Here is a 288,358-nt window from a genome sequence, read left to right as displayed (position 1 = left end):
ATATTTTCAAGCATAGTGGTGGCTGCATCATGTTATGGGTATGCTTGTAATCGTTAAGGACTGGGGAGTTTTTCAGGATAAAAAAGAAACAGAATGGAACTAAGCACAGGCAAAATCCTAGAGGAATACCTGGTTCAGTCTGCATTCAACGAGACACTTGGAGATTAATTCACCTATCAGCAGGACAATAACCTAAAACTCTCCAGCAGGACAATAACCTAATACTCTCCATATTTTCAAGCATAGTGGTGGCTGCATCATGTTATGGGTATGCTTGTAATTGTTAAGGACTGGGGAGTTTTTCAGGATAAAAAAGAAATGCAATGGAACTAAGCACTGGCAAAATCCTAGAGGAATACATGGTTCAGTCTGCTTTCCACCAGACACTTGGAGATTAATTCACCTTTCAGCAGGACAATAACCTAAAACACAAGGCCAAATCTACACTGGAGACCGTGAATGTTCCTGAGTGGCAGAGTTACAGTTTTGACTTAAATCTACATGAAAATCTATGGCAAGAACTGAAAATTGTTGTCTAGCAATGATCAACAACTAATTTGACAGAGCTTGAAGAATTTTGAAATATTGCACAATCAAGGTGTGGAAAACTCTTAGAGACTTACCCAGAAAGACTCACAGCTGTAATCGCTGCCAAAGTTTATTCTACAAAGTATTGACTCAGGGGTGTGAATACTTATTTAAATTACTGTATTTCATTTACAATACATTTGCAAACATTTCTAAAAACATGTTTTTTCTTTGTCATTATGGGGTATTGTGTGTAGATGGGTGAGATAAAAAAAAAATATATATATACATTTTGAATTCAGGCTGTAACACATCAAAATGTGGAATAAGTCAAGGGGTATGAATACTTTCTGAAGGCACTGTAATTGTATGTGTGGGGTACAGAGATGAGGTAGTAATTCAGAAAAAGTCAAGGTGTATGAATAATTTCTGAAGGCACTGTATCTGTAAGGTCCCTCAATGGTGTGGCTGTAGAACATTTTGAGGATTTGAGGGCCCACGTCAAACCTTTTCGACCTCCTGGGGGGGAAGAGGTGCTGTCGCACCTTCTTTACGACTGTGTGCGTGTGAGTGGACCATTTTAAGTCCTTAGTGATTTGGACACCGAAGACCTTGAAGCTCTTGACCCGCTCCACTGCAGCCCCGTCGACGTGGATGCTTGCCCTCCTGTTTCTTATAGTCCACGATCAGCTTACTGGTCTTACTGACGTTGAGGGAGAGATTGTTGTCATGGCACCACACTGCCAGGTCACTGACCTCCTCCCTGTAGGCTGTCTCATCGTCACCGGTGATCAGGCCTACCACTGTCGTGTCGTCAGCAAACTTGATGATGGTGTTGGAGTCATGCATGTCCACGCAGTCGTGGGTGAACAGGGAGTACAGGAGGGGACTAAGCACGCACCCCTGTGGGGCTCCCGTGTTGAGAGTCAGCGTGGCGGAGGTGATGTTGCCTACCCTCACCACCTGGTGTCGGCCCGTCAGGAAGTCCAGGATCCAGTTGCAGTGGGAAGTGTTCAGTCCCAGGGTCCTAAACTTGGTGACGAGTTTGGAGGGGACAATGAACAGTAGGTATTCCTCTTATCTAGGTGGGTGAGGGCAGTGTGGAGTGCAAATTAGATTTCATAATCTATGGATAATAATATAATAATAATAATAATATGCTATTTAGCAGACACTTTTATCCAAAGCGACTTACAGTCACACGTGCATACATTTTCGTGTATGAGTGGTCCCGGGGATCGAACCCACTACCTTGGCGTTACAAGCGCCGTGCTCTACCAGCTGAGCTACAGAGGACCACGTTGGGGATCTGTTGGGGCGGTATGCAAATTAGAGTGGGTCTAGGGTGTCTGGGATAATGGCGTTGAAATGTGCCACAGACATCCTTTCAAAGCACTTCATGATTACAGATGTGAGTGCTACAGGGCGGTATTTATTGTGGAATGAAACCTAAGAGTTCTTGGGAACAGGAATGATGGTAGTCATCTTAAGACATGTGGGGATTACAGACAGGGACAAGGAGAGGTTGAAGATTCCTGTGAATATGCCTGCCAGCTGATGCTCTGAGAAACCACCCTGGAATACCGTCCGGCCCTGTGGCCTTGCGAGTGTTGACCTGATAAAAGGCCTTACTCACGTCGGCCTCGGAGAGCGAGATCACACTTGGAGTACACAGTGAGAGTGTACATAATTTACAATGGCAACAAGACCAAGACGAATGGATGCACATGCTCCATTAACATTGCTTCAAAATCTGAATGAAAACGACTCAGATGGTGGGGAAGAAATGACATCTTTGATGATTATTCTTCTGATTCTGAGCCTCAGCCTGAACCTACACCACTGAGGCCTAACCGCAAGACAGCCAGAACGGTGCACACTGAGCAGGTGCCCGCGCCACCACCAAATGAAACGGTGAAACAGGAGAGAAGAAGTGACGGCACCGTTTGGATAGAACAAGCCAGTGACAATGCTACGGGATGATTATCAGCACAAAATGTCATCACTGAGAGAGCAGACCCTACATCTCAAGCAAAAAACAACATCAGCAACGCACTCACCAGCTTTCGTTGTTTATGTGACATGGACATGGTTCAACTGATGCCATTGCGTGAAGACCACACCATGTAAGCACGAGTTGACAATAATTTACTATTTAATAATTTAAAAAATTTCATATTGACACTTATATTCACTATAATGCCATTATTTTGTGCTGATTTTCACTATTTATTGAGCACACTTGCCACTTATAATGGTGTTTAGGCTGCTGATGTTTTCATAATTAAACCGCGTGTCTTGCTGATGGTGCGTCTTGGTGGTTGGGGTATTTTTGCATTTTGTCGTAATAAAAAAAAGCTGTTACCATGTTCCAACACATATACTTTCTGTTTCATAGTTGTAACAAAGCCACTCCACAAATAAAATTGATTAAACACTTGAATTCTTGTGTTTTTTGTGTTTTTACATGTACTGTAGCCTACAATAACATACACTGAGTGTACAAAACATTAAGAACACCTTCCTAATATTATTTTGGCGATAGCATATATGAAATGAATTACACTCAGAATGACTGCTCATGACTTCGTAGAGGGGTCCCTTGAGGCCCAGCATTTCTAGTGTTAAGATATTTCATGTTGGTGTTTCCTTTATCTTGGCAGTTACCTGTACATTATTCACCAACACAACAGTGAGCTTGGCCACCATTAAATACCCCACAGTGGCAACACTCTTGGATGAACTGAGTATGAGCCAGGATAATAAGGCCTAAGCCACACCTTGCCCGAGGTGTCAAAGTACAACTGTACTAAGATTTCCTGTATGGTATTGGAAAATGGCTGGCATGCTGAAGAGAAGATTTTATATACTATTGTACTGTACTTGTGCAAAGCTACTTTGAGGATTACTGTTTTCTTAGAATACACCTTCTGCCTCACTAACCTTAAATAGACTTTAATAATATTGTTACAGTATTTGAATTATTACAGGAACCAGTACTGGTCCTGGTCCAGGTCATTCAGTTCAGGTCATTTTCGGGTAAATCACTGCAGATCTTAGAACGTTCCTAAAAGCCCAAAACTGAGGTAATCTTTCATACTTTATAAAAGAGCATTCATACTTCATAAATGATTGTTCATATCAGTTCAGGGGATTGATATCATTTGATATGATTTTAGTCCTGGAATTTCCCTGGCAAGAAGGGTTGCTAACTGGCTATAGGAATGGCTATTTAACATGGTGGGAAGACTGTGGGTACTACTCCTACCCATGCACCACCAGACTACAACTGGACACAGCGGTCTCTTCTTTTAAACTACACTACACATGAGCGCTAATGAACCCAGTAACTGCCCATGCTAGAGGGATGCTGTGGTAGTCTACAATCAGTTAGAACCAGGCGGCGGGGTTAAACTAATATGTAGACACATAAATCAGATTATTGTCTTATTCCATATTTGGTGATGGGACATAATCCCACGGCTGGTTCCTCATACACCTATGTCCCAATTATTTATCCTTACTCCAAAAGTGTGCACTTGTTCACTTCCCTTTACTGACTTGAAAGGAAATGACTGGTATAATAAATATGGTGGAAACTCCAACTACACCATGTCTCCACCAAACCAATGGTTTTAGATTTGTGGGAAGTAGTGATAAGTGCACACTTTAGGAAAAAGGAGATATTATTGGGACACACCCAGTATGTGTGTCCCACATACTGGGTTTACGAAGCATCTGACGAATTACATTTTATTTGATAGAGACTATAGGCATCAGTTCCCTTCTTGACATGTGACACAGAGGATGTGTGAGCATTAGGCTTGGGCGGTATCCAGATTTTCATATCGTCATACCGTCCTTCTCTCATCCCGGGATCTACGGTATTACCGGTATAGCACACAAGGGGGCGCTAAAACGCAATGAAAGCCAATTGGGCCTCTAGTACCAGAATGCTAACAACATTAGCACAAACTAATAGCGAAATCACATAGACGCTGTTAGCTAAATGCTAACGTACGAAAACGAACATAAACTAATTGCAAAGATAGGCAAATACAGCTCATAAAGTTATACAAGCATAGCTAGTAGCTACCGAATGTCATTTTCGGTGAGTGTGGACATTTACAAGCGAAAGTGAACGAGATAAATTGTGCAACTGTTCAAAGTTGTGATGCATGCTTTCTGAAGGAAGAGCAGCATGTGTACAAGGAGCAGATGGGAGAAGAATGAAGGAGAAAAAAAACACTAGTAGGAAGCACAGGGAAAAAATGGCAGCTGTACAGATAACTCATCCAGAGCTCTTTGACTTCTGGCAGGAAGCCATTATAAGATATCTGATGGGAAACATTTAGTAGTGAATTGCATACAAGTGTAACTTCATCACCTCATGTGCGCCGCACAACAGAGACTCGTCTATAGATATAGAACGCTATGGCCTCACCAGCTCATTTTCTCCCGTTGTGCTATCTACAAACAAACACGTGACTGGATCAACTGTTCTGGGGAACTACGGTAAGCTTCTTAATATAAAATTATGTGACAGATGAAAGAACGCAATCTGCTTATCTCCAAACGTATTGCAGTCAGCAGGTATTAACTTAAAAAGTACCTACAAATATACAAATGTATTGAAAAACTTCAAATAAATAGTTTTGATGGTATTTACGGTATTGAAAAACCATCCTGTGTCTTTTTCCAAATACCCCGGTATACGGTATATACGGTATAACGCCCAAGCCTAGTGTGCATCCTGCATGCTGATGAATTGTTTTGTATTATCATGTGTTATTAATCAGGTAGTTAAGTCTCTGACTGCTTTGGTTACAAAAACTGTTACAGTTATTACAGTGTAGTAACTACATATAAAGGCCACTATATAAGGCTGTTACCATAGGTTACAATGGTGTAACAATCAGAAACAATATAGTGTAATAGTAACATTAAAAACATTAAAAAGGAAGGGCAAAAAAATTGAAGAAAATACAGTTTCCACATAGTTGCCCAACTTTCTGCTCAGATACACACCTCACATTTCACCAATAAGCTTACATATCAGCATCCCCTTACACTGAGTTAAGGTTGCCCATTCGAGCGCCAAGCTACATCATCTCTGCCCCTCTCTAACAGGTCAACTAAATCTCTATCATCAGCTGCCACACTTTAGTATAAATGTTTTAATTTCCTTTCATCCTACTGCTACCTAACGGTGTTCCGTACACATTTTGAGTAATAGAGGCATTCAAACGAGGCTGTAATGAAAACTAAGGGGACTGTAGCGACTGTGTTGGCATCAAAATCCGGGATGTAAACTACGTTTCTATTCAAGCGTTGATTGACATGGTAATGAACCAATAGTATTCGAGTAAAGATGAAAAATCGGACCCCTCTGGTGCTGTACGTTACATCGTGACGTGTCACGACGTAACGTACGGCACGCATTATGCAACTCATTGTGTGCCGTACAGCGTCTTTCCACCAGGGGTAGCGCTTCTCTCGCTGATTAAAAACATGCTTAACCATATACAGTGAGGGAAAAAAGTATTTGATCCCCTGCTGATTTTGTACGTTTGCCCACTGACAAAGAAATGATCAGTCTATAATTTTAATGGTAGGTTTATTTGAACAGTGAGATACAGAATAACAACAAAAAAATCCTGAAAAACACATGTCAAAAATGTTATAAATTGATTTTCATTTTAATGAGGGAAATAAGTATTTGACCCCTCTGCAAAACATGACTTAGTACGTGGTGGCAAAACCCTTGTTGGCAATCACAGAGGTCAGACCTTTCTTGTAGTTGGCCACCAGGTTTGCTCACATCTCAGGAGGGATTTTGCCCCACTCCTCTTTGCAGATCTTCTCCAAGTCATTAAGGTTTCGAGGCTGACGTTTGGCAACTCGAACCTTCAGCTCCCTCCACAGATTTTCTATGCGATTAAGGTCTGGAGACTGGCTAGGCCACTCCAGGACCTTAATATGCTTCTTCTTGAGCCACTCCTTTGTTGCCTTGGCCGTGTGTTTTAGGTCATTGTCATGCTGGAATACCCATCCACGACCCATTTTCAATGCCCTGGCTGAGGGAAGGAGGTTCTCACCCAAGATTTGACGGTACATGGCCCCGTCCATCGTCCCTTTGATGCGGTGAAGTTGTCCTGTCCCCTTAGCAGAAAAACACCCCCAAAGCATAATGTTTCCACCTCCATGTTTGACGGTGGGGAAGGTGTTCTTGGGGTCATAGGCAGCATTCCTCCTCCTCCAAACACGGCGAGTTGAGTTGATGCCAAAGAGCTCGATTCCTGCATGCCACTCTTTCTGCTCTCGATACTGAAGGTGAAGAAAATGAACAGGACTCCCTAAAAGACAGCATGTTACCAAACTGCAATAGTTATGAACTATGTGGAATGTTTTTGGACCATTGGCTTCCCTGTAAACAGGTACTGACAGGAGGCATAAGCCACCTCCCTCAGGATCCTCCCTGCCTTCACCTCCTCGTTAGCAGCCTGTAGCTGTTCGGAGGTGTAGCGGTGCCGTCAGTGGCGGCTCCTGAAAAAATTCTCAGGGGGGGCAATTTTTCTGATGATTTAGGTGACCTACACACATTTTAAAAAAGATATGTCCAGCAACAACATGAAGACAGGGGCAGCATATAAGTCAATACTGATATACACATTACTTGCTTCAAAAAGGCCTCATGGTTGAATTGGAAATATGTGCACCTGAGCATAATTCACAACAAGCAAGCAGGAGCTTTTGATAGAGGCTACTGAAAACATTGGTAATAAGAAATTTTTATAGACTTCCATATTCTGCCCTCTTGTATAGATTTGTGAAAATGAACAGTGATAGACATTTTGCCTGAAAACAGAATTTGAAAATAATTTCTAGAAAAGGTAAACACAGCTATCTGTATGGCTTTGTAAAAATGAACAACGATATTCTGGCCAATTGTATAGATTTGTAAAAATGAACATGAACAGAATTTATTTATTTTTTTACTTTTTTTAAAATGAAAAATAACTATTTTAAACAACATCAACTGTGAACTGATTTGGGCGTGTGTGTGTTAAAGAGACAGACAGGGAGGGACAAAGAGAGAGAGAGGCTACATTACTTGTACTGAAACTGTTCTCTTCTCTCTTTCAATGCAGCAAAGTGGTCAATGACTTTCTCATTGAAATCAGGCATGCTGAGGACTAGTTCCCTCTCCATGGAAAGCATGGCCAGTGAATTCAGACGTTCCTGGCCCATTGAATTTCGTAGGAATGTCTTAACTCAAAGTTGAGAAACATCTCTCAGCTTCAGCTGTTGTCATGGGAGTAGTTATGAGGATGTTCAACAGAGTCACAGTCTCAGAGAACGTCTCCTGGAGGTTGTAGCTCATGAGAACCTGGTACAGTGCCAGTGCACCACAGCAGCCCTTGAATTCAGGATTCTCAGGATAGAGATAGTTCTGTCTTGAGCTTTGCCTTGCTCAGCATGGGGTATGCATTCACAGTGGCATTCAGAGCCTCATCAGGAAATGAATGGCAGTACCTTTCAAACATGTCTGCTTGCAGTAAGGTAGCACTCACAAGGTGGCCAGAGAAAGAGAACCTTTCTTTGGTGTGATCCAGGATGGTGTTGCAGACCTCTTCAGACAGCCTCTGCTTCTCCTCTTCTCTCAAAGCTGTTCTGGGTCTTTTGGCTCCTGTTGCTTCTTGCAGCTGCTGTTGAGAGGAGTCCCTGAAGGCAAACAGACCAATGTGTTTGTTGGCTTTGTACAGTATTGTTGTCTATGTGATGCACAGGTATATGCAATGTATCCATGTATAGTACAAATACTTCAGTTCCACTTAAAATGGGCAGGGATGCATAAAGTCTTTAGTGTTTAAGTTAGCCTTTGTGTCTCACATAGCCTGGATGTTCAGCACAGTATACAGTGGTGCTCATAAGCTTATGAGCCCATGCTAAAGTTGACTAAAAAGAGGAATAAAAAATAAAATAAAATTGGTGTCCTTAAAGGTTGGATTTTCCAACTTTTTTAATTAAGTCATTAAGATCAATTTCCAAAAGATGATTTTTTAATTTTTTTATTCCTCTTTTTAGTCAACTTTAGAATGTGTTCATACACTTATGAGCACCACAGTACACATAGTATATAAAATAAGCTAGATTACACCACTGGCCATATATAATGAGAATAATGTAATTTCAAACACAAATGCAGTCTCCTTTCATGCATACATTTTCAAATAAAGCTCTGCTTTGAGAAAGATCGAATGATATTGTTTAATCTTACCTTATGGCCTGCACACTGCTTGTGAAGCTGTCGAGGGCACGTTTGATGAAGACAGCATCGATGTCCTTCTTCTGTAGCTTCTGGTACAGAATGTCGACGTGGGGCATGATTTTGTGAAAAAGCCCCAGGAAAAAAATAAAATCTTCATCATGTAGCATCCTCACGTAGCCAGATGCCTCTCTCACGGTGGGCTGGTCAAATGAACCCAATGAACCCGTCCGGATGGCTTCAAAACATTCTATGAGGTCGTCTCGATTCTCGTAGACAGTGTTCACGACTCTGCTGTTGAAGTTCCACCGTGTGGATGAAGGTCTGGGCAGTCTTCGTGCAACAGTCTGGTCAAGAATGCTGGTGCGTTTGGGTGACCGGGAAAAAAAAGTTGCAATCCCGCTCAGATCGGAAAAGAAAATGTTCACTTTTTTGATGCGAGAAGTAGCTTGCTGCATGATCAAATTCAGCTGATGCGCATAGCAATGCACGTAATGGGCATTCTTGAAATGCTCACGCACCTTTTGCTGCACACCAGCCTTCTCTCCCCTCATCACACTGGCTCCATCGTAAGCTTGCGCAATGAGTTTGACTTTCTCGTCGTCGGCAAAAAGACCGTTCAGTCTCTCCAAAAGCACACTGGCGATTGAGACTGAGGTTGATTCCGAGATGGGAAGGAACTCAAAAAAGCGCTCCTGCACTTTGTGGTTGCTATCTATGTACCTCAGCACAAGCACCAGCTGTGTCTGTGTAGAAACGTCCGTGGTCTCGTCAGCTTGGATAGCTACAAAGTTCGCCGACTTCACCTCCTCCACAATATGTTCCCTCATGACCGCTAGCATACACTCCAGTAGCTCGTTTTGAATGGTCTTTGATGTGCCCTTGAAAACTTTAGCATTTTTAAGATGGTCATCAAACACCTCATCTAATTGTGCCACAAAGTTGACAAGTCCAAAAAAAATACCAGGGTTGGTGGAGCCCTCAGTTTCATCTTTGCCTCGCAAAGCTAACTCAAACACTCCGCAAAACTTCACACACTGGATTAGCCGGCTGAGGATGTGGCGGTTCTTGCTAACCTCATCGTTGTGGCGGCGGACAGCTAGCCTGTATCCCTCATCCAGTTGAGTGGCAATGTTCACTCTCCCCAAAGCAGACAATCTCAAACAGCTATCCATGTGGGTCTTTGACAGCTCATGTTTCTTAATCTTTTCTGAAAGATGGTGCATGTCCGTTACACCAGTCGCTGTCCAAGCGGTGCTGTCTGCCGTGCCGCCTTCAGGGTGAAAGAGTAAGCAGGGGTAGCAGAAGACTGCATTAGCTACATCGCAGCCTGCTAGCCAGGTTTTTCGTTCGTACCAATTTTTGGAAAATCCTCGGGTGTAGGACTTTCCCCCTTTAGTAGAAACCTGTTGAATTATTAAATTTGGTCTGGGAGGTCCTAATTGTTTCGTTGCCAATTTATCTTGATTTGTTCGCCGACAAAAAGGAACTTCTTTCAAAGAGACAATCGAGTTGCACTGAACGCTAGCCATCTTGACAGTAGTACGTGAATTGATTGACGCTGCTACCCGCTCTTTTCTTAGTTATGTTCATGGTTATGTTACGTATGACGAAAGCGCGTAAGTGCAAGCCCTCCCGGAACCCATAGAGATTGTATTGAAAGCTCTGATATTTGAAAAAATATATATTTTACATGAGAGTCTATGAGAGACTTCTGGGGCGATTTTCAACCTGACTGAAATCGCCCCAAACGGGCGGGGCCATTTGAAGCACGACTTTAGCCTGATTGGACATTTAGTGGCAGATCAGACGTCTAGATTAGAACACTGATAACTACTGTTGCCGTGATATAATTGATTAGGAAAAAAATCCCTTCCTTTTCCCGTTTGGCAGTGCGTCGCCCATGTCGCCCTAATGAACACACCGCCCCTGGGTGCCGTTTCTGGGGCTCTTGTTGGGCCTTTCCATTTCCAGACATTTCCTGTCATAATACAATTAAATGAGGTTTTTTTTGTGTTCATGCAACATCATTTATAAAAATAGCGCCAAGGAAATGGACTCACAAATGTGGATATCAGTTCCATGTAATCCAACATAAGGTTATTGCATATTTCATGGAAAGAGCAGGTGTTCATGTACACTCAGTGTATATGATGGAGTGAGAGGACAGAGCTGAGTTAGTGTTACAACTGTAGTTATATTTCTTTTTTATATTAATATTGTTGATTTATACAGTAATCTACTAACGTTAAGTAGTTTATAAAAGTATTTATCTCGTGCTATTGGAAGTTATAATATTAACCCTAATCATTTTCATGCTTTGTTCATTAACATTATATAAAGTAACATTATATTCCTTCATCTCTCTCTTTGAACAGAATCACATCCAGTAGTGCTAAATCTTTCCATACGCAAAACCTTACCAATCTCCCGATACCACTGTGTAATCGTTGGTGGCTTGTCCTTAATCCAATTAAATAGGATGCATTTTCTTGCTAATAAAAGTAGCTTTTCTAAAATAAGCAGTCTAGAAGGGTTCAAAACATTGTTTCTCTCTGGTAAGCTCAATAGAAACAGCCTTGGATCCACTTTTATCTCACAATGAAATAACTTTTTTATTTAGAGATCAGTGACCATAATACAGCAATAGAGGGGCAACCCCAAAAACAGTGTATGTATGTGCCAATTCCCGTTGTGGATTTTTAAACACATTGGGGATGTTGCCTGTGTAGGATTTTGTACTGGACTTCTCTGAGCCTGTAACAAGAGAATGTGATGTTGGATGAGGAGATACATGCTGCCCATTCCTCCTTGTCGTACTCCATCTCAAAGTCCCTTAATACATGATCTTTATTGTATTTATCCCAAGTATGAATTGACTCATAAAAGTAAGAGATAAAACCCTTTGACTCTGTGAATTGGAGGAAGCATTTGTCAACTGGACCCGTCAACGACTCATCTAGAGGTAATGTAATGTCCCTCCGAATAAAATGTAGAACTTGCAAGAAACCACAAAAGTGCTTTTGCGGGATACCAAACTTAGCTTGGATTTGTGTAAAAGACATAAGAACATTGTTTGAGTATAGGTCCGCAGTAACTCTGATCCCTCTGCTGAGCCATGAGTCGAATATGCTGTTGTTAAAGCCTGGAGGGAATGCTCTATTGCTTGTCAATGATGTCAATGATGAGGATATACCTTTCCTACATGCAAGGTTCATCACCTCCTGCCATATTTGGACTGTACAGTAGATCACAGGGTTATTAAAAATGTTGGATGGTATTTGTTTACTATTTCTAGTAAGTACACTTAACAAAGCCATAGGTGCACAGCCCCATGCTTCTGGAGACTCTGTCCCACCCCTGAGATAGCCTTGCATCCATTCAGAAATGATGCGGGTATGGCATGCCAAATTGTAGTTCAGCATATTGGGCAGAGCTAACCCACCTGTGTCTTTGGGTAGTTGTAGAGTCCTCATTTTAAGTATAGCTTGTTTACCATGCCAAATTAATTTAGAGAGGTCCTTCTCTACACTCTTCACCATTTTTCTAGTGAAATGGTCTCTTATTTCATGAATCAAATCTCATGGCCAGTAGTTAGGCTAAAACAAGCAGTAAAAGAGTAAGTCTATCTCCTTGTAACACACTCTGGCATTTGTAAATCTTCCCCCTGGATTTAAGTCTGAAGCAGAACTCCAAGACACAAGGCAAGTAAGGCTTACAGACAATGAGAAAGGGGAGAAGGCAGTGAGGTTCCCGCGGCAGGAATGGCCCGTTTCCCAGCGCTGGTGCATGGTGAGGGTTGAACACTACATCATTAAGCACACTGGCATCCTGACCCACTTAACTCTCCACTGAGACATCAAGTCTGTGTTGCTACCGGATTCTGCAGATGCTGCTTAGTAGCCGCTCGCCACAGTCATGAATAAAGATTTCCGGTGTTCGAATACCATTTTACCAATTTCCGCTTTTGGTAGAAACTGTAGGCCATGTATAACGTTGTGTTTAAGTACTCATGTCATGTTTGTATGGTAGATTCCTAAACACCACTGCTGTTTGATACCACTTCATTTGTGATAATAATTCATAAATGAAGAGTTTCATTCCAAAACGATATATATACATTTTCAGAAATGTTAGTAAATTAGCTTTTTTTTTACTGAACTTATGAAAGAGATTGGTGTGTTTTTTTCCACATCTAATCATGGCATTGGGATATTAAATCACAGACATTGTTTAAAATCAATCACTTGATGATTTCATTTCAGAGACAAATAATCATGTTTTTTCCTAAACGAGATATATCGCCTCACTCTCAGAGAAAAAAGTAGCACTGCAAAGTTTTACACAGTCAAATGTGACAAATAATTACATTTGTATTAAAGAACAGAAAACATTTATACATTTGTGACATTGATATATACACTACCAGTCAAAAGTTTGGACACACCTACTCATTCAAGGGTTTTTCTTTATTTTTACTATTTTTTACATTGTAGAATAATAGTGAAGACATCAAAACTATGAAATAACACATATGGAATCATGTAGTAACCAAAAAATTGTTAAACACATCAAAATATATTTTATAGTTGAAATTCTTCAAATAGCCACCCTTTGCCTTGATGACAGCTTTGCACACTCTTGCCATTCTCTCAACCAGCTTCATGAGGTAGTCACCTGGAATGCATTTAAATTAACAGGTGTGCCTTCTTAAAAGTTAATTTGTGGAATTTCTTTCCTTCTTAATGCGTTTGAGCCAATCAGTTATGTTGTGACAAGGTAGTATTGTAAAATAGATTGCAAAGTGGGAACCATAGAATTAGAATGATTAGAATTACAACCATTCTAGTGCTATGGTGGGAGTTGCTTTCAAATAGTGAATGGCTCACAGTGTATAATAGCTAGTATGAGAATATAGTATACAGAAGATAGCCCTATTTTTAGACATTTTTGCACATTTATTAAAAATGTAAAACAGAAATACCTGATTTACATAAGTATTCAGACCCTTTGCTATGAGACTCGAAATTGAGCTCAGATGCATCCTGTTTCCATTGATCATCCTTGCGATGTTTCTAGAACTTGATTGGAGTCCACCTGTGGTAAATGCAATTGATTGGGAATGAGTTGGAAAGGCACACACCTGTCTATATAAGGTCCCACAGTTGACAGTGCATGTCAGAGCAAAAACCAAGCCATGAGGTCGAAGGAATTGTCCGTAGAGCTCCGAGACAGGATTGTGTCGAGGTACAGATCTGGGGAAGGGTACCAAAACATTTCTGCAGCATCACAGGTCCCCAAGAACACAGTGGCCTCCATCATTCTTAAATGGAAGAAGTTTGGAAGCACCAAGACTCTTCTTAGAGCTGTCCGCCCGGCCAAACTGAGCAATCCAGGGAGAAGGGACTTGGTCAGGGAGGTGACCAAGAACCTGATGGTCACTCTGACAGAGCTCCAGAGTTCCTCTGTGGAGATGGGAGAACCTTCTAGAAGGACAACCATCACTGCAGCACTCCACCAATCAGGCCTTTATGGTAGAGTGGCCAGACGGAAGCCACTCCTCAGTAAAAAGCACATGACAGCCTGCTTGGAGTTTGCCAAAAGGCACCTAAAGGACTCTCAGACCATGAGAAACAAGATGCTCTGGTCTGATGAAACCAAGATTTAACTCTTTGGCCTGAATGCCAAGAGTCACGTCTGGAGGAAACCTGGCACCATCCCTACGGTGAAGCATGGTGGTGGCAGCATCATGCTGTGGGGATGTTTTTCGGCAGCAGGGACTGGGTGACAAGTCAGGATCGAGGGAAAGATGAATGGAGCAAAATACAGAGAGATCCTTGATGAAAACCTGCTCCAGAGCGCTCAGGACCTCAGACTGCGGCGAAGGTTCACCTTCCAACAGGACCACGACCCTAAGCACACAGCCAAGACAACACAGGACTGGCTTCAGGACAAGTCTCTGAATGTCCTTGAGTGGCCCAGCCAGAGCCCGGACTTGAACCTGGTTGAACATCTCTGGAGAGACCTGAAAATAGCTGTGCAGCGACGCTCCCCTTCCAACCTGACAGAGCTTGAGAGGATCTGCAGAGAAGAATGGGAGAAACTCCCCAAATACAGGTGTACTTACCAAAGTCATACCAAATAAGACTCAAGGCTGTAATCGCTGCCAAAGGTACTGAGTAAAGGGTCTGAATACTTATGTAAATGTGATATTTCTGTTTTTTATATTTAATAAATATGCAAAAAAATCTATAAACCTGTTTTTGCTTTGTCATTATGGGGTATTGTACGTAGATAGGGGAAAAAACGATTGAATCAATTTTAGAATAAGGCTGTAACGTAACAAAAAGTGGAAAATGTGAAGTGGTCTGAATACTTTCAGAATGGACTGTATATCAATATTTTTATATATAACTCTTCAAATACTACTCTTATACCTAAGACAACCCTTTAGCTAAGAGCTGCAAATGTATTTCCGTATGTTCGCAAGGCATTGGCACATGTCCAATTTCATCTTCTGCTCTCAACAACTCAAACTACTTTATTTCCATTCTGACATAAACAATGACAAGTAATAAAAAATATACATTCTACATAGTATAGTATACATCATATTGATATAACCATCCTATTCACATACAGTACAATTAATTGCATACAACATATAAAATGAGATCTTGTGTTGCAAGGCTCACTGCATTTGCCAATGCATATATTTTTCAGATTGCATGCTGCTGGAATATAATGCATTCCTAATGCCAGGCCTAGACAGGTCGGATTTCAGTTCACTCCAAATTGCCCGTCATGTTATGCCCATGTCATTTCCAGACAAATATGACATTTTGGGACACATTTCTAAAGAGAATCCAGGTTATGCTATCTTTGCAGATGGTGCAGTTGGGCCACTCTTTGTGCGCTCTGCACGGCAGTGAACGTTATCCTTCCTGTCTGATTATTTGGGCTAGACAGCACTTGCCATTTCACTTGCCCCCCCCCACACACACACACACACACACACACACACACACACACAAAAGCTCTAATAGTACATCATATGCAATGTGTGATATCTGTTTTTAGATGCATTTAGGCTGAAAATTCTGCCATTTTTATGCCAACGTAAAATGGTGGTCACTGGAGAGGCTGTGCAGGCTAACTAACAAAATCAACTATTGTTTTATCACCAAGACCTGAGTGGCCTTCATAGTCTCTCAAAGGCAGACACCATGTTTTTGTGTCTACATGTAACAGCTATGACAAAAGTACAGTAGGCCTACACACGTAGGCTATAGACTACTATCAAAGGAGTCTCCTTTGACATTACTATTGTTATAGTACTCACTGTACTGAATGTACTATTTCCATATTAACTATTAGGTCCATATTAACTATTAAATCCTCTCTCTGACCAGGATTGATGAGAAAGCAGACCTTTGCTCTGAGGGTCGGTCAGTCTAGACTGGGCCTGTATTAACATCTAATCCCTAAACTATCAGCCAGCCACACCAATGAACACAACATCCCAATGGTTGTGATCCCAAAACCAACTGCTCTCCAGATAATCAGTCCTTAGGCCTATTACAAAATGCTTTGAAAAGGGATGCTGTGCCCAGTATTGGATAACCCAGCGGATGGTTTGTGATATACAGTATTTAGGCCTCCGTGCATACATACAAACACTCTAGTAGGCCTAACTTGTCTTATTGTTGTGTTGTGTGTAAATAGTTGACACACTTATTACAAATGTCTTCAATCAGATTAGAGAAATAAGAAAGGGACATTTGGTTTGATTTTTGAGAACACAATTCTGTTAGATGGTGTTTTTATGGTAATATTGTTCTTATGGCTATGCATATAATGGGCCTTGCCCTATGTGTTGTATTAATAAATATCACACACTACAATAAGCATACCAGATTGGACAGGTAGCCTAAATGATGGAGACAACAGCACTATAGCACTAGTGAAAAAGAGCAATGCACAGCTGGTTTACCCACGGCACTTCAACAACTGATGATGATTTATCCAATGTGTCCATTAGCAGATATCAGTTACAGTAACTAACAGAAAGACAGGTGTTGCCAATTCATCGTGTAAATTCATAGTTTAAAATGGCCCTGGCCATAATATGCCTAAGTACCCACCAGCGATTTCCTCTCCATCTTTGAAAGGCTGCATGCTTTCTAATGCGCAGGCCAAGACTGTTACTTCCGACAGTTAGCTACAGCTACACGCTCATTTAAATAGGCCTACACAACAACTATCCTACACATTAATTATGAAAAGCATAAGATGACATATAAGCTCAATAATTTATAGATGCAATGCAATGTCCTGACATAAACTTGATAATAACGACAGTAATAACACACATATGACGTTTGCTCTTCATGAGAATTCCTATCAACCTGCTGCAAAAGCACCTATCGCTCTCCTATATCTCTATTATGTATACCTTGTCCAACATTTTAAATAACATAACAAATCAATAGAAACAAAGCAGTCTTACCGTGTAATTAACCTCCACAATGTATTAAGGCCTAAGGTTTTTAAAACCGTATCCATGGCCCTGGGCTTTTTCTCCGCTACTGCTCAGCATCAGCAGCCGACGTACAATGAGTGCGATGATGCTACGAGACCCCGCCCTCCTTCTCTTGCAGCGAAAATGAGCTCTCGTCACCGTCTTTAGTACCAGGAACTGCAGTCTCTGCGCCGCCATCCTGTGGGCTGCGGCTATACCCGAAGAGAAGGCAATTACTCTCTATTTCTTTCTTCTTTTCAGCTCTCTATCCCCCGTTCACGGAAACGGTGTCAACCGCTCACAGACAAAGGAATGATAAGCAGCTAGAGTCTCGTTCGTTGCAGTGGAGGCAGCCATCACAGTCGTGGCAAATACACAATATAAATGTCTAGGCTAGGGTAGGCCTTAGATGGGGAGATTCCCTAAAAATACGCTACTTCGATACAGCTACGACTTTTTCGTAGCAGTTTAGGAGAATTTACGCAGCAGGTCAGAATAATTAGGTTAAGGTTAGGAAACGGGTTAGGGTTAGCGAAAATGCTCTCCTAACCTAACCTGTTACAAATAGTCACTTTGAAGTGGCGTGTTTTTAAGGAGTACCTTAGCTGGGTTTCTCCACTACACCATATGTACATCTCGGTGGCGGAGTGTACCTCTGGCACATAGCTTAAGAGGACAAACATACAGTGCATTCGGGAGACCCCTTGACCTTTTCTACATTTTGTTATGTTACAGCCTTATTCTAAAATGGATTAAATAGTCCCCCCCCGATCAATCTACACACAATACCCCATAATGACAAAGCAAAAACAGGTTTTTAGAAATGTTTGCAAATGTATTAAAAATAAAAAACGGAAATATATTACATTTACATAAGTATTCAGATCCTTTACTCAGTACTTTGTTGAAGCACCTTTGGCAGCGATTACAGTCTTGAGTCTTCTTGGGTATGACGCTACAAACTTGGCACACCTGTATTTGGGGAGTTTCTCCCATTCTTCTCTGCAGATCCTCTCAAGCTCTGTCAGGTTGGATGGGGAGCGTTGCTGCACAGCTATTTTCAGGTCTCTCCAGCGATGTTCGATCAGGTTTAAGTCCGGGCTCTGGCTGGGCCACTTAAGGACATTCAGAGACTTCATTCTGCCACCACCATGCTTCACCGTAGGGATTGTGCCAGGTTTCCTCCAGACGTGACGCTTGGCATTTAGGCCAAAGAGTTCAATCTTGGTTTCATCAGACCAGAGAATCTTGTTTCTCATGGTCTGAGAGTCTTTAGGTGCCTTTTGGCAAACTCCAAGCAGGCTGCCATCTGCCTTTTACTGAGGAGTGGCTTCCGTCTAGCCACCCTACCATAAAGGCCTGATTGGTGGAGTGCTGCAGTGATGGTTGTCCTTCTGGAAGGTTCTCCATCTCCACAGAGGAACTCTAGAGCTCTATCAGAGTGACCATCGGGTTCTTGGTCACCACCCTAACCAAGGCCCTTCTCCCCCGATTGCTCAGTTTGGCCAGGCGGCCAGCTCTAGAAAGAGTCTTGGTGATTCCACATTTCTTCCATTTAAGAATGATGGAGGCCGCTGTGTTCTTGGCGACCTTCAATGCTGCAGAAATGTTTTGGTAATCTTCCCCAGATCTGTGCCTCGACACAATCCTGTCTCAGAGCTCTACGGACAATTCCTTCGACCTCATGGCTTGGTTTTTGCTCTGACATGCAATGCCAACTGTGGCTTTGACTGCCTTCTTCCGGACGTCGGACGTGTTTTTCTCTGGCTGGAGGTAAGTAGGTAAGTAGGGGTAAGCTACATGTAGTGTTGAGTAAAGCTTAACCATGTATTAGATCGTAGGTAGGTAGTTAGCTGTAGTTAGGTATTGTATTTATTGTAGGTTAGTATTGTTGTTATTGTAGCTTTCCGTGGGTAATTTGTGGGTTAGTTTCGAGGCATGAGGCTAGCTAGCTAGCGGGTAGCTATTGGTAACGATTAGCAACGCTGGAGAGCTGGTTCCAACGGTAATGTACTCCTACCCAACGTTTAACTTTTGCTTAACCATGTATTAGATCGTAGGTAGGTAGCTAGCTGTAGTTAGGTATTGAATTTATTGTAGGTTAGTATTGTGGTTGTAGTAGCTTTCCATAGGTAATTGTGGACTAGTATCGAGGCACGAGGCTAGCTAGCTAGCGGGTAGCTATTGGTAACGATTAGCAACGCTGGAGAGCTGGTTCCAACGTTTAATTATTATTATTATTATTTTTTTTTTTTTTTTTTTTTGCTGCGTTGTGAAGGGAACTCGACACGGACTTGAATTGTCTGTTTGGTGTGCTGACACACTCTTGGCAGTTTGTTGTGGCCAGGTGTTGATGCTAAGTTGTGTGTTAATGGATGCTAGCTTGCAGGTTGGCTACGGCGTCATAGCTAGGCTTCGTGGGTTGTTGTGGGTAGTTACTGTGTCTTGGCAGTGTCCTCGGCCGTGCCAGCTGTAGCACGAAGCTAGCTAGCTAGCCGTTCTTCAAACAGAGTCGACACAGTGGCCATTGCTAGCTACCCAACATGACCATTTGGCTGTACTGTAGTAGCTAACCACAATTTACTTGTCCTAGCTAGCCAACGTCTAATCATTGCTGCGTCATATAAGGAACTTGACACAGACACGAATGATCTGTTTAGTGTGATATCACAATATTGGTGGTTTGTTGTGACCAAGTGTTGGCGCTAAACGGTGTGTTATTGTTATTGGATGCTAGTCTGCTAGTTGGCTATGGAGTCATAGTAGGCTAGCTGAACAAAGTGGGTTGAGTCTACTCCTTTAAACATTGAACCGCTGTGGTTCACAACAATTCTGATTTCCAAAGGCGGAAGTTGGGAGAGTTTTTGTTCGGGTGGTTCAGTGAAACAATTTTAGTTTCCGAGCTAGAAGATTTGGTGAGGGAGGCCCTGCTCTCTCCACTCCCAGATGCTTAGCCCATTTCATTCCGATCTCCTCTGCATTTTTGTAGCCATTTGCTACAGCCTGTCAACTATGCCTCTGCCTATCCCTGTTCTCTCCTCTCTGCACAGGCTACACAAACGCACCACACCGCGTGGCTGCTGCCTCTCCAATTTGGTGGTCCCTGCACGCACCACCCACGTGGAGTTCCAGGTCGCAGGCAGCCTCTGGAACTGCCGTTCTGCTGCCAACAAAGCTGACTTCATCCCAGCCTATGCCAACCTCCAGTCCCTCGACTTCCTGGCGCTGACGGAAACATGGATCACCACTGAAAACACCGCTACTCCTACTGCTCTCTCCTCGTCTGACCATGTGTTCTCGCATACCCCGAGAGCATCTGGTCAGAGGGGTGGTGGTACAGGAATCCTCATCTCTCCCAAGTGGACATTCTCAATTTTTCCCCTAACCCATCTGTCTATCTCCTCATTTGAATTCCATGCTGTCACAGTCACTAGCCCATTTAAGCTTAATATCCTTGTCATCTATCGCCCTCCAGGTTCCCTTGGAGAGTTCATCAATGAGCTTGACGCCTTGATAAGTTCCTTCCCTGAGGATGGCTCACCCCTCACAGTTTTGGGGGATTTCAACCTCCCTATGTCCACATTTGACTCATTTCTCTCTGCCTCCTTCTTTCCACTCCTCTCCTCTTTTGACCTCACCCTCTCACCGTCCCCCCCTACTCACAAGGCAGGCAATACGCTTGACCTCATCTTCACTAGATGCTGCTCCTCTACTAATCTCACTGCAACTCCCCTCCAAGTCTCCGACCACTACTTTGTTTCCTTTTCTCTCTCACTCTCCTCCCACACTACTCACTCTGCCCCTACACAGATGGTAATGCGCCGCCGCAACCTTCGCTCTCTCTCTCCCACTACTCTCTCCTCTTCCATCCTATCATCTCTTCCCTCTGCTCAATCCTTCTCCCTCCAATCTCCTGATTCTGCCTCCTCAACCCTCCTCTCCTCCCTTTCTGCATCCTTTGACTCTCTGTGTCCCCTATCCTCACGGCCGGCTCGGTCCTCCCCTCCAGCTCCGTGGCTTGATGACTCATTGCGAGCTCACAGAACAGAGCTCCGGGCAGCGGAGCGGAAATGGAAGAAAACTAAATTCCCTGCCGACCTGGCATCTTTTCACTCCCTCCTCTCTACATTTTCTTCATCTGTTTCTGCTGCTAAGGCCACCTTCTACCACTCTAAATTCCAAGCATCTGCCTCTAACCCTAGGAAGCTCTTTGCCACATTTTCCTCCCTCCTGAATCCTCCCCCCCCCCTCCCCCCCTCCTCTCTCTCTGTGGATGACTTCGTCAACCACTTTGAAAAGAAGGTTGACGACATCCGATCCTTGTTTGTTAAGCCTAATGACACTGCTGGTCCTGCTCACACTGCCCTACCCTATGCTTTGACTTCTTTCTCCCCTCTCTCTCCAGATAAGATCCTGCGACTTGTGACTGCAGGCCGCCCAACAACCTGCCCGCTTGACCCCATCCCCTCCTCCCTTCTCCAGACCATCTCCGGTGACCTTCTCCCCTACCTCACCTCGCTGATCAACTCATCCTTGACCGCTGGCCATGTCCCTTCCGTCTTCAAGAGAGCGAGAGTTACTCCCCTTCTCAAAAAACCAACACTCGACCCCACTGATGTCAACAACTACAGACCAGTATCCCTTCTTTCTTTTCTTTCCAAAACTATTGAGCGTGCCGTCTTTAGCCAACTCTCTTGCTATCTCTCTCAGAATGACCTTCTTGATCCAAACCAATCAGGTTTCAGGACTGGTCATTCAACTGAGACTGCTCTTCTCTGTGTCACAGAGACTCTCCGCACTGCTAAAGCTAACTCTCTCTCCTCTGCTCTTGTCCTTCTAGATCTGTCTGCTGCCTTTGATACTGTGAACCATCAGATCCTCCTCTCCACCCTCTCCGAAATGGGCATCTCCGGCGCGGCTCACTCCTGGATTGCGTCCTACCTGACCGGTCGCTCCTACCAAGTGGCGTGGCGGGAAGCTGTCTCCGCACCACGTGCTCTCACCACTGGTGTCCCCCAGGGATCGGTTTTGGGCCCTCTCCTTTTCTCCCTATACACCAAGTCACTTGGCTCTGTCATATCCTCACATGGCCTTTCCTATCATTGCTACGCTGACGATACACAACTAATCTTCTCCTTTCCCCCTTCTGATCACCAGGTGGCGAATCGCATCTCTGCATGTCTGGCAGACATATCAGTATGGATGACGGATCACCACCTCAAGCTGAACCCTGGCAAGACGGAGCTGCTCTTCCTCCCCGGGAAGGACTGCCCGTTCCATGATCTCGCCATCACGGTAGACAACTCCGCTGTGTCCTCCTCCCAGAGTGCGAAGAGCCTAGGCGTGACCCTGGACAACACCCTGTCGTTCTCCGCCAACATCAAGGCGGTGACCCGCTCCTGCAGGTTCATGCTCTACAACATTCGGAGAGTGCGACCCTGCCTTACACAGGAAGCGGCGCAGGTCCTGGTCCAGGCACTTGTCATCTCCCGTCTGGACTACTGCAACTCGCTGTTGGCTGGGCTCCCTGCCTGTGCCATTAAACCCCTACAACTCATCCAGAATGCCGCAGCCCGTCTGGTGTTCAACCTTCCCAAGTTCTCTCACGTCACCCCCCTCCTCCGCACACTCCACTGGCTTCCAATTGAAGCTCGCATCCGCTACAAGACCATGGTGCTTGCCTTTGGAGCAGTGAGGGGAACGGCACCCCTGTACCTTCAGGCTCTGATCAGTCCCTACACCCAAACGAGGACATTGCGTTCATCCACCTCTGGCCTGCTGGCTCCCCTTCCTCTGCGGAAGCACAGCTCCCCCTCAGCCCAGTCAAAACTGTTCGCTGCTCTGGCACCCCAATGGTGGAACAAGCTCCCTCACGACGCCAGGACAGCGGAGTCACTCACCACCTTCCGGAGACATTTGAAACCCCACCTCTTTAAGGAATACCTGGGATAGGCTAAAGTATTCCTTCTAACCCCCCCCCCCCCCCCCCAAATTGTAAAGTGGTTATCCCACTGGCTATAGGGTGAACGCACCAATTTGTGAGTCGCTCTGGCTAAGAGCGTCTGCTAAATGACGTTAATGTGCCCTTGAGCAAGGCACTTAACCCTAATTGCTCCTGTAAGTCGCTCTGGTTAAGAGCGTCTGCTAAATGACTAAAATGTAAATGTAAATGTAATCTTATATAGACAGGTGTGTGCCTTTCCAAATCATGTCCAATCAATTGAATTTACCACAGGTGGACTCCAATCAAGTTTTAGAAACATCTCAAGGATGATCAATGGAAACAGGATGCACCTGAGCTCAATTTCGAGTCTCATAGCAAAGGGTCTGAATACTTATGTAAATAAGGTATTTATGTTTTAAAATAATAATAAATATGCACAAAAAAAATACTGTTTTCACATTGTCATTATGGGGTATTATGTGTAGATTGCTGTGGATAAAAATATATATTTTTTTTAGAATAAGGCTGTAACATAACAAAATGTGGAAAAAGTCAAAGGGTCTGAATACTTTCCAAAGGCACTGTATGGTAAAGCCTCAACCCTTGGCTACCTCTTCCAATTCAAATGAGCTAGAAAAAAGTGAATAATGACAACATTTGTATTGTTTTGTGTGACTACAGTGCCACCGATAAAATACAAAAATAGAGACATGTTCTAATTGAGCGAGGCGTCAAAGAGGACAACCTGCCCGCCCGGCTTCGGTTGGGTCATTATAATTAAAAACAATGCATTCTTAAATAAATCACAAACACGTTAAAACCTTGGTAGGAGCATTGTTAAATCTCCGAGCTGTATCCCAAAACCATCGTTATTAATGTTGCACTTGAAAATGCTCCCGCATCACTTTATACAAAGAAGATCTCCGCTAAACATAGAATCACATGGTTTATCCCCCTCTCTGTGATGCAGATAACATCAGAACAAAGTTGACTACAATTATGAAGTTGCCAATGTCTTTGCAATTTATACAAACCAGTGACATATAACAAATGCTTCAAATTAAAACCGAGATGACTGCATAAAAATATAAATAGAGTAGGCTATAGGCCTATTTCAATCATATTGAAATACATTTTCATATTCTATTTTGCTACTTGTTGGCTACTGTCTGTAGGCTAATTTGTCTCAATATAAACTACATGGGCATTAATATGGAGTTGGTCCCCCCTTTGCTGCTATAACAGCCTCCACTCTTCTAGGAAGGCTTTCCACTAGATGTTGAAACATTGCTGCGGAGACTTGCTTCCATTCACCCACAAGAGCATTAGTGAGGTCGGGCACTGATGTTAGGCGATTAGGCCTGGCACGCAGTCGGCGTTTCAATTCATCCCATAGGTGTTCGATGGGGTTGAGGTCAGGGCTCTGTGCAGGCCAGACAAGTTCTTAGTCTCTCCTTCACAGCGGGGGGCGAGAATGCGCCGTGAAGTCTCAGAGAAAGATGTACATCTCTGGTGCGTCAAAAGCACATGCAAAAAATATGTTTGTTTGTGCTTAGTCTTTACTTCGGCAGTGGCGCCATCCAGAAACAGCCACCCTCTTCACCCACACACACGTTGTCTGATTTTAGTTTGACGTTTGTCTATACAGAGTGATGTGGAGAACACATAGACTCAGAGTCATGTATAGCATCTCTGAATGCAGCCTTTACCTGCACTGCAATGCATCACTGGGACATTGTGCCCATTTTGTAACCTGGTCCCAAATCTGTTAGTGCTCTTGTTAACTCCATTGCTGTCATTGTCATGCCAAAAATTCCATTAGGCAAGAGAGCAGAAACAGACTGGCACCCAGGCAACCCATTTTGTCGAACAAATTAAGGCAACAATAGATATGTGTGGGAATTTATGTATTGTAAAACAGAAAATCAGAATTGACCTCATATATATCTCAGTGGATTATATTATATGACAAACTAATATCTGGGTTTACACAGCACATATGAGATCAGAAAATTGAACTTTTCAGACTTTTTTTATAGTAGCACCTCCTCTACATTAGTTTTTACCTCTTCTATTCTCCCTTTGTTTATTTGTGTGCACACGTGTGTGTGTGTGTGTGTGTGTGTGTGTGTGTGTGTGTGTGTGTGTGTGTGTGTGTGTGTGTGTGTGTGTGTGTGTGTGTGTGTGTGTATGTGCTGCAGATTAAATGGATGCTAAAATCAAAACAGCAAGCAAAATATATTCTGTAGTATGATTCTTGGTCCAAATATTTTATTACTCTGTCTTCTACAATGTATTTGTATTTTAAATTGAGAATGCAGATCTTGCAGAGATGTTGAGACACATTTCAATGTTTATCAAATCAATCACGTAAACTACTCTATGGACTACCTGCAAACCATATAATCCTTGACAATTAATGTCAAAAATAACTAAGTGGCACAAGGTTAAAATGTCAGCTTGGTATTGTTGACATCTTGTCCTGCTTCACTGCACAAACACTTGAAAGGTGCTTTTTGTGGGATTCACTGGGTCCCTCCCCCAGGTGGCCAGCTGAGGCCAAGGAGAGTAACAATGATAAAATGTGCAGGAATGTGTAGGTAAGCTGTGGGGAGAATCCATCCTGCCTCCAGTCTCAGTCCATCTGGGACAAAGAGCATCTTCTCCTAAACTCCTGTCCATGGGCCCGTACCCATTTATTGGCAACTAAAACCAGGGAAGAAATAAGAGTCAAGTTCTGTGCATTTCGTTTTTGTGTATCTCTAATTCACTATTTATATTATTTAATTATCTTATCACTTTATACCATTTTCACTTTATTATGTACTGATCAGCTGATAGGCTATGTTGTTTTCCCGTCTGACTGTAATGCTGATGTTATGGCTCAAGTCTTCCGGTACCCTACCGCTTTAAAGTCCCATCAATGCACTCCACTTACTAAACCCTTGTCTTACATTATAAAAAATACATTGAACCTTAATTCAGCAAATGTTTATTTTATTTGAATACTTTTATTTTGATTATTACATCTCAATATGCTTTTTAATGATTCTGTTGATATTATATGGATTATTATGTCTTAATTTAAATAAAATTGCTATAATATGTGATGAGATTTTGTCTTTTGTCATTACAAAAAAACGTTTTTCTATGTAATTGTCCATACTATGAAGCATAGGTGTTGATGGGAACTTACCCCATTTATTGCCCACAAACACAGGGCATGCAGCATGTAGGGTCCTAGCATCCTCCTCTCCATTCTGCAAAAGGTTGTACCACAGCACCGCTGAACCCTATAGCAGATGACACAGGTAACAATGAGTTCACGCATATACCTCAATCCAGATCTACAAGCACTACTCATGTTTTACTGGCTTAGGGCAAGGATGCACAGCTCCAGTGCTCATTAAGGACCACCTATAGTGTATGAGACTGATTTTTACCTGAGAAACCAGGTATGTGCAACCAGTTAAGTGCCAGGGAAAACCATAAAGCAGCAGAACTGCGGGCCTGAGTTGTGCATCGCTGGCGTTTGGACAACGCACACGGACACCTATAGTGTTTAACGTTGCTGTCACTACCCATATAACCATGAATAATGATAATGATGAATCAACTTTGACTGTACCTTGTGTGGTCGTAGAACAGCGCCTATATCAGGGAACACAGTCGATCCACCCACTTCCACATCACTCATCTGGCATAGATCAGAGGAGGGAGACATTATGTACAACACAGTCACGTTTCATTACTGTGTTACATTTTAACCAGAGATATCGATATACAGCAGTCTTACATAGATTAAGATGGTTGCGATCCTGCCACCCCTCGTCATGTAGTCTGTGTCATTGGTCAGCTGTGGAGCATAAGAATATTACTTAATATGCTTGTTGAACAAATAACACATACCATTGTCAAATTATGTTAATGTTTACCTTGTAGTCGAAGTGTGGTTCATATTGGCCCCCAATCCCATAATTTGCAACCTGGAAAAACTGGCATTTGAGACATTCAAAAAATTCAACACCCTAATCCCTTAACCCTAACCTTATCCTCCAGCCAACACCCAGGCTTAACCCTGAGCTCTGCCTCTAGCTGTCGCCTACCTGGAGCATCTCTGCTGCCTTCATGTCCAGCCCAGTCAGGTCAGCCATTCTCTGGGTAACACGGGAAATGACAGGGTTGTCCTCATCAGCCAGCCAAGCACTGGCCACACAACACAAAGGGTTTAGACAAAGTCATAGGGTCACATATCGTCAGAGGGTATCACGGAATCTTTGGTCTATGATTGATCCTGATTGTCAAGCTTTGCAAGTGGAATTTGCAAAAATAGAGGATGTATAGAAAACAAACAGAGAAAGGCTTTATGGTGTATAAGTAGCTATTCAAATAGAAGTTCCGCATTACCACATCCTGTCTGCTTAATGAATAATGTGTTTCAATACGCTAATAAAAATGCAAAATTTTATAACAACATAAAAATAACCTACCTTTTAGCCACACGGGTTTCAGTTGAAAATCTTTCCCCTGTGACATGGTCTGACACCTTTGCTCTGTCAAGCTTGGTCACAATGCACAACACAAAATTGAGTCCAAAATATAAACACACTTGTGAATATATTCTTAGTAGGTTAAAATCAAGCTACAGTACCTTTGATCTGGATAGGTTTTTTATGGTCTCAATCTCCCTTTCAGATACAAGGTCATGATATCGTATTATTAGTGGATGGTCCCATTCCTGCTCCTCTTTTATAGGGGCATAGATGAGCCGAGGATTGCCTCTACCAGTGCTGTACCTGCACCGCAATGTCTTCTGTCTCCTTTGGGTCTGATAAGCACAGACACAACATATTTTATTTATACACTCACAAGTACAGAATTCATGGAAAAGTTAATGTTGGCAGCTCAGAACCAAACATTGTGTGAGCGCTGACCTATGGCCAGCTTTGTTACGGATGTTAAGGAGAGACTATTCATTTCAATTCATAGTACGTTGCTATTTGTTATTGATTACGAGGGACTTGCCATTTTGATGCCCTCCCCTCTGCAAAGAGATTCGTATGAGGTTTCGCTTGCTTGTTTGATTAGTGTTAAGATGTCCACGGGTGCATCTGAGGGCAATGAGGGTGTTTGTGTCTGGCTCCCACACTGGATGCTCTCTCTCAGGGTTCTGTAGTAGGCCAGGTGCACCATGGTCTGCATGCTACTGGGGTCTAAGGGGAGGAAGTGTTTTGACAGACACACACTGTTATGTAGCACATCTTCGCTAACTCTCAAACTTGAGTCCAGATATCAAATTAACATGGTCAAATACTTCACAGGAAAAGAGGGCTCACTCTCTAGAGATGAATGATCAATGTGTTGTTTTTGAAACCATTGCATAAGAGAAACAACTGCTCCTTTATGTAACATAGGCCACATACCCAGCTCCTGCAACTGTTGCATTAGCTCCAATGCTAGAGGCAGATTGCCCATCTGAAAGGCTAGGGGACCCAGGTAGGTCAGAACCTCTCTCCTGGTCACCAGGGCTGGGATGCCCTCCTCCAGCTGCCTGAAGGTCTCCTGGAGCCAGAGCAGGGCATACTGGGACTTGTGGTTCTGCAGGGCCACCATGGCAATGTGGAAGGACTCATCTGGATCCAAGAGCGGCACATTTACCTGGCCTGTGAAGCAAAGCAAATAATGCTACATTTTATTTGTACATTTCATTTGTAGAGACAGAAATCACAAAGCTCTGAACACAGCAACAACCTTAAAAAATGTATGAAAAATTATATGTATTTTATTTGAAAGGATAGAGGAGAGATACTGAACAAGAAACATAGACTATTGGAGGCAACAAAAGACTAAATGGTAGAACTTTTAAAACGTAACCCCTGTAGGTCTAAGCCCTTAAATCGCAATATCTACTAAGCTAACGTGTGGAATTGTTTTAAGATGGTCATAAAATGTATCATTTAGCCATTTGATTTGGAATTTTAGGACCCCTATAAGGTTTTTTTGTTGCGACATTGCTTTTGTCGAATAAACCTGGGTCAATGGAAACCTGCCTACTGTCTTGAGAGTGAGAGTCTCCCCTTTCCATATTGGTTACATAATCATTTGTAGCTCACATGGTTCGGATTTTACAGATTATTTGGTGAGGAGTTTCTTGACCGAATTCTCTCATGTGTAGAAAAAGGCCGCTTTCACAAGCCCCATGTTATGGAATAGGAGCAAACGTTATTTGAAAGAAGGGATTGAGCTGCAGCCACTAGAAGAAACTGCAAATATCTAGCATAAACACACGGGTGCGTCAATCGACTCTAGGGGGGTTTAACATTGGACCACAAGGACATTTAGACGAAGGCCAGTAGGTAAAAATGAGTCTTTAGCCCAGACTGAAGGTTGTGATGGTCTGGACCGTGTGGAGGTTGAAGTGGGGGTGGAGGGGAAGCTCATTCCACAGCTGGGGGGCAGAAAGGGCAGAACGCTAGGTAACCCATCATTTTTAGGCGGGTTTTAGGGACAGACAGTCTTTGATCTATGAACCGGAGTAATATTTGGGGATGAGGGCAGTGTTGCCATGTTCGTAATTTTCCTGAAATTGGGCTACTTTGAAAACGATTTTGCGGGTGAAAATGGATTTGTCGCGGGTTGCGGGTTTTTGGCCTATTTCGAAGTTGCACCGCGGCCGCCATGACATTTCTCTTAGATATACATATATATCACTGTGACCTGCTGCTGCTGACTGTCAGGCAGGGAGGCAGGCTGGTGCTGAGTGAGTGAGTGTTGGAGAGGGCCGTAGGGGTGTGTGTGTGTGTGTGTGCGCCCGCGCGCGTGTGTGTGTGTGTGCGCGCATTACATAAATTCCAAGGTGGTTTAAACTGCATTCCAATGTTGACTGCTTAAAGAAAACGGTATCAAGCGAAGTGTTTTATGCATGCTCAGTTCTTGGGTCTCGGAGGCTGCCGGAGTGGAAATTTGAAATGGAATTTATGGAACTCCCTCGCGTGGTTCTTTTTGATACAATAGATATGTTGAAATGAAATGATATCACTGGAGTCATTGCAAATTCATTTGTGCCACTTGTGTAACCTACCTGGAGCTGGCGGCAAACCAGTTTAATAAATAGCCTATAACTTCAGTTTATTGTTGTTGTAGCCTTGTGTTAATATGCAATTATTAATGGTCATGTTTAGTTAATTCAATTGGAAATTATCAAAGCTCTTTCGCAATTGCCGATCAGTTGTTAGAACGCGTTAGATTGACAGTAACAGTAGTCAGATTAGGCTACAGGTAAAACAAATTCTAAAAAATAAACACTGGCTGTTGTTGACAAGCATATTCAGTTCATATACATATTATTAATATTTAATTCAGTGATTGAAATTATGACCCCATCCTCAGTAGCCTATTCCAGCAGGCTATTGGGAAACACAAGCACCTCTTAATCGCCTCGCTATTCATGTTGAATAAATTAGTGTGTTAATTTGAACTAAGCAAGCTGCTAAATCGTTCAGTTTACATATTGCCTACATCTTGTCTAGGCTACTGTAGACTATCTGAAATGAGATGTAGGCCTATCAGGGGCTATATGCTTCCTGACTTTATCCAAGCAAACCATGGCAACATTGAATTACAATCATAATCCCAGATTTTAGTCTGTAGCCTATGCCTATTGAAATGACAAGTAAATCTCGCAAATGGGCCATTTGTAGTCTTAACATTTGGCACATAATAACAGCACAATTGGCAGAAAATAGCCTAACATTTGTTTTTTATGTTCATCCAAGTTTTCGAGATCCTCTGTCCAATTTTCAGCACTCACCTATCGGATATATCTATAGTTATGCACATGCGCAAAGAGGGTTTATTTACAATTAGAAACCTGGTTCAAGCCCTGAATGCTGATTGGCTGAAAGCCGTGGTATATCAGGCCATATACCACGGATATGAAAAACATTACCTTTTACTGTTGTAATTATGTTGGTAAACAGTTTATAATCGCAATAAAGCACCCCCAGGGTCTGCGGTATATGGCCCATTTTGGGCTCCCGAGTGGCGCAGCGGTCTAAGGCACTGCATCTCAGTGCTTGAGGCGTCACTACAGACCCCCTGGTTCGATTCCAGGCTGTATCACAACTGGCCGTGATTGGGAGTCCCATAGAGCGGCGCACAATTGGCCCAGCGTCGTCCGGGTTTGGCCGGTGTAGGCCGTCATTGTAAATAATAATTTGTTCTTAACTGACTTGCCTAGTTAAATAAAAGTTAATTTAAAAAATATATATATATACCACAGCTAACGGCTGTATCCAGGCACTCTGCATTGCGTAATGCTTAAGAACAGCCCAGAGCCGTGGTATTTTGGCCATATACCATACCTCCTGATCTGGCGAGTTTAATGAATGCGAATTATCTTTTCTCTTGCCACATATTCAAATTCCTTTATTACGTCATGTCATAGCTTGCAATAATTATTATTTTGAGGAAACCTGAATTTTGCTTCTAACATCATTACAAGTTACTATGATATTCCTTCTTAATTGGCTCGATAACATTATGGAAAAAAAAAAATATTGTATAAATATGGCAACTCCTCTCTTGCTGTGAAAAAAAACGGCTAGTTTTCAAGCCTTTTGGACAGGTTTTTAGCCTTCATTGGGCTAGGAATTTTAGCTTGACCTGGTAACCCTGGATGAGTGGCTTGCTGAGTTATTGTGGTCCAGAGCCATTGAGGGCAAAGAGGACTGTTGATTATTGTTTGTGATGTGTTTAGTCCAATGTTAGTTTAAAGGAAAGATATTACTCAAGTACTAAATATAGTTTTTTTTGCCCAATAAAGCACAAAAATGATTAATCTTACAGAAATCATCAAGCAATTGTGATCATTGAATGGTCAATTTAGGTATGTTGCTATTAAGAGAAAATGACTAGGAAAATGACTATTCTTAGGAGGCTTAAACTGCAATGGTGTGATTTACCAGAATGATTACACACTAAATGTTCGTAGATGTACAGTTCCCAGGTTAGTCTCACCTGACACATCTACTATAATGATTTGCATTTGCTGTTGTCTGTATATGTCCTGTAGACGCACGAGACCCAGTGCAACCCCATCCATGTCCTTCTCACTGGGGAGCCGCTGGGAGACCAGTGATACATTAGCCAGGAAATCTAGATGTATGGGAAAGGTTTAAACACGGCAGGGAGAAATGGAACAAGAATTAATGGACACTGGGTCTAGTCACTTTTAACACATTCATTTCCAAACATACGTAACTGGTTTAGTAATGGAGTTGTGTAAGGTTGAGTAAGGCTGCGTTCAAAATGCCACACTATTATTCCCTAGTGCACTACTTTTGACCAGAGCCCTAAAGTAGTGCACTATATTAGGAAGATGGTGCCATTTGGGACACACCTTGGGTCTTGTGGTCACACTTAATATTTTATGTCCAAGCATAACTGGTTTAGTAATGGTCTTGTGTAACCTTGAGTAAGTTTGATTACGGTTATTTAAGACACACTTATACAACCAATAGTTGTAATAAGGTGAACATAGATTAGATTACAAGCCTTGTAGATAATATCTGTGATTTAAAAAAATATAACTTTGTGGAGGACGCCCTATGTGAGGGGGATCCCTATACAATGGGATACATAAAGACTAACGAGGGGTATTAAAAGTTCCATAGAGGAGGCCTGTGGGATCTCCAGTGTAAAGTACAGTACAGTGTCAGGTCTCAGGCAGTGTGGGAGAGGTGCCATTCATCTTTTTTGGGAACAAGGATCCATACTGTGGGTCAGAATCAGCCACATTCACCCCTCTCTGTCTGTCTGAACAAAAGGTCAGAAGCACATGCTCAAACTGCATGCAGACCAAGTCAATAAGTCATGCCAGCACTCTTACATACAGTATATGTTCTTTATGTCCAAAGGGGAGGGGAGACCGCGAAAGGTTAATCTGCATCATCGATCCATAAAAACATGATGTTGTATTAACACGTACACGCACACACAAACTGAAAACAAAGATCATCCCCCCTAAATTCAAGGCTTAAATCAACAGTGGAAGTGTGTATATCTTGCAGATAGATACTATGTGGATACTGTATACATCTAATGATGTTAATTCAAATTCAAGATATTAGATCACTACCTTCAATATATGAAGAACATGTCTTGGCAACTTGCTCCACCATGTTCCACTCCTGCCTCAGTCTTCGCACCAGCTTGTATGCAGTGAAAGGGTTGCTGATGTGTTTTTCCAGGTCCTCTGGGAAGTCTCCAGAGGCATTTTCACAGGCTTCAAGAACACTGTGTTGGATTATTAGAAAATATGATTATCTGAGACCAGCAGAAGAGTATGTAGGAGCTGTGGCACCAGAAGCCACAAAAAAAATAAAAACTCCTAGATTACGGTTGGAAAATGATCATTTTCTTTCAACAGCCACATATTGTATCTACATGTCCACCTACCCTGGTGAAGACCAGAATGGGCCGAAACACACAGGCAACATTTTTTATTTTTTTTCAATCTAGGAGTATTCGTTATTTTTTTCTTTATTGCCAATAAGATCAATAAAACAATAAGAACTAATTGCAACTCTCTTTTTAGAGGACTTAGACTTAATTATTGTGCCAAAAGATATATCACTTTTAAGTGGAATCACAAGGACCCAGTTTCCCGCAATGGATAAATGAGGTTAATTGCTGAATATTATGTGACAGTGGAAGTGGAAATTTCACATAAACCCACTACCCTCTGCACTGTCACCTGTTGAATCGGTCTATGCATTGTTTCTGTGCTGTGATGTAATCTCTGAGGCTCTGGATTAGGCTCCGCTCAATGACAACCAGCTCCATCATGTGATCTGTCAGGAAGGGGAAAATGCCATTCCCCATGAATACCATCTGACGCTCATAGACACAGAGGTGCACATACACTAATAGTGAATCCTCTTTAATCACAAATCTGTGAATGACCTCAATCCTGACTATAAAGTATTGATTCAGTGAATGTGCATCTAAAAATTAATATGATAACTTTACCTGTAGAGGAGTAGAACTCAGTCTCTTCAGCACAGAAAGTCCAGCCTATCAGCAATAATAAAACCACACGTCGAAGACAATTTGCTTCCATTTCTTGGCTAGTCGCACAGCTCTAACCCTATTTCAGTAAAACTCCACATATACCCAATGTTGATGTAGAACCAGCAAATAAAATCTTATTCTTCTCAGATTCCAAGATGAGAGTCCAAAGCAGAAATCCTGTGGTAAGATACAACTACTATGTTCTGAAAGACACACTATTCCAAAGGCAGTCTAGAAGCCAAACATGTCCACGTCAATGAGTATGGTCAAACCCTTACATCTTGAGTGACTTGCGCCTACAGTTTTCATAAAGCACAGTCATGGCAATTAGAGCATCTTTTCATTCGCACTACTCTCAATTGAGTAACCTACTGTAACAGTTTAAGGCCACAGAATATGGTACAAGTAAGAGCGTGCTAGCCACATTGTCTTACAAATGCTGTAAACAAGAGATAGACAGAGGGATCAAAATGGCAGGAAGTTGTGCAAAACCATGTAGGCGCTAAACCCCTACTACTGTACCTCCCTGTTGGCGTATGTGTCATAACGCCTAAGTAGAAATGCATTTAGTTTAACTGAGTATTTAGCATTGAACTGAACCAGGTTTATGGAGATACCACCATGGACTACTGTTAATCCTTGTAATGACAGGTTGTGTACATGGCTTCATTTATGGTGAAACACCAGAAGACATAAAGCCATGCTTATGAATCATAGGCTGAGTCCCAAATGGCACCCTATTCCCTATATAGTGCACTACTTTTGGCCAGGGCCAGGTAGTGCAGAGATGTGGATGACCAACGTTGTGTAATACATGGGGAAAAACAACATCTGTAGCAACTCCCCCTATTTCGTAACTCTTACATGGAACTCTCTTACCCAACACGTGTATTCTGTTAGGGTGTCATCTGTTTGTCTCAAATGAACCACAAAGTGCACCCTCATCAACATACAAACCTGTCATGAGAGGATATCTAGGGAATGTTGACAGCAATTTGACATAATATCCAAACAAGGCTAAGGGAGTCTGCGCGTAGAGAGAAAAGTCTTTAAGAAAAGTATTTATGGGTGTGGACAGATAGTAAATTAGACTTGTGCGGTAACATTAACATTTCTTTCCTGTGTTCAGTCAATACTTAAATAGAAGCACATGGTAAGATGTCCCACAGTCATAGTAGGGTAAGTGCTAATTAGACGGTTATGGAACAAGGCAGTTTGGAGATATCATGGCAGAGAGGTGGGAATGAGACCTTTACGTGTAGGCCCACAGCTGATCTCATCTACAGTACATGGGTTCCCATATACAGTGGGGAAAAAAAGTATTTAGTCAGCCACCAATTGTGCAAGTTCTCCCACTTAAAAAGATGAGAGAGGCCTGTAATTTTCATCATAGGTACACGTCAACTATGACAGACAAATTGAGAAAAAAAATTCCAGAACATCACATTGTAGGATTTTTAATGAATTTATTTGCAAATTATGGTGGAAAATAAGTATTTGTTCACCTACAAACAAGCAAGATTTCTGGCTCTCACAGACCTGTAACTTCTTCTTTAAGAGGCTCCTCTGTCCTCCACTCGTTACCTGTATTAATGGCACCTGTTTGAACTTGTTATCAGTATGAAAGACACCTGTCCACAACCTCAAACAGTCACACTCCAAACTCCATTATGGCCAAGACCAAAGAGCTGTCAAAGGACACCAGAAACAAAATTGTAGACCTGCACCAGGCTGGGAAGACTGAATCTGCAATAGGTAAGCAGCTTGGTTTGAAGAAATCAACTGTGGGAGCAATTATTAGGAAATGGAAGACATACAAGACCACTGATAATCTCCCTCGATCTGGGGCTCCACGCAAGATCTCACCCCATGGGGTCAAAATGATCACAAGAACGGTGAGCAAAAATCCCAGAACCACACGGGGGACCTAGTGAATGACCTGCAGAGAGCTGGGACCAAAGTAACAAAGCCTACCATCAGTAACACACTACGCCGCCAGGGACTCAAATCCTGCAGTGCCAGACGTGTCCCCCTGCTTAAGCCAGTACATGTCCAGGTCCGTCTGAAGTTTGCTAGAGTGCATTTGGATGATCCAGAAGAGGATTGGGAGAATGTCATATGGTCAGATGAAACCAAAATAGAACTGTTTGGTAAAAACTCAACTCGTCGTGTTTGGAGGACAAAGAATGCTGAGTTGCATCCAAAGAACACCATACCTACTGTGAAGCATCGGGGTGGAAACATCATGCTTTGGGGCTGTTTTTCTGCAAAGGGACCAGGACGACTGATCCGTGTAAAGGAAAGAATGAATGGGGCCATGTATCGTGAGATTTTGAGTGAAAACCTCCTTCCATCAGCAAGGGCATTGAAGATGAAACGTGGCTGGGTCTTTCAGCATGACAATGATCCCAAACACACCGCCCGGGCAACGAAGGAGTGGCTTCGTAAGAAAACCTTGTGTGTGAAAACCTTGTGAGGACTTACAGAAAACGTTTGACCTGTGTCATTGCCAACAAAGGGTATATAACAAAGTATTGAGAAACTTTTGTTATTGACCAAATACTTATTTTCCACCATAATTTGCAAATAAATTCATAAAAAATCCTACAATGTGATTTTCTGGATTTTTATTTCTCAGTTTGTCTGTCATAGTTGACGTGTACCTATGATGAAAATTACCGGCCTCTCTCATCTTTTTAAGTGGGAGAACTTGCACAATTGGTGGCTGACTAAATACTTTTTTCCCCCACTGTACACTGAGTGTACCAAACATTAGGAACACCTGCTCTTTCCATGACATAGATTGACCAGGTGAATCCAGGTGAAAGCTATGATCCCTTATTGATGTCACTTGTTAAATCAAATAAAATCAGTGTAGATGAAGGGGAGGAGACAGGTTAAAGAAGGATTTTTAAGACTTGAGACAATTGAGACATGGATTGTGTATGTGTGCCAATGGGCAAGACAAAATATTTAAGTGGCTTTGAACGGGGTATGGCAGTAGTTGCCAGGCGCACCGGTTTGAGTGTGTCAAGAACTGCAACACTTCCAGGTTTTTTACGCTCAAAAGTTTCCCGGGTGTATTAAGAATGGTCTACCACCCAAAGGACATCGAGCCAACTTGACACAACTGTGGGAAGCATTGGAGTCAACATGGGCCAGCATACCTGTTGAAGGCTTTCGCCACCTTCGTCCATGCCCTGACGAATTGAGGCTGTTCTGAGGGCAAAAGCGGGTGCAACTCAAAATTAGGAAGGTGATCCTAATGTTTTGTACACTCAGTGTAGATCAAATGTTCAGACAAAACGAACCAAGATTCCAGGAAATATGAACATCAAATATTAAGGTACTGTGTCTCACAGGCAATATCAAAGTATATCAACACTGCTACTCACAGACACCAAAAACAGCACACATTGGCCCATAGGTGGTGCTGTAATATGCATTCAAAGTCTAAGGCTCAGCCCTGCCGCTCCGCTTGACATAAAATCACGAAACTTGGTATTTAAGTGTTTCTCATTATAAGGACGAAATTTGCCTCAAGGACCCATACGGTCCACCATATTGGATTTTTTTTCATCAAATCTTTTTCTCGTAAACCGAACATTCGATTGACTTGAAACTTAGAATGTATGTTAAAAAAGCTAAGCGATATCTCAAAAGATGAAAGAGAAAAAGGCAACTAGGTGGTTTTCTTGAATACTGGAACAATAACTTACTCAAAGTCAGGGAAAATGTTGACAACAACATTACTGTAATGAGTTACAGGGTAAAGGCTGAGATGTTACCAAATCGCAGTCTGCTCGGAAATGAGTCCCTGTCCATGAGTCCTTGTTCGAGAGCATCAAAACCGTGATGTAGCATGGGTCAATTGTGACTGACTGATCTACAAATAATATTGAGTAGTTATTTTGTAGGTGATTTGACTAGTCAGTCTTGACTCACCTTTAAAGTCGACTACAATGTTGAAAGCGCCCATAGCGTTTGGTCACGTTACCCTGCTCAGACATTGGATGCATCCACCAATGGTTGCGTACCAGGTCATCAACTGTGCTGTCGGACACCAGATTGCTATAACATATGGTACTTAAAATACCTATCCAGGCGTTGTAAAATCTGGCATGCATCATCAACGCCTGGGCAGAGGAACAAGCCCCATGTTTGTAGGAGAAATGGCGCACTCATCACCGCTTTGCTACAATTCTCTGTCGGGAACAGTTGGGATGTGTTAATCTGGAAAACATGTCATCCTTACTAGGTGGTGATGATGGCATTGCTTAACATACATGAATAGCATTTCTCAAATGGTGGTGATGACATTATGAAACAGTAACGTTACACAACTTTGTTCACAAGGTTACCATATAGGCCTCCCCATCTAGCCTGGTCTCATATCTGTATGACAATGACTGACAAGGAGTTGGCATGATAGCACAAACAGACTGACCCTCAGGCAGCTTCCCATCAGCTAGTGGCTAACTCCTGAAGTTGTTCATATCTGATGTTGACTAGTCCTTTTTTCTTGCATTTAGATCATGCAGGCAGCGTTGATGGGATTTATCAGGCTGTCAGATATAAATCATGAGCCTTAGCCCATTTTAGGCTAATTGAAAAAACCGAAATCATAAAATAGGTTAGGACTAGGCAAAACCTCATAACAACTTAATTTGACAGAGCCGGCAGAGAGATCAGCCATCACAATAATGAATGTAGACCTACTGCACTTCTAATAAAAGACAGTGTTTATTCTATAAAAAATGTCACAATCATACAGTGTAATAATTTAAGCAGTCTATAAATACAAACGAAATGGACAGGAACAGATGAAGCAGTAAGTTCTGATAGGGTTGTGCAGTCAGTATGTGGTTATTCATAAGTCATTTTTGTATAAAACATCTGAATGCTAAACAAATAACATGTAAACAAAACAAGAAATCAGAGACTTTAATCTGCATTCACAAATCCATTTCTCTTTATCTGCATAGTTACTGCAGAGTCCCAAGCTTCAGATCATTGTTAAAAGCCATAATGGATACCACAGTAGGTGTGTTTGTGTGTGTGTTTGTGTGTGTGTGTGTGTGTGTGATCAATCAAAAGTTCAGGCACTGCAGGTGGAGTGTACTCCTCCAGCCAGGGGTTAGGGGTGAGAGGTCAAGTTCAGTCCACTTCTGTCATGCCACATGGCCTCCTGAACTCCTGACCTCGCTCGTGGATCCATTTGTTGGACACTGGCAACAGATAAAAATAAATGTATGTCAGTCTCAATTCAGTGTCAGTCTCAATTATCTCCAATGTGTGACACTAGGGCTCTGTTAAAACCTACAACTACCAGGAAGACTCCACTCACAGGTAGATGCTTCCTATTCTCAAAGTGCGGTGCCTTCAGAAAGTATTCATACCACTTGACTTATTCCACATTTTCTTGTGTTACAGCCTAAAATCCAAATGGAAAAAAAAATAAAACTCACCCATCTACACACAATACCCCATAATGACAACGTGAAAACATGTTTTTAGGAATTATGGCAAATTTATTGAAAATGAAATACAGAAATATCTTATTTACATAAGGATTCACACCCCTGAGTCAATATTTTGTAGAAGCACATTTGGCAGCAATTACAGCTGTGAGTCTTTCTAGGTAAGTCTCTAAGAGCTTTCCACACCTGGATTGTGCAACATTTGCCCATTATTATTTTCAAAATCTTCAAGTTCTGTCAAATTGGTTGTTGATCATTGCTAGACAATAATTTTCAGGTCTTGCCATAGATTTTCAAGTATACTGAACAAAAATATAAATGCAACATGCAACAATTTCAAAGGTTTTACTGAGTTACAGTTGATATAAGGAAATCAGTCAATTTAAATAAATTCATTAGGCCCAGATCTAAGGATTTCACATGACTGGGAATACAGACATGCATCTGATGGTCACAGATTCCTTAAAAAAAGGTAGGGATCAGAAAACCAGTCAGTGTCTGGCGTGACCACCATTTGCCTCATGCAGCGCGACACATCTCCATCTCAGAGTTGATCATGACTTTCTGAATGCACTGTATACACACACACACACACATATATATAAATATGTGTATGCAACAAATAACATTTAATTTGATGTATTGTCCGGCTGAAAGGTGAATTCATCTCCCAGTGTCTCATGGAAAGCAGACTGAACCAGGTTTCCTCTAGGATTTTGCCTGTGCTTAGCTCCATTCCGTTTCTTTTTTATCCTGAAAAACTCCCCATTCCTTAACGATTACAAGCATACCCATAACATGATGCAGCCATCACTATGCTTAAAAGGTTAATTGCTTTGCCACATTTATTTTGCAGTATTACTTTAGTGCCTTGTTGCAAACAGGATGCATGTTTCAGAATATTTTTATTCTATACAGGTTTCCTTCTTTTCACTTTGTCAATAAGGTTAGTATTGTGGAGTAACTTCAATGTTGTTGATCCATCCTCAGTTTTCTCCTATCACAGCCATTAAAAACTCTGTAACTGTTTTAAAGTCACCATTGGCCTCATGGTGAAATCCCTGAGTGGTTTCCCTCTTCTCTGGCAACTGAGTTAGGAAGGATGCCTGTATCTTTGTAATGACAGGGTGTAATGACCATCCTAAAGTGTAATTCATAACTTCACCATGCTCAAAGGGATATTCAATGTCTGCTTTTTTTATTTTAACCCATCAACCAATACATGCCCTTCTTTGCGAGGCACTGGAAAACCTCCCTGGTCTTTTTGGCTGAATCTTTGTTCACTGAAATTCACTGCTCGACTGAGGGACCTTACAGATAATTGTATGTGTGGGGTACAGAGATGAGGTAGTCATTCAACACTATTATTGCACACAGAGTGAGTCCATGCAACTTATTATGTCACTTGTTAAGCAAATGTATTTAGGCTTGCCATAACAAAGGAGTCGAATACTTATTGACTCAAGACATTTCAGCTTTTAAGTTTAATTACCTTGTAAAAATTTAGAAAAAATAATATCACTTTGACATTATGGGGCATTGTGTGTAGGCCAGTGACAAAACATCCCAATTTAATCAATTTTAAATTCAGGCTGTAACACAAAAAAGTAAAGGGTTGTGAATACTTTCTGATGGTACTGTAAGTGTATGTGCAGGCAGACTTTCTATGTCATTTGCTCAAGCCATGACACCCACCATCTCAGATTGTTAGAAACAGATAAGATAAGCATTCCTTCAACATTATTTTGTTGAAATATAATTTCATCGTTGAGAAATTAATCTAATTGATTGCACCCAAATTGGCCATTTTATTTGATAGGATTCATATAATATTCAATAAATATAGTACCCAACCTCCGATTTGGACCAAACTTCTTCTTACCAATGAGTAAGACATGAGGAATCCAAAAATGGTTGCTAAGAGAAGGCCAACAACATTTATTTCATGGAGAACTGGCTTGACTTGTATGACCACATAATTTACAGTATTTTCATCATGAGCAATTTGGGTGCAATCAATTATCTTCATTTCTCAAAGATCAAATTATATTTTGACAAAATAATGTTTCAGGAATGAAAATCTTATCTGTTTCGAACTACAGAAACGATTTCAGAACAATCTGAGATGGTAGGTGTCAAAATCCTCTTTCTTGTGCTTTTTGATATGGAACGACCCTGCAGTAACATTGCTATGAAGGTTTGATTGCAGCCTACGTGAGAGATACAATAGAGATACATACAAGGAACACTGACTAGGAAGTAGTCAAAGAAACACATCAAATGACTGACACCAATGAATTTATTGATATTGAGATTAGAGGCTGCTTGTGTGTTTGGATTAAACTCTCCATCCAACTCACCCCATTTACTTCCTACTAACACAGGACAGGCAGCGTGTCTGGTCCTGTAGTCTCCCGCTCCGCTCCTAAAGAGGTTGTACCAGAAGACTGCAGTTCCCTGTGGACACACATAGAGGAGACATACCCTGTTCAGCACATGTAAGTCACCACTGCATTGACATGATGGACCACTATAAGATATTGTGTGCCCTCTCAACCCAGGGTTACATATATTTGATGAATAGGGCCAGGAGTTTTCCCTGACCATGTGACCCGACCAGGAAAATCTAGAGCCAAGAGTTTTTCCTGACCAGGTCACATGGTCAGGAAAAGCTCCTGGCCCTATAGTGATGAGGGCTGTACTTGTGTAAGAGTAGGTAAATGGTTTGTCTCTCACCTTTTTGGGATAGATAGCTGCTCCAAAGTCTGGGAACACAGTTGCTCCTCCCGCTTCAACATCACTCATCTGTCAGGGAAAACAAAACCCTGTCAGCTGGCTTTACTGATATACAGTAACTGCACTTATGAATTTACTATACTGTAAGAAATGTGTACTGACTTTACAAGGATACACTGTTATAACAGGTGTGTAATGATACAAGTTACAGGTAGCCTATCAGTTAGAGAGGGGACTCAGCAACCGGAATGTTGCCAGTTATAATCCCAGGTCTGACGGTATCAAATCCTACATGACATTGCTTGTTGTTGTGCCCTTGAGCAAGGCACTTAACCACCCATAACAACTGTTCCATGGGCGCCCAGTGTGGCAGCCCCCTGCTCCAACCTGTATATGTATACATGTGTCTTTCAGAGGGGTTGGGATAAAGCAAAGTTACATTTCTATTGGACCATGTGTACAATTGACGAATAAAGTGATCTTAATTGAAAAATAATAATAATAGCAATGTAAAGACTACTGAAGATCTAAATAAGTGTCTTGAAAGTCTTGAAACTATGACAAATTGTTTAATGACACTAAACATAATATGTTTATCATATACCATTATACTATTATACACCAACACCAAGTCCATAAGAGCCAGCCATTCAACTAGACAGAAGTGCAGTAGAAAAATGAATCATCCAAAAGCGCTGTAGTTCTGCAAAGCATGGCATTCTTCTCTATTTACACACTCACATCATGCATTATATTGTATTAGCATGGACCAAGAAACGAGATAGCATGTTATGGGGTAGGGGGTACAACACACCGCAATATGCACTGAAATTGACAGACAGAGACTCCAACGGTAAATGTCCAGTATTTTATCACGTTTCTTCCGACAACCATCTACTAGGTTAGTGATGGTATGAGTATGCGGTAACACTGATTGTCAGATGTTTGACAAACATGGAAATGTCAATCAATTGAAGTCCAATATTCAAATAGAGGTCATGGATCTGCCAAAAACAAACATTATACAAAATGGAGACCCAAAAAGAAGAGTCCAAATCTATATCAGTAACTGCTACTGTAAATTGCTACTATAAATTGACAGCAGCAACTGGTTACGCATACTTACGTAATTTAAAAAAGTAGCCACACGATTTCCAGTGCCTAATGTTTTGAAAGCATCAGGTTCATCTTTCTATGAAGATAAAATTTGAGAGTAAAACACAAGTTGAACACACACAGAGACATGTACTTACGTAGTTCAGGAAGGTAGCAAGTCTATTTCCATCGACCATGATGTCCTGAGGACGCTGCAACAAATGTTTATACCTTTTAACCCAGACTGAAATGAATAACTCTAGGATCCCGCCACTAGGGCCCTATAACTAAATTGATTATTAACATCTGTTTGACTTAACATAGTTACTGAAAATCAGTGAGGCCTAACCAATTTCACAAAATATGAGCAACTATTGAATATTTAGTATATCGAAAATAATATAATATTGAATAATTAGATGATTAGATTATATGGATATCTTTTCATGAAGTCAATTGATGCTTTGTGCAGCTCCCATGAGCAACACTGGGAATCAGTAGAGCTACTGTCTACAAGTGGGTGGTGACCCCGGGCATCTTGAGTGCACAGTCTGAAACCTTCCAGACAGAAGAAATATACACACAGTACTCACTATAAAAACTTCAACTGTGCCCGAGGTTAAAAATGCAATCTTCATCCTGCTGTGATCTTTTTGACAAAATCGTAAAATAAAACAACTTCTGAACGTGTATTGAATGTGTTTTTAAAGAATTCCATAACTCAATCACCACATATCAAAGGCAGCATGCATGGAAAAACGTGATTATGTGTGAAAATGTGATGATTTATATTATTACTAGAAAAAGTATTCTCCTTCTAGGAATATGCATCCCTAGATGCGTCCCAGAGCCCTGGTCAAAAGTAGTGCACTATATAGGGAATATGGTGCCATTTGAGATAATACCTAGGTCTCGTTTGGCAATCTGCCATATAGGAATTCAGGGCCTCTCTTAAGATTACATACTATTCTAGCAGTGGATGATCAATGATATGGAGAACCCCCTGCCAAAACTTTATAGGTCCACATTTGTCTTAGACAATGTCTTGCATGTTGACAGCTAACACTGTCAACAGCGCAGCGGTAAATGTGTGTGCTACGGAAGTAATTTTTTATCACAAGTCAACATACACGGGAAAACATACTTCTCCATAGAACCCAGCAGGATAAACCATTGCATGCCTGTTGCATCCCTTTTCAGATGCAACAGAGAGCAATTTTAGTCTGTCTAGAGGTTACCCTTACCCTGGAGAAATCAAAATGTGGCTCATATTGTCCTCCGACCCCGTAGTTAGCAATCTGTTCAGTGAAAAGAGAAGAAGCTGAATTATTTGACAACATCTGAAGCTTAAGACTAGTCACACAAAACCAGGTGTCTGTTAAAAATGTCATTACAGTTTCACAAATAGTGAACAGGGGTATTCTAGCAGTGAGCCACCAGAAAATGGTATCCAGTGTTAGGTAATATGCGTGTCTAACAGGTAGAACGCATGTACGGTCCTATATAGTATGTGGTGTGTACCTGGAGTAACTCGGCAGTCTGCGTTGTCAGACCTGTGATGTCCTCTATCCTCTGGTTGACACGCTCAATAATAGGGTCCTCCTCCCCCTCCAGCCAGGCACTGAAGGACAACACATCCACTGACTAGACATAACAACAACACTCATTCACCCAGAGATTAAGCATAGCTAAACATGATCCACAGAGGGCGCCAAAACCCTGCTTACCCATAATAACTCACCTTTTTGATACCCTGTAGTTTGCTGTGGTCAGAACGCCTGTTTTTGGGTCTCGAACAGTAGCTCTTGCAAGCTATACAAAGATATACAGACAAGTATAAATAAATATTGACATACAGTATTTGTAACATTTCATTTTCCTTGGACATTCACCACCTTATGATTATGATTATGTTTCAATACTACCACTGAGACATACAGTATAGTATTATATCTAAAAATAGAGATAATCTGCGAGGTTATAGTGGCCCTGCTGGTACTGTTTACTGCTCCTCTGCTCCTCTGCTCCTCTTACCCTGGGCTTGGCCAGCTCCTTAATCTTCTCAATTTCTGAGTCTGACAGGGCGTTGAGGTAGCGGACGATATGTGGGCTGTCCCACTCGTCCTCCTCCTTCATGGGCTGGAGCAGCAGGCGAGGGTTCCTGTTTCCGTCATGGTAGCGGCAGTACAGCCGGCTGCGCCTCTCAATGGTCTGGATGGGGTGGGATGGGTTGAGGGTGTGGGAGTTAGACAGGAATTCACATCTCCTCTCCCAAACCCTGTTAAGTTACCTCACATCACCTCTCTAAAAGTTCCCTCACATTACCACTCAACATACGGAATAAATAACAGTGTCTCTTTTAGACATCCCCCTTCTGACACCATATCATGTAAATCCCGGTCTGCTAATGCTCTCTTGTCAACTCCATATCACTCCTTGTCATGCCATGACAACGAGTGACAAGGAGTTGACATGATAGCACATACTGGGACCAGGCTACATCTCATGCTCCTTACTTATAAAACCCTATCTGTGTGTTATACGATTCAGTCAGTCTCACCATTTTGACTCCCTCTCCCCTGCACAGGCCCTCATAGATCTCCCTCTCAGGCAGGGAGTCCTTGGGTCTCTTGTAGGTCCCCAGCTGGATGGGCTCCTCTGTGGCTGGCTCCTGGACCTCCTGGTTCAGCTCCTTCAGCTGCTTGGACAGCAGCTTCTCAAAGTAACGCAGGTTGCCTCCTGCCCTCTGGTGGCTAGAGTCTGTAAGGACACCATGGGTGTTGCAGTTCGGCAGATTAAGAGGACATGGGGAATATGAGGGAATTGTGTGATGGCATGACACAATTCAACAACGTTTAACTCTCATCAATGGTTTGAGTGAAAATAAACTGTCTCTCTGTGTGATGCTACTATAACCAAACAAAATACATCAGTTTTGAGTACCAAGGGAAATAGGCCTAAACACTTACATTGAATGTCTGAAATAAGATGCCCACTTGTGGTCTTTGGAGCCAGTTATTTCAAAATTGCTATTACATGTAATGGGATGAGAGGCATGATAAAGGATTTAATGCAGTATAGCAAAAAGGCATTCATTTATTTTAGTTAGGTCCAGTTGTCTTTTCAGTTGGAATTACAGGAACCGCTACAACAAACATTTTATACCAACTCCCTAGTACGGCATTTCCCTTTGTCTACTTCAAAGGCTTTGAAGAGTTAAAAGTAGCACGTTTCCTGCCACAATCACACTGGGAATTGGGGTCACAGACAGCTGTAAAAAAGATACCAAAACTAGAGACAACTACCCAACAATATGTTACTCTAGCTAACTACAGTAGCTAATGTTATTATTTTAAATCTGATTCTTTACTTGGTAAATATGACAGTGCTGGTAGATCTTCCTAGTTGTTGACCTTGGGCTCGGTCCATTTAACTTCACATTCAAACAAAGTAACCAGAACTCCATAATTGCAGCCTTTAACAGACAACAACATCCCTGATGCAGTTCAAAATAGTAAACCATGACCACTCTTTGGGTTACACCCTGGAACTCTGGACGTATACGAGAGGTTTTGAGAGGGTGATTATGTGAGAATGTGCGAGAATATGAGAGTATTTGAGGAAGTGTGAGTGTGTTAATGAGAGTGAGAATGTGTGAGGGAAAGTCAGAGTAGAAGACATTGAGAAAGTGAGAATGTGTGAGAGAGGGTATGAGAGAGTGCGAGAGAAAGACATCTCTCCTGTTGTCAAACACCCCTAATAATCAGCTCCTGGATATAAAACAGCAGTATGTCATGTGTGTGTCCTACCGATGGCCACTAGGCGGCGTGTCAGCTCGATGGCACGGGGCAGGTCTCCCATCTGGTAGACGGAGTAGCTGAGATAGTCCAGGACATCGGCCTTGGACACCACGTGCTCCTCCCCTGCATCAATCTGCTTGAGGGCCTGCTGCATCCACAGCACCGCGTGGTAGTAGTCTGCCTCATTGTACGCCGTCTTCCCCATGTCGTAACAGTCATCCACTGTCAGGATGGCGTTGTGGTGCATCCCTGCAGGTATAGTATAGTATAGTGTACCATTTTGTCAATACAGCACCATTCTGCTCTGTTTGAGGTTTCCCGGTAATAACTGTTTATGATTTGTTTATCAACTGTTCATGAGGTTACTCCATGAGAGTGCTCCATAAATCCATAATGGTGTTATGATACTGTAGTGTATGTTGCTATAGCAGCAGTAAGAGGGTCATATCAAAACACTCTGCTTTTGCAACCTTTTTCTGACAGAGTTCCCAGACTTGGTGGGGTGTGCAATACTAGGATAGGATGTACGTTTGTCATAAAAGATAGTGAATGTGTGGCCACAGCATTTGCTGTTGGTATCAAGACTGTTCTGTTTGAGCTTGCATTTCTGGAGAGGGTAGACATCTGGCTGGAAGAAATAGAAACCGATCTCTGCAGTAGCACTTAGCGGTCTGATAGTGCTGGGAGGGCAGGCTGAGAAATGCTCAGCTCACACACTGTCTATATCCCAAATGGCACCCTATTCCCTATATGGTGCACCACTTCTGACCTGGGCCCATAGCGCTCTGATCAAAAGTAGTGCACTATGTAGGGAATAGGGTGCCATTTGGGATGCAGCCACTGTGATAACACATCTGGAGCCTTCTGGAATCTTCCTTGGCAGGGTTTGAGTGACTGTTCACACACAAAGAGTAGGGATGAGTCAAGGAGAGGATAGAGCCTCACCTGGCAGTTTGCCGTTGGAGAAGCTCTCTGAGTCCAGTTTGTACGTGTCCTGGAGACGCATCAGAGCCTTGGCAGCACCTTTCTCATCCTCCTCGTCAGGGAAGAACTGCCTGTGTACTGTCATGTTGGAGATGAACACTGAGGAGGGAACACAGTGATAGAGACACAGAGTGAAGCAGTGAAAAAATGATTCAAATCTTGTGAATCAAATGCAGCGTCCCAAATACTACCCTATTCACTACTTTTAACCAGGGATTTGATAGGGACTTTGTTCAAACGTAGTGTACTATATAGGGAATAGGGTACCATGTGTCAAAGGCATCAAGGCATCAAGCACAGAACATCTGCAGTGGAGTTGCCTGGTGTGGACTGCTATGATGTGTGATAATGTAATGTGTGAGGTTAAGATAACTAGAGAATGTAAACTGTGATGCTAGCCATGCATAGGCTAAGAGCTCTCCAGGGACACACAAGGGAGACTAGCTGATATAATTAAGCAATAAGGCACGGGGGAGGGGGGTGGTATATGGCCAATATACCACGGCTAATGGCTGTTCTTATGCACGATGCAACGTGGAGTGCCTGGATACAGCCCTTAGCCGTGGTATATTAGTCATATACCACAACCCTCGAGGTGCCTTATTGCTATTATAAACTGGTTACCAACTTAAATAGAACAGTAAAAATAAAATGTTTTGTCATACTCGTGGTATGTGGTCTCATATACCACAGCGTTCAGCCAATCAGTATTCAGGGCTCAAATCATCCAGTTTATAATGATAATTACTCCAGGTATTCCATTTAGCCAATGTTGGTAGGTCCACACATACACACAGCTGCATGGCTGTGCATACTGCATACAAAGATAAAACATACACACAGACACATACACACACACTGTAGATGTGGCCAATGTAAACAGAGGAAAGATGCAGCTGCACATGAAAGATGACAGCCTGTGTTCTCTCTCAGCTCCACTCTACTCTGCAGATGTGGGGGTGGAGCATGATGGATCAGAATTGGCCTCACACCCTCTTTTCCACAAGCCTCTTCAAACCCACACACAGAGGAGCTATATAGAAGCTGTAACCTCTCCCTCCCTCCGACCCTATCGTACCGTCTGAGGGGTCCTGCAGCACCAGGCTCTCCAGCTCGGACCACTCCGTGTTGAGTCTCTTCATCAGCTTGTAGGCGTTGACGGGGTGGGCCAGGTAGCCCTCTGGGTCTGAAGTGGAGGCACGAGTCAGCACGTCCAGCTTGTTAGCCCAGCTACAACACAGCACAGCACAGGGAAGGAAACAGTCAGGTTCAGTATAGTAGAGAATGATCTCCAATCGTGCTACAATCTGATTTTAGATCATTTCTCAAATGGGCCTATTCTGTCTAGTCTTATTTTGGCAAATGAACATAATTGAAAACAAGGCTATCAAAGTCGTATGGTTACAGAGTGTAATGTTCACCTTTTCACAGCAGCAAGTTTGGACTCCTCTGCTTGAATATATTCTTTCAGGGACTGAACCAACTCCTTCTCTGTGTATATCAGGTCTGTCATTTGACCTAATGGAAAGTTGAAAGAAAAAGGGCCATGTTGAATATGAAACTGGAAATGACTCATTAAATGTGTTATAGACTACTGCACACCTTTGTAATAAATGTGTTAGGCAACCAGGTCAAGTATTTTCCTAAGGGAAAGTGGTGGACGTAGAATATGCTTTGGTTTAATTGTCTGTAAAATAAAGTTACCTCACACAGACTTTAGTAAGTAAAAAGTCTCCACCTGTAGCATTCTCTGCTGTGATTGTATAGAATTACCGGTATGTGTCCAACCACACAGCATTCTAAATACCCATGGTTCTTGGGGTAAGGGGGCGGGAATGCTGCTGTGTGCAGAAAACAATTCCATAGCAACGCTAGACAGTTAAGAGTGAACTCAATGCGGTTGCCAGAAGGAATAGCAAAACAGCTTCAAGCAAGATTTATATCTTAGGGTAATGGCAGCCAAAGTAAGTATATAAGATACTTGCCTAGTTACTGATATGTGTTGTATCAAAACAATGCTTAATGAGGCTGCTTAAACTATGTGAAATCCATGGAGTATGCTGTAAACTATCCGAAGCCTAAGTCTGTAGCAGGTGTTTCCTTCATTTGATAGCTATGCTGGACAGATGTGAGGAGAGTTCAGAGACTTAGCTAATTGTTTTCCAGATCACTTTTAGAAGCCTGATGAACACTCTGGAGGTTTTGGCGAAAGAAAGAATGTCAGTCAACTCTAAGACAAAGAGGCCCAGGAGGCCGGGGGTGTAAAGCTCTCTCTTCTCAATAGCATACTGTCCACAGCAAATACAGCGGAATCAACATGCTTGGAAAGGCAGGAATCCTGAATTCAATATCCTATAGACTTAAGAATTCTAAATGAGATGATTTATGACAGGAATTAGGGCATGCAAGAACTAAGGATGACTGGTGTCATGTCAGACATACAAGGGTAAGGGTATTGGCCTACTTATAGAGTTGTAATGGTAAAGGGTGCCTACAGAGGCTTAATCATATAGCCATATAGTACATGGGTATAGGTTTACCTATAGAGGTGTAGACTTCAGCCTGAACGCTCCAGAAGCAGCAGCAAACCAGAGCCAGGGCTAGGAGAGACAGGTGTTTCCTCATTGTACTGGTAGATAAGACCTGCAATGACATCACACAATCACATCAATTGGTCATTCAATTCAATACAATACAACTATATGTATCCCCTCAGGGGCAATTAAGACAGGCAAGTCAGTCATATCCTTTTTAATGATCCACACAACAAATTACATTAGGCTACTGTACTATCAGAGATGTGATACTGAAACAATTTTTAAACAGGCAATGTCTTCATTATGAAAAAGCATGCGGTGCTGTGTGTTCATAGTTTCCAACAGGCTTTTTCCTATTCTGTTAGCCATTACCCACCAGCTGGGAGGCCCTGTGCGGTCTGGTGGTTTGTCATCTGAGTCTAAAAATGGCTGCAAAAGCAAAACCGAGGGCCTCCATTGGGGCTGGCCCGCCACGTGACTAATGAGAAATGATGACTCATAGGGTTAATCTATATTTTTGTTGATCATAGGATCTTAATTTGATCACCCTGTTGCAGGATAACTTTCCTGCAACGCAGGACATTTTTTACTTGTAGTGTATTTGAGGTTTTAAAAGACTTCTGATGTTTGAAATGTCCACTTTGAAATTTCAGACTTGATTTTCCCCTTACAAAAAATTGGTCAACCCATAGAAAAATGTCCATTCATTATAATCCACATAATAATTCACATTTCCTGTTGCTGCAGGATGATTTTCCTGCTGTAGCAAACAGACTCAAATTAAGATCTTACATCTGTAGCAGAGCATTGGAGGAGAAGACTCATAAATTCCCTGCTAAAAGGGGACAGGTAGCCTAGCGGTTAAGAGTGTTGGGCCGGTAACCGAAAGGTCACTGGTTCAAACCCCGAGCTGACTAGGTGAAAAATCTGTCAATGTGCCCTTGAGCAAGGCACTTAACCCTAATTGCTCCTGTATGTCGCTCTGGATAAGAGTGTCTGCTAAATGACTTAAATGTAAAATGTCTGGTTACCAACTACAGTATGTCTGGGTCATGGGTTAGGGGACAGGGGACAGGGCAGAGTGTATTAGAAAGCTGCCACATCTGCTTCCTTAATGGTTAAGAAGTCTGTAAACTTGTCTGGTTCACACATACAGAGGAATTACAGTACTTGGTCGATAGAAGTAGTGTTTCGACAAAACAACATTTTCCACTTTTTCTTTCCTGTATAAAATCCCAAATACTGTTGACATAGACACACATGACATACTTCAGAGAGAGAGTTTACAGTGAGGTTATACAGGGTGTGAAGCAGCATTGTACAGAGCGTCTGTTTCTAAACTCTCCCTAGCTGCTTCACCACATCATTCCTCAGTGATGACTGTTTACTGCAGGTCTGTCTAATTAAGCACAGCTCACTTCACACTACGTCTGAACCACTATACCCCTTGCTTCTCCTTAATCCAGCTCTAATTTTGGATTATCACCAATGACCTGCTGAAACACAGTGTGATACCTAACTGTCAAACAGACCTCATTTGAAGCATACTAAGCATCTGGAGAAGAATACGACTAGCCTAATTTATAAGTGATTGTGTCAGATTGTGATTGAAATGTGCAAGTTTTGACAATAGATAAAAATGTTCTTAAATATTTGTCACTAGTCTTACATTATGCTTCAAATTGTTTATTACTATGCTATACCTTTGAAAGTGAAACACTGATAGAGGAGGGCAGAATGTATGGATAGATTTGTGCAGAATATGCCATGTTTTTGCAAATCGTCGTTTTTATCTAAATAAAACCAATCCCTTGAGCCTTTCCAGATGATGAGTCAACAACATTTTTGTGAGGAATGGAGAAAAACAGTCACTTCCCAGAAGAAGAGATCCACCAGGGACAATGACAGATGCTAGGAGAAAAGAGAGAGGAGGAGGAGCTGACTTCGAGCTAAAGCACTACCTATGTAGCTGACGGTGACAGTCTTTTTCAAATATCACTTTTTTTTTAATGCAAAAAGGTAAAGAAATTGTGGAATTTGATACATTCATGATAAATGCAGATATTTGGTTAGAGAGCAGCATACCATTGCTAAATGGTATTTACCAACAAATGCCTGAACTAGTGGGTAGATGTGGAATTGCTGAGTAAGTGAATACTGTGCACTGTGAATTCGGCGCCATCCTCCCACGCATCTCCCTGCCTCTAGTTCTTCTGACCTCCCACTCCCAGTTTTGCCAGTCATGGGTTAGTCCTGCAGTTCTGACCATTGGCAGGGTTTCCCCTATATTCATTTAGCAGCGGCTGCTAAATTGTTGCCACCGCTACAAAAAAAGATGATGTAAGTGTTGCCACCGCTACCCTTGCCAACACTGGTATTGAAAGGACAGAGAACAAAGTGTGCAGTAGGAGCTTACTTTGAAGAGCATAGTAAAGGTTTCTGACTGAGAAAACAGGAAATGTTTACTCAGCAGATGCCTCCATCTGGGGAAGGGTCTACTGCTGTTGGAGCTCAGCTGAAAGAAGTTCCATGGAAGAGCATCTGGCTTGTACAAGTTATGGTTGTCTAGGGCCAGTCAGATTCCAAAAGGGGAAATCTCAATTTCACAAGTCCAATAAGAGAGTAAATCATACACTACCTTACTCTTTGTGTACTGATAAAAGTGAAAATACTACAGTACATTTTGCATTAATACTAACAGGTTTATACTGTATCATATTTCTTTCAACTTAACATTGGCCTCTGGCTGGGATGAACTCACAGTGAAACTGTTGTTGTGTAGAAATCTCAAGTTAATCAGTGAAGCTGGATAAAGGACCTGATCATGCACAAACACCCTCCCCAGGCTGAGAACATGCCGAGACAACCCACCCAAGCCTCAGACTTCACCTTTCCAGATTTCTGTCATATCCTAATGTTAACTCATTCCTCACAACACACTGCTAGAACATACAGTTGAAGTCGGAAGTTTACATACACCTTACCAAATACATTTAAACTCAGTTTTTCACAATTCCTGACATTTAATCCTAGTAAAAATTCCCTGTCTTAAGTCAGTTAGGATCACCACTTTATTTTAAGAATGTGAAATGGCAGAATAATAGTAGAGAGAATGATTTATTTCAGCTTATATTTATTTCATCACATTCCCAGTGGGTCAGAAGTTTACATACACTCAATTAGTATTTGGTAGCATTGCCTTTAAATTGTTTAACTTGGGTCAAACGTTTCGGGTAGCCTTCCACAAGCTTCCCACAATAAGTTGGGTGAATTTTGGTACATTCCTCCTGACAGAGCTGGTGTAACTGAGTCAGGTTTGTAGGCCTCCTTGCTCGCACACGCTTTTTCAGTTCTGCCCACACATTTTCTATAGGATTGAGGTCAGGGCTTTGTGATGGCCACTCCAAAACCTTGACTTTGTTGTCCTTAAGCCATTTTGCCACAACTTTGGAAGTATGCTTGGGGTCATTGTCCATTTGGAAGACCCATTTGCGACCAAGCTTTAACTTCATGACTGATGTCTTGAGATGTTGCTTCAATATATCCACATAATTTTCCTTCCTCATGATGCCATCTATTTTGTGAAGTGCACCAGTCCCTCCTACAGGAAAGCACCCCCACAGCATGATGCTGCTACCCCCATGCTTCACGGTTGGGATGGTGTTCTTCGGCTTGCAAGTGCCCCCTTTTTCCTCCAAACATAACAATGGTCATTATGGCCAAACAGTTCTATTTTTGTTTCATCAGACCAGAGGACATTTCTCCAAAAAGGTACAAGCTTTGTCCCCATGTGCAGTTGCAAACCGTAGTCTGGCTTTTTTATGGCGGTTTTGGAGCAGTGGCTTCTTCCTTGCTGAGCGGCCTTTCAGGTTATGTCGATATAGGACTCGTTTTACTGTGGATATAGATAATTTTGTACCTGTTTCCTCCAGCATCTTCACAAGGTCCTTTGCTGTTGTTTTGGGATTGATTTGCACTTTTCGCACCAAAGTATGTTAATCTCTAGGCGACAGAACACGTCTCCTTCCTGAGCGGTATGATGGCTGCATGGTCCAATGGTGTTTATACTTACGTACTATTGTTTGTACAGATGAACGTGGTACCTTCAGGTGTTTGGAAATTGCTCCCAAGGATGAACCAGACCTGTGGAGGTCTACAATTATTTTTCTGAGGTCTTGGCTGATTTCTTCTGATTTTCCCATGATGTCAAACAAAGAGGCACTGAGTTTGAAGGTAGGCCTTGAAATACATCCATAGGTACACCTCCAGTTGACTCAAATGATGTCAATTAGCCTATCAGAAGCTTCTAAAGCCATGACATCATTTTCTGGAATTTTCCAAGCTGTTTAAAGGCACAGTCAACTTAGTGTATGTAAACTTTTGACCCACTGGAATTGTGATACAGTGAATTATAAGTGAAATAATCTGTCTGTAAACAATTGTTGGAAAAATTACTTGTGTCACGCACAAAGTAGATGTCCTAACCGACTTGCCAAAACTATAGTTTGTTAACAAGACATTTGTGGAGTGGTTGAAAAACAAGTTTTAATGACTCCAACCTAAGTGTATGTAAACTTCCGACTTCAACTGTACATATTTAAAAAATTATCTAAAATGTGACCAAAGGACAATATTCAGAGAGTATTTCAAAACCCACACAAAGCAGGCTATTTGATTGTCAATGATTCTTACTTATGTAACAATGTAAAAATGCACAAAAAAACTATTTAGAAACTATTTCAAAATGTAGGTATCCTCTCTCAATAAGATTTAGTAAAGACTAGGCCTGACACAAAATGTTTTAATAGTAGCCTACTTTGACAAAAATTCAGTGAATACAATGAGTACTAGACAGAGACAGATAAGAGAAGATACAAAACACAATAACAGGTCAGCGACAATAAAAGATTTGTAGGACAAATTCATATTTCACACTGTCACTTTATTGTTTGCATTTAGCCTACAACATGTCATGGAACTTCTGGAAGCACGGCCCCATCCCGCAAAGTGGCACAGAACACGTAGAGCACCCAAAGGAGGTTTCTACACATCTCCCACTCTTTGCCCTGCGTCCACTCCGGATGCACAACACACACTTCTCTTGTGCCCTTTAAACTTCACCTGCTTTCAAATGAGTTCCAACTCGGTCCACACGCCCTTGTGCCACACTCTTGGCTCCCCTCTGTCTGCCACTGTAGCCATGTCACAGAGTGAATGCACAAGCTGCATTTTTATGCCTTCAGGGACCAGCGCCTGTGGTTTCTGGGAAGGGGCCTTTGCCGGGTCCCCCACACAATGTACGCATTAATGATGGCAATATTGAGCATCCCCCAAAACACATACTTCCACCATTTTCTGCCTGTACATCCTTGCAAATAGCTCCTCAGTTGGTCAACCCTGCCCATTTTCTTGTTGTAATCCATTACAAGCTCTGGAACAGATATAAATTACTACCACATCTAAAAACAACTCCAAAACCGCTACCACTGTCACTTTAGGCCCAGGCTGTGTGGTCCAGAATGAACTAAATAACATCCTGAACTAAATAACATCCTGAACGTGCCTCCAATCAAAACAGGAGACCATTCTGCCTTCCAAGAGTTCTCCCTTGCTGTCCAATCCTTGACCTCAATACTCCAATCTGTTGAAGGAGAAGACAGGAACGAGCTGAAATGTGGCTCCCACGTGGACAGACTCCTTGGCAAGCTTCCAGCCTACCTCAGAGACAGTTTCATCGAACATTGTTTGAAGAAAGGCATCCTGAAAGAGGGCTCGAAATGCACCTATGCCCTCAAAGAGCTGGCAGCATGGTTGCAGGTGAAGGCGAGGGTAAAGAGCATCACTCACCAGGCCTCAATCTCAGCCGCTGCCTCTGGGGTAAGGAAGGAGTTTGAACGGCCAAATCCCACTACCATGTACTTAAGTAGGGAAGCCGGGAAGGAACCCGGAAGGGAGGAACCCAGGAAGGAGGAACCCGGGAAGAAGGCCTTTCTCAAGAGCAAGGACATCAAATTCCAGCCCTACTGCCCCTATTGCAATAGTAAGGGGTACTTCCTGGGTTTATTCCCCAAGGTACAAAAGCTCACTCGACCCCAATTGAAGGCCTGGATAACTTCAGGTGAGCGACGCTACAAGTGTGCCCGTAGCCATAAAGCGGAGACCTGAACATTGAGGAAACCCTGAAACAGCTGTAAGGAAATCCATCTCACAGTGTTGCATGATGTAATCCCCAAGCACCGAAGGAGCAGTGTATGCTCAGGGTAGGAGCCGCAAAGGAGCTCTACTCGACCAGCCTAACTGGTCTCCAAGGGTCATGTTGAAGGTGGTAAAGGACACCCTGCAAAGCGAAGGGAGGAGCATGGATACATTTGCCGTTCTAGATGATGGGCAGCTTAACCTAAAGGGGACCCCCAAGACGCTTAACCTCAGAACGGTGCGACATGATGTTATCCAAGTGAAGGGCTCTGCCGTGACTTTCTGCATTTCACCTTCAGGACAGAGGGACGTGGCCTACAACATCACAATGCCTTCACGACAGATGGCCTGTATCTCGCACAGCTCTCCTGCCCGGTGAGTGTTCTACAAGAGCAATATCCTCATCTCAGAGGACTGCCTCATCCCAACATGGCCAGGGCTGCGCCACTCATCCTGATTGGGTCAGACTACCCACACCACGTCACTCCAACCGAGCCTATACGAGCTGGACCAGAAGGAGGGCCTGTCGCTGTCCATACATCCTTGGGTTGGGCTGTGCAGGGTCCAGCCCATCTACTTCTCTCCACCCAAGCTGTACAGTCACATCAAGTCCTCTTCACCAGAAGCAGTCCAGCTCCATCTCCCTGTCCGGCCACTGAGCTCCTTCGGAATGTGGAGATGCTCTGGAAGATGGACACCTTCCCCAACCGGAAGCTAAAGGAGGTTACCCGCTCAAAACATGACTCCTATGCATTAGAAGTCCTGGAGAAGCACACCACCACCACTGAAATGGATGGAGTTCAGAGGTATGCAACCCCACTACTACGGGTGCCCAACCATCCTCCTCTGTCAACCACAACATGGGCTGTACTCCCCCTACTCCGTGGGAAGGAGTGAAGGACCCTGAGCTTTCTGAAGTTCATAACTGGGAGATTCATAACCTTGTGAAGGCAGGATGTCACCAAAGTGACAGCTCATGAAGAGGGGAACCCACTCAGCGAATCCTGGTATCTCCCTCACCATGTTATAAAGCAACACAGTGGGAAGTACCGACTTGTCTTCAACTGTTCATTCGAGGCTCCTCGTCAAAGCCTGAATGACTGTCTGCTCCCTGGGCAAACCTAAGGTCCTTCCTTGCTCGGTGTCCTTCTCCGGTTCCGGCAGCATTCCACAGCTATCAGTTTAGACATCAAAGCCATGTTTCATCTGATTCATCTGCTGCCTTCTGCCACCGCACTGCTCCGGTTCATATGGCAAGATATGGAACGAGATGCAGAGCCCACAATCTATGAATGGCAAGTACTCCCATTTGGCACCACATGCAGTCCTTGATGTGCCATATACCCTCTGCAGAGAAACGCCCGGGAGTACCCAGACAGTGACCCAGAAGACTGGGATTCAGTGGAGAATGCCTACTATGTAGATTACTGCTTACAGAGCCTCTCATCTACTGCTGAAGCGGAATCACTCCTTGACAAAGTCCGGAATCTCCTGTCCAAAAGGGGATTTGAGGTCCGACAGAGGGCCAGCAACACAACAGAGGTTATTCAGCACCTCCCGCCACAAGCCAGGACAAGTAGATTTGAACTATGGCTGTCGCAGTCTGGCATCAACCCACAAGAGCCCACTCTAGGACTGAGATGGAGCTGCATACCGGATACAATGGGGTACAAGCACCGCTCAGCCCTGTGCACTGAAATCCCCTCGGGTATATCCTGCCTTGCACAACCCGGGCCAAAGTCTTAGTCCAGGACCTGTGGCAGACCAAGAGGGACTGGGATGAACCAATCCACCCAGCTAACCTAGTGGAAAGATGGATCTGTTGGGAAACAGAGTTGTCGGAGCTCTCCAAATCCAAAGTCCAGATGCCAAGATGTTATGTGCCACCCTTTGCTGACCAACTAGGATCAAGCCGGGAACTTCATGTGTTATGTGACACTTCAGAGCGGGCTTATGGCTTATGGAGTGGTTTCCTATCTCTGAGTGGAGGATGATGTAGGCCAGACCCATGTCTCCTTTGTCATGGCCAGGTCCAGGGTCATACCCAAGAAGCAGTTGTCAATGCCTAGGCTGGAACTCAACGTTACCCTTTCTGGAGCCCAGTTGGCCTCCACCTTGCAAGCCGAGGTCACCTTGCCAATCCAAAGGGTCATCTACTGGGGTGATTCTACCACGGTACTGACCTAGCTCAAGTCGGAGTCCTGCAGGTATAAGGTGGTTGTCGGAACTCGCATTGCAGAAATTCAAGACCTAACGGAAGTCAATGACTGGAGGTATGCTGACAGCGCAAACAATCCTACTGATGACATTACTCGTGGTAAAACTCTCCAGGAACTGGCACAATCCCAAACACTGCAGGATCTGATCGCAGCCACCAACCAGACCTCAGATGGGGTGGCTTCCATACCCACCTCCCTCACTGCAGAGACACTCCTCCTGCATCATGCTCAAGCAGTCAGCTTCTCTGAGGAGCTAAAAGCTCAGAAAGCCGGTAAGGAAGTGGCTAAGGATGGCCGTCTTCTCTCTCTTAACCCAGAGTACAACCAAATACTCTGAATGATCAGAGTGGAGGGAGGCTGCGCCAAGCAGAAGTCTTGGATCCCGATGCTATCCATCCAATTATCCCCGACTCCAGACACCCTCTCACCAGCCTCCTCATTAAGAGTTATGATGAGAAGCTTCTCCACCCAGGGCCAGAGAGAGTCTATGGGGAGATGAGGCGGAAGTACTGGATACTTGGAGGACGAGGAGCCATTCACAAGCACCAATACGCCTGCATTGAGGGACAGAGACGGCGGGCCAGAGCAACTTTGTCCAAAATGGTGGATTTTCCCCTTGCTTGCTTGCACCTCCTCAAACCCCCCCTTTACGATCAAGCTAGGTTGTCCAGTGGAGAAGCGCTGGGGCATTCTGTTCAGTGCTTGACAACTAGATGGGTCCACCTGGACCTACTGGAGAGTTTGGAAACTTCAAGGCAGGAGAAGCCAAGTTGGAGGAAGCCTTCCAAGCAATGGAACCAACCCTCCAGGATCAACTGATGGACCAACAAATCTCCATCAAATTCAACCCTCCAGGAGCTCCTCATTTTGGAGGACCATGGGAGCGAGAGGTCAAATCGGTGAAGACAGCCCTACGAGTCGTTCTGGGTGACCAAACTGTCACTGAAACCATCTTGCGGACCGTGCTGATAGAGGTGGCAGGGATACTGAACTCCAAACCCTTGGGATATCTCTCTGCAGACATCGCTGACCCAGATCAGGTCACACCGAATCTGCTCTTGATGGGGCGCAGAGACGCCTCATTTCCTCAAGCCATGTATGCTGATACAAACCTCATCGGCAGACGCCGGTGGCGGCACAGCCAGATCAGATTCATTCGGGATTACCTACTAAGCCTACAGCACAGAGTGAAATGGCGGAGACAAACGGCCAGCCTGGACACTGGCCAAGTAGTAATGATAGTGGACCCTCAACTGCCTCTGCCTCCTGGCCGGTGGGCCATATCACCAAGACCATTCCTGGGACCGACAGTAGTGTTAGATCAGTGGAGATCCAGGTAAAGAACCGGACATACACTACCAGTCAAAAGTTTGGACACACCTACTCATTCACGGGTTTTTCTTTATTTTTACATAGCAAAATAATAGTGAAGACATCAAAACTATGAAATAATACATATGGAATCATGTAGTAACCAAAAAAAGTGTTAAATAAATCAAAATATATTTTATATTTGAGATTCTTCAAATAGCCACCCTTTGTCTTGATAACAGCCTTGCACACTCATGGCATTCTCTCAACCAGCTTCATGAGGTAGTCACCTGGAATGCATTTCAATTAACAGGTGTGCTTTTTCTTAAAAGTTAAGTTGTGGAATTTATTTCCTTCTTAATGCATTTGAGCCAATCAGTTGTGTTGTGACAAGGTAGTGGGGGGGTATACAAAAAGATAGCCCTATTTGGTAAAAGACCAAGTCCATATTATGTCAAGAACAGCTCAAATAAGCAAAGAGAAACGACAGTCCATCATTACTTTAATTGGCAAGGTGCCCATGATTTTGGAATGAGATGTTCGACAAGCAGTGTATATGATTTTGGGATTAGTCCGAATATCACACATGGCAATTTCCTATGGCTGGATATGGACTCATTCGATATCCAGAGCTATGTGACATCCTATTTTCACTCTTCATGTTGACAATACGTACGATTTCTGATGCATTTCTGAGTTTTCAGCACATGCTCAATAATTTCACAAATATGAAATCCATATGAACATATCATTTTTGAATTCCCTCTGGATATCATTCATGGTATGGCCGGATATGGACTCATTAGATATCCTGAGATAGGCCTTTGTGGACATATTTTTTCTCAATATGTTGTCAAGTACTAACAGTAGGCCTACATAGCATATTTTCTCAGGATTTTTTTATGGATTTTGATATGCTAAATAAGGACCATTTCTGATGCTTATTTGAGTTCTGAGGTCATGCTCAATAAATTGACAAATATTAAATCCATATAAATCTTTCAGACACTATAATTTTGTATTCCCTCTGGATAAAAGTGTTCACTAGTTACCACAGTCACAAAATCATAAACCCCGCCTATTTCTACAATTTATCTTCTTAAAATCTGATTTTAAACCTACCCCACCCCTAACCTTAACCACACTGTTAACCTTATGTCTAACCTTAAATTAAGACCAAAAATCTTATTTTTGTCATGACTTTTTACTATATAGTCACTTTGTGGCTGTGGTAACTAGCAGGGGTTGGTACCGGTTCAGGGAACAGAACCAAAAACCTGAAAATAATTACATTTTTCAAGGAACAGAAACTGAACCTGGAACGAAGGTGATCCATACTGTAACGGAACATAAACATTATTTTAAAAGCATGGGAACCGGTTAATGTTCTTTTACATTCCAGGCACTTTTTTCTAGTGTTGGGATTGGAACTCTGGATTTGCTATGCTGCATTTATTTAAACAGAAAAAGCAGATATGCTTTGGAAATAGCAACTTGGATTAAATATGTTTGCCTTTCCGTGCCTTGTATAGCCTACTACTGAATATGGTGCAAATGTATGCTCAGATATGTCACCTTCATGTGAAGAAGTGCTATGATTTCAGCGCCTGAACAGGAAAAATTATTTGGGTGCTGGACATTTCATAACTCGGATTTTGCCCATTTTCGATCAGACATAAAATGATTAAACATTAAAATATCCATGATTCACATATCATGTAAGGATATCTATTGAAATAAATCAGGTCAGGTAATGACTACAGATATGATACATTTATGAAAATATGTGTATTTGTTCATGCCTATGTATGAAGGCTTAGATATGTCAGCATGTTGACACATACCCTTTCCGGAGTTAGAATATTCTACCAATATGCATCAGGAGCGTGTCTTGAACGTACCTCACCCCAAATATCTCCCTGGATTCATACTGTAGCAGGGAGATTTCAGAGGTCCGGATTGGATGCATGTAGAAACTATCCCATTACAGAGAATATCATAGCTCTGTATACGAAATTAAGGACATGCTTATCTGGAGCATGTCTACTCCTTATGTCTAATTAAATGTCCGAAATATATTGATAAAGATATCCCCTGATATTGACCCTTTTCGCTCAGTCTTCCCACTGGGCAAAAACGGGTTGAATCAACGTTGTTTCCACGTCTTTCAACCAATAAATCTATGTGATGACATTGACATTGAATCAACGTGGAAAACTGATTGGATTTGCAAAAAGTAATTAATGTAAGGGGTGGGGAATTTCACATTGAATTCACGTAAGCTGACAACTCAACCAAATGTAAATAAAAACAAGAAATTGAACTGACGTCTGTGCCCATGGGTTCTTGCTACAGTCATTCACTCCGTTACAATGCCAGTGGTCAGCCAAGACAGCGACGTTTCTAGAAATCCCCGTTTGAACACATCAGGGTATTGTGAAAAAGTTGTTTTGAAAAATCATAAAAACAGTTCAGAGAAAGGTGACTGCCAATGTTATGTTTTAAATACATATTGCCTACCTAGCCCTCAAAATCCTGAAGTTATAATGGCATTCTGCAATGTTGACTAAAACTGACAAAACTTTCTGTCAGCCGTGATACGTTGTTGTTGCAGCTACAGTTGCCAACAAGGCAGGTAAAGCAAGCGTATGCGCAAAAACGAGCATGCCAGCATAAGGCCTACCCAATTCACGATTTAATTCAATTATTTGGCAGAAATCTCTGGTTTAGTATCAATAATGTCCCAAAAGGGGGCAGTTGTTATTGACTACAATAGGCCTACACATCATGTTACAGAAATTACATGCTGCGCTCCTCTGTGCAGCACACATATATCATGACAGTATGCATCTGGAACATTAAAATGTATATGTAAACTTACCTTTTCGTTCCCTTGTGATTGTAAAATAATCCTACACCTTTAACAGCATGAGAAAATATATTGAAGACGCCCGAGGTTAGTGATCTGCAGAGATTTTTTTCGCTGCCACGTACAGACCCTGGTAAAAAAAAACTTCTACAAAATGCGCACGACATTCTGGGACCCCTCAGCTACAACGGTGGTCTTCGCATTACAACAGTAGGCTAAATCAGAACCATATAACTTGGCTTCTGATGGCAACCATAAAATAATGGCTATCATGTTGCACCTGGTAGGCAGGTCCTTATTACCAAAGGTATGCATTATAAAACAGTAGGCCTACCTAGTGCATACAATTATATTTTGACATCATATGTGGAATGGTCAAAATTCCTTTTTGAACTTGTCTGTACTTGACATGTCTCTGAAGTCAGTTAAACTGGAATATTATGTACAGAATGAGTTCGACATGTCTTGGAGGAAGAAAGACATTTGGGTATATTATGTTACATGATGCAACCTACCAAATTCATACTGCTCTCTGCACCGAACGTAATTACGGTAATATAATACGTGCCCTTCTGCAAATGTACAATATTTTTTTATTTTTTTATTTTTATTCTACATCATTCTGTAATCTCGAACAATTCACCTGAACTCCTGTTTCACCCTGACTAGTTTCCATTGTAGCATTGGTTGGTGTAAAGTACTTAGGTAAACATACTTTAAAGTACTACTTAAGTCGTTTTTTTGAGTATCTGTACTTTACTTTGCTATTTATATTTTTGACAACTTTCACTTTTACTCCACTACATTCCTAAAGAAAATAATGTACTTTTTACTCCCTTCATTTTCCTTGTCACCCAAAAGTACTTGTTACATTTCGAATGCTTAGCAGGACAGTAAAATGGTCCTATTCACACACTTATTTACATTTTAGCAGACGCACTTATCCAGAGCAATTTACAGTAGTGAGTGCATACATTTTCATAGTGGTCCCTCTTGGGACTTTAACCCACAACCCTGGCGTTGCAAGAGCAATGCTCTACCAACTGAGCCACACAGGACTTATCAAGAGAACATCCCTAGTCATCCCTACTGTATCTGATATGGCGAACTCAATAAACACAAATGCTTTGTTTATAAATGATGTCTGAGTGTTGGAGTGTGCCCCTGGCTATCCATAAATTAAAATAACAACGTGCCATCTGGTTTGCTTAATATAAGGAATGTGAAACGATTTATACTTTTACTTTTGATACTTAAGTCTATTTTAGCAATTACGTTTACTTTTGATACTTAAGTATATTTAAAACCAAATACTTTTAGACTTTTACTCAACTAGTATTTTACTGTGTGACTTACACTTTTACTTGAGTCATTTTCTATTAAGGTATCTTTTTTGAAGTATGACAATTGGGTACTTTTTCCACCACTGCATTGTAGGCCTATAAAGTGCCAATCTCATAAGTAATTTGGTTAATGGTGATTAATTGCTGACCACTAGTAAACTAGTAAACTGTTTGCAAACTCATCATATTGACAATGACAAAAGGCCTTATACATCAGTAAATAGTGCATGTTTATTACAAGAACCTGTAATAATCTACTGATCAGAAGCAATATGTATATATTTACTTAATTAATAATTCAATGAACTAAATTATAATGTTTATAAACAGCTTATTTGAAAGGAGACTTTCAAATGAAGTGTTACTAAGTTTAGGATTCTTGTGCAGTTTAGGTTATTTCCTTATAAACCTTTACATGGGATGTATATATAATTTTAATCTGAATTTAAAGATATGTTGTCTCCCCTGAATTTCATATAACCCTTTAAAAAGGGTTGTTGTCAAATTCTATCCTTATCTATTGATATGTCAAACTGATATATTCACTATTGTTTACTTAATTCCTCTCTTCAATATTTCACCATTGACTTAAGGGGTCATGCTCCATTTTTGAGAGAAAGACATTATCTCTGCACTGTTCTGTGTCCAGTAGATGTCCCTTTAGTTCCTCTGAATCCATCCTCCTCAGCTGTAACCTAATGTAGTAGGCGTAAAAAGACAGCAGTGTTGTACTCCAGCAGAGGGCATATGTTCTCAGCACTAGCTCAACAGGACGATATCAGACAGTAGATGTTTTAAAACTATGCCTTTCCTTAGTGTTTCCAGAATTTGCTAGATGTAATTTAGTGTTTACCCCAGATTATTTTCCAGGCAGTGCAAAGATCCCCAAAGCAACACCCAGAACCGCTTGCACCAAAACTGTCAATTGAAACCAGTTGACCACAGTGGATGCTCTACTAGATAGTACTGTAATATTTACCTTAACTTTCATCAAAGTTAATCAAAGTACCACAATCTCTGCCTGTCCAACAGTAATAACTGAGGTGCAGAATAAAGTACAGCTGTATAGCAGTCTCTCCCCACACAGAATCAGGACACGTCAATGATATTGACTGCATTATTCATTTATGTCCATTGGGTGTCAGCAATGTTATTTGTATGAGAGAAGACTTCCGTCTGAAATGGTCAGTTATCTCTCAAATAAAGGACCATGTTCTTTCCCAACTGTACCTGGAGTAAAGCTTCCCATCATGGTATTGGTTTATTACTTTTAGTAGTTTTTTATGTTTGACGTAGGCTATATAGTATGAATTGTAATCTGTGTCAGTCTGATTGTATTGAGCTGTGAACAAGTAACATATTTTGCAATCATTTATTTACATAAGGCCTCACCTTTCTGGCTTTCTCATTGTGCCGATGTACCACGAATCACATCTTGTTGAAGCAGTTGTCTAATTTATTCTTAGCTAAACACAAAGCTGTTCAGTCACCTCAGTTGGATTTAAACATTACATTTACATTTACGTCATTTAGCAGACGCTCTTATCCAGAGCGACTTACAAATTGGTGCATTCAACTTATGATAGCCAGTGGGACAACCACTTTTTTTGTTGTTTATGGGGGGGTGGAGGGGGGGTGGGGTATAAGGATTACTTTTATACTATTCCAGGTATACATGCCATTGGGCATTTATTTTTACACCTGAGCAGAGGCTCTGAAAGCTCTGAGACGTGGTGAATGCATGGTATGAGGTGGATGAAGATGTGGTGAATGCATGGTATGAGGTGGATGAAGATGTGGTGAATGCATGGTATGCGGTGGATGAAGATGTGGTGAATGCATGGTATGTCACACATAGTGACATACAGATATCAATTACCATAGGGATGTGAATGTAGAGAATAGAGATTGTGGAATGTGTCAAAGCTGATTGATATAGTATGTTCCATCTTCTGATGATGATGCACAAAATATGTTGGTGCCTTTTGTCTACTCTGGCATCAGGTAGCAGAATTTGCTCGAAAAGTGGCATCCCTTCCACCCATTCATTTATACTTGAGATAAGTTTTTCCAGATGTGCAAATGGTTCCAGATGCTGGTTTTAGTTTGTCTTGGGTTTGCCTGGTTAGTCATGCACAAGCAAGGCCAAAAGGTCAAAGATGCACTCTGCTACAGAGCCAGGAAGCATGATTGAGGGGGGACACACAGCCAGCATCAGGTTTCAGCCACTCTAATCAACTTTCATCAGTTGAACTGAAGGTACTTGAAGGTATGTATACCTCTACAGCTCCAGCTGATTGTTCTGCCTGGCCTCCAGAACACGGAACAAAACAGAGAAACAAAAGGCAGGGAGCAGGGAGATTTAGGCTGGGGAATTAGTGTGTCCAGCCGCCCAGCCAAGGAATGACTCAAGGGCGATCCCACAACGAGGAGGATCGGGTTACAAGCTGCGTCAGTCATCCCAGCCAAAATGAGCACCCTGGGGAAAGAAGTGACAGTGGTGTTCACACACTCTCTCCAGCAATAGGGCTAATAGTTTTGTTGTTGACGTTGAGCTGGTAGATTCCTTCAATCAATTGGTGAAATCACTCATTGGCAGATAAATAAAGTAAGATTTCTGTGAATGTGTTCATATGGTGAGCAGACTTTTCTGGTCCTGATGCTAGTACTTAAATCTGGAGTACTTATATATGGAGTGTGTGTCTGTGTATGTGTATGTATGTGTGTGTGTGTGTGTGTCACTTGAGTAACGGCCCTGTCACACAAGCATCCTTTACTGTTCAACATATCACTGAGTTACGGCATCACTAATATTGACTCAGTTCTTTCCTGAAAGGACAAGTAGTTAAACCAGATGTACAAGCAGGTTGCCACCCATTATAGTGTTGAAATATGGGTGAAAACAAGGGGAGAGGCTTGTCCTTACACCAAAATAACCACTGTGCACTGACCCAGGTCAGAGAGGGAGCACTCAGTAGGGAGTAGCTCTCAGAACCAAGCCTCTAATTCAAAAGCCTCTAATGAAAATGTTCTGTAGGTCCTAAGTGGTTTATAGTGGTAAGAACACCTAAGGCAGAGGACCTAAGAATAAGAAGAACATGCGCTTGAAATATAACTTCACCTAAAGAGACTCCAACTCTGGAGGGCCATTCAAGTCGAGCCGGGCTGTGTGCACTATACGCTAGTACCACACAAGGACTGGAAACCACCCTTCTGGCATCCCCAGAAGTCCCCACAGCAATATAAACAATGAATGAGAAAGACAGATTGACAGGCACTGCTGAACAATTGCTTCCCTTTCTGGCTAGCGTATTGATAATGAAAAAACTCTTGACCTTAGGTTTGGGGCATCTACGGTATATGGCTATTCTCTTTTGGAAAGAGTCCTTGACTAGCAACACTCAGGGAGTAATACAAAAATATACTTCCTGAGACATGTGCTGAAGTAATCAGCAGCCAAGAGGAGGCATGGGCAGCCTTTCAAAGAGGAGCTTAGAGGGTGAATCCAGACCCCCAGGTCTTCTGTGCATTTCACTCTAAATCGTATTTGACCACTTAAGGCCAGAAACCATGTGTAACCACAGACTGATATATGATGCCAATGTAGTTCCTTCCTGATTGAACGATTCTACCACTCGGCACAAAACCCTTGAGACCTGCCACTCAAAACAAATATGCAATTGTAATAAGTTAAATGACAAGCCAATTCTACGATACCCAAGCCTGCACACCGCAAATTGAAGGAAAATAAACATTTCAGAGATATTGTTTTGGACTTTTGTTTCATTGGCTATCTAATATGAAACATACCAAGACATGTTATGTCATACCTACATTAATAAAATATGTAAAGTACTGTATCTGAGAGAATAAGCAGAATGTAATGGCAAACATTTGTGCACCTATAATTACATTTCCTTTGTATGGCAGTAGCGGAGATTAGATTTCTACAGATATTGAATATAGCATTTCACCAAAGGGTTAGACGAGGACGGTACAGTGGACTGATTGTTGAAGCTCATCTGTTTGAATCTCTGAAGTAGCCATAAAAGGTTGTTGAGGACGTCTCTCACTAAAGATCAACTCACTGATGTTTCTTGACAGAGGAATGCAGCTTAACGAGAAGGAAACAGCCGACAGTCTGGAAGTAATTATGCAAAGAAGGTAAAGGCATTCTCCTGCAAACTTCTCCTAAAGCAACAAAAGTCATTCCATTCCTGGAGCCTGAGGCCACAAATAAGGTACACAGCTACATGCCCTTCCATCAGTCAAATATATCTTTAGTCTGTGTCCTAAATGGCACCCTGTTCCCTATAAATAGTGCAATATTGTTGTGCAGAGCTCTACTTTTGTACTGCACAACATAGGGAATCGGATGCCATTTGGGGTGCAGCCTTTGAGTAGTTCTACCACCCATACCCAAACACATGGCAGAAGGAACCAACAAACTGGAGACAAGCTGAGCACCAGCAAACAAACAAACCCATTGAGTCTGGAGAGCATCAGTGAAAGGCTGGCGGCTCACAATGGACAACGTGTGGGGGAAAGATGTCTCAATGAGGAAACCACATTAAACATCAATCAGTGTATCCTTTCTTTCTCTCTATTTAGAAATGCACGTTATTGTGGTAGCCTACAGAACACAATTAGGCCACTAGCTACAGTGAGGGAAAAAAGTATTTGATCCCCTGCTGATTTTGTACATTTGCCCACTGACAAAGAAATTATGTCTATAATTTTAATGGTAGGTTTATTTGAACAGTGAGAGACAGAATAACAACAACAAAAATCCAGAAAAACACATGTCAAAAATGTTATAAATTGATTTGCATTTTAATGAGGGAAATAAGTATTTGACCCCCTCTCAATCAGAAAGATATCTGGCTCCCAGGTGTCTTTTATACAGCTAAGGAGCTGAGATTAGGAGCACACTCTTAAAGGAAGTGCTCCTAGTCTCAGCTTGTTACCTGTATAAAAGACACCTGTCCACAGAAGCAATCAATCAATCAGACTCCAAACTCTCCACCATGGCCAAGACCAAAGAGCTCTACAAGGATGTCAGGGACACGATTGTAGACCTACACAAGGCTGGAATGGGCTACAAGACCATCGCCAAGCAGCTTGGTGAGAAGGTGACAACAGTTGGTGCGATTATTCGCAAATGGAAGAAGCACAAAAGAACTGTCAATCTCCCTCGGCCTGGGGCTCCATGCAAGATCTCACCTCGTGGAGTTGCAATGATCATGAGAACGGTGAGGAATCAGCCCAGAACTACGCGGGAGGATCTTGTCAATGATCTCAAGGCAGCTGGGACCATAGTCACCAAGAAAACAATTGGTAACACACTACGCCGTGAAGGACTGAAATCCTGCAGCGCCCGCAAGGTCCCCCTGCCGAAGAAAGCACATATACAGGACGTCTGAAGTTTGCCAATGAACATCTGAATGATTCCGAGGAGAACTGGGTGAAAGTGTTGTGGTCAGATGAGACCAAAATCGAGCTCTTTGGCATCAACTCAACTCGCTGTGTTTGGAGGAGGAGGAATGCTGCCTATGACCCCAAGAACACCATCCCCACCGTCAAACATGGAGGTGGAAACATTATGCTTTGGGGGTGTTTTTCTGCTAAGGGGACAGGACAACTTCACCGCATCAAAGGGACGATGGACGGGGCCATGTACCGTCAAATCTTGGGTGAGAACCTCCTTCCCTCAGCCAGGGCATTGAAAATGGGTCGTGGATGGGTATTCCAGCATGACAATGACCCAAAACACACGGCCAAGGCAACAAAGGAGTGGCTCAAGAATAAGCACATTAAGGTCCTGGAATGGCCTAGCCAGTCTCCAGACCTTAATCCCATAGAAAATATGTGGAGGGAGCTGAAGGTTCGAGTTGCCAAACGTCAGGCTCGAAACCTTAATGACTTGGAGAAGATCTGCAAAGAGGAGTGGGACAAAATCCCTCCTGAGATGTGTGCAAACCTGGTGGCCAACTACAAGAAAGGTCTGACCTCTGTGATTGCCAACAAGGGTTTTGCCACCACGTACTAAGTCATGTTTTGCAGAGGGGTCAAATACTTATTTCCCTCATTAAAATGCAAATCAATTTATAACATTTTTGACATGCATTTTTCTGTTAATTTTTGTTGTTATTCTGTCTCTCACTGTTCAAATAAACCTACCATTAAAATTATAGACTGATCATGTCTTTGTCAGTGGGCAAACATACAAAATCAGCAGGGGATCAAATACTTTTTTCCCTCACTGTAGGTACAGTTAATTCCTCTGAAGCACAGTTGGTCAGTGTAATCTGGACTCAGGGGTACTCGTAACATAGTAAATGTAAATCCGGGACATTCCAATTAGTATCATATGTTACATTTCGTAAGTGTCACGACTTCCTCCGAAGCTGCCTCCTCTCCTTGTTCAGGCAGGCTTCGGCATTCGTCGTCACAGGCCTTCTAGCCACTGCCGCATCATATCTCATCATTCCATTTGTTTTGTCTTGTCTATTACACACACCTGGTTCATATCCCCTTATTAGTATGTGTATAAGCGCTCCCTCTGCCTCTTTGTCCTTGTGGGTGATTGTTTAATGTGAGGAGAGAGTAGCTCGGCTGAGCTACATGTATTTTGTATTGCCGGGGTATATTTTCCCCGTTTGCCTGTTTTATTCCATTGCACCTGTTTTGCGCACTGGACTGTTTGACGCTCTCCTGTGTAACTCTGTATTCCGGAATAAACTCTGTATTCTGTGATTTACCCTCCTGCGCCTGACTCCTTCAAATAACCCATCACAGTATGGTTTGTATTCATTTGTGGATGTCCATCATCCATTTTGTATGATATGTTACAAATTACAATTCGTATGATATGTTACGAATTGCAATTCGTACAATATGTTACAAATTGCAATTCGTACAATATATTGCACATTTTCTAAAACGTATGATATGTTACAAATTCCAATTTGTTGTGGCTAACGTTAGCTAGGTGGCCAGTTGGCTAATGCTAATGTTAGTTAGGGTTAGAAGTTAGGTTAAAGGGTTAAGGTTAGGGTTAGGGGAAGGGGTAGCTAACATGCTAAGTAGTTGAATATACTGTTTCCATAAAATGTATATAGTATGTATATGCCGGAAGTAGAAGACTAAGTGTTGTTGTCCATTAGTGTACTCTAATTAGGGGAGAAATTATTTGGTTGTGCAAACCCACAGTTTCATCAGCTGTCCGGGTGGCTGGGCTCCGACGATCCCGCAGGGGAAGAAGCCGGATGTGGAGGTCCTGGGCCAGCTTGGTTACATGTGGTCTGTGGTTGTGAGGCTGGTTGGACATACTGCCAAATTCTCTAAAACGACATTGGTATAGAAATGAACATTCAATTTTCTGGCAACAGCTCTGGTGGACATTCCTGCAGTCAGCATGCCAATTGCACGCTCCCTCAAAACTTGAGACATCTGTGGCATTGTGTTGTGTGACAAAACTGCACAGTGGCCTTTATTGTCCCCAGCACAAGGTGCATCTTTGTAATGATCATGCTGTTTAATCAGCTTATTGATATGCCACACCTGTCAGGTGGATGGATTATCTTGGCAAAGGTGAAATGCTCGCTGACAGGGATGTAAACAAATTTGTGCACAAAATTAGAGAGAAAAAAAGCTTTTTGTGAGTATGGAAAAAATTCTGGCATCTTATATTTCAGCTCATAAAACATGGGACCAACACTTTACATGTTGCGTTTATATTTTTGTTCAGTATATATTTAAAATAATATATATATACAGTACCAGTCAAAAGTTTGGACACCCTACTCATTCCAGGGTGTGAAGTGTGATGGTGTAGGGGGTGCTTTGCTGGTGACACTGTCCGTGATTTATTTAGAATTCAAGGCACACTTAACCAGCATGGCTACCACAGCATTCTGCAGCGATACACCATCCCATCTGGTTTGCGCTTAGTGGGACTATCATTTGATTTTCAACAGGACAATGTCCCAACACACCTCCAGGCTGTGTAAGGGCTATTTGACCAAGAAGGAGAGTGATGGAGTGCTGCATCAGATGACCTGGCCTCCACAATCACCCGACCTCAACCCAGTTGAGATGGTTTGGAATCAGTTGGACCGCAGAGTGTGGGAACTCCTTCAAGACTGTTGGAAAAGCATTCCAGGTGAAGCTGGTTGAGAGAATGCCAAGCGTGTGGAAAGCTGTCATCAAGGCAAAGGGTGGCTACTTTGATGAATCTCAAATATAAAATATATTTTGATTTGTTTAACACTTTTTTGGTTACTACATGATTCCATATGTGTTATTTCATAGTTGTGATGTCTTCACTATTGTTCTACAATGTAAAAATAGTAAAGAAAAACCCTCAAAGGAGTCGGTGATTCCAAACTTTTGACTACTACTGTATATATATATATTTTTTTTTTTTTACAAAAAACATGTATAGGGGATTGGAAATGATGCAGACAATTACATTGATAGAAGTCACAATCTATCTGCAATATTAAAGCTGATCTACCCCCTAAATATTTGTTTAAAAAATAAAAACATGCTAAGGAGTTGCAAAGTAGCAAGTAGTTGCAGAAGGTATCTGTGATGAGATTTGAACACACAACCTTTGGGTTGCTAGACATTCGCATTATATGCCTACCCATACACCTCAACCAACCACCCTACTTTTATTTTTGCCTTAAAAATAACCTTCTGTCTTATGTAACCATATCAAGCGTAAAATATCATACTAATTTGAGTGTCCCAGATTTACATTTACCATGTTACGTCTAGTTTATGAGACCAGGCTCATCGGTGAGGCAGGTACGGCCTCCCAAAAAATGGATTGGGGAAATAAAAACCAGACACCAGTCATTTCCTGTAGGTGTGTGCCTGTTGGCAGATCCTTTGTTCCTTTCTCACAAGTGCTATTTGGCATTTCTGAGGAAGGCTAGACCAAAGGCTTGGGCATGGGGAGGAGGAATGTCTCCTCCTGGGGATGGCTAGTGTTGACCGTGGCTCCCTGGCTGGAGCCTGTCCTCTGTTATCGGAGGATAGAGAGGGACACAAGGGTAAACAGACAGACGGCTCTTTTTTCAGCCTCACAGTTGATGGTTTTTTTCATCTTCTTTCCAAACCCTCGCAATTGCTTTGTGTTTGAAAGTAGGCTGGTGATTTCACAGATGGTTTTTAAAATATATCTGGGAGAACACCAACCTCCTTGTCTAAACAGGGACCCCTTGCTGGTTTAACTAGTCCTTTCCCTGTTGTTCTGTTCTCTCTCCTTCATCTGCTCTTTTAAAAGTTGCGGCTTTTGAAGTCCGGCAGTATTTCATCCAGTGGTGTAGACCTGGCTTCTGCTGACTGCCCCTCAGAGGTATGCTCTCACACTATGGACCATACAGCCATATGTACACACATGCCTCCAGTGGGAAAGACATGACCTGAGGGGAAGTCACTACTAGCTAACTACCTCTGTTATGGCTGGGCCTTGGAGGTAACATGACTCCTGTGTGTGGACATTGTCTTGCTCTCCTCGCATAGGTGAAGGGCTCTCACTCTGAATGAAAGACCGTGATCCTGCCTGGCCTTCCTGTTAAGTCTACCGTGTAATTGCCTATCTCAAATCCAGGACCAGACTTGTCTCAAACACCCTGCTGTCCTGTCCTGTGTGGGTGGGTGGGCACTTCACTTTAGACTGGTTAAGATGTAGTGTGAGTCTGGCTGACTATACTATGACAACTGTTATCCCACTTCCTCCCTGACTCTGGTTTGTCAGTTGCCATTGTGTGGATTGGAGTGACTTAAAGGGGAGTGGACTAATGATGCGTGGGTTGACTCAAGAGAATAAAGAGTTGAATAAAGAGAAAACAATGCATAAAAAATCCATAAATGTACAATCTTATGCAATTCATATCTATAGGCTACATTGAGGTTTTTATTTCATAATTTGTACAGTATCTGCCGTTAAGCTTTCGGGCAGGGTTAGCCAACTGGCGGCATATTTTAATTGGCCCCCCAAGTTTCCTGAGCAAAAATAATAATAATACTAATAATAATACTAATAATAATAATAATAATAATAATAATAATTATTATTATTATTATGTTTTAGTCAAATATTATATCTATATTATATAACTATAATATATATATTTGGGCTTCTTGTGGTCAATTTGCAGTCTACAAACTATTTGTAATTATGTTCCGGCCCCTGACCATCCACTCAATAAATAATCGTCCCGCGGCTGAATCTAGTTGATGATCCCTGCTTTAGGGTCTAATTGTGGCACGACAAATACACGCCAATTGCCAAATGCTTTTGTGAACTCGGGCAGAAAAAGTTAAAGTTGATCCACTGAGGCAAAAAGGACAATGTCGGAGTTTAATTCAATATGGAGAGTTGAAAAGAAATAGAAGGAAGGCCAGTACAGTAGTGTAATGTTTGTGCTTTTCTTTTTACCTTTTCTTTTTGTAAAACTCAGGTTATCTGTAGTCATTCCATTCGCCCTGCTGTACCTGGCGCCGACGAAGATGACGGCCTCGCGACTAGCTCTTAGGAAACTTTGCAGTATTTTGTTTTTTTTATGTAATATTTTTTTACATTATTAGCTCAGAAAGTTTTTTGCATCATTACATACAGCCGGGAAAAACTATTGGATATCAGAGCGGCGGTAACTCACCAGCATTACGACCAGGAATACAACTTTCCCGAAGCAGATCCTTTGTTTGCTCTCCCCAGGGCAACTGAACTGATTCCAGCGGCTGACCCAAAACATTGCAGGACAGCGATTGCTCACCTCGTATTGGACGAATATATTTTCTTCGAGTCAGACGTGAAGGATATTCTACAGATACCCGACAAGGCCCAAATCCCTGTCATTCGCATGAGAAAGAGATGGAGATATCGTGGACGTAGGTCGGGGTGCCTTGTAAGGATCCGACGGCGAGCGAGTAATCTGCCTCTTCCATCAGTCCTATTAGCCAACGTACAATCATTGGAAAACAAAATAGATGACCTAAGATCAAGGATATCCTACCAACGGGACATTAAAAACTGTAATATCTTATGTTTCACCGAGTCGTAGATGCACTAAAGTAGATACATTTTCATCCTTGAAACTGCAGTAAACAGCAAATATGTCTTAAAGTTCGTTTTTTTTCAACCAAATCTCTATTTTTGATGTATTCGAGAAACTTACCCCAGCCAGCGAATCACTCTCTCATCCTCATTGTGCAGTACAAGTGCTCTGAAAAAACATGAACAAAGGCTCCAAAAACACCCAACTACGTCCTTTTAGAAACTGAAAAGCTCTCAATATAGTGATGCAGGTCTTTAGATGTTGTACAGATGAAATGTGCCATTCCGAACTTTATATTCCATTTTGTGCGACTCAAGCCGTTTCCCCTATGCAGCTGTTCTATTCTCTGTGCAGCCTGCTGCTAGAATGGATGACGAGGTATCGCTCGAGTCGCAATAAAATGGAATATAATGTTGCGGATAAAGTTCGTAATAACACAATTTCATGTGTACAACATCTAAAGACCTGCATCACTATATTGAGAGCTTTTCCATTTCTAAAAGGACGTAGTTGGGTGTTTTTGGAGCCTTTGTTCATGTTTTCTCTGAGCCCTCATACTGCACAACAAGGATGAGGAAGTGAATAGCTGGTTGGGGTAAGTTTGTGAAAAACAAGTGAAATTGCAAAAAAAGAGTCTGGACCCTTCTGAAACATGTAATTTACATCCAAAATAACCATTGGAGACTTTTGTCAATTTCGCAGGTCCAATATTGATATCGTGGAGAATTCCTGATGCATGTTAATCCATTTTGTGCCATATAAATGAATCATTGTGTGATATGTGCACAAAGGGTCACACTTTATTTGGATAGTCGCATATCCAAATACCTGGCACCGACGAAGATGGCAGCCTCGCGACTAGCTCTTAGGAAACTTTGCAGTATTTTGATTTGTTTATGTATTATTTTTTATATTATTAGCTCAGAAAGTGTTTTGCATCATTACATACAGCCGGGAAAAACTATTGGATATCAGAGCGGCGGTAACTCATCAGCATTACGACCAGGAATACGACTTTCCCGAAGCAGATCCTTTGTTTGCTCTCCCCAGGGTAACTGAACTGATTCCAGCGGCTGACCCAAAACATTGCCGGCGGTGGAGAGGCACTCGGAGCGGCCTGCTAGTCCGACTTAGGAGGCGCGCGCACCACCCACCGCTTCCAAGTATTCTACTCGCTAATGTTCAATCTTTAGTTAACAAAGTCGACGAACTACGGCCAAGGATTTCTTTCCAGAGAGACATCAAGGCCTGTAACATACTCTGTTTCACGGAAACATGGCTCTCTTGGGATATTCTGTCGGAATCGATCCAGCCAGATGGGTTCTCAGTTCATCACGCAGACAGGAATAAATATCTCTCCGGGAAGCAGAAGGGCTGAGGTGTGTGTTTCATGATTAACGACTTGTGGTGTAATTGTAGTAAGATAGAGGAACTCGAGTCCTTCTGTTCACCCAACCTAGAATATCTCACAATCAGATTATCTCCCAAGATAATTTTGTTCTGTTATAGCCACGGCCGTGTATATCCCCCCTCAAGCCGATACCACGACGGCACTCAGTGAACATCACTGGACCTTATGCAAACTGGAAACCACATATCCTGAGGCTGCAAAAGTAGTAGCCGGGGATTTTAGTAGCCAGGGATTTTAACAAAGCAAATTTGAGGACTAGGCTGCCAAAGTTCTATCAACATATCGACTGTTGTACTCGCGCTGCTAAAATCCTCGACCATTGCTATTCAAACTTCCGGGATGGTTATAAGGCCCTCCCCAGCCCTCCTTTCGGCAATTCTGAACACGACTCCATTTTGCTTCTCCCTTCCTATAGGCAGAAACTCAAAAAGGAATTACCCGTGCTAAGGACTATTCAACGCTGGTCTGACCAATCAGAATCCACGCTTCAAGATTGTTTTGATCAAGCGGACTGGGATATGTTCCGGGTAGCTTCTGAAAATAATGTAGACATATACACTGAAACAGTGACTGAGTTTATCAGGAAGTGTATAGGTGATGGTGTGCCCACTGTGACTATTAAAACCTACCCTAACCAGAAACCGGGGATAGACGGCAGCATTCGCGCAAATCTGAAAACGCGAACCACCGCATTCAACCATGGCAAGGTGACTGGGAATATGGCAGAATACAAATAGTGTAGCTACTCACTCCGCAAGGCAATTAAACTGGCAAAACATCAGTATAGAGACAAAGTGGAGTCGCAATTCAACGGCTCAGACACGAGACGTATGTGGCAAGGTCTACAGACAATCACGGACTACAAAAAGAAAACCAGCCACGTTGCCGACACCGACATCTCGCTTCCAGACAAGCTAAACATCTTCTTAGCCCGCTTTGAGGATAACATAGTGCCACTGACGAGGCCCACTACCAAGGACTGTGGTCTCTCCTTCTCCATGGCCAACATGATTAAGACATTTAAGCATGTTAACCCCCGCAAGGCTGCCGGCCCAGAGGGCATCCCTAGCCGCGTCCTCAGAGCATGTGCAGACCAGCTGGCTGGTGTGTTCATGGACATATTTTTATTTATTTATTTATTTTATTTAACCTTTATTTAACCAGGTAAGCCAGTTGAGAACAGGTTCTCATTTACAACTGCGACCTGGCCAAGATAAAGCAAAGCAGTGCAATAAAAACAACACAGAGTTACATATGGGGTAAAAAACATAAAGTCAAAAATACAACAGAAAATATATATACAGTGTGTGCAAATGTAGCAAGTTATGGAGGTAAGGCAATAAATAGGCTATAGTGCAAAATAATTACAATAGTATTAACACTGGAATGCTAGATGTGCAAGAGATTATGTGCAAATAGAGATACTGGGGTGCAAAAAGAGCAAAATAAATAACAATATAGGGATGAGGTAGTTGGGTGGGCTAATTTCAGATGGGCTGTGTACAGGTGCAGTGATCGGTAAGGTGCTCTGACAACTGATGCTTAAAGTTATTGAGGGAGATAAGAGTCTCCAGCTTCAGAGATTTTTGCAATTCGTTCCAGTCATTGGCAGCAGAGAACTGGAAGGAATGGCGGCCAAAGGAGGTGTTGGCTTTGGGAATGACCAGTGAGATATACCTGCTGGAGCGCAGACTACGGGTGGGTGCTGCTATGGTGACCAATGAGCTAAGATAAGGCGGGGATTTGCCTAGCAGTGATTTATAGATGGCCTGGAGCCAGTGGGTTTGATGACGAACATGTAGTGAGGACCAGCCAACAAGAGCGTACAGGTCACAGTGGTGGGTAGCGTATGGGGCTTTGGAGACAAAACGGATGGCACTGTGATAGACTACATCCAATTTGCTGAGTAGAGTGTTGGAGGCTATTTTGTAAATGACATCGCCGAAGTCAAGGATCGGTAGGATAGTCAGTTTTACGAGGGCATGTTTGGCAGCATGAGTGAAGGAGGCTTTGTTGCGAAATAGGAAGCCGATTCTAGATTTAACTTTGGATTGGAGATTCTTTATGTGAGTCTGGAAGTTGAGTTTACAGTCTAACCAGACACCTAGGTATTTGTAGTTGTCCACATACTCTAGGTCAGACCCGTCGAGAGTGGTGATTCTAGTCGGGTGGGCGGGTGCCAGCAGCGTTCGATTGAAAAGCATGCATTTAGTTTTACTAGTGTTTAAGAGCAGTTGGAGGCTACTGAAGGAGTGTTGTATGGCATTGAAGCTCGTTTGGAGGTTTGTTAACACAGTGTTCAATCTCTCCCTTTCCCAGTCTGCTGTTCCCATATGCTTCAAGAGGTTCACCTTTGTTCCTGTACCAGAAGAAAGCAAAGGTAACTGAACTAAATGACTATTGCCCTGTAGCACTCACCTCTGTCATCATGAAGTGCTTTGAGAGTAGTCAAGGATCATATCACCTCTACCTTACCTGTCACCCTAGACCCACTTCATTTTGCTTACCGACCCAATAGATCCACAGACGATGCAATTGCCATCACACTGCACACTGCCCTATCCCATCTGGACAAGAGGAATACCTATGTAAGAATGCTGTTCATTGACTATAGCTCAGCATTCAACACCATAGTACCCTCCAAGCTCATCATTAAGCTCGAGGCCCTGGGTCTGAACCCCGCCCCTGTGCAACTGGGTCCTGGACTTCCTGACGGGCCACCCCCAGGTGGTGAAGGTAGAAAACAACATCTCCACTTCGCTGATCCTCAACACTGGGGCCCCACAAGGGTGCATGCTCAGCCCCCTCCTGTACTCCCTGTTCACCCATGACTGCGTGGCCAGGCACGCCTCCAACACAATCATCAAGTTTGCAGACAACACAACAGTAGTAGGCTTGATTACCAACAATGACGAGACCGCCTACAGGGAGGAGGTGAGGGCTCTTGGAGTGTGGTGCCAGGAAAATAACCTCTCACTCAACATCAACAAAACAAAGGAGATGATCGTGGACTTCAGGAAACAGCAGAGGGTGCACCCCCCTATCCACATCGACGGGACCGCAGTGGAGAAGGTGGAAAGCTTCAAGTTCCTTGCCGTACACATCACTGACAAACTGAAATGGTCCACCCATGCAGATAGTGTGGTGAAGAAGGTGCAACAGAGCCTCTTCAACCTCAGGAGGCTGACGAAATTTGGCTTATCACCTAAAACCCATTTTTTTTACATACATTAAGTTGACTGTGCCTTTAAACAGTTAGGAAAATTGCAGAAAATGATGTCATGGCTTTAGAAGCTTCTGATAGGCTAATTGACATAATTTCAGTCAATTGGAGGTGTACCTATGGATGTATTTCAAGGCCTACCTTCAAACTCAGTGCCTCTTTGCTGACATCATGGGAAAATCAGAAGAAATCAGCCAAGACCTCAGAAAAATAATTGTAGACCTCCACAGGTCTGGTTCATCCTTGGGAGCAATTTCCAAACGTCTGAAGGTACCACGTTCATCTGTAAAAACAATAGTACGCAAGTATAAACACCATTGGACCACGCAGCCATCATACCGCTCAGGAAGGAGACAGGTTCTGTCTCCTAGAGATGAACGTACTTTGGTGCAAAAAGTGCAAATCAATCCCAGAACAACAGCAAATGACCTTGTGAAGATGCTGGAGGAAACAGGTACAAAAGTATCTATATCCACAGTAAAACGAGTCCTATATCGACATAACCTGAAAGGCCGCTCAGCAAGGAAGAAGCCACTGCTCCAAAACCGCCATAAAAAAGCCAGACTATGGTTTGCAACTGCACATGGGGACAAAGATCGTACTTTTTGGAGAAATGACCTCTGGTCTGATGAAACAAAAATAGAACTGTTTGGCCATAATGACCATCGTTATACAGTGGGGAAAAAAGTATTTAGTCAGCCACCAATTGTGCAAGTTCTTCCACTTAAAAAGATGAGAGAGGCCTGTAATTTTCTTCATAGGTACACATCAACTATGACAGACAAATTGAGAAAAAAAAATCCAGAAAATCACATTGTAGGATTTTTAATGAATTTATTTGCAAATTATGGTGGAAAATAAGTATTTGGTCACCTACAAACAAGCAAGATTTCTGGCTCTCACAGACCTGTAACTTCTTCTTTAAGAGGCTCCTTTGTCCTCCACTCGTTACCTGTATTAATGGCACCTGTTTGAACTTGTTATCAATATAAAAGACACCTGTCCACAACCTCAAACAGTCACACTCCAAACTGCACTATGGCCAAGACCAAAGAGCTGTCAAAGGACACCAGAAACAAAATTGTAGACCTGCACCAGGCTGGGAAGACTGAATCTGCAATAGGTAAGCAGCTTGGTTTGAAGAAATCAACTGTGGGAGCAATTATTAGGAAATGGAAGACATACAAGACCACTGATAATCTCCCTCGATCTGGGGCTCCACACAAGATCTCACCCCGTGGGGTCAAAATGATCACAAGAACGGTGAGCAAAAATCCCAGAACCACACGGGGGGACCTAGTGAATGACCTGCAGAGAGCTGGGACCAAAGTAACAAAGCCTACCATCAGTAACACACTACGCCACCAGGGACTCAAATCCTGCAGCGCCAGACGTGTCCCCCTGCTTAAGCCAGTACATGTCCAGGCCCGTCTGAAGTTTGCTAGAGTGCATTTGGATGATCCAGAAGAGGATTGGGAGAATGTCATATGGTCAGATGTAACCAAAATAGAACTTTTTGGTAAAAACTCAACTCGTCGTGTTTGGAGGACAAAGAATGCTGAGTTGCATCCAAAGAACACCATACCTACTGTGAAACATGGGCGTGGAAACATCATGCTTTGGGGGTGTTTTTCTGCAAAGGGACCAGGACGACTTATCCGTGTAAAGGAAAGAATGAATGGGGCCATGTATCGTGAGATTTTGAGTGAAAACCTCCTTCCATCAGCAAGGGCATTGAAGATTAAATGTGGCTGGGTCTTTCAGCATGACAATGATCCCAAACACACCGCCCGAGCAACGAAGGAGTGGCTTCGTAAGAAGCATTTCAAGGTCCTGGAGTGTCCTAGCCAGTCTCCAGATCTCAACCCATAGAAAATCTTTGGAGGGAGTTGAAAGTCCGTGTTGCCCAGCGACAGCCCCAAAACATCATTGCTCTAGAGGAGATCTGCATGGAGGAATGGGCCAAATACCAGCAACAGTGTGTGAAAACCTTGTGAAGACTTACAGAAAATGTTTGACCTGTGTCATTGCCAACAAAGGGTATATAACAAAGTATTGAGAAAGTTTTGTTATTGACCAAATACTTATTTTCCACCATAATTTGCAAATAAATTCATTAAAAATCCTACAATGTGATTTTCTGGATTTTTTTTCCTCATTTTGTCTGTCATAGTTGACATGTACCTATGATGAAAATTACAGGCCTCTCTCATCTTTTTAAGTGGGAGAACTTGCACAATTGGTGGCTGACTAAATACTTTTTTTCCCCACTGTATGTACCAACTATATGTATATTTTCTTAAATCCCATTCCTTACTTTTTTGTGTGTATTGGCTATATGTTGTGAAACTGTTAGATATTACTGCACTGTCGGAGCTAGAAGCACAAGCATTTCGCTACACCCGCTATAACATCTGCTAAACACGTGTATGTGACAAATAAAATTTGATTTAATTTGGTTTGAAACATACCCCAAAACGGGGGCATTTTGGGTACACAAGCATTTGGGAGCAGACACACCTTGCAGTTATGAAACCCAACAAGACTGTGGGACAGAAACCAGCAAGGGACCCTGAAAGGTATAACATCAAGAACACAACAGTAATGACACAACCACCTCATTCTTCTCTATGCAGATTCTCAGAACACAATACAAAGTCTACAAAATTCCCCTGCAAAGGGCTGCTATTGACAAGAATAATCTGTCAAAGTCAATGGGCTGGGGGAGGTTTACAGACAGTACTTTGAGATGAGGAAGGGGCGTTTTGGTTGTGCAGGGTTGTGCTTAGACAGTAAATGTATTGTTTTGTACGAGAGTGATTGAGGTGCCATTTCTCCTCAATCTCCCATACACATAAATTCATATTGTGTAACAACTGCCTTCCTAAGACTTTTCACACCTTCTTTAGTCCCCAGTCCATTCACTTTGTTGACTGATCTTTCCCCTCAAAGGCAGCTCCCAATGTGCCCTCATCATCCCTAAACAATACGGTTGATACAGTGGCCTGCGAAAGTATTCACCCCCCCTTGGCATTTTTCCTATTTTGTTGCCTTACAACCTGGAATTAAAATTGATTTTTAGGGGGTTTGTATCATTTGATTTATACAACATGCCTACCACTTTGAAGATGCAAAATATCTTTTTTTGTGAAACAAACAAGAAATAAGACAAAAAAACAGAAAACTTGAGCGTGCATAACTATTCACCCCCCCAAAGTCAATACTTTGTAGAGGTACCTTTTGCAGCAATTACAGCTGCAAGTCTCTTGGGGTATGTCTCTATAAGCTTGGCACATCTAGCCACTGGGATTTTTGCCCATTCTCCAAAGTAAAACTTCTCCAGGTCCTTCAAGTTGGATGGTTTCTGCTGGTGTACAGCAATCTTAAGTCATACCACAGATTCTCAATTGGATTGAGGTCTGGGCTTTGACTAGGCCATTCCAAGACATGTAATTGTTTCCCCTTAAACCACTTGAGTGTTGCTTTATCAGTATGCGTAGGGTCATTGTCCTGCTGGAAGGTCAACCTCCGTCCCAGTCTCAAATCTCTGGAAGACTGAAACAGGTTTCCCTCAAGAATTTCCCTGTATTTAGCACCATCCCCCATTCCTTCAATTCTGACCAGTTTCCCAGTCCCTGCCGATGAAAAACATCCCCACAGCATGATGCTGCCACCACCATGTTTCACTGTTGGGATGGTGTTCTCGGGGTGATGAGAGGTGTTGGGTTTGCGCCAGACATAGCGTTTTCCTTGATGGCCAAAAAGCTCAATTTTAGTCTTACCTGACCAGAGTACCTTCTTCCATATGTTTGGGGAGTCTCCCACATGCCTTTTGGCGAACACCAAACATGTTTGTTTATTTATTTCTTTAAGAAATTGCTTTTTTCTGGCCAGTCTTCCGTAAAGCCCAGCTCTGTGGAGTGTACGGCTTAAAGTGGTCCTATGGACAGATACTCCAATCTCCACTGTGGAGCTTTGCAGCTCCTTCAGGGTTATCATTGGTCTCTTTGTTGCCTCTCTGATTAATGGCCTTGCCTGGTCCGTGAGTTTTGGTGGGCGGCCTTCTCTTGGCAGGATTGTTGTGGTGCCATATTCTTTCAATTTTTTTATAATGGATTTAATGGTGCTTCGTGGGATGTTCAAAGTTTCTGATATTTTTTTATAACCCAACCCTGATCTGTACTTCTCCAAAACTTTGTCCCTGACCTGTTTGGAGAGCTCCTTGGTCTTCATGGTGTCGCTTGCTTGGTGGTGCGCCTTGCTTAGTGGTGTTGCATACTCTGGGGCCTTTCAGAACAGGTGTATATATACTGAGATCATGTGACAGAACATGTGACATTTAGATTGCACATAGGTGGACTTTATTTAACTAATTTATGTGACTTCTGAAGGTAATTGGTTGCACCAGATCTTATTTAGGGGCTTCATAGCAAAGGGGGTGAATACATATGCACGCACCACTTTTCCATTATTTATTTTTTAGAATTTTAATTATCCAATTTGGACAATTTTGTGTATGTCCATTACATGAAATCCAAATAAAAATCTGTTTAAATTACAGGTTGTATTGCAACAAAATAGGAAAAACGCCAAGGGGGATTAATACTTTTCCAAGGCACTGTACCTTTACCAAAGGTGTGTTGCCCTACGTCCCTTCCACAAAAAGTATACAATTCTAACACCACAACCATGTCTTTCCAGGAGATGTGCAGTACCAGCAAATCTTCTGCAAGAGGACCAAACAGTTGGTGTTTAAGAAACCCTACACCACTTTCTGCAGAGTCTTATCCAGCTGACCATTCACCGCAGAGAGGACAAGCCTGTCGCCATGAGCACAAAGTCTCAGCTTCTCCAGCCCACCATGCCAAACCCCATTGCCAGTGTACCAAAGCCGGATAAAGGACTATGGCTGCTTTTACACAGGCAGCTCAATTCGGATCTTTTAGTAGAAAATAAATCAGAATTAGGCTACCTGTGTAAACGCAGCCAGTGTGGCTCAGAATAAGACCATGTAGAACAGGGCTCTCCAACCCTGTCCCTGGAGAGCTGCCCTCCTGTAGGTTTTCGCTCCAACCCCAGTTGTAACTAACCTGGTTCAGCTTATCAACCAGATAATTATCAGGTGTGCTAGATTAGGGTTGGAGTGAAAACCTACAGGATGGTAGCTCTCCAGGAATAGGGTTGGAGAGCCCTGATGTAGAACCACCATAAAATAAATATGGATATTTTCTATCAATCTCCTAAATTTGTCTGCCCTTATGGATTCACAGTAGATATTTCTATAAACTGTACAGGGCTCTGTAGCATCAAACAGATACTAGACATTCAGATATCCAAAGATTGTTTGTTTATTTGTCAAAATCTAAAATACAGGGGAGTGTACACTATTTAATGCTAACTCAAGAGAACTGGGTATTCAACAAGAATGTTATATGGTAAAAGTAACATACAAAATGTTTTGATGAACAGTGCAGTACAGTTCAGTGTGTCTGAGTGTGTCTCAGGTGTAGAGACACACAAGTGCAGAGAACTGTAGCTACAGATTGTTACACCAGATAATGTGATTTACCCAAAGTCTTCTCTCATTGATTGAGACAGGTGGGTGTCCACCCCAAAGTGCTGCATGTCATGATGACAGAGACATGTCTCAATCAATGAGCCAGAACACTTGAAATAGACACGATTGTGGCGCATATATTGTTGGATTACTTTGTGGAGCAAAAAAATATTTATTTTATTAACAGAGCATTTTCAAAAATCTAATTGACCCCCTGCAACTGGACACTTTTCACCGCGACAAGCTCACGATTCCTCTCCGTGGTGTTAAGGCGCAGGGATGTAACTTGAGGTCCAGGGCCAAACGCTGGTTCAGGACCGCCCCCACTCCGACATCCAAAGCATCGGCCTTCCCCACGAACTGGCGGGACGGGTCAAGATGAACCAAGATGGGAGCAGTGGTGAAACGGTGTTTGAGGTCCCAGAACGCCCGATCAGCAGCTGGGGACCATGTGAACGGAACCTTGGGAGAGGTGAGTGTAGACAGGGGGGAAGCCAGGGTGCTGTAACCCTGGATAAAGCGGCGATAAAAGTTGGTGAATCCCAGGAAACATTGCAGCTGCACTCTGGACGTAGGCTGGGACCAATCCACCACTGCTTTCACCTTCCCGGGATCCATCTGTACACTCCCTGCTGCGATGATGTAGCCCGGGAAGGGGATGGTGGAGCAATGGAATTTGCATTTCTCCACTTTCACAAAAAGCTGGTTCTCCAGGAGGCGTTGGAGGACCTGTCGGACGTGGAGGATGTGTTCTTGGGCGGAGCGGGAGAAAACGAGGATCTCGTCGAGGTAGACGAAGACAAACCGGTTCAACATGTCGTGGAGAACATCATTAACCAGGGCCTGGAACACAGCTGGAGCATTGGTATGGCCAAATGGCATGACCAGATACTCATAGTGACAGCTGGCCATGTTGAAGGCAGTCTTCCACTCGTCCCCCTCCCGTATCCGCACCAGGTGGTAGGCATTCCATAGATCCAGCTTGGAGAACACATTGGCACCCTGGAGCAGCTCGAAGGCCGAGGAGATAAGTGGTAGCGGGTAGAGGTTCTTCACTGTGATGTCGTTTAGGCCCCAGAAGTCGATGCATGGGCGCAGGGTTTTGTCCTTCTTCTCCACAAAGAAGAACCCTTTGCCGGCGGGAGAGGCAGAAGGACAGATGAACCCGACAGCTAGGGAGTCCTCAATGTAGGTCTCCATAGCCTTGGTCTCCGGACCCGACAGCGAGTACAGTTGTCCCTGGGGCAGAGTGGTGCCTGGGAGAAGGTTGATTCCGCAGTCGGTGCGGCGGAAGTGAAGTGGCCCGGGCCTTACTGAACACCTCCCAGAGGTCCTGGTACTCCGTGGGAATGGCGGAGAGGTCTGAGGCAAATTCCGAGCCCCCAGGAAGACGTCCCGGGGCAGGATGCGCTGACTTCAGGCAATGTGCGTGGCAGAACGGGCTCCAGCCCATAATGGCACCAGTAGACCAGTCAATAAAAGGGTTGTTTCGCTGGAGCCAAGAGAAACCCAATTCCACGTGAACCTGAGGAGACTTAATTAGCAGGAATTGGATCGTCTCGCTGTGGTTCCCTGATACTCGTAGGTTGATGAGGGTGGTATTGTGGGTGACCCGGCCTATAGAGTGCCCGTCCAGCACTCTAACGTCCATGAGAATGGAGAGGGGCTGAGCCAGCTCGGGCACCAGGGTAGCGTCCATAAAGCTCTCATTGGCCCCAGAGTCGATGAGTACCCGGAGAGATTTCGACTGGTTCCCCCACAGCAAGATGGCATGAAAGGGGGTGCGAGGAAGGGGAGAGGAAAAGTTATCCATATGGCCCACCAGAGTACTCGCTCCCACCGGTGAGCCTGGTCTTTTAGTAGACAGGTGGACACAAAATGACCAGTAGTCCCGCAATACAGGCAACTCTTCGTGTGAAGCCTGTATTACCGTTCGGCTGGAGACAGCCTAGCTCTGCCTAGTTGCATTGGCTCAGGAAGAGGTGAATCGGCAGACTTCGGAGACTCTCGGGGGAACTCGGGTAGCCTAGGGTTCTCTCGGCAACGGAGCCGTTGGGGACTTCCGGGATTCCTCGGAGGCGAGGTGGAATCCTTGGGCGGGCGAGTGGAATCGGACTTCTGCTCCTTCCTTCGTTCACGTAGTCACCCATCGATCCGAATGGTCAAGGCGATGAGCGAGTCAATATCCGTCGGTAGTTCCCAGGCTGCATGCTCGTTCTTTACTTCCTCTGATACTCCGTGCAGGAACGTGTCGAACAGTGCTTCCGGGTTCCAGGCACACTCAGCTGCCAACATCCAGAAATCCAATGCATAGTCTGCCACACTGCGGGATTCTTGACGAAGCTGGAGTAACTTCCGGGCAGCGTCTTTCCCGGACAATGGAGCATCGAAAACCTTCTTTACCTCCTGCATGAACTCCTCCAGACTGAAGCATTTGGCCGACTGTTGTTCCCACATTACCGTAGCCCAGGCGAGAGCCCTCCCGGACATCAGCGTGATGAGGTACGCTATCTTAAAGTGGTCGGAGGGGAAGGAGGAGGGCTGCAGGTGGATGATGAGCGAACACTGAGCGAGAAATGCCCGACAGGTTCCCGACTCTCCAGTGAAGCGTTCCTGGGGAGGTAAGCGGAGTTCTCTGGAAACCGAGGGGGCCGGGGAGGCCGCGTTGCTAACAGCCAGGTTACTGAGGGCTGCCTAACAGACAACCTGCAGAATTGATCCAGCAATGAGTTAAATGCTCGGTCATGGCATTCGGCCAAGGTCTGGAACTCTTCCATGAGACCACAAAGCAACTCCTCGTGTCTTCCAATGGTGGCTCCTTGGGAGAAGATGGCATTGCGGAGCTGGTCCGAGTCTGCTGGGTCAGTCATGGCCAGTAAGTACTATCACTTTCAGGAGAAGACCCAGATGCAGACAGTGTCGAGGTAACAAAGGTTTATTACAAAAACAGGGGCAGGTAAACGAGAGGTCAAGGGCAGACAGAGGTCAGTAATCCAGATCAGAGTCCAAAAGGTACAGAACGGCAGGCGGTCTCAGGGTCAGGGCAGGCAGATGTAAATAATCCAGGGTGGTTTCACAAGGCACAGAACGGCAGGCAGGCTCAGGGTCAGGGCAGGCAGAATGGTCAAAACCGGGAAAACTAGAAAACAGGAAATTGAGAAAGACAGGAGCAAGAGGAAAAACGTGGAGACAATCACAAAGACAGGTGAAACAGATCAGGGTTTGACACACTGGCATTTTACGAGACTCCTGTTTCCCTAAATCGAGGACGAAGACGGCATCGCTAAGGTTGGTCAAAAATTCTCTGTGCTACACCAAACAGTACCTATCCTGTAACTCCCAGTAATGGATACCAAAAATCTTTGGTTAACTCATATTATCTGGTGTGACAATCTGTAGCTAAGAGAACTGGTGATCAGCAGATGATGGGAGAGGTGGTCATGATTAAATTGCCATTCCAAAGAAACATACAGTAAGTTTAGGGAATACTTCAGCTCCTCATGAGTCATCTGCTTGATATCCAACATAATGTCTAATCCCTCGAGATGGATACAGTTCACGGGGTACAGTTCTGCTACAATGACACATGCAGGCAAAGGAATTTTGTTTCTGTATCTAGAATCCACTCCAAGAAGAAGCCCAGGCACCACACGATACAGTTTGAACAACAGTTGAACCATGCCAGTATAACATCAACATTAGGGTAGACTAGTTGAACATGCATACATGTGCACAGGCACAGAGATTACATTTACAACAACATCATATTTTTTGTCACAGATATGGCTACCGGTAGTTGATTAGATAGCTAACTTAGTTAGCTACCTAGCTAGCTACCTAGCTTAGTTAGCAAACAGAAAAATAATTAGATTTTCCCCAACTGTAACACAGTAGCATGTTAGCCAGCAATACACAATATGGGTTTCACTAGATAAACTAAAGTTAGCTAGCTAGCTGGGTGGTTTGCAGGAAAAATAACTTACTTAGCTAGGCACCATATTTGTCATCTGCCCTTTTGGTGCTGGCATCGACTGTAGCTGCGCTTCTAACGTTAGCTAAATCCGACTCTTTGTTTAGAATCCTCATTGCTATATTCCAGTTGAAACATGTATGGTTGAATGTGTCCATGTAGCTAATAGATGCTCCATCGTTGAATTCGTGGTGATGAGAGGAATCACTTGAAGCCATTGCGTTTGGTCAGTTCTTTCAGTTTTGCCCAAAGGATTGTTGTTATTGTCCACCTCCTTTTCAAAAAAGCCCGCCTTGGGGGAGGGGTGGGGGCCAGAGCATGAAACACTGCACAAAACAAGTTGTAGTCTTTCAGAGACTGGAAAAAATGTCTGCTTGTATATTTAGCAATGAATCCGCTGATAGGAACATCGCTGAAAGACGTCCAATGGCTCTATCGAACAGGGACAACAATATCCAAACCCACAAAAATGTATAGTGCGATCAGTATAACATAGAGCCTTCGCGAAATGCCACAAAGCAGGACTACATTTCTTTTTTTATTTGAAAACAAGCCCAGATTTGCCCAGGGTGAAATGTCCCTTTAATGCCTAAACATAACCCTAACCTTAAACATTTTGAGTTAATGCCTAAACTTAACCTTACACACTTTGAAATTTGACATTTGCAACAACTTCGAAATGTAATGTTTGAGAAACTTGCATCAACGTCTAATTCTGACGTGAGACTGTGAGAGCTAATTGGAACAAACAAACAGCTGTCCTGCACATGACTGGAGTACTGAAGAGCCACAGATGTCATCCACTTCTACACTGCTCATGGCTATCTCCTTAGTCATAACTCTGTGTAACCATAGGGCTTACAATCTCACCTTTAACTTTAGCACTACATTTTCCTGAAATAAGTTGCTTTCATTAAATGTATCAGAGAAAAACCTCTGTAATACTTTTTTTTTTGGGGGGGGGTCATTTAGCAGACGCTCTTATCCAGAGCGACTTACAGGAGCAATTAGGGTTAAGTGCCGTGCTCAAGGGCACATCGACAGATTTTTCACCTAGTCGGCTCAGGGATTAGAACCAGCGACCTTTCGGTTACTGGCACAACGCTCTTAACCACTAAGCTACCAGCCGCCCCAACCATGAGTTCCCTGTAAAACTCAAATGCAGATGGTATCGGACACATTCACATCAAGCGCTTCCTATTGGTTTATAGCCTGTGTAATGTATAATCTGTAGTGCTCCTGAACACCTGTTTTTGTACTGCGGCTTGTCAAAGATAATGCTGTTTGGTCTTTAGGAGTCAATTTTGTGTCTGGAGGTTTGAACGGACTTGTTCGAGATGAATTGTCTGGTTACTGTCGTTCCTTTAGAGCTTTCAGATGATTCATATCCCCTGCACTGTCACAGTGGACAGTACAAAAACACAAATCCAAACTAAAATATTTATGCAATTTGTTTGCTGCTTTACATACAGTGCTTGAGAAAAGGTCACACCAGATTTTAAAGGCCCAGTGCAGTCAAAAACATGATTGTCCTGTGTTTTATACACACTCAGTGGCCAGTTTATTAGGTACACCCAACTAGTACTGGGTCGGACTCCCCTTTGCCTCAAGAACAGCCTGAATTCTTCAGGGCATGGAAACGTTGCTCAATTGGTATCAAGGGACATAACGTGTGCCAGGAAAACATTCCCCACACCATTACACCACGGCCACTAGCCTGTACCGTTGACACCAGGCAGGATGGGGCCATGGACCCATGCTGCTTATGCCAAATCCTGACTCTGCCATCAGCATAACGCAACAGGAACCGACATTCATCGGACCAGGCAATGTTTTTCCACTCCTCAATTGTCCAGTGTTGGTGATCACGTGCCCTCTGGAGCTGCTTCTTCTTCTTTTTAGCTGATAGGAGTGGAACCCAGTATGGTTGTCTACTGCAATAGCCCACCTGTGACAAGGACCAACGAGTTGTGCATTCCGAGATGCCATTCTGCACACCGCTGTTGTACCGTTATTTGCCTGTTAGCTTGCACGATTCTTGCCATTCTCCTTTGACCTCTCATCAACGAGCTGGTTTTGCCCACAGGACTGCCGCTGACTGGATGTTTTTAGTTTGTCGCACCATTCTCGGTAAACCCTAGACACTGTTGTGTGTGAAAAGCCCAGGAAACCGTCCGTTTCTGAGATACTGGAACCGGCGCGCCTGGCACCGATGATCATACCACATTCAAAGTCGCTTAGGTCACTCGTTTTGCCCATTCTAACGTCCAATCGAACAGTAACTGAATGCCTCGATGCCTGTCTGCCTACTTTATATAGCAAGCGATGGCCACTGTGACTAACTGTCTGTAGGAGCGAACCATTTTCGTGAACGGGGTGGTGCACCTAATAAATGGTGTATTTCCACACTATGAAGTAGGAATAATACTGTAAAAATTGTGAAAATTATGATAATGCCCTTTTAGTATACAAGCTGCTTGAATAGACTGCCTGAAATGTCAGCCTTTTTGGTGGGATGGAGTTTTAGCCTGCCTGGTGACATCACCATGCGGTAAATTAGTTAATAGACCAATAAGAAAGAGAGTTCCAAACCTCTCTGCAAAGAACAGCAAATTTTCTGTTTTCCCCTCCCCACTTAGACCACTCCCAGACAGTCATAGCAAAGTTCTTGCTTGAGAAATTGCTCTTTGCTAAGAAGTTATTTTTGTTCATTTTAATTGAAAACAATCACAGTAAGGTACTTAATTGTTACCCAGAAATTGTTTGATATTGAGATAAAAACAGCTGCATTGGGGCTTTAAGCTACGCCTTATTCATTTTTAACCACAGATTGTTAATGCTTCTTATGAGATTTAGAAAGCTTACAGTACTTAATCCCACTGTCTGCTAATTGGAGTAATTGCAAAAGGCTTTGTTGGTTTACAGTAATGTTACTTAGGCCTACTCCTCATTTTCAATTTGGTTCAGTGTATCATGTATTTGATGTTTCTGTAATGTCAAGTTCACTGGATTGAACAAGCCTTATCTAACAAGCTTTGTGTACACGTAATGGAAGCTAAATCAGCATATATACTGTATCTGTTTGCTTAGCTCTTTGTCCACCAGCTGCTACGCAATCTGTTTGGACCACTTATCCAAGATGGCCACCGTTGACGAGCGAGGGAGAGAGCTGGCATCAGTGGCACTCAGCTGTATGGTTTTGAGGGAAGAACAAAGCAGCGAGAATCCAGCACAGGGGTGGTGTGCATATGTGTGTGCTTGTGTGTGTGTTAGCCAGAACCTATATCATAGCCAAGTCTAGTCTAGTCTATATGGTCCTCCCTCCATCACTAACAGGGGTTTAGGTCATGGTTTATTGGAAGCATCCACAAGCATTTTGGCGCTCAGTGGGAGGTAATGAGAGGGCTTGGTGTCATTAAAAGTATATATGTGTGACACGGGGAGAGATGCAGCTGAAGCCAAGATAGAGCTTATAAGAGCACAGGGTTCAAATGAACTCTTTAGTAGGCTATTAAAGTAGCCTATCTGCCTATGCATGTATAACTAGTTTGTGTATAACTAGTGTGTGCGTGTGTGTGTGTGTGTGTGTGTGTGTGTGTGTGTGTGTGTGTGTGTGTGTGTGTGTGTGTGTGTGTGTGTGTGTGTGTGTGTGTGTGTGTGTGTGTGTGTGTGTGTGTGTGTGTGTGTGTGTGTGTGTGTTGTGCCTGTGTAGTGTTTACAGTGATGTCTGATCCTCGGGTTAAAACAAACACATTGACGCATGACCTTGCTCTTACTTTCATTTGATTAAATAAAATATTAATGTGCCGTGCTCAGAGATCAATTCACACCTGTTTATTGTTCCGGCAACCTTAACTAAGCACTACGTTAAACATTCAACTGGAACACCTGGTGTGTGTCCGGATGACTGAAAAACAGAACTGTTTGATTACATATGAAGAGTTTATTTCCAAAATGCTATATCCATAATGTTTCACATTTGTGTTTTTTCCTCAAAAATGATTGCTTATGGGTACCTTCATGTGTGTGTGTAAAATATTACTGTTCTCAGATCTTTAATTCATAGATTTTAGATGTGTATGATTATTTTAATTTTTTTACAAAACGCTATAGATCCATTCTTTAGCTGGAATGGAATGTTCGTATCCTGTATATTTGACAGTGATATATGGTTGTCTCACCTAGCTATCTTAAGATGAATGCACTTACCGTAAGTCACTCTGGATAAGAGCATCTGCTAAATGACTAAAATGTCAAATGTAAATGTTTTACATACAGATTTCATATCATTGTAAAATATATATAGATAATATTGATGTCCTAAATCATTTGTACATTTCGTTATAATCCCCCGCCAAAAAGTGTTACATTTGACTGTGTAAAACCTAGCAGTACTACTTACTTATCTGAGAATGAGGCAGATATATATCATTTTGAAAAAATACATGATTATTTGTCTCTCTGAAATGAAACAATCAACCCACTGGGCACAGAGGTCAATTGAACGTCTATTCCACATTGGTTCAACATAATTTCAAACAACGTTTATTTAACCAATGTGTGCCCAGTGGAAGTGATAGATTTTAAGCAAATACATGTCTGTCATTGATCAACCCCATGCCATGATTAGATTGTGAAAAAACACACTAATCTTTCATAATTTCTTTAAACAATAAAAGCTAATTTACCAACATTTCAGAAAATTGATATATAGCATTTTGGAATGAAACTCTTCAAATACAGTGATGGATAGCAAAGGAAATTGACCCTCAACAAGCAGGGAAGAGCTGCAAATAGTTCCTTTTCATCGTGACCATCATCACATTCCTATTCATTGTCACTATCACCATAACTCACTCTCCTGATGAGTAGTGGCTGATGGGCACATTGTCTAGGCCTACTATATAAACTGAGGTTAACTAGAGATACTTTGGCCCTGTGGTTGTCTAACGATTACATCTGCTTCTAATGTTCCACTCAGCATTTTTCTAACCACATGAATTAAACTGCATCATTTCCATAAATGTTTTAATTTCCCTCTGGGACCTTTAGACAGTGAAGTTGCAATGCCACTATTGTTTCCACTGTGTGTAATACTGTCTCACACTGTACCACGAAGCATCCGCAACGCTGGCGACATAAATCTCTCAAACAAGCTGTGAACCACAAAGACAAACCTTAGATTTTTTACTTTACCGAAAGTTTTACCAATTGTACATATGTAGGCTAGACACAAGGCCTTACACTGGTGGTGTTGATCAGAGGAAGAATGGGCATCATTTACATATATTGTTTACAAACAGAAGGGTTCATGATCAACAGTTTGTGCAACACTTGCATTGACACAGATGAAGTCATTCTCCAGACACTGGCATTGCGACACAGCTGAACAGCTCCTGGTTGCAACACGAATGACTCATCTCAGTGTCTCCTATAGGTGTACTATGGCTCCTCAGTATGTGGGACACTTAGAATATCACTGGTTTGATAGGCTCTCGTTGACAATCACATGACTTTTAATCAGTATGTATACCTTTGAAACCCCTTGAATCATATTTGATTGAGAAAAGAGACAGAACAGCAAAATGCTGCCAATGATTGTGATCATAGACAAACTAACGCACACAAGCATGCACGCACGTACGTACGCACGCACGCAGGCACACACACACTGTTCAATACCATTCGATATGTTATCAGTAGACATCAGTTACATCAGTCAGGCTACTCTGAGACAGGTATAGGTAGGTTTCCCTCTGACTCACTCTGGCTCAATAGTGTTCACCAGTATACACTCAGACACATCTTCACTTCCCATGTCTGTTTTGTTCGGAGACAGGGCTAGCCTAGCCATGCTGGAATGTCTATGAGGTCATAGACTCACACACAGAAATCATACTCAGTGAGTCACTGTATAATTGCCTGGGGAAATGAGGGAAGAGACCCATAATAAATTGACATGGCGTGTTTTTGAATGCATCCACATTGTAATTTTTATCAATCAATCTCAGCTGCTGACATGATAATTTTTCAGTTCTATCTATTGTTCAGTTACTTTATCTGGGTAGGTTATAGTCCACAATGGATTTGCTCTCCATAGTCTGAGTAATGGTGATGGTGGTGTTTTGAACAAATAATGCTGTCCTAAGTTATAATCACCGCTCACTTCTCTCCAACACACATACAAGACACACACACACACACACACACACACACACACACACACACACACACACACACACACACACACACACACACACACACACACACACACACACACACACACACACACACACACACACACACACACACACACACACACACACACACACACACACACACACACACACACACACACACACACACACACACACACACACACACACACACACACACACACACACACACACACACACACACACACACACACACACACACACACACACACACACACACACACACACACACACACACACACACACACACACACACACACACACCCCTAGCAGGGATGTAGCCCAGTTGGTAGAGCATGGCATTTGCAACGCCAGGGTTGTGGGTTCGATTCCAGTATGAAAAAAAAAAAAAATGCACTCACTAACTGTAAATCGCTCTGGATAAGAGCGTCTGCTAAATGACGTAAATGTAACTGGACCCTGGGTTCAATGTCTTATAGTAGCTATCCCAATCCTGTACTTTTATTTTCTTTACCTACTACAGTAGGTACTTCTAGACTGTCTGTAACCATAAACCCATAAAGAGTGGACTTGTTTCCATAGAGCCGCGTTTCGTTTGTCTGGCCACACATTCACTTCGCTCCGGCCAACTGGACGTTTCTCTGTAACGATCGATAGAGCAGCTGAATTAAATTCAGGGTGAGTCGTCAGGCAAGCGTTTCGTTGCACTCTCGTCCCTCCCATTCAGTCAACTCTGTACGAGGCGGGCAGTCAAGCGTCTTCCATATCGCAAATCCAATCACACGTCAGAGGCGGCATCATTATTTAAGGTTGAATCAAGTTGGGAAGAAAGTTTTGCGACAGACGGTGTTGCCAAGCAGCTCCTAGGCAGTATACCTAGTTATTTCGCACAGTTTATCACCCAGTTCTTACGGATATTATTTTTCTAGATCAGCTATGCCCCACACCGTGACATTGAATGGACCCTCACCTTGGGGTTTTCGACTGGTCGGTGGAAGGGACTTTAGTACACCGTTAACTATTTCGAGGGTATGTAAATGTATTCCTATGTATTTATTCTCATGTCAAAATACTATTGCTGTAGCCTGATAATGCGTTTTGTCTAATGTCTTTCATCTAGCGTAATTTGTATCCACCGCTTAATTGTGAATATTTTATTTTATTTCGCTATGGAATAATACCTACATGTATACAGATGGGGGTCCGTGTAATGCTTACGGGTCTAATGATCTAAAATACTCCTTCAAATTGAATAATATAATATTACTTTACATTTCTCAAGTTGTCAATTTTCTGATCCACTTGTTTTAAATTGAATAATGGAAAACTGTTTTAAAAAATTCAATTTCTCATTTTTCTACACTGTAAAATTGAGATGTTATAGTTTTTCCCATTTTCGAATTTATCTTGATTCGTTTGTAAAATGAAAATTTGAATATTGGTGTGGATGGGGAAACGGGGTGCTTTCTAAGTATGTGCTTCGTTTGGATGCTACCACTTCAGTTTGGGGGGAGATTAGCCTTGCCTACACTATACAATAAAGTGGTAAATTAATGTGGTCCTTGGAGGAGAAGTTACACACACACACCAGATCTCCCCAAAGCAATGCTATACCATTCTAACGGCCATGGTGCGTTGTCAGGCCACCAAATGGAGTTTACTCTCTTATTACTGTCACTGACTGGGAAGACATGGAGTTGCGTGCTTCAGTCCCTGCAGGCTGCGCTTCGGAATTCGCTACAATGTTATCTTTGATCCCCTGTGCCTATGCCAACACCTTGCATAGAGAGTCTAACAGCTAGGCCTAGCCTATTATGTTGAAACGGAAGGTTAATAATGCCATGGTGTTTTATGTACACTTCCAATGAAGTAGCATCATAGCCCTAGGTTTATTATCTTGTGAATGTGGCCTAATGCACGGATTGCATCGAGAATAATTGACGGGCTGCCCCCAGACCCTCACGGGCTGCCCCCGGACCCTTGTGATGGAAGACACCTTGCAGCTTGCAAAGCCACGTCTGAGACAGCAATTCTACGGTCCATTATGATAACCTATTATAGGTCTAGAGTAGACACTAGCCTCTATACGATGATCAAGTAGCCTACATTAGCGGTATAGCTGAGGCAAATGCCAGCCTATAACGGAGATTATGCCACTGTTTTGAGATAACCTATGCATCCTTCATTCCTCCCATCCTTGAAGACATCACCCGATAGATTTGTGAAAGGAGATTTTACTCTAGGCTACCAACCAAGGCATGTCAGATCAGTGATTATTTCTATAGTGTCACGATCGTCTGAAGGATTGGACCAATGCGCAGCGTTGCGAGTGAACATGATGACTTTATTATAAAGCAACCACGAAAAACAACAAAAGACGATACGTGAAGTTCTATACTGAAACAAGACTAACAGCAACAACGAAACAATAACCCACAACACAAAGGAGAAAACACACAGAATATATATGGCTCCCAATCAGAGATAACGAGCCGACAGCTGACACTCGTTACCTCTGATTGGGAGTCATCGACCAATCACCACATGACACAAACAAAATGAAACTCACCCATCCCCAACACCACCAAATGAAATACACCCAAACACAAGAAAATGAACAACCCTGGCTCAATATAACCGTCCATAGAGCCAGAGTGTTACATATAGACTATGATAATTGATCATCATTGATCTAATATATACTGTATATTTAGATCAATGATTATTTCAAGAACGGGAGAATCCAACTATCAATATATTTAAACAGCGCCTATATGCTGCTTTGTAGGAGTGATCCTTGACTTGCCTCTCCTCCCACAGACACTTAAAATCCCTGCGTCACTCCTCTTGCGGCTGTTGGATAGGCCTATAGGCCTATAATGCCGATATGCTATAGTCTAATTTACTTTCACTTGCCCACTGTAACCTACTGTTAGCCTACAGGTTATGGGTACTCAATCTAGTGGACAGCTGTAGGTTTAGTCTTGGTTTATAATGGACTGCACAATAGCGGTGTGGTAGCAAATGTGGGCAGCTCGACATCGGTCATATACACACTCATAGCTCCTGGTCTATAGGATCACAAGATAATTGACCTACAGTCGTTAGAAGGATAGTTGCCATAGTGGGGGAATACTGTTAGTAAAGCACCATGGATAAGGTCCTTAGTTTCCATTACACACAGATGTTTTGTTCCCCCCTATTCTGAACGTCCCTCTCATCATATAGACCTAGCTGTTAGACTTTTCTAAGCTGCTGTAGGCTATGCAAGGTGTTTGCCTTGGCTATGCAACATAACTTTGCAACGAATTCGGAGGGCAGACTGACAGGGACTCAGTCCCATGTCTCTTTACAGTCAGTGACAGTGCCAAGATAGTTTCTTCATTTTGTTGTGCTCATAATGTATCATGCCTGTTTTAATAGAGTGTACGCCTTTAGTCTGAATTTACCAGGCAGAATATTGGTGTGTGTACTATGGCTCCTCAGTGACACCTGTTGTTGCAACACAATCTCACACTAAATTCTTGCAAATATGTATAAAAAAAAGTATTTCAGCAGATTTTGTGCATTTTGTGCGTTTTGTGTGGCTTAATTCGTGTGAAAATGCACACATTTTTGTGTGACTTAATTCGTAGGAAAAGACACACATTTAATTCATAGGGGAAAAAAATAGGGGGTGGGGGGTGGTCAAACCTTGGAACAATCTTTTGAAAGTTATTGGAGGAATACTGGTTCTACACTGCCTTTTTTGTGTCCCACATTTATTGATATATATATATATATATATATATATATGTTAACAACCCAATACTGTTAATCAACCAGGTTGTCACCGAAATACATGTCATATAATAGTAGCCATTCAGTTTTTTTATTTTTATTATTATTAATGCCAATGCTGTTTCCTATGCTTGTTTTTGCTTAATACTTTGGGATACTGGTGCTATGTCGGATTTTATGAGGGTTGCCAGATTGGATTAAAAAGCTTTATTTTTTAAATTGAATTTTTGGTATCGATGAAGGTATTTCATTGGGGAATGGGGATACCTTTTCATGATGGGAAATTAATTCATTAATAAATGTGGGGAAACAGAAGACCTGCAAAACAAATCTGTATGGTTTCAATTCCCCTGGTGTAACTGCATGGTATTTGCAACTATAACGAGTCTGGACTATGATCAATTAAGCCGTATCAAATCAAATATTATTTGTCACATGCGCCGAATACAACAGGTCTACACCTTACAGTGAAATGCTTACTTACAAGCTTTAAGCCTTTTGGACCTAGACATGGCCCTCCGGTACTGCTTGCCGTGCGGTAGCAGAGAGAACAGTCTATGACTAGGGGGCTGGAGTCTTTGGCAATTTTTAGGGCCTTCCTCTGACACCGCCTGGTATAGAGGTCCTGGATGGCAGGAAGCTTGGCCCCAGTGATGTACTGGGCCGTACGCACTACCCTCTGTAGTGCCTTGCGGTCGGAGGCCGAGCAGTTGCCATACCATATACACTACCACACTTTTTTGGTTATTACATGATTCCATATGTGTTATTTCATAGTTTTTATGTCTTCACTATTATTCGACAATGTAAAAAAATAGTACAAATAAAGACAAACCCTTGAATGAGTAGGTGTGTCCAAACCTTTGACTGGTACTGTGTATATATATATATATGTATATATATATACAGTGGGGGGAAAAAGTATTTAGTCAGCCACCAATTGTGCAAGTTCTCCCACTTAAAAAGATGAGAGAGGCCTGTAATTTTCATCATAGGTACAGAATGTCATATGGTCAGATGAAACCAAAATACAACTTTTTGGTAAAAACTCAACTCGTCGTGTTTGGAGGACAAAGAATGCTGAGTTGCATCCAAAGAACACCATACCTACTGTGAAGCATGGGGGTGGAAACATCATGCTTTGGGGCTGTTTTTCTGCAAAGGGACCAGGACGACTGATCCGTGTAAAGGAAAGAATGAATGGGGCCATGTATCGTGAGATTTTGAGTGAAAACCTCCTTCCATCAGCAAGGGCATTGAAGATGAAACGTGGCTGGGTCTTTCAGCATGACAATAATCCCAAACACACCGCCCGGGCAACGAAGGAGTGGCTTCGTAAGAAGCATTTCAAGGCCCTGGAATGGCCTAGCCAGTCTCCAGATCTCAACCCCATAGAAAATCTTTGGAGGGAGTTGAAAGTCTGTGTTGCCCAGCGACACCCCCAAAACATCACTGCTCTAGAGGAGATCTGCATGGAGGAATGGGCCAAAATACCAGCAACAGTGTGTGAAAACCTTGTGAAGACTTACAGAAAACGTTTGACCTGTGTCATTGCCAACAAAGGGTATATAACAAAGTATTGAGAAACTTTTGTTATTGACCAAATACTTATTTTCCACCATAATTTGCAAATAAATTCATAAAAAATCCTACAATGTGATTTTCTGGATTTTTTTTCCTCATTTTGTCTGTCATAGTTGACGTGTACCTATGATGAAAATTACAGGCCTCTCTCATCTTTTTAAGTGGGAGAACTTGCACAATTGGTGGCTGACTAAATACTTTTTTCCCCCACTGTATATATGTATATATATATATGTATATATGTATATATATATGTATATATATATATGTATATATATATATATATGTATATGTATTTGTGTGTATATATATATATATATACATATATATATATATATATATATATATATATATGTGTGTATGTGTGTGTGTATACACTACCGTTCAAAAGTTTGGGCTCACTTAGAAATGTCTTTATTTTCCTTGAAAACATTCATGAAATGAGTTTGAATAGGAAATATAGCAAAATGAATAGGAAATGTAGTCATTGACAAGGTTAGAAATAATGATGTTTAATATAAATAATAGTGTTCTTCAAACTTTGCTTTCGTCAAAGAATCATCCATTTACAGCAATTACAGCCTTGTAGACTTTAGGCATTCTAGTTGTCAATTTGTTGAGGTAATCTGATGAGATTTCACCCCATGCTTCCTGAAGCACCTCCCACAAGTTGGATTGGCTCGATGGGCACTTCTTACGTACCATACGGTCAAGCTGCTCCCACAACAGCTCAATAGGGTTGAGATCTGGTGACTGTGCTGGCCACTCCATTATAGACAGAATACCAGCTGACTGCTTTTTCTCTAAATAGTTATTGCATAGTTTGGATCTGTGCTTTGTCCTGTTGTAGGAGGAAATTGGCTCCAATCAAGCACCGTCCACAGGGTAAGGCATGGGGGTGAAAAATAGAGTGATATCCTTCCTTCTTCAAGATCCCTTTTACCTTGTACAAATCTCCCACTTTACCACCACCAAAGCACCACCAGACCATCAAAAGGCCTCCAGCATTTGGTCTGCGTCTCACAAATGTTCTGCTTTGTAATCCGAACACCTCAAACTTTGATTCGTCTGTCCATAACACTTTTTTCCAATCTTCCTCTGTCCAGTGTCTGTGTTCTTTTGCCCATCTTAATCTTTTATTTTTATTGGCCAGTCTGAGATATGGCTTTTTCTTCGCAACTCTGCCTAGAAGGTCAGCATCCCGGAGTCGCCTCTTCACTGTTGACGTTGAGACTGGTGTTTTGCGGGTACTATTTCATGAAGCTGCCAGTTGAGGACTTGTGAGGTGTCTGTTTCTCAAACTAGACACTCTAATGTATTTGTCCTCTTGCTCAGTTGTGCACTGGGGCCTCCCACTCCTCTTTCTATTCTGGTTAGAGCCAGTTTGCGCTGTTCTGTGAAGGGTAGTACACAGCATTGTACGAGATCTTCAGTTTCTTGGCAATTTCTCGCATGGAATAGCCTTCATTTCTCAGAACATGACTGACGAGTTTCAGAAGAAAGTTCTTTGTTTCTGGCCATTTTGAGCCTGTAATCGAACCCACAATTGCTGATGCTCCAGATACTCAACTCGTCTCAAGAAGGCCAGTTTTATTGCTCCTTTAATCAGCACAACAGTTTTCAGCTGTGCTAACATAATTGCAAAAGGCTTTTCTAATGATCAATTAGCCTTTTAAAATGATAAACTTGGATTAGCAAACACAACGTGCCATTGGAACACGGGACTGATGGTTGCTGATAATGGGCCTCTGTACGCCTATGTAGATATTCCATTAAAAATCAGCCATTTACAACTACAATAGCCATTTACAACATTAACAATGTCTACACTGTTTTTCTGATCAATTTGATGTTATTTTAATGGACAAAAAATTGCTTTTCTTTAGAAAACTTTTCTAAGTGACCCCAAACTTTTGAACGGTACTGTATATCTGTATTTTTTTCTCCAATCTGGCAACCCTCATAAAATTTGACATAGCCTTGTATAAAATGCATTATGAAAGAAATGGTGTAATGTACACAAAAAAAGTGGAGCCTTGTATTAAATGCATTATGAAGAAAATGTTGTAATGTAGGCTCCACGAAAAATGAAATGCGTTATGAAGAAAATTGTGTAGGCCTACTGTTGCCTACACAAAATAAGGGCCTTTCTGACTACAAGTGCACCAGTATCCCAAAGTATAAAGTGAAAACAAGCATAGAAAACAGTATTGGCATTCATAGAAAAAAAACGTTAGGCTACTATTATACTATAATTATTTAGGTGACAACCTGGTTGATTAACAATATTGGGTTGTTAACAAGTTTCTTTTAATATATAAATAAATGTGGGAGACAAAAAAAAGGCAGTGTAGAACACCATTCCACATCATGCTTTCGAAAGATTGTTCAGAAGTTTGCCACCCCAAATTTTTTTTTTCCTGTGACTGAAGTCGCACAAAAATGTGTGTATTGTCCTACAAGTTAAGTCTCACAAAAATGTGTGTAATTTCACATGAATTAAGCCACACAAAAATGCACTAAATCTGCCGAAATACTTTTTGTACATATTTGCACAAATTGAATGTGAGATTGTGTTGCAACTATCCACCAGCTCATGCTTCAAAGCTTATTGAAGTGTGACTCACCACTTTGTGCCGTTAGGGCTGCTGTTTCTTTGCCCAAACACCCACAAAGTCTGTATCTATTAGGTGTTGTGTTCACTTTCCATGTATTATACAATTTGAAGTGGTGAGATCCTCTCGCATGGGAAAGTAGCCTAGTGTTGAATGAATGAAGCGTAGCGTGCTGCCATACTTTCATTGTGAAATGCGACCGCTACCGCATAATTCTGCTCTGTCAAGAAACCCCAAACAAACTTGCTACAATTTTGCTACATGACGCAGGACAGACTCTCTATATTGGCATATCTGTTGTACTTTTTGCAACAACAACACCCACATTATAATGAGGCTACTAACAAGACAGTAGCTTACTGTCAATATAATAGGCTATAATCATGTATAATATAAACTTATAATATAAATATAATAATTTATAATAGAATAAATAATATATATATACATTTTCAAAACTGACTAAAAGCTCATCAACAACCTTACCTCAAAATATGTGTAAAGGGTCGATTTCTAAGGTTCTGAAAGAGTCAGGGGGCCAGCAGGGGACTTGGCAGTAGCCAATAGTTAATCTCAGTCAGGGTAAACAGTGGTGGCGTCCTGGAGTGGGCCGGGCGTTGACATTTGTTTTTCATCAGAGATTGTGGTGCCACTGAGGGATTCCAGGTGTTGTCTCAGCTGTAAGCCTCCACTCTTTAACTACCACTGCAACCAGGGGTGTAATTTTTAGATTCACAAGGGGAGACTGACTCAAGGTCACCTGAAGTAGCCTCTTTCATGTTCCAGGCCACTGACATCCTTGCTTGGCTTACTTTATGCCAAGGGTTTACAGTACCATGACTTTGTGCAGTGCAAGTACTGCTCATATGATATCATGCTTGTGGTTTTATTGTACCAAGACATTATTAGACAAGGCTTTCTCAGAAATCATTCTTAGGCCCATACCCAAACTGCATCGCTGGCACTATAAAAAGACATAACTCAATAATGGCAGATGCAGATGTCACTGGTTGCGTCCCAAATGACACCCTATTCCCTATGTGGTGCACTACTTTTGATCAGGGCCCATAGGGATCTGGTCAAAATTAGTGCACTATGGGAACAGGGTGCGATTTGGGACATACCCACTGACATTCACAGGGTGGCAGGTAGCCTAGCGATTAGGAGCGTTGGGCCTGTAACCGAAAGGTTTGCTGGTTAAAATCCCCTAGGTGAAAAATCTGTCGACGTGCCCTTGAGTAAGGCACTTAACCCTAATTGCTCCAGGGTCGTCATCAATTATGGCTGATCTCTGACCCCTCTCTCTATTCCATTGTTTGTGCAACCTCACCCTAACAAGCAAAGTTTGAAATGTGTTCTATCCTCTTGTGACTGAGTCTCTAGTGACTCTTGTCAAGGAGCGAAATTTAAAGAGTAGGATATGCAAAAAACACATTTCCAATTCGCACTTGTACATGTGTGAAATATGACAAATGTAAACACCTAATTGTCTTATCTACAGTGCTTAAAAGAACATCAGATCCACTCCATAACACAAAATGAAAGTGTCTTATGTAGTCAACTCCAATTTAAAAAACAACCCATGATAGTGGGTAAGGAATCCAGCTTGGATCACCCATGGGGCTAGTTATATACCACAGTAGTTACAGAGGGTCAAAGATCGTACCCCCCCAAGACCTGCTAACCTCTCAGCATTACAATAACAGGAGAGGTTAGCAGGTCTTGGGGGTATGATCTTTGACCGTCTGTAACTTTCTCACTCATCATTATTCACGATTTATTCTTGATTGTCCATAATCATGGTAGCATCCACATTAATGTAGAAGTGTTTGGAAACATATTCTATTCTTATTTACAATAAGTGTCTCCAAAATGACACAATACATTATTTACCATTCATTTCTATTGGGCACAAAATAATCTGAAACACAACCAAAACTAACTAGAAATGCACCCAACAAGTTCGTAGAGTCACAAGTCACAAGCTTGATGTAGTCATTGCGTGCTAGGAATATGGGACCAAATACTAAACTTGTGACTACTTTATTTATTAGAATCTTTAGGGGTTTCAATAATTTTGACCCCTACCTTTTTTGATTAAAAAAGTGTTACTTAATATTTTTCTCTGAGCAACTGTATTAGTATAAAATAATATATTTACATTTTTGGGGGCATATAGCTCAGTATTTGAATAATTTATTTTATACAGTGATTATTGCTCATCTTTATTAAGGGTGTAAATAATTTCGGACCCCACTGTATCTAACCGGTGAGACACTTTAGCGTTTTTCAATCCAGGTCCTCAGCGATGCTCTATTTTACACAGAGGGCAGATTCCCCTGCGCATATCTCTGAGTTAATTATCTAGAACACCTGCACTACTGAACAGTGAAAGTTCTGGGTCCCAGTACACCATCCTGATAGCAACAACTGGTTTGTAGCTAAGGTGCTAATTAGGCTTGAGTTGATGAATGAGAAGTCCGTAGGACTCTTGCATCTAAATTGCCAGCCAAGGGAGCCAGCCAGGTCACTGATGTAATTGCCAAAGCATTTTGAAGGGATGTGCAGAAAATAGCAGTTAGGGGATAAAACCTTGTTAAATCAATGTCAATTCAACTCTCATGCAAGAGATGACACAAGTGACCAGCTAATGGTACCAATTCATAAACAGAATTCCTCTTGGACAGTAGTTCACAGCCCCATGTCATGTAAATAAATACTAAAATGTGTTTGTTGTTAAGGACTATTCACAAGTTTCCTTTGAATGCTCCAGTCCAAACTGTATGTCCTGTTGTGTGGTCCTGAAAATGGATGATTTCCACATAACGTTCCCGTAACGTTCCCTAAAGGTTCTCCTTTGGACATTTGACAAATAACTTTCCCACAATGTTCCGGGAACCAACATTAGCTAGGAAGGCTATACAGTAGTAGGTCTATACACTTATGCCAAGGTCAGATCCTGTGCATAAGGTTTATCAAACCTTTGACATATATTTGACATTTCAATCAATTTTCTTATGTATTTTCTCTGAATGAGGTCACTGATGTTTACTTTATCAGAGAGAAATGATCTGAGCAGTTACGGTTGGAGTCTTCCGTATTTGACTCCCAATGTCTGAGTTTCCTACTTTCAAATGCAAGCAGAGATTTACTTCACCGACATTTCGAATCTGTTATATTTTCCTTTCTTCTGAAGTTATCTTTTATCAGAGATAGGAATGTATCTGGGTCATTCCATGAAATGAGTGCCTTTTGGTAGAAGTTGTGCACAAATATGTTATATTAAATCAGGGATGGGCAGCTCCAGTCCTCGGGCCTGATTGGTGTCACACTTGCCCCATCCCCAGCTAACACACCTGACTCCAATAATCAACTTATCATCTTCAGTTTAGAATGTAATTAGTTTAATTAGCTGTGTTTTGCTAGGGATGGGAAAAAGTGTGACACCACTCCGGCCCTGAGGACTGGAGTTGCCCATCCCTGTATTAAATGAATTGCCCTTTAAAATAGACCACATGGGAAATTCTATAAATCCGTGAAAAAATATATATAAATAAAGACTTGCTAAAGTGCCAAAATTCTGCCTTTTGACATGTCCCTCTAAGCATCCTCAGGCGACATCTAGGAAGATTTTAACCCACTTAACCCCAACATTTCTCCAAGTTCTCACCATCATTGTATATCCCTAGTTATTTTGTTGTGTTGACAAAGTAATTTCTGAAGATTATTTTCATGTGATTAGTGATTAATTTTAAGGTTTAAAAAATCCTGTCTCTCATTTTAAGGTCAACCCTTTTATGTGAAATGTACTCACAGGTTGGTTGTTTAGCAACAAAACCGACGTGGGCGCAACTATGAGGCAAAACAGACTTGACAACATGTAAACTATATTTAGTCTCCAAATGTTTATTGAAAACATAAATACATTTGCACAATGAGCACTTGTCTCTCAGATACATAGTTACAGTTGTTGGTTAGCTAGCTAGCTAATTTGAGGCATATTAGCATAGACATGACATCAGTCAAAACACCTCAAAACAAGACATGGTACTTGTGTGCATGGCCAAAGAGCTCTATTTTCATGTCGTCCAACAAATGTAAATGCCTGGTATTTGCTAAATGGCATTGGCACTTGGATTGGAACTGGTGCTTCAGTCATATGACATGACAATCTAGCTCTTTGACCACGCACGCACACCAGTTGTGAGTTTGGCATCGAAATGAGAACGCATGAGCAGAAAATAACCCCATAACTACTGTAAAATATGGTGGTGGATATTTTATGTTATAGGGCTATTTTGCTACCACTGGTCCTGGGGCCCTTGTTAATGTCAATGGCATAATTAACTTTACCCAGTACCAGGACATTTTAGCCAAAAACCTGGTTACCTCTGCCAGGAGGCTGAAACTTGGATCTTCCAGCAAAACAATAACCCCAATCACACGTCAAAATCCACAAAGAAATGGTTAATTGGCCACAAAACATTTTGCAATGGCCATCTCAATCTCCCCATTGAAAACCTGTGGTTTGAATTGAAGAGGGCAGTCCATAAGTGCAGACGAAGGATATGAAGGATCTGGCTGGATTCTGTATGGAGGAATGGTCTAAGATCCCTCCCAATGTGTTGTGTTCTCCAAATCATTAAACATTTTAGAAAAAGGCTCAGTGCCGTTATCCTCGCAAATTAGGTATTTAAAGGTATTGAAAACAGGGGTGTCAATAATTTTGACCCGTACTGTTTTGAGAATGTTCTTTATTACTTGTTAAACAAAATCTAGAGAAAAAAATCTTTCTCTGAGCAATTTTCCCATTATTTGAACATACAATATATACTGAACAAAAATATAAACGCAACATGCAACAATTTCTTAGTTACAGTCCATATAAGGAAATCAGTCAATTGAAATAAATTCATTAGGCCCTAATCTATGGATTTCACATGACTGGGCAGGGGCACAGCCATGGGTGGGCCTGGGAGGGCATAGGCCCACCCACTGGGGAGCCAGACTGAGACAATCAGAATGAGTTTTTCTACACAAAATTAGACAGAACTACTCCTCAGTTTAATCAGCTGTCCGGGTGGCTGGTCTCAGATGATCCCGCAGGTGAAGAAGCCGGATGCGGAGATCCTGGGCTGACATGATTACGCGTGGTCTGTGGTTGTGAGGCCGGTTGGACGTACGGCCAAATTCTCTAAAACGACATTGGAGGCGGCTTATGGTATATGAATATTCAATTCTCTGGCAACAGCTCTGGTGCCAATTGCATGCTCCCTTAAAACTTGAGACATCTGTAGCATTGTGTTGTGTCCCCAGCACAAGTTGCACCTGTGTAATGATCATGCTGTTTAATCAGCTTCTTGATATGCCACACCTGTCAGGTGGATGGATTATCTTGGCAAAGGAGAAATGCTCACTAACAGGGATGTAAACAAATTTGTGCACATAATTTGAAAGAAATACGCTTTTTGTGTGTATGGAAAATGTATGGGATCTTTTATTTCAGCTCATGAAACATGGGACCAACACTTTACATGTTGCGTTTATATTTTTGTTCAGTAGTTCAGTATTTGAATTATATATTTTATACAGTCATTTTTGCTCATCTTTATCAAGGGTGTCAATAATTCCGGACCTCACTGTACAGTAGATTCCTCCTTTCTCCTCCTAGTTCCTCCTAAGTTTGATTTACAGGCCTTTCTCGTTCCCTTGCTGTTTTATGATCTGTGTTTCCCTAATACCATAGTGCTGAACACATTGTCCCTGTGCCCCAAAGCTTTCTGTCTGTCACTGTGCCACATACATAAGAAGAGCCATGTGACTTACAGCCAAATTAGATTTACTTACATATTGTTGGCCAAGACTTTCCCTCCACCATTTCCTCCAGGTTTGAAAGACGTGACATGAGCACCTCTAGAACTAGTCACAAATAGCTGCCACTTCTATCAGCACTTAATGCATTCAAAATGGTTTCAATTACCTTCATACAAATGACAAGTTAATGTATACAATTCAGGCACATACTACAGTACTACTCAGTGAAGCGTCACAAATAAAGGAGATGGATATTGGTCAATGGACTGCAAATGAGTGGACTTTCACTTGCAAAGGAAGGAACAGACATTCAGCTACACAAATTAGATTCAGAACATTACACTCAATGACTAACGCCATGGTCATACAAACAGCATAATGGATGACGGCACTACTCCTCGGCTGTATTGAAGTTCAAGCAGGCTCTCCCTGGCCTTGCCTTCTCATTAAAGAAAGAGCCAATGTATTTACTCAACAGCTGCTCCATTGTTTATGGCACTGGCACATTTCAACTCCTTTGTTAGAGTGCAATAATCAAACGGCATTGGGAATTTTGTAACCTAACAAGTAATGATTTTCTCCAAGTGTCCTCAAGGCCAAGGCAATAACCTTAGTTTCCATCATCCAACAAGCAAGCAAACATAAGTGGTTGTTTGTCTGGTTGGCAGCATTATTCCTCTATTGCACCATGTGAGCTTGTATTCAGCAAAGTATGTAACCTTGCCTAGCGGTCAATCGAGACCACAGAGTTAACTGTTCAGATGAATTTTGGCTGTACTGTGGCACACAATGATGATGACATGACACAATACTATGACCCTGCCCCCTTTCACACCCCACCAAAACTGTTGATCCTGCAGTATCCTAGAAAAAGCATACTGTATGTTGGGGGAGGAGCTCAGTCTTTGGCAGGCCCCATGGCTTCTCTGTGTGACATTATAATGTCATATGCTAACCACCGACAGAATGTGTTACTGATTAACTGTGTCACTGTGTAAAGGGACCACCTCATAGAGTGACTCAGATTGTTTAGATTGCTCCAGCAGCGCACTGGATCATCATGCAATCAAAGTCACTTAAATATGCCTAAGAAGGGGTCTGGACTTTTCTATTCAACAGGGACTGCATGTTCTACTAATAGTTTCAGTCCATAGTGTATGTGGCAGTGTTAGGAGTATCCGTGTTTGTGCGCGTGTGTGTTGGGGATAATTAAAGGCCTGTTGTTGAGATTTGGTGAGGGAGCGTGAGTGAGTCACGTCTGGATGGCCATTCATGGCCTGACCCTGAGGTGGTCTTTGTCTCTCTCTGCAATAACAACACAACCTCCTACACTGTGACACAGCAGCAGAGCCACATCATCCACAATATACCTTTGTTTACTCAGACCTAGTCAGTTCCCACGGCAGTGACCCCTCAGTTTACCGGATCTGGGACTGCCTGTGACCGAGAGGGGAGTCAAAGACTGTAAATTCGGCATTCCACACTGAAACACGTCTCAGCTATTAGTTTTCATGGACCATGAATTTATGTGCTTTTCTTCAAGCAAAGCACTGCTCAGTGTGCCAGCCTGTTGCGGAAGCACTTTTTCTCTGTAGATAATGTGAAGTGATGTAGATAATCTTCAGATCATTGATCGAATGCAATTTAATTTGCATAATGTGAGACATTAACATTATTTTCACAGTTCATGTTCTCAAATCATGAAACAGTTGGCTGCCATTTATTTATTTAGTCAAAATGTTATTTTAACACAAAGTTGTGTTTCAACCATTGGTTCCAATGATAATACATCCAAATGTAACTTGCAGACAGCATTCAGGGTAATAGGTCATATTTGTTATGAGATCACATTGTGATTGCTCTTCCATAAAGATGAATGGCTGTGAAAGCACAACAGTTGAAGACATTAATTACAGAATAGTGCGTCTGACATTTAACAAACTGGAGCTCCATTAGTTGTACGACCGGTTATTAAACATCTTCCTTCTGCCTGATGTATAGATTGGTTAGGGTTCGGTCCAACATAAAGTTTACATGTCGCAGGGGAGGTAAAAGATTCCATTTATATGTGCAGGTCATAGAGTAAGTCTGGCCTGGCTGTATGAGGGGACGGAACATTGTGATGCTTGGTGGTTTCGTTTAACCGCCAAATCCAGATGTCCGGTGATGCAGGCACGGAAAGAGATGGGGGGCCGGGGGGATGGAGGGAGGGGGATAATTATGGAAAATTGCAGTCATGTGTAAACATTTGTTTCTGTGAAGGTAAAACGTGCCTAGAGGAGGAGAAACCCCTCTCTCTCTCTCTGTCTCTCGCTCTCTCTCCTCCTCTGGGGCCCAGAAAGACTTTATATATCTGGAGTGAGAGATGATGGAAAGGAACCTGCAATGTATCTCCTAGTATTAGTCAGGGGCCATGTGTGTGTTCTGATGGACAGCACTCCTCATCATGGGCTTAGTGCGTCTCAAATGACACTCTATTTTCTATATAATGCACTACTTTTGACCAGAGCCCTATGGGTCAGTAGTAGTACCCTATACAGGAAATAGGGTGCCATTTGGAAAAACAGACATGGACTTCTGTTGACATCCTCCTGTAGATTAGGGTGGTATGATTTCACACACAAAATTGTATTTTATGTAACTCATGAAAGTAGTGAGGCGCGTTTTGTGTTTCATCTTCCACTGTTGAATTTAATTGTCATAAAATCATATAGGTCTATCACTGCGTTGACACTCAATTTAATGTTGTCAAACTTGTGATTCCAAACAGTTCAAACTGCCAGGCCTTACCAATAACACTTTAAGTGTCTGCTTTCTAATTTTGCTGTGTCACTCACTGCAACTGGCATTAGAAAATGTAAACCTATAGTTCTGGGGTGGGTAGCATTACAGCCTGAATAGACTGGCTGTATTATTGTATTTTGGCTGGGCGTGGCACTTCCACCCTAATATTTTCTCTTTGTGTGTCATTTGTTTGGTGGTAAGGTAACACCGGGCAGTAAGGCAGCACAGGGGGACCTTTGTCCTGGAGACACCATCCTGGCCATCAATGGAGACAGCACAGAGACCATGACACACATGGAGGCCCAGAACAGGATCAAGGCCTGCATGGGGGAGCTCACACTGGCCATCAGCAGGTACGTCTACATAGGACTGTGACTGTGGGCTCTATTTTAACAAACCTAACGCAATGGTAAATCTAAGCGCACGCGGGAGCACTATAGGATCAGGGGTGTGTCCGAAATATTTTTGCTATTTTCACCATCACAATAATCAGTGCACTTGCTGGCGTTGGCACGAAAGGGCTGGGTTTTGATGAATAAACAAGTTGTGGGTGTGTCGAGGCTTGGCCCCTCACTGGCCAATCAGAACGTGCTCCATGGCGAAATGTGTGGTTGCTTCAGGTTGTGTATTTACGGTCTTTTATGTGTTGCCTTGGAAACAACTCCAATTCCAATGTTAGTCCGTTATAGTTTGTTAAATGGCTTACAGAAATGAAATAACAAAATGTACACCTATCCCATCTTTGCTAAATAGGTTAAATTGAACCAATTTGCAGTCCACATTGTTCTAAGTAATTGCATGGTTTCAATAGCATTCACACTGATATAGAGGCTAGGCCCACTGTAAATTGCATTATGGCTGAGCATGGACATGCCAGACATTGTCAATAAGCAAAGTTAAATTAATTATTAATAAGGCCTAAAAATATAATTCTAATCAAATTCTAAACAAAACTAAATAATAACTTGTTTTAAATAGGCTATGTCACACTTACAGGCATCATAATTTCTCCCCATGGAGAAATGCATAGATAAAAAAGGAATGTCAGCTCACTGTTTTACTCCTCTCAAACTTGATATCTTAATAAAGCTTTGGTGATTAAGATTGATTTCCAAGCGGTCTCAGGAGCCAAACCCCTTATCGACAGTCTTGACAACTTCACGATTGCATTGGGCAAACAAAAAAAAGCTTTCATTGAGAGCCTTCATTTTAATCAAATACAACGAAATGGGAGAAAACCATTAGTTTTTTATGTTTCTAAATACGAAGTATATAGGCACCAAAAGCACATTAGGCTACTCCATGCGCATATGGGCAGTGTGCGTCACGGCTGGATAGGCTGCGTTTCCGCTGTCAAAATTCATGCCATAACCAACTGCGTTACTGCTAAAACCATCCTTTGGTTGGTCTTAAATATCCCTATCAGCGCTGCCTGAAATTAGCACTTTGGATCATGTTTTTAAGGACACACCTCAAATACTTCCACAGCTTCCAGTCTGTTATTCTAACTCAATCTGCATGACAGAGTGATCTCCAGCCCTGTCCTCGTCAACACTCTCACCTGTGTTAACGAGAGAATCACTGACATGATGGCAGCTGGTCCTTTTGTGGTAGGGCTGAAATGCAGTGGAAATGTTTTTTTGGGATTAAGTTCATTTTCATGGCAAAGAGGGACTTTGCAATTAATTGCAATTCATCTGATCACTCTTCATGACATTCTGGAGTATATGGAAATTGCCATCATCAAAACTGAGGCAGCAGACTTTGTGAAAATTAGTATTTGTGTCATTCTTGACCACGACTGTAGTAAACAAAATTAGTGTTAAACAAATCAAAATATATTTCATATTTGAGATTCTTCAAATAGCCACCCTTTGCCTTGATGACAGCTTTGCACACTCTTTGGCATTCTCTCAACCAGCTTCACCAGGAATGCTTTTCCAACAGTCTTGAAGGCGTTCCCACATATGCTGAGCACCTGTTGCCTGCTTTTCCTTCACTCTGCGGTCCGACTCATCCCAAACCATCTCAATTTGGTGGAGGTCGGGGGATTGTGGAGGCCAGGTCATCTGATGCAGCACTCCATCACTCTCCTTCTTGGTCAAATAGCCCTTACACAGCCTGGAGGTGTGTTGGGTCATTGTCCTGTTGAAAAACAAATGATAGTCCCACTAAGCCCAAACCAGATGGGATGGCATATCGCTGTAGAATACTATGGTAACCATGCTGGTTAGGTGTGTCTTGAATTCTAAATAGATCACAGACAGTGTCACCAGCAAAGCACCCCCACACCATAACACCTCCTCCTCCATGCTTTAAAGTGGAAAATACACATGCAGAGATCATCCGTTCACCCACACTGCGTCTCACAAAGACACGGCGGTTGGAATAAAAAATCTAAAATTTGGACTGCGTGCTTTTCATCCTAAGCAGGGTCTTGACCTGACTGCAGTTTGGCATTGTAACCGACTTCAGTGGGTAAATGCTCAGCTTGAATGGCCACTGGTGCACTGGAGAATTGTGCTCTTCATGGATGAATCCTGGTTTCAACTGTACCGGGCAGAGTCATGTGGGCAAGTGGTTTGCTGATGTCAACATTGTGAACAGAGTGCCCCATGGTGGCGGTGGGGTTATGGTATGGGCAGGCATAAGCTATGGACAACGAACACAGTTACATTTTATCGATGGCAATTTGAATGCACAGAGATACCGTGACAAGATCCTGAGGCCCATTGTCATGCCATTCATCCGCCACCATCACCTCACATTTCAGCATGATAATGCACAGCCCCATATCACAAGGATCTGTACAAAATTCCTGGAAGCTGAAAATGTCCCAGTTCTTCCACGGCCTGCATACTCACCAGACATGTCACCCATTGAGCATGTTTGGGATGCGTCACGATGCATGAGGAAAGTGGTGGTCACACCAGATACTGACTGGTTTTCTGATCCACGCCCCAACCTTTTTTTTTAAAGGTATCTGTGACCAACAGATGCATATCTGTATTCCCAGTCATGTGAAATCCATAGATTAGGGCCTAATGAATTTATTTCAATTTACTCATTTCCTTATATGAACTGTAACTCAGTAAAATCTTTGAAATTGTTGCATGTTGTGTTAATATACACTACATGACCAAAAGTATGTGGACACCTGCTCGTCGAACATCTCATTCCAAAATCATGGGCATTAATATGGAGTTGGTCTCCCCTTTGCTGCTATAACAGCCTCCACTCTTCTGGAAGGCTTTTCACTAGATGTTGGAACATTGCTGCGGGGACTTGCTTCCATTCAGCCACAAGAGCATTAGTGAGTTCGGGCACTGATATTGGGCGATTAGGCCTGGCTCGCAGTCTGCGTTCCAATTCATCCCAAAGGTGTTCGATGGGGTTGAGGTCAGGGCTCTGTGCAGGCCAGTCAAGTTCTTTCACATCGATCTCAACAAGCCATTTCGGTATGGACCTCTCTTTGTGCATGCTGAAACAGGAAAGGGCCTTCCCCAAACTTTTGCCACAAAGTTGGAAGCACCGAATCCACTAATTTGAAGGGGTGTCCACATACTTTTGTGTAGATGGTGTATATTGCTATTTTCAGTCACACATGGAAGCCAGTCAAAGTGATCAATTCTCTACCCCCACAGAGCACTCTTGCATCACATTCAGTGAGGCGTACACATTGTGGCACAGCATGGCCTCCTAAATGAACCGTTAGATTGATATTGTATATTCAGCAGCTCATGATGGGTGAAACAGCTTTTTCCACTGCTTACAACAATGCGTCATTCTTAGTTCAGGAACATTGGGATGAGTCTTTGGTATTGGGGACGACAGGGGCATCGTGATGTAATTCAACACAGCAAATTCTCAAATTCAAAGGAAATCATCAGTCTAAACAGCCAGTTGCCATTTAGAAGGGAGAACTCAGAAATGGGGATGAAGCAGAGTGGAAGATTATTCTTTTTCCCAGCTTTCCAATAGACGGTTTGAAATTCCCAGATGAGAACAGTAGCCTACTGTGGTTTGGGATAGGTTTGGAATGACAACAGATCCAGGATGAAAATGTCCTCTTTCCTTCTAGGGTAGTGAAGTGAACAGTAGACCAAGAATGGTACTAATCGTCAGCCTGGAGCAGACATTGCACATGGAGTGGAAAGGAGAATCAGCATAAATTCCACATCCATGGGTAACCTGATCCATCAGATGAGCAGGAGTCATGGAGTTGTTTGAGCTCAGCGTTTTATCCTGTCAGAAGAAACGTTTAGTTTCTGTATAGAATCTAGAATGTGCTTTCCCCGAAACGCTCCGGCCTCTCTGAGAAGAATGAGCATTAAGTGGTACAGTATATCCACATAGGAGTAGTACATTTATTTAAGGATACACGAGGTTGAGTTTAGTGCAATCTCCAGTGGGAACCGGAAGGCCCACTGCTATAGAAAGCCACAACACAAGGTAAGCTATGTCGAGTTTACATAAATGTACTTTCATGCTTTTAAACGGATCTTGACTGATGTTTTAACCATAAAATGTATAGTTATTTTTTTAGCCTCTACCTCCATGAAATTCATGCACTTTTCAATCAGTCATGAACATGAGCAAATGATTAGGGAAACCATAACTGGAGGTTAGAGATGAAATGCCAACCAACCACTCCTGCAGGAGCAAAAAAGTTAATGCTGTTTCATATTCATTAATCTTCTCTATTCTCCACGGCTTAGTGAGAACATTTGAAATTCAGGTTACATGATGGTGAACACAGCAGCAGCCCCAGTATCTACTGGTATGTGACCTTCTTAATACACCATTGGGTAATTGCTGTTGGGATGGGCTGCTGAATCCAGGGAGGGTGTGTTGCACAGATTAGTATGTACCCTTTGCTCCAACCCCAGCTGAAATGAGCTGCTAGCATACATGTGCAATTCGTTTCAGTGAGAGGTATGAGGGAGGGAAGGAGGGAGCAAGGGAGCGAGGGAGCGAGGGAGCAAGGGAGCAAGGGAGCGAGGGAGCGAGGGAGTGAGAGCAAGATAATCCACATGGGCATAAGAATGTTATTTTACGGCCCAGATTTTTGCTGTGTGTGTATGGCTGGAAATTCAATTACATAGATTGCATGCATCATGTAGCTTAGCAATGGATTTCTTTCCTAGACCCAGAGGATATAGGGCACTTCAAGTCCTTCACTTTATGTCATGTTTTTTTAACATGTTTTAACTGCATGGAACCTCAGTCATTTGGAAGACGGAAGGGAAATTCCATTCACACTTACAGTAAGCACAAGGGAGGGGAGATTTCACGTGTCTCAATATGGATAAAGCTGACTTGATTGATTTCTTGACAACAGGAATGTTGTGCTGTATGTAAAATGACTTGGGTAATGTTTACTGGAGAGTCAGTGAAGTATTGAACTAGTGCAACCAAAATAAAGTTTTATTTTTGTTTGGAATGACCAGAAGAGGCGGGGGCCAAGTTGACTTACCCAGAAAATAATATTTTTGAGAACAACAGACCAAGCCATTAAAAGACTCAGCTATAAAGGACTCAAACTGTCAGGCTGGAGAGGCCTGTAATTTTCTGGTGCTGCCATTGGATAAATACTGTATGTAAGCCTACACGTCTGCTTTTGAACCAAAATTACATTGGTTGCCGCGGAGCTTGAGGCACTTATGTACATTTTGCCTCTGAATTCATTACTTTCATGACCTTATTTTTTATACTTTCTTCATAACCTGTTTTTAAAGAGCCTATGAGCCCATGGTAGCTGACCAGAGAGCCTCATGAAAGCAAGAGTCAAATAAATATATGGAGTTCATAAAACCTGGGCTTGTAGAAGCATCTGTTTTTGGAAATAACACTGCCTCTGAATCAAGAAATAGTGTTATTAATGCATTTGTCACACAGCAGTTGGAAGGAAGGAGAGAGAAGGAGGAAGAGAGCAACAGGCCAGCTTTAGTAGAGCTTGACACTGAGTCACCACTTCAACCCATCCAACCTCGCTGCTCCATTTCCAGCCCCTGATAGGTTCCCTCGGGACTGTGCTGTGAGGTAAAATGGCTCTGCTAGTTCGCCATTTCTGGCAGCCTGATCAAAAGGTGCGTCTCGCAGGGACACTGGCCGTTACTAAACAGGCCCTGCTCCAAGTTCACTGTGGTGTCAGTGCCGGGCGGTCAGAAACCCGGCAGGCCAGGGTCTTATTGAAACATGTCATGTTTCCCTTAGCTGGCCTGTATATCTTCAGCCTATTGAGTCTTCATGAAGACATGGACCAGCTGTGGCGAATCTCACCTCCCAACCCCTGAGTATTCCCCCCTCACGCCCACACTCCTCCCCTCCCCCTCTTCCTCTCTGCTCTCTCCTCTTTCCCTTGAAGAAAGCAGTGGTGGATACAAAGAGCCGCGAGACAGACAATGGTTATTTGTTTCCACCAGTGGTCAGAGCCTATGGAAAGAACCCTGCTGGGCTGGCAGGTTCAACATAGAAAAGTAATGAGACCTGAGGAGGGAGAGAGACAGGGGAGGGGGTGAGGGAGAGCGGGAGACCGAGAGACCGAGGGAGAGAGAAACAAAGAGAGCGACTGAGACAGAGAGCGAAACAAAGAAAGAGAAAGAAAGAGCCTGGTGGAGGAGGTTGTACCTCTGTTGTCCTGGTCTGACTGCCTGGACAGTGAGTCAGAGCTGAGGAATTATGAATGGGACAGGGATTGTAAGTGCAGTACTCCTGCTAGGAAAGAGAAAAAAACTGCCAAATATAGGGAAAATCCCTCCTCTGTCCTCCCAGGGCACTTCTGTTGTGGTCGTAAACGGCACATGAAGGGATCCGGTGGAGTCGGGAAGGGAGACTACAGCTCTGCTGCAGTCATTGATCTTGTCATCTCCCAGACCAATAATCTACTAAGTGACTCCCAGGTCTGGTGAGAAGACGCCATACGTGTGGTTTTAAAAACCACTTTGTCTCCAAGATCAGAGACTACATTTGATCTCGTCTCATATTACACCAATAACGAAGTAGCAGCTTGATGATTTTGATTTCTAACAGTGTATTATTAAAAGACTGGTTTCAGTTAGTGATCAAGAGGAGTTGGGATGCATTTGATAACAACAGGAAGGCCTCAATCTGAATTTGAAAAGGCAGGAGGTAATGCTGTTGGTCAGTATCTTGTTCCGGGTAGTTTCTCCTCTTTAGTCAATGCAGCATGAAATCCCTGCACAGCCCAAATAAACCATCTACATCCACCGCCTCAAAACCAAATCAGGAAATTAAAAACCAGCAGAGAGTCAGACAGCGGAAAATCTGACCGAAGGGAAGGTTTGTCGAAACGCATAATGATAACCTGACACTGAGCCATTTCATTTGAGAGACTTATATCGTCTTTATTCGACAGTGATATACACACACGCACTCTCATTTATGAGCAAGGGGAGTAGGAGAAGGATATTCAATTTGACGTGAAATAAAAGCGCGCTCATTGAATAGTCTCTTGGCACTCGAGGCCAGTGAGGAGAGAGTAAAAGGCCGTTGGTCTGCACAGCTCTGATCACTCGCAGACCGTCTCCACTAATCCCTCACACACTGACTCAATATTGGAGGACACGCTAAACTGGATCACGAAAAACGATATGCTCCATTGTGCCTGTCCTATTGGTGCGTATAACAATGTCTGCTGCCTACTCCATCAGCCTCTCTGCCTCTCACAGTTTCCATTCATTCATACATCTACACTACATGACCAAAAGTACTGTATGTGGACACCTAATCGTCATTCATCACTCCAGAGAACGTGTTTCCACTGCTCCAGAGTCCAATGGTGGGGAGCTTTACACCACTCTAGCATACTCTTGGAATTGTGCATGGTGATCTTAGGCTTGTGTGCGGCTGCTCAGCCATGGAAACCCATTTCATGAAGCTCCCGACAAACAGTTATTGTGCTGACATTGCTTCCAGAGGTAGTTTGGAACTCTGTACTGATTTTTACGCGCTACGCGCTTCAGCACTCGGCGGTCCCGTTCTGTGAGCTTGTGTGGCCTACCACTTCGCGGCTGAGCCGTTGTTGCTCCTAAACATTTCCACTTCACAATAACAGCACTTACAGTTGACCGGGGCAGCTCTAGCAGGGCAGAAATTTGATGAACTGATTTGTTGGAAAGGTGGCATGCTATGATGGTGCCACGTTGAAAGTCACTGAGCTCTTCAGTAAGGTCATTCTACTGCCAATGTTTGTCTATGGAGATTGCATGGCTGTGTGCTCGATTTTATACACCTGTCAGCAACGGGTGTGGCTGAAATAGCCAAGTCCACTTATTTGAAGGGGTGTCCACATACTTTTGTATATATAGTGTATGTCCTCCTCGTCACTTTTTGACATGTTCTATGGTTCCTTGTATTAAAGCAAATGTAATTTGCCACCAATTGACTTGCTCAATAGAGCATTCATATGTATCCAAGGAACCAAACATCCTGGGATATAAAGTGTTGTATCCTTGGAAGAGAGGGAGGGTTCGATGGATGTCCTAGGCATAGATCGTCCCACGCTGTCTGCAGCTCATCCATCAAACACAGCAGCCATAAAGCAGCCTTGATACGAACACCTCTGTGTTAATTTCTGAGGCATTGCCTCACCCGCCACAGCCATGCCAGCTGAATCTAGAGTGACCTCATCCTTCACTTGTGAAGTTTCCACTAGTGGAGAACTCAGAGGCCTCATTGTTGCCTCCTGCTCCAGAGGCCTGCCTGCGTTCACATATGTAGGTGAGACTACTGACTGACTGACCGACTGTCCAGCTGAAGAATGAGTGGAGGGAAACAAGTCTTTGTTCCTCTACACACACACTGCACTCTGCTGCCTCGCTGGGGCCGGTGTGATGTCATGGCATGCCCTTTTGGAAGCTGGGCGGTTGCCCATAAACTGTAACAGCAAATGGTCTAGCAACGGGACCCCCGACACGATTCAGTGATTCCAAACAGCATTACTCACTCCTCCCTCAGAAGTCGTTTTTTCTATGTGGAGGCGATAGTCATTTATTTCCCCCTTCCCAACAGTGTGCCATTATACAAGCTATATAATGCCATTTCAATTGTATTGCACGTTTTTGTTACCCTATGTTTTTATGGGAAGTTCTAAATCTTGCTGAAGCAATTTTCTCTCCATGTCTGAGATGTGTAGCGCAGGGCATAAATTAAGACTACCCTATTGTATTAACACAGGACAAAAGTACAATACACTATAAGAACAGCAATATATTATGTATTTACAGTAGATGGATGGGCCCAGCCATGGTAGGCAAAATACTTTGCGATAAATGAAAGACAATGGGGTTTATTGTACAAAGTCACCTGACATAGAGCAGAAAATACTGTTTTGACCCTTGCCATCCTATTGTTTCTGTTCACTCGGATGGCTGTCTCAGCATGGTGAACTAATCTAATAACAAGAAATACTGGGGGATTACGCTACAAATATCTGTGCCTCTATTCGTCTTAGACACAGTACAGGAGGTTGGGACTATAAGGTTCTATCTGCATCTTTGTCAAAATGGAGTTATTGTCATAGCCTTGTTCTGTTCAATGTTATCTACCTTCAGTGCCTTCAGAAAGTATTCACACACCTTGCCTTATTCCACATTTTGTTGTGTTACATCTTGAATTTAAAATTGATTAAATTGCGATTTTTTTTGTCACTGGCTTACACACAACACCCCATAAGGTCAAAGTGGAAATGTGTTTTAGAGATGTTCAACAATTTATTAAAAATGAAAAGCTGAAATGTCTTGAGTCAATAAGTATTCAACCCCTTTGTTATGGCAAGCCTAAATAAGTTCAGGAGTAAAAATGTGTGTTTAACATGATTTTTGAATGACTACCTGATCTCTGTACCCCATTCATACAATTATCTGTAAGGTCCCTCAGTTGAGAAGTGAATTTCAAGCACAGAATCAACCACAAAGACCAGGGAGGTTTTCCAATGCCTCGCAAAGAAGGGCACCTATTAGTAAAAATAAAAAGCAGACATTGAATATCCCTTTGAGCATGGTGAAGTTATTAATTACACTTTGGATGGTGTATCAATACACCCAGTCAGTACAAAGATACAGGCGTCCTTCCTAACTCAGTTGCCGGAGAGGAAGGAAACCACTCAGGGATTTCACCATGAGGTTAAAACAGTTACAGAGTTTAAGGGCTGTGATAGGTTAAAATTGAGGATAGTTCAACAACATTGCAGTCACTCCACAATACTAGCCTAAATGACAGAGTGAAAAGAAGGAAGCCTGTACAGAAAGAAATATTCCAAAACATGCATCCTGTTTGCAATAAGGCACTAAAGTAAAACTGCAAAATAATGTGGCAAAGAAATTCACTTCATGTCCTGAGCGTTATGTTTGGGTCAAATCCAATACAACACATTACTGAGTACCACTCTCCATTATTATTATTTATTTTAAAGGACAGTGGTGGCTGCATCATGTTATGGGTATACTTGTAATCATTAAGGATTGGGGAGTTTGTCAGGAAAAAAAAGAAATGGAATTGAGCTAAGCACAGGCAAAATCCTAGAGGAAAATCTGGTTCAGTCTGCTTTCCAACAGACACTGGGATACAAATTCACCTTTCAGCAGGACAATAACCTAAAACACAAGGCCAAATATACAATGGAGTTGCTTACCAAGACAACATTAAATGTTCCTGAGTGGCCGATTTACAGTTTTGACTTACACTACCGGTCAAAAGTTTTAGAACACCTACTCATTCAAGGGTTTTTCTTTATTTCTACTATTTTCGACATTGTAGAATAATAGTGAAGACATCAAAACTATTAAATAACACATATGGAATCATTTAGTAACCAAAAAAGTGTTAAACAAATCAAAATATATTTTATATTTGAGATTCATCAAATAGCTACCCCTTGCCTTGATGACAGCTTTGCACACTCTTAGCATTCTCTCAACCAGCTTCACCTGGAATGCTTTTCCAACAGTCTTGAAGGAGTTCCCACATACGCGGAGCACTTGTTGGCTGCTTTTCCTTCACTATGCGGTCCGACTCATCCCAAAACATCTCAATTTGGTGGAGGTCGGGGGATTGTGGAGGCCAGGTCATCTGATGCAGCACTCCATCACTCTCCTTCTTGGTAAAATAGTCCTTACACAGCCTGTAGGTGTGTTGGGTCATTGCTCCTGAGTGGCGCAGTGGTCTAAGGCACTGCATCGCAGTGCTAACTGTTCCACTAGAGATCCTGGTTCGAATCCAGGCTCTGTCGCAGCCGGCCGCGACCGGGAGACTCATGGGCGGCGCACAATTGGCCCAGCGTCGTCCAGGGTAGGGGAGGGAATGGCCGGCAGGGATGTAGCTCAGTTGATAGAGCATGGCGTTTGCAACGCCAGGGTTGTGGGTTTGATTCCCACGGGGGGCCAGTATAAAAAAAATTAAAATAAAATATGTATTCACTAACTGTAAGTCGCTCTGGATAAGAGCGTCTGCTAAATGACTAAAATGTAAATGTAAATGTAAATGTCCTGTTGAAAAACAAATGATAGTCCCACTAAGCCCAAACCAGATGGGATGGCGTATATACTACAGAATGCTGTGGTAGCCATGCTGGTTAGGTGTGTCACCAGCAAAGCACCCCCACACCATAACACCTCCTCCTCCATGCTTTACGGTGGGAAATACACATGCAGAGATCATCCGTTCACCCACACCGCGTCCAACATAGACACAGCGGTTGGAACCAAAAATCTCAAATTTGGACTCCAGACCAAAGGACACATTTCTACCGGTCTAATGTACATTGCTCGTGTTTCTTGGCCCAAGCAAGTCTCTTCTTCTTATTGGTGTCCTTTTTGTAGTGGTTTATTTGCAGCAATTCGACCATAAAGGCCTGATTCACACAGTCTCCTCTGAACAGTTGATGTTGAGATGTGTCTGTTACTCTGTGAAGCATTTATTTGGGCTGCAATTTCTGAGGCTGGTAACTCTAATGAACTTATCCTCTGCAGCAGAGGTAACTCTGGGTCTTCCATTCCTGCGGCGGTCCTTGTGAGAGCCAGTTTCATCATAGCGCTTGATGGTTTTTGTGACTGCACTTGAAGAAACGTTCAAAGTTCTTGAAATGTTCCGTATTGACTGACCATGTCTTATTAAAGTAATGATGGACTGTCATTTCTCTTTGCTTATTTGAGCTGTTCTTAACATAATATGGACTTGGTCTTTTACCAAATAGGGCTATCTTCTGTATACCCCCCCCCCCCCCCCCCCCACACAAATTAACTTTTAAGAAGGCACACCTGTTAATTGAAATGCATTCCAGGTGACTACCTCATGAAGCTGGTTGAGAGAATGCCATGAGTGTGCAAAACTTTCATCAAGGCAAGGGTGGCTATTTGAAGAATCTCAAATAGAAAATATATTTTGATTTGTTTAACACTTTTTTGGTTACTACATGATTCCATGTGTTATTTCATAGTTTTGATGTCTTCACTATTATTCTACAATGTAGAAAATAGTAAAAATAAAGAAAAACCCTTGAAGTGTTCTAAAACGTTTGACCGGTAGTGTAAATCAGCTTGAGAATCTATGGCAAGACTTGAAAATGGCTGTTTATCTATGATCAACAACCAATTTGACAGAGCTAGAAGACTTTTAAAAAATATATACATATTGCAAATATTGGAAAATCCAGGTTTGGAAAGCTCTTAGAGACTTAACCAGAAACACTCACTACTGTAATCGCTGCCAAAGATGACTCAGGGGTGTGAATACTTATGTAAATGAGATATTTATGTACTTGATTTTCAATAAATTTGCAAAACATTTCAAAAACATTTTTTACTTTGTCATTATGGGGTATTGTGTGTAGATGGGTGAGATAATTATTTTTAAATCCATTTTGAATTCAGGCTGTAACACAACAAAATGTGTAATAAGTCAAGGGGTATGAATACTTTGTACATTTACATTTGAGTCATTTAGCAGACGCTCTTATCCAGAGCGACTTACAGTTAAAAAGAATACAAGATAAAAATAGCTGACACCATTCAAACCAATGAGGGTTTTGGAACTTTAATGCCAATTATCTCATCTTAGAGTCATCGTTTTGCAGATATAACCTTATAGTCCCAAGCTCTCAAGTATCTATAGTCAAGTTTCATGCTTGACCAAAGACCGACATACAGCCATCACTGTCTATGAATGCAAGGCAAAGATTGGTGTGCACAGATCATATTTTTGATGGTCTTGGCCTGGTTGTCCTACAGTATGTAATCACAGACTGTTATATTGAGTGGTACTGAAGTGAATAAAAAAGGAATCATGAGAAATTTTTGCCAAGGGTTGTGAGTTCATGCCATTGTTTTCCTGTTGATGTGCAGTGGAGATGACTTTATCACTAAAGTGTATTGGTATGTGGTCATATTCAGCTGCCAGTGTTACGCCTGCCAAAGAAAAACACATGCTGAGAAGAAACCTGATGCTTGATACTGTGTAAAATGAAGAAATCAAGCTTATTTTGGACCACAGTGAAATATTTTGACCCCGGAGCATACACCGGTAATATTTAGCAGTGGTTAGTGATATTTAATACGAAAGTTCAAGTCAGAATCTTTTTTTGCTTACTTAACTGTATTATGGTGTATGTGTCTTGAGTTTAGTCCCTTTTCATTCCACTCTAACATAATCATATCCAGTAATAACATAATTTAATAGCATATTGTTAGTGACTGCTGTGAACAAATAACCTGTGAACACAAATTGATAGAAGCAGATATGACAGCTTTAAAAGCCCCTGAGCATTTTATAGATACAGAGTCCTTGTTTATCTAACCTTATCCTCTCTTTCCTGGGTATTGTCTTTCAGGTCAGGAGACAAAGTCTGGTCTCCAACTGTTATTGAAGATGGCAAGACAAGTCCATACATGGCCACGTTGGAGTCTGAGTCACCACAGGTATGAGCTGCACTTGTATGAGCCATAGATACGATTATATACACTGAGCATAAATATAACTATTGTGTCCTCAGCTTTGGTTGTGTCCTCACCCATTATCTCAAAACTTTTCACTTTCAATTGCTACCATGGTTATGCATATGCTTTTCATATTTCTTCTGTAAGAAACATTTCAATTTAGCCCTATCCATATAGGCCAATTCTCACGAGTGCAAAGGGTTCTCACGAGTGCAATGGGCAGTTTTGGGAAATTACAAATATAAACGCAACATGCAACAATTTAAAAGATTTTACTGAGTTACAGTTCATATAAGGAAATCACTCAATTGAAATGAATTCATTAGGCCCTAATCTATGGATTTCACATCACTGGGAATACAGATATTAATCTGTTGGTCACAGATACCTTATAAAAAAGGTAGGGACAATTGCATACTCCCTCAAAACTTGAGACATCTGTGGCAATGTGTTGTGTGACAAAACTGCACATTTTAGAGTGGCCTTTTATTGTCCCCAGCACAAGGTGCACCTGTGTAATGATCATGCTGTTTAATCAGCTTCTTGATATGCCACACCTATCAGGTGGATGGATTATCATGGCAAAGGAAAAATGCTCACTAACAGGGATGTAAACAGTTTTGAGAAATAAGCTTTTTGTGCATATGGAACATTTCTGGGATCTTTTATACACTTTACATGTTGCGTTTTTATATTTTAGTTCAGTGTAGATTATCTTCTGATATACTGCTGCCTCAATGGTTCCCGAAACAAATTATCCAGATCCGTATTCATGCAAGCCGAGGCCTTGCCGTTGAACTTTGCAGAGTTTTCCGATACTGAACAGAGGGTGAGGCAAAGTGTAACCAAAACAAGCAGACAAAAAGCGTATTGTGGCTGGGACATCTGAGAAGTCACCATTCATCTTTTATTGTGGCCGTTGGTTGTCATGTTGGGGCGCTTTCCCATGTCCCAGTCCCTTCAGTGGAGCGATCCCTGTAAACTGGGCTGAATGGCAACACAAAGGCCTGAAATGAAATGTATCAGTCATTTCATAAATTGTAGGTTGAGACTATACACAGCAGACAGATGTATTGAGTTTCACTTCAGTAGGCAGGCTGGTGGACATTTGAATGAAAGAGCTATATACGAATGGAAGGTTCAATACAGAACAAGTGAATTCTATCCCTGAGGTGAATGGGGAAGGGATGTTTTTTCCATGTAGCTGAGCCTGAGTTTACATAGTCTTTTTTTGTCTTCAGAAAGCCACATTTTATTAATTTAACATGTGTGACATCCATTAAGTCAAAGCCACTGATCCTTACTCTAAATATTCCTAATGGTCTTGGGGTACATGGTTGATATACTGCTCTTGTAAGCATGGAAGTCATAACATATACATCTTCCTGGTGATAAAGGAGGTGAAAGACCACCTCATTCCAGCCTTCAGGCAATCCAAGGAGCCAGGCAGATTCCCTGAGAGTGGTCCTGGGGATTGGGAACGTTGTATTTCACAATCTCGACACGAGCTGAAGTCTGAGCGAAGGGGAACAATCAACTCAAACTCTGTATATAAATGGAGGCACGCATGCTAGCAGTACCTCTGTGTGTGTATAATCGGAGAATGCTGCTCACTCTATCTCCTGAATAAGTTACAGAGGGAGGTTTGGAAACCTTGTATCCACTCTCTACTGAAAGACTCTCACTCCTTTAATAGAGTTAAAGTTGAGAGCTAGAAACGGCAAAGTGAGTACCATTTAGCTGCATTTGCTTCAGGTGGAGGCTTGTTAATAGTTAGTTGGTTGGTCCCTTGAATTAGGCCAAATGAGGACCTGAAATGGTCTCACCACACCAAGACTGTGGTGAAGAAGGCACAACAGTGCCTCTACAACCTCAGGCGGCTGAAGAAATTCATCATGACCCCTAAAGAGCCTTACAAACTTCTACAGATGCACCATTGAGAGCATTCTGTTGGGCTGCATCACCACCTGGTATGGCAACTGCACCACCCTCAACCGCATGGCTCTCCAGAGAATGGTGCGGTCAGCCCAACGCAGCACCAGGGGCACGCTGCCTGCCCTCCAGCAATTGTGTCAAAGGAAGGGCAAGAAGATCATTAAGGACCTCAGTCACCCTAGCCACGGACTGTTCACTCGACTACCTTCTGGCCGACGGAGACAGTACAGGTGCATCAGAGCTAAGACAGAGAGTCTGAAAAACAGCTTCTATATCCAGGCCATCAGACTGTTGAACAGCCATCACTAGCCATCTACCAGTGATGCACTCTCATTCACACAAAACACACACACAAGCTAGCACACACACACCTCATACTCACAAACACACGCAGAAAACACACACACACACACACACACAGCCAACGCTGCTGTCCCGTGTTGTAGAGACATTAAACCACTGGACACTTCCCGTTTCACACTGTGTATTTATATACTGTATTCTCGACATGGCTCACTCTAATATACAGTTGAAGTTGGAAGTTTACATACACTTAGGTTGGAGTCATTAAAACTCGTTTTTCAACCACTCCACAAATATGTTAACAAACTATAGTTTTGGCAAGTCGGTTAGGACATCTACTTTGTGCATGACACAAGTAATTTTTCCAACAATTGTTTACAGACAGATTATTTCACTTATAATTCACTATCACAATTCCAGTGGGTCAGAAGTTTACATACACTAAGTTGACTGTGCCTTTAAACAGCTTGGAAAATTCCAGAAATTTGGAAGCTTTAGAAGCTTCTGATAGGCTAATTGACATCATTTGAGTCAATTGGAGGTGTACCTATGGATGTATTTCAAGGCCTACCTTCAAACTCAGTGCCTCTTTGCTTGACATCATGGGAAAATCAAAAGAAATCAGCCAAGACCTCAGAAAAAATATTGTAGACCTCCACAAGTCTGGTTCATCCTTGGGAGCAATTTCCAAACGCCTGAAGGTACCACGTTCATCTGTACAAACAATAGTACACAAGTATAAACACCATGGGACCACGCAGCCGTCATACCGCTCAGGAAGGAGACGCGTTCTGTGTCCTGCTGGAGGAAACAGGTACAAACGTATCTATATCCACAGTAAAACGAGTCCTATATCGACATAACCTGAAAGGCCGCTCAGCAAGGAAGAAGCCACTGCTCCAAAACCGCTATAAAAAAGCCAGACTACGGTTTGCAACTGCACATGGGGACAAAGATCGTACTTAATGTCCTCTGGTCTGATGAAACAAAAATAGAACTGTTTGGCCATAATGACCATTGTTATGTTTGGAGGAAAAAGGGGGTCGCTTGCAAGCCGAAGAACACCATCCCAACCGTGAAGCACGGGGGTAGCAGCATCATGCTGTGGGGGTGCTTTGCTGCAGGAGGGCCTGGTGCACTTCACAAAATAGATGGCATCATGAGGAAGGAAAATTATGTGGATATATTGAAGCAACATCTCAAGACATCAGTCAGGAAGTTAAAGCTTGGTCGCAAATGTGGCTTCCAAATGGACAATGACCCCAAGCATACTTCCAAAGTTGTGGCAAAATGGCTTAAGGACAACAAAGTCAAGTTATTGGAGTGGCCATCACAATGCCCTGACCTCAATCCTATAGAAAATGTGTGGGCAGGACTGAAAAAGCGTGTGCGACCAAGGAGGCCTACAAACTTGACTCAGTTACACCAGCTCTGTCAGGAGGAATGGGCCAAAATTCACCCAAGTTTTTATTGTGGGAAGCTTGTGGAAGGCTACCCAAAACGTTTGACCCAAGTTAAACAATTTAAAGGCAATGCTACCAAATAATAATTGAGTGTATTTAAACTTCTGACCCACTGGGAATGTGATGAAAGAAACAAAAGCTGAAATAATTCATTCTCTCTACTATTATTCTGACATTTCACATTCTTAAAATAAATTGGTGATCCTAACTGACCTAAGACAGGGAATTTTTACTAGGATTAAATGTCAGAAATTGTGAAAAACAGAAATTGTGAAAAATTGATTTGATTTTGAAATAAATGACCATGGTTGTTTCCTGCTCCAGGCTAGTATAATGTAATATACCTTGAAAGAGATTACCGGCATCTAACAATGCTGATGGTTCTCCAGACACATTAGACACCACATGTGAACTCCCTACCAGCATTTGGGAGTTATAGATAGCAGGAAGTGACACATGGAAGTGGTGAGGTGTTTCCTTGAACAAGGGGAACATGGGAGATTCTCATATAGTTGAATAATTAATGACGGCATTTTGGGATCTAAACCTGAACAGTTACATTTACATTTTAGTCAATTAGCAGACGCTCTTATCCAGAGCGACTTACAGTTAGTGAGTGCATACTTTCTTTTTTTTCAATACCCCTCCGCCACTCTAAATACACAGACTATTATATCATATTATTCACTTAGCCTCCACCATTACCTAGCATCAGCCATGTTACGAAACTAAAGCTATTTGTGGCATCCTCGTACTGGAAAGAGGAAGTAATTGAATGTTTCCAGGAACTTATCTTACTCATAAACAGACAAGAATATTGTAAGATTACCAGAGAGGTTAATGACTCATTTTGACATTATTATTAGAACAAACAAGGGAAAACAGGCCTGTGGTCTACAGTATGTTGAAGTAGGTCTACATGTGGCCACAGCTAGCCACTGTATGCTATTCTGTATATTTCCTTCAGGCTAAATAAAAATCACCATTGTGGCTTTAGCAGTGGCCTTGGAAAGTATGACCCTTTAGAATGCGGAAACGCTGGAAATCACGTCACTAAGGTTCCATTCTCAAGCCGCACTGCCAAGCTGGCAAGAGAGAGAGAATTCTCCTTGCTGGAATTTATGAGAGCTGACAGCGAGGGTCCATGCATGACTTAAGACTGTAATTTTTTCATTGCTTGGAATTAGTTTCACTTCATAGAATCCGTATGATACAGAATCTATTTTATGAATGGAACAAGTCCTCTGGTCTTCCAGTGTACCTGTCAGATAAGATCGTCTGTCTTTTAAATAAAATTACAGAACCCTGACAATAGAGTCTAATTGTGATGTGCTTATAGGTTATTTTCTATAGTGATTTTATGTGCTGTTCCATACAGTACATACTCTACCTCTGTCAAATATGTTTAGTGGTTCAATTAAAACCTTGTTCTCTGTCAAAATATCCAATCAACACAGTACCATTGAGAGTTCACATACACTGCACCACATTCATCCAGGACTTCAGATCATAAACTTGTGACCTGACATATTTTGTTGTTTGTTTCCAGTCCTGGATGAAGTAGTACTAATCAGACGGTAATCCCCAGAAATGTAAATCTGTATTTGGGTTGGCCCAGAGAGGTCTCTCTCTCCCTCTCCCCCCTGTCAGCGCGCTGTGGAGTAGTTAGGGCCATGGAGAGTAGAGAGCAGAGAGCTAGCTAGCCCCCTGTCTGTCTGTCTGCCTGCCTGCCTCCAGCCAGTCCTGGAACCACCATCCTCGGGCTTCTCTTAGCCCGGCAACCTGGGATAGGAACAGGGACAATAACGAGCTGGTTTGTTTGGTTAGTGGTGCAGAGCACCCACCATGTGAACAGTTTAATTGCCCAGGTCTGGGGATTACCGTGAGAGGGGGAGGGGGAGTTGAATCGGAGAGCGAGAGGGGAGCTGAGGGCCCAGTCAGAAGCAAGCATATGGTTTCAATTAGGCTCGTCCTCCTCCTCCTTCTCCTGCTCTTCCTCCTCCTCCTCCTGCTCTCCTCCACCTCTCCCCCCCTCCTCCTCCTCCTCCTGCTCTCCTCCACCTCCCCCCCCCCCCTCCTTCTCCTCTTCCTGCTCTCCTCCACCTCTCCCCCTACTCCTTCTCCTCCTCCTGCTCTCCTCTAACTCTCCCTGACCAGATTTTGCAGTGTGTCGACTGAGGTAGCAGCAGTAAATCTCCTTCCCCCTCCCCCTCCTTTCTCAGCGCATATTAATACGTGTAGCTTTAAGTCAGGCTGATTTCCCCAGGAGTCCTGTGGTTCTGTCTAAATGGGCCCCAGTCTAAAGGCATAACTCCAACACAGCTCCTCCCCCCCGGCTAGGCACACAGGCTCAGCAGCCAGTCACCCAGAACCAAGGGCCATGCTTGGCCACCATTGTAAAACAGGTCAGTGAAATCTAATGACGGTCTAAATTTACGAGCAGACAGAACTGCTTCTCATAAATACTGCTTTCTCCAAGTCTTTATTTTTTAGTCGTTGTCAAGGCTCAAAGAATGTGAGAGTATTTCATAGATTATCTTCTGCCAATTGTTTTTTTTCTTCAGCAGTCTTTCCCATTTTGGAACTGTATGTGAGAGACTGAATGTGTGCCTGGTCATAATGTAGCAACATTCGGTTTGAATGTGTTGGTTTGAATAACAAGATAAAGTTACTAAGTGATTTATCTGGTGATTAGATATGATTTAACAAAGCACACACTATATGTGGAAGGAGTGTCACCAGTCGCCACAGTCTCCATTAAATATATTTTATGTGTGCTGTTTTAAAATCACCACTTCAGACCGACATAGGTACGATAAATCAATTTAATGTGACAGTCTGCTTACTGTGATTTATTTAATGAAAATAATGGTAGCCTCCATACATACCTAAGAGCAACTTGAAAGCACTTACAGGTCCTGAATGTTACCAAACTGGCACTTTTAAAAGCTATTCACCAGATGTGCTGCCTTATAAATCTGCCATCCACTCAAAAATAGTATGGCATGTCGTACTCTTTTTAGCCAGACAGCATCAGATACATGGGCTACATATAGTATAGTAAAACAGAGGGGCGAAGCGGGAGGGCTCACTCTCACCAACATCTATCCAGAATAAGCCCAATGCGTTTCTATGGGCTTTATCTGCAGAGCCTTCCCGCCTTTGGGACAACGACCCCCATTGTTAGGGTGGAGACATGAGCAATTCGTCATTATATATAGATCTCTGGTTTCAGGCAGCCACTTGCGAATTGGAAAGGAGAGTTGGCATGTGCACAGTACACTGTTCAGATGCTGGCTTCCCCTAAAGTAAGTTGATGGTTTGCCAAAATTATATAATTACTCCTGTCTAAATAAAATAATTCAAAATACTTGGCCAGAGAGCTTGACTTAGCCACAGAGAATCATTAGCTTCTTCAAAAAAAATAGCTGTGGATAGTTTCACAAGCGTGTAGACCTATGCCTAGTTGGGAAGCCCACGTGGCAATAGGCCTAGCTGATTATTGAGTGGTGGCTGTCAGTGAAAAGCATCTAAAATGTGTGTGAAAATAATGTATAATTTAAAATGTTGAGACAAGAAGGGGAGGGGTGTGTGACGAAGATAAGGCGCATCGCTCTCCAGAATACATGCACTCAGCTCTCCAGAATGCACTCAGCTGTCTCCTCCAAATTCTTGCGCATTCATTGTTTCATTGTGTGAATTGCTTGCCCTTTGATTGTTTATTTTGGTCAATTCCACATTACATATGTCACCAGTAGGCCTATGAAATGTACCGTTATTCCCCGGCATTTTGTTACATACATTTCTGTTAATTAGGCTACAGTCATTTACCTTTCTACACTTGTGAGAAACAAGTTTTGGTTTATTTCATAACCACAATTTTTTCATTGTCTTTTGTTTGGAGTGCTCCATGTGAGCAATGAGCATGTGTCTGGTTTCTCTGTCCTGATAATGTTGAGGGAGCTCTCGCCTGAGCATGCATAGAAGTAGCCTACCTGCCCTGCTGCGCACAAATGAAGGAATGTGCCCATTTGGGGATGTCTGAGTTCTGATTGTCTAAACCCTCGAGTCTAAGCCCTGTCTAAGCCAGGGGAGGGGGGGTTCTAAGCTAACATATGGAATTGTTTTAAGATGGCCATACCAAGGATCATTTAGCTATTTGATTTGGAATTTTAAGACCCCTAAAAGTATAAAAATAAAATAAAGAAAATATTGGATGAAACATTGAATTTGGCATTACTGCTATTAGCCAATATAATTTGTATTTATTTATTATGGATCCCCAGCAGCTACTCTTCCTGGGGTCCAGCAAAATTAAGGCAGTTATAAAATGTTTTAAACATTACAATACATTCACAACAGATTTTACAACATATTAAGTGTGTGCCCTCAGGCCCCTACTCTACTCTACTACCACATATCCACAATACAAAATCCATTTGTACGTGTGTCTATAGTGTGTATGTTATTGTGTGTTTGTATGCATGTGTCTGTGCCTATGTTTGTGTTGCTTCACAGTCCCCGCTGTTCCATAATGTGTATTTGTATCTATTTTTTTAAATCTAATTTTACTGCTTGCATGAGTTATTTGATGTGGAATAGTTCCATGTAGTCTTGGCTCTATGTAGTACTGTGCGCCTCCCATAGTCTGTTCTGGACTTGGGGACTGTGAAGAGACCTCTGGTGGCATGTCTTGTGGGGTATGCATGGGTGTCCGAGCTGTGTGTCAGTAGTTCAAACAGACAGCTCGGTGCATTCAACATGTCAATACCTCTCACAAATACAAGCAGTGATGAAGTCAATATCTCCTCCACTTTGAGCCAGGGAAAGATTGACATGCATATTATTAATGTTAGCTCACTGTGTACATCTGAGGGCCAGCCGTGCTGCCATGTTCTGAACCAATTGCAATTTTCTTAAGTCCCTCTTTGTGGCACCTGACCCACGACTGAACAGTAGTCCATGCAGAGCAACGCTTTATTATGGACCCATCCTAGCTACTGTTGTATCAATATATGTTTTGACCATGACAGTTTACAATCCAGGGTTACTCCAAGCAGTTTAGTCCCCTGAACTTGTTCAATTACCACATTATTCATTACAAGATTTAGTTGAGGTTTAGGGTTTAGTGAATGATTTGTCCCAAATACAATGCTTTTAGTTTTTGAAATATTTAGGACTAACTTATTCCTTGCCACCCATTCTGAAACTAACTGCAGCTCTTTGTTAAGTGTTGCAGTCATTTCAGTCGCTGTGGTAGCTGACGTGTATAGTGTTGTGTCAACCGCATACATAGACACCCTGGCTTTACTCAAAGCCAGTGGCATGTCGTTAGTAAAGATTGAAAACAGTAAGGGGCCTAGACAGCTGTCCTGGGAAATTCCTGATTCTACCTGGATTTTTGGGGAGATGCTTCCATTAAAGAACACCCTCTGTGTTCTGTTAGAACACTTTATCCACAATATAGCAGGGGGTGTAAAGCCATAACACATACGTTTTTCCAGCAACAGACTATGATCGATAATGTCGAAAGCCGCACTGAAGTCTAACAAAACAGCCCCCACAATCTTTTTATCATCAAATTCTCTCAGCCAATCATCAGTCATTTGTATAAGTGCTGTGCTTGTTGAATGTCCTTCCCTATAAGCGTGCTGAAAGTCTATTGTCAATTTGTTTACTGTGAAATAGCATTGTATCTGGTCAAACACCATTTTTTCAAAAAGTTTACAAAGGGTTGGTAACAGGCTGATTGGTCGGCTATTTGAGCCAGTAAAGGGGGCTTTACTATTCTTAGGTAGCGGAATAACTTTTGCTTCCCTCCAGGCCTGAGAGAACACACTTTCTAGTAGGCTTAAATTGAAGATATGGCAAATAGGAGTGGCAATATCGTCCGCTATTATCCTCAGTAATTTTCCATCCAAGTTGTCAAGTGGCTTGTCATTGTTGATAGACGACAACAAAAAATTCACCTCTTCCAAACTTACTTTATGGAATTCGAAATTACAATGCTTGTCTTTCATAATTTGGTCAGATATATTTGGATGTGTAATGTCAGCGTTTGTTGCTGGCATGTCATGCCTAAGTATGCTAATCTTGCCAATGAAAAAATCTAGTAGTTGGCAGTATCAGTGTGTTTTGTGATGAATGAGCCATCTGATCAATGAATGATGGAGCGGAGTTTGCCTTTTTGCCCAAAATTTCATTTAAGGTGCTCCAAAGCTTTTTACTATAATTCTTTGTCCTTTATCTTTGTTTCATAGTGTAGTTTCTTCTTCTTTTTATTCAGTTTAGTCACATGATATCTCAATTTGCAGTACGTTTGCCAATCGGTTGTACAGCCATACCTATTTGGCATTTATTTTGCCTCATCCCTCTCAACCAAACAGTTTTCCAATTCCTCATCAATCCACTGGGATTTAACAGTTTTTTGATTGTTTTTCTTGCTTTACTGGGAAGCTTAGCAGAGGTAGACATGCTCAAGTTATTTATGTTAGTGCAGCATGAGCTGCACACAGTGGACTTCCTGCTAGGGCATGCCACCTCAGTGCTAACACTATAACTCTGGTTCATAGGCATATGATTACTGCATGTAATAGCTGTAGGATCAGCAGAGGCATTCAGGGCAGTAAGAGGGACATAAATTAGGATACTTACATTGTGTCTTCCAACGCCCCTGGGATAATGTACATTTGCTGAAGCATTATGTGTCAGGTGGTCAGTGTGATGCGGTAGGACAAAGTCGGGTGCAGGACACAGAACTAATCGAAAAGGTACTTTACTCATAGGTAACGTAAATAACATAACCTCCACGCAGGGAGGAACAAACCCGCTCACCAGACGACAACCAAACATGAACAAACACGCACAAAACACAGTGGGAGCCAGAGGGTTAAATAGGGAAGAAATCAATACATAATGGAAACCAGGTGTGAACAATAAAGACAAAACAAGTAGAACACAGAAACATAGATCGGTAGCAGCTAGTACTCCGGCGACGACGAACGCCGAAGCCTGCCTAAGCAAGGAGGAGGAGCAGCCTCGGCTGAATCCGTGACAGTACCACCCCCCTTGACGCGCGGTACCAGCCGTGCGCCGACACCGGCTTCGGGACGGCCAGGAGGACGCGGTGCAGGGCGAGTCGGATGACGACAGTGGAAATCCCTCAACATGGAAGGATCGAGGATGTCCCTCCTAGGGACCCAGCGCCATTCCTCCGGACCGTACCCCTCCCACTCCACGAGATACTGCAGGCCCTCCACCCAACGCCTCGAATCCAGGATGGAACGGACCGAGTACACCGGCCCCCCCTCGGAACCTCCCGTACCTCAGACTCCTGGAGTGGACCAGCTACCACCGGCCTGAGGAGAGACACATGGAACGAGGGGTTAATACGATACTCAGGAGGAAGCTGTAACCTATAACAAACCTTGTTCAATCTCCTCAGGACTTCCGCAGGGCAGCTTCCGGCAGGGCAGGCGAAAGGGCAGGTTTCGGGTTGAGAGGCAGACCCGGTCCCCCGGTGCATACACCGGAGCCTTACTGCGGTGGCGGTCGGTGCTCGCCTTCTGTCGCCTGATGGCCCGTGGCAGGCGTACATGGGCAGCATTCCAGGTCTCTTCCGAGCGCCAAAACCACTCCTCCACCGCAGGTGCCTCGATCTGGCTGTGATGCCAAGGTGCCAGGACCAGCTGATAACCTAACACACACTGAAATGGAGAAAGGTTAGTGGAGGAGTGGCGGAGGGAGTTTTGGGCCATCTCTGCCCAGGGGATAAAACCCGACCACTCCCCCGGCCGGTCCTGGCAATAGGACCGCAGAAACCTACCCACATCCTGGTTCACTCTCTCCACCTGCCCATTACTCTCGGGGTGAAAACCTGAGGTCAGGCTGACTGAGATCCCCAGACGTTCCATGAACGCCCTCCAGACCCTTGAGGTGAACTGGGGACCCCGATCAGATACAATATCCTCAGGCACCCCATAGTGCCAGAAGACGTGTGTAAATAGGGCCTCCACAGTCTGTAGGGCCGTAGGGAGACCAGGCATATGAATGAGACGGCAGGACATAGAAAACCAATCCACAGCGACCAGGATCGTGGTGTTCCCTTGTGACGGGGGAAGGTCCGTAACAAAATCCACCGATAGGTGGGACCACGGCCATTGTGGAACGGGTAGGGGTTGTAATTTCCCTCTGGGCAGGTGTCTAGGTGCCTTACACTGAGCGCACACCGAGCAGGAGGAAACATAAACCCTCACGTCCTTGGCTAAAGTGGGCCACCAGTATTTCACACTGTCCGACCGATGCCAGGATGACCAGAGGAGGGTGACGTGTGAGCCCAATAGATCAATCGATCGCGGACCTCTAACGGCACGTACATACGACCCTCTGGACACTGGGGGGAGTGGGCTCTGTACGTAACGCCCGCTCGATGTCCGCGTCAACCTCCCACACCACCGGTGCCACCAGACACGACGCCGGAAGCATGGGAGTGGGCTCAATGGACCTCTCCTCTGTGTCATACATTCGGGACAGGGCGTCTGCCTTAACGTTCTGGGAACCTGGTCTGTAAGAAAGGGTGAACACAAAACGAGTGAAAAACATGGCCCACCTTGCCTGGCGAGGGTTCAATCTCCTCGCCGCCCGGATGTACTCCAGATTGCGGTGGTCATCAAAATTAGAAAAGGGTGTTTAGCCCCTTTTACATTATGACAACTCAGCGACACAATGGTAGAGATTAAATGAGCTGGGCTTGGGTCATTGATAAGTAATTGTCTCAACGCAGCCTTATAATGCTGTGAAAGCATCCAGGAACCCAAATGATTTGGGTGGATCCAATCCTCCTTATAATACGAGCTTTGTTTCCAGAAGGTATCAACATTGTCAATAAATGTTACATCCACAGAGCTGCAATAGTCTCGTAGCCAGTTATGGAAGGCTAAAAGTCTGCTGAACCGTTCAATGCCACAATTTAGGGAGGGCAGAGGGCCAGATATTATGGGGCGTTTGTTGGTGTCAAGTAGTGACCCAATCAGTTCTTTAAAATTCATCTTCAGCTGTTCTGAACTGCCCTTCATAATGTCATTCAACTCTACATGACCCATGACAGTATCAGCCCCCATGACTGACACACAGCCTCGGGAAGCAACCTGGTGATATCCTGAACTTTTGCCCCAGGAACAGTTATATGCCTCACCACGAACTCCCTATCACAATAGCCGGAATGATCAGGCCTCTGCTGTGTCTCAAAGCTGATTGTGAGGCCAGAGCCACAGAACTCACCTGAGAAGAGGGCTGCTGAGACACCGTCTGCGTGCAGGCCACAACATCCAAAGGGACAGAGCTCTGATCCAGAGAGCACGGCCCATTAGAGGGGGGCCATGGTGGTCCAGGCTGTGCCCTGGCTGTTGATTGACTAGGACAGTGAGAGGTAGCCTGAGGGACATCCACAGCCATGGAGGGAACACCCAAGTCCCCGGCAGAAGACACCTGGTACAGGGGCTCAAAGCTATTTGAAAGTCTTAAGTCCGGACGCGGGGGAAGAAGGCAGGCTCGCCGAGAATGATCCATTTACGCTCAGCTGGAGTCGAACAATGAGCAGCCATTTTCTGGTTCAAGCTAGTAGAGAGGTGCAGTGGCGGAAATTGATCATAGTCCAGGAAGGTCCCATTATGATCCTCTTGGATGTTTTGATAGGAAGCATTTAAAGATGCCAATAGTCTCATGGAATCCTTATTCAGTTCAAGGCTCTTGGTGAAATATTTTATTTCTTCATGAAGAGTAATAATCCTTTCTTTAGCTGCATCAAGTTCAATTCATTTTTCACAAATGATGGTATCCATCGGACCTTTCCCCGTGACAACTACGAACATATTGCAGATTATACACTTAATAGCACCCGAGTCCCCAGCAGATTCAAACGCTGACAGTCCAAGGGAACAAACATTTCCCGATGTCGCAGGGACTTAGATGCTCCGTCCATTGCCGCGGACGCCCCCACCAGCACCTTGCACAACTGTGTTGTTGTCTGTCTCTTGTTGAATGTGAAGAGCGAGAGAGAAGCGGAGGGAGGTGCTTTTTGGACAGATAGTCCAAAAAATAAATCTAAAGGAAGTTTGTTCTGAAGTGTCTGTCCTATATCTGAGAGATATAAGTAACTACAGGAAACTATTTTTGATTTATTTGACGAATCTTATGAGGCTTGTTGGCGTCCTAGAGCAAAACAGAGAACGCCATCATGTTTATGAGAGTCTGATCTTTCAATAGAATGGTCATAATACTTTGTAGCCCAAACCATTTGGACGCTACAAACAGAAGTTAGCAGAAGAGGCTGTACTGACTTTAGACAAGTCTTGTGAGACTTTTGGGCATCCTAGAGCAAAACGGAGAACGCCATTGTGTTCATGAGAGTCTCATATTTCAATACTTTGTAGACTGTTCGGACGCTACAGACGTTTCTGTGAGAAGACCGATTTTCGGGATGTCTCATGGTCTGACAAACACTACTCTAGCTCTGCCACCTTTCACCGCAGACGCGGAAGGGCGATATCTCTACCTTAAACAGACGGATTTCGATGGGATTTAAAAAATTTATATTAACTAGATTTCCGCGTGTGCACGGAAATTGTAAGGTAAGGGTTAACTCACCACGCCTACTGCTGCATTGGCCTTTAGGCTATCACTGAGTTCCATTTGCTCATTTCTTTAGCCGCCAATGGATCACGGTTTATAAATGTGTTCATATGGCAGAGGCTGGTGCTCTCACATTAGTTTAATTTTTACTTTTAGATTTTGTATCATTTTAATTAAGATGTATGCGATTAACCATATGACAATGATTTAGAAAAAAAAATAAGGTTTTATTGAAATTCAACTATTCCACGAAAATGCACATATGAACTGGCACGCAGATCGGTAGAAATTGTATGATAAATTGTAAGCTTTCTCAAACTTAAAACTTTGCCTATGGTATTTAGAAAATGTGTGCACAAGCAAGCGCATGCACACAATGGAAGTCCAGTGAAAAAAATGATGTTCTGGCGCCAGCCCTCGTGCCAAAGATTTGAAGCAGGCTTTACTCTCTACCTCTCCCTAGCTCCATCTGTTTATGTGAAAATGACCACCCTAAATAGGCAACATCGAAACTTGTTTGTGTTCATTTGCCGTGCAGTAAATCATCACTGATGTTATCTGCACTCACTCTCATTAGGGTTTGGTATAGCCAAAGTGTTTGCCAAGCCTTTCAGCAGCTCTGTCACTCTTCCTCTTGGTGAGCTCAGGACTCTGTGGCTTCTATTGTACAGTGCCTTGCAAAAGTATTCATCCCCCTTGGCGTTTTTCTAATTTTGTTGCATTACAACTGTAAGGTTCTGTATTTATTTTCTTATTTCACCTTTTGTTCTTGTACATAGCCCTGTGTCTTTGTGTTCTTGAACGTAGCCCTGTCTTTCATTTTTGTTCATTGATTTCACCTGTGTTAGTTACTCACCTGGTCTCATCAGCTCCTTATTTAGTTAAGTTCTTTCTGTTTGTGCCTTGTGAGGTATTGTTTGTTTTGACTCTACTAAGCTTTTTTATAGCTCTTTTGTGAGAACCAGTTATAGCCTTCAGTCCTAGTTTTTGATTATCCTGCCTGTTTGCCTACCTGTGTATGACCATTGCCTGCCTGTGACCACGATTCCTGTCTTTTGCGAAGGCGAAATAAACACCTGCCGCGCACTGCGCGTGAATCTACACCTTTTTCTCCCTGAGTATTCATTACAGAATACCTCACCAAAAAACGGAATGGATTCAGCGGAGCTACAGTGGCGCCTAACCCGGCAAGAGGAACGTATGGAGGTAATCGGCCATCTTCTCCGGCAGCCTATCGCTACTCCTCCGATGCCAGGTATTGTAACCCGTAGCCTTCCTTCATTCATATCCATGCCTGGAAAATATGACGGTTCACCTGGGAAATGTCAGGGATTGCTGATGCAATGCAGCAAATACATTGAGCACAACCCCACTAACTTCGCCACCGACAAGAGCAGGGTGGATTTTGTTGTGTCTCTACTCACAGGCAAAGCCCTGGATTGGGCCACCGCCATATGGACTGCCAACAGCACAGAACTCTGATCCGAGACCCATTTCCACACCCTCTTCAAAGAGGTATTCGATCACTCTCCTTCCGGTCGTCCTATAGGGGACCTCCTCATAGACCTTCAACAAGGACGCCATTCAGTGAGGCTGCTATACTTACCGTCTACCGAAGAGGGCTCAACAGGGAACTACAGGCAGAGCTGGCCTGTAGAGGTGACCTTCAGGATTTAAATCAATACATTTGAATGTCCATCTCCATCGACCACCTCATCGCCGACCGCCGAAGAACTCTGCCACCCAGGAACCCGACAACTTCTCTTTCCGTCATTCCGTCCGAGTCTTCCAGAGCCCATGCAGTTGGGTCATGCTCCTCTCCCATGTATCGAACGTCAAAGGCGGATCCAAAAAGGGCTCTGCCTATACTGTGGAGGGAAAGAACTTCTACTCAGCCATTGCTCTGTTCGCCCCCCACGGAGAGATGAGAAGGGTCCCTCCTCTGCCATGCATGTAGGCATGTCTGTATTTCTAAATATCTCCCAGAAGCAATTCTCCATCCCAGTATTGATAAACTTGAAGGGGGTTACGAAGTACATAGAGGGCTTGATAGATTCGGGAGCAGCAGGTAGTTGTATCGATCACCAGCTAGTACAAGAGCTTGACATTGATCTTACACCTGTCACCCCTCCCTTAAGGATTAACACCCTGGACGGGCAGCCATTGGGCACATGCTTAATTACGCACCTGACACAGAGCGTTACCCTCCAGATTGGAGTCTTCCACACCGAAACCATTAAACTCATGGAATTCTCATCCCCAAAACAGCCACTCATCCTCGGACACCCCTGGCTTTGTCGTCACGACCCTGCCATCTCATGGCGACAAGGTGAACTACTGTCCTGGTCTTCTACCTGCTTCACCAGTTGTCTCAGCCTACCCTCCATAGCCACCACCATTGAGGACTCTGCCCCTGCAGTGCCACCCACCATACCATCTGAATACGCCCAGTACAGCAATGTCTTCAGCTAATTCAAGGCCTCCACTCTGCCACCACATCGCCCAGGGGACTGTGCTATTGACTTACTCCCTGGAGTGTCCCCACTGAAGGGCCGTGTTTACCCCCTATCAATCCCAGAAAATGAGGCAATTGAGAACTACATTGATGAAGCACTCAAACGGTTTCATTTGTCCTTCTTCTTCCCCGGCTGCATCCAGCTTCTTCTTTGTTGGAAAAAAGGATGGTGGTCTTCGTCCATGTATTGATTACTGTTCCCTGAATGACGTTACGGTCAAGAACCGTTTCCCTCTGATCCCAGCGACCCTTAAACAAGTGGACCACGCCAACATCTATACAAAACTCGACCTGCGGAGTGCTCTTAACCTTGTCCGTATACGTGAAGGCGAGGAATGGAAGATGGCCTTTATCAATGCACGAGGGCACTATGAATACCTGGTCATGCCCTACGCCCTTACTAACGCCCCCGCCGTCTTCCAATCCTTTATGAACGAGGTTTCCCAGGATATGATCAACCGCTTTCTCATCGTCTACATTGATAACATCCTGATTTACTCCCACTCCCTGAAGGAACACATACAGCATGTACAAAGGGTTCTACAATGGCTCCTTGACCATAACCTTTATGTGAAGACTGAAAAGAGCACCTTCCATGTAACCTCAGTAAACTTCCTCGGTTTCGTACTGACACCTGGAGGGGTCAGCATGGGTGAGAACAAAGTAATCGCCATCAGTAACTGGCCCAAACCCACCACCGTTAAGGAACTCCAACGTTTCATTGGGTTCTCCAACTTCTATCGCCAGTTCATTCAGAACTTCAGTTCTACCGCCACTGCCCTTACCAGCCAAAAGACCCGGACCTTTTAATGGACTGATACCACACTGACTGCTTTCAACACCTTGAAATGCCTCTTCACCTCAGCTCCTGTCCTTCGCAAACCTGATCCGACCCTTCCTTTCACCCTGGAGGTAGATGCCTCCGAAATAGGAGTAGGAGCCATACTCTCTCAGCGGGTGGGAACACCTCCAAAATCACATCCTTGTGCCTTCTTCTCCAGTAAACTATCCCCCGCAGAGAGGAATTACGATGTGGGGAACAGAACTCGCCATCAAGCTGGCCCTCAAGGAGTGGCGCCACTGGTTGGAGGGCGCACAACATCCCTTTCTCGACCTAACAGATCATCGTAATCTGGAATATATCAGAGGAGCCAAGAGGTTAAGCTCCAGACAAGGCTCTCTTCTTCACACGCTTCCATTTTCATGTTACTTACATCCCTGGAAAGAAAAACGTAAAAGCTGATGCTCTCTCCCGCCAGTTTGCCCTTCTGACCAGTAACTCAGACCCTACACCCATTCTTCCTTCCTCTTGCATAATGGGACCTGTACAGTGGGAGGTTCACTCTGCCATACAGGAAGCCCTAACCTCAGACCCGGCTCCTCCTGAAACACCAGCTGGGAAGCGTTACGTACCAGCAGCTGTTAGACCCCAACTGATGCAATGATGTCACACGTCCTTGGGGTCAGGACTACCGGGCATTACACAAACCACCGAACTTCTAGCCCGTAAGTTCTGGTGGTACTCACTGGCATCCGACATCAGGGATTACGTACTCCACTGTCCAGTCTGCGCCAAACCAAAAGCCCTCGTCATCTCCCTTCCGGTAAGCTTCAACCTTTGTCAATCCCTCACAGACCCTGGTCCCACATAGCTGTTGACTTCATCACAGACTTTCCTGAATCCTCTGGTAACACCACCATCCTTGTCATAGTAGACCGTTTTTCAAAAATGTGTCGTCTGGTTCCTCTTCTTCATTTACCTAACGCCATGGAATTGGCTGAGTGTATGTTCCAACAGTTGTTCCATTTGTATGGGATTCCGGAGGACATCGTCTCTGACTGCGGGCCCCAATTTGTCTCCAGGGTGTGGTGAGCCTTCTGTGACTGACTCGGGGTCGCCCTCAGCCTCTCCTCCGGGTACCATCCCCAGACCAACAGGCAGACGAAGCACATTAACCAAGAAATAGGGAAGTACATCCGCCAACAATGTTCTCCCTCTCCACACGACTGGAATCGGTATATGGCCTGGGCCGAATACGCTCAGAATTCGGCCCGCCTCCGCCTCCCAGGGAAACATGCATTCATTCCTCTGCCTTACTCCATTTCAGTGTGTCCTTGGTTACCAACCCCCCATGTTTCCCTGGGAGGCGGAGCCTGCTACTGTCCCAGCTGTAGACAACTGGTTTCAGCATAGTGAGCGGGTATGGGAGACCGCTCACCAGCATCTGCAGGAAGCGTCTAATACCCAAAAATGCCTGAAGACCGGTCCTGGTCCCTGACCAGGACATCCTCGACCCTCAGATGATTCAGGCATTCCACCATAACCATCCGGATCGTCCTGCTCCCCGACCTCAGGGTCGACCCCCGAACAGACCCACTGGACATCAGTCTCGACGCAGAACGTCGGGTCAGTCCACGACCGTGCCAAACCAGCCTGCCGGACCTCGCCCCCGAGGTAGGGGGCCGCCTCTGCTCCCCCGCCCGCCCACTCCACCCTCCGGTGCCGTTGGGTCATCAGGAGCCTCCCTTGGGGTGGGGGGTTACTGTAAGGTTCTGTATTTGTTTACTTAGTTCACCTTTTTGTTCTTGTACGGAGCCCTGTCTTTTGTTTCTGTTCATTGATTTCACCTGTGTTAGTTACTCACCTGGTCTCATCAGCTCCTTATTTAGTTCAGTTCTTTCTGTTTGTGCCTTGTGAGGTATTGTTTGTTTTGACTGTACTAAGCCTTCTTATAGCTCGTTTATGAGAACCAGTTATAGCCTTCAGTCCTAGTTTTTGATTCTCCTGCCTGTTTGCCTACCTGTGTATGACCATTGCCTGCCTGTGAAGCGCTCTGCGCATGAAACTACACATTTTTCTCCATGAGTATTCCTTACAACAACCTGTAATTTAAATTTATTTTTATTTGGATTTCATGCTATGGACAAAATAGTCCAAAATGGTGAAGTGAAATGAAAAAAATTAATAAAGTCCACCTGTGTGCAATCTAAGTGTCACATGATCTCAGTATATATACACACCTGTTCTGAAAGGCCCCAGAGTCTGCAACACCACTAAGCAAGGGGCACCACCAAGCAAGCGGCACCATGAAGACCAAGGAGCTCTCCAAACAGGTCATGGACAAAGTTGTGGAGAAGTACAGATCATGGTTGGGTTCTAAAAATATATCCGAAACTTTGAACATTCCACTGAGCACCATTTTTAAATCTATTATTAAAAAATTGAAAGAATATGGCACCACAACAAACGTGACAAGAGAGGGCCGCCCTCCAAAACTCACGGACCAGGCAAGGGGGGCATTAATCAGAGGCAACAACGTGACCAACGATAACCCTGAAGGAGCTGCAAAGCTCCACAGCGGAGATTGGAGTATCTGTCCATAGGACCACTTTAAGCCGTACACTCCACGGAACTGGGCTTTATGGAAGAGTGGCCAGAAAAAAAGCCATTGCTTAAAGAAAAAAATAAAGAAACATGTTTGGTTTTCGCCAAAATGCATGTGGGAGACTCCCCAAACATATGGAAGAAGGTACTCTGGTCAGATTAGACTAAAATTGAGCTTTTTGAAGGAATTGAAGGAATGATGGATGGCGCTAAATACATGGAAATTCTTGAGGGAAACCTGTTTCAGTCTTCCAGAGATTTGAGACTAGGACGGAGGTTCACCTTCCAGCAGGACAATGACCCTAAGCATACTGCTTAAGCAACACTCAAGTGGTTTAAGGGGAAGCATTTAAATGTCTTGGAATGGCCTAGTCAAAGCCCAGACCTCAATCCAATTGAGAATCTGTGGCATGACTTAAAGATTGCTGTACACCAGCGGAACCCATCCAACTTGAAGGAGCTGGAACAGTTTTGCCTTGAAGAATGGGCAAAAATCCCAGTGGCTAGATGTGCCGAACTTATAGAGACATACCCCAAGAGACTTGTAGCTGTAATTGCTGCAAAAGGTGGCTCTACAAAGTATTGACGTTTTTCTGTCTTATTTCTTGTTTGTTTCACAAAAAAAAGTATTTTGCATCTTCAAAGTGGTAGGCATGTTGTGTAAATGAAATGATACAAACCCCCCCAAAATCAATTTTAATTCCATGTTGTAAGGCAACAAAATAGGAAAAATGCCAAGAGGGGTGAATACTTTCACAAGCCACTGTAACTGTCTGAAGGAGGCGCTGGAATCCATCCACACGTCATAAAAAGCCCAAGTTTACTGTCACTGCAGGAACACATGGTAATACAATACACTCAAATGTTTTCTCTGCCTCTCTTTTACTATTGTTGTCGAGACCTGAAAAATGAAAGGCTTTCTGGTACAAAAACTGATGATTATCGGGGGGCGAGACCGCTAGCTCAGCTAGTCTCCCTCTGCTCTGGCAGTCCTTTCCTTGTCACACCCTGTAGAGCTGCTTGTCTGGGCTGGACGGGAAGAAGGGAGAGGGCTTAGAGGTTGGCGACGTAGCTTGGGGTAGGGATGTGTGGTTTGGGGTCCAGGGCTCAGCAGAGTGGTGATTAGAGATGGCCCAGGCATGGGTGGTCCGGGCTAGGGAACAAGGACCAGGCCTCATCTGCTGCCTCCCTGCAGAGTCTGTGAACCTACGCTTCCTGGGGCCAACCACTCAAACTAACCCACCACTCAATGTGCACACACAGGTTAATCAACAGCCTGGCTAGCTGTGAGGGATGACAACTTTGTCTGAAGTACTCTCATTGCACAACCATTAAACAAGTCACTCCAGTTTTGATTACATATTTACAGAGGATATATGATTGTGTGCAGCCCACAACAGCCTTTAAGTTACTATCTTTTGTTTGACAGTCATACCCCTAAAACCAGCCTTTAGAAAAGTGATGACATAAACAAAATATTGCAACCCATCCTTATCTGTAGCTTGGCTGGAGAGATGAACACGCTTGTCACACGCAATATATTTTCAGTGTAGTTCATGGAAGTCTGTATCTGCAGTTAATATTTGGTTAGGTCATTGTATAGTTGATTGCAGGTCCATGAATAGACCATGACAAAGACATAGAAGTGCATTGGGAACAACCATACTTTTCTAAATGACTCCTCTGCTCTTTCCTTCTCCAGAATTTCCGACCCATTAGCACTGGACCAATCACCAGTGGTTGCAGCAGCAGCTACAGCAGGGGGAACAACAGCAGCGGTTACAGCCGAAAACCCTCCTACACTCCCGAGCTGCCGCACCTCAACAACGGTACCTCCAAGCAGTCCAACAATGTGCAGTACAACAACCCAGCCGGCCTGTATGCACATAACAACGGCAGCAACGGAGACAGAGACAGGGTCTTGCCAAACCAAATGGCCGGCCTGAGCCTGAGTTCCCCTCACAGGTAAGGCATGTGGAGTGGAAAAGCCATTTGTTATCGCGTGGCCTCTCGGATGTGTGATAAATATGCGTGTTCTCCCAGGCTATAACCTGCAGTGCCCAGAGATCTCCTCTGGGCCCTGCTGTTTGTGCTGGCTGAGTCCACATGCACACGTGTCCCCCTCCCAAGGCCTCCCAGGGCCTCACAGTGAAATGTACCTTGTAGGGTCCCTCCGGAGTGGAGGAAGACCAAGTGCACTGTATCTTGACAGGATCAGAAAATATAGATCAGCCGTGCTGATCTTCACAGAGCAGTGCTAAATGTTAGGCACTATTGACAGAATGGAGCTTGAGGATTCTCTCTGGTGGGTTTTGTGGGCAGACTGTGAACAGCAAATGGTGTCTATCTCCTGTTTGGACTAGGAATACCAAGCTGGAATGGATGAACCAGCAGCATAGTTTACTTCAATCGAAAAAAATACCTTAGGCATAGAGTAGTTTCAAGATATTCTGGTATATTCACCTTGTCAGTGTGAATATGTCAATGTTAGGAGCACATTGGAAATAAGTGTTGTATAATGCTTTCATGTGTTGTACTCTAGATTTCAGTTGAATGCATTCAGTTGTACAACTGACTAACCCCTTTACCTTCCCTTTCTTTAAACTGCATTTCTTTTACCCCCAAAATAAATCAAGTCACAGCATTCACAAATTAAATCAATAAACAGTGCAACAGTTAGTGGAGACATTTCAGTCACAGAAGCTGTTGGTCACACTGAATTCAAACTAAAAACAACTTTATTTGTTTGTCTTCGTCTCTTTCAGCCCTGAGCCTCCGATACATTCTCCTGTGGGCCGTAATGGAAACGGTCATAGTTTTGAAGTCACCACCGAGTCAGACGTGTACAAGATGCTGCAAGACACGGAGGAGCCAGTGTCCGCACCCAAACAGTCCGGCTCCTTCAAATACCTACAGGGCATATTGGAGGCAGAGGATGGAGGTACCCTTATTTGTTGCTCTACATGAGTTTCCATTTATTTAGCTGTTTGTATATGCCATTCACCCTACAGTTTACATATACAACATGCTTGTTTATGTATGTTAGATATATGTTTGTATATTTGAGCTAAATTGTTTTCTTCAGCAAGTGGAGCGTGTGATGTTTTCCAGCCACATGACTGTATGTGCACTGTAGCACGCGTTGTCACTGAGAGTTGAGAGGAGAGAGAGCGTTGGCATAGTTTTCCTTTTATAGGCAGAGAGAGCTGAAAGTCAAATGATAAAGGGGGGGAAGCTTTCGTAAGCAAGTTTACTGCAACACAACCTTATGAAAGACAATAAACAGAGAAATATTACTTCCTGGTTTTTCTTTCAAACTGTTTTCCTTAGGAGTCGTGTGTTGTGTTTTCGTCAGTGTCATGGCCAGATCTCAGCTCCTCAAGGAGAACCCAAACAGACAGGCTAATCCACAGGAACAAGTCATGCTGTCTGTTGGAGCTCCTTGAAATGGTTTTGTATCAACACCAGTCCACGTTATTCTTTGAATTTGGCGCTAATCGCTTGCAGGTGTCAAAAGGGATTAAGGAAGAGAGAAAAGTCAATAATGGTTTAAACAGAATTAGATTAAACGGCACCGATTCGCCTCCTGCACAGTTGTTATTTTTTTTACGGCCGCAAAAGGCGTCATGGACACTGGGTTTAAGCTTCTGGTGTAATGCTTACACACCTTGGGGCTTATAAAAGACTCACCCTAAAGATCTGTCTGTTTGTGTTTGATGCTCTCCATATGTGGGAATGCTTGCTTTATCTTCTGCTGAAGGAGTTTTTTCTCTTTCTCAGCTCAGCTTTGACCTTTAGATGGAGATGAGCATTTGACTGCATGTGATATTGTCTTCCTCATCCTTTAAAAGGAATATGTTTTTGTTTTGAAAATGTCGGCATCCCCGGGATTTCAAGGGAGCGCAAACATGAATGGCTGTTATGCTATAGCGCCATAGGCTCTGATCTGACCGTCTGTGGTGTCAGACAGTATGGAGGGTGAAAACAAGAGGAGAGGAGACGTTTACATGACGAGAATCTCAGTTTATTATTACACTGAACTCCCCAGCTATACAAATCACTGAAGAATCCACCACTTATAGTGGTCAAAGATACTATATACATATAATGGTCGAAGACAGACATAGGAGGGAAGCAATCATGTATTTACAATGTACTTTACTTTTGAGGATGAGCAGATGTGACGCGCACATTGTACTGCCTGTAGTTGAACCCCCTGTGTAGGAGTGTAACCTTTGAGGTTGTTAAAAAAATAAGAAATATAGACAAGGGTACAAAATGTTTATTTTGTTTGTCTGTTTATCCAGAAATGTGAACCCCATTTGCCACTGCGGGTTGCTATCCGGTTTATAAAAAGCTGCTCTAATAAATGGGTGGAAACTCCCTTTTTCAGACAAAGAGCGCTGGATCCACAGCTTAGGGGGAACACAGGCTATGAACTTTATTCATAAAGACACGTCAGTAGTCTTTATGAATAAAGCTAGCTTAGCCTACTCAAACACCCGGCTCAAAAAGAGAGGGATGCTATGTTTAGCTAGCTGGCTATGGCTATCCAACATTGGAACTCTTCCAAGCCAAGGTAAGATTTTGGTTTGATTAATGTATTGCCACCGGGGCCCGCCAGTGAAACTGCTAAACTGCTTGCTGCTGACTGTACACTGTACAGCATGATTGTAGTGTGTTTACTAATGCATTAGTTCTAGTAGCTATGTTGACTATGACGTTAATATAGTGACAACGATGTAGGCTGTGTGTAGGGGTTTAGCGATTATGATTTGGTTTGGAAATGTTTTTTGATGTGCACTGAAGTCCACAAGTGAAGGGAAAAGGTGAGAGGAGGTGAGTGCATAAATGTGAGAAGGAATTACAGTATACAACGGTCAAAGGGATCATGCTGTTTGTATGTGGCTGCTATGAAAGTGAACTGTGTTCGCGTGTGATCAGGGGTGTATTCATTCCGCTGATTCTGTCGGAAAAACCTTTTCTTAAATGGAAGCAAACTGAACAAAACGGGGAAAACATAACTGAATTTGTCCAATAGAAACTCTTGTTTGCAACTGTTGAACTAATGATTACACACTAGATCAGCTAGATGCAGGCAAGAGTGTGCAAGGTGGTATTAAATGTGTCAATGTTTCAAATGATATCAAATCAAATGTTATTTGTCACGTGAAGATATTTAGTAAATAAACTAAAGTAAAAAAAAAGTTACACAATAAAAATAACAATAACAAGGCTATATACCGGGGGTACCGGTACCGAGTCAATGTGCGGGGGTACAGGTTAATCGAGGTAATTTAGGTAATATCTACAGGTAGGTAGAGGTAAACTGACTACGCATAGATAATAAACATTGAGTAGCAGCAGTGTCAATGCAAATATTCCAGTTATCCATTTGATTAATTGCGCAGCAGTCTTATGGCTTGGGGGTAGAAGCCGTTAAGGAGCCTTTTGGACCTAGACTTGACGCTCCGGTACTGCTTGCCGTGTGGTAGCAGAGAGAACAGTCTATGACTTGGGTGGCTGGAGTCTTTGACAATTTGTTGGGCCTTCCTCTGACACCATTTAGTATAGAGGTCCTGGATGGCAGGAAGCTTGGTCCCAGTGATGTGCTGGGCCGGACGCACTACCCTCTGTAGCGCCTTATGGTCTGATGCCGAGCAGTTGCCATACCAGGCGGTGATGCAACCGGTCAGGATGCTCTTGATGGTGCAGCTGTATAACTTTATGAGGATCTGGGGACCCATGGCAAAAAAATCTGTCTCCTGAGGGGGAATAAGCGTTGTCGTGCCCTCTTCATGACTGTTTTGGTGTGTTTGGACCATGACAGTTTGTTGGTGATGTGGACACCATGGAACTTGAGGCTCTCAACCCGCTCCACTACAGCCCTGTCGATGTGAATGGGGGCGTGTTTGGCCATCCTTTTCCTGTAGTCCATGAAAGGCTCCTTTGTCTTACTCACATTGAGGGAGAGGTTGTTGTCCTGGCACCACACTGTGACCTCCTCCCTATAGGCTGTCTCATCGTTGTCAGTGTTCAGGCCTACCACCGTTGTGTCGTCAGCAAACATAATGATGGTGTTGGAGTCGTGCTTGGCCACGCAGTCATGGGTGAACAGGGAGTACAGGAGGGGACTAAGCACACACCCCTGAGAGGCCCCCGTGTTGAGGATCAGCGTAGCGGATGTATTGTTGCCTACCCTCACCACTTGGGTGTAGCCCATCAGGAAATCCAGGATCCAGTTGCAGAGGGAGGTGTTTAGTCCCAGGGTCCTTAGCTTAGTGATGAGATTTGTGGGCACTATGGTGTTGACTACAGCTCAGCGTTCAATCAACAGCATTCTCACATAGGTGTTCCTTTTGTCCAGTTGGGAAAGGGCAGTGTGGAGTGCAATTGAGATTGCATCATCTGTGGATCTGTTGGCACAGTATGCGAATTGGAGTGGGTCTAGGGTTTCCAGGATGATGGTGTTGATGTGAGCCATGACCAGCCTTTCAAAGCACTTCATGGCTACCGATGTGAGTACTATGGGGTGGTAGTCATTTAGGCAGGTTACCTTGGCGTTCTTGGGCACAGGCACTATGGTCAGGGAGGGGTTGAAAATGTCAGTGAAGACACTTGCCTGTTGGTCCACGCATGCTCTGAGTATGTGTCCTGGTAATCTGTCTGGCCCCGCAGCCTTGTGAATGTTGACCTGTTTAAAGGACTTACTCACATCGGCTACGGAGAGCGTGATCACACAGTCGTCCGGAACAGCTGGTGCTCTCAAACATGCTTCAGTGTTGCTTGCCTCAAAGCGAGCATGAAAAGCATTTAACCCGTCTGGTAGGCTCGCGTCACTGGGCAGCTCGCAGCTGGGTTTCCCTTTTGTAGTCCATAGTAGTTTGCAAGCCCTGCCACATCCACCCGACGAGCGTCAGAGCCGGTGTAGTAGGATTCAATCTTAGTCCTGTATTGATGCTTTGTCTGTTTGATGGTTCGTCTGAGGGCATAGAGGGATTTCGTATAAGGGCCCGGATTAGTGTCCCGCTCCTTCAAAGTGGCAGCTCTAGCCTTTAGCTCGGCGTGGATGATGCTTGTAATCCATGGCTTCTGGTTGGGAAATGTACGTACAGTCACTGTGGGGATGACTTCATCAATGCACTTATTGATGAAGCCGGTGACTGAGGTGGTATACTCTTCAATGCCATCGGATGAATCCCAGAACATATTCCAGTCTATGCTAGCAAAACAGTGCTGTAGCTTAGCATCTGCGTCATCTGACCACCTCCGTATTGAGCGAGTCACTGGTACTTGCTGCTTTAGTTTTTGCTTGTAAGCAGGAATCCGGAGGATAGAATTATGGTCGGATTTGCCAAATGGAAGGTGAGGGAGAGCTTTCTACGCGTCTCTGTGTGTGGAGTAAAGGTGGTCTAGAGTTTTTTTTCCTCTGGTTGCATATGTGACATGCTGGTAGATATTAGGTAAAACTGATTTAAGTTTGCTTGCATTATAGTCCCCGGCCACTAGGAGCGCCGCTTCTGGATGAGCATTTTCCTGTTTGCTTATGGCCTTATACAGCTTGTTGAGTGCAGTCTTAGGGCCAGCATCAGTTTGTGGTGGTAAATAGACAGCTACGAAAAATATAGATGAAAACTCTCTTGGTAGATAGTGTGGTCTACAGCTTGAAGTACTCTACCTCAGGTGAGGAAAACCTTGAGACTTCCTTAATATTAGAGATCGCACACCAGCTGTTATTGACAAATAGACCACCACCCCTTATCTTACCGGAGGTACTGTAGCTTTTCTGTCTTGCCGATGCACGGAAAACCCAGCCAACTGTATATTATCCATGTCGTCGTTCCGCCACGACTCATGAAACATAAGACATTGCCGTTTTGAATGTCCAGTTGGTAGGATAGTCTTGAACAGTGCTCATCCAGTTTATTCTCCAGTGATTGCACGTTGGCCAATAGGACGGATGGTAGATTCTCACAAGGCACCCGGACCTGCGGCCCCTGTATCTCTGTCTCCTATTCATGCGAATTACGTGGATTTGGGCCTGGTCCGGGAGTAGCAGTATATCCTTTACGTCAGACTCATTAAAGAAAAAACCTTTGTCCAGTTCGAGGTGAGTAATGACTGTTCTGATATCCAGAAGCTCTTTTCGGTCATAAAATACTGTAGCAGAAACATTATGTGCAAAATAAGTTACAAACAATGTGAAAAACACACAAAATAGCACAATTGGTTAGGAGCCCGTAAAGCGGCAGCCATCCACTCCGGCACCATTCAGGATTTCTCAAATTTCTCTTGACCTGTGCACCTACGTTGTAAACTTTCATTCATAGGCTAGATTGTGGCAACCTCATGATGGGTATAGGGAAAATTAGAGTATCATGTGCTAGCCTAAACCTATCGATGTTACATTGATTTGGCTGAATGGAATATGAATAACAGTCATCCAATATGCTTTAATAGAAATAAGGCGATGCTCATTAAAAATAAATCTTCCTCCCTCTTGTTAAATGGCACCGACCGCCACTGGTATATACTGTACAAGTCCTATGACTAAACCTCCCTCGTACAGTATTTGTGAGAATCCCATGAGAACTCCTGACTAGAACTTAGAAGAGATGGCAATGATGACTAGATACTTATGTAATACAGCAACCTGGACTCCAACTGAACATAGTAAATGTAAATCCGGGACACTCCAATGAATATGATATGTTAAGTTTCATATGGTATATATTAATTTGTGGCTGTCCATCATCCATTACGTATGATATGTTACGAATTGCATTTATTACAATATTTTAGGAATTGCAATTCGTACAATATGTTACGAATTTGTACAATATGTTAATGAATTTGCAAAAAGTATGATATGTTATGAATTCCAATTTGTTGTCACTAATGTTAACTAGGTGGCTAACGTTAGCTAAGCTAGGTGTTAGGGTTAGGGGTTAGGGTTACATTTAGGGTTAGGAGTTAGGTTTATGGGTTAAGGTTAGGGTTAGGGGAAGGGTTAGCTAACATGCTACATAGTTGCAAAGTAGCTAAAAAGTAGTAAGTAGTTGCAAAGTTGCTAATGCTAAAGTTGTCCATGATGAGATTCGAACACGCAACCTTTGGGTTGCTAGACATTCACGTCTACCCATCCTCCCCGACCAACCACCCTACTTTCATTTTAGCCTTAAGTAAGCTTCTGTCTTATGTAACCATACCAAACGTAACATATCATACTAATTTGAGTGTCTCTTTATTTACATTTACTATGCTACGTCTAGTCTATGAGACCAGGCTGAATACAGCAATTATTACTGTAAAAATAGACCCTGTTATTACTCCAACCTCTTAAACGGTCACGGCATTAGTGTTTAAGTGTTGGAGTGATGTAAACTTCTTTGTGCCAGGTAGTTCACCAGTGTGGTGAGTAGGCCATGCCAGAGCCAGGGGCAGTGGCGTGCTGAGTTAATGGGGCCTGCTGGCACCTCATCACTCCGTGGTTCAGGGAGAGTGTGATTGTAGCACTCTGGTGTGATGATGGTCTAGGCCTTAATGTGAAATATTTGCTCTGCCAGGCAGCTGCCTCTCTCTCCTTTCCTAATTGATGTGTTCCTGCTGTGTGCCAGGATCTCGCATCAGCCCTGGCATCCCTGACATGTGAACAGAGGGAGAGAGTTAGGGAGTGAGAGGTAGAGAGGCAGAGAGAGGTAGAGATAGGGAAAGGTACATAGAGGTGTGGAGGTAGAAAGAGAGAGGGAGCGATACTGTAGGTAATACAGCACAGAGAGTGTGTGGGGGGGGGGGGGGGGGGGTTGTATGGTATGGTAGAGTGAGAGAATGGGGTAGAGAGGCTGGCAATGTGTGAGCACCACCCTGGCCCTCTGCCTGTACCCATGCCATGCCCTCCGAGGTTAACACACACCAGTGAAGGGAGTGCTTACTGAGGAGTCATGTCTCTGTTGTGGACAGTAGCTGACCTTGGTGCCTCCCTGAGTCAAGTGTGAACACCATTCATTCTTCCATCTCCATGCTTTCACCCATGGCTGACCGCTGCCTTTCTAGCTCTCAGATACTGGTGTAGGGTGAAGTTGCCCCTAAATGCTGATCTTGGGTCAGTTTAGCATTTTATCCAACTGATATCTAAGGTTAGGATTGGGGGAGAGGAAGCTGATCCTAGATCTGTACCTAGACGAAACATCACCCCGGAGCACTAAGTTGATTTACAGTACTTGGAAATAAACTTGTCTTAACTGCGCTAAATAAGTTGAATAAATTATTCTTATTCTTATTCTTTTAATTAATTTTTTAACTGAGTTGTTATGTTATTTTGTGTGTCTGTGTCCACAGGTGTGTCCCCCACTGACATGTCTGGAGTGAGAGGCCTGAGAACCCCGGACCGATCCCCAGTCCCTAAACTGGGCAGCCCCATCCCCGGCCTACAGAAACTCCCCCAGTGCACGCGCTGTGGCAACGGCATAGTGTAAGTCAAAAAAACTGAGATGACGCTTTACACTAGGAGTGTGTCACAAATAGCACCCTAGTCCCTATATAGTGCACTACTTTTGACCAGAGACTACATAGGCCAGGGGATAGGGTGCCATTTGGGACATAGTCTAGTCCTGCTCCAACAGGCCCAAGCTAATAGCAGAGAGGGAAAATGATCTCCATATATCACTTTGAATGATTAAACCTCTGTGCCACGCCCTCCTCCTCAGGAACCCAGAGATGCCAGTAATCCCCACACTGTTAAAGCACCATGGGTAAACAGTGATGTCATTTGAACAAGAGACTGTTGTGGAGGCTTAGTACCATGGATCTGTTATATAGAGTGTTTACGCAGGGTTTTTTAGGCAGGGCACTAATGCATTTACCTACTGTAATAGGCAGTAGCGGTTAGGATAAAGGCCCGGATACAGGGGATATTCAAATTCAACCAATGAGTTCTGGCTGTTGTGAAGCTATATAACCCTTATTGGCAATGCAAATACCCACATCCATGAATAGCATACTGGTCACTTGAATACACAGTGACATAGTTAAATAAGCAAATGCTAATCAAATAGCTCTTTATTTATATAACCTTGAGAATCAATTATCTTTGACATTGGGCACTTTGTGACAACTGCTGATGTAAAAAGGGCTTTATGAAATACATTTGATTGACTGGGAACCACTTATCTTTGACATGACACTACCAACCTGGTTATGTTCTGTCCATATAGGGGCACCATCGTGAAGGCCAGGGACAAGCTGTACCACACAGAGTGCTTCATGTGTGACGACTGCGGCATGAACCTCAAGCAGAGGGGCTACTTCTTCATCGAGGAGAACCTGTACTGTGAGACCCACGCCATGGCCCGCGTACAGCCTCCTGAGGGATATGACGTGGTCGCCGTCTACCCCAACTCCAAGGTTGAACTGGTCTGAACTGGTCTGACTCTCAACACAACCCCCCTCAGACATGTGCCTGCAGTCTTATCCACAGCTCCCAGTGTACATTTTTTCCATTTCCAATGCACTACATGTCCAAGCTGTTGTCGGAAAATATCAGTTTTGAGTGGGATACTGAAGAGTGGGAAAATGGAGTGTGCAAAGGTTTTAATCTCTCTTTAACTCTTTCACACTAACAGCATACTATTCCTATTTCGGACGGATTAACATTTTTACACTTGCTGAGTTAAAAAAAATAATGTTTTATTCAACTTATTTTACTAAAATGGGGGGCTTTTCTTTGTGTCAATAGCACTTTTAGATCATGTTGAAACAAGCAATATTCAACCGAATGACATCTCACATCTTGGGATGGTTTTCTATTTTTAACTCTGCTGACTATAATACAGATAGTGGAATGGAATTAGGGTCAAGCACCTGACTGAGAATGGAATCCACTGCTTCTCACACTGTTACTGCTACAATTACAGAACCCCAGCTTTATTACATCTGTTGAAGTGCAATCCAGTGCCACACGAGAAATCCTTTTGTCTCTCTACTGTAGCAGCTTTTAAAAAGCTGTGTGGAGCAAAGACACAGGACAAGGCCATGGAAAACATTGAAATCCAGCCCGTGAATCTAGAAACATATGGGAATAATATACATTTGTTGAGTGTTTTTTAGGCACATTTTGTTGAAACAGACAGTGCTTGTTGGCTAAGGGACAGTATTTGAAAGAGTTTATCGTTTTTTTCTTGTTTGATTTTAACACATCTAGTCACAGCCAGGTTCACTGAATAAATCAGACTTCTACATTTCCAAGGAGTGAGGGAAGAAAGGCATTTATGTGCTTTTGGAAGTGACAAAAATATTTGTGTTGGGAGCAAAAAGTCTGTGTTGGATGAATTATGATCACTTACATTTGTGGCCATGTACATAATCATGCAGCCTGAGGGACAGCAAACAGTGGACTGAAACAGTTGGATGAAAAGCACTATTTTAATTTGAATGAAAAACTCAATCTCAAAGTGCTTGTTATTCGATATCCACCGTGACCCTAATGTTTAGCTACTGCAATGCCAACTAGGACGGTAGTTCTTTGTAAATTATGTGAAATCATGATGTTGGTGTTTTAGTTCTAATTGTACATATTTGTTTCGTCATGGCTGTTTAATAAACATAACTTGTCACTCTGCCTTCACATCTGTTTCATTTAAGTGCTTACCATGTTTAGTCACAGAATCCTGTCATTTTTAACTTATTGTTTTGTTGACACATTTTGTTCTGGTTTCTTCTATTTGTTTTTTAAGATATAATAAAGTGAAAAAAGTTTTTAAATCATACCCATGATTGAGACATTTCTTTACAGGCATGCTGTATTTATTGTGGAATGTTTTGAGAGTAGTAGTTTAGCTTGCCTGTGGACACACAACATAGATATAGCAAGGGGTTCAATTTTGTGGATTTGTATATCCTGGCTATGACAAGGCACTCTACCCAAAGCAGGTATTCAGACCTACAGCTCGGAGTGAAGGCTTGTGTTCCAAATGGCACACTATTTCCTACATAGTGCACTGCTTTCCCGCTGGGTACAGATGTCAATTAAACTTCTATTCCACGTTGGTGCAACGTCATTTCATTGACATGACGTGGAAACAACGTTGATTCAACCAGTTAGTGCCGGGTGGGTTGGTGCCATTTAGGATGCACACAAATTGACTGATCCAAACCCAGAGACATCCACTTCCTAGAGACCTTATACTGTATTTCACTGTGTGAAATTCTGGTGCCACAAAACCAGTTTCATGTTTTCATAGCATTGTCTCTTACAATATGTTTAGGGCCTGTGAGAACAAGTACTCCATGTTTCAATTTGTCACAAGCAGACTTTGAACACACAACTGCCTTTTTTGATTATGTTCAAAGTGTGGCATCCAAAACCTACACATAATGATTTCCCTCACATTTTACCCCCACAAAATGTTTGTTGAGAAAATTGTGGGGCACTTGATGTAACATGAGAAGCTTGTGGTTTGCTTAAGATCGAATGTCAAGTTTACCATACAGTTATGATGTATGGCTGAGATTCAATGGTTTACTATAATCAGAAACAGAAGGCAGGGGAGCTCTTCATACCCCATTAAATATGGCTTAACGCCTTGTTAACAACCACAATAGCTGCAGAGAGAGAGAGCGAGAGCGGAAGGTAGGGAGAGCAAAGGGGGAGAGAAGGAGAGAGCGAAAAAGAGGGGAAGAGAGATATAGGGGGAGGGAGAGAGAGAAAGGAAGACAGAAATTGGTCTGTTTTGGAGTCCCAGTTATTAATTTAAATGATTCAGTGAATATAAGAGTGATGTGGTTTAGCAACGTGGCCAACAGTTAGTGACAAATACAAGGCTTTGAACACTCATCTTAATAGGCATAGGGTAACGTTTTCCACATTGGTGACACATATTTTATGCTGCTGGTCACAAGTCAATCCCCAAACAGCAGCAGCAAGGAACATTGCGTTTAAGAAGTCATCTCATACTTTAATCATGCATGGAGAACATGATAAAGACTTCTGACTTTGTCTAAAAGAAAGCTTTCACCGAAGCTTCAAATATTTCACCATTAGGGTTAGAATGCATTACTCTTTTCATCCATATATTTGCTGCACAGTAGCATGTTCATTTAAATGGAATCTAGTTTAATAATAGAGATACCAGAGGCACATAAACACTATGTATGTAGTAATGAAGTGACTTAATGTGACAGAGAGAGGGAGAGATACACAGAGTGAGAGACCTTAACTCCATGGAAAGAATTCTGAGCTCCAGTGTTTCAACTCATCTCAGTTCTACTCTAAACACTGAGCCCGAGCTGAAGATAAACACTTAATGTCTCTCAGTAACTGTCTGTGTTGTGTATTGTGGCCAATGTCACTTCTTCAGCATCAGCTAGCTAACTGTCCATCAGAAAACGTAAGTTGATGTGAGGAGTTTGTTGGGAGAGCTTCAAACCTAGCGACGAAACCCCCAAAACCATGACCTGCTTCTGTGATGCATATACAAAATCTAAGCGAATTATCTTTCATTGAATCAAGTCTAACACCTAAACAAATAAATATTTTCTTCCAAGGCTCAGAGGGAGATAAAAGTGCTGTATCTGTCCTCTCCCTCCACATTCCCTTGGTGTAATTCATTTTCTTGTTTTATTTTATTTAACCTTTATTTAACTAGGCAAGTCAGTTAAGAACAAATTCTTATTTAAAATGACGGCCTGCGGGGACGGGGCCTGGGATTAGAAGGCACTCTACCCACAGCATGTATTCAGACCTACAGCTCAGAGTCAAGGTTTGCGTTCCAAATGGCACACTATTTCTTACATATTGCACTGCTTTCCCACTGGGCACAGACGTCAATTAAACTTATATTCCACGTTGGTGCAACGTCATTTCAATGACATTACGTGGAAACAATGTTGATTCAACCAGTGTGTGCTCAGTGGGTTGGTGTCATTTGGGATGCACACAAATTGACTGATCCAAACCCAGAGACATCCACTTCCTAGAGACCTGAAATTCATGAACAGGATCAAATAGGAATGCAGCTCATTCACTTGATGTACAGGATTCCTGTCAGTCCATTGTGCTTATGTAGCCCACTGTCATTTGGGCTTGGTTCTATTTAGTGTCTGAAACCAGGCCTCAATCATTCATCCAGTCACTCCATCTCTCTTTTTCTTCAGTACATTCCTCTCCTCCCCTTCCATATGGTACAACTTGTTTTTTCTAACAGCTATGATTTGTAGTGGCTTATTAGATGAGAGCCTGGCCTCAGAGCCATACGAAACATACTTTACATATTTCTGAGCACCTCCAAGACATATGATACCCACTAACGGTGTAGTTACTTGAGACAGAAACAAAAGTAGGGAGGTTGGTCTAAGAGGATGGGTGGGCGTAATCAGTGACAGTCTAGCAATCCAAAGGTTGCATGTTCGAGTTGCGACTGGCACAACTGCAGCATTTTAGCTAACCCTTCCCCTAACCCTTATTATAAATGTAACCCAATTCAACTAACCAATTGCATAAATTCACCTAACTTTTGTTTTTTTAGTTCTCCTAACCTGTGTCGTTACATGTCTATGTGTCTATAAGCACATAACATAATTCTCCTTTGTTGCTACAGCGCAACAAGCAACCTGGTCTCAGATAAAGATGTGCAATACTATACATCCCCCAAGAGGTATGATAAAGTACTTCATCCAATTTGTATGATATTGTACGACCGGGTCAGACGTGTCACACTATACGTCCCCTAATTTGTATGATATTGTACGACCGCTATTCCATTCACAAGGTAACCTAATGTAAAATATTATACTGAATGGATTGTCACAGATTTACATACAGAATAGTACAAATTACCCTGAGATCCCATTGCTGTGAAACCTGGGGTTAAGCACTCTATGTTATGGCTATGGTACAACCCAACACTCAGAGAAACCAACACGACAAAGGGAGTGGAAGAAACAAAAATATTTTAATAAAAGTTCAAATTGTCTTGGTCCAAAAACAACTGAAGTAAAGGAACAGAGTGGGCTAGTCGGCTCCGGAGGAAGGAGAGGCTGAGGCAGGCAGGCAGGCAGGCAGGCAGACCGACAGGCAGGAAGGCAGGCAGGTTGGGAGGTATGTTGAACTGAAGACAAAACAAACGACGGGTTAAGGAGAGTGGAGAGCCAGGCAAAAGACAAAGACAAAATAACTTTACTGGTGAGCCAAGTTACCGCTCTGGTAAGAACAACGATCTGGCGCCGGTGGAGAGCCATGCCCAGGAATAAGTAGTGCAGGTTGATGAGAGAATAGGATGCAGCTGCGTAGGCAGGAATCACTGGAAACAACCCGCAGCTGCACAGGAGAGGCAGATCCTGAGCACGCCCCCTGCTCCACTCCAGACACACCCACATAAAGGGGACAAACACACATACAACAGAAAAAGAGGGGACAAAACAAGGAGGAAGGGAAACAGAAAAGGGAGAGACAAGCTGCCCACATAACAGTACCCCCCCCTCAATGGTCGCCACCTGGCGACCCACCAGGCCTGTCAGGGTTGTCGTGATGGAAGTCCGTGATCAGCTGAGGATCCAACACAAAACGCTTAGGGACCCAAGACCTCTCCTCTGGTCCATAACCTTCCCAATCGACTAGGTATTGGAGACCCCTACCCCGCCTCCGAGAGTCCAGGAGCCTACTGACGGTGTAGGCCGGATGGTCGTCAATGAGGCGAACAGGTGGAGGTGGATCAGCCGGCGGACACAAAAGGCTGGAGGACACAGGTTTCAGTTGGGAGACGTGGAAGGTAGGGTGTATCTTCATGGCTGAAGGCAACTTCAAACGAACCGCAGCGGGGTTAATAATGGACTCCACCACAAACGGACCCAGGTACCGAGGAGACAGCTTGCGTGATTTGGTACGAAGAGGTACGTTCTTAGATGACAGCCAAACCTCTTGACCAGGATGAAACACAGGTGCGGGAGTCCTGCTCCTATCCGCTGTTGTCTTGTTCCTGTCGGTGGTCCGAAGCAATGCTTCCCGAGCGTCGCTCCACACTCTCTGGCAGCGGCGGAGGTTCTCCTGAACCGAAGGAACAGCCAATTCCTTCTCCTGAGCAGGAAACAGAGGGGGTTGATAACCCATGGTAACCTCGAAGGGTGAAAGACCGGTGGCAGAGGCGGTGAGGGAGTTGTGGGCGTACTCTATCCAGGGCAGATGTTTAGCCCAGGATGATGGATGTTGAGCAGCCACACACCGAAGGGTTGCTTCGAGGTTCTGATTGGCTCTTTCTGTTTGACCGTTGGTCTGGGGATGAAACCCTGAGGACAGACTAACGGAAGCACCCAAAGCAGAGCAGAAACCCTTCCAAACACGGGAAGTAAACTGTGGGCCTCTATCAGATACGATGTCCACAGGTATTCCATGGGGACGGAATACATGTTGGACTAGGAGGTCCGCTGTCTCACTGGCAGACGGTAATTTTGGTAATGCTATATAGTGGACAGATTTAGAGAATCTGTCCACAATGGTAAGTATAGTATCATTACCTTCAGACTTGGGTAGGTCGGTGACAAAATCCATGGCAATGTGGGACCAGGGACGGCTGGGAACTGGGAGGGGTAGCAGCAGCCCCGAAGGGGACTGATGGGAGGCTTTGCCCCGAGCACAGGTTGAACAGGCTGCCACAAAAGCCCGAACGTCAGTTTCCATTGAAGGCCACCAAAAATGTCTCCTAAGCAGCGTCAACGTGCGTCTCATCCCAGGGTGACCAGCAAAACGGGAGGTGTGAATCCACTGCAACACCTGAGACCGGACCGTCTCGGGAACAAAGAGTAGGTTGGGAGGTCCATCACCCGGTCCCGGGTCCGTGGCAAGTGCAGTCTTCACAAGAGACTCGATCTCCCACTGAACAGCCGCCACGACGCATGAGGAAGGCAGGACTGCCTCAGGCTTGCTGGTCTCCGAAGGGTCAGCAAACTGGCGGGACAAAGCATCTGGTTTAACATTTCTTGACCCCGGTCTGTATGTAAGAATAAAGTTAAACCTACTAAAAAACAGGGCCCATCTGGCTTGGCGTGAGTTGAGTCTCTTAGTGGCTTGGATGTAAGCCAAGTTTTTGTGGTCAGTCCAGACCACAAACGGCAATTCAGCTCCATCCAGCCAGTGCCGCCATTCTTCCAGTGCAAGCTTGACCGCCAGCAGTTCCCGGTTTCCAACGTCGTAATTCCGTTCTGTGGGTGACAATTTCTTGGAGAAGAAAGCACAGGGGTGAAGCCTTTGGTCAGTGGGGGAGCGCTGGGAGAGGACTGCTCCCACACCTGAGTCCGACGCGTCCACCTCCACAACAAACTGCAGAGAGGTATTGGGGTGTATCAACACGGGGGAGGTGGAAAACAGTTCCTTCAAAACCCCTACCGCCTGCTCCGCCTCAGGGGACCACCGAAAAGGGACTTTAGGAGATGTGAGTCTTGTAAGGGGTGCCACCACTCTACTAAAACCCTTAATGAATCTACGGTAGAAGTTAGCAAAGCCCAAAAATCGTTGAAGTTGCTTACGGGTGGTGGGTGTGGGCCATTCCGTCACTGCCCGGATCTTCTCGGGGTCCGCCTTCACCTGCCCGCTCTCAATTATGAATCCAAGGAACGATGTAGACTGTTTGTGGAACTCACACTTCTCTGCTTTGACGTACAGCTTGTTCTCCAAGAGCCGTTGAAGGACTTGACGGACGTGTGACTCATGCTCCTCGGGTGACTTGGAAAAAACAAGAATATCATCCAGGTATACAAAGACAAAACGGTTCAAAAAATCCCTAAGAACATCGTTCACCATGGCTTGGAAAACCGCAGGGGCATTTGAAAGCCCAAAGGGCATGACCAAATACTCAAAATGTCCCAGTGGAGTGTTGAAAGCGGTTTTCCACTCATCTCCCTTACGGATTCGGACAAGGTGATAAGCATTCCTGAGGTTGAGCTTGGAAAACACTGTGGCGCCATGCAGAGGTTCAAAAGCTGAGTTGATGAGTGGAAGGGGATACTTGTTTTTAACCGTTATGTTGTTTAAACCCCTGAAATCGATACAGGGGCGTAACGACTTGTCCTTCTTCTCCACGAAAAAGAAACCTGCACCCAAAGGAGACGACGAGGGACGGATTATGCCCGAGACCAGAGAATCACCAATGTACTGCTCCATTGCCTCTCTTTCCGGTCGGGACAGATTGTATAACCGACTAGAGGGCAAGGGAGCACCAGGAAGCAGTTCAATAGGGCAATCATAAGGCCTATGTGGTGGTAGAGACAGAGCCTTGTCCTTACTGAAAACCTCCGCTAAGTCATGGTATTCTTTGGGGACAGATGACAGATCAAGAGGAGCTGAGGGAGGAGTTGGGTTACACTTAGTGGGGGGAACCGCTGACCTCAGGCACTCGGAATGGCAGTTAGTGCTCCAACTGAAAATGGTGTGACGTGTCCAATCAATTTGTGGGTTGTGAAGAGCCAACCAGGGGAAGCCAAGGATTAGGGAGGTAGCTGAGCCAGACATAACTCTTAGCTGAATGCTTTCACAATGATTGCCAGAAATCACTAGGGAAACGGGGGTGGTTTGATGAGTTATCTCCGCGAGGAGGCGCCCATCAAGGGCTGTGACCCGGATGGGGGTAGGTAGTGGCTCCATGGGGATACGAGCTTGTGTAACGAACTGGTGGCTAATAAAGTTATCTTCTGCACCTGAGTCTATGAGAGCTGAGAGTGGCAGGGAATGACTCTGGAAACGTAAGGTTACAGGTACTTGTAATCGGGGAATGATGGGTTCAGGATCTAACTCTGGGCTCGCAAGTAGACCCACCGTTACGAGCGAGCCTTGTCTTTTGGCCGCTTAGGGCATGTAGCCAGAATGTGTGTGGCGTCTCCACAGTACAGGCACTCACCCGCCTGGAGGCGCCGTTGCCGCTCAGCTGGAGGTAGTCGAGCTCGACCCACTTGCATAGGTTCCTCCTCTGTGCTCGGGATGGAATCAGGAACAAGAAGCTGCCGACTCCGGAGAGGCGAGACTCGAGTGGTTGGAGGCTGGGGAACTCGTCCTCCTAGATGTGGCCCATCGCCTCTCTCCCGACGCCTCTCCCGCAACCGATTGTCTAGCTTGATGGACAGGGAAACGAGAGAATGTAAATCATGTGGCTCATCACGAGCAGCCAGTTCATCCTTAATGGCTTCATTCAAACCGTTTAGAAATGCTCCTTGAAGTGCCACATTGTTCCACTTGGAGTCCGCTGCCAACGTCCAGAACTCAATAGAGTACTCTGCCACACTGTTAGAACCCTGCCTCAAATTAAAAAGTATCTTGGAGGAATTACCCACATGGTCAGGATGGTCAAAAACAGTCTTCAATTTAGCAGAGAAATCAGCAAAAGTCAATCCAGTCAAAGTTTGATCTGAACACACAGCCTCAGCCCAAACCAGAGCTTTCCCTCTTAACAGCCCCAGAACATAATGTACCTTAGATGAATCAGTAGAAAATGACAGTGGTCTCTGCCCAAAAAATCAAGTCACACTGAAGCAAAAATCCGCGGCACTTGTCCAATTCTCCATTGAACGGTTCAGGCGACGTGACAGGGGGTTCCCGACGGAACGAAGCCTGCCTAGTGTCCGAGGAAACAACTTGGGGTGCATCAAACTGGGGGTCAGAGAGAGATGGAGAACTGATAACAGACAATTTAGAGACGTGTGTAGTTAACTGAGTCACCTGGTTCAGCAGTTGATGATTATCTTCCACAAGAGTCCGAATCAACTGGTCATGCTGTCCTAGCAACGTTCCTTGAGCCTGGATAGCTTGTTGGAAGCTGTCTTGGTTTGCCCCGTGCTGTTTCTCTGTTGGGTCCATGGCCAGATCGTTCTGTTATGGCTATGGTACAACCCAACACTCAGAGAAACCAACACGACAAAGGGAGTGGAAGAAACAAAAATATTTTAATAAAAGTTCAAATTGTCTTGGTCCAAAAACAACTGAAGTAAAGGAACAGAGTGGGCTAGTCGGCTCCGGAGGAAGGAGAGGCTGAGGCAGGCAGGCAGGCAGGCAGGCAGACCGACAGGCAGGAAGGCAGGCAGGTTGGGAGGTATGTTGAACTGAAGACAAAACAAACGACGGGTTAAGGAGAGTGGAGAGCCAGGCAAAAGACAAAGACAAAATAACTTTACTGGTGAGCCAAGTTACCGCTCTGGTAAGAACAACGATCTGGCGCCGGTGGAGAGCCATGCCCAGGAATAAGTAGTGCAGGTTGATGAGAGAATAGGATGCAGCTGCGTAGGCAGGAATCACTGGAAACAACCCGCAGCTGCACAGGAGAGGCAGATCCTGAGCACGCCCCCTGCTCCACTCCAGACACACCCACATAAAGGGGACAAACACACATACAACAGAAAAAGAGGGGACAAAACAAGGAGGAAGGGAAACAGAAAAGGGAGAGACAAGCTGCCCACATAACAGTACCCCCCCCTCAATGGTCGCCACCTGGCGACCCACCAGGCCTGTCAGGGTTGTCGTGATGGAAGTCCGTGATCAGCTGAGGATCCAACACAAAACGCTTAGGGACCCAAGACCTCTCCTCTGGTCCATAACCTTCCCAATCGACTAGGTATTGGAGACCCCTACCCCGCCTCCGAGAGTCCAGGAGCCTACTGACGGTGTAGGCCGGATGGTCGTCAATGAGGCGAACAGGTGGAGGTGGATCAGCCGGCGGACACAAAAGGCTGGAGGACACAGGTTTCAGTTGGGAGACGTGGAAGGTAGGGTGTATCTTCATGGCTGAAGGCAACTTCAAACGAACCGCAGCGGGGTTAATAATGGACTCCACCACAAACGGACCCAGGTACCGAGGAGACAGCTTGCGTGATTTGGTACGAAGAGGTACGTTCTTAGATGACAGCCAAACCTCTTGACCAGGATGAAACACAGGTGCGGGAGTCCTGCTCCTATCCGCTGTTGTCTTGTTCCTGTCGGTGGTCCGAAGCAATGCTTCCCGAGCGTCGCTCCACACTCTCTGGCAGCGGCGGAGGTTCTCCTGAACCGAAGGAACAGCCAATTCCTTCTCCTGAGCAGGAAACAGAGGGGGTTGATAACCCATGGTAACCTCGAAGGGTGAAAGACCGGTGGCAGAGGCGGTGAGGGAGTTGTGGGCGTACTCTATCCAGGGCAGATGTTTAGCCCAGGATGATGGATGTTGAGCAGCCACACACCGAAGGGTTGCTTCGAGGTTCTGATTGGCTCTTTCTGTTTGACCGTTGGTCTGGGGATGAAACCCTGAGGACAGACTAACGGAAGCACCCAAAGCAGAGCAGAAACCCTTCCAAACACGGGAAGTAAACTGTGGGCCTCTATCAGATACGATGTCCACAGGTATTCCATGGGGACGGAATACATGTTGGACTAGGAGGTCCGCTGTCTCACTGGCAGACGGTAATTTTGGTAATGCTATATAGTGGACAGATTTAGAGAATCTGTCCACAATGGTAAGTATAGTATCATTACCTTCAGACTTGGGTAGGTCGGTGACAAAATCCATGGCAATGTGGGACCAGGGACGGCTGGGAACTGGGAGGGGTAGCAGCAGCCCCGAAGGGGACTGATGGGAGGCTTTGCCCCGAGCACAGGTTGAACAGGCTGCCACAAAAGCCCGAACGTCAGTTTCCATTGAAGGCCACCAAAAATGTCTCCTAAGCAGCGTCAACGTGCGTCTCATCCCAGGGTGACCAGCAAAACGGGAGGTGTGAATCCACTGCAACACCTGAGACCGGACCGTCTCGGGAACAAAGAGTAGGTTGGGAGGTCCATCACCCGGTCCCGGGTCCGTGGCAAGTGCAGTCTTCACAAGAGACTCGATCTCCCACTGAACAGCCGCCACGACGCATGAGGAAGGCAGGACTGCCTCAGGCTTGCTGGTCTCCGAAGGGTCAGCAAACTGGCGGGACAAAGCATCTGGTTTAACATTTCTTGACCCCGGTCTGTATGTAAGAATAAAGTTAAACCTACTAAAAAACAGGGCCCATCTGGCTTGGCGTGAGTTGAGTCTCTTAGTGGCTTGGATGTAAGCCAAGTTTTTGTGGTCAGTCCAGACCACAAACGGCAATTCAGCTCCATCCAGCCAGTGCCGCCATTCTTCCAGTGCAAGCTTGACCGCCAGCAGTTCCCGGTTTCCAACGTCGTAATTCCGTTCTGTGGGTGACAATTTCTTGGAGAAGAAAGCACAGGGGTGAAGCCTTTGGTCAGTGGGGGAGCGCTGGGAGAGGACTGCTCCCACACCTGAGTCCGACGCGTCCACCTCCACAACAAACTGCAGAGAGGTATTGGGGTGTATCAACACGGGGGAGGTGGAAAACAGTTCCTTCAAAACCCCTACCGCCTGCTCCGCCTCAGGGGACCACCGAAAAGGGACTTTAGGAGATGTGAGTCTTGTAAGGGGTGCCACCACTCTACTAAAACCCTTAATGAATCTACGGTAGAAGTTAGCAAAGCCCAAAAATCGTTGAAGTTGCTTACGGGTGGTGGGTGTGGGCCATTCCGTCACTGCCCGGATCTTCTCGGGGTCCGCCTTCACCTGCCCGCTCTCAATTATGAATCCAAGGAACGATGTAGACTGTTTGTGGAACTCACACTTCTCTGCTTTGACGTACAGCTTGTTCTCCAAGAGCCGTTGAAGGACTTGACGGACGTGTGACTCATGCTCCTCGGGTGACTTGGAAAAAACAAGAATATCATCCAGGTATACAAAGACAAAACGGTTCAAAAAATCCCTAAGAACATCGTTCACCATGGCTTGGAAAACCGCAGGGGCATTTGAAAGCCCAAAGGGCATGACCAAATACTCAAAATGTCCCAGTGGAGTGTTGAAAGCGGTTTTCCACTCATCTCCCTTACGGATTCGGACAAGGTGATAAGCATTCCTGAGGTTGAGCTTGGAAAACACTGTGGCGCCATGCAGAGGTTCAAAAGCTGAGTTGATGAGTGGAAGGGGATACTTGTTTTTAACCGTTATGTTGTTTAAACCCCTGAAATCGATACAGGGGCGTAACGACTTGTCCTTCTTCTCCACGAAAAAGAAACCTGCACCCAAAGGAGACGACGAGGGACGGATTATGCCCGAGACCAGAGAATCACCAATGTACTGCTCCATTGCCTCTCTTTCCGGTCGGGACAGATTGTATAACCGACTAGAGGGCAAGGGAGCACCAGGAAGCAGTTCAATAGGGCAATCATAAGGCCTATGTGGTGGTAGAGACAGAGCCTTGTCCTTACTGAAAACCTCCGCTAAGTCATGGTATTCTTTGGGGACAGATGACAGATCAAGAGGAGCTGAGGGAGGAGTTGGGTTACACTTAGTGGGGGGAACCGCTGACCTCAGGCACTCGGAATGGCAGTTAGTGCTCCAACTGAAAATGGTGTGACGTGTCCAATCAATTTGTGGGTTGTGAAGAGCCAACCAGGGGAAGCCAAGGATTAGGGAGGTAGCTGAGCCAGACATAACTCTTAGCTGAATGCTTTCACAATGATTGCCAGAAATCACTAGGGAAACGGGGGTGGTTTGATGAGTTATCTCCGCGAGGAGGCGCCCATCAAGGGCTGTGACCCGGATGGGGGTAGGTAGTGGCTCCATGGGGATACGAGCTTGTGTAACGAACTGGTGGCTAATAAAGTTATCTTCTGCACCTGAGTCTATGAGAGCTGAGAGTGGCAGGGAATGACTCTGGAAACGTAAGGTTACAGGTACTTGTAATCGGGGAATGATGGGTTCAGGATCTAACTCTGGGCTCGCAAGTAGACCCACCGTTACGAGCGAGCCTTGTCTTTTGGCCGCTTAGGGCATGTAGCCAGAATGTGTGTGGCGTCTCCACAGTACAGGCACTCACCCGCCTGGAGGCGCCGTTGCCGCTCAGCTGGAGGTAGTCGAGCTCGACCCACTTGCATAGGTTCCTCCTCTGTGCTCGGGATGGAATCAGGAACAAGAAGCTGCCGACTCCGGAGAGGCGAGACTCGAGTGGTTGGAGGCTGGGGAACTCGTCCTCCTAGATGTGGCCCATCGCCTCTCTCCCGACGCCTCTCCCGCAACCGATTGTCTAGCTTGATGGACAGGGAAACGAGAGAATGTAAATCATGTGGCTCATCACGAGCAGCCAGTTCATCCTTAATGGCTTCATTCAAACCGTTTAGAAATGCTCCTTGAAGTGCCACATTGTTCCACTTGGAGTCCGCTGCCAACGTCCAGAACTCAATAGAGTACTCTGCCACACTGTTAGAACCCTGCCTCAAATTAAAAAGTATCTTGGAGGAATTACCCACATGGTCAGGATGGTCAAAAACAGTCTTCAATTTAGCAGAGAAATCAGCAAAAGTCAATCCAGTCAAAGTTTGATCTGAACACACAGCCTCAGCCCAAACCAGAGCTTTCCCTCTTAACAGCCCCAGAACATAATGTACCTTAGATGAATCAGTAGAAAATGACAGTGGTCTCTGCCCAAAAAATCAAGTCACACTGAAGCAAAAATCCGCGGCACTTGTCCAATTCTCCATTGAACGGTTCAGGCGACGTGACAGGGGGTTCCCGACGGAACGAAGCCTGCCTAGTGTCCGAGGAAACAACTTGGGGTGCATCAAACTGGGGGTCAGAGAGAGATGGAGAACTGATAACAGACAATTTAGAGACGTGTGTAGTTAACTGAGTCACCTGGTTCAGCAGTTGATGATTATCTTCCACAAGAGTCCGAATCAACTGGTCATGCTGTCCTAGCAACGTTCCTTGAGCCTGGATAGCTTGTTGGAAGCTGTCTTGGTTTGCCCCGTGCTGTTTCTCTGTTGGGTCCATGGCCAGATCGTTCTGTTATGGCTATGGTACAACCCAACACTCAGAGAAACCAACACGACAAAGGGAGTGGAAGAAACAAAAATATTTTAATAAAAGTTCAAATTGTCTTGGTCCAAAAACAACTGAAGTAAAGGAACAGAGTGGGCTAGTCGGCTCCGGAGGAAGGAGAGGCTGAGGCAGGCAGGCAGGCAGGCAGGCAGACCGACAGGCAGGAAGGCAGGCAGGTTGGGAGGTATGTTGAACTGAAGACAAAACAAACGACGGGTTAAGGAGAGTGGAGAGCCAGGCAAAAGACAAAGACAAAATAACTTTACTGGTGAGCCAAGTTACCGCTCTGGTAAGAACAACGATCTGGCGCCGGTGGAGAGCCATGCCCAGGAATAAGTAGTGCAGGTTGATGAGAGAATAGGATGCAGCTGCGTAGGCAGGAATCACTGGAAACAACCCGCAGCTGCACAGGAGAGGCAGATCCTGAGCACGCCCCCTGCTCCACTCCAGACACACCCACATAAAGGGGACAAACACACATACAACAGAAAAAGAGGGGACAAAACAAGGAGGAAGGGAAACAGAAAAGGGAGAGACAAGCTGCCCACATAACAGTACCCCCCCCTCAATGGTCGCCACCTGGCGACCCACCAGGCCTGTCAGGGTTGTCGTGATGGAAGTCCGTGATCAGCTGAGGATCCAACACAAAACGCTTAGGGACCCAAGACCTCTCCTCTGGTCCATAACCTTCCCAATCGACTAGGTATTGGAGACCCCTACCCCGCCTCCGAGAGTCCAGGAGCCTACTGACGGTGTAGGCCGGATGGTCGTCAATGAGGCGAACAGGTGGAGGTGGATCAGCCGGCGGACACAAAAGGCTGGAGGACACAGGTTTCAGTTGGGAGACGTGGAAGGTAGGGTGTATCTTCATGGCTGAAGGCAACTTCAAACGAACCGCAGCGGGGTTAATAATGGACTCCACCACAAACGGACCCAGGTACCGAGGAGACAGCTTGCGTGATTTGGTACGAAGAGGTACGTTCTTAGATGACAGCCAAACCTCTTGACCAGGATGAAACACAGGTGCGGGAGTCCTGCTCCTATCCGCTGTTGTCTTGTTCCTGTCGGTGGTCCGAAGCAATGCTTCCCGAGCGTCGCTCCACACTCTCTGGCAGCGGCGGAGGTTCTCCTGAACCGAAGGAACAGCCAATTCCTTCTCCTGAGCAGGAAACAGAGGGGGTTGATAACCCATGGTAACCTCGAAGGGTGAAAGACCGGTGGCAGAGGCGGTGAGGGAGTTGTGGGCGTACTCTATCCAGGGCAGATGTTTAGCCCAGGATGATGGATGTTGAGCAGCCACACACCGAAGGGTTGCTTCGAGGTTCTGATTGGCTCTTTCTGTTTGACCGTTGGTCTGGGGATGAAACCCTGAGGACAGACTAACGGAAGCACCCAAAGCAGAGCAGAAACCCTTCCAAACACGGGAAGTAAACTGTGGGCCTCTATCAGATACGATGTCCACAGGTATTCCATGGGGACGGAATACATGTTGGACTAGGAGGTCCGCTGTCTCACTGGCAGACGGTAATTTTGGTAATGCTATATAGTGGACAGATTTAGAGAATCTGTCCACAATGGTAAGTATAGTATCATTACCTTCAGACTTGGGTAGGTCGGTGACAAAATCCATGGCAATGTGGGACCAGGGACGGCTGGGAACTGGGAGGGGTAGCAGCAGCCCCGAAGGGGACTGATGGGAGGCTTTGCCCCGAGCACAGGTTGAACAGGCTGCCACAAAAGCCCGAACGTCAGTTTCCATTGAAGGCCACCAAAAATGTCTCCTAAGCAGCGTCAACGTGCGTCTCATCCCAGGGTGACCAGCAAAACGGGAGGTGTGAATCCACTGCAACACCTGAGACCGGACCGTCTCGGGAACAAAGAGTAGGTTGGGAGGTCCATCACCCGGTCCCGGGTCCGTGGCAAGTGCAGTCTTCACAAGAGACTCGATCTCCCACTGAACAGCCGCCACGACGCATGAGGAAGGCAGGACTGCCTCAGGCTTGCTGGTCTCCGAAGGGTCAGCAAACTGGCGGGACAAAGCATCTGGTTTAACATTTCTTGACCCCGGTCTGTATGTAAGAATAAAGTTAAACCTACTAAAAAACAGGGCCCATCTGGCTTGGCGTGAGTTGAGTCTCTTAGTGGCTTGGATGTAAGCCAAGTTTTTGTGGTCAGTCCAGACCACAAACGGCAATTCAGCTCCATCCAGCCAGTGCCGCCATTCTTCCAGTGCAAGCTTGACCGCCAGCAGTTCCCGGTTTCCAACGTCGTAATTCCGTTCTGTGGGTGACAATTTCTTGGAGAAGAAAGCACAGGGGTGAAGCCTTTGGTCAGTGGGGGAGCGCTGGGAGAGGACTGCTCCCACACCTGAGTCCGACGCGTCCACCTCCACAACAAACTGCAGAGAGGTATTGGGGTGTATCAACACGGGGGAGGTGGAAAACAGTTCCTTCAAAACCCCTACCGCCTGCTCCGCCTCAGGGGACCACCGAAAAGGGACTTTAGGAGATGTGAGTCTTGTAAGGGGTGCCACCACTCTACTAAAACCCTTAATGAATCTACGGTAGAAGTTAGCAAAGCCCAAAAATCGTTGAAGTTGCTTACGGGTGGTGGGTGTGGGCCATTCCGTCACTGCCCGGATCTTCTCGGGGTCCGCCTTCACCTGCCCGCTCTCAATTATGAATCCAAGGAACGATGTAGACTGTTTGTGGAACTCACACTTCTCTGCTTTGACGTACAGCTTGTTCTCCAAGAGCCGTTGAAGGACTTGACGGACGTGTGACTCATGCTCCTCGGGTGACTTGGAAAAAACAAGAATATCATCCAGGTATACAAAGACAAAACGGTTCAAAAAATCCCTAAGAACATCGTTCACCATGGCTTGGAAAACCGCAGGGGCATTTGAAAGCCCAAAGGGCATGACCAAATACTCAAAATGTCCCAGTGGAGTGTTGAAAGCGGTTTTCCACTCATCTCCCTTACGGATTCGGACAAGGTGATAAGCATTCCTGAGGTCGAGCTTGGAAAACACTGTGGCGCCATGCAGAGGTTCAAAAGCTGAGTTGATGAGTGGAAGGGGATACTTGTTTTTAACCGTTATGTTGTTTAAACCCCTGAAATCGATACAGGGGCGTAACGACTTGTCCTTCTTCTCCACGAAAAAGAAACCTGCACCCAAAGGAGACGACGAGGGACGGATTATGCCCGAGACCAGAGAATCACCAATGTACTGCTCCATTGCCTCTCTTTCCGGTCGGGACAGATTGTATAACCGACTAGAGGGCAAGGGAGCACCAGGAAGCAGTTCAATAGGGCAATCATAAGGCCTATGTGGTGGTAGAGACAGAGCCTTGTCCTTACTGAAAACCTCCGCTAAGTCATGGTATTCTTTGGGGACAGATGACAGATCAAGAGGAGCTGAGGGAGGAGTTGGGTTACACTTAGTGGGGGGAACCGCTGACCTCAGGCACTCGGAATGGCAGTTAGTGCTCCAACTGAAAATGGTGTGACGTGTCCAATCAATTTGTGGGTTGTGAAGAGCCAACCAGGGGAAGCCAAGGATTAGGGAGGTAGCTGAGCCAGACATAACTCTTAGCTGAATGCTTTCACAATGATTGCCAGAAATCACTAGGGAAACGGGGGTGGTTTGATGAGTTATCTCCGCGAGGAGGCGCCCATCAAGGGCTGTGACCCGGATGGGGGTAGGTAGTGGCTCCATGGGGATACGAGCTTGTGTAACGAACTGGTGGCTAATAAAGTTATCTTCTGCACCTGAGTCTATGAGAGCTGAGAGTGGCAGGGAATGACTCTGGAAACGTAAGGTTACAGGTACTTGTAATCGGGGAATGATGGGTTCAGGATCTAACTCTGGGCTCGCAAGTAGACCCACCGTTACGAGCGAGCCTTGTCTTTTGGCCGCTTAGGGCATGTAGCCAGAATGTGTGTGGCGTCTCCACAGTACAGGCACTCACCCGCCTGGAGGCGCCGTTGCCGCTCAGCTGGAGGTAGTCGAGCTCGACCCACTTGCATAGGTTCCTCCTCTGTGCTCGGGATGGAATCAGGAACAAGAAGCTGCCGACTCCGGAGAGGCGAGACTCGAGTGGTTGGAGGCTGGGGAACTCGTCCTCCTAGATGTGGCCCATCGCCTCTCTCCCGACGCCTCTCCCGCAACCGATTGTCTAGCTTGATGGACAGGGAAACGAGAGAATGTAAATCATGTGGCTCATCACGAGCAGCCAGTTCATCCTTAATGGCTTCATTCAAACCGTTTAGAAATGCTCCTTGAAGTGCCACATTGTTCCACTTGGAGTCCGCTGCCAACGTCCAGAACTCAATAGAGTACTCTGCCACACTGTTAGAACCCTGCCTCAAATTAAAAAGTATCTTGGAGGAATTACCCACATGGTCAGGATGGTCAAAAACAGTCTTCAATTTAGCAGAGAAATCAGCAAAAGTCAATCCAGTCAAAGTTTGATCTGAACACACAGCCTCAGCCCAAACCAGAGCTTTCCCTCTTAACAGCCCCAGAACATAATGTACCTTAGATGAATCAGTAGAAAATGACAGTGGTCTCTGCCCAAAAAATCAAGTCACACTGAAGCAAAAATCCGCGGCACTTGTCCAATTCTCCATTGAACGGTTCAGGCGACGTGACAGGGGGTTCCCGACGGAACGAAGCCTGCCTAGTGTCCGAGGAAACAACTTGGGGTGCATCAAACTGGGGGTCAGAGAGAGATGGAGAACTGATAACAGACAATTTAGAGACGTGTGTAGTTAACTGAGTCACCTGGTTCAGCAGTTGATGATTATCTTCCACAAGAGTCCGAATCAACTGGTCATGCTGTCCTAGCAACGTTCCTTGAGCCTGGATAGCTTGTTGGAAGCTGTCTTGGTTTGCCCCGTGCTGTTTCTCTGTTGGGTCCATGGCCAGATCGTTCTGTTATGGCTATGGTACAACCCAACACTCAGAGAAACCAACACGACAAAGGGAGTGGAAGAAACAAAAATATTTTAATAAAAGTTCAAATTGTCTTGGTCCAAAAACAACTGAAGTAAAGGAACAGAGTGGGCTAGTCGGCTCCGGAGGAAGGAGAGGCTGAGGCAGGCAGGCAGGCAGGCAGGCAGACCGACAGGCAGGAAGGCAGGCAGGTTGGGAGGTATGTTGAACTGAAGACAAAACAAACGACGGGTTAAGGAGAGTGGAGAGCCAGGCAAAAGACAAAGACAAAATAACTTTACTGGTGAGCCAAGTTACCGCTCTGGTAAGAACAACGATCTGGCGCCGGTGGAGAGCCATGCCCAGGAATAAGTAGTGCAGGTTGATGAGAGAATAGGATGCAGCTGCGTAGGCAGGAATCACTGGAAACAACCCGCAGCTGCACAGGAGAGGCAGATCCTGAGCACGCCCCCTGCTCCACTCCAGACACACCCACATAAAGGGGACAAACACACATACAACAGAAAAAGAGGGGACAAAACAAGGAGGAAGGGAAACAGAAAAGGGAGAGACAAGCTGCCCACATAACACTCTACATACTAGGGTATTAAAGAGTGGCATGTCAGCTATTCCCAATACACCATCAGAACAATGCAGCTTGAAAGATGCAGCTGAACTTGAATGCAGCTGAATGCAGCGGAATTAAAGAGTTTATAATGAGTTGGAATTATCTTCCTATATGATCATTCTTTGAAAAAGTTCCATTTCCAAAATGTTCGAAGTGAATACATATAGTAATGTCATGGTGTGTAAACATAGTTTGGATGATGGAGAGGTTATAGATAGAAACTATTTATCTCTCTCTCTCTCTCTCTCTCTCTCTTCAGTATCAGAGGATGCAACTTCTGAGATGCAACCAAATTCCATTCCAATACTCCTGTCACACAATATAAGAGAACACTTGAGAAGATGCTTATTTGATACTTACACGCTTTGCAAATAACACTTACGTTTAGATTGCAATATTATGCAATACGAGAACGCAATAATAACAAGGCTAGAGGAGCATCATGCCCCATCTTGTGCGTTTGCTTTTTTTTGTAACCATGTTTATACCACCCACTGTATTACAGAGATTTGTGTCCTGACAGTTGGAGGCAGTTTTATTTGTGAGGCTTTATGAGGATTTATACAGGACCCCTTGAACCTCCAAATGTTTGGCTAGTTCTTATTGGGGGGAGCTGTGCTCTTAGACTCTGTGGCGTGATGTTGGACCCAGGAGCAGAGAAGAGACCAGACAAGGAATCAGTGGTTTAGGAAAAACGTAAATACCTTTCTGAGAATTCGTAACAGAAGTATCACAGTAATACTGGAAAAACAACAAACACTAGGGCTAGAAAACTCACTCATGAGACAAACGCACAAAGCAAATGAATCAAGCTTCTGCAAAGGGAAACAGAAAACACCTCTCTTAAAAGGGAAATCATAATTAGTGATAGAACACACCTGAGTGCCATTATAGTCTCTAGGACGGTCTCTGCTGCCCTCTGGTGACAGGTGGAACCAAGACAGTACACCCACCCCCCCTCCCCACCCCTTCTAGAAGCGGATCCAGACGCAGAGCCAGGGCGACCACCACATGGTTGGTTGAAGTCCCGAACAAGTTCCGAATCCAGGATGTCCCAGGCAGGCACCCACACCCGCTCCTCCGGACCATAGCCCTCCCAGTCCACCAGGTACTGCAGCGTACCTCGGACCCGACGAGCGTCCAACAGACGCTGGACAGTGTAGGCCGGGCGGCCATCAACAAGTCAAGGGGGCGGAGAGGCAGGTGTGGGGGAAAAGAAGGGACTGGTCCTTACCAGTTTGAGACGGGAGACATGGAAGGAGTCGATAGGTGACCGAGTTGATGCGACACAGCATCTTGAATGGTCCTACGTAGCGTGGAGCGAGCTTCCGCGAGTCCACCTTTAAGGGAAGATCATGTGTAGACATCCACACCCATTGACCCGGTCGGAGGAGCCGAAGAGGCCTTCGGTGTCGGTTTGCCTGGTGTTGGTGTCGGACAGAGGAGCGGAGCAAGGAGCATCGTGCTCTGATCCAGTTGCGGCGACATCGTCGAATGAACGCCTCGGCTGATGGCACCCCCGCTTCGGCCTCTTGTTCAGGAAACAGGGGGGGGCGGTGACAGTCCAGTGGACGAGTTCGTCAGTGTGTTGTGAGCATATTCCGCCCCGACGAGGAACTTGCTCCAGTTGATGGCCTGAGTGGAGACAAAACAGAGGAGGAGCTTCTCCAGCTCCTGGTTGACCCGCTCAGTCTACCCATTAGACTGTGCGTGGAACCCCGAGGAGAGACTCACCGACACCCTCAACAGGGAGCAGGCTTTCCAATACCGCAGAACAAAATGTGGCCCACGATCTGAGACAATGTCCTGGTTGAAGTCTGTGGGGTCAAAGGACATGGGTAATCATTAGATTTGCAGTCTCCCTCGCTGAGGGCAACATGGGTATGGCGATGAAATGGGTTGCCTTGGAGAACTGATCGACGACCACCAGGATAGCGGTAAGCCCTTGGGATGGAGGTAACCCTGTCAGACAGGTGGGACCAGGGCTGGCTGGGGATGGGCAGAGGTTGGAGCAACCCAGCCTGTCACTGTCGTGAGGACTTGCTTTGGGCACAGGTGGAGCAGGCCATCATGAAGGATCTCACATCCTCAGTCATGTTGGGCCACCAGAATCTCCACCTCAGTAACTCCAGTGTCCGATTAACCCCTGGATGCTCAGTTAATTTAGAGTAGTGTCCCCATTGTAGTACCTGGGAACGGGCTGATCGAGTAACATAAAGTATGTTAGTGGGACCCCACCGGGGTCAGGTTCCCGGGTCTGGGCTTGTCGTACCGTGGTCTCAATACTCCATATCATGGGGGCCACAATGCGGGAGCTGGGGATGATGGGCTCGGAGTCCTTCTTCTCGTTAGAAACATTGTGTTGGCGGGACAGGGCGTCTGCTTTCCGATTCTTGGATCCCGGGCGATAGGCTAGTGTGAAGTTGAACCTGTTAAAAAACAGAGCCCACCTAGCCTGGCAAACGTTCAACATCTTGGCTTCTTGAATGGAGACCAAGTTCTTATGGTCCGTCCAGATCACGAAAGGATGAGGTGCCCCCTCCAACCAGAGTCTCCACCCCTCAAGGGGCCACTTCACTGCCAAGAGCTCCCGGGTTCCTACATTGTAGTTGCGTTCCACTGGCGAGAACCGCTTGGAGTGAAAGGTGCATGGGTGCAGTTTCTTGTCCTCCTCGTTCCGCTTTGAAAGGACCGCCCCTGCTCTGGTGTCCAAGGCGTCCACCTCTACCATGAAGGGACGAGTAGGATCAGGATGAGCGAGGATGGGTCCGGAGGTGAAACGTCCCTTGAGCTACACGATGCCCTGTCAGCCTCTGGGGTCCAGCAAAAACGGGTCTGGGACTTGTGGGTTCGGACTGTGAGAGGCGCTGCCACCGCATCAAAGTTGCGTGTGAAACACCTGTAAAAATTGGCAAACCCGAGGAACCGCTGGACTTGTTTGAGTTAGGCGGGACGGAGCCAGTCGGTGACCACCTTAACCTTTATGGGGTCCATTTGGATGCCGGCGGTAGAGATAATGTGACCCAGGAAAGAAACTTGGGATACGTGGAACTCACATTTCTCTATCTTGACATATAGTTGACTCTGCAGGAGGCGTCTCAGGACTTGCCGGACGTGGGTCTTGGAGAAGATCAGGATGTCGTCGAGGTTAACAAAGACGAACCGATTCAACATATCCCTAAGAGTGTCATTGACCAATGCTTGGAAGACTGCCGGTGAGTTCGATAATCCGAAGGGCATGACTAAATACTCATAGTGGCCACTAGGGGTGTTAAAGGAGTTTTCCATTAATCTCCCTCCCTGATTCTCACCAGATTGTAAGTGTTGCGGAGGTTCAGTTTGGTGAAGAATTGCTTGCAGTAGAATGGGCTTTGTCTGATACTCCACCTGGCCGGAGCCGATGGGGTGTCCATCAAGAGCTTGAATCTGCATAGGGATGGGACATTTCACACAGGGGATTTGTAATTCTCTGGCAAAGTCTTCGTCCATTAAATCATATATGGACCCGGAGTCCACGAAGGCTTGACTGTGGTGCTGACGATTGTCCCAGTGGAGGGTTGCGGGTAGTGACAGACGGTGACTGGGTAGCTGGGGTGTAACTGCCCAGCTCGTCAGGGTGTCCCCTTGTCCTGGCGAGCCCCGGCGTTTGCCATCAGCTCTAGGCATGTAGAACAGAGATGGCCGAGACCTCTGCAGTAGAGGCAGCAGCCTTCACACATGCGCCTGTCACGTTCCTGTGGGCTCAGACTTGTTCGTCCCAGCTGCATTGGCTCCTCAATGCTGGGCTCGGGGGGCTTGGGGTGCTCAGGAAACTGGGATACTGGGGTGGTGTCAAAAAGGCGCTGTCTCACACGTTCTTGGATTCACTTGTCAAGCCTGATTCCAGCATTATCAGGGAATCGAGGTCCTCTCATAGTTCCCGAGCGGCCAGTTCATCCTTGATGGAGTTAGACAGACCCTGGTCGAAAGCAGTAACCAGTGCCTCAGTATTCCACCCGCTCAAGACGGCGAGGGTGCGGAACTCAATGGTGAAGTCAGCAACTAGTATGGCCCCTTGGTGGAGTCTGAACAGTCGGCTTGCCTCTTCTCCTCCGCCGACTGGGTGGTAGAAGACTCATCACAACTTGGCAGTGAAGGCTAATATGGAGCTGCAGGATGGTGGCTGCTGCTCCCACACCGCCATAGCCCATGCCAGGGCCTTGCCCAAGAGTAGAGAGATGATGTAGGCGATCATGGCCCGATCGGTGTGGAATGAGGAGGACTGTAGCTCGAACACCAGAGAGCACTGAGTGAGGAACCCCTTGCATCCTCCCGGGTGGCCGTCATACTACTCGGGGGCTGGGATCTTGGGTCCCTGGAGCAGGTTCCCTGGAGGAACTACGATGACGCCTGTAGCACTGGGCGATGAGACTTGGGCATTGGCTCCTCCTGGGTTGGGCCGTGGTTGGAGGGAATCAGTAAGTGCTTGGAGGGACTCTGAATCAGTGATTTAGGATCAACGTAAATACTTTTCAGAGAATTGGTAACAGAAGGATCACAGTAATACTGGGAAGACAACAAACACTAGGGCTAGAAAACTCACTCAGGAGACAAACGCACAAGGCAAACTAATCAAGCTTCTGCAAAGCGAAACAGAAAACACCTCTCTTAAAAGGGAAATCATAATTAGTGATAGAACACACACCTGAGTGCATTTATAGTCTCTAGTACGGTCTCTGCTGCCCTCTGGTGACAGGTGGAACCACGACAGACTCATCAAAATGGGATTGAGAATAAAGAGTGTCCTGGGATTGAAAACATTCACAGGCCGGGGGATCTTGACCTCCCCCAATGCTTGGGAAAGGAAACTACGTTATCAGAGAAGAAGAATATAAAGGAATGCTGTCCATCAGTGGAATAAGCATGAATGCTTATGGTATTTTGGCATTGTTAAGGACACATTGATCATCCATAGCCCTGTGGTTAATATGACACAGAGGGAATCTATCCTTGGGAGTTTGTGTAAATCCAGCGCAAGCAGCCAAGGTCTGAGAGTGGCTGAGATCCATCTTTGAGAGGAGCCATGTGTTTATTGACAGATGCAATACAGTAAATATCTACCTTCTTATGGTTATGTACATAAACCTGGTTATAAAAACTAAACAGATGGCGTTAGGTTTGAGAAACATGTCAGCTCCACCAAACTTGGCTAAAATACGAGGAAATTAGTCAAATGGGATAACACCGAACACAACCTCTCCTGTGGAGCACCTTTCACCAAAAAATCCCATTCTCATAGATCATCCCACTTGTTGTTTCTCCTAATCTATGATAACACTGCTTAGAGTAAACAATCAAACAAGTACAATGTATCCCAAATATTCACATTTATATTCACTGTAAATAGAGAGTAATGCAATATTTTGATTTCAAAGTTGTACATTTATCAGTGACAATGTGCAGCCTGATTCCTGGTCGAACATACACATTACAGAGCATATATACTTTCATAAACATTTGAAAATCAAAAACAGCTACCAGGGCAGACTTTCCTTCTGTCTTTTTTGGTCATTAGTGTTATAGTATGAGTCAGTATTTTCCTCAAATTCCTGCAGATTGTCTGAGGGGGTGGCCAGTCAGAGATGGACTGATGGAGACAGGAAACAGGAAAGACCAGCTCAGCTGTCCCAAACATTAGGCCAGACAAGACTCTCTCTCTCTCTCTCTCTCTCTCTCTCTCTCTCTCTCTCTCTCTCTCTCTCTCTACTCCCTGTTTCTTTCACACTCATACACTCTGCCTCTACCCCTCATCTCTTTCCTCCTCTCCCTTTCTCTCTCAGAGCAGCGGGTGAAGTGTTTTAGTGGTGTCCATAGCAACTGCATGAAAAGTGCCACACCAGCGGGCACTGAGATAAACTGGCCAACCATGGGTCTGCCACCTTGGCCTCTCTGCCACTGTGAGAAAAGAGACAAGGCTTCCCTTTCCTCAACAACTTGGCCTCAACTTCATAAAAGAAGATAGCCGTGATACAATTGCCTGAGTGGTCATGTCTGGACTAAATACAGCAGGGAGTGTCTTCGATCTTAAAGACAGAGGAAAGAGAAAGAAGGATATGCCTGCCTTTGTCATTTAGTCCCTGTTGACGCCGTTCCTCCCAGCATCGCACAATTGGACAAATTCCAACTTGGCGTACTTGAATAGTAAGGGCTAGATTCAGTCAGTAGCGCAAATAAAATGTAAAGGTAATTTCTGATTGAGCCGACATATACAGCGTTTACCATGAATGCAGTCTCCGCGAACGCGGAAACATTGTCTTTACATTTCAATCTTGCTATACCGTGGATCTTCAGCGCTACGGATTGAATCTAGGCCTTAGTCTAATTTAGCCTGCTAAAAATGTCTTTTTTACTTCATGAGATTTCCAAGCTGCACACTACTGTTAAGAATGAGCATAGTCTTTTTATGTGGAATGTATGCAGCTTCCATAAGATTTTCCATACATCATTATTCGTTCTTGTATAACTTGCGTTTTTCTCTCTCTTCCTGCTTTTGCAGCAACTTAAACACTGACCACAATATGAAATTCATGAAAAGCAAACAACCTCCTGGACATACATCCAGAACACCGAAAAACCCTGATATGTCTCATCCAGAGTGCTACTCTCCGAAATGACATGAGTGGTGTAATTATAGTTAATATGACATAATGGCCAAGCCCTCCACAGATGTGCTGGGGTTTCCTAAAGACAGCCTGAGTAAAACCAAGTCAGTGTATTATGTCATTAGAAAGCATGAAGTCATTACCAGCCAATGGCAACATGAGAATCGCAGCCCTGGGAGGCTGAAAGTTTGAACATTGAGCAAGAGGGAGGGGGAGAGTGGGCTGAAACAATGAGCTGTTATTGTGAGGATGCACAAATCATGGCACGCCAGTGGGGAGGATGCTACAATACCCTGCAGGGTAATTATGAGGTGGCTGGATTAATAGAACCAGAACCACAGCATGGAGGCAGGGATCCAGACATGCTGCTGGGACCCAGACACAGAAGAGCTCTGCTGATTGATGTCCTTGAGGTGCTTTCTCTTACCGCTCCAAACTCCTGGCATGGGACCCAGTACGGAGCCCTGAGGAGCACCCAGCCAGGCTCCACCTGTTGCTGCAGGTGTTCCACACACTGGCGCATGGTTCAAATACTTCTTTAATATGTCGACAGATCCTGGTGCCATGTGTTCATATCTGCTACGAATCAACATCCTGCCCAGGAAGGGCATCGCTGAGAAACATGATGACACGTCATTTATACCATCACCCCCTCCAACCCCATCTCCCTCCAGTGCTGCTTGTGTAGCCTTGCTGCTTCCAATGGTAAAGACATTCCACTATGCTTTTATTTAAAGAGCCAAATGAAGACTTGGGCCATGGCTTTCTTTCCCAGAAGGGGACAGAATGTATTTTTGTGTTTGGCTGACATTTTCTTACCAATTAACTTATTCACCAAAAAATTAATAGAAAATACAGGGCCGGTCTATTTTTTGTATTCTGATATTTATATGGTCAAGCATTGTGTTAGCTAGTCTTTACCAGATGGGAGTATATCAAATAAGCTAGTAGACTAGTGCTGTCTGCACTACTAATAGCTGATACTAAGCTCTATACACAAGTATTTAGATGAATTCATCTGAATTCAGAATACATTTATCTTCTCTTTCCTGGACCACATTATGAAACGCCCCCACTTCCACTGTGCTGAGTCAGGCATCTCTGGCAGCAGAGATCACAGGATACAACTGTTTGGGAATTTTGGAGCGAGAGAGTGGGAGTGAGAGTGAGAGAGTGACAGCAAGAGAGAGGGAGCACGAGAGAGAGACAGAGACAGAGACAGAGACAGAGACACAGAGACAGAGACAGAGACAGAGAGAGAGAGAGAGAGAGAGAGAGAGAGAGAGAGAGAGATGTTTGGTTTAGATTAAGGACAGTTCTGAAAGAAAAGCAAAATAGAGAATCCTTTTCTTTGGGTCTTGATGTGGGGGAACGTCTAAAAATAAATTGTTTGTGTGTTGTGTATAAAAAAGCCAGGTGAAGCTCTCTCTCCCATCAATCTATCCACAGTAGACCCACAACCATGAAGGATGATCATGGATCACATCAACACCATCATCCTAGACACCCTGGACCCACTCCAATTCACATACTGACCCAACAGATCCACAGATGATGTAATCTCTATTGCTCTCCACACTTCCCTCTCCTACCTGGACGAGGAGGAACACCTATGTGAGGATGCTGTTCATAGACTACAGCTCAGCGTTTAACACCATAGTGCCCTCCAAGCTCATCACTAAGCTAACAAACCTGGGACTGAACACCTCTCTCTGCAACTGGATCCTGGACTTCCTGATGGGCCGCCCCCAGGTGGTGAGGGTAGGCAACAACACATCCGCCACACTAGTCCTCAACACAGGGGCCCCTCAGGGGTGCGTGCTTAGTCCCCTCTTGTACTCCCTGTTCATCCACGACTACGTGGCCGCACACGACTGCAACACCATCATTAAGTTTGCTGTGGACACAATGGTGGTAGGCCTGATCACCAACGATGATGAGACAGCCTATAGGGAGGAGGTCAGAGACGTGGCACTGTGGTGCCAGGACAACAAACTCTCCCTTAACATCAGCAAGACAAAGGAGCTGATCGTGGACTACAGGAAATGGAGGGCCGAGCACGTCCCCATTCACATTGACTGGGCTGTAGTGGAACGGGTTGAAGGATTCAAGTTCCTCTGTGTCCACATCACTAAGGATCTATCATGGTCCACACACACCAACACAGTCATGATGTGTGTGTGTGTGTGTTTGGTTTTACTATCCTTGTGGAGACCAGAAGTCCTCACAAGGATAGTAAAACAAGGAAAATTCGGACAAGTGGGGACATTTCGCCAGTCCCCACAAGGAAAAAGGCTATTTTAGGCTTAGGGGTTCGGTTTTGGTTTAGAATTAGGGTTACGGGATAGGTTTAGTGTTAGGATTAGGATAGGGTTAGGTTTTGGGGTTAAGGGTAGGGTTAGGGTTAGGGTTAAGGTTAGGGTTAGGTGAAGGGTTAGGGGAAATAGGATTTTGAATGGGAATCAATTGTATGGTCCCAACAAGGATAGTAAAACAAACGTGTGTGTGTGGAAACTGTGTGTGCGTGCACGTGTGTGTGCATGTTTCTTGTAAAGCATGTGTGTATAACCAACATCCACCCCCTATCTACCCCCCTTCCATGCCCACTTCAACCAAAGGTCCCTGACTCAACATAACCATCCGTGGTCCAAAAAGGAGTCCATCAATGTCTAATGCCTGAATGGTCATCTGAACGTTGTGCTCTAATGAACGGTTTAAAGTTACTGTGGTGTTTTCATCATGAACACTGACACAGCCGCAGACCTTTGAGGCTGATGTCGGAGAAGAAGCCTTCCAATGTGGGCACTACATGCTTTACAGTCAGCTCCATGGTTTCAGAGGAGAGAGGCATCTCCCGTTGCTCCTGCTCTTTGCCAACTGGCTATTGCCCTGTATCCATGGTGACACAAGACCAATTTGTAAGTCCCTCTGGATAAGAGCGTCTGCTAAATAACTTCAATGTAAATGTAATTTGAACGTTGATTCAGTCGGAGGCCTTTCCTACAAGGTCTTAGGCTGTGTCCCAAATGAAACCCTATTCCTACATAATCCCAGCAAACTATTCTAGGGAGAGATAACGTTTTTGTAATGTTACCAGTAATGTTCCCCAGATGTTTGAGTGTCCAGTTTTCCGTTAGTTGCGGGAACATTCTATGTATGTTAGCAAAAATCTCCAGATAACTTATTTAGCATGTTTTGGCGTTTAGGAGAACATTCCCTTAACGTCAAACGGAACATACCCAGAATGTGGTTACCATGTTCTCAGAATATACAATATTAATGTTCTAGACACTTTTCATGGGACGTTGCAAGAACATTTATTTGTCCAGCTTTCTGAAGGTTAGGAAAATATTCCATCAACTTCGCACCAAACATACACAATACATGATTGCCATGTTCTCAGAATATAAGATGTTATTGTTCTAGACATGTTTCATGAGACATTGCAAGAACATACTGTATGTGTCCAGTTTACTGAGGGTTAAGAGAATATTCCATCAACGTCACATCAAATATACACAGAACATGGTTGCCATGTTCTCAGAATATAAGACATTAATGTTCTACACACATGGGAACGTTGCAACGTCACACCAAATATATTTTAAAATAAAGTTGCAAGTTGGAACCAAACAAGGTTCTTGAGAACGATGCCATAGGGCAGGGGTGTCAAACTCATTCCATTGAGGGCCTAGTGTCTACAGGTTTTTGTTTTTTCCTTTCAATTAAGCCCTTGACAACCAAGTGTGGGGAGTTCCTACCTAATTAGTGACCTTAATTCATCAATCAAGTACAAGGGAGGAGCAAAAATCTGCAGACACTCAGCCCTCCGCGGAATTAGTTTGACACCAGTGCCATATGGGAACCATTTTAGGGCCCCTGAAGAACCATAAATGAAATAAATAACACTTGTAAAGAACAGGAAGGCCAGCACACTGTTTATGCTCCCAATTCACTGCTTTATTTGTAAGGTCAAACAGACTCAGTGCTCACATCCCAAAATATAAACATTTCTGGATTTGGCGGATGCCAGGAGAACGCTACCTGCCCGAATGCATAGTGCCAACTGTAAAGTTTGGTGGAGGAGGAATAATAGCCTGGGGCTGTTTTTCATGGTTCGGGATGGGCCCCTTAGTTCCAGTGACGGGAAATCTTAACGCTACAGCATACAATTACATTCTAGATGACTCTGTGCTTCCAACATTGTTGCAACCGTTTGGGGAAGGCCCTTTCCTGTTTCAGCACGACAATGCCCCCGTGCACAAAGCGAGGTCCATACAGAAATGGTTTGTCGAGATCGGTGTGGAAGTTGGGGATGAATTGGAATGCCGATTTGAGCCAGGCCTAATCGCCCAACATCAGTGCACGACCTTACTAATGCTCTTGTGGCTGAATGGAAGCAAGTCCCCACAGCAATGTTCCAACATCTAGTGGAAAGCCTTCCCAGAACAGTGGAGGCTGTTATAGCAGAAAAGGGGGGACCAAATCCATATTAATTCCCGTGATTTTGGAATGAGATGTTCGACGAGCAGTCATGTAGTGTACATACAAATTGGTACAAGTTAAAGCCTAGGCAACAGTAAAAAATATATATATAGCGTTGGAAACTGTTGGAATACCCACCCATATGACCATTACGCGCATGACGCGTGGTGGCCGTAGATATAATTACAGTGACCTATTTCAAAAACAACTTGTGAACCTCTAATAATTTGATATCATTGAGATGGGCACATGTAGTATTTACAGAAAATCTAATATACAGTGCCTTCGGAAAGTATTCAGACCCCTTGACTTTTTCCACATTTGGTATGTTACAGCCTTATTCTAAAATTGATTAAATAAATAAAAAATCCTCAGCAATCTACACACAATACTCCATAATGATAAAGCGAAAACAGGTTTTTAGAATGTTTGCACATTTATTACAATAAAAAACAGAAATACCTTATTTACATAAGTATTCAGACCCTTTGCTATGAGACTCAAAATTGAGCTCAGGTGCATCCTGTTACCATTGATTGATTGGAGTCCACCTGTGGTAAATTCAATTGATTGGACATGATTTAGAAAGGCACACGCCTGTCTACATAAGGTCCCACAGTTCACAGTGCATGTCAGAGCAAGCCCAAGCCATGAGGTCGACGGCATTGTCCATAGAGCGCCAAGACAGGATTGTGTCTGGGGAAGGGTACCAAAAAATTCCTGCAGCATTGAAGGTCCCCACATTTAAGAACACATTCTTAAATGGAAGTTTGGAACCACCAAGACTCTTCCTAGAGCTAACCACCCGGCCAAACTGAGCAATCGGGGGAGAAGGGCCTTGGTCAGGGAGGTGACCAAGAACCCGATGGTCACTCTGACAGAGCTCTAGAGTTTCTCTGTGGAGATGGGAGAACCTTCCAGAAGGATCAGGCCTTTATGGTAGAGTGGCCAGATGGAAGCCACTCCTCAGTAAAAGGCACATGACAGCCCGCTTAGAGTTTGTCAAAAGGCACCTAAAGACTCTAAGCATACAGCCAAGACAATGACAAGTCTCTGAATGTCCTTGAGTGGCCCGGCCAGAGCCCAGACTTGAACCCTATCAAACATTTCTGGAGAGACCTGAAAATAGCTGTGCATCAATGCTCCCCATCCAACCTGACAGAGCTTGAGAGGATCTGCAGAGAAGAATGGGAGAAACTCCCCAAATACTGGTGTGCCAAGATTGTAGCGTCATACCCAAGAAGACTCAAGGCTGTAATCGCTGCCAAAGGTGCTTCAACAAAGTACTGAGTAAAGGGTCTGAATACTTGTGTAAATGTGATATTTCCATTATTTATTTATACATTTGCAAACATTTCTAAAAACCTGTTTTTTGCTTTGTCATTATGAGGTATTGTGTGTAGATTGATGAGGGGGGGGAAAAACAATTTTATCACTTTTAGAATAAGGCTGTAACGTAACAAAATGTGGAAAAGGTCAAGGTGTCTGAATACTTTCTGAATGCACTGTATACATATATACAAAATGACCAGGTGGACACCAGGATGGCAGGACAAATCAACATATTAATGTAACAAATGGTCTGATATCAAACCCTTGGTTCAGACCTCTAGGAGACAAGGCAGACAAACGGTGAATCCAGTACAATTCTCTTGTCAGTAATAGATTCTTTGAAGATTCATACAAAAATCCCAAACCAGAAATGTTTCCGCCCTCCAGGACCGGAAATGAATAGCCCTGCTGTAGGTTTTTAAGCCTTATTTGCATATTTTCCAGGGTGCCTTTCAAGTAAATGTAAGAGTTACCAGTATCACACATAAAAGAGACTGTGGCCTTCACCAAGAGAGATCCTAAGTGAATATGTTGTCATTAAAATGTAGTTCTTTAAGACAATACAATACATATTTCATAAGGCCTTCTTTTGAGGGCCTAGTTTTACCCTAATACAGAGGCCTGAAACTCATAGTTTACAGGCCACTTCAGGCCTGCAAATCACATTATGCTGGCTTGCAAATTTATGTGTAATTCCTATTGGAATCCAGCCAAAGTGGGGATATCCAACATTTTTAATTTTTATTCAACCGCAACCTGTATTCAGAATGACTGCCATAGTTGGGAAGACTAAGATATGAGCATACATTTACATTACATTTACATTTTAGTCATTTAGCAGACGCTCTTATCCAGAGCGACTTACAGGAATACCTCAAACAGGCATACCTCAAACATATAAACTGGAACAACCATTTCAGTAACAGGTGCAATAAGTAATAGTTTAGAAAAATGTATGTTATTTATATTTGAGTAGCATAAGATTAATTAATCAATTAATTCAAAAACATAGACATTGAAACAAGCATTTTAAAAAAAATCTACCTGCAGTACAGTATACTGGGAAATATGATAATGATGGGCGTGGTTTTGGTTAAACTCTGGTTATTAACACCAACACTATGGTTCTTTTACAAAACTGAGTGTTAATTTAACTATTTACAGTGTTAATTTAACTACTGAATCAACACTAGAAATGTTACACCGAAAAATCAACACTAGTTAACACTGGCCAATTTGCTGTGTGCAATGAAAGGGACACATATGCAGGCTTCCATACATTTCAAGAACCTTTTAGAATTCTGAAGAACCGTAGATGCCACGTCAAGAACCCCACACTTAACTCAAAGGTTCTTTATCAGGCAAGAGTTCTCCAAGGAACTTTAAGAAGTTTCCATTTTAAATGTAAAATGGAAAGAATGAAAATCATTTTACATCAATGAATCAATGAATCAAAATGTTTTCTAAAGCCCTTTTTACATCAGCAGATGTCACAAAGTGCTTATACAGAAACCCAGCCTAAAACCCCAAACAGCAAGCCATGCAGATGTAGAAGCACAGTGGCTAGGAAAAACTCCCTATAAAGGCAGAAACCTAGAGAGGAACCAGGCTCTGAGTGGTCGCCAGTCCTCTTCTGGCATCAAATTGATATAAAATGGGTATGACTCTAGCTAGCCAGATATTGGTATGAAGGTTCCAGGAGTACAGTCCCTGACAAAGAGAGGGCCATACTGTACTTGTAGCTGCTGAATGTGGGTTAGTAACTTAGTACATTAACACTCCTATCATGTTCTACTTTCTCATCTGGATGTCTGCCAGAGCCTTTATTGTGGTGCTGAGCCCTGAATGGACGGAGCAAAAGCAGCAGCAGGAGAAAGAGACAGCAGCTAAATGGAGTCATTGCCTTTACGGAGCCTAACTGATTTGATTCTTTAGAGTTGTAACCCAATTATTCCCAGGCCACATGTTTTCAGAGCAGAGGCATTGCTGGGTGAAAGCCTTCTCGGTCTCTGCAGCCTGTAAGAAAAAAAAAGAAGAGACAAAAATGTCCTGTAAGTGTTATTCCATACGACTCACGTCCAAATATAGGGGCCATGAACGAGGGAAACCATAAATGGTGGTTATAACTAACATTTGAGGATAGACAGTAGACACAATGGGAATTTTCTTAAGCAACATCAGCTTCTCCAGGTGGAATGAAAATCATCTGAATGGCTTTCATCAAGATACTCACCAAGGTCCCTCCCATTAGAGAGAGAGAGAGAGAGAGAGAGAGAGAGAGAGAGATATGATGGTCAGGGGAGGGTGCAGGGGTAATGTGGTTAGTGTACAGGGACGGGGCAATTAATGATGTGAAGCTGATTATACGGAGAACTGCACACACAGGTCACTATATCTCCCTTTACTCACCGTCCTTCTTCATCCCTCCCCTCCTCCTCCCTTCCACCCGAGGAGTCACCACAACAACCACAGTCCCTCCCCATCTAACCATGTCAGAAACACTCTCTCAAAAGTCTGAGCATAGAAGGAATCTGATAACTCAGTAATTGTCCATCCTGGTTTATTCTAAATGCTTAACAAGTACTTTCTCAGGAGGACGTTGTTGAGAAATCGTGATGTATTGTTGAGATATCATCGCTTCGTTTCACAATAAGGGTGCAATGATATCTTTATTTGTAACTTGGCAAGTCATTCCAAATGTGATATCAAAAGAAAATAAACAGTTACCAAAGGATGACATAAGAAATGTGTGCAGGCGTTGGATCTGATTTGATTCCATTCTTACAGTATGTTGTGATTGTCATCATTGCTCATTGTCTCATCATGTTCTCATGCCATAGGCTACTACTCGCCCTCCTACTCACTTCTGGATCAAAATCTCCATCTAGTGGATATTGCATGCTGTTGCAAATGTCACCTGACTCACCAGGCTCTCTAAGAAGCATAGTCTTGTTATCTATGGTTGTGGTTCAGCTGTAAAACATCTAAACAAGGACAGTATGTCACCATGCACTGATTTTCTCTTTGGAATCACGTGGCGATAAGAGACATTGTGGTGTTTTGGCTTGGCCATGGATTCACCCTGGGCATAGGTGTGTTGTGTTGGTGGAAACAGGTTCATACATTTATATGCAGGCCTACAAGTTGAACTGTTCCCTTTCACAATGCCAGAGCACACATGACACATTCCAGATGAATAACCATATGGAGATGAATTGACATTTTTGACATGCGTTTTTCTGGATTTTTGTTGTTGTTATTCTGTCTCTCACTGTTCAAATAAACCAACCATTAAAATTATAGACTGATCATTTCTTTGTCAGTGGGCAAACGTACAAAATCAGCAGGGGATCAAATACTTTTTTCCCTCACTGTATATGTGTATGTGTATGTGTATGTATATATGTATATGTATATGTATATATGTACAGTGGGGGAAAAAAGTATTTAGTCAGCCACCAATTGTGCAAGTTCTCCCACTTAAAAAGATGAGAGAGGCCTGTAATTTTCATCATAGGTACACGTCAACTATGACAGACAAAATGAGAATTTTTTTTCCAGAAAATCACATTGTAGGATTTTTTATGAATTTATTTGCAAATTATGGTGGAAAATAAGTATTTGGTCACCTACAAACAAGCAAGATTTCAGGCTCTCACAGACCTGTAACTTCTTCTTTAAGAGGCTCCTCTGTCCTCCACTCGTTACCTGTATTAATGGCACTTGTTTGAACTTGTTATCAGTATAAAAGACACCTGTCCACAACATCAAACAGTCACACTCCAAACTCCACTATGGCCAAGACCAAAGAGCTGTCAAAGGACACTAGAAACAAAATTGTAGACCTGCACCAGGCTGGGAAGACTGAATCTGCAATAGGTAAGCAGCTTGCTTAGCTTAGCTTAGCTTGTAAGCTCACGATGAACTTGTGCGTTGTGACCTGGCAGCTTCAGCACTAGCTGATGTCAGGTTTGATTGCCTAGAGCCTCTAGAGCTTGAGCTTGAGCACCGTGACCTGGTCTCCAACATGTTGTATGGGCTGCCCTCTACATCTGGATGCTGAAGGAAAGGCTGGGGTGTTACCTTGATCCTTTGGTTGTTGTATGATGAGCTTGGGTTACCTCCCTGTGATGATGTCTGAAGAGTCTGGCTGGATAGCGATGTGAAGAAGGGATCCACTCTTCCTGTGTCTGGGCCCATCGTGTAGTCAGTATTTTTACTGTTCTGCCCTCACAATGTGTAAGCTACAAAGCTTGGCAGTCAGCTTACACTCTTCCAATAAAGAATCAGGAGGCATTGGTACCTTTTAAGAATCTTTAGTAGAAGCTATTTTGTTTTGTAAAACTGTAACAGATAAAGAAAGGAGAAAATGTATTAGAAAAGTCACTATATACATTCACACAAATGGATACAAATAAAGAACAGCATTTCTATCACGAGCTAGCAACAACAAAACAAGCCTAGCTAGCGAACATGATCATGCAGAAATGATGACAATTTACATCACAGGAAAGGTGCCACAAAACATATACACACAATCTAAGTGTCCATATAGCTTAATAACTATGCTTTAGCTCTGTAACAAGAGATATCTGAACACTTAAAATAGCTAGATACATCGAAAACACAAAGAAGCTAAATTCTGTCACGAAACGTTAGCTAGCATGCTAACACACAATGTTAAGAGAATAAGCAAAAGTTAGCGCAATTAGCTTAGCATAATCGGAATTTAGAAAACTAGAATAAACATGTAAAAAACATAAATATTCTAGAAATACAATTTGAATTAGTAAAAGCATTTTCTAATAACTCTAAAGTACTTACAGACTTATCTTTAACCAAGGCCTAGTAAGATGGAAAAATAGAGCTTGTCTGTCTGTTGTTGTTGCTCTGATTGTTCTGACAGGAAATACAGTGAGGGAAAAAAGTATTTGATCCCATGCTGATTCTGTACGTTTTCCCACTGACAAAGAAATGATCAGTCTATAATTTTAATGGTAGGTTTATTTGAACAGTGAGAGACAGAATAACAACAATAAAATCCAGAAAAAAGCATGTCAAAAATGTTATAAATTGATTTGCATTTTAATGAGGGAAATAAGTATTTGACCCCCTCTCAATCAAAAAGATTTCTGGCTCCCAGGTGTCTTTTATACAGGTAACGAGCTGAGATTAGGAGCACACTCTTAAAGGGAGTGCTCCTAATCTCAGATTTTTACCTGTATAAAAGACACCTGTCCACAGAAGCAATCAATCAATCAGATTCCAAACTCTCCACCATGGCCAAGACCAAAGAGCTCTCCAAGGATGTCAGGGACAAGATTGTAGACCTACACAAGGCTGGAATGGGCTACAAGACCATCGCCAAGCAGCTTGGTGAGAAGGTGACAACAGTTGGTGCGATGATTCGCAAATGGAAGAAACACAAAATAACTGTCAATCTCCCTCGGCCTGGGGCTCCATGCAAGATCTCACCTCGTGGAGTTGCAATGATCATGAGAGTGGCACTGCTAGCAGTGCCACTAGAGATCCTGGTTCGAATCCAGGCTCTGTCGTAGCCGGCCGCGACTGGGAGACCCATGGGGCAGCGCACAATTGGCCCAGCGTCGTCCAGGGTAGGGGAGGGAATGGCCGGCAGGGATGTAGCTCAGTTGGTAGAGCATAGCGTTTGCAACGCCAGGGTTGTGGGTTCGATTCCCAAGGGGGGCCAGTATGAAAAATAAAAAAATTATGTATGCACTCACTAACTGTAAGTCGCTCTGGATAAGAGCATCTGCTAAAATGACTAAAATGTAAAAAAATGTAGAAAGAACGGTGAGGAATCAGCCCAGAACTACACAGGAGGATCTTGTCAATGATCTCAAGGCAGCTGGGACCATAGTCACCAAGAAAACAATTGGTAACACTCCTGCAGCGCCCGCAAGGTCCACCTGCTCAAGAAAGCACATATACAGGCCCGTCTGAAATTTGCCAATGAACATCTGAATGATTCAGAGGAGAACTGGGTGAAAGTGTTGTGGTCAGATGAGACCAAAATCGAGCTCTTTGGCATCAACTCAACTCGCCGTGTTTGGAGGAGGAGGAATGCTGCCTATGACCCCAGGAACACCATCCCCACCGTCAATCATGGAGGTGGAAACATTATGCTTTGGGGGTGTTTTTCTGCTAAGAGGACAGGACAACTTCACCACATCAAAGGGACGATGGACGGGGCCATGTACCGTTAAATCTTGGGTGAGAACCTCCTTCCCTCAGCCAGGGCATTGAAAATGGGTCGTGGATGGGTATTCCAGCATGACAATGACCCAAAACACATGGCCAAGGCAACAAAGGAGTGGCTCAAGAAGAAGCACATTAAGGTCCTGGAGTGGACTAGCCAGTCCCCAGACCATAATCCCATAAATCTGTGGAGGGAGCTGAAGGTTCGAGTTGCCAAACGTCAGCCTCGAAACCTTAATGACTTGGAGAAGATCTGCAAAGAGGAGTGGGACAAAGTCCCTCCTGTGATGTGTGCAAACCTGGTGGCCAACTACAAGAAACGTCTGACCTCTGTGATTGCCAACAAGGGTTTTGCCACCAAGTACTAAGTAATGTTTTGCAGAGGGGTCAAATACTTATTTCCCTCATCAAAATGCAAATCAATGTTTAACATTTTTGACATGCGTTTTCCTGGATTTTGTTGTTGTTATTCTGTCTCTCACTGTTCAAATAAACCTACCATAAAAATGATAGACTGATCATTTCTTTGTCAGTGGGCAAACGTACAAAATCAGCAGCGGATCAAATACTTTTTTCCCTCACTGTAGCTCTGAACCGAAAGTTTGCAAATTTTCTTTGCATTGGCTGCCAGCATCCTCCCAAATGGGTTTGTTGGTATTTAAATAGTGTTTGTAGGTGATACACCACCACACGAATGCTATATTTCTGAGGAGTATGATGTCAGTGAGATGTAGAATGTACAATGAATGGTGTGTCACAGCTTAGCTCTTGCTTAAGGCTCAAACTGGAGACAGTTAGAAACTTCTCTAACCTTAATATCATCCCAAATGTGGATATCAACGTGAGTGAAATTGAGCTGGAGAGTTGCTTGGACGGTTGGAAATACAGCAAAGAGGTCTACCAGTCAACAATTGTCACTGAGGTGAGTCAGGAATATTCATGATATACTTTCATTCTAACATGTAAAACATCACACATTTTACAGTACAAAACAATTGTCTAAAATCATATGTACACACCTTGTAATTCAGGTAAATTGGTAAATATGGAATGATAGCTATACAACAAGAAAATCTATCAGACTTTGTTTTTAAAGTTCAAGAAGTAGTTTTCTTGAAGTGTGTCGAGATGATGTCCATAAGTCCTCAAAATGGCATATGCAGCTTGACATGAAATGTGAAAATGTCAAGTTAACTTTTGAAGTGAGCTCAAGTTACATGTATTAAATATTAACTGTCTGCGATTGGGGAAAACAATCTTCTGTTGAAGAGCACAGATGGCGTAGCAATGCGGTCGTGTTCTTTGTTGTGTGTCCGTGTAAATAGCCAATTTTTTTTTATATTTTTCGTACATATTTCCCTATCATACTTTTCATCCTTCTACTAAATATACTTTCCTGCAACCCGCCTCACTCAATGTGGAACGGATACTATTATTTACTCACCTTTATCTAGAATCTCCAGTTGAAACTAGCTAGCCAGCTAACTAGCTACTTGCTATTAGCCACCGTTAGCGGTTTTCACCCAGAACATCAGATTTTCTGCCAGAATAACATTTACATTTTACATTTTAGTCATTTAGCAGACGCTCTTAACCAGAGCGACTTACAGGAGCAATTAGGGTTAAGTGCCTTGCTCAAGGGCACATTAACGTCATTTAGCAGACGCTCTTAGCCAGAGCGACTCACAAATTGGTGCGTTCACCCTATAGCCAGTGGGATAACCACTTTACAATTTGGGGGGGGGGGGGGGGGGGGGGGGGTTAGAAGGAATACTTTATCCTATCCCAGGTATTCCTTAAAGAGGTGGGGTTTCAAATGTCTCCGGAAGGTGGTGAGTGACTCCGCTGTCCTGGCGTCGTGAGGGAGCTTGTTCCACCATTGGGGTGCCAGAGCAGCGAACAGTTTTGACTGGGCTGAGCGGGAGCTGTGCTTCCGCAGAGGAAGGGGAGCCAGCAGGCCAGAGGTGGATGAACGCAATGTCCTCGTTTGGGTGTAGGGACTGATCAGAGCCTGAAGGTACAGAGGTGCCGTTCCCCTCACTGCTCCATAGGCAAGCACCATGGTCTTGTAGCGGATGCGAGCTTCAACTGGAAGCCAGTGGAGTGTGCGGAGGAGGGGGGTGACGTGAGAGAACTTGGGAAGGTTGAACACCAGACGGGCTGCGGCATTCTGGATGAGTTGTAGGGGTTTAATGGCACAGGCAGGGAGCCCAGCCAACAGCGAGTTGCAGTAGTCCAGACGGGAGATGACAAGTGCCTGGACCAGGACCTGCGCCGCTTCCTGTGTAAGGCAGGGTCGCACTCTCCGAATGTTGTAGAGCATGAACCTGCAGGAGCGGGTCACCGCCTTGATGTTGGCGGAGAACGACAGGGTGTTGTCCAGGGTCACGCCTAGGCTCTTCGCACTCTGGGAGGAGGACACAGCGGAGTTGTCAACCGTGATGGCGAGATCATGGAACGGGCAGTCCTTCCCCGGGAGGAAGAGCAGCTCCGTCTTGCCAGGGTTCAGCTTGAGGTGGTGATCCGTCATCCATACTGATATGTCTGCCAGACATGCAGAGATGCGATTCGCCACCTGGTTATCAGAAGGGGGAAAGGAGAAGATTAGTTGTGTATCGTCAGCGTAGCAATGATAGGAGAGACCATGTGAGGATATGACAGAGCCAAGTGACTTGGTGTATAGGGAGAAAAGGAGAGGGCCCAGAACCGATCCCTGGGGGACACCAGTGGTGAGAGCACGTGGTGCGGAGACAGCTTCCCGCCACGCCACTTGGTAGGAGCGACCGGTCAGGTAGGACGCAATCCAGGAGTGAGCCGCGCCGGAGATGCCCATCTCGGAGAGGGTGGAGAGGAGGATCTGATGGTTCACAGTATCAAAGGCAGCAGACAGGTCTAGAAGGACAAGAGCAGAGGAGAGAGAGTTAGCTTTAGCAGTGCGGAGAGTCTCCGTGACACAGAGAAGAGCAGTCTCAGTTGAATGACCAGTCCTGAAACCTGATTGGTTTGGATCAAGAAGGTCATTCTGAGAGAGATAGCAAGAGAGTTGGCTAAAGACGGCACGCTCAATAGTTTTGGAAAGAAAAGAAAGAAGGGATACTGGTCTGTAGTTGTTGACATCAGTGGGGTCGAGTGTTGGTTTTTTGAGGAGGGGAGCAACTCTCGCTCTCTTGAAGACGGATGGGACATGGCCAGCGGTCAAGGATGAGTTGATCAGCGAGGTGAGGTAGGGGAGAAGGTCACCGGAGATGGTCTGGAGAAGGGAGGAGGGGATGGGGTCAAGCGGGCAGGTTGTTGGGCGGCCTGCAGTCACAAGTCGCAGGATTTTATCTGGAGAGAGAGGGGAGAAAGAAGTCAAAGCATAGGGTAGGGCAGTGTGAGCAGGACCAGCAGTGTTATTAGACTTAACAAACGAGGATCGGATGTCGTCAACCTTCTTTTCAAAGTGGTTGACGAAGTCATCCACAGAGAGAGAGGAGGTGGGGGGGGGGGGAGGAGGATTCAGGAGGGAGGAAAATGTGGCAAAGAGCTTCCTAGGGTTAGAGGCAGATGCTTGGAATTTAGAGTGGTAGAAGGTGGCCTTAGCAGCAGAAACAGATGAAGAAAATGTAGAGAGGAGGGAGTGAAAAGATGCCAGGTCGGTAGGGAGTTTAGTTTTCTTCCATTTCCGCTCCGCTGCCCGGAGCTCTGTTCTGTGAGCTCGCAGTGAGTCATCAAGCCACGGAGCTGGGGGGGAGGACCGAGCCGGCCGGGAGGATAGGGGACACAGAGAGTCAAAGGATGCAGAAAGGGAGGAGAGGAGGGTTGAGGAGGCAGAATCAGGAGATTGGAGGGAGAAGGATTGAGCAGAGGGAAGAGATGATAGGATGGAAGAGGAGAGAGTAGTGGGAGAGAGAGAGCGAAGGTTGCGGCGGCGCATTACCATCTGTGTAGGGGCAGAGTGAGTAGTGTGGGAGGAGAGCGAGAGAGAAAAGGAAACAAAGTAGTGGTCGGAGACTTGGAGGGGAGTTGCAGTGAGATTAGTAGAGGAGCAGCATCTAGTGAAGATGAGGTCAAGCGTATTGCCTGCCTTGTGAGTAGGGGGGGACGGTGAGAGGGTGAGGTCAAAAGAGGAGAGGAGTGGAAAGAAGGAGGCAGAGAGAAATGAGTCAAACGTGGACATAGGGAGGTTGAAATCCCCCAAAACTGTGAGGGGTGAGCCATCCTCAGGAAAGGAACTTATCAAGGCGTCAAGCTCGTTGATGAACTCTCCAAGGGAACCTGGAGGGCGATAGATGACAAGGATATTAAGCTTAAATGGGTTAGTGACTGTGACAGCATGGAATTCAAATGAGGAGATAGACAGATGGGTTAGGGGAAAAATTGAGAATGTCCACTTGGGAGAGATGAGGATTCCTGTACCACCACCCCTCTGACCAGATGCTCTCGGGGTATGCGAGAACACATGGTCAGACGAGGAGAGAGCAGTAGGAGTAGCCGTGTTTTCAGTGGTGATCCATGTTTCCGTCAGCGCCAGGAAGTCGAGGGACTGGAGGTTGGCATAGGCTGGGATGAAGTCAGCTTTGTTGGCAGCAGAACGGCAGTTCCAGAGGCTGCCTGCGACCTGGAACTCCAGGTGAGGGGTGCGAGCAGGGACCACCAGGTTGGAGAGGCAGCAGCCGCGCGATGTTGTGCGTTGTTTGTGTAGCCTGTGCAGAGACGAGAGAACAGGGATAGGCAGAGGCATAGTTGACAGGCTGTAGCAAATGGCTACAAAAATGCAGAGGAGATCGGAATGAAATGAGCTAAGCATCTGGGAGAGGAGAGAGGGGGGCCTCCCTCACCAAAAACTTCTACCTCAGAAACTAAAATTGTTTCACTGAACAGTTGTTCAATGTTTAAAGGAATAAACTCAAACCCACTTTATTCAGCTAGCCAACTATGACACCATAGCTGACTAGCATGCTAGCATCCAATAACACACAGTTTAACACACAGTTAAGCACAAATACTCACAACAAACCACCAATAATGTGTTAACTAGCTAACCAGCATGCCAGCATCCAGTAACACACAGCCAAGCACAAACACTTGGTCACAGCAAACCACCAATAGTGTGATAACACACTGAATCACTGGACCCTAACACCGGATCGCAACTAGCTAGCCACAACTGAATGGATGTTGCTCTAGGCTAATCACCAGTACCCCCGAAGCAAGCACCAGTTAGCCAGGATATGGGCCTGGCTCAAGGCTATCTACCTCTTTGTCTACCGGACGGGAGTAGCCAGCTAACTGGCTACTTGCTATTAGCAACCGTTAGCGGTTTTTCACCATTGTCCGTGGCCTGCACTACCTACCAGCCAGCTCTAGCCTGGACTATTATCGGCCAGTCTGCACTGTCTGCACAGCGCGTTATCGACCCAGAACATATCGGATTTTCTGCCGGAATCACTAAATCACTGGACCTTTAACACCTGATCATCGCAACTAGTGCTTCCTGCTCGCTGTGCTTTAGCACCAATTCAAACTGCTCTCGGACTCACATATTGCTGTTCACTGGACCTTATGATCACTCAGCTGCACAGCTGATGCATGCTGGACTGTTCCTTTACACGGTACCCTGTCCTGTTTATCTGTTTAGCCTCAACCCAAACTTTCATCGCCATTACCAGTTGTTGTCTTAGCTCTCTCTAATAACACCTGTGATTGCTTTATGCCTCTCTCCCATGTCAATATGCAATATGCTGTTCCAGTTAGTTCTTATTATACAATTTCAATATAAAACCCCAAGTCATTCTCAAACTGCCTCAAATAGCTACTTTGTTCCACCCCCCATACATGCCGAGACCAGCTCAATCGGTGCCTCCAGTGATGCTATCTCTTTCATTGTTACCCAACGCTTAGGTTTACCTCCACTGTACTCATATCCTTCCATATCCTTGTCTGTACATAATGCCCTGAATCTATTCTACAACGCCCGGAAATCTGCCCCCTTTTTTGCTATTTTGCACCCCAGTATCTCTATTTGCACATAATCTCTTGCACATCTAGCATTCCAGTGTTAATACTAATTGTAATTATTTTGCACTATAGCCTATTTATTGCCTTACCTCCATAACTTGCTACATTTGCACACACTGTATATATATTTTCTGTTGTATTTTTTTGGACTTTATGTTTTTTTTACCCCATATGTAACTCTGTGTTGTTTTTATCGCACTGCTTTGCTTTATCTTGGCCAGGGGCCTGTTGCACAAAACTAGGATAAGGGATTAAGCCAGGATATCTTGGTGATCCTGGCTCAATTGATCCGTAATCCGGTTGCACTAAAGATGGATAGGGGGCAGGAGGATATGTTATGGTATAAATTACCATGGAGATTTATTCTGTGGAGCTAGCCTGCTCCAGACCAGGCTAAATTCCAGGATCTATTTAATCTCATCCCTAATGTCAGTCAGCAGTCACCACAAATGGAAACCAATAGTTATTTCACTGCTCACTATACATTGTTATCACATATAACTAGACCCACTGTCATTATTTAAACGTTTGTGATCATTAATTTCAATGATTTTGGATAAAAAATGATTTTTAGATGATGTTGCTATCATTAGATAATTTACAGTTTCCCATAGACTATAAGGCTATATATAAAATGATAGAATATTAGGGCCACAGAGGGGAAAAAAACACAAGTCATAATATTGTAACCAGTTGTTTTAAAGGAGGACAGTTGTTAAAATGACAGATGTGGGGCATTTCGTGAAATTGTACTTCAGTATGGTTTCATAAACAAAGACATGCTGATGTGCCAGAATATTAAGTATCACATTGTCATAAGTATCAAAACTGTAAAAACAATATGTAGCTTTTCTGCAGAAAGAACCAGCCTCATAAATTTATGACTTTATCCTTTTTCTTCAGTGTGGCCCTAGTACTCTGTCATATAAACAAATACACATTCCATATGAATATAAAAACACAATGTGTAACATTATGTTCCTTTATTGAATAAGGACAAAACAAAGCAGGTAAACCATCAGCTCCTTTCGAAACTGAAGTCACAGTGACTCTACAAGATGGAAAGCACAGAATCCAAGCATATTATACAAAATGATACATACACATTCAAAGGTCTGTATATAACACACCCTGCATGTCTGCACACTAAAATAAATGCAGGACAAATCCATACACATCAACTGAACAGACAAATGAATGGATGCAGTAGCCTCCCTGCAGCCTTGTATTACACACAGTATACCGCACAAACATCATAAGAGGCCAAATTCGTAAAAAAACGAACCCAAAAAAACCCAAATTCCTCTGCCACCGCAGGACATATTTAACCAAAATTGAAAGCACACATACTAACTAAAATAATTCAACACATATTGGTCCCTCAGCAGCCGACCACTGTCGTCATCAGGGAAGATTGCCGGATTGTCCCAGTCCATGGCTGGTGGCACTCTGGGGGCCCTCTCCTTCCTCAGGCAGGCCACATTGTGGAGGACAGCACAAGCCACAGTAATATCACATGCCCTAACAGGGCTGACCCTTAATTTGTGAAGGCAGTGAAAGCGTGCCTTCAGGAGGCCAAAGGTCATTTCAACTCTGGCCCTGGTCCTGGCATGGGCATGGTTGTAGGCCTGCTGTGCTTCCTGGGGGTCTGTGAAAGGTGTCAGGAGAAAAGGCTGGCAGCCATACCCCCTGTCTCCCAGCAACACACCAGAGAATTCACCTGTCAACACAAAATCTCATCATTACTACCTCATAAACACAGTGATATTCTTGACACAGCCATGATGGTTATAAATAGGGGTTGTGTGGCTTACTTTGTGATAGGCACTGATAGATTTCAGAGGCCCGAAAGATTCTGGAGTCATGGACTGAGCCAGGCCATTTTGCCACAACATTGCTGATCACACAGTCAGCATTGCAGACCATCTGAAATCATAAGATGAGGAATATTACACCAATCAATGCACATCACTGGCAATGCAGAGTGTTCGTCAATGGACAATATCAAAAAGTTATGTTCACCTGAACATTAATGCTGTGAAAGGATTTCCTATTCACAAAATCGGCCTCATGGGCACCTGAGGGGGCTTTTATCCTTATGTGTGTGCAGTCCACTGCACCAATGACATTGGGGAAACCTGTCACACAAAGTAATGAGTATCCTACTATGTGTTAACAGTTGTCCTGTAATTTGTAGATCCTCTTACCTGCAATCCTATAGAACTCCTCTTTGATGTCACAGAGTCTTCTGTGGCCAGGGAAGGAGATGAAGACATCTGCTAATGCTTTGATAGCCAGACACACACTCCTTATTGTGCGGCAAATTGTGGCCTTGTTCAGCTGTTCTGCATCCCCCACTGAGTACAGGAAGGCTCCACTAGCAAAAAAGCGCAAGGCCACACAAACCATTTGCTCCACACTCAGTGCATGGCTCCGTGCAGTGCGGTGCTTAATCCTGGGACCCAGTAGTCTGCATAGATACCTGATGCCATCTGCAGAAAACCTGTATCTTTCATATAGATGGTCATCAGGGAAGGCCAGTGGGTCCAACCGGTCCCTGAAGACCCTTTCTCGCCTGAAGGCTCTCCTCAGCACAAGTGCTTCTTCATCCACCACATCTCGCACGAATGGGCATGCCATTGTCAGAGCAGAAAGGAACACACAATTTTGGGCCTTCATATAGGCTAGTGGCCACACCTGGTGCTGGGGGGGTGGGCAAAAGAGGGCGATGCCTTATAACGATGACTTGGTTGTACTGATTGCTGGGAAAATAAAAAAAACCTTAGAAAGATGCCACCGTCCTGTGTGCTCACAATAAGAGCTCATATGTCATGGCTCACTTGACTTTACGAGAATATACCTAATTTTTATTTTGAGCTGTGTCATCTTCTTGGAGCTGGGGGAGGAAAGAAAAATAATGATTAATACATTTGTGTTACAGTTAGCATACAGTGTACATTGAAGGCATATCTCACCTCCCTCTCAAGTTTTTTTATTTCAAGGTCCAGTTTCCTAATTGTCCTCTTTTTTATTTCGGACTCCAGTGCAAGATTTTCCATCTTTTTCTTCTTGTACTGAATGTCTATGTCTGCCAGTTCTATTTGGCGCCGGAGGTGGTTGCCATACAACTTTCTGATAGCTTGTGAGCTCTGTGAACACAATACAATTAGCGCAGCTGGAATTTGGCAGGATGTGGTGTCCTTTTATTAATACGCACTATGTTGCCAGGCTGGTTTTCCCACTGTATAGCATCTGGGTCCTGTAAAAGAAATTAGATTTTTTGATTTTGATGAGGACTCCTCACCATTGTAGAGTAAATAGTACTTTCACAGTCTTAACATGATACCTCATGCCTTCTGGAATCCAGAGAGATGGTCTCCTCCTCATCATCGTCTCCATCATGTGCTGTTGCTGCTGCACTGGGGCCTTCACCCTATCACATTTAATCGGATTCATATTGAAGCTAGTAGACAAGACATGCCAGGCCTACAGTATGCCTTTGATGGAGTACTCACTGGATCAGCATCGTCTGGTGCTTGTGCTGGTGGCTCTAACAGGAACACAGTGCTGCCAGACACTGCAAGGCAATAGGTAAACCAAAGTCAGACAGTCCAAATTGATTCAATATGAATGTGGTTATATCCCATGTAGAGATGGAAGGACATACCTTGAATGAAGCGGGTGGCATCTTGGGAGGAACCTATGCTCGTCTCTTTCCCCCCAGGGATCCCCTCTAAGACGGGCCTGCCTTTATTTAGCTCCAAGGCCATGTCCTCTGCTGGGGTAAGGTCAGCCTTTGGTGACCCACCACCCGTGCCTTGTCTGTGGGTATTCTTTTTCACTGCTAAAACAGTACAGACAATGTGTGAGCAGGCACCTTCTGGGTACAATATATGCTTGTGCTTTGTTAAATATTAGTCAGGGACCATACCATTCTGCAGAATGTTCTTGTATTTGATTTTGACCTGCTGCCATGTCCGTTTTGGCCCGTTCATGTTTAATCTACACACACACACACACACACACACACACATTTAATGGAGTCACACTGCAAAAAATTACTTGGTATTTTTGTCTTGTTTTCAGTAAAAATATCAAAAAATGTATCATAGCTTTATACAGTGTGATGGAGTTACTTTACACAATTTCACTCATATCTGCAGTGCATTTCAATTAAAAATTTAACCGTTTCATAATTACAGTACAACTGCATTTTTGGAGATGTGAATTAAATATTTGAATTGTAATTGTGATGTTTCAGCGGAGCGGTGAGTGTGTAATTGTGCACTACTTACGCATTCAGGCGGTCTGCAATACTTTGCCACGCTTTTTCTCTTTGCTTTATCACTGTGGCGGTGTTGCCTTTCTTCTTAATTATATCTTTTACCTCCTCGTATGCCTCCATGAGGATTTGTGCTTCCGACGGGGAAAAGTACGCGGCTCTAGTTGCCATGGTAAATCAGTTAATCTGTGATCTGTGGCGGGGTCTATTTGAGTGAGCCGTGAGCGCGCACCTATCCAGGATTGGTTTCACCTGGCTTAATGAATCCGTGTCTGCTCATCCTGGCTTGGTCTTTGTGCAACCAATTAAGCCTGGACGCACATGTTTTGGCTTCATTGAGCTCAGCTGAGTCATTTATCCCGGATGTCTTAATTCTACTTTTGTGCAACAGGCCCCAGGTCGCAGTTGTAAATGAGAACTTGTTCTCAACTGGCTTACCTGGTTAAATAAAGGTTAAATAAAATAAAAAAAATCTCAGTACCCAACGCACTAGAAGTTCTTAAAGCCATTAGCCGTATCCTTATTCTAGTCCTCCTCTGTTCCTCTGGTGATGTAGAGGCTAACCCAGGCCCTGCAGCCCCCAGTATCACTCCTACTCCCCAGGAGTTATCATTTGTTGACTTCTGTAACCGTAAAAGCCTTGGTTTTCTGTACGTTAACATCAGAAGCCTCCTTCCTAAGTTTGAGTTATTAATTGCGTTAGCACACTCCGCCAACCCTGATGTTCTAGCAGTGTCTGAATCCTGGCTTAGGAAGGCCACCAAAAATTCAGAAATGTCCATCCCCAACTACAACATTTTCCGTCTAGATAGAACTGCCAAAGGGGGTGGAGTTAGCCTGCAGAGCTCTATCATACTATCCAGGTCTGTGTCCAAACAGTTTGAGTTCCTACTTCTAAAAATCCACCTTTCCAGAAATAAGTCTCTCACTGTTGCTGCTTGCTACAGACCCCCCTCAGCCCCCAGCTGTGCCCTGGACACCATATGTGAATTGACTGCCCCCCAGTACTGCTTGGTGACCTAAACTGGGATATGCTTAACACCCCGGCCATCCTACCATCCAAACTAGATGCCCTCAATCTCACACAAATTATCAAGGAACCTACCAGGTACAACCCTAAATCCGTAAACATGGGCACCCTCATAGATAACATCCTGAGTAACTTACCCTCTAAATACACCTCCGCTGTCTTCAACCAGGATCTCAGCAATCACTGTCTTATTGCCTGCGTCCGTATCGGGTCCGCGGTCAAACGACCACCCCTCATCACTGTCAAACGCTCCCTAAAACACTTTAGCGAGCAGGCCTTCCTAATTGACCTGGCCCAGGTATCCTGGATGGATATCGATCTCATTCCGTCATTAGAGAATGCCTGGTTGTTCTTTAAAAGTGCTTTCCTCTCAATCTTAAATAAGCATGCCCCATTCAAAAAATTCAGAACTAAGAACAGATATAGCCCCTGGTTCTCCTCAGACTTGACTGCCCTTGACCAGCACAAAAACATCCTGTGGCGTACTGCATTAGCATCGAATAGCCCCCGCGATATGCAACTTTTCAGGGAAGTTAGGAACCAATATACACAAGCAGTTAGGAAAGCAAAGGCTAGCTTTTTCAAACAGAAATTTGCATCCTGTAGCACTAACTCCAAAAAGTTGTGGGACACTGTAAAGTCCATGGAGAATAAGAGCACCTCCTCCCAGCTGCCCATTGCACTGAGGCTAGGAAACACTATCACCACCGATAAATCTACAATAATCGAGAATTTCAACAAGCATTTTGCTACGGCTGGCCATGCTTTCCAGCTGGCTACCACTACCCCGGCCACCAGCTCTGCACCCTCCGCTGCAACTTGCTCATGCCCCCCCCGCTTCTCCTTCACACAAATTCAGACAGCTGATGTTCTGAAAGAGCTGCAGAATCTGGACCCCTACAAATCATCTGGGCTAGACAATCTGGACCCTTTCTTTCTAAAAATAGGGGCCGAAATTGTCCAACCTCTCTTTCGTAACTTCTGAGATCCCCAGAGATTGGAAAGCTGCCGCGGTCATCCCCCTCTTCAAAGGGGGTGACACTCTAGATCCAAACTGTTACAGACCTATATCCATCCTGCCCTGCCTTTCGAAGTTTTTGAAAGCCAAATTCACAAACAGATCACCGACCATTTCGAATCCCACCGTACCTTCTCCACTATGCAATCCTGTTTCCGAGCTGGTCATGGGTGCACCTCAGCCACGCTCAAGGTTCTAAACTATATTATAACCGCGATCGATAATAGACAGTACTGTGCAGCCGTCTTCATCGACTTGGCCAAGGCTTTCGACTCTGTCAACCACCGCATTCTTATTGGCAGACTAAATAGCCTTGGTTTCTCAAATGACTGCCTCGCCTGGTTCACCAACTACTTCTCAGATAGTTCAATGTGTCAAATTGGAGGGCCTGTTGTCTGGACCCATGGCAGTCTCTATGGGGGTGCCACAGGGTTCAATTCTTGGGCCGACTCTTTTCTCTGTGTATATCAATGATGTCGCTCTTGCTGCTGGTGACTCTCAGATCCACCTCTACGCAGACGACACCATTTTGTATACATCTGGCCCTTCATTGGACACTGTTAACAAACCTCCAAATGAGCTTCAATACCATACAACACTCCTTCCGTAGCCTCCAACTGCTCTTAAACACTAGTAAAACTAAATGCATGCTCTTCAATCGAACGCTGCTGGCACCCGCCCACCCGACTAGAATCACTACTCTCGACGGGTCTGACCTAGAGTATGTGGACAACTACAAATACCTAGGTGTCTGGTTAGACTGTAAACTCTCCTTCCAGACTCACATTAAGCATCTCCAATCCAAAGTGAAATCTAGAATCGGCTTCCTATTTCGCAACAAAGCCTCCTTCACTCATGCTGCCAAACATGCCCTCGTAAAACTGACTATCCTACCGATCCTTGACTTCGGCGATGTCATTTACAAAATCACAGTGCCATCCGTTTTGTCACCAAAGCCCCATATACTACCCACCACTTTGACCTGTACGCTCTTGTTGGCTGGTCCTCACTACATATTCATCGTCAAACCCACTGGCTCCAGGCCATCTATAAATCACTGCTATGCAAATCTCCGCCTTATCTTAACTCATTGGTCACCATAGCAACACCCACCCGTAGTATGCGCTCCAGCAGGTATATCTCACTGGTCATCCCCAAAGCCAACACCTCCTTTGGCCGCCATTCCTTCCAGTTCTCTGCTGCCAATGACTGGAACGAACTGCAAAAATCTCTGAAGCTGGAGACTTATCTCCCTCACTAACTTTAAGCATCAGTTGTCAGAGCACCTTACCGATCACTGCACCTGTACACAGCCCTTCTGAAATTAGCCCACTCAACTATCTCATCCCCATATTGTTATTTATTTTGCTCATCATCTCTATTTGCACATCTATCATTCCAGTGTTAATACTAATTGTAATTATTTTGCACTATGGCCTATTTATTGCCTTACCTCCATAACTTGCTACATTTGCACACACTAGATAGATTTTCTGTGGTATTTTTGACTTTATGTTTTGTTTTACCTTATGTAACTCTGTGTTGTTGTTTTTATCGCACTGCTTTGCTTTATCTTGGCCAGGTCGCAGTTGTAAATGAGAACTTGTTTTCAACTGGCTTACCTGGTTAAATAAAGGTAAAATAAAAAACAGTGTCACTGATTCTTTTGACAAATCATGATTTAGTGCACTGATTCCTTAGACAAATCAATGTTTGTGTTTGAAGTGGAGGCAGAGATTTTAAGTTTTTTAACCGGAAAGTTTGTAGTGCTTCTGTGGTGACGAGGGGACAAATCTTCTGTGTCTGCTAGTTCCGATTTTGACACTTTTGCCCCCAGAAGTAAATGAAGTGGCTACCCTCATGCTGGGCTGGGAGCAACATAGATCCATAGTCAAGGGTCCTCCAAGCCTACAAAGGCTTCCATCTTCTACACTGATTAGTAGCTGATCTGTCGGTCCCTAATGGTTTGTTTCGCAGTGGGACCTGGTATGTGACAATGAGTACAAACAGCCTCTGACTTCCTCAATATACTTCCGTGGTGTTCTGGTGGGAACCTTTATCACAGGACAGCTGTCCGACAGGTGTGTATGACAAAGACAAGTTCGGAAAGTACAAAGAAACATCACATGAATAAGTACTTCTGTGGTTCTTACATTGAGTTGTGAAAATAAAATATATAATTGTAAGAGGCTAGTAGGAAGTCCAAACAAAAGGCAGTGTCTTTGTCAGCTGCTACAGAATCACAGTTTTCATAGAATGTCATCAATACAACAGTGAATAATCAGTGTGTCCTTGGTCCTTATATATCCAGTCTGGCGTCAACCACTATCAACAGATATGAGAATAGTCCATAACAAGTCTAGTGACCATCAACCGGCACCTTGAGTGTCACAAACACTGGAAATCATGTGTATTACAGAAATTGAAAATATATTAACATGCTTAACATTGTGTTAATCACTCTAAACTGAATATGAAGTTTAGTGATCTTAAACATCCCCATTAAAATCATGCAATACAAAGGATGTTATGATTTGACAGTTCATAGATATTATTTGGATTGGAGCACTTCACAAGGAATACTTTTCTTACTGCCATATCTTCACTGTGTATCTTTTAAATTCCATTAATAGGCTAAAATCAGGGATGGGCAACTCCAGTCCTTGGAGGCCTGATTGGTGTCACACTTGCCCCATCCCCAGCTAACACACCTGACTCCAATAATCAACTAATCATGATCTTCAGTTTAGAATGTAATTAGTTTAATCAGCTGTGTTTGCTATGGATTGGGGAAAAGTTTGACACCACTCTGGCCCCTGAGGACTGGAGTTGCCCATCCCTGGAAATAATAAGCCCATTAGAGTTGTTCATAACTTGTTATACCACAAATATATGGACTCATCAACCCAGACTTTTGACAGGTTCGGAAGAAGGCCGGTGCTCTTTTCCATGATGGTATTACAGACTGTAGCCATATTCACCCGGGTATTCTCCCCAAGCTGGGAGGCATTCAGCGCCATCTTCTTATTTGTGGGCTTTGGTGGATTCTCCAACTATGTGGTAGCTTATGTGTTAGGTTTAAGACAAACTTTAATAAAAAATTAACTTCCATTAATTCCTAACAGCCCAACTTCAGATTTATCCAGTAAGCACAAATTACACAATACACCTTTTACCTGTGTGCTGGTTGGTGTCTGCAGGATCCGAGATTCTGAGCGTGTTCATGGGATCTGGTTTGGGCCAAATGTTCATACCAGCGGTGGCCTACTTCATCCGTGATTGGAGGTGTCTTCTGGTGCCCATGGCAGGTTCTGGACTGATGTACATCCCCCTCTGGTGGTCAATTGATGAATTGAGGACCCTCAACACGGTCTAGTTGAGGACATGGTCTAACTGTCCTACCTACTGCATGTTTGATTTGCACAGGTTAATCCCAGAGTCTCCCAGATGGCTGCTCTCTCAGGGAAGAGTGGAGGAGGCTGAGGCCATAATGAGAGATGCTGCCAGGAGGAACAGAGTTGAAGCACCAGAGGTAATCTTCACTCCCATTGAGGTAAGCAATTACCTTTAGTGAATAGGTCTAGATTTGAGGCTAACATAAAAGGTCACACATGCACTATAGCTACAAATAAAAAAATTGATACAGCGACAATTAGGCCTATGTGACAAGTGAATTTGGGCTACACCTCAAAAACACAGCAAAATTGAGGTTGGAAGGGGGGAAATCCTAAGGTGGAAAGAGAATGTGCATTGCTAACTTGGAAGCTTTTAAACTTACAGTATTTCTCTCCTACAATAGATTGAGGTTGCCCGTGAAAATTGTGGTCCTCTGTAACTCAGCTGGTAGAGCACGGCGCTTGTAACGCCAAGGTAGTGGGTTCGATCCCCGGGACCACCCATACACAAAAATGTATGCACGCACGACTGTAAGTCGCTTTGGATAAAAGCGTCTGCTAAATGGCATATTATTTATTATTAAAATATGGACAAGAAATATAATTTCTTGGACATCCTACAGAGCTGCAACATGGTCTCAATTATACTAATTTGTTCTCTTCTGTGGTAAGTCGTTGTGATGAGTGTGATGGAAGGAGTCAGGCGCAGGAGGGTAATCACCGAATACAGAGTTTCTTCCTTAGTGGACACACAAATACGCTCAAATAGCGATCCACGAAACAGGCACTGGGGAAACTCTCATCCCAGTCAAATACACTGTAACGGTAGAATCCAATAATACATAGGCACAGGGGGAAATCTACCCTGGCAACAAAATGTACGAGTAGCTCCACCGAGCTACACTACTCTCACAAATAACAATCACCCACAAGGACAAGGGGGCAGAGGGAACACTTATACACGGACTAATGAGGGTGTTAGAACCAGGTGTGTGTGATTGATAAGACAAGACAAAGGTGATGATGATTGGGGCGGCAGTGGTTAGTAAGCCGAAACCTGCCCGAACAAGGAGGGGAGGCAGCCTCGACTGAAGTCGTGACAGTCGTGCTCTCCACTGCATTATAGTTGTATTCCTAGATATGTTTAAGATACCAGAGTCTTATCACTCATTAAAGATAGACTCTTCTTTATGATATTGCCACGAGCAGCACCGCACATTTTGCTCTCAGTCACACAGAGTATCTATGCATGTGCACGAGTGCCTTTTTAGTCAGCATGCTAGGCTAGTTTATGCTTAGCAGCCCGTTGGATTCCATGACCAAACATTATATAGTAGTCCCGTGTAGCTCAGTTGGTAGAGCATGGTGTTTGCAACGCCAGGGTTGTGGGTTCGTTTCCTACGGGGGACCAGTATGAAAAAAAATAATTATGCACTCACTGACTGTAAGTCGCTCTGGATAAGAGCGTCTGCTAAATGACTAAAAAAAATGTTAAAATGTAGTAGCTGCAGGAAGTGTTGTGGAATCCAATGGGATGCTTTAGCATGAGCTAGCCTTGCCCATTCATAGAAAGTAATGCTAGCACGATAGAATGTAGTCACATACATGTGTGACCGACTGGCTCGATTCGGTCTTATGTAGCAAAATTTGAAATTGTGTTTTTTACATTGGATAAAAGTAGCGACTCAGAGCTATAAAATGGTATATCATACACTACAGTTGAGGAACAATGGTAAAGTCATTCTGCTTTGAAAGTTGATAAACTTGTAACCCCACTTTTGAGAAAATGAATGTTTTGGTACACCTATTGGAGAGCTCTTCTTTGTCTACACCCATTCAGCATCATTCACACCCTCTTAAGCCTAAGCCCCACCTATGTCTTTATGGATTCACATGTGAGGCCATGTACTAAACAACCAAAGATTTCAAGACTAAAGGCTGGTTTATACTATGTCTATCGACAGTTGTTGCCGTGACATCATGAACATTCTATTGTCGTCCGACATCAAACTTGTCATTGTCGTTATGAAAAAATATGAACACAAAAACTACAGGCTGCATGACATCAGCAGCCTGGTGGTCTAAAATAGCATAACTGATGTATTTTAACACCAATAAACCCAACCGTTTAAAAAATAATTGAGAATATGTCAATCTAGCAAACCAGGCAACTAAAAGCAACTTTTGGTTTGTTTCTAGCTTGTTAGCTAGCTAGCTAACGTTAAGTTAGCTGGCTAGCTAGTTCAAATAATGACCATATCATATACAGTAGCTGACAATGTCTTCACTTTAACTCATTTGTATTCATTATTACAAGAAAATATACTCACAACAAGATCATTATTTAGAAGTTAATGGTGAGCTAATTACAGAAAATAGCTTATGGTGGTGAGTGTGACGAAATAAGAACAGGGCATTCTACCGGAGAACTTTATAATTTGGACACTGTCTCTTTGGCCTAACGTTATATCCTAATTTGACTTTGGTGCAGGTCATGTTGTTCTTCACATTACCGTCTCTGGTAAACACATAGTATATAAAATATAACCAACGTTTATTTGTCACATACAGAAGATGTAAACGGTACAGTGAAATGGTTACTTTTGTTTAGACATCTAGCTAGCTAGCTAAACAATTAACCATAATCCCAACTCATAACATTACTACTCTGCATGAATCTGCAGGTAGCTAACCAACTAGGTTCAATGTTAGCTAGCTAGATAACATTAGGCTATAACTAGCAATGCAAATGGCTCTGAGATACAAATAACATTAATACACAGATCATACAAGTAACATTAGCTAGCGAGCCAGCCAGCATTAGCAAGTTAGCTAACAGTACGCTTTAACTTACAATGAAAACAACTTTCTGACTAAATTAGAAATGTATATCTGAAAATGTAGCTAGCTAGACTCTTTTACCCGTATACATGGATGAACGCTTCTCCCTCTCTGTTACGGATGCCATGGTTTCCCTTAGTTTGAAGATGTAATCCGGAGACAGGTGTTTTATACAACAGCAGCATTCTGTGTGTTCTCTTTTCGACTCCCTCTGCATATTTGCAATCAAACGTCAGAATTTTCTCAATTTCTTTAGCTATCATATTCTAATTCCACTGGGCATTCCACTGATTTCAAAACCCGGTCCTCCAGAAAGTGGAGAGCAACACTTTTGCAATTCTGCGATGTGATATTTTTTTTTTTTTTTAAGCGAGTTAGAAAGGATTACCTACACATACTGACCAGCTCATGTTATAGACAGAAGCGTGCTACATGGTAGACCAATCCGAACTCATCTCTCAGCATGTCCAGCCTCATCCATTGTCATGAAAACAGCCGAGGCTGCCCCTCCTCCTTGCTCAGGCAGGCTTCGGCGTTCGTCGTCACTGGAGTACTAGCTGCCACCGATCGATGTTTCTGTGTTACACTAGTCTTGTCTTTATTATTCACACCTGTTACCCATTATGCTTATATGTTTCCCTATAATTACCTCTGTTTTCCCTGCTGGGTTTGTGCATCATTGTCCGTTGTTTTACGTCGTTTGGTGAGCTGTTGTTCTGCTCTTCCCTGCGTGGAGGGTTTGTTATGGTTTACTTTTGTTTTAGTAAATCCATTCATTTCTCAGTTCTGTGTCCTGCGGCTGATTCCGTTACACCACTTCACCCAGACATTGACATCCATTCATTATCTCAGCCAATCATGGCTAGCGGGAAGGTTCCTGTCTTTTTCTGTGGTTAAACCTCTTAATTTAACAATTGTATTTGTATTTACAGATGGCATACAAGTTTGTTATTAAGGCACATGAAAGATCACCTGTTCGAGATGGCATTTCTGCCACAAAACCCATTTTGATAAAAAAATAAAATAATGTTTTACGTTCAAATGCCTCTCCTGTGAAGTAGTGATGCACAACATATTTCCTGAAACAAGTCACATACTGTATCTGAAGTGTACGAATAATGCCCCGATGCTCCTACACTGCCCCAACTCTCTGTCTAAATGTTAATACGCCTTGGTTGCAATATGGTTTTAGAAACATCTGGAACGTAACTTTCATATTACTACACACCTTTATAACACGATTCCTACACGGCCATATTTCCAAGTTACAGCTTGTTTATGTAAGAGAGGGGCGACCACCTGTTCTAATTAGCTATGTAACGTCTCCGAACACCTGTGTGTACCGGAAAAGAATGCCAGAAAAGTGTTTTAACTAAAAATATTGTAACTGAAAAATACTATCAGCTGCAACTGTGTTAAAACAGTGTACAGTAAGTGTATATTTTGCATTTGTAAAAGGATTTTGGTCTTTATAGTTCTATCCGTTTTTCTTCGTATTATCTTCAGAAAATTGGCATGTCAGATTGGCCTTGGCGGCGCCGGAGAGGATGGCTGCCGTTTTATGGGCTCTTAACAAACCGTGCTATTTTGTTTGTTTTTTCGCATTGTTTGTAACTTATTTTGTACATGATGTTGCTGCTACTGTCTCTTATGACCCAAAAGAGCATCTGGACATCAGAACAGCGATTACTCACCTTGAACTGGACTAATAATTTTTCTTTAATGAGTCGGACGAGAGGGATTTGCTCCAGACACCCGACAGGGCCCTCATCCCCATCATTCACAGTAGAAAGAGAAGGAGATATCGCAGAAGGAGATCGGGGTGCCTGGTAAGGAGCTGGCGACGAGTGGCTAATCTGCCTTTGCCATCGGTACTATTGGCCAACGTACAATCACTTGATAATGAAGTGGACGACCTACAAGCACGTATATCCTACCAACGGGACATTAAAAACGGTAATATCTTATGTTTCACAGAGTCGTGGCTGAACAACGACACGAATATCATACAGCTGGCATGTTATACACTGTATCGGCAGGATAGAACAGCAGCCTCTGGTAAGACAAGGGGTGGCAGTCTATGTATATTTGTAAACAAAAGCTGGTGCACGATATCAAAGAAAGTCTCAAGGTTTTGCTCGCCTGAGGTATAGTATCTCATGATAAGCTGTAGACCACACTATCTACCAAGAGAGTTTTCATTTATATTCTTCGTAGTTGATTATTTACCACCACAAACCGACGCTGACACTAAGACCGCACTCAATTAACTGTATACGGCCATAAGCAAACAGGAAAACACTCATCCAGAGGCGGCACTCCTAGTGGTCGGGGACTTTACTGCAGGGAAACTTACATCCGTTTAACCTAATTTCTACCAGCATGTTAAATGTGCAACCAGAGGGAAAAAACTCTAGACCACCTTTACTCCACACACAGACACACATACCAAGTTCTCCCTCGCCCTCCATTTGGCAAATCTGACCATAATTATATCCTCCTGATTCCTGCTTACAAGCACAAACTAAAGCATCAGTGACTTGGTCAATAAAAAAGTGGTCAGATGAAGCAGATGCTAAGCTACAGGACTGTTTTGCTAGCACAGACTGGAATATGTTCCGGGATTCTTCCGATGGCATTGAGGAGTACACCACATCAGTCACTGGCTTCATCAATAAGTGCATCGATGACGTCGTCCCCACAGCGACTGTACGTACATACCCCAACCAGAAGCCATGGATTAAAGGCAACATCCGCACTGAGCTAAAGGGTAGAGCTCCCACTTTCAAGGATCGAGACTCTAACCCGGAAGCTTAGAAGAAATCCCGCTACGCCCTTCGACGAACCATCAAACAGGCAAAGCGTCAATACAGGACCAAGATCGAATCGTACTACACCGGCTTCGACGCTCGTCGGATGTGGTAGGGCTTGCAAACTATTACAGACTACAAAGGAAAGCACAGTCGCGAGCTGCCCAGTGACACGAGCCTACCATACGAGCTAAATTACTTCTATGCTCGCTTCGAAGCAAGTAACACTGAAACATGCATGAGAGCATCAGCTGTTCCAGACGATCAAGCTCTACGTAGCCGACGTGAGTAAGACCTTTAAACAGGTCAACATTCACAAGGCCGCAGGGCCAGACGGATTACCAGGACGTGTACTCCGAGCATGCGCTGACCAACTGGCTGATTCTGTAATATCATCATGTTTCAAGCAGAACACCATAGTCCCTGTGCCCAAGTACACTAAGGTAACCTGCCTAAATGACTACCGACCCATAGCACTCACATCTGTAGCCATGAAGTGCTTTGAAAGGCTGGTCATGGCTCACATCAACACCATTATCCCAGAAACCCTAGACCCACTCAATTTGCATACCGGCCCAACACATCCACAGATGATGCAATCTCTATTGCGCTCCACACAGCCCTTTCACACCTGGACAAAAGGAACACCAATGTGAGAATGCTATTCATTGACTACAGCTCAGCGTTCAACACCATAGTGCCCTCAAAGCTCATCACTAAGCTAAGGACCCTGGGACTAAACACCTCACTCTGCAACTATATCCTGGACTTGCTGACGGGCTGCCCCCAGGTGGGAAGGGTAGGTAACAACACATCCGCCACGCTGATCCTCAACACGGGGCCCCTCAGGGGTGTGTGCTCAGTCCCCTCCTGCACTCCCTGTTCACTCATGACTGCATGGCCAGGCACGACTCCAACACCATCATTAAGTTTGCAGATGACACAACAGTGGTAGGCCTGATCACCGACAACGACGAGACAGCCTATAGGGAGGAGGTCAGAGACCTGGCCGTTCGGGAGGAGGTCAGAGACCTCCCTCAATGTGATCAAGACAAATGAGATGATTGTGGACTACAGGAAAAAGAAGAGGACCGAGCACGCCCCCATTCTCATCGACGGGGCTGTAGCGGAGCAGGTTGAGAGCTTCAAGTTCCTTTGTGTCCACATCACCAACAAATTAACATGGTCCAAGCACACCAAGACAGTTGTGAAGAGGGCACGACAAAACCTATTCCCCCTAAGGAGACTGAAAAGATTTGGCATGGGTTCTTAGATCCTCAAAAGGTTATACGGCTGCACCATCGAGAGCATCCTGACTGGTTGCATCACTGCCTGGTATGGCAACTGCTCGGCCTTCGACCGCAAAGCACTACAGAGGGTAGTGCGTACGGCCCAGTACGTCACTGGGGCCAAGCTTCCTGCCATCCAGGACCTCTATACCAGGTGGTGTCAGAGGAAGGCCCTAAAAATTGTCAAAGACTCCAGCCACCCTAGTCATAGACTGTTCTCTCTGCTACCTCACTGCAAGCGGTACCGGAGTGCCAAGTCTAGGTCCAAGAGGCTTCTAAACAGCTTCTACCCCCAAGCCACAAGACTCCTGAACATCTAATCAAATGGCTACCCAGACTATTTGCATTCAGACATTTATTTCACAGCAATTTATGACTTGTTGGTCTCATCATTTTATTAATATCAGACTATTATCAATCATCATATTGTTATTAATATCATAATTTTAACCCATTACTTGACCTGGGTTACATGTACCACAACCAGTATTTGCAATCTTAGAGAGCTATAAATACTGTATGCTGACTGCTGATTGCAGTATTTATGTCCTTGTCCTCTTGTCCCTTTAGGATGGTCATCACCATGGCCTACTATGCACTGCTATTCAATACCACAAACCTGCATGGGGATTCCTATATCAACTTCTTCCTGTCTGCAGTTATAGAAGTGCCAGCCTATATAATCGCTATGTTACTGCTGAAATTTTGCTATCGAAGATTCTGCCAGTCATCAACTCTGTTTCTTGGCGGTTCTGTTATTCTCTTCATCCAGATTGTCCCAGCAGGTAATATTAAAATGTCATCTCTAGTCTAGGGGACACACTATATTATGTTCAGTTCATTATTAACAAAGCAATGTAAAAGCCATAAGTGTTTCCTACTTCACATAATTAAATACTGTTTTATTTGTGTGAAAAAATGAGCTCTTCATGGCCATTTGATATGCGTGTGTGAAAGTCAAGTATGTCTTGTCAGAGCTCTGATACAAGATATTAACCCCTGGCTAAAGTCGCCCCTCATATCTCCCTGGAGTGGCCATCTTCCTGGAGATGGTGGGGAAGTTTGGCATCACCGCAGCGTTCTGTGTGGTGTAAGCCGTCACGTCGGAGCTCTTCCCCACTGTGGTGAGGAACATGGCCATGGGGGCGTGTTCCATGGCAGCACGCATAGTCACCATCTCCCCCTTCATCATCTACCTCGGTAAGACTAATCAATCAGGTAATCAATCAGTTAATTAATCAATCAATGTCAATATTGGACTGTTAACAAAGTGTATCTATCTAATCTTGCTCTCTTTTACCAGGTAATTACTACAAGTATCTGCCATATATTTTGATTGGGAGTCTGGCTGTGTTATCCGGCCTACTGTGTTTCATTCTACCAGAGAGATTTGGATAAGTCTCCCTGAGACAATACCACAGATGCAGAACCTTAGAGGGTAATTCATGTATTTCATAGGTGTTATAATAGTTAATAGCATATGGTAATGTTTCATAGCTTGTTCTTATGATGGCATAATGATACTAACAACAATAATGAAAACAACAATGTTTATTAATATCATAATTGCAGCAATTATCATTAGGAATAGTATTAGAATTATAATAACAATTGTAGTAGTAGTAGGTTGCAAGTATATGTTATATAATGTGCTACACTTATACATCTCTCATTTTGCAATAAGTTCGGAAGTAAGAAAAAAACTGCAAATACAAGTAACAATCCCATTGTAGAAAAATAAGAAAGATTTTAACTGACTCACTTTGTTACTTCCCACAAGACACTGTACATAATAAAGGTTTTTAATGAAAATGTTTTTATTTATATCTCATATGTCATTATTCATATACACTGAGTGTACAAAACATTAGGAACATCTTCCTAATATTGAGTTGCACCCCCTTTTGCCCGCAGAGCAGCCTCAATTTGTCGGGGCATGGACTACAAGGTGTCGAAAGCGTTCCACAGGGATGCTGGCCCATGTTGACTCCATTGCTTCCCACTGTTGTGGTTGGCTGGATGTCCTTTGGGTGGTGGACCATTCTTAACACACACAGGAAACTGTTGAGCATGAAAAACCCAGCAGTGTTGCAGTTCTTGACACACTCAAACTGGTGTGGCTGGCACCTACTACCATACCCCGTTGAAAGGCACTTCAATCTTTTGTCTTGCCCATTCAAGTCTCAACTGTCTCAAGGCTTAAAAATCCTTCTTTAACCTGTCTCCTCCCCTTCATCTACACTGATTGAAGTGGCTTTAACAGCTGACATCAATAAGGGATCACAGGATTCACCTGGTCAGTCTATGTTATGGAAAGAGCAGGTGTTCTTAATGTTTTGTACAATCAGTGTATATACAGTGGTTTCGGAAAGTATTCAGACCCCTTGACATTTTCCACATTTTGTTACGTTACAGCCTTATTCTAAAATGGATTAAATAAATACAAATCCTCAGCAATCTACACACAATACCCCATAATGACAAAGCGAAAACAGGTTTTTATAAATGTCTGCTAATTTATTAAAAATAAAAAACAGAAATACCTTATTTACTTCAGTATTCAGACCCTTTGCTATGAGACAAGAAATTGAGCTCAGGTGCATCCTGTTTCCATTGGAAAGGCACACACCTGTCTATATAAGGTCCCACAGTTGACAGTGCATGTCAGAGCAAAAACCAAGCTATGAGGTCAAAGGAATTGTCAGTAGAGCTCCAAGACAGGATTGGGGAAGGGTACCAAAACATTTCTGAAACTTTGAAGGTCTTCAAGTACACAGTGGACTCCATCATTCTTAAATGGAAGAAGTTTAGAACCACCAAGACTCTTCCTAGAGCTGGCCGCCCGGCCAAACTGAGCAATCGCGGGAGAAGGGCCTTGGTCAGGGAGGTGACCAAGAATCCGACAGAGCTCCAGAGTTCCTTTGTGGAGATGGGAGAACCTTCCAGAAGGACAACCATCTCTGCAGCACTCCACCAATCAGGCCTTTATGGTAGAGTGGCCAGACAGAAGCTACTCCTCAGTAAAAGGCACAACCCGCTTGGAGTTGAACAAAGGGCACCTAAAGACTCAGCATGAGAAACAAGATTCTCTGGTCTGATGAAACCAACATTGAACTATTTGGCTTGAATACCAAGCGTCACGTCTGGAGGAAACCTGGCATCATCCCTTCGGTGAAGCATGGTGGTGTCAGCATCATGCTGTGGGGATGTTTTTCAGCGGCAGGGACTGGGAGACTAGTCAGGATCGAGGCAAAGTACAGAGAGATCCTTGATGAAAACCTGCTCCAGAGCGCTCAGGACCTCAGACTGGGGCGAAGGTTCACCTTCCAACAGGACAACGACACTAAGCACACAGCCAAGACAACGCAGGAGTGGCTCCGGGACAAGTCTCTGAATGTCCTTGAGTGGCCCAGCCAGAGCCCGGACTTGAACCCGATCTAACATCTCTGGAGAGACCTGAAAATAGCTGTGCAGCGACGCTCCCCATCCTACCTGACAGAGCTTGAGAGGATCTGCAGAGAAGAATGGGAGAAACTCCCCAAATACAGGTGTGCCAAGCATGTAGCATCATACCCAAGAAGACTCAAGGCTGTAATCGCTACCAAAGGTGCTTCAACATAGTACAGAGTAGAAGGTCTGAATACTTATGTAAATGTAATATTTTTTATTTATTTGTATACATTTGCAAACATTTCTGAACCTGTTTTTTGCTTTGTCATCATGGTGTATTGTGTGTAGATTGATGAGGGAAAAAACAATTTAATCAATTTTAGAATAATGCTGATACCTTACAAAATGTGGAAAAAGGCAATGGGTCTGAATACTTTCCGAAGGCAATGTATTTACAATATCATCACTAATAGGCTTACATCTACATTTCCTGAGCTGATCAAATATACAGTCAAATATACAGTCAAAGCTGGTTATATAGAAGCAAATAGTTTCCATGCCAGAGCCCTCCCCCCACAGGATCACAACTAAAAGCGAAAGTAAAACTGGCTGCTATGAAAACACAGCGCAAGTCTGTTATCCTTGGTTCCCTCCAACTTTATTTATGTTAAGGATATTTTCTGAATATTTATGGATGTATTCATTCAAATGCATTTTACTATGGAATATGATCTTCTCACTGCATTGAAGGTGAGTTTGCATGTTGATGTCCAAGGATATGATAAAACAATTACTTAGGCCAAAGCAATGTTTTCACAGAAGATTGGTCAAAACATGGTTGTGTATTTCTGTTGTTCATGTAAGAATATAATACTAAAATACACTCAAATGTGTATATTGGTAATAAAGCATTTAATAACTTGCTCCATAGTTTCATATAATCTGTTACTCACATGCTATGTGAGAAAGCAAAAGTGAAAGTGAGGGATTGTTAAGAAAATGCCCTTCTCTCGTAGGCTACTACGCATTTTTTTTTTAACTCGTCCCCCTTACCTTGAATTGCTGTAACACATAAGCAGCGTAGTTTCATTCAGGCTTTATAATTGATGGACCTCAGTTTTAGAATGTATAGGTGTTTGCGCTTGTGGGTGTTTTTGTGTGGGTGTGTGTGCTTGCGAACGTGTGTGTCCGTGCTTCTATGCCTTTGTTTGTACATGTTGCAGATACATGTGAATATCATTACAGAACATTTGTATTTCCGTACTTTAATGTCTCTTTGGTGTCAGAGTTTGTGTATATTGGAGGCAAATTGTCACTGGTAGGGTTTAAGTAAAATGTGTAGGGTGCTGTTTTATACATTTCCAAATATTCTGTGTAGGTTGGCCCATTGAAGAATGTATTACATCAATGCTTCTCTTTCTTTCCTTGTGACATACAGTACCAGTCAAAAGTTTGGACACACCTACTCATTCAAGGGTTTTTCTTTATTTTTGGGTAATTCTTCAACTATGGTACTCTTTGAGCTAGACAGTTTCAGAAAATAAAAACATTTCTACAAACAATTTTTTAGTATCAGTTGGTTTCTCAATCTGTCTGGAAACCTTCCCTGAAGTTGGCTGTGATGATTTGTATTTACTAATATATATTTTTTGCCATTTTTATCTGACAGTCCAAGAAAACGGTCATTTCCATCACATAACAAAACATGTATTTTTAAGAGAAAATAATGAAATATCTTCTGTTATAAATATATTTGATTAAATAGCACACACATATCTGTTCAAATTTGTAATTTATTATTTTTTTCAGAAATGTAACACTAAAAAACACCTAAAACTAGGTCAATGGAACATTTCATTTTCTTATCATAGCTCAAAATCATATATTTCTCAAAGTGTATACACAAATCTTAGCCCTAACTGCACAATTATCAACACCACTGAATATAGTTGGTTTGATTGTATGTTTTTTATATGTTTTACTTTAAAATATGTGTTGTGGTGGAAATGACATGGCGTGGCGGAAGAGACAGTGTGTGGCGGAAATGACAGATAGGCAACTTCCAATTAAAAACAATTTTTCTACTGCTCTATGTGGTGAACCAGAGCAAATCAATAAGCAACAGCATTTGTGAACAAAAACATATCACCAATATTTTTAAATTAAAAACAATCCAAAAAATGAAAAAACATGAATTTGTGTTAAAAATCAGCAAATCATTTGTTCACTGTTTTCTACATGCTGAACTAGAGCAAACTAGTACAAACTAGAGCAAACCCTTTATGTCATCATTACCTTAACATAACCTTAATATAACCAGTTGAATAACAGATAAAATAGGCAATATATTTTGAAATTGAAAACTTATATGCCTATGCTGAACCAGAGCAAACACTCTGTACTTAAACATTACTGTCATGTGTGTTATATCGTAAATCCATGTACTGTCAAACGTAATCATGTGGAATAACAAGTTGAATCTGACTAAATAGACATTGTATTTGCTAAATACTGTATCTGTCAAACTTGCATATGGGCCAGAGGTTCAGTTATGTTTCATGGTCAAGAACAGAGCATATTTCTTTCCAAACTGTTGGCTCCACCATCACATGCCTCTTTGTTACTGGTTGAGGCTCTGGGACCAGCCTGATCACATCTTCTGGCCGGTACCAAATAACATCGTCTCTCATAGGCCAGAAGAACTTGAGTCTGACTTCGGGATTCTCGTGTCTAAACTTCAGGTTCAGTGTCTGCATAGAATCCACCAGGAAGCGCTTTTGCATTTTATTTTTCATCTTTGTAATTGTCTCTTTCTTTCCAGTAGTGGCCCTACTGTTATCGTCGCGTTCTAAAAACTTTGTTATCTTTTCCTTCACTTCTTGGCTGACTCTGTTTCGTTGTGTTTTGCGGGTGTATTTGAGTTTGTCGGCCCTTGTCATGTTTGTCCTGATTAGTTTTGTAGAGAATCCAAACTCCTTCTTGGCCATGGTGACCAGGCGGTATTTTTTTAAGATCTTGCCAGCCACAAGTTTGGAGATCAGTTGCCGAGCTTTACGATTGTCAACATTCTGATACTTTTTTCTTATTTCTGACATAATGGTGTTATGGAATAGGAGTGTCTTCTTTAATTGCTTGCTTTCTTGCTGCATCTGTTGCTTTGTTTTCATTTTAGGTGACTCTAGGATCCCAGGTTCTTCTTCAGTCGATTACTTCTTTTTTTGTATTTTTCAACTTTTCTGAGGGCATCCTCAAGCTTTTGTTTAATGTCATTAAGATCTCTGTACACCTTTGCTTTTGCCTTCGCAACCTTTTTTCTCCCTCTTTTCCTCTGTGGAGTTCTCTCTGGTGTAGGCTCACACAGCTGAGGTGTTTCAGGGATGTCTTCTGCATTAACACTCATGTTGTCTGGTGATGGTGGTGGTGTTGTATGTGCCATGAAACTATTCACTGCTGAGACCATTTTCCATTTCCTACGTCTGTTTCGTTGAGAAATTCGCCACTGTCTTCTCATTTTTCGTTGTTCTCTTTTCGGCATTTCTGTCACAGATTTAACAACACCTTGTTGCTTTTTCTTCAGGTATCTTTCTCTGTCCTTCTTGAGGGACTCTGCATATTTAAGTGGATCTGATTTTATTCTTTCTCTGTATGATCTTGACCTCTGTGCTGTGGTATTGCTTGCCATCTTAAAGAAAGAGCCAAGACATCATGTCAAACCTACTTATCTATTGTTCTCTTATTTACCAACAATATTGTAATATTGTTAAAACTGTTTTTGAATTTAGTATCAGTATTATAGCCCAAATAATTTGCTGTTTAGCACGAACAATGTCATTTCCACCACAACCTGTCTTTACCACCACAATGAACACCGTGGTGGAAATGACTGTGGTGGAAATGACATTTCCCCACTTTCCCTCTAAAATCTCATGCTATGTTAGCCTGCTAATATTAGTTTTAGAGTTAGCATTAAATATACACAAATTACACATTATTAAATTAAATGTATCCAGTTATTTTTACGTCCATGTGAAATATGAGCTGTTTGGAAATGACGACCAATAAACATACTCTCAGTTTTACTCATATTTACCTTGATTTTTCTTCTTTTCATTACCCCCTGTAGAGGACACCATTTCATCCAGCCATGTGTTCCACTGTGGAGTTTCTGTTGCTATGGTTACTAAATATACAAACCTAAAACACTGATCCCAGGATTCTATTTTGTACAGTGTGGTGGAAATGACAGTGACCCCAAGGGACAAGGGTTCTATTTATGAAAAATATAGGAAAATGTGAATATGTATCACAATATATAATATGTAGAATTGAAATAAATGGTATTTTATCATTTGTACTTGAAATCTACATTATTTAAATATTTAATTTAGAATTAAGCGAGGTTGAAGATACAAAGTCTGGCTTAGGGACAGAGGGAAAACAGTAAAAACCATGCATAAAAGGCCTCATATTATATAATAAAAAGAATGATTGAGCCATGATACATTTTTTATAAGTTCCCCTTAGGGTGGAGTAAGTATGACAAAAACAAAAAAGAAGAAATGTTTTTTAGTTTTTATTATTTCATCCAGGGACAAGAAAAGTACCATAGTTAAAGAATCACCCTTTTACTATTGTCTACAACCAGATGGGATGGTGTATCGCTGCAGAATACTGTGGTAGCCATGCTGGTTAAGTGTGCCTTGAATTCTAAATAAATTACTGACAGTGTCACCAGCAAAGCACCCCCACACCATCACACCTCCTCCTACATGCTTCACGGTGGGAACTACACATGTGGAGATCATCCGTTCACCTACTCTGCGTCTCACAAAGACACAGCGGTTGGAACCAAAAATCTCCAATTTGGACTCATCAGACCAAAGGACAGATTTTCACCTGTCTAATGTCCATTGCTCGTGTTTCTTGGCCCAAGCAAGTCTCTTTTTATTATTGGTGTCCTTTGGTAGGGGTTTCTTTGCAGCAATTCGACCATGAAGGCCTGATTCACGCAGTCTCCTCTGAACAGTAGCCTCCTGTAGCTCAGTTGGTAGAGCATGGCGCTTGCAACGCCAGGGTTGTGGGTTCAATTCCCATGGGGGGCCAGTATGAAACATTTATGCACTCACTAACTGTAAGTCGCTCTGGATAAGAGCGTCTGCTAAATTACTAAAAAAAAAAAAAAAAAACAGTTGATGTTGAGATGTGCCTGTTACTTGAACTCTGTGAAGCATTTATTTGGGCTGCAATTTCTGAGGCTAGTAACTCTAATGAACTTATCCTCTGCAGCAGAGGTAACTCTGGGTCTTCCTTTCCTGTGGCGGTCCTCATGAGAGCCAGTTTCATCATAGCGCTTGATGGTTTTTGCGACTGCACTTGAATAAACTTTAAAAGTTCTTGAAATGTTCCGTATTGACTGACCTTCATGTCTTAAAGTAATGATGGACTGTCATTTCTCTTTGCTTATTTGAGCTGTTCTTGACATAATATGAACTTGGTCTTTTACCAAAAATGCTATCTTCTGTATACCACCCCTACCTTGTCACAACACAACGGATTGGCTCAAACGCGTTTTGAAGGAAAGAAATTCCACAAATTAACTTTTAACAAGGCACACCTGTTAATTGAAATGCATTCCAGGTGACTACCTCATGAAGCTGGTTGAGAGAATGCCAAGAGTGTGCAAAGCTGTCATCAAATCAAAGGGTGGCTACTTTGAAGAACCTCAAATATAAAATATATTTGTATTTGTTTAACACTTTTTTGGTTACTACATGATTCCATGTGTGTTATTTCATAGTTTTGATGTCTTCTCTATTATTCTACTATGTAGAAAATAGTACAAATAAAGAAAAACCCTTGAATTAGTAGGTGTGTCCAAACTTTTGACTGGTACTGTATGTGATTGATACAACAACATGAGCTTTATTGGCCCAACAAATTCACCACTTCACAGGCAAAAAATAAACAGTTTGATAAAAGACCACAAGATGTCGCCAAGAGTATACTGTAAACACATTGATTGCCCTAAGCCTGTTCTTGCGAGGACTCGGTTACTCTAGTTCACAGTTTATAACAATAAAAGTATAAACTCATCTTTTAACCAGGTGTCATATGGTTATTACTATGACAGTATTGTTCATGTGAAACAATCTTTATTGTATTTGCATAACTGTGAAGAGTTTTGTCACTAAGCCTAAAGTTAGTTAGAAATATTGTGCTTGTGTACAATGCACTGGTAGGCCTTTGTGTATGCAGGTAATTATCTAGTATTAAACATGTTGAATTCTAAATAAAGGCCTATTGAATGTATCAAAGTTAGGATGATGATCTCTCACTCTACTTGCATGACGGAGCCAGAACAACACTGGGATGCTTTTTATAGTGTTTTGCATATGGACCGCTGCCAAGCAAGATGTTTTTCTTTCTCAATTGTAAGACAGTGATAGTGATCAAGGAAATTGTGACCTACTAGGTCAGAAAATGCAATGCACCCAGACTTGTGAACAGGGGTGGAAAAAGTACCCAATTGTCATACTTTAGTAAAAGTAAAGATACCTTAATAGAAAATGACTCAAGTAAAAGTGAAAGTCACCCAGTAAAATACTACTTGAGTAAAAGTCTAAAAGTATGTGGTTTTAAATATACTTAAGTATCAAAAGTAAATGTAGTTGCTAAAATATACTTAAGTAGCCAAAGTTAAAGTTAAAGTACGAATAATTAAAAAATCCTTATATTAAGCAAACCAGACGGCACAATTTAATTGTTTTTTTAATTTACGGATAGCCAGGGTCACACTCATCATTTACCAACAAAGCATTTGTGTTTAGTGATTCCGCCAGATCAGAGGCAGTAGGGATGACTAGGGATGTTCTCTTGATAAGTGTGTGAATTGGTCAATTTTCTGTCCTGCAAAGCATTCAAAATTTTACGAGTACTTTTGGGTGTCAGGGAAAATGTATGGAGTAAAAAGGACATCATTTTCTTTAGGAATGTAGTGAAGTAAAAGTAAAAGTTGTCAAAAATATAAATTGTAAAGTAAAGTACAGATACCCAGAAAAAACGACTGAAGTAGTACTTTAAAGTATTTTTACTTATGTACTTTACATCACTGCTTGTGAGCCAGAATTCCAATAATGTGAGGTCTAGTACTGGTGTAATCCTGATGTGTAGCAGTCTACAGGTATTCACCTCAAACAATTAGCGCACAGAAAACAAACTACAGTTCTTAAATGCCCATTGAGATTCACATCAAGGATCAAATCTTTCAATAGAATTCTGTTTTCATGCTGCGGATGCAGAGATAATGGCATGTCTCTGGTATGTGTGTCAAGTCAGCCACCGGTATGTACCCTAGTTCTTATGTGAGGGCAAGTATAATTACCTGGTATTTGTCAGTGTTGTGTATTGTGTGAATTGCAGTAATAATCTGACTTAGGTTTATTATATAAATTGGTGTGGTTGGTTCTAACGATGAACTTAGCCTTAAGATGCTTTTGGGAAGCCGGGCCCTGGACGATTTAATGATGTGTGCACAGGGCAATGGATGTGGATCCATGACACGGCCCCATAGTTTCCTGTAAATGCTTCTCTCTTCTTGTCAGTGGTGACACTCCTCTTCTCAGTAGCGACACTCCTTGGCCAGAGGCCCACACTGCAGCCCTAGGAAAAGTCACGTGATTTACAAGAAATCGGACCTGCAGCTCAGAGCAGCAATCACAGCCTGCTATAGACAAAAACAACTGCAGACATTTGAGCTTGTCAACTGAGATTGTTTTATCGCAGTATCATGTATGTCAATTGTATTTTATTACTCTCAGTCCAACCTTTGATTTATCAAGTCAGAGGGAGAGTGAAGAAAGGTTCAAGGTTGTAATTTGGATACCTTGTATAATATCTTGATTATCCAAAAATAGTTTATTCGTGGTTTTGTCTTTCACTACTCCTACTGTAACTCTTCATACTGGTTTCTGTGATTCTGATGTTTCAACACTTGCCTGTTTTGACCAAAGAAACTATTTGGTCATTGTAGGAATTTCAGGGTTTAAATTGCCCTCTGCAGAACTGAAGTTATGTTGGTTGTTTAGCAAAGTTTATATGCATCATAGGCTAAATTGCCACAATGATGGGGGGAAATTGCCAATGTGTAGGATTGCAGGAAATGTGCTTTAACGGTCCACTTTGGGCACGCAAAACGGTACAACTCATCTTCTTTCTCAATTTTCAAACAGAAAATAGTAGTTATACATGTGCCGCGTTCAACCAGTTAGCATGTCGTAAATTTGGAGTTTCCTAGTTCTGACTAGCACTTGAACGCGGTTTAAACTAGCCACTTGTAGCTAGCCAGTAACTCCTCCTGTATGTGTTGACGTCATTTCACAGGATTTGTTTTTGGAAAGAAGCTGTAGAGATCGGTAAAAAATGGCACTTCTGTAGCCAAATATCTTATTCACATGTGCGTCAATCTAAGGAACATAATTAAAAGATCCCCATCAAAATCTGTCAGTTTAAACTAGAGATATCCGTTTTTTTTGCATGGGCTGCGTCTCAATCCACCACATCCGCCTATGTCGCCCTTCCTCATCTGCTGTGGAAGGTGGCCGAGCTACAGAGGTGTGTCAAACCATGAGATATCCCGAAAATTGGTCTTCTCACAAAAACATCTATAGCGTTCGAACGGCCTACAAACTATTGTGGAGACTCTCACGAATACGATGGTGTTCTCCGTTTTGCTCTACGGCCCCCATAAGTGTCACAGGACTCGTCTGAAGTCGGTAACGCTGACGTGGCAACTTCTGTCTGTAGCGTTCTAACCATTTGAGCTACACACTAATACGACCCCACTATGGATAGGGGGGACTCTCACGAACACGATGGTGTTCTCCGTTTTCTCTACAACCCCCACAAATGTCACAGGACTCGTCTGAAGGTAACCCATACAAACGAATGGAAGTATGGAGGTAGTTTTGTGCCAACAAAAATGACAGGTTAAATATGTGTCCAAAAAACAATAATATATCCTGAGCATTCATATAACTCCTAGATCCAGTATAGGACAGACACTTCAAAACCTTGTTACTTATTTTGTATTTTTTGACTGTCTTTTTTGCCATTTTGCCTCTGGATGAGCATTTCCTTGTTGGCTTATGGCCCTATATACCCTGAAAAAAATATAAAAGCAACATGCAACAATTTCAAAGATTTTGCTGAGTTACAGTTCATAAGGAAATCAGTCTATTGAAATAAATAAATTAGGCCCTAATCTATGGATTTCACATGACTGGGAATACAGATATGCACCTCTTGGCCACAGATACCTTTTTAAAAAAAAGGTAAGGGCATGGATCAGAAAACCATTCAGTATTTGGTGTGACCACCATTTCCTTCCCATAGAGTTGATAAGGCTGTTGAATGTGGCCTGTAGAATGTTGTTGCACTCCTGTTCTGTGCGAAGTTGCTGGATATTGGCGGGAACTGGAAAACGCTGTCATACGCGTCAATCCAGAGCAACCCAAACATGCTCAATGGGTGACATGTCTAGTGAGTATGCAGGCCATGGAAGAACTGGGACATTTCAGCTTCCAGGAATTGTGTACAGATCCTTGCGACATGGGGCCGTGCATTATCATGCTGAATCATAAGGTGATGGTGACGACAATGGGCCTCAGGATCTCGTCACGGTATCTCTGTGCATTCAAATTGCCATGGATAAAATGCAATTGTGTTCGTTGTCAGTAGCTTATGTCTGCCCATACCATAACCCCACCGCCACCATGGGGCACGCTGTTCACAAAGTTGACATCAGCAAACCGCTCACCCACACAAATTCATACACGCTGTCTTCCATCTGCCCGATACAGTTGAAACCGAGATTCATCCATGAAGAGCACACTTCTCCAGCATGCCAGTGGCCATCGAAGGTGAGCATTTGCCCACTGAAGTCAGTTACGACGCCGAACTGCAGTCAGGTCAAGACCCTGGTGAGGACGATGATCACGCAGATGAGCTTCCCTGAAACGGTTTCTGGCAGTTTGTGTAGACATTCTTCGGTTTTGCAAACCTACAGTTTCATCAGCTGTCCAGGTGGCTGGTCTCAGACGATCCCGCAGGTGAAGAAGCCGGATGTGGAGGTCTTGGGCTGGTGTGGTTACACGTGGTCTGCGGTTGTGAGGCCGGTTGGACGTACTGCCAAACTTATGGAACAGATGGCAAAAATTCTGGTGGACATTCCTGTAGTCAGCATGACAATTTCATGTTCCTGTGTCATTTTGTTGTGTGACAAAACTGCACATTTTAGAGTGGCCTTTTATTGTCCCCATCACAAGGTGCCCCTGTGTAATGATCGTGCTGTTTAATCAGCTTCTTGATATGCCACACCTGTCATGTGGATGGATTATCTTGGCGAAGGAGAAATACTCACTAACAGGGATATAAACACATTTATGCACACAATTTGAGAGAAATAAGCTTTTTGTGCATATGGGACATTTCTGGGATCTTTTATTTCAGCTCATGAAACATGGGACCGACACTTTACATGTTGCGTTCATATTTTTGTTCAGTGTAGCTCAATGAGTGCGATCTTAGTGCCAGCATCAGTTTGTGGTGGTAAATAGACAGATAAGAAAAATATAGATGAAAACTCTGTTGGTAAATAGTATGATCTACAGCTTATCATGAGGTATTCTAACTCAGGCGAGCAGAATCTTAAGAATTCCTTAGTATTAGAGATCGCACACCAGCTTTTGTTAACAAATCTAAGTTAGCCAGGCTAATGTTGCTAACTACACTACATGGACAAATGTATGTGGACACCTGCTTGTTGAACATCTCATTCCAAATTCATGGGCATTAATATGGAGTTTGTCCCCCCTTTGCTGCTATAATATAATATAATAACTCTAATAGGAAGGCTTTCCACTAGATGTTGAAACATTGCTGCGGGGACTTGCTTCAATTCAGCCACAAGAGTATTAGTGAGGTCGGGCACTGATGTTGGGCGATTAGGCCTGGCTCGCAGTCAGCGTTTCAATTCATCCCAAAGGTGTTTGATGGGTTGAGGTCAGGGCTCTGTGCAGGCCAGTCAAGTTCTTCCACACCGATCTCGACAAACCATTTCTGTATGGACCACGCTTTGTGCACGGGGGCATTGTCATGCTAAAACAGGAAAGGGCCTTCCCCAAACTGTTGCCACATATTTGGAGGTACAGAATTGTTTAGAATGTCATTGTATGCTGTAGAGTTAAGATTTCCCTTCACTGGAACTAAGGGGCCTAGCCCAAACCATGAAAAAACAGCCCCAGACCATTATTCCTCCTCCACCAAACTTTACAGTTGGCACTATGCATTCGGGCAGGTAGCGTTCTCCTGGCATCCGCAAAACCCAGATTCGTCCATCAGACTGCCAGATGGTGAAGTATGATTAATCTCCAGAGAACGTGTTTCCACTGCTCCAGAGTCCAATTCGGCTATCAGATGAATTGCAATTAATTGCAAAGTCCCTCTTTGCCATGAAAATGAACTTAATCCCCAAAAAACATTTCCACTGCATTTCAGCCCTGCCACAAAAGGACCAGCTGCCATCATGTCAGTGATTCTCTCATTAACACAGTTGAGAGTGTTGACGAGGACAAGGCTGGAGATCACTCTGTCATGCTGATTGAGTTAGAATAACAGACTGGAAGCTTTAAAAGGAGGGTGGTGCTTGAAATCATTGTTCTTCCTCTGTTAACCATGGTTACCTGCAAGGAAACACGTGCCGTCATCATTGCTTTGCACAAAAAGGGCTTCACAGGCAAGGATATTGCTGCTAGTAAGATTGCACCTAAATCAACCATTTATCGGATCATCAAGAACTTCAAGGAGAGAGGTTCAATTGTTGTGAAGAAGGCGTCAGGGCACCCAAGAAAGTCCAGCAAGCGCCAGGACCGTCTCCTAAAGTTGATTCAGCTGCGGGATCGGGGTACCACCAGTACAGAGCCTGCTCAGGAATGGCAGCAGGCAGGTGTGAGTACATCTGCACGCACAGTGAGGCAAAGACTTTTGGAGGATGGCCTGGTGTCAAGAAGGACAGCAAAGAAGCCACTTCCCTCCAGGAAAAACATCAGGGACACCCTGATATTCTGCAAAGGGTACAGAGATTGGACTGCTGAGGACTGGGGTAAAGTCATTTTCTCTGATGAATCCACTTTCCGATTGTTTGGGGCATCCGGGAAACACCTTGTCCGGAGAAGACAAGGTGAGCGCTACCATCAGTCCTGTGTCATGCCAACATTAAAGCATCCTGAGACCATTCATGTTTGGGGTTTCTTCTCAGCCAAGGGAGTGGGCTCACTCACAATTTTGCCTAAGAACACAGCCATGAATAAAGAATGGTACCAACACATCCTCCGAGAGCAACTTCTCCCAACCATCCATGAACAGTTTGGTGATGACCAATGCCTTTTCCAGCATGATGGAGCACCTTGCCATAAGGCAAAAGTGATAGCTAAGTGGCTCGGGGCTACAAAACATTGACATTTTGGGTCCATGGCCAGGAAACTCCCCAGACCTTAATCCCATTGAGAACCCACAAATTCTGACAAACTCCAAGCATTGATATGCAAAGATGGGCTGCCATCAGTCAGGATGTGGCCCAGAAGTTAATTGACAGCATGCCAGGGCGGATTGCAGAGGTCTTGAAAAAGAAGGGTCAACACTGCAAATATTGACTCTTTGCATAAACTTAATGTAATTGTCAATAAAAGCCTTTGACACTTATGGAATGCTTGTAATTATACTTCAGTATACCATAGTAACATCTGACAAAAATATCTCATAACACTGAAGCAGCGAACTTTATGAGACCAATACTTTTGACCATGACTGTATATACACACGACTGTGGTGGGAGGCCTTTGTTCAGTGTCACAACGCTTCCTGTCGCCATGTTAAAGACAGGCCTTTCTCTTAGTTACATAATGAGGTCTAAGCCTACTGCAGATGATTTACAGTATGAGCTTCCTGTGCAGTCCACATTATCATACATTGGTTTTGCATGTTCAGATAAGCCCTTATTCCCAAAGACTCAGTCTAAGACAATCAGCAACTTTATGGATTTTCTTGCTCCATCCTTTTAATAGTCTTGGTCTCACAATTTACTAAGGGAAGGCCTACTTTAACTGATTTACTACTGTTTACAGTATGAGTACTCACTGTATTGGCTGTTTACGTCTGCAAGGAACACTGTTGCATTTTACAAGGAAACCTTTTTTATCCTTTATACATTGAGGTTACGCTCAGAGTATGGAAATTGTCATTTACAGATCATATATACAGCTTATAAAAAGTAAAGATACAGTGACATCATCCATGACATCATTCTGTTTTCCCATCGTTAGTGCATTTAATGATCCATCATTTGGTCATATAGCCTACCAATGTTTTGTTTTAAGTATCTGTACTCGGCACTGTGTTTCTATTTACTGTAACAGCCCTGCTTTAAATTCCAACAGATGCAATGTATCTTGACTTACCAGTTTTTCATCAACCACTATTCCACTGCATGATAGATGTCATGCCAGGCATTCCTGGTCTCTGTGTGTTTCAGAGAATGTCTTTCCAGTAAATCAGCAGACAAACATAGAGAGGCAGGGAGGCTTAGAGCCTGAATCACTCAGGGATCTCTTCCTCCTTCTGAGCCTGCTCTCAGCCATAGGGCTCTGGTCAAAGGTAGTGCACCATATAGGGAATAGGGTGCCATTTGGGACGCGGACCCTGGTCAAAAGTAGTGCACCAAATAGGGTGCCATTTGGGACGCATGGGCGACCGTGCCACATCAGATCATTCAGTTAGTTTGATTATATCCAATGCAATGAAAGTCAGTATTCATACTTTTGTGTCATTTTTGTATTGTGGTATTGTGGTAATGTTGTATTGTAGTGCATTGCGGTTCCCACTGCCACGACAGTGATTGTGCATTAGTAGCCTGAGTCATCATTGTGAGGAGTAGCTACCAGTGTGTACGTGTGTGTGCCTGCCTGCCTGCAGAAGGGTTTCCAGAGAGGCCAAACAAAAGCATCAAAGTCTAAATAGAAAGTCAACACAGCAACTAAACCTGAAAATCAACCTGCCAGCCAGGTCTATTATGTTGTTTTGTTTGGCCTTTGTTATGATTCCTAGCATTCATTTCAATCATTCTGCCTTGACGTATCAAATATTATTAGTTTGATTATTAGTTTGAGCAAGTGAGTTTGAAGAGTGATTTAGTGGTAAAGGAAGGGATTTAAACAGAGGGGTTTAAAGTGATGGTGATGGTGTTATGTTCAACAACATCATGCAACATGATCTCATCAACAGTAGTATCACCACCATACCACAATGGTTATGGCACTTCCATTGCTGCATGTCCATCCAATTTGATTATAGGCCATAGTGTAATAATGAATCTATAATAGGAGAGTTTGCATAGACAAAACTGAGTTTAATATTAGCACATTTACATATGTTCAAAATGCATGCATATCAGCTGAGTCTTGACTATGACTCATAAATGCATTCCATTGCTGAGCATAATATTCAGAATCACTGCCCTAAAATGCTCTCTACTCTACTTTATCTCTGCCTATTGGCATCCTGTCATTCAGAAATGCCTGTGATCATAATCATCCTGTTGGCTTTTTCACACTATCTGGTGCAAAGACATATGGGCAGGTGCAATAAGTCAGGTGATATATGTCTGTCATGTCTGGTTTTTCAGTAAAAGGGGACAATGAGGACAATGAACTCTGAGGACAATGAGCTCTGATTATCATCAAACATCTGAGTGATTGGTTCCTTGGTAACCCTTGGATTTGATTGAGCGAGAACAAATGATAATTCATCATTTTGAAATAAAATTCAAAATCCCATTGAAATAACAACCTCACCCTCAGTTTCGTTCCTGTACTGAGATGAGATATTTGCTCATTCAATTCAGAACCTGCACATACACTCACGAACACACTTCTCACCTTTTCTGTCGCCCACATTGTATGTTTAAACTGTGTCATTGAGAGTCTTCACCCTTGATATCCTTGACCCCCCTAATAAGGACTATACATTTTGTTTGTTAATGAGTGGCCTGGGTGGGTAGTATTTCAGCTCTCACCCTTTCTGTCACACGCTTTGTGTGCTTGATATGTGACAGTATGAGTCAATATTACAGTACTAGACCTACTAAATCATTTATGTCAACACATTATGCTCTTACAGTCATTGATAACTTATCTTCTCTCTGGGTAATGTTTGCAGAAGACCAGTATGTACAGCCATGCTGGGTCATGAGGGCTGAAAATTTGGGAAATACCAAACAGACTTTTCTCTCCACTTGTGATAAGGGAAGTTACCCATGATGCTGTGCTGTGGTGAGGTTGTGTGGCTGAGATCATTTCACAACCATCAAAACAACTCATGTTAAACTTCTGCTTGTTCAGAAGCAATAAATCAGCACTTTAAAGTGGTAAAATGTATATATCTTCTAAAAAATAAGAAGGTGCATACTTTTATGCCTGAGAATACATATTCTGGTAGGGTACTGTAATTGTCAACTAAGATACTGTTTGCTGGATAGCATCTTAATGATAACAGTAAAATGATCCCATTATAGATATGAAGAATAGCCCCTATGGTCAATGATAAATACAGTATGCACTGTACAATGTTATGCTTCTGTCATTATAACTATATAATTCCTTACCATCTAACTAAGAAGTCACATAGGATAGATGTTTTCTTTTGCATGGGAAATTCTGTTCTTATGGGACAGCATTATATGTACACTATAGTGTGTGTAGATTGGAAAGCACCTCTGTTTTTCATCTGTCACATGATTTTGGTACACTCCCTTCCTCCTTTCCTCCCTCCCTCTCTCTGTGTGTTTGTGGTTACGTATGAGCTACTGTGACAGAGCTTGCTAGTTCTTTGCACAGGCAGGATGGATCATGGATTAAATCTATTGTAATATACATGCATGAAATAAAATATGAAGCTGTGTAAAGGTTTTGTATACAGATGATAATTAAGTGATAATGCCCGAGAAGCTGGTGTTTGGAGGATATACAGTATTGGCACGGGTGTTGTTAGGCCCTAGACCATTGGTTCGGTTGCCAGGGACGCGACCCAGTCGTTCAGTCTTTTTGTTCTGTATCTATGGACGCGACCCAGTCATTAATTCTAAATGTTCCATTGCCATACTGGCTGGCAACGGTCTTATCCCTTGCCTGCTAGCTACCCAACTACGGCTAACTTACAGTCACGTCAAAAAGAGCAGCCAGAATAACCTCCCCAGTGGCGCAGTGGTCTAAGGCTGTGCCACTAGAGCTCCTGGTTCGAATCCAGGCTCTGTCGTAGCCGGCCGCGACCGGGAGACCCATGGAGCGGCGCACAATTGGCCTAGCGTCGTCCAGGGTAGGGTAGGGGAGGGAATGGCCGGCAGGGATGTAGCTCAGTTGGTAGAGCATGACGTTTGCAACGCCAGGGTTGTGGGTTCGATTCCCATGGGGGACCAGTATGAAAAATAAAATAAATAATGTATGCACTCACTAACTGTAAGTCGCTCTGGATAAGAGCGTCTGCTAAATGATGTAAATGATAACAGCAAAGTAGCTGCATTTTAACGATGAGCTAATGAGGCGCGATTCCGCCTGGCTTAGAAAATGTGCTCACTCGTCAGGACAATGTTGCTCAGAGGAGCTAACCAATCACTTCAAACGGAAGCTGGAAAGACTGCAAACTAGCTGCACTTCGTTTCGTTTTACCTTTTTTCAATTGACATTTTCTTTGTATATATCCATAAAAATAATGCCAGCTGATTTATGCTTTCGACTGGCTGAGAAATGCTGCCGGTCTGTCTGTCTCGTCCCTACTCCTGACACGTTCATTACTATGGGACAGCTGGAGATCGAATTTGACTATTGAAACAATGTTGCAAATGTCGGAGAGACAGACAACAAGGTTTATATTTGTCTCTCACTGTTCAAATAAACCAACCATTAAAATTATAGACTGATCATGTCTTTGTCAGTGGGCAAACGTACAAAATCAGCAGGGGATCAAATACTTTTTGCCCTCACTGTATCCTCCTTGCTGTGTCATGGGTATATTGGAGATGCCCATCCAAAACTGCTTACACTGGTTTCCATACCAATTTACTAATGCTGAGTGGTTCCTTATTTTGATATCTTCCCATGCAGAATAAAGGCTACAAGTTGAAACAAAACCTGTGGGAGGCTTGTCCTCAAGGACAAACTGAATGCATCTCCCTCTCAAAGATAGTGGTGGAGTTTGGATTAACAAAGTACAGTACAGGAGAAAATGACAAGTTAGGGACTGTCAGAGAGGAATGTTCCTGACATGAATCAGATAGGCCAGATTAACATTTAGAAACTAGAACCAACTTATTGAGAAGCAGCTGAACATGCATGGAGCTGGAAGCCATATAATAAACTCACATGACCAGGTGTCACGCCCTGACTCAGGGGACGTTTATTTGTTGAGTCAGGGTGTGTTTATTTCGTGTTGTGTTTATTTCTATGGTGAAAATCTAGTATGTCTATTTCTATGTTGGCCGGTGTGGTTCCCAATCAGAGGCAGCTGTTGCTCGTTGTCTCTGATTGGGGACCATACTTAGGCAGCCTTTTGGCACTAGTGGGTTGTGGGATCTTGTTCCGTGTTAAGGTATGTTGTGTTGTGCTGCCTTGGACTTCACGTATCGTTTGTTTATTGTTTTGTCGTTGTGTTTATTCGTTAATAAACATGTATGCATATCACGCTGCGCCTTGGTCCGTCCCGTTCGTCAACGATCGTGACAGAAGATCCCACCAAAATAGGACCAAGCAGCGTGTCCAGAAGCAGACAGCCTGGACCTGGGAAGAGATCCTGGACGGTAAGGGATCCTGGACTTGGGAGGAGATTCAGGCCGGGATGGATCGCCGTCCTTGGGAGGAGACAGTGGAGGCGCGATATAGAGAGGAGCAGCGGCAACGCGGAAGGCGCCGGCCGAGGAAGAAGCCCGAGAGACAGCCCCAAGAAAATTTTGGGGGGGGGGCTAAAAGGGTGGTTGGCGGAGCCTAGAGGTAGAGCAGAGCCAACTCCCAGTACTCACACGAGGAGGAGTGTGACTGGGGAGGCTCCGTGTTATGCGGAGCTATGTACTGTGTCGCCAGTGTTCCGGCACAGTCCTGTACGTCCTGTGCTAGCACCACGCACGTGTCGTGCGAAGATGGGCATTCAGCCAGGACGGGGTGTGCCGGCTCAACGCTCCTGGTCTCCAGTACGCCTCCTCGGTCCAGCATATCCTGCGCCTGTTCTATGAGCTGTATCGCCAGTGCGCGTGCACAGCCCAGTGCGTCCTGTGCCAGCGCCCCGCAAATGTAGTGCGAAAGTGGGCAGCCAGCCAGGACGGGTTGTGCCAGCTCTCCGCTCCAGACCTCCAGTCCGCCTTCGCAATCCGGTCCGGCCCGTTCCTGCTCCTCGCACCAAGCCAGTGGTGCGCGTCGCCAGTCCGGTCCGGCCTGTTCCTGTCCCTCGCACCAAGCCAGTGGTGCGCGTCGCCAGCCCGGCCCGGCCGGTTCCTGCCCCTCGCACCAAGCCAGTGGTGCGCGTCGCCAGCCCGGTCCGGCCTGTTCCTGTCCCTCGCACCAAGGCAGTGGTGCGCGTCGCCAGCCCGGCCCGGCCTGTTCCTGCTCCCCGCACCAGGCCAGTGGTGCGCGTCGCCAGTCCGGTACGGCCCGTTCCTGCTCCCCGCACCAAGCTAGTTGTGCGCGTCGTCAGCCCGGTACAGCCCGTTCCTGCTCCCCGCACCAAGCCTGTGTTGCGCGTCGTCAGCCCGGTCCGGCCCGTTCCTGCTCCCCGCACCAAGCCAGTGGTACGTGTGTCCAGTCCGGCACGGCCCGTGCCTGTTCCACCGGGATCCAGTCCAGCTCCGGTCAGCGGCTCCACTCCGGAGCCAGAGCAATCCGCTCCACCGGGATCCGGTCCAACTCCGGTCAGCGGCTCCACTCCGGAGCCAGAGCAGTTCGATCCACTGTCATCGGGTCCAGCTCCAGTCAGCGGTTCCAGTCCAGACCCAGACGTCAGCCCCTCTCCAGGTTCGGGGTCTCCCACACCAGGGTCCAGACAGGGCTTGGTACGTCATGGGAGGAAGGAGAGGGGAAGCAGCGCGCCGAGGTCCAGACCTGACCAGGGGCGCAACAGGGAGGCGGAGAATACAGACTTTTTCCACATTTTGTAATGTCACAGACTAATTCTAAAACGGATTAAATTACAAATGTTCCTCATCAATCAGCACACAATACCCCATAATGACAAAATTAAAACTGTTTTTAATAAATACCTTATAAACATAACTATTCAGACCTTTTGCTATGAGACTCGAAATTGATCTCAGGTGCATCCTGTTTCTTTTGATTATCTTTGAGCTGTTTCTACAACTTGATTGGAGTCCACCTGTAGTAAATTAAATTGGTTGGACATGATTTGGAAAGGCACACAACTGTCTATATAAGGTCCCACAGTTGACAGTGCATGTCAGAGCAAAAACCAAGCTTGAGGTCAAAGGAATTGTCCATAGAGACAGGATTGTGTCGAGGCACAGATCTGGGGAAGGGTACCAAAACATTTCTGCAGCATTGAAGGTCCCCAAGAACACAGTGGCCTCCATCATTCTTAAATGGAAGAAGTTTGGAACCACCAAGACTCTTCCTAGTGCTGGCCGCCTGGCCAAACTGAGCAATAGGGAGGTGACCAAGAACCCGATGGTCACTCTGACAGAGCTCCAGAGTTCCTCTGTGGAGATGGGAGAACCATCCAGAAGGACAACCATCTCTGCAGCACTCCACCAATCAGACCTTTATGGTTGAGTGGCCAGACGGAAGCCAATCCTCAGTAAAAGGCACATGACATGATAGACTAGCTCAAATTCAGCACAGTTCTTTCAGCTCCTGTTATAGAATGTAGAACAAGAAGGTTCAAAATAATACAATGGCCAATAAAATGTATACCTTGTATTAAGTACACTGCAATGATTTGACAAACTACCTAAATAGGAAATGAGAACAATTATAATACATGGACTAACACAAAGCATATGGAGTAAGGCAGGTTTGGGTCTGTTCATCAGCCTAAGAGGAATTGTAACTTCTGTCTATGGCTGAAACTCACATGAGGAAGAATAGATCGTATGGGAATGGATAAATAAGACTCAGCAAAATACCAAAATAAAGCCTCTGTGGACAGCAGTTGTCAAAGCAGTTTGACCCGTTTCCGAGAAACGTTACAAACCTGTCATAAAAAAATGTGCATCGGTATTCAACAGTGGTTCATAGGCTTGAGTCTGAGAAAGTAATTCCTCTCTAATTTATGTATGGAAGTAGTTTACAACAGCTGGGACTAATCATGTGATTTACACACAATGCTGTGTTGTCACCTTCACCATTAAAAAACAACAATTGTATGCTCAGTTAAAAGCTCTGCCACTTTGAAGAATGGCAATAAGAGACTCCCTTCAAAACAAATCTGTTTCCAATAAAATGTTATTTTACAATAAAATGTTATTTGACAATTATTACATTGTAATTTACAATGTTACTATAACCTTGAATCAGGATGTTGCCTGTTGCGCATTGATGCGTTGGACACTGTCAGCTCCTCATGTCTTAGACAGCTAACTAATCAGGTCATACAGGCTCTTCTCCCCTCATCAAAACCTCTCTAAAAGTATGTCATGGCAGATATAAATATTATTAGATATTAAGTATAGCATAGTATACAATATATACACTATATAGTATAGTATACACACAACTCACAAAAGAAGTTGGTATTTCATTTCATTTATTTTGTAGAAAATAAACAGTGACACAAAAATATTTACAAATATTGAATACAAATATACACAAAATGACATCTTTTAGACCTTTCACCAAATGGACAGTTTGTTATGAATGATTATCATGCGGGAATATACTGCTGTATATTATATAGTGTGTAAATAACGGAACATTTTGTCACAGTAAAACAGAAAAATCTGTTCTTTGTTGTGCTGGCAATGGGCTAGGTGCCCTCATATCAACTATGGATCTTGTAAATGAGCTATTCATACTGAGAACAATACAGCTATGAGCACAACAATTTAACAAAGACTAGAAACACAGTAGAGAGTCCCAGACTTACTTCCTGTCAAAAATGCTACCTAAGGTTTTAGAGATCCTTCAACTGTCACAGAGCAGCAGACGCCAAATGGCAAAGATGGTGTAGCTTGAGGTCATGAGATAAAGAAGAAGTCGGAGTGAAGTCTTTTGGTTCTGTACAGGGTCTGAGAGAGTGCAGAGCGGGGGCTCAGAGTGGGCAGGGGATCTGTTGGAGATAACTGGTTGTGTTGTTGTTCAGTGTCCAGGTGTCGGCGCAAGAGAAGAAGTCTTCAGTATATGGTAGTCCTTGGAGTTCTGTGTACAGACGCAGCTCTATTTCCGTCCCTGTAAAACAAACAAAACAAAGCAGGTCAGGGATGCAAGAGAAACACAGCTGAAAGATGGTACAGATTTCTTCTTACGTTTTGCAATATTGACAGCAGCCTTGTTAGATGGTTTTGATGTAATAACACAAACTGAAGCTTAGGCTCTGGTGTAATCATTCACTTCTATCTCTGCCATCTGTTTACCTTACATGCATTATTCTGTTTCACACCTTATGCATATGAGAAGGAAATATTATTGATTGAAACACCTTCCTCAATCGTCTCAGTGTTTTACATATGACAGTTTTGTTTAACAAATCTGTTTCCAATGGCCTACGGAATCCAGAGTTTTCCTCCTCCTTTTCCTTTTGTAGTCTTTCATTTTGACTAACAAATGTTTTACAAAGACAATACATGCAGACAGGATTTAATCCTGCCGTCGAATACTACAGTATAACAAACAGCCTGATTCCATGTAGCATAATTTACCTGAGTTATCACTCCATTGGCTCTCTGAACTGTGATAAGACTCTGCGATGTTGAATGACTCTGCTGTGCTTACTTCACTGCTCAGGATCCCCTTGTCGTTTGCACTGCCTTGCTGCTGCAATTGCTCCCAATACTGTGCAATCTAAATGAACAAAACACAGGGGATGAACCTGGTTACATTTTTGCTTGATTTAGCTGTGTTAGCATTTTTAGTATTCAATAAAGAATATCTGGCAGACATGGTTATTCCTGATAATGAAAAAAGCACACTGAACTTGTAGCGGTAGTGTCAAACTTACCTCAGTAAGGGATTCGTTGTCTTCATATTCTGTAAAGTTGAAGAAGGAAAATTGACATGAGCATTGGTCAAACCTCAATTACATTTGCAGCTCACACTCAAACACAAAGAGTTTAATCAAACCCAAGCATCCAGCAAGGTTAATCTTACCTGTGGAGTGCTCTGGTGACACTTCGAAAGGCACGTGGTAGTCGTTGGTGCTGTCTGGGCCTATTTCCACAGAGATGGAAAAGTCTGGAGTATTAGTTTCGTATGTTGTAAAATCTTTACAGAAAAGACACAGAAAACCATAAGGACTACCATTCATTTGTACCCTCACGTTCATACACATCTCACACACAGTTTTGTGAATGAATTAGTGAATTCATAGTCTCTAGTCCTTTGTATCTTTTGTTGGGACAAAGTTTAAAGTAAATTCTGCAGCTTTTGTATATCAGAGTCTGGTAATCATTTATAGAGACATCAAGACATGATGCTGCTGTGATGTTCTCACCTAGGTTGTCTGTGCTGTCTACCATGCTTTCATGTTTAATTTTGTCCTCGTGCAGGTGTGTGTTGGTATTGCAGTCCTCGGGGCAACAGGTTTCACTGGAGTCCATTCCCTCTGTCTTGGTCTTTGACCCCTAGAAGAGACAACAGCAAAACTTGAAGTAAGATTATAATTTTCATCTCTGTTGACACTGGTCTGGATACAGCCAGCTAAATACACATGCACAGGTCTTTATATAGCAGAGGGAATACATAACTACAAGTGATGATAGGGATTCTAAAGTGGGTTGAAGGGATTCTAAAGTGGGTTGAAGGGATTCTAATGTGGGTTGCAGTTAAAAAGTAATATAACCTTACCTTGTTATTTTTATTGACATTGTTTGCTTTTGACCTCTTGTTATTTCGCTTCGAGCAGACGTCCAGCATTTTGTAGACGCGCACCGCTCCACACCCTCTGTTGATGCTTTTGTCTTTCACTTGCTCTATGTCAGGAAGGGAGTTCATTGCACAGCGGAAATTAGCCTTCCATGTCTTAGGGTCTGGTTCAGTCTTGCCTTGTATGAATTTCCCTGCATCAACAGACAAGTAATATCATTGTTATTACAATGCAGTTAGTATATTGAAAAACCTTAAGGTGCTGAAGTGCATATTGTGCAGAGCATATGATGCACCTTAAGGTGCTGAAGTGCATATTGTGCAGAGCATATGATGCATCTTGGTGAAAATACATTTTATTATGAGAGGGGCTCTAGTAGGTAGTCTAGGAATGTGTTATTTGCACACCTGTGTGCATGGCCCATTGCTGGAACAGACAGGCATCCTTGTTCAAGTCCCATCCATGACGTGCAGCATGCTTCCATGGGATGGAGAAAATCATCTTGGCCTGGACAAAAACCACAAAGCAATGGGTTTCAAATGAACGCCTCCTATCTCTCAACCCAGCATCTCCTCTACATGCCTAGTTTTGAGTAGTCCTTTTCATGGGTAATAGTGCTTAATATGTTTTGAGCTGTCAATGTCTGGACTGAGTTCTCTTCTTACAATGACAGTTTCTGCCACTGCAGTGTTTCAGGGAGTATTGCCTTTGTACATAAAAATGCATTAGATGAGTCTGATGAGTAGGAAAGTCTTACCTTGTCCACCCACACCAATCCACTGATGGAGTTGGACTCAAGCTTTTCCTCCAACCAAGGCCTCATTCTCATCCTAGACACAGGCATGGTTCCTGGGAGAGCAAGGAGAATAGAATAGATTAGCTTAGTTTTAGGCACATGGCATTTGGAATGTGAGGTAGATGTACAAGCATGTTACTCAGTCCCTCCCACTGCCATTCTCAGTTTTGGCATCCGATAGTGGGCGCTGGAGCTGCACGATAGTCTAGGATTAATGTGCATTCCCGTCAACACACTCCTGTCCCCCGTGGACCTGGAATGCGCATCAATCCTAGACAATAGTGCAGCTCTAGCGCCCACTATCGGATGCCTAGTCTAGTCATGACCAGGAAGTGTGATGTAGCTATGACCATTGCCAACGACAGTCAAATTACTGGACTATGCAAATCAGTGAAAGAGAGCAGTACTAGTATTTATATCATGTGCATTTAATAGGACTACATTGAACGTCTTTATAAGTCTTTCTCATGATCTTATTCAAGCAGATAAAGGGTTTGGTTATTTCTGGTGCATCCCAGGTTAAATGGAGCAGGTTCTTTACAAGTACTTAAAAATAACACGATAGACCAATAACAAGCATGCACACTCTCATGCACTGAACAAGCGCATGAACATTTAAACCAATGCATTACAGTGCCTAGATACGTTACAAACAGTGTTACACCTAGACCTACTAAAACGTGCAATGATTTATATTTTAACTAGAACTCTTAAAAAGTCATAATATCCGACTGCAATGTTATTAGCTACTTGCATTACATCGGCTAGGTCAATTCACCAACAGGTTGACCGCACCGCCGCAACCCTTTGCTTCTAGGCTTGTTCGTGTCAGTGTAATAATATCTGTCAAAATATGTGGACAGTGCCCCATGACAAGACGCACGCTGCTGCACACATGGAAAAACAAATGCGAGTCAATAGAAAAAAATGCCTATAGGCCTACTAAAAATACAAATTGTATTGTCTATAAATATGTACAAAGAGCACTATGAGCACAGTTTCTATGTAGCCTATTGCATGCAATAAGAAAACAAAATCACTTACAGCTGCAATATGATATCGCTTAATCCGATTGTTTAGAAATTGTGCCTAAAAGCAGGTATACTCTTTTGTAAAGATTGAGCGAGAAGTTGTTCCTCTGTTATTCCTTGTAATAGCCACTCCTTTCTTCGTTGACAGTGTGTACAGTCTGATGATGGAAACATGGCTTTTATACAGAGAGGTTGGGATTTCCCCCCAATGTAGTACCATGAACACGGTTTTGGCAGCTGTCCGCGTCTGCGCTGAATGTCACCCCAAGGCATGCGCGCTCAAACTACAGGCAACCTGATTTCCGAGAAATCATGCCTTTGTGAGCGAAGCTATGGGATGAGTTAGAACGCTTGAATAAATGTATATGCATGCTGCTCGTAGCAGGAAGTATCATTTTACAATATCTAGGCTTTTAATGTCTTATTGTTTTCAGTGAAAATTAATAATTATGCATGACTATTGATAGTTTAATTTAACTTGTGTTTATAGAATATATAGAGATAATGTATAGCAAACAAAGCCTATTTTATCAGTTAAGTAATCATCCCACACGTATTCCTATCATTTAATTTAATGCAGCCGATTATCCTCAATAATGAGACAACATTAGAGAATTTGATTCCATTATTTAATTGCATAACTATGCCAAATGCAACCAGCGGGTGAGTGGCCTATGCATTTTCTGTTATTGATGCAATTATTTCCCGCGAAGCATCAATAGCCCAGGCATAGGCAAGCCCTTTAAAATAAAGTCGCGCTTTTCCGGGAAATGGTGTAGGTATCAAAAGCACCGACAGGGGACGTGTTGACTATTCAGTTGATTTTGCGCGTCACGGACTCCAGTCCAGACTTCATGTAAGTCACTGCAGACACGAGCACGTTTCTTGTTTACATTTTTTAAAAGCACTTCTACCAAGAGCCAACTGCTAAAAAGTTAAGCAAGTGTTATGTATTACTATTCAAGAATGACCCTTGTTCGAATGTTAACAGCATGAAACTGCCATGCACTTTATTATAAAGACTTGGAGTGATCTGCTTTATTCTCAATAGTCTCGTATTGCGTAAGTACAGAAAGCGTATTTAACGGTGTTCTGATTTACAGTGCAGCGGTTGATCCGCCAGGAAACCCCTCGTCAAGCAGGAACAAACACGTCACCCGTTTTTGCCATTAAATTACTGTCATGTTTGAGCCCGGAGCGCGCGGGGGAGGTGTGTATTACAATGTGTGGGTGTGTCCCAGTCCTATGAGGAAAAGCAGGGTATTTTCCTGTTGCGGAATTTTTGCTCCGTTTAAAAAGCCCAGGGTTTTCCCAATAAAAAGAAAAAGGATAGATCTCTCTTTTAATGGTGGTCAATATGATTTGTCCTTTATACAAATTATTTGGATTACCACCAACCCATCGTGTGTATATTTGCAGAGTCAAACTATTTGGTATATATAATCCAGGAGTCAGCCTAATAACCTGTAGGCCTATCACATGCAATGGTTATTTAACTAAGTAGCCTAGTACTTCAGTAATTTTTACATGTTGGCTAAATCCCAACCTGGATGCTTAGTAAGACATTTCTTGTATTTATATAGTGCTTTTCATTTTACTAGGTCTCAAATTGCAACTCACCACAAATCTGTCTGACTGAAGAGGAAATAATGACAGCAAACTTCTTCAGATATTTCATTACAACTCTTCTAAGGTCATTGGCATATAATGCATGAATAACATTTTAGGTTGATTTGTTTAAAGGCCTTGTGAAGCGTCCAGTATTTCTATAGGGCTCGCCAGCTTGTAGTCCTTTTTACAAAACAAAAACTCACATTAATAATTGTCTGAATGTTAAACTGCTGAGGAAAAAGTAGCCTCCATGCCATGCTTTAGAGATCTGGAACTGAGAATAATACGTTTGCTCGTAATAAGAAGTCTGTAAACAAGAATAAACTCCCTCAAATGGGCATCTAAAGCTCCTCTGACAGAGGTAATACTACTATAGTGAGTACATTTACTGTAGCACGTGGTTTTCGAAGTGGGGGGTACATAATAACAAAAACAATGTAGGGGGTAGATCAGCTTTAAATATATTTTCCTTTTATATTTTCCCCTAACCCTACCATCCCTCCCCTAATTGGAGTAAACTAATGGACAACAACACTTAGGCTTCTCCTTCCAGCTTATACATACTATATACATTTTACGGACACAGTATATTTTACAATAGTTATATTTTGTTTGTTTCTAGTCCCATCCTTCAGCTCCACTCAACCCCTCCCATCTATCTCTGAACAACATCCAGTTTTGTGCTGTGATGTTTCACAAAAGTTCTGAACCTTTCTATTCTCATAGATTCTAGCTCAGTTGGTAGAGTATGGTGCTTGCAACACCAGGGTTGTGGGTTCGATTCCCACGGGGGGCCAGTATGAAAAAAGTATGAAAAATGAATGCACTCACTAACTCTAAGTCGCTCTGGATAAGAGTGTCTGCTAAATGACTAAAATGTAATGTAAATTAAAAATAATATTTTTGCTAAGAGTATTATTATATTATTGATCGATAGACTATGACTTTTTAAATCACCCAGCAGTGCTATTTGCAGAGGGGGACATAACTTGGCAGGAGGTCTGGGGGCCCTCCCATTTTGGGGGGCATCTAATGCACATTTCCTGCATTTCTACACAATCTAATATGACCCATGGTCCTTCTAGCCATCTCTATTTAGAACAACACAAAGTAAGCAAAAATGCCCACAGTCATCAAGCTAGGTAAGAGATTATTAAATATGTTTAAGTGATTGATAACACTGAACTAGATCCATGATAATTCAATAATCAATATTGTGCTGCACTTTTAACTAATAGCGTAACAAATGAACAACTCTTACAAATAATAATAATAATATGCCATTTAGCAGACGCTTCTATCCAAAGCGACTTACAGTCATGTGTGCATACATTTTTGTATGGGTGGTCCCGGGTATCGAACCCACTACCCTGGCATTACAAGCGCCGTGCTCTACCAATTGAGCTACAGAGGACCACAACTGAACCTACCTTAACTGAACCTGGACTGCAAAGTCGCACTTGGTCCCAGAGATGTCCATGGAGCTGCTGGTCTGCTGGACCTGCTGGGGCGTCAATGCAAAGGCATAACACGTCTCCTGAAACCGCTGACTGTTGTCCGAGGCCAGGCTGGTAAAGAACAAAGACAACTTTTGATTGTCTTTAAGACAGACCGCCCAGCCAACCAGAGTCGCCAACACGCCCGACCCCCACCAGTCTAGTCAATAACTCAACTCTCTCCCAACACAACTTCCTTCCCATTTTTTTAATGTCTCAAGGGAAAGGTTTGGAAAACAAAAGTTGAATGAAAACCCACATACACCTACACATTAACACACAGAAACAGTACACCCTCCATATCATTCATATCATAGTTCTAATAGTACTGTAGTACTGCTCTTTTAACTTGCACACAATATAACTGGGTCACCCCGTCCTGCCCCTAGGGGTCCACCGCACTGTAGTGCCCCAACCCAACACACCCCACTCAGCTTTAGGATGTTAGTGAAATATTCATTATTGGTTTCAGGTGTGTTAGACCAAGGCCAGAGTGACACCAGTACCACAGACCCCCAGGACCAGGACTGAGCAGCCCAGTAGCTAGGGATTGCCTAAATAGGTATCTCCCCTGACGTGGACATGTTTTCAAGACAGACTCCTTTTGTCGTACAGTATTCCATATAAGGCATCCAGATCTTATGAAAGTTGTACAGTATATACTTCAGCTTAAAACAAATCTAGTGATACTGAACATAACTTTACATTTCTTCCATACATTGTGGGAGGATAACCAACCTTCCAATTAATGGTAATGCATGTATTAGCCACTATAAATGCTAGGTTACACAGTTTATTCTGATAACAGTCTCCAGTATCAACATTTCCAAGCAAACATAAACAGGGAGAAGGGAGAATCTGTAGACATACTGAGATAAAACAACATACACTTTGCCAGAATTCAGCCAGCCTTCACAAGACCATAACATATGCAAATCCCCTTTTGTGCTTTACACCTCCAGCAGAATAATAACATTTCTGAGTGCATGATATTCAGTTTCACTGGTATATAGTACATTCTATGGATGGTCTTAAACTGCAGTCATTTATGTCTGAGATTATATGGACATGACTGGGCATTCGAACATATCTGTATCCATTCATCATCATCAATATCGTCTCCCAGGTCTTCCTCACATTTCTGTTTGAGATGTTTTGTGTCATCAGGAAAAGCCTCTATCAACCCTTGATACAGTTTGGAAATCAACTTTGGAGGTTTGTCAGACTGCCTTAAAATAGCATCTGGCTTGTCCAGTGTTTGCTGGACAGAGAGAATAAAGTGTGATATCTGCAAAAATTCACCTCACTTCTGTCACAGACTGGTCTTCCCTGGCTGCCTGACCCTGCTGCGACCCCTGTCACCATCTGATCCTCCTAAAATAAGGCATGACAAAGAATTACCTTGGTGTAAATGTATACATTATATTATCCAATAATAGAATCAATGGTTCAATAATTGAAATGACCGTTATTCCCAGATCCCAGACTGTAGCTTTAAATTTAAGCTGCTGTCCTGTAGGTCTGCCCATCAATTCAAGATGGAACTTTGTATAATTCACTGAATATACTGCAAAATTCACCTGAGCTCTGTAGACTGGTCTTCCCTGGCTGTCTGACCCTGCTGGGATCCCTGTCACCATCTGATCTGCTAAGACATGATGAGCATAGTGTTGTGTGCTGATGGCACTAGAGGGCTGCAGGTCCCGACAGAGATCATTGCGGCGCGGTCTGCATATTTCATGCTGCAGGTGGGAGCAGGTGGTCAGACAGACGACTTCGGGATGAAACAGTCCTCTTTTTGCTTTGTATGTGTTAGCCTACCTATTGTATTAAAAACACATATAAGTTTCACATTATTCACACAATCAGAATTTGCTGCTTCAACTTCAGTAGCCTCTCTCCTCTCCTGTTTGGGCGTGCGAGTTCAAGTGCGCCTAGTATGTGTGGTCTCATTGAAATAGAGTAGGCTGCCTACATGGGCGGAGAATCACGTGGCAGTTAACTTAAATATGAAATTAACTTAAATATGATTAGACTGTAGTTTACTACAGTGTCTGTAAATAAATATTGATATTGAAAAGAAGTGGAGGGCGCTCAACCATCATGAGTCGAAGTGCAATCAAAATATTGAATCCTCATTGAAAAGGGAAAGGCACACCGCGCACATAGGTTAGGCTACTATGGTGAGCCAGTGTTGCACCTTTTCATTTTCAATAAGTATGGATTACCCATTTATTTGTCTCTGCCTGCAAATCGTCCTCCTAAAAGGTAGGCTATATCCTATAGGACTATGCAAAACGTAGCAAGTGTCGCTGTCATCATTCTTGCTGCCTCCAGTTCAGTAGCCATACCTGCGAGATCAGGTGCGCGTGTGGTCTCAATTAAGTAGAGTAGGCTATAGCCTATGTATACATGGGCAGAGAAGCACGGGACAGTTATCTTTCCAAGGAAATGTACTTCCTAAATAGGCCTATGATTAGGCTATAGTTTACTACATTGCCTAGAAATAGGCCTAAATATTGATCCCCCATATTTCTCAGTCTGAAAATAAACACTCTAAACAGCCTACCAGACCGCTCGGAGGCATCCGCATGGTCCTAAAGCACACTGTTGCCTTATTTTGTATCACACATTCAATGATAAAACTGGGGGGGACAAAAATGCAATTCCAGTGAAAGTTGCGCCCCTGTACTGTAGTGCCCCTGTCTGTCCTGCCTTTCTGGCTGTCTTCAGCGGAGAACAGGAGCTTGGGGGCTTTGGATGAAGCAGCTTGTACTACACAATCTCCCCTCAGCCATCACCTTGCGAAAATAGTAATATCTACCCTGTTCCAGAGGAGAGATTTCCACCCTGACACCATCCAGAGGGTAAATGCCAGCCTCTCTCGGGACTGTGTGTTATGGCCAAATGTACACCTGGCCCACCATCCCACCCTCAGCCTGGACTGTCTTTAAGACAATGTACACCTGTACAAAGAGGCAGTCCCTACCTTCGCCAGCACGTTAAAGGATATTGCTATAACAGAAATAACAGTAAGGAGGCTATATATACAGGGGGGTACCAGTGCAGAGTCAATGTGCGGGGGCACCGGCTAGTTGAGGTAGTTGAAGTAATATGTACATGTGGGTAGAGTTAAAGTGACTATGCATAAATAATTAACAGAGTAGCAGCAGCGTAAAAAGATGGGGTGGGGGGTGGGGGGGGGGCAGTGCAAATAGTCTGGGTAGCCATAATTAGCTGTTCAGGAGTCTTATGGCTTGGGGGTAGAAGCTGTTGAGAAGTCTTTTGGACCTAGACTTGGCACTCCGGTACCGCTTGCCGTGCGGTAGCAGAGAGAACAGTCCATGACTAGGGTGGCTGGAGTCTTTGACAATTTTGAGGGCCTTCCTCTGACACCGCCTGGTATAGAGGTCCTGGATGGCAGGAAGCTTGGCCCCAGTGATGTACTGGGCCGTACGCATTACCCTCTGTAGTGCCTTGCGGTCGGAGGCTGAACAGTTGCCTTACCAGGCGGTGATGCAACCAGTCAGGATGCTCTCGATGGTGCAGCTGTATAATTTTTGGAGGATCTGAGGACCCATGCCAAATCTTTTCAGTCTCCTGAGGGAATAGGCTTTGTCGTGCCCTCTTCACGACTGTCTTGATGTGTTTGGACATTGAAGTAAATTATTATAATGTATTTAGATGTGACAGATTACAGAAAGGGGGAGTAGTGGCCATATATGTTAAATCTAATTCCATGGCGTACCAATCTTTAAATATTTCTGTACCCAAGAAATTTGAGCTCTTGGTTGTAGATGTTACCATAAACCAGAATACAGATGTATTTGTTACTGGGATTTACCGCCCCCCTGCTGCCATGGCAGATGCTATTGGTGCTATATCGGAGTGTTTAACACCTTTTTTGTCCCCGGAGTTGGTCATTTTAGGGATTCGAATCTGGATTGGCTATCCCCGGCCTCAGATCAATTTAAGAGTATATGCATTGATTTTAATCTGACTCAGTTGATCTGAAAACACAAATGGCTAAATGTGAAAAACCCTGGTAACTCCTCATTGATTGATTTAATTCTTACTAATAACCCCCATAAATATTTGTCTAGTGGAGTGTTTGCATATGATCTCATTGATCATTGTCCCTTAGTATGTATTGGATATATATTTAATTAAGAAGATACATTTTAAAGTTTTCTCCTCAAGGGTTTTTACATGACCTGTTCTACTCTGATTTAGCCACTATCTCCTGTATTCCTGACTCTGAGTTGGCTCTATAACATTTCTCCTCTATATTTATTCCTCTGGCAGATAAACACGCCCCTTTTAAACAATTTAGAGTCAAAGATAGATCTAACCCTTGGATTTCTTCTGAGTTATCTGAGCTCATTCAGATGAGAAATCAGACCTGGGCCAATGCAAGGAAAACCTACTCTGTAATGGACTGGCAATCTTTCAGACAATTGAGAAACAGATGTACTATCTAGATTAAGAAAGCTAAATCAATCAATTTTTTAAGCTTTATCTCTGACTCTGTTGGTGATCCAGCAGCTGCAAAGAAAAAGCCATATCTCAGACTGGCCAATAAAAATAAAAGATTAAGATGGGCAGTATGAGATATGGCTTTTTCTTTGCAACTCTGCCTAGAAGGTCAGCATCCCGGGGTCGCCTCTTCACTGTTGACGTTGAGACTAGTGTTTTGCAGGTACTATTTAATGAAGCTGCCAGTTGAGGACCTGTGAGGTGCCTGTTTCTCAAACTAGACACTCTGATGTATTTGTCCTCTTGCTCAGTTGTGCACCGGGGCCTCCTACTCCTCTTTCTATTCTGGTTAGAGCCAGTTTGCGCTGTTCTGTGAAGGGAGTAGTACACAGTGTTCTACGAGATCTTCAGTTTCTTGGCAATTCCTCGCATGGAATAGTCTTCATTTCTCAGAACAAGAATAGACTGACGAGTTTCAGAAGAAAGGTCTTTGTTTCTGGCCATTTTGAGCCTATAATCGAACCCACAATTGCTGATGCTCCAGATACTCAACTAGTCTCAGTTTTATTGCTTCTTTAATCAGCACAACAGTTTTCAGCTGTGCTGACATAATTGCAAAAGGGTTTCCTAATGATCAATTAGCCTTTTAAAATTATAAACTTGGATTAGCAAACACAACGTGCCATTGGAACACAGGACTGATGGTTGCTGATAATTTCCAGCTACAATAGCCATTTACAACATTAAGAATGTGTACACTGTATTTATGATCAATTCAATGTTATTTTAATGGACAAAAAAATTGCTTTTCTTTTGAAAACAAGGACATTTCTAAGTGACCCCAAACTTTTTAACGGTAGTGTAAATAACACCCCGTGTTCAAAAACGCTGTAGTGGCTGCACACCACGTAGACACTTTTCTTATTAATTCCTACAGACAGCTGTCAGTGGGGCTTTCCATGGTACCGTTATGCCCTCGCTCTAGTCTTCTCATAAGACTAGTGACTAGCCTTCTCTGTATAAGACTATGGGTACCTTTTTATGTGTTACTCGCCTTGATTTAATTGGTTTGATCATTTTTGTAAAAATATTTTTTACAAATTCATTTACATTGCCTTACTGAAATCAGTTGCCATCCCTCAATTGTTTGCGGAAGATGTGTCTCCTCCTGGGCAGCTCACAGTAAGGGTATGGTCTGGGCGGGTCTTGTTGTCTTTTGGTCAGACGGGAATTTCCCTCATGCTTCATAAAATGCGCCACCGGTTTTCCTCGCAGACCCCCACTGGAAAGCTCCGCAGGCAGAATCGGTCATCCTGTTAGTTGACGCCAAATTGTCGTGGAAATTCTTACACAGGGACACTCAAAGTCAATCTTAAATGAATCATTATTTATTATCAGTGCGCTGGAGAAGTTCCAACCAACTCAATGCACCAAGTACAAATGTCGATTAGGAGCTCTCATGGGGCAATCCCGTTAGTTCCCTTATATACTGGTTACAGACACGTTACATAGGCATAGTTCATAGGGTTGGTTCCGGCATGTGTCTGGCACCGTCTCCTATCTTAACTTAAAGAACATATTCTGGGCGTTCTGCCAGATGGTCCTAAGGAGGAGGTCATGACGGCCCCCCATCATATCTTTACCAGGCACAGGCAGGAACCAAGGATTGTTAATGACACCAAAGACAAGATGGACATTTTCAAGACTGTTTCTTCACAAAGTAAAATTTCCTTCACAGAGATATAACTCATTCTGTATCTACTGATGGTGCTAAATCAGGTTTCCTGGATATTACGAAAGGTGACCCGCAGGGGTCGTTTCGGGGTCCTGTACTTTTGACTGTTTACATTAACAATATCGGCTTGTCTTTAAAAAAACTGTAACCTGCACTTGTATGCCGATGATACTGTTGTGTATGCTATTACCCCCACGGTTGACCAGGCTCTATCTGAACTACAGTCTGCCTTCATTGTATTACAGAAAAACTTTATTGACCTGAAATTAGTATTGAATGCAGGTAAAACTAAGCATATGTTGTTATCTAGAGCGCATAAAAATAACTGATGATTTAAGCATATGTACTTTGGCTGGTGTCCATATTGATCGTGTCCCTGCTTACAAATATCTGGGCATCTGGATAGATGAAAAGCTGTATTTTAAAAAGCATATTGATGAGTTAGTAAAGAAGCTGAGAATAAAAATGGGCTTCTTCTATAGAAATAGGTCCTGTCTCTTGCTAAATAGTAGAAAGCCGATTATTCAGTCGACGTTCCTATTGGTCCTAGACTGTGGCGACATCATCTATTTGAACGCAGCTGCCACTTCACTAAAGCCGTTAGATGCAGTTTATCATAGCGAACAGCACTTTATTACGGGCGACAATTTTAGTACTCATCACTGCATTCTCTATCAGAAAGTTGGTTGGCCCTCTTTGATGTCACGTAGGTTGACACATTGCTATGTTTTCATTCATAAAGCCCTTTTACAAAAAGTCCCACTGTTCCTAACATCTTTACTAAACTTTAGTAAAAGTTACCACACCCGGTCACAAGGATGGTTAACGCTGGAAATCCCTTTGGTCTCTACGGAGTAAGGTAAATCAGCTTTTAGTTTTCTTGCATCTTATTTGTGGAACAATCTTCAAAATGTTCTTAAATTCGATGTTTTGGTGCCTCTAGGGCAATTCAGAAGGCTAATTGAGGACCTTATTAGTGATGAATGTGTTTGTTTTTTATGACCATGTTTTTCTTTCTACTTGCATTTTGTATTTATATTGATGTGTGTATTTTCTGTAATTTATGTAATTCAGGGCTCATCTGTAAAAGAGACCTTGGTCTCAGTATGACTCCCTGATAAAATAAAGGTTAAATAAATAAATACAAATCTGCTTTGACAGCTCTTTGACATTGGATCAAGTCAAAGCCACTGCTGGTACATCATGGTGGCGGCCCTGCCCCTTTTAACAGCTGCTCTGCAACAGTTCTCTACTTCCTCCTTTTACTCTCTCTCCCTCTGCCCCTCCCACTTCCACCATGCCCACTTCCCTCCCCATGCACACTCAGCGGTGAGATAGGCGGGCCTGAAGATGCTATAGATAACCTGACATTCTTAATGGACATGGAGGTACAGGGGAGGAAGAAGAGGATTAGTGTATGGGAAGATGTTTTATGTGTGGAGAACACACTTTGAACACACTTTGGGGAAATAAAGGCATGCGGTCTCTGTAGTACAAGACACGTCATCTTTTGAAGGAAATAACCCTATCACTCTGTTATCACTTAACTGCATGTGTGTGTTGTGTACCCAAACATCTCTGCAAGGGGCATTGCAATCATGCAATGAAATCCCTATTGTCCATCAGTAGGTAATTTATCTTGCAACTCTTGCATGACCTTCCTGAATTCCCTCCTCAGTCTGTGAGTACATCCCAAATTGCCTTTATAGTGCACTACTTTATACCAGCCATATAGACAGTAGTGCACTATAAAGGGAATAGGGTGCCATTTGGGATGCAAACAGTATCCACCTGTGTGATCTGGGGTGTAATCATTAGCCAGACAGTTGCAAAACAATCGTTTTTATTAGACATATTCATGTAGGTCCCTCCCCATTTAGTTCCATTTGCTTCACTTTAAGAAACGTTTTGCAACAGAATCAGCGTAATGAATACACCTCTGGCTGCCTGCCTCTGTTTAACATGTTTAATGTGGCCATGTTTGTATTTTCTGCAGCAGGAGGAGGAGGAGGAGGAAGATGTGACTGGTGGCAGGACAGGAAATGACAGATGGGAGGTCCTGACAATGACCCATTTGATAAGGTCAGTCACGTGATGCAGACACGCAATTAGGCCTAACGTTTCATGCCTACCTGAAGAGGAGCACTCCTCCCCTCCCTGGCTCCCTCCCTGGCTACCTCAGGAGACTGCCTCCAGGAAGTGTCTTAGGCTGCTCAAAATGTGTCTGAAAAAAACCCAATGGGGACATGTGTAGGCTAGGGCTACTCAAAATGTGTCCAGAATCCAGATTAACCCGTTGCATAAAATGTGCTACAGTAGGCTTGACATTTAAGGTGTGATATAATCAATGTATGACAAGACAAGAAGTAGAAATGATCTCTGTGTGTCCTATTAAATTATCACACAAATGTTATGTTTGTAGCAGCAGCAGCAATGGGCGCTCCCCCTGCTTTGGAGGGCAGCATTTTCAAGGTGATGTTTTAATTCTGGGGGAGTGTCATGTCATGTGAGGAGTGTATCTCCAACCCAAACATTCCCCATGCAGACCCACTGAAATGTACTAAACCCAACTCTAGAACCCACTGTAACTCGCATAGCCTATATACTGTAGGCTTATGATATACCTCCCCTGATAATAAAATGGCAGTATGTACAGCTATTATGACAGGACAGAGACTACACAGAACTATTATCGAACATCATGCATTATCAACGTTATTTAAATGTATGTACAAATCTAACCTAATCGTATACAACAATCAAACATACATTTGATCTGTTAACTCATTTATACCCAGCATCTAAAATAAAAAGAAATAGAGCCGCTATAATACCGCTATAGCCTAACAGTGCACATCACCCAGTACAGTTATCTCTGCGTAACCTTGCTCTCCCTGCATCTCACCTGCAACATCGGCTAAACGCTTTAATTTCAGTAGGTATGCTGTTGCGCAGGAAAGCCTATAGTCTACCTAGAAGGGAAATAAAATAAATAGTCCAGGAGGGATGGTAGGCTATATTCATTCATATTTGATGATGCATTTTTTCTCCTGCGCAGCTATAGCTATTTATGTGCTCCTATGCAAATAGCTATAGCCTAGGCTGTAACCGGTTGGACGTTGCAATCTGAATTGACTGGCTAGCAGTAAGTAGACTAGTAGGCTATTACTCGGTGATTCTCATACTCTCCCAGACTGTCGGCGAGTTACTGCAGTCGATGCTGCAGTTTGAGGCTCTTGCACCGGGCTGTGTGCTGCGACGTCAAACTCAATGAGAAAGACATGCTTTCCTTCGTTCTGGTCTCTGGGTCTGTCTGGATAATATTAGGTGAGTTTCATATATTTTCATTCATTATGTTCACCATAGAATAGCAGGTGCCATTTATTTTATGGGCGCAGCCTCTCTGAAATTGTGAGACATGTTAGTGATTTAGAATTCATATAGAATAGGATGCATTATTTTGACATGTGCCGCTTCTATATTTAGAAAAGCCTATAGTGTGGCCTGGATGATACATTTTCAAGATACATTTATTCGCGTCCTGCCTACACGGAATGCATCTTGGAAAGGTTATCTTTATGTGCATACCTGCCGGCCTGACAGTGAGTGCACTATTATAGCATAACCTATGTGATGTAACTTATAATAATAGGCTACACCAGTTGTTGAGACATTTTCACGGAATAACGATTTTATTTGCCTTGCAATTACAGGCATATGGCATGGCATGGCAAGCGCATAGCGCAACATAATGCAAAAACCTCTGCGCATAGGCCAACTAGGTCGATACAGTTTTTCTGCACATATAGCTTGTTTTGTGTTTCAATTAGTTATACACATTTCCGGTATTTTTATGCGATGTTATTCCACATGACAGGCTTCAATGTGAGAAATTCTTGTCGGCTGGTTATTAAGGTCGTGCAAGATACTGTAGGGTATATGCCTAAACCGGATACACGTAAATGAAAAAGCTAATCTCTCAACCATTTAGCAACTGTATTTCGCCTGGCAATGGCTCAGTGACTGCTGCTAACATGCATCGGCGTAAATGTAGGCTATTATCAGGACAGCCAGATAACATGTAGCTAGCTAGATCAATCAAATACTATACATTTAGCTAAACAATTGCAGGATAGGCCCATATACCAACGTGTTTTAGTGGTTGCGGATGGATGTCTTCTGATTCTACCCACGCCATATTGGGTAGTGTGACGTGCGCCTTCACGCGCTGAATCGGGCTTGTCTGATTGGTAGGAGCTGTCCAGTGGCGAGGGTCCTGAAATACTGCAGCCAGCCCGAGCGCATAATCACTTTCTTGGGTAATGCTCTGTAAAACACTATTTTGTTCTGCCAGTCAGGGGTGTGGGGGAAAATGTGACGATTTAAAAAAACATTATATATTAATCAACATTAGGCACATTTTCCACATATCAGCGTGTTTGATCTATAGTAACCTCGTCCCCAAAAGATCAAGTAGCCTAGGGACAGTTATACTGTTGCGTTGTCAACGTTTACTTTACAGCCATTGTGCGCTGTCAAAACTCCTCATCATGCATAATGCATTGTTTTAACATCTGAGGTAGGATAATACACATAGTGCATGAGCCAGACCCCCCAAATTTGGTCTCTCGGGCTCACTTGGGGTGACGATGTCTCATAGTGATTTTTTTTTAAGGTCTATGTCCCTGGAGTTGGAAAATGTGTGATAGCAGTGCAGCAATGGCAGCTTTCTCTGTTATCACTCTCTCATTCATCCCTCCATCCCATTCATTTTCCCATAGGGATTTTACCCTATGACAAACAATGTCAATATACAACAAGTTATTGCTCAGTTATACTTTTTAATCATATATCATTGGAAAGCTTAGATTCACAGCTATCCATCAGACACATTTTCGGAATGTTCAGGTCAACAGAACTCTGACCTTTGATCTCTAGGGTACATGTCAGAATTACCTGTATAAATTGCTTTTACAAAGGAAACCCTGGTACATTTTAAACTTTGTTTGACAAGTGGTTCTGAAAGATCATGAAATTACCTTTGAAATTATATAAAGCACCAGATACAACTATTGTTTAAAAATCACCCATATTGTGTCATTGAAATAAGAATGTTGGAAGCTTGGCCATAGAATTCCATGTAATTGAGTGATAGAGGCACCACATTTTGAGGACTATAAACCTGCCCTTACATTCCAGTAGTAAAATCCAATGTTGGGCCTTTTTGAGGCCACTTATATTACTTTTAGTATTCTAGTAACAGACCAATCTGCTATGACCCCATAGTAAGAATAGACATTCATTTAGATTAACTACATGTAACGGTTTGCTGCTTTCATCATCAGGTGAAAACGTATTGGTATTCCTATAGAATTATGCATTGTAATGTATGCGGCAAGTCTCTAGTCCTCTGTTTTATGAAAAAAGTTAATACGATAAGATTATATAATTTTAATCAGCTCACATCCATGACTATTCACATGTACATATCCATTTTACATGTTTGAAGCTGAAATATTGCAATTATTGATCATAACTCCTTCAGAAATCAGTGATTGGGAAAGCTTTTGGGCACATTCTTAACACAATTCTGTTTAGTCACTTCTTTATATATCTGGCACACCTGGCTCATTTGGTTGTGTATTCTACATCACTATGAAGATTTTAAAGGTCCAAAGCAGACATTTTTATCTCAATATCAAATAATTTCTTGGTAACAATTAAGTACCTTAATGTTATTGTTTTAATTTAAAATGGTCAAAAATAAAACATTTTGCTTCTTAGCAAAGAGCAATTTCTCAAGGAATAATTTAGCTAGGACTGTCTGGGAGTGGTCTAAGTGGGGAGGGGAAAACTGAAAGTTAGCTGTTATTGGCAGAGAGGTTTGGAACTCTCTTTCTTATTGGTCTATTAACTATTTTACTGCATGGTGATGTCACCATGGAAAGCCAAAACTCCATCCCACCAAAACAGGCAGAAATTTCAGGCAGTCTTTTCAAACAGCTATTCATCATTTTCACAATTTCACGGTATTATTCCGACCTCATAGTGTGGAAATATATATAAAACACAAGAAAATCACGTTTTTGAGTGCCTTTAAGACTGAATAAAAGAAACCTAGTAAAGCATGTGATGCATCAGGAGAGGACGTAACCCTTGTTCAGCACTTTCCATTTAGTCAATGCAGTCCAATAACCCACATTAAAGCAATGGGAATGCTTGGGATGCTGAAACATCCACACCATCCACCCCTACTCTTCATAACACTCACAACTGTCTGAGTGAGGCAATATTTTTGACTGCACTGGGCTTTTAAGATATTATTGGGCCTACTACAATTATATATCATACAGATATGGTCATGCGAAATTGTCCAATGAGAGCCCATTGAGTTGTTTGTCAGCCATATTGGAAAAATGGTTCTGTGGGGTTGATACTAGAATTCTGTGATGGCCCTGTATCTACAAATATTTTTAAAATCCTGTTCTAGCTGTGTGTGTGCAATTTGGTGCCTCTATCACCAAAGTTAGAATCCAAAAACATAACTGCCCCATTCTAATGTCGATGGAACAATATGGCCGATTTTCTAGCAGCTGATGCTTCCAACGTTGGTTTTATTATATCTAATTTGAAAGGTAATTTAATGACCACGTGTCAAACAAAGTTTAAAATGTTTACATGTTTCCTTTTTAAATCAATTTATAAAGGTAATTCTGATATGTATCCTAGAGGTCGATGATCGAAGTTCTGTTGAACTGAACATTACGAAAATGTGCCTGATGGATAGCGGTGAATCTTTCCAAATATATATGATTAAAGGGTATAAGTGAGCAATAACTTGTTGTATACTGAATTGTTTTGTTAGGGTAAAATCCCTATGGGGAAATGAATGGGATGGAGGGATGAATGAGAGATGAGACATTGTCACCCCCCTGGCTCATGGAAACCTATTATTTTCCCCCTCTTAATAATTTAGAGGATGAGACACATGCTCTACCCATGACAGAGTCACAGACTGAGAAAATATATGAGTGCTTCTCAGTTGAAAAGTTTTGCTACAATTCGGTATTTTTCGGACCATTGTAGGCTACATTTCTAAATCAGCCTACAATTTAATGACTTTTTAAGTCGTCATGGAACCTAGCTAGGCTATAGCCTATTTAGTCAAAGTAATATTATACCAGTGGTAGTTTAGTGTTGTCGCTATAATTTAGAAACATTGCATGAGAAGAGTGGGGATAATATCAAGCATAAACCTTTCAGCCATTACCCTATCAGCTAGGTTTGGCCCCTGTACAGTATGCTATGCTACTGTACATGTGTGAGGTGTTAATTTACAGGTTCATATTTATGTAAGTGCATTCCAAGTTTAAAGACAGGAAATTATATGATATCTACGTCTGGAATCTCATATAATCCATCACATTAATTATATTAATGGATGGATATTGCCTCACTCAGACAGTTGTGAGTGTTATGAAGAGTAGGGGTGGATGGTGTGGATGTTTCAGCATCCCAAGCATTCCCATTGCTTTAATGTGGGTTATTGGACTGCATTGACAAAATGGAAAGTGCTGAACAAGGGTTACGTCCTCTCCTGATGCATCACATGCTTTACTAGGTTTCTTTAGATCAGTCTTAAAGGCACTCAAAAACGTGATTTTCTTGTGTTTTATATATATTTCCACACTATGAGGTCGGAATAATACCGTGAAATTGTGAAAATGATGAAGAGCTGTTTGAAAAGACTGCCTGAAATGTCAGCCTGTTTTGGTGGGATGGAGTTTTGGCCTGCCTGGGTGACATCACCAGGTGGTAAAATAGTTAATAGACCAACAAGAAAGAGAGTTCCAAACCTCTCTGCCAATAACAGGTAGTTTTCCCCACTCAGACCACTCAAAGACAGTCTTAGCAAAATTCTTGCTTGAGAAATTACTCTTTGCTAAGAAGCTATTGTTGTTTCCTTTTGACCATTTTAATTGAAAACAATCAGAGTAAGGTACTTCATTGTTACCAATAAACTAGTTGATATTGAGATAAAAACGGTTGCATTGGACCATCAACTAGAAAAAGCATTGCCTGACATTCCCCATCTCTTTTAAAATGATTCATTGATCTGCTCACTGTATGAGTCAAACCTGTATGTTTGTATGTTAATGTATTTGGTTGAGTCTGCACTGTATGTATGTGTATGTTAGCTATTAAACTTGCATGTGTGTGTTTGTTTTTGTGTTGAGGTCTGCATGTGTATTATTTATCATTTGCTGGAGGAAGCGAAGCACCGTGGGTTTAGGGAGGAAGAGAGAAGGGGGGGTGGGGAGCGAGAGAGAATAGCTGGAGCGTCTGCTGAGGGTGGTGTGATACGGTGGCCAGCCAGGCACAAACTAGGCCAAATGCGCTTCTCCTTTTCCCCCCTCGCTGAGCATAATCTCCCAGCGGTGGGAGGTAATTAAAGGTTTGCAGAGGGCAATGTGAGATCTGCCCGGGGGCCCAGACACGACCGACCGACACAGACCGACCGACAGACAGACAGACAGACAGACAGACAGACAGACAGACAGACAGAGGTGAGGTGACTTTAAATAGAGAAGGCAGAGCCGAGGGGCGGGGGGGATGGGGGGTTACTGTGCATCCGTCTCTGCACTAATAGGCCATAATCTCATGGCAGAATAGCCTAATTGCTGGTGACGCTCTGCAGATGGGGAGAGGGGGCGGGACTCAGGCCTCTGAGGTTAGTGTGGGCAGCCAATACCTTCCGTTCACAACCCCTAGGCTACCGGTAGGTTACATGTACAGTATCTAAGGATTCAGAACAGACACAGTAGGCCTACATATGGAAAGAAACAGTACATCTAGGGAAAACTAACAAAATTAACTCTTCCTCCTGCATGGAGAGGGTGGAAATTGAATAATGGAAACTAATGTACACTGAGTGTACAAAACATTAAGGACACCTTCTCTTTCCATTACATAGACTGACCAGGTGAATCCAGGAGAAAGCTATGATCCCTTATTGATGTCACTTGTTAAATCCACTTAAATCAGTGTAAATGAAGGGGAGGAGACAGGTTAAATAATGATTTTTAAGCCTTGAGACAATTGAGACATGGATTGTTAATGTGTGCCATTCAGAGGGTGAATGGGCAAGACAAAATATTTAAGTGCCTTTGAATTGGGTGTGGTAATAGGTGCCAGGCACATCGGTTTGTGCCAAGAACTGCAACGCTGCTGGGTTTTTCACACTCAACAGTTTCCCGCCTGTATCAAGAATAGTCCAGCACCCAAAGGACATCCAGCCAACTTGACACAACTGTGGGAAGCATTGGAGTCAACATGGGCCATCATCCCTGTAAAACGTTTTCAACACCATGTAGTCTATGCCTCAACGAATTGAGGCTGTTCTGAGGGTAAAAGGGGGGGTGCAACTCAATATTAGGAAGGTGTTCCTCAGTGATGGAAAAAGTACCCAATTGTCATACTTGAGTAACAGTAAAGATACCTTAATAGAAAATGATTCAAGTCAAAGTAAAAGTAAAATACTTCTTGAGTCAAAGTCTAAAAGTATTTGGTTTTAAATATACTTAAGTATCAAAAGTAAATGGAATTGATAAAATATACTTAAGTATCAAAGTAAAAGTATAAATAATTTCAAATTCCTTATATTAAGCAAACTAGACAGCACGATTGTCTTGTTTTTTAAATTTACGGATAGCCAGAGGCAAACTCCAACATTCAGACATAATTTACAAACGAAGCATGTGTGTTTAGATCAGAGGACTTAGGGATGACCAGGGATGTTCTCTTGATTCGTGCGTGAATTGGACCATTTTCCTGTCCTGCTAAGCATTCTAAATGTAATGAGTACTTTTGGTTTCAGGGAAAATGTATGGAGTAAAAAGTACATTATTTTCTTTAGGAATTTAGTGGTAAAAGTAAAAGTAGTCAAAAATATAAATAGTAAAGTAAAGTACATATACCCCCAAAAACTACTTAAGTAGTACATTAAAGTATTTTTACTTAAGTACTTTACACCACTGGTGTTCCTAATGTTTGGTATACTCAGTGTATATCTTGCTGTCTGTGTACCCCTCCAACCACAAATATCATGAGCTCACTGTGTCCCTAATGACCCGAATTAGGCTGTGTTAGGCGACTTATGTGATTGGTCCATCTGATCAAGGTCATTACTGTTGATAATGACGATATGGTGGATTGGGATGTGGTGGTTGCCTGAGCAGCACTTCCACTGTCCTCTGCCCAGTAGTACTCTTCCTGGGCTAAAGATAGCTGGCTCTGACCTGTGTGTGAGTGATCCTCCGCAAGCCTAGCATAGGGCCAGGTTAATATAGGACAAAGAGTGCAGAGAAGGGACACTCCCTATTGGATGAGAGGATAGACTAACCCTCAAACAATGATACAGATGCAATCAGGGGATGGGCTGCCATCAATAATGGAAGGCTGTACAGACTGGGACACATCCCAACATGCTACCTCAACATAGCCTCCTATGTGTTTCAGTGGAAAGGTTCAGTTAAGAGTTAGATCAGAATATTTATCTAATTACACTATTAGGCCTATAAAGTCTCTCTCAAGTTTTTGTAAACGCTTTACATTGTAGGCAATCCAAATCCTTGTGAATAATTCTGGCCTTGCCTGTTTGTCTGTGGTGTTTCATGCTTAGTATGTTAGTGAAATCAATGGCCGTCATGAAAACTGTTAAACAAGCACTTTGGACAGCAGAGAGGTTGACTGGTGTTTGTGTTGAGGTGGGTAGACTTCCCAGACCAGAGCTTCTAATGCCTGTACCTTGAAATCAATAGCCTCAACAGCATCAGCTAATTTAGTGTCATTAGAATGAGTAAAACATTGACACAGACCGTGAAGTACAGTGTGATTCCCCGAGTTGGAGCAGGATGCCCATGTTGCTCAAGCATGTAGACTACCCATTATTCACGCTAGCATGTTCAATTCAACTAGCCAGAGACTTGGCAGTGTGGTGCCAGGATAACAACCTCTCCCTCAACATGATCAAGACAAAGGAGATGATTGTGGACTACAGGAAAAGGAGGGCTGAGCACGCCCCCCATTCTCATCGACGGGGCTGTAGTGGAGCAGGTTGAGAGCTTCAAGTTCCTTGATGTCCACATCACCAACGAACTGTCATGGTCCAAACACACCAAGACAGTCGTGAAGAGGGCACGACAATGCCTATTCCCCCTCAGGATACAGAAAAAATTTGGCATAGGTCCTCAGATCCTCAAAAAGTTTTACAGCCTCACCATCGAGAGCATCCTAACTGGTTGCATCACCGACCGCAAGGCACTACAGAGGGTAATGCGTACGGCCACTAGGGCCAAGCTTCCTGCCATCCAGGACCTCTATACCTCAATACAAAGGAAGTCCCTAAAAATTGTCAAAGACTCTAGCCACCCTAGTCATAGACTGTTCTCTCTGCTACCGCACGGCAAGCGATACCGGAGCGCCAAGTCTAGGTCCAAAAGGCTTCTTAACAGCTTCTACCCCCAAGCCATAAGACTCCTGAACAGCTAACCAAATGGCTACCTGGACTATTTGCATTGATCTACCTACATTGACTCTGTCCCGGTATCCCCTGTATATAGCCTCGTTACTGTTATTTTATTGTTGCTCTTTAATTATTTTGTTATTTTTCTATTTTCTATTTTTTTTCTTTTTTATTATTATTGATTTATTGTTTACTTCAGTTTATTTAGTAAATACTTTCTTAACACTTATTTTTTCTTAAAACTGCATTGTTGGTTAAGGGCTTGTAAGTAAGCATTTCACTGTAAGGTCTACACCTGTTGTATTCGGGGCATGTGACAAATAACATTTGATTTGATTTGATATCTACATATACCTTTGCAATAGAGTAATTCCCCTCTGTGCTATTTTTACTAAAGATACTAGGCCAGTGTTTTCCAAACTCGGTCATGGTGTCCCCAAGGGGTGCACGTTTTGGTTTTGCCCTAGCACTACACAGTTGATTCAAATAATCAAAGCTTGATGATGAGTTCATTACTTGAATCAGCTGTATAGTGCTAGGCCCAAAAATAAAACTTTCACCCCTTGGGGTCACCAGGACCGAGTTTGGGAAACGCTGTACTAGGATATGTAAATGGAGCCGTTGCAAGGTCACATTACACCACCAACCCCTCTGTGTGACAATAGATTTACACGCACCCCCCAAAAAACATGTTTAGACCGGCGACAACTCAGTTTGATTTGTATTTTGATATCGCGTTTTGTGTACTGATCGGTTGACTTTGCCATGATCTCTTTGCAGGGTAGCCACATGTAAATCATGTGCATCAATAGGCTCTGGGTGTAATGGCAGGTGTAGCCCTGCTCTTAGATCTACCTGGCAGCAGTGGCGTAAAGTACCTAAGTATAAATATTTTGGGGGGGGTATCTGTACTTTACTTTACTATTTATATTTTTGACAAGTTTTACTCCACTACATTCTTAAAGAAAATAAAGTACTTTTTACTCCCTACATTTTCCTTGACACCCAAAAGTACTTACATTTTGAATGCTTAGCAGGGCAGGAAAATGGTCCAATTCATGCACTTATCAGGAGAATAAGTGGTCATCCCTACTGCCTCTGATCTGGCGGACTCACTAAACACAAATGCATCGTTTGTAAATTATGTCTGAGTGTTGGAGTGTGCCCCTGGATATCCGTACATTTTTTAAACAAGAAAATGGTACCGTCTGCTTTGCTTAATATAAGGAATTTGAAATTATTTATACTTTTACTTTAACTTTTGATACTTAAGTATATTTAGAACAAAATACTTTTAGAATTTTACTCAAGTAGTATTTTACTGGGTAACTTTCACTTTTACTTGAGTAACTCTCTATTAAGGTATCTATACTTTTACTCAAGTATGGCAATTGGGTACTTTTTCCACCACTGCCTGGCAGTATAATTCACCCTCATCAAGGCTGAAAAAAACCACCAGAGATGGATAGCCTAATGCTTACACAGCAACACCCCTAGCTACTGGCCTTCTAGGCCTAGGCTAAGCCTATACGGTATAGTAGAAACTGAAACAAGGAAGGTCAGGATGGGATAGAATTGCAATGTGTGAAAAATCAGTTGCTGTAAAAAGCACAATGTACCGCATAGCACTATGAGCAATAATAGTATTACCATAATGTTGCACATGACTCATTATTATAACCTTGCTGTGACCTTTCAATAGAGATGGTACTGAATCATAGGGATGTAGTTAAAAACACTCACAGGACATGTAGGGTCAATGTGTATGAATGTGTCAGTTTTGTAGTGACAGAAGAGGAAGTGAGGCCTATTCTGTTCTGGTAGATGGTTGAGTCATGTGGTGGCTGCTGTAACTGTCATTACTGATGTCTCTCTCTGCTGCATAGTGAACCAAGAACGAGGAGGAAGTGATTGTGATTGGCCGGGCTTGTGGTTCTGTGTGACTCATACCACCAGGGAAGAAACACAAATTCAGCATTTCAACCGTCTACCAACCAACCATACAGAATAATGTATATTATTCAGTATTAATCAGTAATGTATATCTTAAGATAGCTAGGTGGGACAACGACATATCTCAGTTAAAGTAAGTACATTTTTCCTCAATAAAGTAGCTATCAGCAAAGTCAGCAAAAAGTCAACTGCGAGTGTTAGTTCACTAAAGAGGTAAAGAGGGGATGTGATAGGGGGGTGCTGTGGGATTAATTAAGATACTCTTTGTAGAGGTAGGGTTTCAGATGTTTTCGGAAGATGAGCAGGGACTCTGCTGTCCTATCTTCAGGGGGAAGCTGGTTCCACTATTGGGGTGCCAGGACAGAGAAGAGCTTTGACTGGGCTGAGCGGGAGCTGTCCTCCCGTTAAGGTGGGAGGGCCAAGAGACCAGAGGTGGCAGAATGGAGTGCTCGGGTTGGGTTGTAGGCTTTAAGCATAGCCGGAAGTTAGGGAGGGGCAGTTCCTCTTGGTGCTCATCCAAGCTGGGCTGACTTCCAAGCTGAGATATCTGCCAGGCACGCAGAGACCAATGGTTTCGGGATGCTTTGCTGCCTCAGGACCTGGGCCACTTTCCTTAATAGAAGGAACCATGAATTATGCTCTGTATCAGAGAATTCTACAGGAGAATGTCAGGCCATCTGTCTGTGAGCTGAAGCTGAAGCGCAACTGGGTCATGCAGCAAGACAATGATCCAAAACACGCAATCAAGTCTACATGAAAATGGCTAAAAAGCAACACATTTTAGGTTTTGGAATGGTCTAGTCAAAGTCCAGACCTAATCCCAATTGAGATGTTGTGGCAGGACTTGAAACAAGCAGTCCATGCTTGAAAACCCACAAATGTCGCTGAGTTAATGCAGTTCTGCATGCAAGAGTGGGCCAAAATTCCTCCACAGCGACGTGAGAGAATGATCAACAACTACAGGAAGTGTTTGGTTGGAGTCATTGCAGCTAAAGGTGGCACAACCAGTTATTGAGTGTAAGGGGGCAATTACTTTTTCACACAGGGGCATTGGGTGTTGCATAGCCTTGTTTATGAAATAAATTAAATAAGAATGTAATGTTGTGTTATTTGTTCACTCAGGTTCCCTTTATCTAATATTAGGTTTTGGTTGAAGATCTGATAACATTCAGTATAAAAAATATGCAAAAGTTGCGAAAATTAAAAAGGGGGCAAATACTTTTTCACAGCACTGTAGATCTACTGTTTTGTGGGATGACCGCAAGCTATAGCCTAAGTCTGTAAGTCATAACCCTGCATCTGACCTCTATTTTTCTATCTCTGCCCCGCCCTCCCAATTAATTTCCCCCTCTCTTCCTCCCTGCCCCCTCTCACTTTCTTCCCCACTATTCAATCTTCTTCCTCTCTCTGCTCCCTCTTTCTCTTCTCCTTTCTCCGCCTCTCCTTATCACTTACTCTCCTCTCTACCCTTCTCTTCCCCCCCCTCCCCCTCCTCCTCTCCCACCCCAGAGCTGAGTTCCACCCTGATGGAGAGGATGCAGGCCCAGGAGCTAATGAGCAGTCTACAGCTGCCTGAGCTGGACGAGTTAACCCAGTTCTTCCGCTCCCTGCCCACCTCCACGCTGGTGGGAATCGGTACCCTGACTGCCGTGCTGGCCTACTGGCTGGCCACACGGCCACGCGCCATCTCTCCTCCCTGCAACCTCCAGCACCAGTCTGAGGAAGTGCTGGTAAGCCAGAGATACGATGCGATCAGAGGAGGCTAGTGGGAGGAGCTATAGGAGGACTGGCTCATTGTAATGGCTGGGATGGAGTCAATGGAACGTAGTCAAACGTTGTTTCCAAGCATTTGATGTGTTTCCAAGCATTCCATTTATTCCATTCCAGCCATTACAATGAGCCGGTCCTCCTATAGCTCCTCCCACCAGCCTCCTCTGGATGCGATACGCCACCTCGGCCCGTATTCAGAAAGTGTCTCAGAGAAGGTGCGCTGATCTAGGATCAGTTTTGCCTTTTAGATCAAAAGGAATAATACAGGGTGTACCTGATCCAAGATCAGTACTCTCTGAGACACTTTGTGAATACAGGCCCTGTGCACCAGGGCAGCACACAACAAAAGGGGCTGACTAAGACATAAACCCCACAGAGGTTTACCTGAGGGTAAACGCAATACCACTTCCACCCAACTGTTACACCCACTCCATTTACCCTCATACACACATTATCATATCCTCACGTAAGTAAGAGAATAAAGGGTAACATTTTGGATTTCGAACCTACTGTATATTTGGACTACAGTAGAAATAGTAATGTTGTTACTTTGGTGTGTGTCTCTCTGTGTGTGTGTGTGTTCCCTAGCCTCACTGTGTCTATCTCCCCCTGTCTGTCTCTAGCATGAAGATGGGGGTCGCAGGTCAATGCTGGGGGAAAGCCCCAATAAGCTGCTGACACACTACCATGAGGATGCCAAGACCATGTACGAGGTGTTCCAGAGAGGCCTCCACATAGCCGGTGTGTACACACACACACACACACACACACACACACACACGCACAAACACACACACACACGCACAAACACACACACACACACACACACACACACACACACACACACACACACACACACTTACATGTGCAGACAGTCACAGACAGACAGACAGACGCATGTATGCACACACGCACACACACTAGCACTTTCTCAGAGACATGCACACACACATACACTGTGGTCTGAGTAATATATACACACACAGAAATTGTGGTCTGACAAAGCGCTAGTGCCCTGCCTGTGTGGTCTGTCTGTGTGAGTGAAACAGTGCCATCTAGATTACCATGGCAACTGAGTGTGGGAAATAGTGTCTGAGGCCTAAAGTCAAACTGCAGACAGACTAGACTGTATATAAAGTAGATAGTATCTCTCTATATCTGGTTCTGACTGACTGAAAAATAATGCTGAGGACCAACTGTCATTGTATTGTTAGTACACAGTGAAGAGATTGCTAAAGAGAACTAAATACAAGGAATAGATAGCGGAATCGAAATGTACTGTAGATGTGTGGTCATGAGCGTCAGTCAATAACTTCTGTGTGTCTTCATGTGATAGTTTGGGGGTTTCTGTGGTTTCATGTTTTTCCCTTACTCATCCTGTTGTTGTATTGTCTTTAGGTGATGGACCTTGCTTAGGCTCCCGGCTACCCAACCAGCCTTACAAGTGGCTGTCCTATAAAGAGGTAAGCACACAGTAGAATTACCTCTGTACAGAACACTGAAGCACAAGAGCAGCTCTCTGCTTTGCATACAGGCTCCGTGTGGTCTATTCCTTCATAGGGCTAGTGTAATCTATAGCTCTGTGTGTAACTCACTCCTTGTGGTTTGTGTTGCATTTGGACGTGTCGCATATGGTGTCTCAACAGATGCACAGGTTCAGTTTACAGTCTCCCCTACTTCAAGGAGAGACGTCTGCTACTACTCAAACCTCTGTAGTAACACAGAGTTGAAATTTGAAGTTGATTTACACTAAAGCTTTCTGTACCACTACTGAACTACTGGCCTTTTTAACACACACATTTGAAGGGCTTCCAAACACGATCAAAAGGGAGGGATTCATTTTCAGCATTCTGTAAATGGAACTCTTTAATGGTATTGAAAATGATTTATTTAGGAAGCTTTTAAACACTTCAGCATTGGAATGCTGCAGCTGGAAGGATTCTAGAGTTACGCAAACACTCTGCTCCGCTCCAATATTTAATCTATGACATCATGAGAGTTGAGCAGAGGTATGTTTTTGTTTTATACTGTCATATTTCTCGTTTCCCAATACGCTCAGCTGCTGTCCTATTTCTTTTTGACTTCCAGGTCACAACCCGGGCGGAGCACTTGGGGTCGGGGCTGCTGAGCCAGGGCTGCACGCCGAGCCCAGATCAGTTCATCGGAGTGTTTGCACAGAACAGGCCAGAGGTGAGGTCATCATCACAGCAACACACTGTGTGCGTCCCAAATGGCAGCATATTCTCTACATACTGCATAACTCTACATACTGCACTATATAGGGAATAGGGTGCCATTTGGGACGACACTGATTCACAAATGTTTTGACATGATATACAGTTTAACAGCCCCGACTTGTAGAGGCTTTTTTAATTATCTTTATGGCGACGCTGACCTCCTTTTGACCTGTCTGTCTGTACTTACAGTGGATCATTTCGGAGCTGGCCTGCTACACCTACTCTATGGTGGTGGTGCCTCTGTATGACACACTAGGGCCTGATGCCATACGGTATATCATTAACACTGGTAAGACTAGCAGCTTTCTGATGTTTGTGTCCCAAATGGCACCCTTTTCCTCATGCAGGTCACCTATGGGTCCTGGTCAAAAGTAGTGCACTACATAGGGAATTGGGAGCCAATTGGGACTGAGCCTTACTGTAAGTGTAGTGCTGTCTACTCTGTTAGCCCATAGCAATAGATCTGAGAATGTTCCTTTTAGTTTCATGGTCCAGTTCTTTTAATTATTTTCTTGATCAAGCTGCATTGGCAATGTCATGAAATGCATACAATCTATAGATGTGTCTGAAAGGATGAAAAGCTGAGACACTCAGCCTTCCCTTCCTGAATAACAGTTTTTCCTAGACTAGAGAATTGTTTTTTGTTGTGTTTAAGTTACACAATCCCTTTATCTCCGCATACTCACAGGAATCAGGCTAGGGCTCACCTTTGCCTTATGCTGGAGGTAATGAGCTTAGCTCAGTGGGTTTGGGAGGGAGCAGGCCTTGAGATCTGTCGTTACACTCTCCTTCTTTCCCATGACCTCAGGGCTCTCCATTCTTTAGTTTCACACTAATCAGACAGCTAACATTACAGTTATTTTCGATTGCTAACAAGCATTGTTCAATACTGCGGATACATGTGCAAAACTCTAAATACAGTTATCACATCAACACTATGTGGCAGCCTGTGGATCATTTGTCATTGCTTTGACACAAAATGCATTCAATGACAACATCTTTCAAATTACATAAATATTTGTCTCACAAAAACACATTTACCAACAAAACTCTATGTATCTACAGACCATTATGCAAATGTTAAGATACCCTTATAAAAACGGTTAAAATCAAGTTCAAAAGATACTGAAAATTGAATGAGACTGCAAAATATAAATAATAATAATAACTTAATTTTTCACATCTGATTTTCATTCTACATTACGTAACTGAAGACCTACCCAGGTGTTTTCCATTTTTATGTCATTACCATCTCTATAAAAGGGGACATCTTTGGAATACATTTTACATAAACATGGACCCAGCCAGAGATCGTGTAGTGGCTAACAGAGGTGGAAGAGTTGTCGGGAGAGGCAGAGGATTACGTATCCGTGGTGGAAGACGACTGAGGGGAAGACCCAGCGTTGTAGTGTCAGATGAGATTAGGGCTACAATCATTGATCATGTTGTCAATCATGGTCTATCAATGAGAGATGCTGGTCTCAGAGTGCTGTAATTGTTGACATGGTCATTAGCAACAATGCCATAAAACTCAGAGAAATTCAAGAGAGAGTGTTGGCAGACAATAATACATTTCATAATGTTGAAAGTGTAAGCACGACAACCATTGCTAGAGTCTTGACAAAGCATCATATCAGCATGAAGCAGGTGTACACTATTCCCATTTGAGAGGAACTCTGATCGTGTCATGGAACTCCGGTACAAATATGTCCAGGTAAGATGTCTATATCCTGTAATACAGTACTGTTTTTACTGTAAACAAAACCCACCAGAGCACTGCACAGTTACAATATACTGTAATGTAAACTACTGTTATAGAATAACTGTTATATTGCCCTGTGGATTTACAATATTTTAGAGTGTCATGGAGCTTGAAGCCAGGCCAACACCCCACATGTTCGTCTTTGTGGATGAGGCTGGTTTTAACATGGCCAAAACACGCCGACGTGGAAGGAATGTGATTGGGAAAAGAGCAACAGTGAATGTCCCGGGCCAGAGGGGTGCCAACATCACAATGTGTGCCGCAATATCCTCTGAAGGATTGCTGTTACATAAACCACTAATTGGTCCATACAACACAGAGCGCCTCATTTCATTCATGGATGACCTCTATGGAAGGCTTTTGCCAGGTGAAGAAAGAGGGCAAGTCAGAAGAAATATGGAAATCTGGGTGATTGTATGGGACAATGTGGCATTTCACTACTCCCATGCAGTCACAGAGTGGTTTGCAGCCGATCCCGGGATGGTGTCACTTTAACTCCCCCCTTACTCTCCCTTCCTCAACCCCATAGAATAATTATTTTCCTCATGGAGGTGGAAAGTTTATGACCACCATCCACATGATCAAATGTCACTCTTGGATGCAATGAATGCAGGATGCCTGGATATCTCTGCAGAAGATTGCCAGGGATGGATCAGGCATGCAAAGAGATTCTTTCCCAGGTGTGATGTGGAAGAGAACTTGTGGCCCAATGCAGCAGACAGGGTTGACTAGCATTGTTATATATCTGTTTCATTTGGACAATATGCTATGCATATTCATAGTGTGTATACACTTTTTGTTTGTTTAACAGTACTGGAATTATTTATTTTTGTGTATTTTGGAATTACTCTGCAAAAAGCAAAATAGAGTAATTTGCAAAAATACAGTCAATTGTATTGAAGCATATTGCAGCCTTTCTGCTTTATTTCTTTACATATCTCGCAGGACATTCTATACAGTACAGGTTTGCCACTCTTCTTTGTAAAAATGACTGTTGGTTCATCTAAAAAAAATATGATATTAAAGACAAATTGACCCATTTTCAAGTGGTATCTGTTTTTAGAGTTTTGTAGGTCATGATACTATGAATGACAAAGTGTGCATGTCATGAGAGACTCTTAGCTTTCATTTGGTAGAAAGATTCGCTTTTGAGACATGTAGGATGTGCATTGCCAAGTTGCATGTTGTTTTGATAACTATATTTAGAGTTTTGCACATGTATCCGCAGTATTGAACAATGCTTGTTAGCAATAAAAATAAAAAAAACTCACTCTCATCATTTTTTTGAAAATTTCCAACTGCCCCTCAGTGATACAGTGTGTTGGTTTTGGCCCAGTGCCCCAACAGGATTTGTCTCTGCTCCAAGGCCGTGGAAGGGAAATCTGTTTGTAGAGCAGTAGTTAGTTAGCTGTGTGTTTACTAGCTGATTGGATCATGTATGTGTGTTCTAGTTCTCACAAAAGGCATGCGGATCTCTTGTGTGCTGTCTTTCAGCCGACATCATCACAGTGATCTGCGACAAGCCTGAGAAGGCCCAGGTGCTGCTGGGTAACGTGGAGAGGCAGGAAACCCCCGGGCTGAAGAGGATCATCCTCATGGACCCTTTTGACCATGCCCTGCTGGAGCAAGGGGAGGGCTGTGGGGTCATCGTCCAGTCCATGCAAGACATTGAGGTACGTAGGGAGAGTGTAGGGGGGCAGGGGGGATGGGGGAGTAGTGTAGGAGGGTAGGGAGAGAGGCGGGAGGGAGCCGGGAGAGTAGGGGCAGATGGAGAGGGGAGGGAGGGATCTCAGGTAGGGAAGAAGAGGGGCCTCAGCCCAGCTAATATACTTTCAGGAGTGGCTACAGTTCCGGATTTTGTGGAACCCGACTTGCCGTGGCTATTGATACAGATTTCTGCGCAGGTGCAGGATTTTTTTTAACGTAGCTGCGACCTACTTTGCTGCCTACGTAGCTTCTGCTCAGTGCTCCCACTTCATGTTATACACTAAAGCAACTCTCGCTACGGCAGCATAACTATGAAGATTATCATCACAAATAGTAGGCAGTCGAAAGCAGTAGTTGACAAACGACGTGAAGAATAATACCACACCGGGCGCCAGGCGACGCAAAACGAACTCGCTCATTATCAGACTCTGTTTACCGGTCTGGATACACATGCTCGGGCTGCCTAGAACATTCAGCTGCCCAGAGGTGGAGCAGCTAGGTAGCCTACTCGTGCAGTACTTACTTTCCTGATCATTGAGAAGCACAATAGCAGTTGGTAGGGCCTATATGTGGTTAAAACACTGATTGTTTTTTGCCCCAAATACAAAACTCAAGTGGGGAGTTACATTATTTTTACAGGTGCTGGTTAATGGCTACAATATGGCAGCAACTATAAAGATTAGCCTAAGAATTAACAGAAACTTGTTACAAATGATGGAGTCATCCATGATTCACCAAACAATATTTTGAAAGAGGAAGCAAAGTACTTTAAGCATATGTTTTCATTTCAGTGTCCTCCATCTCCACTAACTGAAGTTAATTGTAAGGATTTCTTTCCCATTAATAGTGTAAAATTAACAGCTATACAGAAAGACTCATGTGAAGGCCTAATTACAGAGGAGGAACTTCTAGATGCAATTAAAGCCTTCAAGTCCAGGAAAACTCCAGGGCTGGATGGCATACCAGTTGAGGTATATCAAAGATTTGTTGATGTACTCAAAGGTCCGTTATTAACATGTTTTAACCACTCCTATAGAAATGGTAGACTATCAGATACTCAGCAAGAAGATCTGATTTCACTATTACTGAAACAGGACCCAGGTGGTAAATATAAAGATCCGTCCACCTAAAAAAAACCTTACACTTCAGTGTTGTGATGCCAAAATCCTAGCAAAATGCATAACGTGTAGAATTAAAAAGGTTTTGTTGGATATTATTCATCCTAATCAGACAGGTTTTTTTACATTGACGATAAATTGGAGATAATATAAGACAAGTACTGGAAACAATAGAACACTATTAAAAATCTGGGAAACCAGGCCTGGTATTCATAGCTGACTTTGAAAAGGCCTTTGATAAAGTACGACTGGAATTTATATATAAATGCCTGGACTATTTTAATTTTGTACAATGGTTAAAGTTATGTATAGTAACCCCAGGTGTAAAATAGTAAATAATGGCTACTTCTCAGAAAGTATTACATTGTCAAGAGGAGTAAAACAAGGTTGTCCACTATCAGCATATCTATTTATTATGGCCATCAAAATGTTAGGTATTAAAATCAGATCCAACAATAATATCAATGGGCTAGAAATCCAGGGTTTAAAAACAAAGGTGCCATTGTACGCTGACAATTCATGTTTTCTTTTAAATCCACAATTTGGATCCCTGCACAGCCTCAGAGGATCTAGATATTTTTTCTAACCCTCTCTGGATTTAAACAGAATTATGATAATTGCACCATATTACGTATTGGATCTTCCGACGGGGAAGTGGACATACTCGGTATTCATATCCCGAAAGAAGAAATTATCTCACTGCAATACATTTTAATAGAAAGTTAGCCAAATTAGATATGATTTTTCTGCCATGGAAAAGACAACACCTGTCTATTTGTAGAAAAATCACCCTGATTAATTCTTTAGTCATATCCTAGTTTACCTATTTACTTATGGTCCTGCCTACACCAAACAACTTTTTATTTTTTATTTTATATAATGACATAAAAGTATTCCACTTTATTTGGAACAGACAAATTTAAACTGGCCTATTTATATAATGAATATGAATTCGGAGGGCAGAAATGATTAAATATTAAAGCATTGGACCTCTTACTAAAGGCTCCAGTCATACAAAAGCTATACTTAAATCCGAACTGGTTCTCTAGCAGATTAGTAAGAATGGCTCACCCCATATTGAAGAATGGCCTTTTTTCCTTCATTCAGATTACAAGCTCTCACTTTCGATTATTTAAAAATGAAATAATCTCCAAAATATCGCTATTTTTAAAACAAGCAATAGAAAGCTGGTTGCAATTTCAGTTTAATCCACCAGAAAAGACAGAACAAATATTATAACAAATATTATGGTTAAACTCAAATATACAAATTGATTATTTTTTTTACATCATAAAAAAACAAAAACTTTATAATCTTTATAAATTATTTCATAAATAGGACTGGTGGAGTTATGTCACACATGCAGTTAACAAAAATAATGGAAATGTCTGCTCTATCCAAAATTACAACCAACTGACCGCAAAAATGGACGAGGCAAGTGGAAAGGGGATAAGGTAAGGAACATGTCTGTCTGCCCTGCATCAAATACCTAAATTATACCAGAGGTATACCAGCTTCATTTAAGGACCAAACAATTGACAGCTGCACCATACAGGTTGCAAAATAGCTGGGTGGAGATTTTCAATGTACCGATTCCATGGCACATGGTCTATGAACTGATACACAAAACGACGCCGGATTCAAAACTTAGAATTGTTCCATTTAAATTATTATACAAAATTATTGCAACCAATAGAATGTTATATATATGGGCGATACAACCATCCCAGCTCTGCAGATTTTGCTGCGAAAAGACAGAATCATTAGATCACTTGTTTTGGTACTGCCCATATGTAGCTTGTTTTTGGTCGCAGGTGTCACGCCCTGGCTCGGGGGACTCTCGTATGTTGAGCCAGGGTGTTAGTTTCTATGTTTTTGTTGTGGGTCTAGGTTACTTATTTCTATGTTGGTCTGAGTGACTCCCAATCAGAGGCAACGAGTGTCAGCTGGTTGTCTCTGATTGGGAGCCATATTTAAACAGTCGGGTTTTCATTCGTGTTGGTGGGTTTTTGTTTCGAGTCTGTTTATGGTAACCGTGAACTGTCACGTATCGTTCGTTGTTTTGTTCGTGTTGCCTTCAGTGAGAATAAATATGTTTGCATTCAACGCTGCGCATTGGTCCACTCTGTTAGACGATCTTGACAGCAGGTTCAGGAATGGCTGAAAAATTGCTAAATTTACTTGGAGCTACGCTGGGTGATTTGAAAAGTCATAGTCAATCGCTAAATAATATAATAATACTCTTAGCAAACGTGTTTATCTTTAATTTACAATCTGTAGAAACTATGATAATAGAAAGGTTCAGAACTTTTCTGAAACATTACAGCACAGTGGAAAAATATATGGCAGCTAGAAATCAAAACTGGATGGTCTTCAGAGAGAGATGGGAGGGGTTGAGGGTAGCTGAAGGCTGGGACTAAAAACAAACAAACGATAACTAATGTAAAATATACTGTCCATGAAATGTATGTTGTATGTATAAGCTGGAAGTCGAAACCTAAGTATTGTTGTCCATTAGTTTTCTCCAATTAGGGGAGGGGTGGTAGGGTTAGGGGAAAATAATAAATAACAAAAATATATATTTAAATTAATATGCTGTAAATATTTACAAAAAATATATCTGGGGGATTGGAAATGACGCAGACAATTTCATTGATAGAAGCCACAATCTATCTGCAATATTAAAGCTGATCGACCCCCTACATTTTTTTTTCCTTCTATAGATTAGCGTACATCATCACACAAAACGCTCATTGTTTTTGCTCCAATGCAATGTGTAGGGACTTCCTCCTGCTTGTGCAACTGCAATATCCGTTACAACAGAGAAGGTTGTATAGCCTTCAATAAATATTTTTGGGAATGTTTGTTCAAATCACCACAGGGTTTTTTATTTCAGCTGTTCAGAAATATGAGGCAAAGATAGGCATGGTTCACAAGAGGTAAAGATACAAACGTAAATGGAGGGGGAGTGTGAGGAGCAGCTATGTAGTGTGCGTAAAATAACATTTACTCTAAACACTCCGAACACTAACGTATGACTGATGTGTAGGCTATAACTTTTAGTAAAGCCTGCAGTATGTATTTACTGTACTCCATGTACTAGCCCTCTGAGGGCAACTTTGAACACATACAGTACCAGTCAAAAGTTTGGACACACCTACTCATTCAAGGGTTTTTCTTTATTTTTTTTACTATTTTCTACATTGTAGAATAATTGTGAAGATATCAAAACTATGAAATAACACATATGGAATAATGTAGTAACCAAAAAAGTGTTAAACAAATCAAAATATATTTTATATTTGAGATTCTTCAAAGTAGCCACCCTTTGCCTTGATGACAGCTTTGCATACTCTTGGCATTCTCTCAACCACCTTCATGAGGTAGTCACCTGGAATGCATTTCAATTAACAGGTGTGCCTTGTTAAAAGTTAATTTGTGGAATTTCTTTCCTTCTTAATGCGTTTGAGCCAATCAAATGTGTTGTGACAAGGTAGGGTTAATATACAGAAGACCAAGTCCATATTATGGCAAGAACAGCTCAAAAAAGCTAAGAGAAAGGACAGTCCATCATTACTTTAAGACATGAAGGTCAGACAACACATAACATTTCAAGGAGAGAATGCCAAGAGTGTGCAAAGCTGTCATCAAGGCAAAGGGTGGCTACTTTGAAGAATCTCAAATATAAAATATATTTTGATTTGTTTAACACTTTTTTGGTTACTACATAGTTTTGATGTCTTCACTATTATTCTACAATAGTAACAAATTAAGAAAAACCCTTGAATGAGTAGGTGTGTCCAAACTTTTGACTGGTACTGTAATTACCTCTGTAGTCCTGTGTAGCTCAGTTGGTAGAGCATGGCGCTTACTACGCCAGGGTTGTGGGTTCGATTCCCACGGTGGACCAGTATGAAAAAATTATAATGTATGCACTCACTAACTTTAAGTCGCTCTGGATAAGAGCGTCTGCTAAATGACTAAAATGTAAAAATGTAAATGTAAAACATGATGGCATCTTGAACAGGTCTAGCCTGTTTCACCTCCTTGAGATACATTTCCATGTCAACGTAAAACAAATATTATGATACAAGCAAAAGTTATACTTAGATCCATTGTTGGGGAAGCTACTATGAAAATATAGTTTACCAAGCTACCAATTACTTCACACTGGAAGAAGTTAAACTACACTAACCCTTAAGAAGCATATAATTTACGTAACTAAATTACTGAGAAAAAGTAGTTCACTACATTCAAACCAGTTCGTGAAAAATAATCACACCTACATCTGAAATGTCATAGTCTATAGTCTACAAATAGCAAGAACAGATCACTAGAGTCAGATGTTGACCTAATGTGTATTTTGACCTATTAAACATAAAAACGATGTTTCAAGTGAGAATTAGGCAGGTATGATGCCAAAAAAATTAAGGAAATATTTCCCTACTTTACCCATATTTTCGTTTCTTTTTGCAAAAAAAGTAGTGTGTAGTTCCAGTAGTTAGCTACACCACTACATGGCAAAAAAAGTTATTAACTACTGAAAACACTACCAAGATTTGAATTTAGTTTAACGACCACCAAGCTTCAGCAACATGTTATTAAATTACTAGTTGAACTACAGTACATGTAGTTCACTACTCCCCAACACTGCTTAGAGCCTACATTCTGGCAAATAAAGAAAGAATGCTTCGGCATGCACTTTTTATAATTACTAAATTAATCTAGCGTAAAACTATGTAAGCATCTCTTTTGTGGGGACGTTAGAGTTGTTCAGATATTCAATCCCCTCTACTTCACCATGGCTGTGTATTGTATTTTATGGTTCTTCTAATGATTATCTAACACAAGATGTTGTGCTTCTTTGCATGCTGCTGTCCCATCTAGGCACTGGGCAGAGAGAAGCACAGAAATCCCATGGTAAGTACAGTCTGTATGTCTGGTCTGATTGCAGACATCAGCTTTGGAGCGGCTGCGGCATAATGAAGAAGAGGTGGACAGCAAATGGTGCTGAAAGTAATTCATTTCAACAATTGTCTTCATTTTAATTCCACTTCACTAACAACAAGAGGGCTTTGTTGGAGCCTATTTCTTCCTATTCTAAAAAATAAGAGGTAGGTCTACCTGTTTGACAGACGCAATTATGCCATCCATAGATATGTCGGTAAAGCCAAATCCTCCAATACTGTCACCATGCAGTCCTTAAATACCTTCGTGTTTGGGAAGGGCTTGGTGGGTTTGGTTTGAACCAGGGCTCAAATTGAGTGGGGGTATGCCATACCCTTTCTTAAAGAAAAAGGGCAAAAAGGATACCTATTGTTAGCTTTATATTTTGAAATAAATAAATAGTATCCAGATAATAGAAAGCGGTCTATAACAATGCTTAACTCCGTGATGCCTAATGCTAGAAACAAGCTTTAAAATGCCCACAAAAGATGCTACTCTGATGCATATTGGGATATATTGATTCGTCTCTATGACATTCTGAAGCTGAGCTGCGGTCTTCAATATTGGAGGAGACAAAAAATGTTACTTTGCTATTCTGTCCCTATTCATTTAGCTTTTCAATTTCTGAAAAGACAAGACGTTTAAACCCAGGCAGCTTTTAGGGAAGCCCTTCTGTTGTTGGGTTAAGCAACGGACGAGGAGCCAGCAGTTGAAGCTTAACTTTTTCTGCGTCGGTCGAGCCTCTGTCTGGTTGGAAAGGTAACTTTTGAAAGTCCCATGCTTAGATTCATAAGGATGTCTAATATTATTTTTATTTGCAACCGTTTTTGTTGCAAACAAGACACTCTGCTTTGACATTGGAGAAATATGGTAAAAATGCCTACTACTCTCTACTGCCTACTTCTATTTTCATTATCCACTTTTCTTTAGAGACTTTTTCAGAGCAACATTTTCTCAATTGCAAGCTGTTTTACCCCAATCGATGCTCAAAGAAATATAAAAAACTAATTTAATAGAGACATTGGTGATTTTATCAGTATAATCAGATTGAAAATATTAGGATATGTTATTGACATTGAACTGATTACTGATGACATAGCCTACTAACCAGATGTGTTAAAAATTGTGTTTAATTTATAGCATAGGCCTATGAATTGGGCTGCTAATATGTTCTGTTCTGCCGACTATTAGCTGAGAATTTTTTTTGCCCAAGGCCAAACCTATTGTCGACCCCTGTTGTACACTATTCTAGTTTAGCAGGGATAGGAGGGGGGTGGCAATTTTTTGTCTCGCCTAGGGCAGTAGAACGTCCAGAGCTGGGCCTGATAGGCCCATACATTTTTTGGGTGGACGCGCATACACACATAGGAGGTCTCGTACCAGGAAGAAATTACATCTACTTTCACCCCTGGGTAAAACAGTAATTCTGCTCATAGATTATGCATGTATGAACTACACATTGACACATTCAGCCCAAAGCGTGAGGTTTCCAAAACACTTAGTAGTCTACAAAGTTCCGGAGCATGTCTTTAAGTATCAAAAGTAAAAGTGAACGCTATAAATCCTTTCAAATTCCTTATATTTAGCAAACCAGACAGCACAATTTTCTTGTTTCTTAATTTATTTGTGTATTTGTGTTTAGTGAGTCCACCAGATCAGAGGCAGTAGGGATGGCCATGTTCTGTTGATGTGTGAATTGGACAATGGTCCTGTCCTGCTAAGCATTCTAAATGTGAAGAGTACTTTTGGGTGTCAGGGAAAATGTATGGGAGTAAAAAGTAGATATTTTCTTTAGGAAAGCAGTGTAGTAAAAGTAAAAGTTGTCAAAAAAATAAATTGTAAAGTGCAGATACTTAATACATTACACTACTGGTATTCTTGCTTTATGTTAGTCACATTAAGCAAGAATGCAAGCACTCACAGACTTATCTACAGTCACATATTGCTTAAAATGCCAGAGATGGGCTAATGTGATGGTGATTATTGTCTAAAGGTGATGTCAATGAGTTAAAGATTTAATTCAGACTAGATTTGTTCCCCACAGCCACCTACGCCAGAAGACCTGTCCATCGTGTGCTTCACCAGTGGTACCACAGGTATGGTCAGACAAACTAACACCCCAAAGTGTCTTATTCTTTCAAGCTAACACAGTATTGATGTGTATTAACACAGTAATGTACTATCTTAAGAGTTTAGCCCACTTCATCCACAATACCTGATTCAAGTCCAACCCTGACGTGTGTCTATTACTTTGCTCATTGTGTGTGATAAATTATTAACAGGAAGAGGCCTCCCCCTGACCATTTCAGACCATGTACAGTGGCTTGCGAAAGTATTCACCCCCCTTGGCATTTTTCCTATTTTGTTGCCTTACAACCTGAAATTAAAATGGATTTTTTGGGGGTTTGTATCATTTGATTTACACAACATGCCTACCACTTTGAAGATGCAAAATATTTGTTATTGTGAAACAAACAAGAAATAAGACAAAAAAACTGAAAACTTGAGCGTGCATAACTATTCACCCCCCCAAAGTCAATACTTTGTAGAGGTACCTTTTGCAGCAATTACAGCTGCAAGTCTCTTGGGGTATGTCTCTATAAGCTTGGCACATCTAGCCACTGGGATTTTTGCCCATTCTTCAAGGCAAAACTGCTCCAGCTCCTTCAAGTTGGATGGGTTCCGCTGGTGTACAGCAATCTTTAAGTCATACCACAGATTCTCAATTGGATTGAGGTCTGGGCTTTGACTAGGCCATTCCAAGACATTTAAATGTATCCCCTCAAACCACTCAAGTGTTGCTTCAACAGTATGCTTAGGGTCATTGTCCTGCTGGAAGGTGAACCTCCGTCCCAGTCTCAAATCTATGGAAGACTGAATCAGGTTTCCCTCAAGAATTTCCCTGTATTAAGCGCCATCCATCATTCCTTCAATTCTGACCAGTTTCCCAGTCCCTGCCGATGAAAAACATCCCCACAGCATGATGCTGCCACCACCATGCTTCACTGTGGGGATGGTGTTCTCGGGGTGATGAGAGTTGTTGGGTTTGCGCCAGACATAGCGTTTTCCTTGATGGCCAAAAAGCTCAATTTTAGTCTAATCTGACCAGAGTACATTCTGCCCTCTTTGCCTGGTCCGTGGGTTTTGGTGGGCGGCCCTCTCTTGGCAGGTTTGTTGTGGTGCCATATTCTTTCAATTTTTTAATAATGGATTTAATGGTGCTCCGTGGGATGTTCAAAGTTTCTGATATTTTTTATAACCCAACCATGATCTGTACTTCTCCATAACTTTGTCCCTGACCTGTTTGGAGAGCTACTTGGTCTTCAGGGTGCCGTTTGCTTGGTGGTGCCCCTTGCTTAGTGGTGTTGCAGACTTTCAGAACAGGTGTGCAGTGAGGGAAAAAAGTATTATCCCTCATTAAAATGCAAATGAATTTATAACATTTTTGACATGCGTTTTTCTGGATTTTGTTGTCTTATTCTGTCTCTCACTGTTCAAATAGACCTACCATTAAAATTATAGACTGATCATGTCTTTGTCAGTGGGCAAATGTACAAAATCAGCAGGGGATCAAATACTTTTTTCCCTCACTGTATATATACTGAGATCATATGACAAATCATGTGACACTTAGATAGCACACAGGTGGACTTTATTTAACTAATTATGTGACTTCTGAAGGTAATTGGTTGCACCAGATCTTATTTAGGGGCTTCATAGCAAAGGGGGTGAATACATATGCACACACCACTTTTCCGTTATTTATTTTTTAGAATATTTTCATTTTTTCAGTTCTTTTCATTTCACTTCACCAATTTGGACTATTTTGTGT

General features: G+C 43.2%; 5 protein-coding genes, 5 long non-coding RNA genes and 1 pseudogene across 12 annotated transcripts in view; 3 read left to right on the top strand and 8 right to left on the bottom strand.

Moving 5' to 3' along the window:
* Positions 1 to 17,330: 17,330 nt before the first annotated feature.
* On the bottom strand, positions 17,331 to 28,919 carry LOC311136379 (prolyl 4-hydroxylase subunit alpha-2-like; the record flags this gene model as incomplete). Its single annotated transcript, XM_084170477.1, has 9 exons — positions 28,686 to 28,919; positions 28,288 to 28,475; positions 28,059 to 28,090; positions 27,369 to 27,468; positions 27,198 to 27,248; positions 27,059 to 27,118; positions 26,891 to 26,959; positions 26,459 to 26,555; positions 17,331 to 17,530 (listed from the first exon to the last, which is right to left on the bottom strand). The coding sequence occupies exons 1-9, from the start codon at positions 28,873 to 28,875 to the stop codon at positions 17,331 to 17,333; spliced, it is 987 nt and encodes a 328-aa protein (XP_084026603.1). The 5' UTR covers positions 28,876 to 28,919.
* A 10,345-nt stretch (positions 28,920 to 39,264) lies between these two features.
* On the bottom strand, positions 39,265 to 63,843 carry LOC311136189 (prolyl 4-hydroxylase subunit alpha-2-like). Of its 2 annotated transcripts, none has more exons than XM_084170289.1 (15): positions 63,574 to 63,843; positions 50,971 to 51,073; positions 49,852 to 49,948; positions 49,509 to 49,660; positions 48,392 to 48,529; positions 47,456 to 47,695; positions 46,207 to 46,406; positions 45,681 to 45,857; positions 45,388 to 45,458; positions 45,168 to 45,267; positions 44,891 to 44,944; positions 43,678 to 43,743; positions 42,552 to 42,620; positions 42,176 to 42,272; positions 39,265 to 39,563 (listed from the first exon to the last, which is right to left on the bottom strand). In XM_084170289.1, exons 2-15 carry the CDS (start codon positions 51,053 to 51,055, stop codon positions 39,493 to 39,495), a joined length of 1,617 nt encoding a protein of 538 aa, XP_084026415.1. In that variant the 5' UTR covers positions 51,056 to 51,073; positions 63,574 to 63,843; the 3' UTR covers positions 39,265 to 39,492. The 2 variants fall into 2 exon arrangements, with proteins under 2 accessions (XP_084026415.1, XP_084026416.1); XM_084170290.1 differs by lacking the exon at positions 43,678 to 43,743 and adding an exon at positions 43,805 to 43,858 and having other exon boundaries at positions 63,574 to 63,660.
* Positions 63,844 to 97,270: 33,427 nt separating this feature from the next.
* Positions 97,271 to 159,726, top strand: LOC311135984 (PDZ and LIM domain protein 4-like; the record flags this gene model as incomplete). Its single annotated transcript, XM_084170029.1, has 7 exons — positions 97,271 to 97,363; positions 113,113 to 113,264; positions 126,758 to 126,845; positions 148,796 to 149,058; positions 149,859 to 150,034; positions 157,432 to 157,564; positions 158,307 to 159,726. The coding sequence occupies 7 exons, from the start codon at positions 97,271 to 97,273 to the stop codon at positions 158,509 to 158,511; spliced, it is 1,110 nt and encodes a 369-aa protein (XP_084026155.1). The 3' UTR covers positions 158,512 to 159,726.
* Positions 159,727 to 163,021: 3,295 nt separating this feature from the next.
* LOC311135904 lies at positions 163,022 to 163,369 on the bottom strand. Its single transcript, XR_014613825.1, has 2 exons — positions 163,285 to 163,369; positions 163,022 to 163,196 (listed from the first exon to the last, which is right to left on the bottom strand). It is a non-coding gene; the product is annotated as an uncharacterized lncRNA (long non-coding RNA).
* Positions 163,370 to 167,993: 4,624 nt separating this feature from the next.
* On the bottom strand, positions 167,994 to 168,341 carry LOC311136132. The gene is made up of 2 exons (XR_014613845.1): positions 168,257 to 168,341; positions 167,994 to 168,168 (listed from the first exon to the last, which is right to left on the bottom strand). It is a non-coding gene; the product is annotated as an uncharacterized lncRNA (long non-coding RNA).
* A 4,624-nt stretch (positions 168,342 to 172,965) lies between these two features.
* Positions 172,966 to 173,313, bottom strand: LOC311135704. Its single transcript, XR_014613810.1, has 2 exons — positions 173,229 to 173,313; positions 172,966 to 173,140 (listed from the first exon to the last, which is right to left on the bottom strand). It is a non-coding gene; the product is annotated as an uncharacterized lncRNA (long non-coding RNA).
* Positions 173,314 to 177,937: 4,624 nt separating this feature from the next.
* LOC311136155 lies at positions 177,938 to 178,285 on the bottom strand. The gene is made up of 2 exons (XR_014613847.1): positions 178,201 to 178,285; positions 177,938 to 178,112 (listed from the first exon to the last, which is right to left on the bottom strand). It is a non-coding gene; the product is annotated as an uncharacterized lncRNA (long non-coding RNA).
* Positions 178,286 to 185,694: 7,409 nt separating this feature from the next.
* On the top strand, positions 185,695 to 221,250 carry LOC311136378 (solute carrier family 22 member 4-like; annotated as a pseudogene). The gene is made up of 10 exons: positions 185,695 to 185,783; positions 197,789 to 198,109; positions 211,495 to 211,598; positions 212,439 to 212,593; positions 212,718 to 212,856; positions 212,944 to 213,070; positions 217,260 to 217,270; positions 220,423 to 220,637; positions 220,873 to 221,052; positions 221,156 to 221,250. The product of its transcript is annotated as a solute carrier family 22 member 4-like (transcript).
* Positions 206,360 to 206,712, bottom strand: LOC311135703. Its single transcript, XR_014613809.1, has 3 exons — positions 206,703 to 206,712; positions 206,534 to 206,620; positions 206,360 to 206,446 (listed from the first exon to the last, which is right to left on the bottom strand). It is a non-coding gene; the product is annotated as an uncharacterized lncRNA (long non-coding RNA).
* A 22,822-nt stretch (positions 221,251 to 244,072) lies between the features above and the next one.
* Positions 244,073 to 248,416, bottom strand: LOC311136188 (interferon regulatory factor 1-like). Its single transcript, XM_084170288.1, has 9 exons — positions 248,204 to 248,416; positions 247,121 to 247,212; positions 246,771 to 246,870; positions 246,345 to 246,556; positions 245,992 to 246,121; positions 245,649 to 245,708; positions 245,500 to 245,528; positions 245,201 to 245,342; positions 244,073 to 244,730 (listed from the first exon to the last, which is right to left on the bottom strand). The coding sequence occupies exons 2-9, from the start codon at positions 247,205 to 247,207 to the stop codon at positions 244,594 to 244,596; spliced, it is 897 nt and encodes a 298-aa protein (XP_084026414.1). The 5' UTR covers positions 247,208 to 247,212; positions 248,204 to 248,416; the 3' UTR covers positions 244,073 to 244,593.
* Positions 248,417 to 259,519: 11,103 nt separating this feature from the next.
* Positions 259,520 to 288,358, top strand: part of LOC311136187 (long-chain-fatty-acid--CoA ligase 6-like) — a 53,968-nt gene continuing 25,129 nt past the window's right edge. The window contains exons 1-9 of the mRNA XM_084170287.1: positions 259,520 to 259,590; positions 272,495 to 272,715; positions 273,379 to 273,496; positions 274,154 to 274,218; positions 274,844 to 274,945; positions 275,182 to 275,281; positions 278,249 to 278,427; positions 284,467 to 284,499; positions 286,571 to 286,622. Of these exons, the coding sequence (XP_084026413.1) occupies positions 272,512 to 272,715; positions 273,379 to 273,496; positions 274,154 to 274,218; positions 274,844 to 274,945; positions 275,182 to 275,281; positions 278,249 to 278,427; positions 284,467 to 284,499; positions 286,571 to 286,622 (853 nt within the window). The 5' untranslated portion in view covers positions 259,520 to 259,590; positions 272,495 to 272,511. The remainder of the gene's footprint in view (positions 259,591 to 272,494; positions 272,716 to 273,378; positions 273,497 to 274,153; positions 274,219 to 274,843; positions 274,946 to 275,181; positions 275,282 to 278,248; positions 278,428 to 284,466; positions 284,500 to 286,570; positions 286,623 to 288,358) is intronic.

The sequence above is a fragment of the Coregonus lavaretus genome (genome assembly GCF_964263955.1).
Source record: "Coregonus lavaretus genome assembly, chromosome: 10".
Classification (NCBI taxonomy): domain Eukaryota; kingdom Metazoa; phylum Chordata; class Actinopteri; order Salmoniformes; family Salmonidae; genus Coregonus; species Coregonus lavaretus.
This window is presented reverse-complemented; position numbering and strand designations above follow the sequence as displayed.

What these genes read in the sequence shown, in the direction of transcription:
- LOC311136188 (XM_084170288.1), bottom strand. Translation starts at nt 247,207, where the DNA reads ATGCCTGTGTCTAGGATGAGAATGAGGCCTTGGTTGGAGGAAAAGCTT. An exon ending in ATGTCAATAAAAATAACAAG is followed by an intron (nt 246,122 to 246,344) that starts GTAAGGTTATAT and finishes TGTCTCTTCTAG; the next exon opens with GGGTCAAAGACCAAGACAGA. An exon ending in AGACAGCACAGACAACCTAG is followed by an intron (nt 245,709 to 245,991) that starts GTGAGAACATCA and finishes CTGTGGAAATAG; the next exon opens with GCCCAGACAGCACCAACGAC.
- LOC311136189 (XM_084170289.1), bottom strand. Translation starts at nt 51,055, where the DNA reads ATGAGGAAACACCTGTCTCTCCTAGCCCTGGCTCTGGTTTGCTGCTGC. An exon ending in AGGAGCTGGCCAAGCCCAGG is followed by an intron (nt 45,459 to 45,680) that starts GTAAGAGGAGCA and finishes ATCTTTGTATAG; the next exon opens with CTTGCAAGAGCTACTGTTCG. An exon ending in GTTAGTAGGAAGTAAATGGG is followed by an intron (nt 39,564 to 42,175) that starts GTGAGTTGGATG and finishes ATCTGTTGCCAG; the next exon opens with TGTCCAACAAATGGATCCAC.